Source organism: Dunckerocampus dactyliophorus, chromosome 2 (assembly GCF_027744805.1).
Source record: "Dunckerocampus dactyliophorus isolate RoL2022-P2 chromosome 2, RoL_Ddac_1.1, whole genome shotgun sequence".
NCBI classification, from domain to species: Eukaryota; Metazoa; Chordata; class Actinopteri; order Syngnathiformes; family Syngnathidae; genus Dunckerocampus; species Dunckerocampus dactyliophorus.
Genome location: NC_072820.1, coordinates 34,434,436 through 34,722,793, shown reverse-complemented (window position 1 = coordinate 34,722,793; position 288,358 = coordinate 34,434,436). Strand labels below are relative to the sequence as shown.

Genomic DNA, 288,358 nt, shown 5'->3' with positions numbered 1-288,358 from the left:
GTTCATTTTTTAATCGCACATCTATTTTACTCACATTTGAATGATGATGCTTGAATATTTCAATTAAATATGACAATATGTCATATAGGCCTGCAGTAGCAATACCACATTCCACGACAGGTGACTATACAGATGTGTGGATTTATCCTTGCATCCTTATTATGATGACGTTTTTCGCTTGTTGAGGGAAAATAAGCACATTTCACAGCCATAGCTGCACGGCCATTTTTGTAGCATACAGCTGCACGTATACCTGTATATGTACTGTTTATCATCAAGGTAATCGCCACTATAGGCCTGTGCTTGCACAAGGGCAGCCATGTTTACAGAAAAGTACCTCAAGTGACCATTGGAAGAAATACATTACACATCTAGTATCCCATTTATGAATTATAAATCTGATCTATTTTGTATGTAACCTCATGTATTGTTAGGTACACCTGATAAAACATACACGGTATAGTAAAACCCCACAATCTGTAATGTTAAGCCTTTGTTTGTTGTCTTTGTATCCATTGTGGAGGTTGTAATGACTATATGACCATGGCTATAACTGAAAATATGCAGTATAAAGTATGGAATATTGTTTTAGTAGTTTGTGGAGGAAGTAGCATTGAAATAACACTGTACATTTATATTATTTTACTATTTTCTTTCCAAAAAGCTGATCCCCCTATTCATCTTCATTGGTGGCGGGGCGACAATGAGCTTGATGTACCTTGGCCGACTGGCCCTGAAGAATCCGGACGTCTGGTAAGTTCTTTGATTTAATATGTGTGTCCTTTTTTGTGATAAATTAGATTTTGTCTCTAGTTGGGACCGGAAGAACAACCCTGAACCTTGGAACAAGATAGAGCCCAATCAGCAGTACAAAGTATGAACATTTCTACATATTTTGCCACAGAACACTTTAATTTAAACCACACAGGCCTGTGGAGGATAAGCTCTATCTTCTCTCTTATCTTTCCTCAAAGTTAATGCCACCTACTGTACTTGTGTGTGTGTTTGCTTGCAGTTTTTCACAATAAACATGGACTACTCCAAGCTGAAGAAGGACGGGCCTGATTTCTAAACCCCACCCTGTAATTGTCATCCCTGCAAAGACGAGCCTTTTGCACAACACTTGACTGAAGTGTGGGTCTCATTGGGTGCTGCTGTCATCCAGTCGGTTCATCTATAAAGTGTGAAAGTGACTATATAAGTAAAACAGGCAACCACCTGTTTAGCTGACAAATTGATGCTGTTATTGTTAACTTGAATGTGTTTTAAATTATTAAAAGCCATGGAAATCAGCCTTTTGTTTTCTTGTTTATACAGTAGAATGCATGCCTTCACAGTGAGTTGTCAGTTAATATTTAGGAAATGTAATATTTTGACTACTATTATTAGATCATAAACTAATTGACTGTGTCAAATGTGACACCCAAACAAGACGGACATTTATTAACATTTTGTCTAAAAAAAAAAAATACTCCAACCTAATTGCGCCAACACAACAGTGCTTTCACTGTTACTGTAATACTTATTTTAACCACATGAGGGCGATGTGGCCATTTCAAAATGTACAATTAGTACTGTACATGTTTGCGGTGTCTATTTTCAAGAGACTTAAATGATCACTGGAGACTGTTTGGGAGGGTAAAATACTTCCTCGACAGGTCACTTTATTGTTTTAATCAGTTTCAGCAGTGATATTCAAACCCATTCCGAAAAAAGAAAGCGGAAATGCCCATTTCCCGCGAGGTTTAAAAGCAACGCGGGACACCAGCAGAAGTATGATAAATTGCTTCAAACTATCCCTAAATCTAACTAAATAAATGCTTTATTATGCTTTATTCGCCAATCGCTTTAGACCACCAACTAAATACAACATTCAAAAAACTTTAAAGGTTGCTGTTTGTTGTTAGCTTACAGCAAGCTAAGCAGCTAAAAGGTGACGTGATGAATCCTACGGAGGACGGGCTTGTCTGCTGTTCTTCCTCAACATATTCGCACTACCGAACCACCGAGGACTCCTATCACCCGCGGGTAAGCAAAGATCGTACCTTGAAAATTAGGGAAATTCCTTAACATTCTGCCGACACAGGTCTCCAGGCTAACTTTTTTTCTAGGAGCACATTGGCCCCTAACTTAAAATTTTAGGAGCACAAGCAGAAAATGTAGGGGCGCACACCGAAATCGACTTGTTAAGTAAATATTCACATTTCCTCTCATTTTCACTGTATTGTTGATAGATACTCAGACAATAAATCACAACTGTCTTCTCTGTCCACCCTGTTTCTGTCCTTAGCTTTTGGAAAGCCTCATCGGTGGCATCATATAAAGTGGTGTGAATAAGTGTTTTCCCCCTTCCTGATTTCTTTTTTTTTTTGCATGTTTGTCACACTTAAATGTTTCAGATCATCAAAACTTAAATATTAGTCAATGACAACACAACTTAACACAAAATGCAGTTTTTAAATTCAACTTTTTATTATTAAGAGAGTAAAAAAAATCCAAACCTACATGGCCCTATGTCAAAAAGTGATTGCCCCCCCCAAGTTGCGCAATGTTCCATCCATTCATCCACTTTCCATGCTGCTTATCCTCACTAGGGTCACGGGTATGCTGGAGCCTATCCCAGCTGACTTGGGGCGAGAGGCGGGGTACACCCTGGGCCGGTCGCCAGCCAATCACAGGGCATATGTAGACAAACAAGCATTCACACTCACATTCATACCTATGGACAATTTAGAGTCTCCAATTAACCTAACATGCATGTTTTTGGAATGTGGGAGGAAACCAGAGTGCCCGGAGAGTCTTGAACTTGCTTTATTATGCTTGTATTCATTTTATTTATTTAGTATTATACTGATTATTATACTTATTGTTCTGTTATGCTTATTTCTAATTATTATTATTTATTTATTGTTATACTGATTACTATATTAATTGTGAAAAAATCTTACTAATTACATCATCATATTGTTACATTATATGTACATATGGAATACAGGAAGTGAATAATATGTACTGCACAAGATGTGGAACGGATGGGGGGTAGGATTAAAGAAGCTTTGCTTCTTCCTACTCCTTTTGGACATGTGGAACTGTGAAATGAATCATGTGATGTATTCCATTGTAAATTGCATGCATGTTCAAATAAAATGAAACCAAACCAAACCTCGGCTTTGAAAAATTCCTGGATCCAGACAGTGATCCGAATCGCCTTGAGTCGGCTGAGAAATGTGGCAGTAGTAGCAGGTAATTAGTTTTAGGGAAAAGGGTGAAGAAGAAAACACAACACGACCATGCAGACATGTCCGTGGTGTACCGTGGTGAAGCTAGTTTCATGTTGGACGACGGATATTCGGCTATGTAGCTACAGCGATAGTTCCCTCTCACTGCGCCCAGACTGCTGCGTCATGGTGTAGGGAGCTCGCACGGGAAGTGCCCCCCATACGCTGGTTGCTTATGATATAGGGACCTTACAAACACTACTAAACATGTCGAAATGGCAGCTAAAAACCTTGGAAACTACACTTTGTTGAAGATTTTGTAGCAATATGTGCTGAGGCTGACATCCCATTAGAAAAGTTAGCTAAGCTACATCCATTTCTCAATGATTGGACAAAATGGGCCAATGATGTTGCATCAATAAATGTAAGGATTTGTGCATTTTATTCAGTAACCCAAATAGCACACACTCTATGCTGCTAAAATAAGTGGAAAAGGTAAAAAACTGAAAAAAAATGGATTGGGGGGGGGAAATCTGGCTTTCATAGGGCTCCAAGAGAGTTTGTTTAAAAAAAAAGTAATGTATTCTAAATCACAACATAAATTGACCTATAACCATGTCGGATGATTAGTCCTACCCTTAAAAGTATTTTGCACGCCCATTTTTTCCAATTTTATCTTTTATTGGATGGACTTTTATTGGATCTTTTATTGGACCTTTATTAGGGACCTGACTCACAGAGGTTTGTTACAAAAGCCAAACAATATTGTTGGTCATGCTGTGTAACAAAGTAAATTCAGCAATACTTTGGTTGCATTATGTTTAATGAGCTATTTTCATAAGCATATTCAATTCCACAAATTCATGTTTTTGTAACAAAAGCTTATTATTTAAAAAAAAAAAAAAGATCGGTACCTGATCGGATCGGCAAGGCTATAAAAAAAAAAATCGGCTCGGATCGCAAGCCAAAAAACGGAGATCAGGACATCCCTACTACTAATATAATTTCTCCTACATTACACTCTTTTGCTCTTTTGAGTGTGTATGCTACAGGCCCCGCCGCCACCCACTGAGATGAAGAGACTATGCAACTGACAAAAGGGCTCACTCCGTTCATGCCGTTGTTCTATGGCACAAACACACTAAGGTACTCAAACCAATGCACAGAGTGAATCCTCTTCCTCGCTGTTTGGAGGCGGGAGATGAGGAAACCAGACAGGCATGCGCATGGCGGTGTATTCAGGCCGGCTCAGTTATTTCATTTTCATTTCAAGTTCATTTCAATTTATTGTGTGATGAATGAAATCATTTATTATCATCCCAGGCCTAGTGCCCACATTTCTCAACGAGAAATCACGTCGCATTTTAATCTCACGTGATCTTGTGACACCCCAAGTAAACAATATAACAATTTATACATATGTAATATATTTAAATGACACAACAAAAAGAGATATGTGTGAAAATAAATATAGAAGAGAACTGAAAAATATCAAGCTCGTCGCGCTGGTATCGATGTGATACTACCCTACAAATATTACAATTTCTCTTTTTCCGTGTGGTTTTTAAACTATTTTGATATTATTTTGATTTTATTGTTTAGTGCTTGATTTTTATTGTTTTGACATTTGTTCTTATGTGGTGTTTTACTCTTTTATCTGTTTTATTTTTCATCGCTGTATATTTTAGTTATTTTTTTGTGTTTCTTATGTTTTACTCCTTGTACTCCTGTTAAGTATTTTGGTCAGTGGTTGCTGTTTTTAAAACGTGTTATACAATTACAGTAACTGGTTGGCTTGACATCGATATTACCGACATTTGGATCGATCTGCCCACTAATTTACACACATGGAAGTGAACAAACTGTTAATGACGAAAAGTGTCAACCTATGCTGTGACTGTATTATTAATAATATTAGTAGATATGGAGAAGGGATAGGATAAACTCTGCTTCTTCATACTTCTTTTCGGACATGTTGAATGGTGTAAATGTAATCATATGATGGTCCTTAATGTAACTTATTAAGCATATTTAAAACAAATGAACCATACCATACCAAAACAATGACGGTGTGGAGAAAAGCATGTTACTCGTCAGTGCAGCGGGAGGCGTTCTCGGTGACGTCACACTGTTCAGGACTGCCACTTATAAGCTAACAACAACAGAAGATCCTGGAAAGCTAGCGACCTCAAATAAGAGGTAAGGCCGTTGATAAATCACACTAAAAGCAACAAATGGAGTAAACGAGAGTGAGAAAACAACGCCACGGAGCTTGTTGCGCTGTGTTCTTAAGCGCAGCTAATGTTGCGATTTGCTATTAATTTGGTTATCTCTGCTAGTAGCAGCCACAGTATGTGGCTAACTAGCGAGCAGCTAGCGTGATTGAAGTTAGCTAGCGTTCTAGCTATCGCCTCGATCCACCGTCACAGATAACTCGTATAACATATATTGTGTTGTCTTTTCCCCCACCACACTAACATTACATTCTTTAATCTGATAAAGATTGTAATGTAAGATTTTCTAACAGTGACTTCGTCAATTATATCTAGTGTTAGCAGGTTTGCTACCTGCTACTGTCCCCTAGTAGATTGACATTTGTTCAGATGTCAGTATATATCTTAGTAAATGTATTTTACATGAATATTATATTTCGGAAGCCTGCTTAAACATTATTTGTTTAATAGTGGAGTTTATTTTTGCGCAAAGGTAGCAATGTAGGACAGCTGTTTGCAGGGTGGGCCCAGTGTAGTTTTTTGTTGGAAAAAGTACTATTGGAACTCTTTTCATTAAATAGTGCCAATATTTACTACTATTATTAAGTATACTAGTAGCTCGTAGCTGAATAGCTTGAGGCTCAATGAATGTGGCAGTCCACGTATGAGCAACCCAATGACTTCCAAAAGATCATAACACGCACTGATACCATTCCCCATGCTGGTGATGATTGCTATGATAGGCTGTGGTGTGTTAATCACCTTGAGCCATGTAACAAGCAGTCCAAACAGACATGCACTGCAAATAAACACTATGGAAAACCTTGCACTTATGCCACTTGTGCCAATTCGATTCTATTTCTGGTGTTTTTCACACGGGTCGGTCATGTGTGACCCTTCCATCGCCAGGCTGTTTTGAAATGTGATGATCAGTCATTAGCCAAGAAGCTGTTAGCTATACTACACTCTAGCGTGTGTTGTCAAAGCACTTGTAAATGATGACTGTGTGGAATGTAGTGTAGGGTTTTTATTTTAAGCACATTTTGTTCTCAGAGGGAAGTGGCCACTGAGCTTAGAGAGTCACAGAATGTCATCAGCAGGTTGCAATAGAGATACAGAGAGACTGGAAGAGTCCCAGGTATGCCTTTCTGTGAAATTTTTTGTAGAAAAATCACCTGTTGTGAATTATGCATTTCAGCTCCTTGTTAGAGATCAGCAAGTTGTGCAAAAAGTACTGACACATTAAACAGTGCATTCAAAAATATTCGGAAACCTTTCTTAGTGATTGCTGTTAAGAATGGAGACGATTCTTGAACAAAGGATGACTTTGTGAAGCGGGATCAAAAATTTTACCAATTGTCTATAGGGGGCGAACTGCTTCCATCTCGCTGTTTCTGATGTAGATGGACTTTTGGACAGAGCGCTGACGAGTGGAAGCGACAGATTCCTCCGCATCCTCCTCTTGAGACCAACACCTTCTGTCACGCTGGCAATGTCAAGAGTCCCGAGTCCCCCTCCCCCGGCAGAAATGTCCAGCGGGCCTGTGGCTGAGAGCTGGTGCTACACGCAGGTAAAGTGGCTAGGGGTGCACCGGTCCACACACAGTTTCAATCCCATCCTGATATCTGCAGATAACTGTACAATTCTGATACCAGAGCTCTGTCTGATTTAAAGGGATAGTTCAGATTTTTTGACATGAAGTTGTATGACATTCCCGTAAGCATTGTAGTCTATTAACAACAACTTACCCTCCACTTGGTCTCCTAAGTTCAGTTCTGGTCAGATTTCTGTGATGAAGAACATAGTTTCACTTAGTTGCTAAGTAAAGACTTTGGCTTCTCAAAACAATATGTATTCAAAAGATTAAAACATTTGCATCACAAAAATGCCTTCTCAAAAAAATCAGACCTCACAAAACGCTTGGCGTTATCTGTCTCCCGCCGTATCCTGATGCAAATGTTTTAATCTTTTGAACACGTTATTTTTAGAAGCCAAACTCTTTACTTAATTGTCCCCAGAAACCAAGCGGAACTACGTTCTTCATCACAGAAATCTGACCAGAACGGGACTTAGGAGACCAAGTGGGGGGTAAGTCGCTGTTATTCGACTATAATGCTGATGGGGATGTCATAGAACTTCATGTAAAAAAAATCCGAACTATCCCTTTTAATGGGCAACTACAGCAAAACAATATCAGCAAATGTACAGCATTTTCACGACCATAAGGCGCACCGTATTAAAAGGCGCAGTCTCAGTTACATGTGCTATTTCTGTATTTAACACATACACAAGGCGCACCGTATTATTGGGCACAGGTCATACTAAAACATACTGTGTTGCTAAGAAGTCAGTGAGGAAGCGACAATGCTTTATTTCTTTAGATAAATTAAGAGCAGAACTCTCATTCAGTTTATCAAACCAACTTGAAATCAGGATGGTCATCACTCAACACAACAGTCTCAGTCATGGTGCACAACTAAAAACATCACACAGCAACGCAAAAACAGTCAAGACACTACCGCTACTTTTGCAGAACAATAACTAACAACTATGTAGCTCAAACATGTAACTTTAAGAGCATTTGCACCAAAACACTACCGCAAAGCATGCTGGGTGACAGGAAGTGCTCCCAGCGACGCTACAATATGCTAGCATGCATGCTATTGTATGTTTTTAAAAAGCCAGCGGCAGCAAAACTGAGTTCAGTTGTACTTTATTGAAGTATTTAACAATGTACTCACATTATTTTTCATCAATCCTCATCCACAAATCCATCAAAGTCTTTATCTTGTGTATCCCAAATGAACAGCGGGGCAAGTTCTCCATCAAACACCTGTCATCATTGTCAGTCAGTCTCGTTGCTGTGCGGCGCCTCAGAAATGATGCTGCTTTTGTGAAAGCTCAAACAACAGTGCATCAGACACGTTAGCCCAAACATCCACAATCCATTAGTGAAGCTGTGTTCACTAGCTGTCATTCATTGCTCCCACGCCGCTCGCAACTTAACTTTAAACGCCGTGTTTACATCCATTCACAAATAGTGGCGAAACTCTCACGGCGCTGCCTCCCAGTCTTAGTGAAGTTGTGTTCGCTAGCTGTCATTCATCGCTCCCACGCCGCTCGCAACTTAACTTTAAACGCCGTATTTACATCCATTCACAAATAGTAGCGAAACTCACACGGCGCTGCTTCCCAGTCTTAGTGAAGCTGTGTTCGCTAGCTGTCATCCATCGCTCCCACGCCGCTCGTAACTTCACTTTAAACACCGTGTTTACACCGATGTCCAGCGGTTGGAGTTCATTCGTCAAGCCTCCCGGAATGATGTCAAGCTCCAAGTTCATTTGCTGCACTTGGTTTTTCACAGCGGCTGTGGTGACGCGTGGGAAAAAACATCCGGTCTCTTTCCGTACACGTCACTCAGCCATTTTCTCCTCGTCCTTCCAGCCCCTTTGATTGGTCCGGCTGGAAACTTTTCTTTAGGCAGCGTCTTCCTCTTAAAAATCACCACAGGTAGCAGTTTCTGTCCATTACCATGGCAACCAAGCACAACAGTAAAAGCTGACTTCTCGTGTCTTGTGTGTATCGCTACCGTGCTGGTCCCCTTCTCTACAGTGTGGTTCACGAGGACGTCGAAAGTGAGTGGCACGTCGTCCATGTTGGTGATCTAGTTGGGTAGTAGTTGTCTGCAATGTTTTTACTGCAGTAGGAGCGGAAGATGGCCAGCTTTCCTTGTAATCCGCTGGATGTTGCTGCGCCACGGGAGTCCTTGCCCGGATGGATAGATGGCGCCATTTCATAAAATATACTTATATAACTACAGGGGCGTCCCTTTAGTGTCCTCAGTCACGTCCACCTTTCCTCTATATAACCAGCGTGTCGGCAGGAGACGCTCCCAGTCAGTCGCTCATAAAAGTCACACAGCAACACTTACAGATTTTGGAACTCGGTACACACATACGGCGCTCCGCATTATAAGGCGCCCTGCCCATTTTGGACAAAATTTAAGACTTTTAAATGCGCCTTATGGTCGTGAAAATACGGTAGCTGGAAAAATATCAGCGAATGTAGCTGTCACCACACGTGCGCCCAGCCTGACGTGGCTTTACAAACAGTCGGACAATACAGAACTCTTAACCTCGCACATAACTTCTCTACATTATCATTACTGTTGATTTTATATGAGGCTGTAATAAACTCCCCCGAAGTTTTGTGTTGTGCAGAGGTCTGACTATTTTTGCCGTGCGTGTGCGCGTGTGTGTGGCACGGCGCGAGTGAGGAGGATGGCTGCAGCACATGTGTGGAGACAGCCATGGTTGCGGATACTCCTTGTTTTTTGGGTGTATTTTTGCTGATATACTTCTAGCTATGTTTGCTGACAACATTAAAACACAGCTGTAGTTCATGGATCGGAAATCTCCGCAGGTGATATTTATCATTTTTGATAAGTGAATTACGCTGGTATCGGAATCCAGTACCGATAGTGGATTGGATCGGCCCTATCCTTAAAAGTGACCAAACAGTTGTTAGTCAAGGGGGTAAGATTCAATAAGCTCTGCTTCTTCCTACTCCTTTTGGACATGTGGCATTGTGATATGTGATGTATACTGATGTGAAAGAATGTGAGAAGAGAATGTTCAGATAAATCATAAAAGAAATCATCTACATTCTCCCTCGGGATGGGCATTTGATGACATTTCTTTGATGAATTAATTTAGTAATCTATATTATTATTGATGTGTATTGAATAGAATACTCAACCTTCCATAGCCCAGTTATGAGAGTGAATCATAGGGGCGTCACAAGACACTCAGTTCATGAGATGAGACGATGCACGAGATTGGGTCTAAGAGACACGATTTTACCATTACTTTAAAAAAAAAAAAAGGAAAATAAAAAAATATGACAATACATTGCAGTCTACTAATTTCATTTGTACTGTGTTACCTTGCATTGCTCCTCACGAGGCTACGGCCTTCTGCACTCTGTGTGTATGGTAGCGGCCCCGCCTCCACCCACCAAGACAAAGAGACTGTATGACTGACAAAAGGGCTCAGTCTGTTTTGCCATTGTTCTATGGAACAAACGCGCCTGGGGTGCTAAGGTGCTGAAACCAATGCATGGTGTGAACCGTCTTCCTGCTTGTTTGGAGGCAGGAGACGAGGAGTAACGACATTGCAATGTATTGGCTAAATTATCAAGTTCATTTTCATTTATTGTGTGATTTCATTATTTACTTTATTATCGTCCCAGGCCTATTGCCCACCACTTTCCTGAACAAGAAATCTTGTCACGTTTTAATCTCGTGAGGTCTTGTGACACCCCTTGTGCTGTGCTGGTGGGCGCTCAGTAGTGCACTCCATTTTGCCTCACTTGCTTCAATGTGCGATTAATCACACAAATGATTCATTCTTAACAATCAATTAATGCGATGCTTGAAATTCTTAAAAATGCCTACAATTTATTTATTTTTTTATTCTTGAATTTTGGGTAAAGAGGCTGTATTTTGCAAACAATGTATGCATACACATGAAAGGTTTTCTTTGACATCCATCCATCTTCTATGCCGCTAATCCTCACTAGGGTGGACAGGTGTGCTGGAGTCTATCCCAGCTGACAGATGAATTTGTTGTTTATGAAACATAATTTTATTGTGTTTGTAAAATAATCTGAAGTAATCACATTTAATATGATAAAAGAATTATTTTGACTATGTTAATGTATTGTAGGTCTACTAGTAAGGTAAGTAAGTTCTTGGCATATAGACCCTATCAATACACATTTGCTCCTTATTGGATTAAAGTGTTCGCTCATTTGCATTATTTTAGCCAAAAGAGGAGAACATGAAAAATGAGTCTCTGTGTATCGTATTTAAATCTTCTATGACTACATTTGTATTTTTGTCTTTTTGCAGATCAAAGTAGTGAAGTTCTCGTACATGTGGACCATCAACAACTTCAGCTTCTGTCGTGAGGAGATGGGCGAGGTCATCAAGAGCTCCACCTTCTCTTCAGGGGCCAATGACAAGCTAAAGTGGTGAGTGGACGGCCGAGCTGCACAGTCCTATCATGTAGGGCTGCAGCTATCGAATATTTTAGTAATCGAGTATTCTACTGAAAATGTTATGTAATGTAAAATGTATTTGGAAAAAAACTATTTTTGCTTGGTTAAAGATCAATACACAAGAGAAAATAAAACTTTTCACCAAATAATGAACAACCAATAGGTTTAATTTTTGTAGATAATCAACCGTTTTATTTCATAAATTCACATTGTGCATAGGAACAATCTGTATTTTCTTCGGTCTGACGGACTACATGATGGTGCTGTTGTTATTTATCCATTCCAGACTGTAGCTATTTACTAGAAAAGAAGAGAAATAATAATTATTTTAGTAAGACTGAATTACATGTTACATTATGTTGATGTCTGTGCATTTATAAATCCTAAACTTAGACAGGCTGAGTAGAAGTAAGACAAATATTCTTTATAAGATAGTTTTGTAGTGTTCAAAGTAAAATGAAGACACCTTCTGTCATGGAACGCATTACTCTCAAGTAAGAGAGTGAGACACGCATTTCCTTGGTCCATTACACAGTATTGTCTGCAAGATGATTAGTGAGCTAAAATGTTTTCATTTTCCTTCTTCTTAAATCACAGCACTGTGTTTTTGCAGATGAAATAAACCCTGTATGAAGTCATGTTACCATCGTGATAAACTGCCACACATGCGCCAGTAGTCATAATTTAGAGCATGCTAGCCCTCCACACGGCTAACGTTATGTTAGTAAAGTACATTAACCTTAATCTCACTGATTTGCGCTACGTTAATTTTACCTTGTCTCGGATCTTCCACTCTGTTCGGGAGGAGATGATGCAACATTTAAGATGTGCGGTTGTGGTATGCAAGTCCTGCGTTTCAACGGATACACGTCACGGTGTTCAACTTGCTGTTTAGCCACATTTTGTCTGCTTTTTACATTTTGTTTTCCTTCTCTTTCGTTGCCTTGTCGCTTTCTCTCGCCTCTTCAGTCTTCCCGTGCCTTCAAACATCCGCTTCCTTCTTCGTCCTCTGAGTGGATAACGTAAGCGCGTTGGTGACGTAATCGATTCCTCAAGGCAGAAAAAAATCCTTGATTATTTATTTGTAACCGAGGTACTCGAATTATTCGAGGAATCATTGCACGCCTACGATAATGTTCTGCAGGATTAACCGCTGCATCCCCCGCCTCTTTCAGGTGTTTGCGCGTCAATCCTAAAGGCCTGGACGAGGAGAGCAAAGACTACCTGTCTCTCTACCTGCTGCTGGTCAGCTGTCCAAAGGCCGAGGTCCGAGCCAAGTTCAAGTTCTCCATCCTCAACGCCAAGGGAGAGGAGACCAAAGCCATGGGTGAGTCTAATGGAGTCAGATCTTTCACCTATAACTATATCGTTCTGATCATTTGTGTGTTCTGACTACGTACAGAAAGCCAGAGGGCGTATCGCTTTGTGCAGGGTAAAGACTGGGGCTTTAAAAAGTTCATTCGAAGAGACTTCCTCCTAGATGAGGCCAATGGTCTTCTACCTGACGACAAGCTCACACTCTTCTGTGAGGTATGCCGATGCCATCGAGACAATTTTTGTTACTGCTGGTAATGGACAGAGGGGCTATAACGATTTTGTAAGTCCATTCTGAAAAAAATTGGATTTGGAAATCAAAGTTGTCTCTATACCACTCACAGCCTATAGGGGGCATATTTACTTGTTACCTGTAGATTGTTACAGCAGTATCTCACAAATATGAGTACAGTCATCCCTCGTTTATTGCATTATTTTCTATTAGACTGAGCTTTTGATTGTACTGCATGAATTCAGGAAAAGCGACGTGACCAGGAACAGATAATGAAAGCAACTCTACATTACTGAAGAAGTCTTTATAACAAATTACACATTACAGTCGTCCCTCGTTTATCGTGGTTAATTGGTTCCAGACCTGACTGCGATAAGCGAATTTCCGCAAAGAATTCAGTATTAATAAATGGAACATTTTTGTAGTTAGAGCATAGAAAATCTGCTTATGACTTTCTAAATACAATCTGTACCATTATTAGATCCCCGTAGACATGAAGTAACACCCCTGTAGTCACCTTTACACTCCTATAATTCTTTGTTTACAATGCATTGCTCAGCTGTAATGCTCAGACTACCGGATCACTGCAGGGACACTAGAGACAGCCATGACTTTAACCATTAGCAAGCTAGCTCGTTAGCCACCAATTTATTTACTGTATTCTAAGCTTAAGAAAAGGTTTAAAACGGAGTGGGGAAGAAGGACAAAGAAGCCAAAAACTTACCACTGGGAAGAATGGGAGGAGAACTTCTTTTCACTCTATCATGTTGGACATGCCATGGCTGACTCCATGCAGTGTAACCATAATCTCATTTCATGTTTCAATGGAACGTTACTGACATATAGTGGGCAGAATACTACATACACCTTTGTCGTTCAATATTTTTGACTAAAAATACAGCATAGTCAACCACAAAACAGCGAGCATTTATTAATAAATTTTTGAAACAACACGATACAGCGAGGGAGTGATAATCGAACCGTGATATTGTGAGGGACGACTGTACACCCCTTATTTTACAGTAGTCAGTTGTACAGCTTGTAAAGCAGTATAGATTTACTGTCCACTGAAAATGAATTTCAATGAATTTGAATTTGTCTTGGAGATGAATAACGTAGTTGTGTGAAAAAGTGTTTGCTCCCTTCTTGATTTACTTTTTTACATGTTTGTTACACTTAAATGTTTCAGATCATCAAACAAATGTAAATATTAGTCAATGACAACACAACTGAACACAAAATGCAACCTACTTGGCCCTGTGTGAAAAAGTGAAAAAGCCTCCTAAACCGGTTGGGCTACCCTTCGCAGCAACAACTGCAATCAAGGGTTTGCGATAACTTGCAGTCTCTTACTGCGCTGTACAGGAATTTTGGTCCACTTATCTTTGCAGAATTGTTGTAATTCAGCCACACACAGGGCAATGTAGGTTTGGATCTTTTTTTCTCCCTTAATAAAAGGTTTCATTTAAAACCTGAATTTTGTGTTCAGTTGTGTTGTCATTGACTTATATCTACATTTGTTTGATGATCTGAAACATTTTAGTGTGACAAACATGCAAAAAAATAAATAAATCAGGAAGGGGGGCAAACACTTTTTTACAGCACTGTATCAGTGTCAATGACTCAACACACAACCAGGGTCTAAACAGCTGGCAGCGCTCCTCTACCATCCACTTGAGGATGACACACAGGTGCTCTATCACGTTCAAGTCTAGAGGAGACCTACGTTGCCACTCCATCACCTTCACCTTCACGTTGTGTAGCCATTTTCAGTGGACAGTAAATGTAACTGTACACTGACTACTGCTGAAACCGGGAAAGAAGCTGAATGGAACAAACATCTACATGAATGAGCATATGACAAACCGCAATGCTTACATGGTCAAGAAAGCACGTGACTTGAGGAAGCAGGGAAAGATTCAAGGCACTTGACGTGCCAACTGCAAAATTTACATCAAGTTAAACGGAGGACCGGAGGCCAGAGTGCTTGCTGTCAAAGACATCAACAAGAGGGTCGGGCATCAAGCATCGATGGAAACCGGGACTAACATTCTAATTCTCCCAGGATTGTTCATTTAAAAAAAAAATTTGATTCCTACTTTTGATGATCGACTAGCCCACCGACTGGAAAAAATGGCCGCATAACACCAACAAAGAAGAAGCTGGCGAACACCAATGTAGAAGAAGCGGCAGGAAGCGTTTGTGTTCATCAATTTCAACCATGGATAGTGTGCGACGGCGCTCCAAAGTTTGGCGGAAATTTTGCAAGAAAAGTGGTCGGTGCAGTGCAACATTTGCAACGCCATCATATCATGCAAAGAAGGGTGCACCACTAACATGATTAAACACCTCTGGATTCACAATGTACAGAGTCCCCTGTTTTTGACGCAGCACGCCGAACTTCTTCCAACCAGTCAGGTAAGTAAAACAATCAATTACGTCGCTCTTATGCCAAAATTTAAGCAGCAGACAAATTATACTTTATACTGCGAATACGGTGGCCAACTCTAATATCCAGCTAATGTAAGGCTGTGTACTTTTTCATAGATTAACAACCTGACATTAACGCTATCTTTAGCCAGGAAATTGACCAGACCACTCGAAGTGTTACTCCAGTCACCGTACTTGTTTGATATTGTGCACACAGGTTAGTAGAAACTCGGTAACATGGTTGAGATGCACTTTGTCTATTCTGCATCATAAGACACTCTCCAACACATAAACAACAGGATATGTGTAATTGTTTTTCATAAGGTTTTCGAAAATAAAAATCACTCCTATGTAAAGAGACAAAACATTTATGTTCAAGTTCAACGTTTTGTTATACTGGTTGAAAATAGCCCTGTGAGAAATTCATAGCAAAGTAATTCATAAAAATGTAATATAATTTTAAAAAATCATGGAGACATTCACATACTTTATCCAAGAACTTTGGTTAGCACCCTCATTTAAACCATGCAAACTTTTATGCCTCTACCTGTGAAAAGAATCAGAATCCAGAATCCAGAATTGTTAGGAACCGGAATCTAAACGATCGGAACCGGAATCGCTGAAATTCAAATGATGCCCAACCCTAATCAAGGACCTGGAAAAATACTAAAGATCATACTACCAAGACAACAAGGAAAAGGCACACAACTCACAAACAAGAATGATGTACAGGAAAGGATTTCATTCATACCTATGGACAATTTAGAGTCGCCAATTAACCTAACATGCATGTTTTTGGAATGTGGGAGGAAACCGGAGTACCCGGAGAAAACCCGCGCACGCACGGGAGAATATACAAAACTCTACAAATCTTCCCAGTCTCCTGATTGCGTGGCCAACATGCAACTAGGCCACCGTGCGGCCTCCTAAAATCACAAGTATTAAAATTTGCTGATCTAGTAAATTTTCAAACAGCTAAAATGATGAACAACCTGCTGCCCAAAAATGTTATACAATTGTTCTCAACTAGGGAAGAGAAATATGATCTTAGGGAAGAATTAAACTTAAAACACGTATTTATGAGAACAACACTAAAAACCTTCAGTCTTTCAGTATGTGGAATCAAATTATGGAACGGATTGAGTAAAGAACTCAAACAATGCACTAGAATGAGCAACTGAGCAGAGTCCTGAATCACTCTTGCTAACAAAAAAGTGTGAAATAACTCTAAATATGTCTAACATTTTAGACATACGATTTATGTCTGTTTTTTTTTTTTTTTGATAGTGCTGATAACCCTTGGTGTTCTCTCAGTGAGCTTCATGAGGTAGTCACCCGAAATGGTTTTCACTTCACAGGTGTGCCTTGTCAGGATTACTAATGGAACTTCTTGCCTTGTTAATGGGGTTGGGATCATGGGGTTGTATTGTGTGTGCGTGTGTCCAAACTTTTGGCCTGTACTGTATGTTTCTGTCAACTATTAACCCTTTCATCAGTTATTATTATTGTATATTTGTTATGACTGTTATATCATTTAGTTACAGTGACTACAAACCTTGACTCCTATTTTACCACGTTGTTATACTGCCTTATCATTTTCCTATGTACCTGTAATTAAAATTGGCAAAGGGTACATTTAAAACACAGGAAGTGTACAAATGTATTGTAATTGATGTGAAAAGTATGGGAGGTAGGATTAAATAAGCTTTGCGTCTTCCTACTCCTTTTTGGACATGTGGAACTATGAATTGTACTATCTGATGTATTCCAATGTAACTTGTATGCATGTTCAAAATAAATTCAACCATTACCATAAAGTGTATATACTGGTTTCATTTTTATATGATCGGCCCCTGAGAAGATGTGATGAAATATGAGATACTGTACACAATGTGATGCATTAACTAGAGTAATAGTCCTGTAGTAATGTGTTCCAATCTTGCCTTGTCATTTCTCAGTTGTCTGTGTTTTTGTGTGCGTGCACGCGTGTGTGTGTTTCAGGTGAGTGTGGTGCAGGACTCGGTCAACATATCTGGCCAGAACACCATGAACATGGTGAAGGTTCCCGACTGCAGACTAGCGGACGAGCTTGGAGGCTTATGGGAGAACTCTCGCTTCACCGACTGTTCCCTGTGTGTGGCCGGCCAGGAGTTCCAGGCCCACAAAGCCATCTTGGCAGGTAGCAACATGAGACATGTCTTCTTGTTTATTCAGTGTTAAAGTCATACACGTCTCTTTATTATTTTTGCCCTGTGTCTTTCAGCGCGCTCTCCTGTATTCAGCGCCATGTTTGAACATGAGATGGAGGAGAGCAAAAAGGTGAGTCAGAATGTCTTATTGTTGTTTAATAAGATTTTTAAAAAATATAAAGCTACTTCATCTTTGCCTGTATCTGCTCCTGTCAGAATCGTGTGGAAATCAACGACGTGGAGCCTGAGGTCTTCAAAGAGATGATGTGCTTCATTTACACTGACAAGGCTCCCAACCTGGACAAGATGGCAGATGATCTGCTGGCTGCAGCTGACAAAGTAAGGGCATTTCAATAGTGTATTGGATGTGTGTTGGCCAAAATCTAGACAGTTTAAAAGCACTTCTAGGGTGTCCTACAGGGAACTCATTGTTTTGTGTGTCTTTAAACTTAATGCTAATGAGCTGAGTTTGTCCACACCTGTTTGGAAGTGTTATTGTGCACTTTATCCACTTTTACATATCCACTGTAACTTTGCACACTTAATAGATGCCATATGTCACATACAACACCGCAACATTAAGGAGTGGGACAGGAGGACACAAATGTTAGCAACACTACGTACAGTGCTAACATTACACTCACATTTTAACAGCAACATCATGCTAGGTTAGCCTATTTGTTGAAGAAAAACAAAATAAAACAGCTCCTATGTTTGTTTGCAGAGCTTTATTTTAAGCTGTGTAGCGAAGCCTATGCTGTCATTAATAAGTCCATTTTTCATAATAGTCAAATTTAGCATAATAATATGAAATTGACTTCCATTCACCCTCACGTTCTCCCCCCTCCTCAGTATGCTCTAGAGAGACTGAAGGTCATGTGCGAAGATGCACTGTGCACCAGCCTGTCGGTGGAGAACGCAGCCGAGATCCTCATCCTGGCAGACCTGCACAGCGCCGACCAGCTCAAAACGCAGGCGGTCGACTTCATCAACTAGTGAGTACACATACACTCTTGTACAATCTGTCCACCAGAACTCGGTCGCATAGTGTTGCTGGGGCTCACTTTGTGTGTCTGTCACAGCCACTAATTTAATTTTGTCTGCACAAGAAGCGGCCTGTCAGATATCATCTTGTTGTAGTTTGCAGAGACTAGAGATCGGGGCAACTTGACTCCTGAGCGTTTGATAATGACTCTCAGCTTGCACAACATGCACATTGTTTCCCTCCCTCAACCTGCACTGCTCATCATGTGTATTAATAGACGTGAAAGGTCAACAGCAACATTATCTACTTATTTGTTTTGGTTGCATGAGGACCACCGCTTTTCATTTCAAGCTCATTGATTCGCAGGGGTTTTTTTTTCCATTTTGGATGGTGACACAATTTTACACAGAAAGCTGAGGAGCTGCAATCTACTGTTCTGTGAGGCAGAAATGACCTCCAACAAGGATGTTTATCTTTTTTTTTTCTCTACCTAGCAAGATTAGATTAAAAAAAAAAAAAAGTACATGAGCTTAGAATTTTTTTTTTTAAATGTCATTCTTATTTTTTTTTATTCATAAATGAATAAAATATGAATATGAATGATAACACTGGTCAAAGTAGCATCCAAAAATAATAATGATAAAAATACAAATACATTTTATTTATAATTCCAAAATATATTCTGTAATTTTTAAAAATTATTATTAAGTGCGTTAGAAGACTTCAAAAATATATTTAGTGGTGAATAAAGTATGAATATGAATGATAAGGGTAGTGGGGGAAAAAAATAAAAATATACAGTATATACAAATTCAAATAACTTTGATGATGGTTTTATTTTTTTGCAGCTAAAATTTGTAACTTTTTAAAAGGTTTTTATTTTCACTTGCCCAGTAGCATTTACTTATACATTTTCTACACTAACCATCACAGTCCCCCCTTTACTTTGACACCAAAATCATCCAAGTAGACCTTGGAGAAGCAGATTTTTTGACAGTGCACTTAAGATATAGGCTTAGCTTGTGGTTTAAAAGGTTTAAGTGGAGAGCGGTCAACAACAAAAATATATTTTCAATAGTTTACCACAATATCTTCCAGAGGGATTTCTCTTCTTCTGTATGAAACTAATTGAACGGTGTCCTTTATCCCTCCTGTGTCCCTCCTCCCTCCCTCCTGCCCTCCAGCCACGCCGCAGAGGTGATGGAGACTGCAGGCTGGAAATCCATGGTCGCATCTCACCCTCATTTGGTGGCAGAAGCATACCGCTCATTGGCGTCAGCCCAGTGCCCTTTCCTCGGACCTCCGCGCAAGCGCCTCAAACAATCCTAATGGGTCTCACTTCTTAAAAACACGCATCACCACACAATTGTACCCTACTGATCCCTCCTTAGGGTCCATAATATGGAGGACATTTCCCCTTTGCTGTTACCTACTACACTACCTACAGCCCTCTTCTGCCCTGTGATCCAGAACCTGCTGTATTAAGATAGAGGGAAGAGCTTGGACAAGGAGGAGGGGGAGGAGATGGAAGAGGGGCTGGCTTGTGAAGTGGACATTTGTCGTTTACAGAATATAAAAAGAAAACAATCCTGCACTTTTCCAACAGTGAGGTGGGACCTTGTGCTCTTTTTTCCCTCCCAATTTGTGAAGAATCCTGCAACAACTTCAGGAGGAAAACACACAAAAAAAGGAAATATGGAGGCTGAAAAGGACACACAAGGTCTTTAACAATTGGACATTCAAGGAAGGACACGTGAGCGATTACTGAGGACTGTCTTGTTAGTTAGACCACCAAAGGGCTAGTCAAATGGAGAAAAATCATCAAACTTACTTTCCAAAGCAATTTGGGAAACATTGCACTACATACATAAGCAACCCCCACCCCGACCCCCCAGGTTGACTAACTGCAGACCCGTTTGGACCAGGCAGGACATGTACACCCTTTAAAGATGCTTTATAGGCGTACACAACACAAACACGAGTGTTGAACACTGCCTTCATTGTATCTGTTTAAACTTTTTAATAGAAAGCAGTCCTAACTAGACAATAGCAACACAACTGGATGTTGTGTGCTTGTGGGCCTTGAGAGCAAATCCAAGGCGACTGTGGTAAAGACATAATATTCAGTCATGTGAGTTATAGTGGCATCTTTTCCCCAAATATTTCTTTTCCAAATTATTCCAACATGAGTTTTTCTTGCAGGCATGATGGCTGCAAGGACTTTCAAATTAAATGAACACGTTTTAATGTTCAAATGAGACAGAATGTGAAAGAAAAAAAAACATGCACAATGCTCCAAAAAAAAAATCCACACACAAATTAAATTGATCTTAAGGTCCTCTTTGTTCTTGCCAGTGGAGGAATATTGGTCATTTTGCTTAGAAGGAGCCTTTGTCATTTCTTTCCTGTAGATATTCTTGGTTTCTGAGAAGTGACAGTTGTTGCCATTTTTTTTGTTCCCAAAAGAATAAACCACAACTATTTTGTATCGAATGCAAGGCAAACGTCTTTTTGGCCTCTTATTTTTACAAAAATTGGCAGTCTTGCCTCTAACCTGCTCAAACAACCTAATTTGCCTGTGTGTGACTTCTAAAAAAAAAAAAAAAAAATTCCCCACATTTTGCACGTGAAGAATCAAGTAAAAATGTACATTTATTATATTTGTTAAATTTAAGATTTAATATTAACATTAACATTTTCTTTTGTTTTATGGCATGTTGTTTGTCTTTAAAATTACACGGTACAAAATGTCACGACTACAAATGACAGATTATCCATATGCAGTTATAAAACTGTTATACGGTGGTATAAATGGTACACAATTTAACAAGTTATTAGCTGTTTCTTTTATTTTGGTTAACTTATTGAGCTAAATGGGCCGCACGGTGGCCTAGTAGTTTGTTGGCCACACAGTCTGGCTGATCTGGGTTCGACTTTCCGTTGGACATCTCTGTGTGGAGTCTCCCTGTGCTCTAGTGGGTTTTCTCTGGATACCGCTCACATCCCCAAAAGATATGCACGTTAGGTTACTCTAAATTGTCCATAGGCATGAATGAGAGTGTGAATGCTTGTATTTGTATTTGTACTTTATTTATCCCACAGCGGGGAAATTCACTTGTTACAGCAGCAAGCAAGATACGCAAGTAAAGAATGCATAGTGACATAGTGAATACAAAATGGTGCAGGTGTTGTAGAGCCTGACAGCGGTCGGTATGAAGGACCTGCGGAACCTCTCCTTCTTACACCGTGGGTGTAACAGTCTGCTGCTGAAGGAGCTGCTAAGGGAACCCACAGTGTCATGTAGCGGGTGAGAGAGAGGGAGAGGTTGGTTGTCTAAATGTGCGACCAGTCCAGCTTTACCCCACCTCTCGCCCGACGTTAGATTGGATAGGCTCCGGCATACCACCGCGACCCTAATGAGGGTCCTGTAGTCACCGTCCTGTAGTTGGGGGCTGCCCAAAGACGTGTAGATACAAACCACAGAACGGTTTGGAGCACCTCCACGCGGACAATCTCTCCACCTGCTCCTATCACACATCTACATGACATCACCTTCTTGTGTCGTGCCATCAGCTCATCGCCTAGCATTTCTCCAGATGGAGAAAATCCACTGCACATACATTTAAAGAATCCTAGTTAGTGTTTATTTGAACCACTTTTGTAGTAGTTTCTAGGTTGCACCAGTAGATGGCAGCAGCATTCCGTATCATATGCTGAACTGTACACCGACAGGCTCTCATCACCTACAACATTAGATACACCTGAACCAGTTAATAACATTATTAATGGCAAGAGCTACATCAAAAACTATACCTAGACAAGAGAATAATGCTCAATGTATTAATTTAACAATATTATAATTACCTTTAATGGCAGATTGGGATATTTGGCTGCCTTGTTAACCTAGATAAATGGGAAAAAATAACTATAGATACAACAACCACAAAAATAAATCTATTTATCAATGAAAAATGAGCATTATTATCCTTGTAGATACACTTGCGTTGGTTCTTGGTCTGTCACGATAACACATTTTGCTGGATAATAATTGTCCTATAAATTATTGTCAATCGACATTATTGACATTTTTTGAGACAATTTTTTCATTAATTATATAGCATAGTGATGCGAGTACATCATATTAAAAGCAATAAACTTTAATTTCTCAAGAGTATTTGACATTGTAATTGGGATGTGTAATTGGGAGCTTTGAAATAAAATTGCAGATGCAATTATAATAGCTTTATTAATGTAAGCTATTTTTATGACACCCTTATTTTATTACCACTTAGACAGGATGTGCGCCGCGCTATGGCTCTATGGCTTTAACTATGGCTGAGTGAGATAGCTACCAAGTGCCTCTTGAAGCTGTGGCTGTTGTCCCTATTTCACACACAACTTGCATGAAGTCAGTGGCCAACCTAAATCGCTGGCTTACATTAACAAGCACTGAAGCATAGCTCATACAGCCTGAGTGGTACACACACACACACACACACACACACACACACACAGCCACATTAGCATGCGCCGCTAAACCAAGCTAACCCAGCAAGCTTATACTGGCTATTGCTGTACGCGTATTCGGTGGCCAGTAAGAGTATCAGAATTTTTTCGCCAACTTAGGTCAATGTTTCCGGTTGCCGCCTTGACGTGTTTAGTTCAGGAGAGGGCTGGTTGGTGTCTGTGAGCAGTCCGCTGGGGAAATATTTCCACACACTCTTCCCGTGCCAAATATCCAACGTCCAACATGAAACTAACTTCACCGATGTGCAGAGTGAACCTTCTTGTCATCCAGCCTATGCGGTTAAGAGAGAGGACAACAAACACGCATGCACATGTCAGTTTATTGAGGCCAGCAAAATGACCGACTTCGTTTGTTTTTTTTTAATCATTTGATTAATTGATTTATCAATTATTGTGACAGGCCTACTTGGGTCTCTATTAGACTGAGCATGTACAAAAGGCAAAAAGTACTTTTGGAATACAGGAGGTGAACAAATGTATTGCAACTGACGTGAAACTGATGAGGGGTAGGATTAAATAAGCTTTGTTTCTTCCTACTCCTTTTTGGAAATGCGGAACTGTGAATTGTGCTGTGTGACGTGCTCCAGTGTAACTTGTGTGTATGGTCGAGATGAATTCAACCATTATCATTACCATAGTATTGACATGTTTATATGTTCCAACTAACAATGAGGTGAAAGAAAAACGGTAAAAATACGCTATACTTAGTCTATCTGTACAGCGTGGGACAAAGGACCGTCAAACAAAATGGGACAAAGTACCGCCAGCATTAAACATGCAAAAACTGGTGGATTTCTGAATGTCAAGTAAAATAATGACCCATATTTTCAAAATGAATATCCCTTTACATAAAAGTTAATGTAGTTATCGCCGTTGCGTATCAAATCGTTTACCATAAAGAGATCTACATCCCTACTTATTATAGATAAAAACTTCTATCTGAAATTAAGTGTGATTAATTATGAATTAACTATGGACAAAATGTGATTAATCACGATTAAATATTGTAATTGATTGACAGCCATAATATATATATATGTATAATTTATTCATCTTTTATGTTTTATGTGTACAGGCCAGTCAACAGTTAATACAGGACAGTTCTCATTTAACATGAAGCAAGCTGTCGGCGATGAAAAGGCTCATGTTTCTCTCTTTTTATCCTGAACCTCCATTGTGGGCCTGATTGTGGCCTCTGACAGTGATGAATATTGTGTCTTCTCATTGTGGAGGAAATTCATCATTGTCGGTTCATGTGTGAGACCTACAGTAGATACAACACACACACACACACACACACACACGTAACATAGCAATTTTGTCTTTTGGGGTCATGGAACAAGAGAGGCCTTCAAAGAGGAACAGTACAGTATGTCCGACACTGCGCATCACTGTCTGCACATGCACTTTAGTTACAGTGCGAGTGCGTAGGAACTTCCTTTTTTGTTATTGCCATTTTAACAGTGCACTGCTACTTAGTATACATTACTTATTGTCATCACACGTCTTTAACAGGCAAAATGCGCCTCTTCAGTCTTTATTCTTGTCTTGTAACCTAACTGGATTAACTAAATGTAGTTTTGCATCAAATTAAGTGCATCCACATGCGGTGATATTTTAACATTTCTTTTCACAATAGCGGCTGATTGAAGTGCTGACAGAGTCCCAGAGAAGATGGAGGAGCACATTTAAGGTTAAAAGCAGGAGCAGCAGGAAGTGGAGGAGGTGGATGCGCCAGAAAGCAAAGGTGAGTGGCAGCTTGTTGACTTTTACAAGCTGCTGAGAGCTTAGTGGGCCTCAAATAGGATTCCCTCATCATTAAGTCCCAAGTGTGCTATGCTGAGGGGGTTACCAGTGGGCCCCCCATCTCTCATGTTTGACCTCTACCCTGGCATACGCATTTTTACACCTGACCTTTGAATTTATGCAAGAGTCAATCACAAGGTTTGTTTTTTAATTCACAGGATCAACTCTCTTCCACGCATTTACCCCCAAATTGTGACGTCACTGTAGCAACTCAGCATTGTACTGTATTGTGAATGCAGGTTGCATTAATTGGGAGGCAGCTCATTTAGGTTTTAAAATAAATATTATAGAAACGTTGTAGACATTTTAAACATTTACTTTTCAATGCCAAAAATTACTTCTATATTTATTATTATTTATCTATTATTTTATTTGATCTAAATAAAATACATAACAAAAGTCCACATTAAATTAATTATTCATTTATTTTGTTTGATCCAAATTTAAATAAGTAATAAATAAATACATTTTAAATAATAACATACCTATATAATAAATGTTTTCCCTCCACATTTTTGTAGTTTATTAGTTATGTATTTTATCCAAATTAAATTGGATATTATTTGTATTTTATATATATATATATATATAACAGATACCCCGCCTCTCGCCCGAAGGTAGCTGGGATAGGCTTCAGCATACCCCCGTGACGCTAGTGAGGATAAGCGGCATAGAAAACAGATAGCTTTTCAAAATTTATTAAAAAAAATATTTACTTACATGTATTTTAACTTTAAGCTTTTTTGTGGGCTGTTTTTAGTTTGTTTACTTGTGTTCTCATTGTGAGTATTTTGAAACCACTATATACATAGTGAAAACCTTCAAGTTCCTTGGCACACTCATCAGCGAGGACCTCACCTGGTCTCACAACACCCAACAAATTATGAAGAAGTCCCAAAAGAGACTGTACTTCCTGAGAAGACTGAGGAAATTTGTCATGTCCACCAAAATCCTGAGTTGCTTCTACAGATGCACTATGGAAAGTGTCCTTACCGCCTCCATCACTGTTTGGTACGGTAACTGTACAACACGTGATAGGAAGGCACTCCAGCGGGTGATCAAGACCTCACAGAACATTGTTGGGGCAGCCCTCCCCTCATTGCAAGACATTTATAAATCTAGAGTCCTACGAAGAACACACAACCTCATCAAGGACAGCACACATCCACAACACTCATTATTCACACTCCTACCGTCAGGCAGACGCTACAGGAGTTTGAAGTCCAGGACCATAAGGCTGGCGAACAGCTTTTACCCACAGGCCATCAGGCTTCTCAACGATGCACTCACACACGTCGCACGCAACACACACACACACTTGAAGAAGCCCTATTGGTGGAACATCTGATTTAAACTCACATGGCGTGTTTTGACATTTGTTTGTCCCCCTGATGAAGGCCTGATGGCTGAAACACGTTGGGGCTGAATAAGGTCCATTAAGACATGCCATAAAAAATAATAAAGGCATTTTAGCTGGGTTAGAGAGTGCCTTGGATTTTTGCAGTTTTTGGTGATTTCCTGTCCCTATTCCAGAGAGAACCTCTTCCTGGTGACTTCTACACTTTTTGGAGGTCCAGGTAGTGTTCCTCTTTAACTCTTTTTTTGACATTTTTGTTCTTGTTCGTATTATTACCTTTACAGTTTTGCGCTGTTCGCTGATTAAAGATGGGACAAATCACTAAAAGTGGCTTCTAGTGAGACGTTTGGCATGTATTTTTCTGCTTAAGTTGAAGGTACCAAATATGGGTTAGTGCCCTGTAAGGGAACACCTAAATAAAGGTTTTAAAATCCAAACAGTAATGGAATTAAAAGGGGCCGGCCGACAAAACCCTGTGGCGTGCCATAAGATGCTGAAAATGGTGATGTCCTCCGTGGTTGCAGTGCCAGAAGACCTTAACAATACATTGTTAATAATTATATGATGCAATATTCCACATTTACATACAGTACATTGTCTTTCAACTCGTTTGCCACAGGAATTAGTAGCCTTAATGGAATTTTGTGTTAGACAGCAACTCTCCTTTTGCATATTCCCGCTTACCATATTGACTTTCCGCCCTCCCATTCCTCATCATTGCGGCTGTTTATCAGCAAGCTTTTCCTTCCTGTTTGTGGTGCTAAGAGGCTGAAATTAGATCTGCGTCGCCGAGGATTGCAGATAAATTGGGCAGCAGATCGGAGGAGGAGGAGGAAGGGGGTAGTTGTTCATGATTCACCGTACAAGAATGGTGGATGGATGACTTAATTCCGCTATCTGACAATGTTAAATTCAGTGAACAATCAACTGAGTGATGTCCATGCGCTTGGATGAAGGTGCTGCATGTGAACACTATGAAAAGCACCATACAAGAAATGCTTGTTGTCCGAAATAGTGCAGCACTACCCATACGAGGCTAATCGACCACTCCCATTCCTAGGCCCGAGGGGAGGGTCAGGGAGTGGATCCCAATCTTTTCACTGTCTCGCTTTGATCCGATTCCAATCCATGACAGCTGATACTGCAGCTGAACACGACACTCTTGACAGCGCTCTCACTGCACAAATCTGGAGCCGATTAGGAAGACAAGAATGGGTTTGAAAGGACTTTGTGCTCCCTTCTTCTTGGTTCAAATCTGTCGGAGAAGTCACATCCCATAGAGGAGAACTACCCTGAGGGTTATCAAGTTACTCTTGTTGTTGTCCTCTGTCACTTAAAAATAACGAGCCCTGTAAGTGCAGCTGACACAATAGACCACTATCCAGGAGTTGAAGGTCTCCAATTATGTAAAAGTGACTTTTGAATGATGTTCTACCAGCAATATGTGTCCCTAGAGCCTGCTTATGAGCACCAAACGTGAGGAATCTACCTCACTTGTTTGCTCCACTTTGAGAGAAGAGGCGTAACCAATGAAAAACCTTCTTCCTCATGGGCGCAAGACTGCCTCTGACCCACTGCCTGCAAAAGAACACTTAACAGTAATTAAAAAAAAAAGAGGCTTCACTACACGTCTTAAAGTAAAGTCTGGAGCTCTGCCAACTATCCGTTTGATTTGTTTTTCTTCAGCAAATAGGCTACAATGTGACTGTAATGTAGTACAGTAGAATACCTGTCAACCCTCCCTTTTTCCCCGGGAAACTCTCATATTTTGCCCTTCTTTCCCGTAGTCCTCCCGCTCCCATCTGTTTCAGTATTTTTTAACTTCTATACAAATAAAATCCTATTCGGTGCTACCTGGCAACCTGAGCAGCACAGCTTCTGGTCCGCTTTGCCTCTGCAACACACAGCAAACATTGTGATAAAGCACACCCCACAGCCAGGGCTGGACTGACCATTAGGCAAACACAGACTATTGCCTGAGGACCCGAAATTTCCAGGGGCCTCCGAATGTCTCATAAAAAGTGATTATTAATTTCTTTTTTAATTCACGTGCTTAAAACAACATCAAAATGCGTAATCTATCATGATCTTTTCCACCGCTGCCCCTCCCCTCTCACTCATTGGACTATTCATGTTATTGTGCAGATTGATTCCGGATGACGGGAGCGAAACAAACTTGTTGGCGTGGTTTGGAGAAAACCGATGCGGAGTTACTCAATGTAACTAGCAACTTCAGCTGACAGGTAGCTGTAACAGATTTCTAAAGTAGGAAAAAAATGTCATACTTAGTTCAATTTTTTGCATGTTTGTCACACTAAAATGTTGTTTTTTGATGCGTTTAAATAAAAACGTTTGTCCAGTCCATCCATCCATCCATCCATTTTCTATGCCGCTTATCCTCAGTAGGGTCGTGGGTATGCTGGAGCCTATCCCAGCTGTTTTCGGGCGAGAGGCGGGTACACCCTGGACTGGTCGCCAGCCAATGGCAGGGCACATATAGACAAACAACCATTCACACTCACATTCATACCTATGGACAATTTAGAGTCTCCAATTAACCTAACATGCATGTTTTTGGAATGTGGGAGGAAACCGGAGTACCCGGAGAAAACCCACACACACACGGGGAGAACATGCAAACTCCACACAGAAATGCCCAACGGAGAGTCGAACCCAGATCTTCCCCATCTCCTGACTGTGTGGCCAACTTGCTAACCACCGTGAGGCCCCCCTGTTTGTCCAGTCATATTTTTCAATTGCCCTTTTCTTAAAATTCACGTTAAAATCTCGTCTGGGCTCGTTCTCGTGGTCCCAGTCGCGTCTCGTGAGTTAGGTGTCTCGTCACAGCCTTAATACAAAGGGGTTATAGCGATACGTGAGATATGATAATATTGTCTTAATGTGGTTATGGGTGATTCAGATCTGTACTAATTTTCCTGTAATTACATGTTAGGATGTTTTTCGTGCACATTACACTAACTAGGCTGGGAACTGATAGTACAAGTGGGCCCCATCAGCATTATCAATGAACGGCAATTTGAGCCTTCCCAAATTAAACAGAGAGAAAAGCCTTTAAACAGACGCTTAGCCAACCTTCCCCTGGGATACATCCTGCCTTCCCTCATGATGAGTCAGTCCAGAGAACACAGTCAGTGCATGTGTTAACAACCCTAACAGTTTAGGGAGTGTCTTTGGCCTTTCTCGAAATACTTTGACGTATTTCTTCACTTGTGATTCGCCCCCTCTCCTCGCTGTGTGCTTTGCATACACCACAAACAGACATGTTGCAGCGCATTGTGCCTCAGGTCTGTGCCCACCCCCGTTTGTCAACACACACATTAGAAAATACCTGACTTAACCGATTTCTATGGAACTTTGTACAGTATAGGTGTACGGTATGAGCCAACAAAGTACATGTTCTATTTTGGTGAGGATCCGGATAAAGCAAGTTATTTTTTTAGTGGCTACAGCACCGTAGTCATCCTCCATGAATCAGGAAGTAATCTGTACAGTTACCTCATAACTGTATGTATGACAGGGTAAGCTAACTGCGCACAAAATTGTCAAAACTTTGTCAAAACCTGTACTGTGTTGCCTGTGCTATTATTTTTCAGATGAAAACACCAGCCGGACCAGTCCGGGGTGTACGCCCCCCCTCACCCAAAATGTGCTGGGATAGGCTCCAGCATACCCCCGTGACCCTAGTGAGGACAAGTGGCATAGAAAATGGATGGATGGATGGAAAACACCAGGCGGTGGTGCTGTTATTAGACATCAAAGTTTGACCCCCATATGTTGGATTGACGTTGGAGACTGACACGAGCAAGTTTGGTTAATAAACATGGCCGCCATTAAGCAAAACATCATTAGGATTTAGTAACTAATTGTCCATAAGTCATTGAGCATTTGTTTAACGATTATAAAACTTTGAGGATATCTGTATTACATGTATGCTAGCATGTATTCAAAGCACAGCATCAGAAATGTCATTTACAGTCATGTGGAAGAAAAACAACAAACGGACTCACACAACACAAACGTAAGTTTAGTAGGTGAGCGAGGTGTGTTGAGTGTAAAGCCAGGCTTGCCTGTTTAACGAAGGTAGCTCTCTTTGAAAGCGGCTATATCACCATGGTAACCTAGGCTAAGCTCATAACCTGGTCCCGACCAGGTTATGAACCAGACTTTCATCTTAAAATCGTCTATGAAAGTGCCGCTGTTTCACTATTTATTTGGAGATGGCGTCACCATTTATTGAGAACCTGCTGGACCTGGGAGCAAGAATAATTCAAGCAGCAGAATGACAACAGCAGCTTATTCAAGATGGCGCTGATCCGCTAGCATTCCCTGATGATATTATCCATCTATATGCGAGATAGATTTTGAGCCGAGGGAATACGCTAGATATGCTCACTTTTTAAACCGAGCGTTAGGAATAAAATGCAATATGAAATATTAATTCGGCCAATGTAGATGTACACGTCACATCAGTCCTTGTGTGACTACTCAGCCTGTTGGTCTTTTTATATGACAGTATTTGCTGGAGGAATAAATACTTTGAGGCATCAATCAACAGCAATAAAACACTTCTTTATTTCAACCAAAACGAAAAAGTAGTCCCAAAGGAAATGTAGCCACAAAACATGTGAGCACTGCCACCTTGTGGTCATCATGAGGTACAGCATGTCTCACGAGCACACTGCTGCAACTCATCAGTCGACCTAGGACGAATTTGTCACAGCTAATGAGTATACTTGTAAAAAATGATTTCACTTTCATATGGCAATAGGGTAATGTGAGTCACTACCAGTCTTTATTCACCTTTAAGACCTGTTTTTGCAAGAATATTTTTAAGACAAAATCAAAGACAAAGACAAAATTACACGTTTTTCATGTTTTTAACAACTGCTTGATCGTCTTTGCTTCATCATTACCTTAAAATTAACGTCATATAATACCTCCTCCTCCTTAGTGGTCTGCTAACCTGCTAAGAACCTTTCAGACCCTTTTATTAAATAGTATTAAATAGTTCCAGTCTGAAAGCGTTTGCTTTTTTTGCAAGAGATTTTGACATCTGTAGAAGAAAGCTTGCATTATTTACTGACACCCTTTATTCTGGTAGTCTGTGTTACATTGAAAATAATAACAGAACAGTGCCGCAGGCTCTTTGTCTTTCTTGGATGTCCGTACAGATTTGGGGGAGCTTGTGTGTCACACTGCAGCGCTCCATTCGATCCTCCCTTACCTCACTTCTTTTTTTAGCGACCATTTCAGTGTAATATCAACATCCTCCTCACTTTACAATACACCGTGGACGCTTGTCCTTGGCTGGTCTCAGGTTAAACCAGGCCTTGAAACAACAAAACACGGCCATGTTTGTCATTTCGTTTGGTCAGGACAAGAAACACAAGACTTCATTTTTCTCAGAAAGGTACAACCTTTATCCAAGAAAACAGGCTAGTTGATGGTTGAATTTTATTAAATGGCACGAAAAACATGTTTAAACATGCTTAAACCAGAACTTGATTTGGCTTCATATAAAGCTCAGTTTGACCGGGTGACTTTCGTTAATGCAAATGAGGAATGTTAAGGATGATGTTATTCCTATGCTACAAGTATATGTGCATGGGGACTTCTATGATATGCTGTGATGTGTCAACCAAAGATCTGAAGTCATTATTGCAGCTGTTTTGGCATTTAATTTGTTTTATTATTTAACCTTTATTAACATGGCTTGCTAATTGTCATGTATTTGGCATTCATTTATATTTTTGTTAGCTATTATTGATTTGCAATTTATTTGTCTTACCTTACAAATAGTACAAGAACCCTCCTTGCTAAGCCCCTGAAAACGTGTCGTCCAACAATCAGAGATGCTGTTCATGTGACTGGCAATGATTTGGACCAATGCTATGAAGCAAACAAACAGCATAGAAATATGTCAACAGAGCACACACTTTCATTTTGTTGAATTAAACAAAAGCTCCTTCTGGTTCATATAAAAACCATAAGTTGGTTAAATGTAATGAGGCCACCTATGTAGACCAACTTTGTTCAAAACAACGTCAATTTTATTTCAAGACAGGGATCAACTTTCCCGTTGCTGCTCCATTTGGCCAAAGATTCCCACATTACGGAATGTTACAGAACATGTCTGTGCTGGTGTGTTCCCTGTCTGTGATCTACAAATGACAGCTCATCATAATAGGGCTCCGGAATGTCCCTGAACCCAAGGAAGTCGTGGAGGCAGGAGGGCACGGGGAGCAGCTGGACATGGTCTGTCCTCATGACGAGGTCCGGTCCAATCAGTGATCTGACCTGCAGCCGGCACAAGTCAGACAGACTGGGGGTGGAGTCTGGACGGAAGAGAAGAGCTTCACTTTACAACACTTTGGAAATGCTCACATAAGCAAAATATCATCTTAGGTTGTGGTACCAAACTGTGGGTGTGGTCGCCACGTCGTCTCTGCCTGTCTTCGACACAGAATGACTTTCAAAGAGGCCGACAATGTGGACCAGTTTACAAAGTGGAGGAGATAATTGAGAACGTCGCTGTGGGCCTCCTCCAGCCTGCAAGGCAGACAGAAGGAACGAGGTGAAGAAGCAAATAAACGAGGACAATGTGTGAAAGGGAGAAAGACACACATGCATGGTTGCAGCAGCAATGTAGGTTCGAGTCCCGCCTTCAGCAGCTGGGGAAGCCAGTAGGCGGCAGAGTGAATGTTGTTGAGTGCCACGCACAACATGTCCCTCAGCTCCTGCAGCCTCAGCACAGTCACGCCCTTGCGACGCATCACACCAAATTCGTCACTCAGGATCTGCGGAGGCAGGATCCATCTGCAAGTGAGCACCTCCTTCAGCGACTCCTCAAAGTGGAGAGTGAACACGTGAGTCCATTCCTTTTCGCTCAGACGGACTCCGGCCTCCAACAGCAGCGTCAACACGCCTGTTAATAAAAAACTTGACCAAAGTCAATGTTAACATATTCATCAGCAACTGCTGACAAGCATGTGAGGTGGTGAAAGCGCAGCTCTTACTTGCTACATAAGGCTGCGGAGAATGGCGAGTTGAAGCCTAGGAGGCAGGTGCAATCTTGTCCATAGGGGCTGAAACCTTCACGCAGAAGCAGCTCCACAGCCTCCAGTTTGTCGCTTTGCACAGCTAAGTAGAGCGGACTCACCAAGTCCATGCCGCGGTCGCAGACACGGTCCGTGACGGGTATGAGTCTCCTGAGGATACTGTGGACATAAACGACATGTTACCATGGCAAAAAGCAGCACGTCCACAAAACACGACGCAGTCAAGTCTGTCAGTACTCGCAATGGCCAAACTGGGCGGCGGCGTGAATGGGAAGCCTCGGCCAAGCTTGAATACAGGCTTTGTTCGGGTCGGCCCCGTGATCCAACAGGAAGTCCACACATTCCATGTGATCCTCCTCAGAGGCAATCAGCAGTGGGGTGCACCCGGTGGCAGCCTTGGTGTTGACGTTGGCACCTTTAAGTCACAACACAAGGCTTGATAAGAGTTTGTTGGTTGGAGGCGTGTGCCGGGTGGCAGTTGACACTGACTGCATGATGTGCATTAGCACCACCTACGCCACTGTAGGGAAGCAGCATGAAAGCAAGACCAATACTTTTCGGATAGTTGAACCGTGGTGGCGGCCTGAGCTCTACTGAGACATTCTTACCAGCATTCACGAGGATCTCCAGACATTCCTGCTGTCCAACTTCTGCAGCCAGGAAGAGAGCTGTGATTCTGCGGTCATTGCGTGCCTCCAGGTCGGCCACGGGCGCCAGCATGCGCAAGACACCAGTGGAACCCTACAAAAGACAAGGTTTTAGACTGTAGCATACCCCCGGCAGTAGCGCGTAATAGTCAGTCACATTATGCACGGCCACATGAAGGCAGGTCCAGCAGGAAGCCGTGTGCGTTGCTTTGACCTTGGCGCCTTTGGTCACTAGCAGCTGCACCACATCCTTGTGGTTGCTCCTGACCGCTGCACACAATGACAGTGAGCTCCACACACAATCTGATAACACACACCTGGTGTTTTACCTGCATAGAGAGGACAAGCAAGGTCGTTGGTGCACTGGTTGATGTTGGCGCCAGCTTTCAGGAGGATGTGGACTGCTGCCAGGTAGCCACGCTGCGCTGCCAGGTAGCATGCAGACTCCCTCTTAAAGGTGGTAGAGTTGACGTAGGCGTGGAACTCCGAGGATGAGCTGGCTGGAGACATGGAACATGGTTTTTGGCATTTAAAGGATCTATTGTACCACCTATTGTTGGTTACCTGCCTGTGTTCACACAGTGTGGGTCTTTCTGCTAGTTTGATGTGTTTGTTAAATAGGTTTCTGGACTATTTCTAATGGGACATAACATGTGTTCTGGTACCAGTCACAGCGCCGAAAGACAAAATCTCCTTCAGGCAGTCCACACTGCCGGCTTCGGCTGCCTCATGCAGCGCCGTCCTGCCTTTTCTGTCCGGACGGTCCACAATGAAACCCCCACCAATGAGCATCCTTCGCCGCCTCCTTAGCAATCTCCTGCAGCCTTTGCGAGTGGCGGTGGCTTGTAGACTCCCTGGGAAAAAAAAGTCACAGGTCTATTCTGGCATAAAGTGAAAGCTCACGGTGTGTTCAGTTGGGGAATTCCGCCCACAATGAAGACTACCAGGTACAGTATGACGGTACTGGGAGGCATTTCATGCCTAATTCAGTCTATTGACCAAGGCAGAGGGTTGGTCTCCAGGATATTAATTATTAATATTATTAAACTTACCTAGTGAGTGTTGAATCAGAGCAACCACACTTGCACACTTTCTGTTCAAATAATCTTTGAATTTGCAGATAAAAACTTCCTGAAATGATCATTATACTGGCAGTCCCTTTTATATTTACATTTTAAATAAATCCATAAAATGTATTAAATAAATAATATATTTGAGAAGTTTGCGTAAAAAAAAAAATTCTGCAATTTGGGTCGCCTTTTGTCATTGAAGGTTGATGGCGGGTCCGCAGCCAAACCGGTTGAGAACCACTAGAACGTGCGTTATTGTGTGAAGTGTTGTGTTTTTCTTGTTTGGAGGCTATTGGCTTTCAAAGGCATCAACCACTTGAGATGAGACGATAGCTCCAGAATGGACTGATCACAAAACTACATCAATCAAACATATTCTCGGTAAATAGAAAATGAGGCCCTTGTTCAAAAAGAGACATGTGAGATACAAAATAGAAATGTACCTTTCTTAATGCCATTCAGCAGTTTTCGACACTCGGGTGGTTTCAGGTATTTGACCAGATCCTTCTCCTCCACCGTATGAAGATCTTCCAAGCACTCCACTCCAGCCTCGTCAAGCATCATAGACAGCAAGGCATCAGGTATGCCTGGTAAATATGACTTCACTTCTTCCTTTACAGCTTCCATGATCTAAAAGGCGAGTGTGAAATGTGTATCACTTCATACATATTCCCTACCTCTGTTTAGTCGATTAAGAAGCGCGAACAAGGAAGTCCTCATCAGAAAAGTTGTAAAATTGGTCATCTTCAAGGTTAGAACTTGCTATATATGAACCACATGCTCACTTATTTGCGAAACCTTTCTTCCTGGCTGCTTGGACCTCGTTGCTATCGGAGAAGTTGTCAATGATCACACCATTTCAACTTTTCAAATTGTAATTAAAAATAAGAGCAATATATTGGGTTACAGAGCTGGACTCTGTCATCAAGGAGGAGGATCCAGGAAGAACTCGAAAGTAAAAATATTTAGTTGCCATGCCCCTCTAGAAAGTGAAACTTAAAACCTGTAGGAAAGTGCTCGTGTCGCCCTAAAAATTAGAAAAAGTTTGAAAATGACTACATGAAAGTACTCCCTTAATAATACGCTTTGTCATACTTCATCCGCCAGCAAACAACTATAAAATATTTAGAGTTTTGTGAACCAACATCATCTTCTGCATGATGTTTTTCATCATTTCCCCCAGCAACATGTACATGCCCTTTTTGTAGTCTGAGCTCTTGACTAAAACGTTGTTGCAAGCCACTGTAGACTGCAGCTCAAATGGATAACTGGCTAGCTCACTGCCAGGAGAGAGAGGTCTGCTGCTTTGTCAGCTGCATCACTTCCTTTTCGAAGTGTTGACATGCTAATGTTACTATTAGCTGGCATGCATAAAACACCACCACACTGTCTCACTAACACGTGACTCATCCTTGGTTCATGTCATGCTTACAACGTTAACAACAATAACAAAAGTCATTACCTCTCCCAAACGTTTGGACATGCCCGGAGGAAATGAGCGTGCTCGGTGTGTGTTGTGTTGTGTTGTGTTGTGTACTTCCGGAAGCATCTTCTCTTTCTTCTCTCTCTTGGTTTAACAGCGTACCGCCACGTATTGCGTAAGAGTGCAACGTCTAAATCTATGCGACCTCTTAAAGGAAAACTCCCCCTTTTTTTTTTTTAGAACGTTGCCCATCATCCACAATCCTTATGTGAGACATGTACAGTGTTCCCTCGTTTAACGCGGGGGTTCGTTCATTATATATTTTTAGAAAAATATGATAGCTTTTAGAAATAACAAACTTTATTTTAATGATCAATCTACAAGGTCGGACACATAAGAAATTATTAATAGTGACTCACGCGCATTTTACAGTTCCTCTTGCCGTGCGTCTTCGGCTTCGTCCTGGCGCGGCTCTGCTGAAGCATCTTTTTCCGCTGAAGGTGAAAGTGTCTTTTTTCCGAGTGAAGAACATAGTTATGGGTAGTTGTTGGTGCTCTTTTTTCTTCTGGGCCAGAATATTCTTATAAACAGACAGGCCCCCTTCGATTATATTTGAGAATCGTCATGAACGGAACATCAGAGGGTCCCATTCTTGTGCAGCTCGCTGGAGTTAATTGGCCGTTCTCACCATGGTTGCCAAGTGATAAGTGTTCGTCCATCCTCCTCGTCTTTATCCACACTTGCAAAGTTCAGTATGACTGGCCCTTTTACAAGGCAAAACCCACCGAGATTCTTTTGTTCTATCAGCGCTTCAACGAATGCTAAGAGACCAAAAATAAAGTTGAACGTTTTAACCTTCAATTGGAGTGAACACAAAGCAATTGTAAGGCCAGTGCACTGGAGGAAATCAGCTGTTGCGAACAAAAGCTCGAAGAAGCCACGAGCATTTCCTTCCAATTTGCACATTTCTCTTTCTATTATATCTTCTACTCTCCTCCCTGTGTTTGTGTAGGCCTCCTCGAGCAAATTTAGCAAGCACTGCTTCTCCTCACGAGACTGGAGACATACTGTATGTCCTTCAACTAGGCAACATGTGTACATGCCAAGATAAAACAAATTGGTCGTTAACAGGTGTGAAGTATGTGTAACCTGTGCAGGGCTGCGTGCCAGTGCGCAAAGAACATTTTTAAATGTTCGAAATTTGTGGCACGTGAACGCAACGTGTGCTTCTGTGTGTCTCCTTCACATGAATGGGTTAACTTTTCCACCACCTCTTGGAACAATTCGGGGTGAATTCCCAAGTAATTCCCAATAATTTCTTCTAGTCAGAAATTCCTTCTCCCACACTGTCCGTGTCTCTTTTGTTTTTCTAGTTTATTGTCTCCTTCCTGCTTTGCACATTCTCTACCTGCAGCTGCGAGAAAATACCAGCATGGCCAAATAATGCCACGACTGCTTCACATGCGGGAAGTGGTGGTGACCATGCACACCTGTTTTAGAATATTTTTAGAGGATCGTGTTCAGTCGGCACACAGAATGACACAGACACATCAAGGTATTTTAGCCTAAACAAGGGCGTATTTATTTAAGCATCAACACACAAGATATATGATTGCAGCGAAAAAGCCTCTTACCTACGCCAACAGGGTGGAGAGCCAACACCCATGGAAGAGTTCGCATCAATCGGCTGGGCGTTCAATCACAACCCGCAGCAGACTCCGTCTAGGTGTTTTCGCTCTCCCCTCTTTATGCCAGTCTGTTCGTGCGAGCGTGAGAACGGGGTGGCCGGCCCCGAAACTCAGGCATTCGCACACAGAGTTACTGTTTTTAACAAAACAGGCGCCAGGCAACCTAGTTTGGTTATATGAGTGTCCTGTCTTCCTCAGTACATAACAAGCACCTGGTAGGCAAGGTCAGCAGATAACAATAACAAGATACAGTGGGAAGTGAATATTCAGAACAACACAAACCCTTTCTCACATTCGTATCCTGGGAAATGAATGTTCAGAACAACACAAACCCATCACCCTTTCACATTCCACTCTTGATGTTCTGAACATCATTTTCCTCAATTCATAAAATCTTCCACCGTCCATAACATAGCATTATTCATCATGTTCCCCTCCCAATTATTCCAATTAACCAGATCGTGTTGCACCCTCTCAAGTAAATCCGCCCGTGTGTCACAGACAAATTCACCCCACATCATATTCCCCGCAACATGAAAATTCCAAACATAAATATCCGGTTCCCCGCTTTCCACAATTACCTCAATTTTGGTAAGCCCAAAAAGGGGCATCGCTTTCACACACAGCAATTTGCATAATACTACCACTGATTAAAAATTATTCTCTCAAGCTGTCTTTTAGCTCGTCTAACATACAAGCAAGTGAATACGTTACATAAGGTTAATATAATTAAGCATCCTGCCAAAATAAACAAGGGTGTCAGTATGGTTTTCCTGGCAGTTACAGACATTCCAGATAAAATATCCCACCAATGATGGGCGGAACTCTGCTGCACTAGCCTCGCTACATGTTTCACTTCATCCCCGGCTATTAATGTGGACACCCACAACCGCGTGACATTGTACCTATGTCTTTGTATCAGATCCTTCAATTCTGTGGACCGGTCCAATGCGCATTTGAACCGGTCCAGAGACACAGTCCAGGGGTGGCGCAAAACCTCCCACTGCACCGCTGACAATCTGGACTCCTGGGAGTAATTGGTGAGATAATACGTTTGATTATTCCAATGCCACAGGTGCACATCATTAAGACAGCCAACGAATGGAGCTGAAGGTAACTGTGGGTGTTGTCTCATGGTAGCTACGCATAGGTAATGTGGCCCTACCTGCCATAGCATGTCTCGTGGTGTCTCAACACTCCAATCACATAATGTTACCTGACTATCACTCAAACATGGATTAGCGTGACCCATCTGTAAAGTACATACCATCCCTTGATCAGTTTTATCACATAAATCAGTGTCATAAGTCGTATTTGTTGCGGCTTCAAACCACTCTCCACTCACATGCAGATAATGATATCCATGTATTGATATTACCGGAAGTACTTCATATCGGCATACAGTTTTCACTTGATTGTATTGATACCAATAACCTTTGCATTGGGTGTTATTGCAAACAGTTTGTTCCGGAAATAGTTGGAGCCATAGTTTTTGACTTATATTCCAAGTATTTCTCCACTGATGATAATTCCCTGTATAAACTCCAGTTATAAACCTTTCCTTCTGAATGCGTGCATGTAACATTTGCATACTACAAGCAGTCCAATTGGCAATTTGGGTCAGATTCATTAAGGAGTGATAAGTTTCGTTAAACATAGTCAATTGCCAATTGTACTGATGTGTCCATAAATTGACATTACTCAATTGTGTACCTATCCCGTTAGGTAACCACTCCCCAACTTGGTGTAATGCCCGTGATGTATACTCTCCAGTGGTTGACAGCACTGTACGCGTGACCTCCCCGTCGATGGTGTTGGACACCCCCAACACCGTTCCAGTCCCTCCAAGCAGCGTGTCATACCACTCTCGACGTCGTCGATGACATGTTGGGAGATTTGGAAACTTGATTGTCCATGACACCACAGTCCTCTGAGTAGCTTGGGCCATTCGGACGTGAAGAGTTTGTGCCAGGCATGTGTAACAGACGTAGATGTTACAGTCACTGGGGATGTTGGCCATCAGACATGCTTGACCTGCCGGAAAGCTCACGTGGTCCTGCACTCGTTCCGGGTCGTTTCTTGGGTTGTTCCCCAAGAGTGGGCCACCATGACACCAAGAGCAAGGAGGCGTGTGACCAAAGAGCCGGCACCACCAGCTCCGCGGTCCCCAGCCATCTTGTTGATGTCGAGCCCTCCTTGGCACTCCAGTAAAGCGTTTCCAGTTGACCATTTACCTGCACAAAGTAGCACAGTTGGACATAGCATCCTACACTTTCTAATCTTCCCTTAAGTAACATTTTGACACAGGTACATTGACCCATTTCTCCTGTCCTGAATACATGACACTCACGGTAGCATCATTTCCCAGTGCTATAATTTCAGCAGGTTGTGGAGGACCATCCCGCTGCTTCACCCACACTTTAGCTCCCACCTTATCTGTTGAACCAAAACCTCTAGTACTTCTAAAAGTAACAACCTCAGGTGGAGTAATCTCCTGTACTGAGGTCATATTGCATGGTTTAATTATTAACTGTGCAATTTTGTCATCCTTTTGTACAACCACGGGTTGTTCCCCCCATAATCTACAAATTACCCCAATTTCTCCTTATCTTTTATTGTTTTAGTAATCTCCTCCTGACCCCCACGGATTCTATATTGTTTCATGGAGATTAACGTCGTCGCTTCAGGTATGGGGAATGGTGCCATGTGCACTTTTCCCACCAAAACAGACTTTATTTTCCTAAGATCTCCAAACATAAACTTCCCGTGTCTTAAATGCAAAGTCATTCCTGTCAAAATGTCCATTCCCACTATCCACTCCTTTATGGGAGTGACTACAACATTGTATTTCCGGATGGGCATGGCTCCAATCTTTAAAGGTAGGCAAACACTTTTCCCGATGATTGCCTGCCCCCCCAGTCCAATCAGTGGAACCTCAGCACCTTTCATTTTAGCTGGATTCCCACAAATCAATGAGGCCTCCGCCCCCGTGTCCACTAACGCGGTTAAAGTTTGCACAGACTTGTCCCAATATATCTGCACTTGCACATGAGGCCTAATATCACTGGTAGACCAGTTCACCGCATTTTGGACTACCAGGGCTTGACCATCCCCCTATTCTTCATCCCTGTCACGCCTTCGCCTATCTCTTTTCTCCTTCTTCCTCTGCTTCTTGGTCTGCTTTCTGCTCACGGCAGCAACATACCTTTCTTCCTCTCCCGAATCTGAGGAATCATCATCAGACTGATCCTCCACTCTTGAACGGGGTGGCGCCGTAGGAGGTGGCCTGACCACTTCCTTCAGCATAGCGACCAAGTCTGCCACACCCAGATCCACCCTAGGAGCCATATTACACCTCACTTGTATGCCCTTCTGCCTACACTTCTCCATTAACGCATTCGTTGGGATGCCATCTATTTCCACTGCTGGTACTCCCGCTTTAATCAAAGCCTTCCACATCTCAGTCCTGGTAGCTCCGCTACCACTCTTCTTCACGAAAGGCTTACGCTCTTCTCGGGTTTGGGGGAGCTTACTTGGCTCAGAAGCCGTCATACCCCAATCCCCAAGTCCTGCTAACTCCATCAACCTCATTCGCACAGCAGCACACGTCAAGTCTTGTGCTCCTAGCAACACTGTTAACACCGCAGATCTATATTGCGGTGGCGAATCACGTTTGATAGCGTCCCGAACCCGCTTAGACACTTCCTTGTCATTAATAAAAGGGTCTGAATCCCGTGACACTGACTCCCTCAAACATAGCCGCGCCATCCGCTGCGCTGCATCCCGCAAGGTATGCCAGGTACCAGTCAACAGCGGCCAGTCCCCAGGCGTGGGGTACACTTCATGGGCGGCCATAGCATACAATAAACACAGTGGCAAACTTTCTCCATCCCCTATCAGCCGTCCCACTATCCTGTATTCTGTATTGACCGACGGGTCGGACGACATTCCAGAAAACCTGACACAATCTCCCGAATCCACAGCTATAGCATCGGCCCCATTGTCAGCCAGACGCAGCAGCCACGTGTCCAACGCCTCTCCTGGTCTTTGTTTATATCTCGACAAAATCAGAGTCACCTCATCTTGTGTAAAGTCCTCCTTAATCAACCGTTGTTCCTGCATCTCAAGCACAGGCTCCATCACAGGCCGCCCGTTTGCTCCTATCACAGGCTGCCCCTGTGCGTCCACCATCTGCCTCATATCTGCTATGCCTTGCACCTGATGTCATCGTGTAACAGGTTGCATTTTCTTAAATTGCTTTAATGATGGATAAATACTTCGAACCGGGGGCGGATCGGGGAGAGGTCCCAGTCTCTCGTCTGGGTCATCTCCCCATATGTCCCCATCCCACCCCTCGGGATCCCAATCTTCACTCATCCCGGCCACAAAGGAGCGAACTTGCTTCGCATCAACTTTACGGGATGAACGATTTTGGGCGGCACGAATCAATTGCGACAGGCACATAACGGTCTTATCCATTATGCACTGCATTCGCCTTAACTCTTTTTCCTTATCCTGCAGCTGCTTGGTCTGTTGCACCGTCTGAGCGTTGGCCTTCGCCAACGCTAGATTACGCTCCTTCCATGCCTCTGCACAGATCCACAAACTCTCCTGTGTTCCCCTCAAGGGTGACTCCTCGTTATGTTCAACCTTGTTCAACATTCGTAACAGCACCTCAGCGCTTGCTACAGGGATATCGCCAGCCCACGGCCCAGGGCGTCCCCCGCGTTGTCGTAAGACGGCGCCTATCCCTTTCACCTCGTCAGGGGCTACCCACCCTGACAACACTTCCTCCATGGTGAGGACATCTGTATTTTTCACTTTTCTTATACAGCACAAAGCCATTCTGCATGCAGCTGAACGTGGATCCTGCCGACAACGGCAAAAATGTTTTAGAATATTTTTAGAGGATCGTGTTCAGTCGGCACACAGAATGACACAGACACATCAAGGTATTTTAGCCTAAACAAGGGCGTATTTATTTAAGCATCAACACACAAGATATATGATTGCAGCGAAAAAGCCTCTTACCTACGCCAACAGGGTGGAGAGCCAACACCCATGGAAGAGTTTGCATCAATCGGCTGGGCGTTCAATCACAACCCGCAGCAGACTCCGTCTAGGTGTTTTCGCTCTCCCCTCTTTATGCCAGTCTGTTCGTGCGAGCGTGAGAACGGGGTGGCCGGCCCCGAAACTCAGGCATTCGCACACAGAGTTACTGTTTTTAACAAAACAGGCGCCAGGCAACCTAGTTTGGTTATATGAGTGTCCTGTCTTCCTCAGTACATAACAAGCACCTGGTAGGCAAGGTCAGCAGATAACAATAACAAGATACAGTGGGAAGTGAATATTCAGAACAACACAAACCCATCACCCTTTCACAACACCCATGCGGGAACAATGCGCGTCGTGTGTACTATTGTCGTTCACTAGACGTAAACAGTACTTGACAAGGTGTAAATAAGTCATGGAGGAGCCTGCTCATTTCGTGCCAACACGCACCATTTTCGATGACGAATTGCCTACCAAGTGCGTAATTTATGCGCAAACTAGTCTTCATGCTATTCAAGCGTGCCATAAATAAATGACACGTATTGCAACAGCAAATAGTGGGACCATGTGGAGGCAAAATGCGTGCAAGCGTAAACGCCACTATAATGAACAGCAGGATGCGACAACCAAGTGATGTATTGTTTGTATTGGAATGTATTGGAATGTACACCTATTCAGACATAACGCACTACTCTGGTCAGGTGGAAAAATATATCCTGGAACATTATACATCATAATGTCTTCAGCATGTGATGTTAATTCATAACTTTGTGTTTTTAAATCAAACTTTATTGGGTATATCAAGCAAACATCGTAGTACCGTATACAAAATAGTTGTGGCGATACTAGAGACGATTTTGATTACATTATTTTACTGTGAAATGATAGTTAAATGCAAGGGTACGGTATTTTTTTTTTTTTTTTTTACAATAATTTATTGTCAAAAGAGGATTTTGCTTACAATACTTTACTAAGGAATAGTTAAATGTTAATTCTGTGAAATCCTGCCCATGTTTTACAATCTGATTAGCTCCTGCAGTGTGCTTACAAAGCGCTTTGAAAAAGGCCCAAGTATTTAAAAGGAATGCATTAATTAGTTGATATTATTATGGTTAAAAATACAGGGTTTCTTTCTGAGCTAAAGCTACATCTGCCGATGCTGCGGCTGGAGCGATGAGGCTGTGCCTCAAACCAAATGCTTCAGTCAGTCAGTACGCGTCAATACGAATACTGTGTACACTGTGTACTTAGTTCAGTCAGTCAGTACGCTTCAATACGAATACTGTGTACACTGTGTACTTAGTTCAGTCAGTCAGTACGCTTCAATACGAATGCTGTGTACACTGTGTACTTAGTTCAGTCAGTCAGTACGCTTCAATACGAATGCTGTGTACACTGTGTACTGAGTTCAGTCAGTCAGTACGCTTCAATACGAATGCTGTGTACACTGTGTACTGAGTTCAGTCAGTCAGTACGCTTCAATACGAATACTGTGTACACTGTGTACTGAGTTCAGTCAGTCAGTACGCTTCAATATGAATACTGTGTACACTGTGTACTTAGTTCAGTCAGTCAGTACACTTCAATATGAATGCTGTGTACACTGTGTACTTAGTTCCTGAGCATGCGAATTTCGTCCCAAATAGATTGCTGTCATTTTATATGTGTACTTACCGGAAATGACAGTTGCAATATTTATCCACTTCCTCTTCTTGGTCTTCTTTTTTTAAAATTGTGAATTGTAACCACTCGAGTTAGTCCCTCCCCTTCCGCTATGTAGCCAAGATGGTGACCCTTGAGAATGGTAAGTGTCTAGCACTGCAGACTCACCATTTGGGACCTGTTGAGTGCAACGTCAGGGTGCTGAGGGCCAGGGGCGCCACCAGGAAGTTTGTTTCCCATGAAAAAAAATCACATTGGGCACCCCCGGGCAGCTGTTGTCACCGCATCTCAGTTTTTTGGAATTTTGGAACTTTTCCCCCTGTACGCCGCCCCTGCTGACGGCGCACCTCACTTGTCAGTGTGAACGCACTTATGTACTCAAAGTACGAAGCTCAAGTGTAGAAGTGTGTAGTTCCTGAGTGCATGACTTTTGACCGTGTAGTGCTGTCACTTACTGGAAAAGACAACTGCAATATTTACCTGCTTCCTCTTCTCTCCTTTTTAATGGTTAATTTCAACCACTCGATGGAACTTTATCACCACTGTTTGGATCACCCAATAAAATATTTCCCAATATTTTATATATTGGGAAATATTTCCCAACTCACTTCTCGATTTTACAATACAGCTGTCCCCTGCTGTATCGCGGTTCAAACATCGTCCCGTCACTCTATGGCGCGTTTTCAAAAATTAATTAATCTTCACTGTTTTGTGGTTGACTATGGCCGTTACATTGATGAGACATAAATGACCTTACCTTCACACTGCATGGAGTCAGCCATGGCATGTCCGACATGATAGGGTAAAAAAAAAAAAAAAAGTTATCCTCGTATTCCGTGTGGAAGTGGTAAGTTTTTGGCTTCTTACTTTGCCCTTCTACCTCACTCCGTTTGAAACACTTTCTTACTTTTAGAATAAGTAAATTGGAGAGGCTAACAAGTTAGCTCTGTAGCTTGCTATGTTAGTGGCGGCCGTCTCTTATGTGCGCAATGTGGTGGAAACAAAAGGTAACTATAGGGGTATCATTTCATGTCTACAGGGCTCTAATAATGGTAAAAATCATATTTAGAAAGTCACAAATAGGTTTTCTATGCTCTAATTACAAAAATATTCTGTTTATTAATATCAAATCCTACTCCGCGTTAATGTTCGCAGTCTGGTCTGAACCAATTAACACCGATAAAGGGGCGACTGTAATTAAAAATGACTTTGTGATTACGTTTTATCACCTGTGTGCACCCGCTGCTTCAAATGAGCGAACTGAGCCACAGCGATAGTGTTCAGAAATGTACAGAATGATATTGTTCTTTGTCACATGATGTAGTCAAATGTGATGCAGTCAGCTTCCACTCCACTAACCTGCACAAATTCCAAACGCTGCTCAATGACTCCAATGGCTCCTTTACAAGGCCCTAATAGAATTTCCACAGGGTGGACTCTCTCCCTCCTTCTTAGGTCTCCGCTCCATCCACTCCTCCCTCCATTTGCTCGGAGTACATATATCATTTCATCTCTTTTCACTTAATTGGCAGCGTTTCCAGTCGAAGCTCCCCTCTCTGCTTTTTCCAACAAACTGAGCAGGGAAGAGGAGCAGGAGAGTTGGAAAAAGATGAGTGGATGAACCGCACCACTTCATTTTTATGGATGGACAGTTTGTAAAAGCTATACATTGCTGAAGGTGGTCCCCTCTGAGTAGCCTGGTGTAAACACAACATAACACTCAGTGGGCTCTTAAAAGCTAAGCTCAGATAGATAAAATGAGCATCACTTGTCCTGGATGTCATTTTAATACGAAGTTGTATCTAATCTTATGGCCACTTGAAGCCAAATCAAACACACTAGAACTTCTCTGTTTTTTTTAAATTCCCCCTGAGAGATCTCAATTTGTTATTCCGAGGCCAACCTATGGGGCCATCTTTCAACGACAGCCTCCACATCATTTCTCATTTCGAACACTCCTGAGGGACGCTTCCTTTCCTGTTTTATCCCATAGGTGATTTGAAGAGCAAAAATAAGTTAAAATGTTATGTTGAGTCATGAAAGTCAGCATAAATCAACATTACACAACTTGAAAGATACCATGCGTATGATGAATAGATGAAAGTTGAAAGGATATATGAAATACAGTGTTTTTTTTTAAATTACACTTACATACATTTGAACATGATTACATACAGACCTGATCAAAATCTTAAGACCAGTTGAAAAATTGCTAGAATTTTCATTTTGCACATTTGGATCTTAATGAGGTTATAAGGGGAGTGAGACAAAAAACATTTGGAACTTTTACTTTAACCAAAAACAAAAAACTGAAATAGGTTGTTTATCACCTGATCAAAAGTTTAGGACCACAGGCTATAAAATCCAAAATGTTCATTTTCTGTCAGGCATTCACACTGTCATGCCCTCCTGATGGCTAAAGCTAAGAAGCTTTCTCTTTTTCAACGTGGTCGTATTGTGGAGCTGCATAAACAAGGCCTCTTGCAGCGTGCCTTTGCTGCTGAGGTTGGGAGCAGTAAATCAGTCATTCTACATTTTTTGAAAGATCCTGAGCATTATGAAACAAAAAAGTCAAGTAGTAGACCCAAAAAAATCACACCTGCATTGAGCAGGAGGATCCGATTGGCTGTCCATCAAGACACAGAGTGGTCTTCCACCCACATTAAGGCCCTTACTGGTGCCAACTGCAGCGCAATAACCATCAGACGGCGGGAAAAGGATTTAAAAAAACAAAAAAGGAATTCAAAGACCTCGTCTCCTTCAAAGCCACAAAAGTGCCCGTTTAGACTTTGCCAGGGAGCATCAAACATGGGACATTGAAAGGTGGAAAAAGTTTTATTCTCTGATGAGAAAAAAATGTAACCTTGGCGGTCCAGATGGCTTCCAAGGTTACTGGCATGACAAGGAGATCCCACCTGAGATGTTTCCTACAGTGGAGGGGTCCATCATGATCTGGGGTGCTTTTTCATTCAGTGGAACACTGAAGCTTCAGGTGGTGCAGGGTCGTCAAACGGCAGCTGCTTACGTGCAGATGTTGCAGCGGGCATCCCTCATGACCGAGGGTCCTCGTCTGTGTGGTAACAGCTGGGTTTTTCAACAGGACAACGCTGCAGTTCACAATGCTCGCTTGACCAAGGACTTCTTCAGGGAGAATAACATCACTCTTTTGGACCATCCTGCATGTTCCCCTCATTTAAATCCCATAGAGAACATTTGGGGATGGATGGAAACAAGGGAAGTTTATAAAAGTGGCCATCAGTTCCAGACAGTTGATGCCCTTGGTGAAGCCATCTTCACCAACATGCTAACCACTAGCCACCGTGTGGCCCTATATATACACTGATTATGAATATATAATTAAAAATATCAATAGAAAAATATTATAGTCAAGCAAAAGTTCCAAAGAATATTCCTATTGTTTATGATGGATAATCATAATTGAAAACATTTCATTATTCAATTAAATTACATATCTGTCAAATCTTGTTATGCCATTGTAATATGTCAAACGTTACAAGAAATAGAAATCTTTTCTTTTAAAATTGTGATAGATTGATTTGTTTATCATCATTTTGATCATTGAATGACAATGATCAAAATCCTTATTTTTGTATTATTATGATTATTTTTTTCAATTGTTTTTAATCCTTTTTTTTTTTTTTTGTTTTGTTTTTTTTTTACCCCTGTCCTGTCCAGCCTTTAAAGCAGATAGAATTGTATACCTAAATGCCGTCAAGTGCTCAGAGAAGTGTGATATACACTTCCCCTGTCATACAAAATTTATTCGACCTTGATGGTTGTTATAAAGCAAATTTGGAGCGACCGGACCGGAGCAGGAGGGGACAGAGAAGAAGAGAAAAGGAAACAGGGGGGGGGGGGACAACAGCAGCAACAACAACAATTGTGACAGAACAACAGAAACATACAGAACGACATCAGCAAATAAATGTCCGTGACAACTATAAAGACGAACAAGGACATAAGGACAAATCAATATCAACAACCCCAATGACAAAGCTGTCAATGACAATCAGACATAATAGCAGTCATGAAATGATGAACTATGACAGTGATCACAATGACAATACTGCATTGAAACAGTCGCACACAATAGCAGTCATGAAATGATGAATTATGATAGTGATCACCATGATAATACCGCATTGAAACAGTCACACATAACTGTAGTAATGAAATGATTATCCATGATAGTGAATAGAATCAAAGTTACTGTAATGCACATCATTGTAAAAAAAAAAAATATACATATACACATATATATACATACATACACATACATACATACATATATATATATATATACATATATACACATATATACCGCACATACACACATATATATATATAGTCATACTGCTGATATCACCGTCGCTGTAATAAAACCAACAACATAATAACACCCTGGTTAACTCAGTGAGTAATGTGGGGAAGTATGTATGTACTGTGAGTGTGCATATGTACAGGTATCTCTGTATGTGAGGAAGACTTCATATATATGTAAAGGTGCAGGAATGTGTGGGCGTGTGATTGTCACTGAGAGTGCATGAAAGGAAAGGGGCCGCCTTCCACCTCCCAGAGAGCCCCGCCCCAAATAGCAAGGCCGGGCCCCGGCCGCCAGAAGGCCACCAGGCCCATAGGGGCAGGCAGCACAAAGATCAGTGCCCCAAGAGCCAGCCCAGAGAGCCCCCACCCCGGGAAGACCAGTAAGGGGCCGAAGAGAGGTAATCCCAGCCAAGGACAGGGCGCCAGCGGGCCGGAGGACTGCCAACCCCCGAGACCAGCGAGAGATCACACCCCACAAAGGCAGACGGGTACCGGGGGCCACAAACCGGCAGGCCCAGAGACGCCTCCACAGCCGGAAAGAAGCCCGCCCGCGCCGGAAGCGCCAATTCCCGCCCACCGCCACCCCAACCCCCAGGGAGCGGAGCCCGGCCCGCCCCGGGCCAACCCCCGCCCGACCCCCGACACAGGGCCGCCCCGCCAAGGGATGCAGGAGGCACACCCTCCACCCACCCGGCGGAGGCACGGGCGGCAGAGATGTATCGCCCAGCACCTGACCCCACGGAGCAAACCCCTGTATGCCCCCCCCCCCCCCCCCCAAAATAAATAACTAAAATAAATAAATAAATAAAAGTACACACACGCACGCACATACACACTCCTACGCACCCACACACACGCACATAAACACTCCTACGCACAAACACACCCCTACGCGCACGCTCATACACACTCTTACTTACTCAAGCGCGCGCACACACACACACACACACACACACACACACACACACACACACAGTGGTCGACTGCCCGACACCCGGAAGCCCCACCCTATCCCCCGTTGGTAACCCAAGGAGCAGCGGAGCCGGGGACCCCGGGGTCCCAGACATACGATCCAGAACCCAGGGGCGGAGAGCGCAGACCGCCGGGGAGCAGGAAGACACCCGGCCACACCCCCCCAGCGGTAGGACGCCGCCAGCGAGGCAGACAGGGGAGTCAGCAAGGAGGAGAGCGGAAAACTGAGCAGGCAGGCGGGAAAACGGGCGAGCAGCCAGGCGAACCACCACACAGCACCAACCGACACCCGCGGGCCAGCAAACCCCGAAGAGAGAGCGGGAGCACCACACCCCAAGCCGCAGGGAGGCCAAGCACCAGAGCCGAGAAGGTGAGACCAGCAGCCGACCAGCCGACGGCCCCCACAAGCCACCAGAAGCCAGACCAGCCACATGCCACCAGAGCCGACAGCGCACCACCCGCGCACCGGAGCCCCACCCCCGACAAGCCCACAGACAGACCGGGGGAGGCGAGGACACAGACAGCGGCCCGGCAGCGCACAAAGCGCAACGGCGACAGACGCCCAAGCGCCCGGCAGAGCACGACCCCCCCCAGCGAGCCCGGCCCCAGGGCACCCGCCCCCCCACCCCCACCCCGCCACCCAGGCCCACAGTACCCGCAAGCATGACCAAGCCCCAACCCACCAGCTGGCCCGGCGCCCCAGCAGCCGCCACAGCGCAGCAACCACCGGCCGCCGCGACAGCACACGGGCCACCCGAAGCACCAGCACCGCCCCCCGGAGACCGCCAAACCCGCCCCAAGAGCGCAGAGGCGCCCGTGGCACGTGTCAGTCCAGGGGGGGCACCGCAAGCCGCCCCCCCCGGGGCAAGCCCCGGCATCAACAGGCCCCAGAGGGCCACCCCAGGGAAGGGCAGGCGAACCAGACAAGGGCACCCCACAGGCCAGGCCGCCCCGGGCGAGCCACCGCGACGGCCAGGCCCCCGGCCACACCGCCGACCCTGGCGGGCAGACGCCGAGGTGCACGAGGCACCCCAATCCAGCCCGCCCCACCCGTGTATGTGATAAGGTGTGATAGTGTCTATGATGCAATTAAAAAAAAAAAAATAAATAAAATAAAATAAAAAATCCTTAATCCTTTTAATCACATAACAAAACAATAGGAATCCTTTTCAGTTATTATTACGTAATTACTGAATGACATTGCAAAACAATAACTAATCTAAAACTTTGAGACTTTTTAGATCATGCTGAATTTATTTCATTATTTTATGATGATACAAAACAACAAAATATTAGAATATTGTGGTGGATTAATTACATGTATTTAATCATATACTAACAAACCAGTATGATTTAAACAATATGAATAATTGATGTAATCATTTAAAATGATCATGACAAAACAATATTCATTTATTTAATTGTATTTATTTAATGTATTTATTTAAATTCTCTGTGTTTTTTAAACCATTTTTTAATAATGTGTGGAATGTCAACAAAATCTGCTGGGAACATGCATAAGGACATTTAAATTTACGTTGATAATAATAATAAAAAAATCAAGATAAACCGGAAGTATCAGATAAAACAAAAAAAGGATTGAAAAATCTGAATAATAATAATGAAAATGTAATTTTACTATCCCAAAGACTTCTTTTTTAACTAACTGTTTATTCTATTATATTTACAATTTTCCCTCTTTAATCCATGCTCTTCTCGTCTATTTCAGTGGTGTCCAAACTACGGCCTGCGGGCCAAATGCAGGCCCTTCGACCAGGCGATGGCTCAAGTGTGGTATGCCGAGTCTGAGCACAGGTTGGTCGGCACCGCGACACCATTAACCTGACCAGAGGGGCTTGCCTTGGACGTAATTAGCTGAGCTGACATTTTGCATCATAGCTGTTGCTGTAGTAGTAATAGTAGTAGTAATACTAGTAGTAGTAGTAGTAGTAGTGACACTGGCAAGTTGACAAGCTGCATGCTTTGAGGAACAGAAGCAACACATGTCCACTTTTATGTAAAATACAAATCATTCGATAACTCGTACTTTAAGAAGCAGTCGGTGCGTCAATGCTTACAGTTACAAACCAGTGTACAACAGTTTTTAGTAGAACACGTTTCTTGATTCTTCATTTAGACCAGCGCTGTTCAAACTCAAAGAAGTGAAGTGAAGTGAAAAAGCTTGAACGTTGACACTGTTTACAAATAATAACAACTCTTTAATTATACTCTATGTTTGGTTGACCATTTTTACAAAATATTTTAAAAAAGCATATACAAATATACAAAGTGGGCCCCTGCATCCCTTGACTTTTCAGTATGCGGCCCTTGTTGGGGGTGTTCTACAGATGTGAGAATCAAGTAAAAGGTCTACTCTTCACCTGAACTTCACATGGCCTACATGCTCTTTCACCGCTGCCACGTCACACATGGTTCCCTTCACACGTCCAACATTCCTCACTAACGACCCACTGGAGGTTCTGAGCGTGAATGTGTTTCCCATTTGGACCCAGGTTGACTTCCGAAAGCAGTCCTGGTGATTGGGATTTGAGTCTAACTTAACCCCACGGCGACTTTGGAATAATATAGAAGCTGTGAGGGCAAATGTTGCCAGCGTGTGTCGTTTCATGCGTCATTAGCTTCCCGTGTCACTCAGTGGGCTTAATTGACTTGACAGCCTGTGTGTTGTCTACTAGCACCAGCACATGCGTGAAGCGTGAACTACTTCTTGCTACTTTACCCTCTCTTGAGTCTTGTTTGGCTAGGATTACATGCCAGAGGGACAATAGTGACTTGAGGCATTACTGTTAAAATGATTATGCAGCACCATGCACAAACTATAGACATTTTAAAGCAATAGTAAGGAATAATTGTCCTTTGTGTTATAACACGTCTTTCAATAAACATAGTTTTATCATTTTGGAACCAGTTCTACTGGACACCAATCTAAACAGTGACGTTAGACGAGATGGTAGTGCTAACACAAGTGGTGTCCTGGCTGGTTCACCAACATAATATGCCACATATGTAGTTGATTGGGGGTTGCTATGGTATAGTTGTCTTTAGTTTTACTATTGTTTTGACATACACAAAAGTTCACATTGGTTCATCACAACTTGAATGTCTTATTCATTTTGGGCTCTTAATGATTAATTTGAAGTTTTTGCAGGATGGAAAATAACAAGGTTAGAATAAACATCCATGGTCAAGTATATACATACAGTCAGTCACCTAAATGCTATAGCAAGTGGTGCCAGAATGTATTTGACCTTTTAAAGGACAAGTACTGGTAATTAGGGGTGGGTATCCTTTTCGTTTTTATCCGACACCTGATACCGAATTTTGAAACGGCGCCGGTGCTTAAATGGTACCCAAACCAGTACTTTTAAAAAGGAAAACATACATTTTGGCTGAAAACAATGCCTTCTTATTTTTATGGAGTTTTGTGACATGGACGGCAGTGGCTCAGGAGGTACAGCAGGTCGTCCAGAAACCGAAAGGTTGGTTCGATCCTTGTTCCCTCCACCCAGTCGCTGTTGTTGTGTCCTTGACACCTCACCCACCTTGCCTTCAGTGGTGTATGAATGTTTGGTCGTGGTAGGCGCGAATTGGCAGCTACATTTCTGTCAGAATACCGCACGGCAGCTGCGGCTACAGATATAGATTACCACCACCAGTGTGTGACTGAATAATGGGTTCACTTCATTCATTGTGAAGCGCTATGTAATCGAATCCATTATTATTACGTAAGTTGAATAGATTTGTAATTTAAATACTTATACAATACAATAATATAAATAATAATAAGTAATACATTCATCATTATGAAATAAAATTCACAACAATTAGTCATAATTATCACAGCAAAACCAGCAGCAATACAGAACACAGAGAGTGTGCACGAAAAAAAAGCGCCGCTTATGATTTTCACAATTCCACTGTTTGTGAAAGCACCTCACTCGCCGTGAATGCGATTTGTGGATACTGAGAAAGTGTTCATGTTGTGGAGAGAGCTACGGCCTGGGGTACGCAAATTGCCATGGGGGGGTACATGCATAGAAATGAAAAACCGCATGACTACACTGATGTCTGAAAGCCTAACACTGAAAGTTACGCAGTGTGCTTGAACGCCTCATCATGTGCAGGGAGTACAGTCCAGAAGAAAAAAGACAGACAGGAAGCTGTTCATTGTTCTGTGTGTATTATATGAACAAGTAAGTACATTTGTATATAATAATTACTAAATAAGCAAACTAAATAAAACTGATTACATTCATTAATAAAATATATCTTTTTGAGTAATTCAATAATTAGAACAATATAAATTAAATATAGATAGATATGTGTAATTAATTACTATATGCGTTATTATTATGACACTGCTTTATGTTTTTTTAAGTGTGCAGGAGTAGGGGGTACATGTCTGAAGGGGTACAGGACTGTGATAAGTTTGGGAACCAGTGCACTGCGGTGAAATATGTGTGCCGTGTTGGAAATGAGCACTGAACATCACAAAGAAGGAGTACTAACTCCAAATTCTTCAAGTTCATCTCAAATCCCACCTAGACACAAGACATTTAGACACAATTTAGGTGGTTTCAACAGGACAATGATCCCAAACACACATCAAAACTGATAAAGCGGGCTAACTTTAGGCTTCTGAAATTGTCTTCCCAAAGCCTGGGCCTCAACCCCATAGACCATTTTATTGGTTTATGCTTAAAGTCGGATCCTTGCCAGGAATCCAACTTAAGTTTCCTACTAGAAGTGTGGTCAAATGTCCAGCAAGACTGATGAACATGTACAAGTACTTGTGGGGGTTTCATCATCCAATTCTTTCCAATTCCCATGATGAATATATGTCAACTTCTGACTAGCGCTGTAGTTATATAAACGCACTGAGAACATGAGTGTATTCATAAGCTTTATTATTGTAAGAACCTCTCAAAGTCACAATGGGTATAGTACAGTATTATGCGTTAGTATACAAGGAACATTCAGTAATTGTCAGAACTGTACATGTTCAGTCACCATTATCAAGTGCTCCCCTCATTTGCATAATCACCGTAACGCGCTCAAGTGCAAATTCATTGCAATTCCCTACTGTACAACCTCTTGCTTGAAACAAATACTGTCCAGAGAAATTAAGTGTCCAGTCACAGGCTCCTTATGGAGGACACAATTATGTTATTTATTATAGTACAGACAACAAAAGAGGCTTATTATTTATTACACACAACATGCATGCATTTGCACTATTCATTTGTGTATTGGTCCCAATATATTTACTGAAACATAAATCCATACAGTGTACATAAGCTCCTTCCTCCTGGATTTAACTATTTACAAAAAATAAACAAATTGTTACAAAAACGAAACTGTACAACATCACTATACAACCTGAAATAGGCACTTGTGATGTAAAACGGACCTATAACATATGTAAGTGCTACATTGAAGAGAATAACAATAAAAAGATAATAGAACACCTTCATTTCAAAAGAACACTACACTATTTGTAACAATTAAGACTTAATAGCTCCTTCAAAAAAGAAAATAGGTGCTTGGTTTCCTCTCTGGGCAGCATCCATCATGAGCATACCGGTAATTAAATCATATGTAATAAGTTTAAGAGTGGAATGCATGCTTACAGCAAAGCAGGCTCACTTTTACGTGATATTGATGTAAACCAAAACATGGCATTTGTGTACGTCACACTGATCATCAGAGATTCTTGTGTTCATTAGAGGCTGTGTTAAAGTAGCGACACAATCACTCCATTTACCCTGAGAAAGGAGGCAGAGAAGAGAGGAAAAACCTGCATTTTGTTTTGCATCCTGATAATACTGTATGTGCATTGGCTGTGTTCATTTTTGCATGCGGTTTATGTGTCATTATGTATTGTATAGCAGGTGTCATAGATGCAACCCCGCCTCTCGCCCGAAGGCAGCTGGCATAGGCTCCAGCATACCCCCGCCACCCTAATGAGGATAAGCGACATAGAAAGTGGATGAATGGATGGATAATGCTGCATACATGAGTGATGGGCATCGTGTCTTAAAGCAATTGAGGCAAAATGGGGTGCAGTACTCGGTTACAACCAGCAGAGGCACTGTTGAATCAGTCTCTATTGCAGTTGTACAGCCTCCACAAAACACCCACTGTAACTCTTTGGTGTTCTGTTGGATCGCCATGAAACTTTGTACATGCCTTGAGCAGACTGACAAGCACATGCACGACTTTAGGGGACTGGCAAGCACATGTCTGTAAAATCTGAGCAAGATTGGTTGAAAAACATGGCTGCCATCAACCAAAATTTCACAGGCGGGACTATTTGGTATCATTTGATATTCTGTAAAATAAAAAATAAAAAATTCAGGCCAAATTCAGGTCCTTCATACCGACCGCTGTCAGGCTCTACAACACCTGCACCACCTGAACCATATTGTAGTCACTATGTATTCTTTACTTGCGTATCTTGCTTGCTGCTGTAACAAGTGAATTTCCCTGCTGTGGGATAAATAAAGTACAAATACAAATACAATACAAATGGGGTGCAGTACAAGGTTACAAGCAGCAGAGGCGCTGTTGAGTCAATTTGTTGTGACATGACATCATCAGCTATGGGTGTTCCTTTTTCTCCTTTTTTTGCATTAAATTTGTTAAAAAGTAAAAAAAAAAAAGATAATTTTTGAAATAAATATTTAACAATAACTTCATTATATTATTAAGAATTTTGCTATTGTTCCAAATGCCCATCCCTAGTATATCGGCAATAAATGTATCTTCTTGAAATGTACATGAATGTAGATGTATACATCGTGTGTGTTTTATATAATACATACATGCACGGTTACATATCATGGACCTATGTGAGAGTGTGTGTGGTGTCTACATCATTCATGATGATTTCAATGTCGTTCACCGTCTATGGTCGCGAGTGTGTTGGGGGCATCACTAAAGTGTGCAAAGGTCACTTTGGACAAAGTTTATTCCTCATTGAAAAGGTCCATTTGCTCTAATCCAAACATCCTTCCTCTGCTTGTCACGCTTGCAAGGATCCAGACACTGAGTGGGATGGAAGCCTCATCCGGTACAGACAGGCAGAGCGATAATGTACAGTAAATAACGTTGCTTATCAGCTATGGCCTGAAGTCTTTTAACACATCTTTGGTACAACTCTGGCTACTAAAAAGGCTGCAGTGAGATCAGTTCAAATCAGAAGTGCGCGGACACATCCACATTGGAACGACTATGGATTGAAGTGAAATTGCTAAAGGTCATTTGCTTCAATGTGCACACACTAAGGAGAAAAATAAAAAGTTCCATCTGCCTTATTTAATCCTAAATTCACACCACAGATGTGGCGGTCGGTTTTGGGGCAGTCGGGCTTAGCGCCAGACTCTGGGCGACGTCGTTGCGGTTGATCTTGCGAAGCGCTGTGCACAAAGCGTCCACGCTAGCGCAGTCCTTGCTCGCCCAGTCGGACAAGAGCGCGCGCACAGGGTGCTCCTCCTGGCGGAAGGTGGCGATACGTTCATCCTCGTAGCCCAGCAAGCCTGCCAGGTTGCACCAGTCCTCCTCCATGTTGCAGTCTCCCTCTTCGCTGCCCCTGAACAGCAGCTGCTCTACTTTTTCTCTGGTGTGCAGGGGGAGGAGCAAGCAGGGGTCCTCGTCCATGGTCACCACTGTGATTAAAGAAAATGTCCACGCCATTAATATTTAGGAAAGAGTGTACAAAAATGAATGTATATAATACTAATATAATGTAATTACATTAGAATAAAATATGAATACTAAAATCAAAATGAAAATATTAAATTATAGAATATATGTTGAATATGAATGAATGCATAAAACATCAATGTAATTATTGAAAAAATATTTTTAAAATGGCTAATAATGCTAATACGTACATTGTAGTGATATTAAAATGCAATATTCATTAAAAATATTAATAATGATAGATTAAATACATAAAACATTTATGTAATAGATGTAATACATTATACCTTTAGCATGTGAAATAAAAAAGGTAATAACATTTACCTATTGTTTTTAACTACAAAAAACACTTACAAATGTGAATAAGCTGCAACATTATCATTATTATAATTTTCCTTCATCTTAAAACATAACAAATCTATCATTTTAAAATATGATACATTTTTCATGACTTTCATTTTCTGAAATAAGTGAAATAAACTAAATAAACAGCTTTGAGACCTCTCACATTATCATAAAATAAATTGTGACAAAATATGTATGTAAATCAATATCTTGTATTCCTCATATATGGCCCAAAAATCAACACAAAATGACCACTTAGATATACCTCAATTAATCACCGCTTCCATTATGCAGGCACTGTTTAAAACAGAAATGATTATACTTTTATCACTCCCTGGATTGACTTGTTTTTTTTGCTTAATGGATTTTTTTCTTGCTAATATTTGTCTCTTTTCTGTAGGGAGCGGGTTCTCTGAGCAGTCCTGCTATTAGCTACCTGTGTGTGTCTGAGTCTGGCCCAGCTGTTCCTGCAGACTTTGGCTGTCCACGGAGATGCCGCTGTCGCTGTGCAGCTTCTCGCCCTCAGGCGATGGCGTCTGGTTCTGGTTGGACGTGCAGTTGTTGGCTTGTTGCTTGTTCTGCTTGCAGCTGTTCCACCTATGTGATGAGAGGACAGCGGGACAAGAAGTCAGTCTGCCTTTCTATTCAAATTGATGAAATATTTTGGCTTGTACAGCTCTTATGTATTATGATGTGACCATCCATTGCATGAACATGTTGTACATTGACATAACAGTGAACAGTGGGTGGTCTGTGAAGCCATGTAAGGAACATACTGCACCCCAGGGGAAACCAGATGACTCATTATACATTTAACTGCAGAAAAGCAGAAATTGGCTTTACTACCATTACACATACAGTATATTACACAACACAGCAAAAACAGAACCATTGTAATAGTGGTAAAGAGCAAATTGTTCAGCCAGCATTAATAGGAGGGATGCTCCGATCAGGTTTTTATGCTGCCGATACCGATGCGCATCATCCATGAGTGAAATTGGCTGATATCGATCGCATTACTATTACAGGCAGTCAGCAGACCCGATGTCCTCCGCCATAGACCTCCGACTGCCACGCATACACAGGCACGTGTCCCGCATTTTGGGTAGTTAGCCGCCGCCCAACCAATGATCACATCGCGAGCCGCGAAAACTCATCACACCCTGCCAAGTGCCCCCAAATGCTGCACCAAACTAAAGCTTTTTAAGATATTTTTGTGGCACGTTTTGCAGGGTGCAACACTTATATCACTCTAAGTCCCACACGGCAGCCATGCTTGTTTTGACTTTGTGAAGGGAAAGTGGGCGGGAAACGGTCACTGTAGGCTGGACGCTACAGTGGGGGTGGAGCTGATTGGCGAAGGAAATTGGTGTTAAAAAGCAAGTATCGCCATATGGCGATACCGTGCTTTTTCACGTAAATCGGCCGATACTGATTGGTAGTGTAACACACAGGAGTTTCACACCAACAGCTGGGTTACAACATTTTAAAGCGCATGAAGGGGTAGATACATCTAGTGGAGTTAATGAAAAAAAATACATCAGGAAGTTGCCAACAGCCACACCTGTTAATGTCAATGTTTTTCGGGACCCTGGTGGTTATTTGCTAGACCACACCCGGCAACTATAGTATGAATAAAAGTGTTAATAGTTCAGTACTACCTCTTGAAGATGATGAAGGCCACGAGGCCGACCACGACAGCTGCCAGGACGGAGCAGTAGACGGGTATGAGCTTGTCGTTCAGTCTCTCATAGATGCGCTCATGTGAATCGCCATCAGTCGTGGTGGCGCTGCTGTCTGTCGGGCCGTCGGACGGGGGGCCATCAATGGGGAAGTCGTCATAGGTGGGCATGGTGGCACCGGTAAAGGGTGTAGGTGACACTGAGTGGTACTGCACTGTGAAGAAAAAGAGGCACAAGAAGGTATTACTTATTTTGAATTGGTGAATTTGATTATTTTTTTGCCATATTGGAACAGAAAAGGGCTTTCCATATAATTGTCAAAAATGTCCAAACTTTTATAATAATTTAATTAGCTGATAAATACCAAAACCAAAATAGTCCCTCTCATAGTCACTGTGATCACCAATATTAGGTTTCATTTCAAGCTGTCAAAATGAACCCAATAGTCAAATGTCAGAGATAATGAGTTGCAGCACTTCATTGTGGTTGAAACTGGTGGAAACGTAAAGATGGAGTCGAACCTCTAACATGCGCCGGTAAAGATGTAAACTGTCACAATGTGCTAGTGACTACCAGTTGTTGTGGTTGTCACTGCGTGGTACCTGCCTTCTTCTGGCTTGTTTCTCCTGTATTGTTGCAGTTACACCTTAAGCGGGCTGGAGGCGGGGACGCTGGGCACACCTGCGGCTAATTACCCAATACTCATTTAAGCCGACTACCCACAGCTGGCAGCCGCTGGTTCATTGTTTCGCCTCTGCTGGCAACACACCCGAGTGCTTCTGCTACCAGTCGTTGTTCCATGCCCATTTGGACCTGCCGCCTCCCTGCCGTCCAGCTAACTCCAGCGTTTGTACTTTTCTTCATGGTGTAACTTTCATTTGCCTTTTGTCTCTATTTTTGCCACAACACCATCGTTTTCCGTTTTTGGATCTACTCTCTCTTGCACTTTTTGTCATTAAAAATCCTGAATTACCACACGAACTCTAAGCCTCTGCATCTGGGGTCCTAACCACACCGAGAACCTGACAGAATGAACCAGCCAGCAATGGACCCCGCGGAGCCCGAGCCCATTAAATTGGCGCTGCGTCACCAGGCTCAACGCCTGGGCAGACAAGAGGAACAACTTAATGCTTTGGGTTCGTGCATTAAAAGCCTAGCTGACCAACAAGACGCTCGCATGCAGGCTCTGGAGACACAGCTCGGCGCGTTGGTCGCAACCCTACAGCAAGGATCTTCCACCACCACACCACCCGCTAACCCGGAAAGACCCACAGAACATTCGCCCTCGTCAGACGCCATCTTACCTGCGCTCGGCTCAGTGCTGTCCAAACCCGAGAGGTTCTCCGGCGAGTCCGGTGAGGTACACACCTTCCTCACTCAATGCGAGCTCCACTTCGAGCTGCAGGCGGCTGCCTTCCGCTCCGAGCGGGCACGGATCGCCTTCATCATTTCCCATCTGACTGGCAAAGCAGGGGAGTGGGCCACGGCGGAATGGAGCCGCCGATCTCCCACTTGCTCGTCCTATTCAGCCTTCACCAGGGCGATGGAACAGGTGTTCCAACGGACTCCTCCCGGGCGCGACGCAGCACGCGCCCTACTGCGGATAAGTCAGGGACGCCGCAGCGCCATCGACTACGCCGTCGAGTTCCGCGCACTTGCGGCAAAAAGTGATTGGAACGCCACGGCCCTGCTGGATGCATTTTTTACTGGCCTGGCTGATCCCATCAAGGACCAGATGATTCCGCTGGAGACCCCGGCAACCCTCGACGACCTCATCGCCTTGGCTGGCCGCATCGAAAAGCGCCTCAGCGACCGCCATGCGGACCGGGGACGCGGCACCCCCGGCTACAGCCGCGGCGATTACAAGTTCCAACAGACACCGCCCCGGCCATCCGCCTACATGGAATCCACTCCTGCACCTCGGCTCGACGAACCTATGCAGCTGGGAGGGAGTCGCCTCACTCCTGCGGAGAGGAATCGCCGCAAGCTCCTCCGCTTGTGCATCTACTGCGGCCAGGCAGGTCATTCCCTCTCCAGCTGTCCGGTCCGTCCCGGCAGCCCACGCACCCAAGCTGCACATCCACGCTCTCCAAGCGCGTCCGGAGACACGCCCCCCCGGATGACGTCAGCGCCTGACGTGGTTGGTAGACTACAACTCCCAGGTACTCTCTCCTGGTCCACCAAACAATTAGACATTAACCCTTTCATTGACTCAGGGGCAGATGACAATTTTATTGATGAGGGGTTTGTCAAACAACATGGGGTTCCTGTGGTAAAACTATCTGATACTAAAGTTGTGCGTTCCCTTGATGGGCGTCACCTTGCTACTATCACGCACCAAACCACTCCACTTCTTCTCCGCATTTCTGGTAACCACTCGGAGACCATGAGTTTCTTAGTCATTCCTTCCCGTTCAGCACCCATCGTATTAGGGCTTACCTGGTTGCTCAAACATAACCCCCACATTGATTGGGCTAAATCCACCATTATTAATTGGAGCGTTTTTTGTCACACCCACTGTCTCAAATCAGCATGTCCACGAACTCCGCCCGCCCAGATAGAATTGCCGGAAAGAATTGATCTCACATCGGTACCCTCAGTTTACCACGACCTCCGTGAAGCATTCAGTAAAGAAAAAGCCCAGTCACTTCCTCCTCACAGACCATATGATTGTGCCATTGAGCTACTTCCCGGTGCTACCCTCCCATCCGCACGGCTATTTAACATTTCCAAACCTGAAAGGGAAGCGTTGGAGCAGTATATTGCCACGTCTCTCGCAGCTGGCCTCATTCGTCCTTCATCGTCCCCACTAGCTGCTGGTTTTTTTTTCGTGGACAAAAAAGATAAGTCCCTCCGCCCTTGTGTAGACTACCGGGCTCTCAATGATATTACAGTAAAGAATAAGTACCCATTACCGCTAATGGATTCCGCATTTAACTCCCTCCACTCCGCCAAGATATTCACTAAGCTTGACCTTCGGTCCGCCTACCATCTAGTTCGTGTCCGAGAGGGTGATGAATGGAAGACCGCGTTCAATACCCCTCTCGGACACTTTGAATATCTAGTCATGCCTTTCGGACTCACCAATGCTCCAGCCGTGTTCCAAAGCTTCATAAATGACGTCCTGCGAGACATGCTCGGCCGCTTTATTTTCGTTTATTTGGACGATATTCTAATTTTTTCATCCTCACTCGAGGAACACACCCAGCACGTTCGTCTGGTCCTCCAAAGGCTACTTGAGAACAAATTATTTGTTAAGGCAGAGAAATGTTCTTTCCACTCGTCGTCCGTTTCCTTTCTGGGGTTCATTGTGGAACAAGGCCAAGTTAGTCCCGACCCAGCCAAGATCCAGGCTGTGGTCGACTGGCCCGTTCCTACATCAAGGAAGCTTCTTCAAAGGTTCCTAGGCTTTGCCAATTTCTATCGACGATTTATTAGGAATTTTAGCCGGGTCGCAGAACCAATGACGAAGCTCACATCTGTTAAAGTTCCTTTTAGGTGGACCCCAGAGGCAGACGCAGCATTTAGTAAGCTTAAATCTTTATTCACCTCGGTTCCTGTGCTCATTCACCCTAACCCCTCCTCTCAATTCATTGTCGAGGTTGATGCGTCAGACACCGGCGTAGGGGCCGTCCTCTCCCAGCGCTCGAGCGACGACCAGAGGCTCCACCCCTGTGCCTTCTTCTCCCGCCGCCTGACCCCGGCCGAACGCAACTACGACATTGGCAACAGAGAATTATTGGCACTCATCCTGGCGTTGCAAGAGTGGAGGCACTGGCTCGAGGGTGCTGAACTCCCGTTCATTGTTCACACTGACCACAAAAACCTGTCATACCTCCGCTCCGCTCAGCGTCTCAATCCCCGACAAGCACGATGGGCCCTTTTCCTCACTCGATTCAATTTCACCCTGACCTACCGCCCGGGCTCCCAAAACACCAAGCCCGACGCCCTCTCCCGACTACACGCACCGGCCCCGGAGCAACCCCGCCAGGAATATATCGTCCCCCAGTCCCGGATCCTGGGTGCCCTTCAGTGGGATATCGAGCGGCGGGTGGCCAACGCTGCTGAAGAAATCTCCACCCCTGAAGGTTGTCCGGCGGCACGGCTGTTTGTCGTCCCGGGACTCCGCTCCGAGGTCCTCCAGTGGGCCCATGAGTCCAAGGTAGCATGCCACCCCGGAGTCTCCCGCACCGCTTTCCTCCTGGCGCAACGGTTCTGGTGGCCGTCATTCCGAGCGGACGTCCAGAAGTTCGTGGCCGCCTGCCCAGTCTGCGCGCGGAACAAGCCATCTCATCTGGCTCCAGCGGGCTTCCTGCGACCGCTCCCCATCCCCTCCCGCCCATGGTCCCACATAGCACTGGACTTCGTGACAGGACTCCCACCATCTAACGGAAATACAGTCGTCCTCACCATAGTGGATCGCTTTTCGAAAATGGCTCACTTTATAGCACTCCCAAAGCTCCCCTCGGCCCTGGAGACGGCAGACTTACTAGTCTCTCACGCCTTGAGACTGCATGGAATCCCCCTGGACGTGGTCTCAGACAGGGGACCACAATTTACATCTGCTGTCTGGAAGGCGTTCTGCAAAGCCCTCGGAGCATCACCCAGTCTGTCCTCGGGCTATCATCCACAGAGCAACGGTCAAACCGAGAGAGCCAATCAGGACCTGGAGGCGGCCATCCGCTGTGTTTGCCATCAACAGCCCGCCTCCTGGTCCCTCAACCTGCCGTGGATCGAGTATGCTCGCAACACCTTGGTCTGCTCCGCCACGGGCCTGTCCCCGTTCCACGTCGCCTATGGTTACCAGCCTCCAGCATTCCCATCCCTGGAATCAGAGGTGACAGTCCCCTCCGTGGCCGCCCACCTACAACGGGCCCGCCGGGCCTGGCGCAACACACGGGCAGCTCTTGGTCGGACATCAGAGCGCAACCAACGCCTAGCCAACCGCCACCGCTCAGTCGCCCCTGATTACAAGCCAGGACAGAGGGTGTGGCTTTCTTCCCGTGATTTACCCCTTCATGTTGACTCAAAGAAGCTCCAGCCCAGATTCATCGGCCCTTACCCCGTGGATCGTGTCCTGAACCCCTCCGCTGTTCGACTCCGTCTGCCAGAGTCCCTCAGGATACATCCGGTTTTTCATGTCTCACTCCTTAAACCAGTTACCACCAGCAACCTCAGCCCTCCGGAGGTGCCTCCCCCTCCCCCCAGGATGATTGAAGGCCACCCAGCATTCACGGTCAAGGCCATTTTGGACGTGAGAAGAAGGAGCAGGGGTTTCCAGTATTTGGTTGACTGGGAGGGGTACGGCCCCGAGGATCGTTCATGGATTTCCCGGTCCCTCATTCTCGACCCCACCCTCATTTCGGACTTTCACAAGCGTTTCCCAGAGAAGCCAGGTAAGCCGCCGGGTGGCGCCCATTAAGGGGGGGGGTACTGTCACAATGTGCTAGTGACTACCAGTTGTTGTGGTTGTCACTGCGTGGTACCTGCCTTCTTCTGGCTTGTTTCTCCTGTATTGTTGCAGTTACACCTTAAGCGGGCTGGAGGCGGGGACGCTGGGCACACCTGCGGCTAATTACCCAATACTCATTTAAGCCGACTACCCACAGCTGGCAGCCGCTGGTTCATTGTTTCGCCTCTGCTGGCAACACACCCGAGTGCTTCTGCTACCAGTCGTTGTTCCATGCCCATTTGGACCTGCCGCCTCCCTGCCGTCCAGCTAACTCCAGCGTTTGTACTTTTCTTCATGGTGTAACTTTCATTTGCCTTTTGTCTCTATTTTTGCCACAACACCATCGTTTTCCGTTTTTGGATCTACTCTCTCTTGCACTTTTTGTCATTAAAAATCCTGAATTACCACACGAACTCTAAGCCTCTGCATCTGGGGTCCTAACCACACCGAGAACCTGACAGTAAACATCATCAACTCTCGTGAAAAAAGGCATAAAAATGTCATTAAGCAATTGTTATTGCACTAAACATGTACATTTGAGTGCTACATTTCAGTTTTCCCTCTCCCTTTGCCTAAATCACTGATGGTGTCCCTCATGGTTCCTTCCTTGGGCCCCTTCTATTCCATTAATTAATCCCTTACTCCAATGTTGAAAGTTTGGTCCATATGTAAACACATTTATTTATTTTTATTTGTCCTTTATTTAACCAGGAGAACCTCATTGGACTCTCATGGTGCTAAATAAGGTAACCAAAATGATGGCGTGTCTTTTGCATAATCCTTTTCAGTCCTTGTATATGGGTAATGTTTGATAGCAAATGCTAACTGGATGTAACACATGAACGGCGTGTCTACTGAATGCTACATAGCTATTCTGACGGACATATTACCAGTACTCAGGTTATGTACACAACTACTGAGGAAGTACGTGTAGTTATCTTTATTTCCATATTGGATTGAATTGTGAATTAGCTGTGAATGATATGAGCTACTTTGATTACCTGTAAACATTGAAACTGTGAATGTGAAATACTAATCATTAGTATTTAGTATAGTAGTTTAAAAGTTTACCAGTTAGATTTTATATATATATTATTCTGTACATTATTTTAATATTTAATATATAATGTATTATGTTTTTCTATCTATGTTTTATAGTAAGAGATAGATCATGTTGACTTATAGCTTGCATGCTGAAAAAGTGCATGCACTCCGATAAACAATGTACAATGTGCACTCATATTTATCAAGACAGTAAATACAGATTTTCTGTATTTATAGTAAGAGGTAGATCTTTGAGACTTTGAGAGCACCCCGCATTAGACTGTGCAGGTGTATCTAGGTTTGTGACCCGTCTGAGTGTATATTATACCCCGCATGGCGAGGTCATCTCTCCTTCTTCCCCTAGGGGGCCATTAAGGAGCAAATTTGTCCATCCAGTCCACCTCCACTTCCATTAACGCTGAGCGCATATGTTTTGTGGGAACCTCGCCGTCGTCACCTACTTTTACCGTTGCCGTTACTCAACAACACCAACAGGAAGTCATCCCGTTCATTTCCGAGGAATGGGGAATATATATACTCCTCAAGAGAGACGTGCGGGTAGGCCATTTCTGGCTAATGAGGCCAAAACATTTGAAATGAAAGCTTTTGATTTAGATGGATGCAAAGAGCTGTGGTGAGCTTTTAGCTGATTTTTACAGTGACTCTTCAAACACATTGATTTCTCCAGCATCACTTGAAAGACTTTCATTTCAACCACTTTTTCTGACGTGACTTTGCAATCTGTACAGAAACACATCGGGGTCTTGTGATGCACTTCAGTGTATTGATTTCCTTCCCATGTCTATCTGCCCGCTTGAAACCAGACCCTATTCACTGACAAAGATCCTCTTTGTCCTTCACGATAGCCCACTCCCCATCCTTTCAACACTTCCATCCTCTCTTCCCATTTTACTGCTTTCCTTCCCTAACAATCAGGCATGCTCATTTGGCAGCTCTTTGCTTTAAACCATTTTTTTGCCTTACAAAGATGGTAACTCAATATCTTTTGCATCTAGCCCACCTGGTTATGTCCTTTTATTCATTTAGATGGCTTATCGCCTCCCAGCGCTCCATTTATCTGCCCCGCCTCCTTCCATATGTCTAAGATTAACAGTTATAAAAGGGCCTTAAGTGCCTTTCCTTAACATTGTAGACGGTCCGGCCTTGGAGGGGCATCGTCTCCCCCCCCCCCGCTGAGCTCAGCATGTTTTAACAGTACACAGAGCTACAGACAATGCACTTTACAACTTAAAAAACGATTACAAGAAATGGAACACAAGGCTTTGTATAATGGAAAATATGTTTTAGTGTTGCCACATAGAAGCCTAACATTAGAAATAATATAACAGGAAGGATTGTACAAGGCTCTTATTTAATTTTAACAGTAGCCGACCGCAGACTCGGAGGGAGGCTGTTGTTTTCCTCCCAACGATGGAACTTGTCATTAAGATCATAAAAGCTGGAACTGTCAAAATAACCGTAATGAGCAGATGACTCATGTAAAAAAATAAACACTTCCCACCATATTTAATAAAGGGAACTATTTGTCTGTGGATTTACGGGAAAGGTTCCTTAGTCCTCCTGTATGTATTTGTTTGTGTAAGCTAAATACTCCAGAATCACTGCACACAAAAGGGTTAAAATTTGTCTAAACAAGCACCCCTACTGTGCTGCTTGTGCTATTATTTTTTTCCTATTTTTTTACAAATACACCACATGGTGGCGCTGTTATTAAACCCCAAGGTTTGACCCCAGGGATTGGACTGACTTCTCTAAAACACTCCCACTCTAACTAACTTTGGGGTGTTTAGCCAACTCACCACGAAATTTGGTACATAGCTTTATGGGACTGACAAGCACGTGTGTAAAATTTGAGCAAAATTGGTTGATAAACATGGCTGCCATCCACCAAAACATCTTTGGGACTTGGCACCTAATTGTCCATAAGTCATTGTGCATTTGTCTAATGATTATAAAACCTTGAGGATAACTATATGACATATATGCTAGAATGTCTTACAAAGCATTTTCACCACAACCCATAGAGGATGCCACAAATGTCAAATGTTACAGTGAAAATATTAGGACACCCCACCCCTTACACACACATAGGACTATATGAGTGTGTAGCTCATTCCAGACTCTTTCAAACAGATGTTGCTTGTCTTTCAATACATACTTTGAAGCATAGCTTAAGGGAAGGAGGAATTCTTCCTTGTTATATATATTTTTCAATGTTATCTGTCAAGACTTGCCCGACTAAACCTGAAGAAGCAGCACAACCAATAACCGCAGTTGTGCCAATGATGTTTACAGCAAGCACTATTTTTTCTCATTAGTTCCTTACATGACCCTTCTCTCATGTTTCTGCCTGTATCTGTGTGCGTGCGTGTGCGTGTGTGTGTGTGTGTGTGTGTGTGTGTATATGTGTGTATGTGTATGCTCTGCGATAAAATGTGATCAGCACTCGTGGAGGTCAACCAGAGAAACCCAAGAGCGCAGCTGAGTAACTCCATCGCTTTTATCGACCGGAGCGTGTTTTTCAGCATCTGTTCTTCCTCGCTCTGCTTTCTTTCTTCATCTCTGCCATCTCTAAAGTAGTGACAGTGACGTTATTTGTTGGAAAGTGTAGCCAATTGCTTTGCAAGATATGCTGGCATACATGTCATACAAATCCTCAAAGCTTTATAATCATTAGAGAAGTGGTCAATGACTTATGGACAATAAGTCCCAAAGGCGTTTTAGTTGACGGTAGCCATGTTTTTCAACCAATTTTGCTAAAATTTTACATACATCTCCTTGTCAGTCCCCTGCAGGTGTGTATTAAATTTTAAACACTCTCAATTTACAGTGAATGTTTGTTTTGTAGAGTGCATTAAGCTGTGTGAGAAATTTCTAGTCAATCTAACTCATGGGGTTTAATAACAGTGCCCCCATGTGGTGTATAGTATTTGTCCGACAAATAATAGCACGGGCAACACAGTAGGGGTGCTTGTCTTGACAAATTTTCACCCTTGCATGTGCAGAAGTTCAAGAGTAGAAGAAAGACATTGTCATGAAAATATTTAGTCACCCCATGCTGACTGTACTGTCATAAATCATCCAATCCGGATACACGGGTGAGTTGTCCCTACATTAACTTGCAAGGGGGATGGCCTTCCCTCTTCAACTTACGTGTAATCATAGGACAGATTGCACGATAATGCATGTAAACATCTGAGAAAGCTTTTCATAAGTGGGCATGGACACTCTCGCCATAACACACTTGAAAAGTGGAATGAAAGAAACTTGCATCTGCTCTTATCGCACTGAAGTTTGTGTTTTGGCCAAGACCCCTCAAGGTTCCCTTTCAGGCAACCCCGTTCTTTCTTTTGAGATTGCTCCCGGGATTGGCTGCACTTATGTGGGATGACCTATCGCCCAAAGCACACATGCATGCATTCTATTATTCATGCACATAGTTAAAGGATAATCAAATGCAACCCCTAACAATGCAATGCACATGGACTGGAATCAGTAAGGTGACTGTGGGTACGATTAAGCTCAAAGTTACCGTATTGACCTGAATATAAGACTGTATTTCTTTCTGAGAAAAACTTGTGAAAACAAATGTATTGAAACTTAAGCAATGGTAGTTGCAACCATGTTGACTGATTTTTAAAAAATAGAAATTACTCTTTTTATGTCGACCTCAACTTAAGGAGGCACTTTTTGGACTTGATGTGTTGGTCCACAAAGACAGGTTGTCAACATAAACGGGACCAACTTCAGAGGGTTCCGCTGTATTTTTTGAAAAAAAAAGTATGAAATGGTTCCTTTTTAAATGATAACAAATAGTCATGTTGTAGACAGCTATTTACAGCGCCAGCTTCAAGCCTGAGGGCAGTGATGTAGTGTCCATCAACAATGTGTGATGTCATTAACAAAGAGGCATATTTTGGCATGGACAAGGTCCTTCACCACATAAATCCTCAGGAGGACAAAAGCTCGAGCGGAACTTTGGCCGCGGAATGAATGAAGGCACGAGCCACAGTGCAAGTTTCATAGCCACCCTTGGACCTTCCGAAACCCTTGCTCTCATACCTCCAAAAATGTCCCTCTGCAATGCGGAGGGCCAAATTTTTTTAGCGGGACGTCAGGATACTTTGACCACAAGGGGATGATTCATGTCCTTGCTCATCACAATACTGGCAGTGTGCGGAGCAGGCGGCTGAAGGGTTAAAGCGAAAAGGTCACTCCTGATAGAAGACTGGAGTCAGAGGTGGCACAAAGCCTGTGGTCGAGCAGCCACACAATAAGTGACTGTGCTGAATGGGGACTCCTCACGTTTATTGATGTGCTAATGCTGTGGACACACTCAGTGTGGAATGTCCATGGCATTTTCCTTTTGGCATTTCTCTTTATGTCACTCAAATCCTCACAGACCCACAAGTAAAGGACAAGCCCTGCCCTTCGTCAGGTCTGCGCCCCCGCACAGGTCCCGTCGATTGTTAAGGTCAAGCAAACTTGGGAAGGAAACGACTCCCGCCTCCTCCTACTCACTATCAGTTCAATAACCAAATGGACTTGGGTCAATCAATGCCATCCTCCCTCCCCGTCTTTCATCCCTTTAGTTGAAAAACATGGCCGCCATCAAGTAAGATGTCTTAGGGACTTAGCCACTAATTCTCTAGAAGTCATTGAGCATTTGACTAATGATTATAAAACTTAGAGGATATCTGTTTTATATGTTTGTTAGCATGTTTTCCAAAGCATCTTGACCACAACCTATAGGGGGCGCCACAAATGTTACTGTAAATGTCATCGTATTTTTAATGAGCTAAGACCGGGGATTACTTATGTGTTGTTGGCTTAATGCCTCCAAGAAGCGTTCATACACATACTAACCCTTCTACATAAAAGGTCTCTGGTGACCTTGCACCTTTGACCTGGCTTTCACATCTGCAGTCGAGTGAAGCGCGTGTATTGCACGTCTTGATAAGTATCTTGTGTTCAGACCCTCCACTCTGCGGGTATAGCATGACAAAGCCTGGTAGCTATTAACATATTTGACCATCAGGGAGACGGGAGTACACGTTTGCCTCACAAAAACACTAAAAACAAGGCATGTAATCCCTTTGGAAATTGGATTTTCACCTGTAAGTAAGACCAAATACCCCGCAACAGTACCTGTAAACAGCTTTAAACTCTTGGTTATTCAAAGGGATATTCCGGTCTTTCCACCTTAAACGCAGCTATGCCTCCGAGATCTCAAGTTACGACTTGTCTTTGACTCTCTCCCTTTCTCCTCCTTTCACCCCAACTCACTGCCTTCAGGCTGGTGTCGTCTGACTCGGCTAATGCACACGGACGTCTGGCAACGCCACAGATGCAAAGGCTGTGATAACGCGATTGTGCCGCTAAAGAGATTACATTGGGAATAAAGAGCTCGTGATTAGGTTAGAGTGAGGAATAACGTATGGTGATTGCCGCAGCGTGGTGCCTAGAGCGATCATGGCTGGAAAACCAAGCATTTGTCACGTGGTTATCTAAAGGATGTATACTGTAGTGGACTATGGCTTCTTAGATTTAGATCTCAATCAGTTACATTCAATCCTGTATGTATCCTCAGTGGTTTTAGGATGTACTGTACCTCAAATAACTTTTTACTGGACACTTTATTAGTACCATCCAATATCAAAGCTGTATGAAAAATTTTGCCTTGACACTTGAACTCTGGTGCGTTTGCTCTGCGACCATGGTTTGTTTTGTCAAGCGTGATAATCCCAAACCTGGTGTGCACCAAACAAGCGGGCTGAGGCTACTCGAGAGATTGGTCTTGGTAATGCCATACACATTCAACCCAGCAGACGTAATATAATACATGATACAGTATGTCATGAAAGCTGTCCAATCCAGTCTTTACTATGTATGTCATTTGGTCCTTTGGCATCAGTGCGAACACGAAGCGAACCACACCAAGGTGTGCACCATGTATCTTTTTTTTAACATTTTTAGTCCATGTGGTGAATGCAGTCCAAAAGATAACAACGCTCAGTTCATCTGACCGACTTTATAATTGGAGTTGTAGTTCCTCGCATGCAGCAAACAGTATCTGAAATATTGGAAATGCCATTCCGCAGGTGTACCTAGTGATGGTGCGTGTATGGAGTGTATGTAGTCACGCCTGATCACAGTTCCACTCATCTGTGACAATGTGGTGTCACACCAGCCTTAAGAAGCACTCAGCATTTCTTGTAAACACGGAGCTAATGTTACAGCAGTGGTCCCATAAACTCCAGCAGACACTTTTATAGATGATTCCGCCATGTCAAAACAAAACCAACATGTGAAGTGTTTGGAGGCTATCACAATGTATCCCAATGAGCATCTTCTGGATCAAACGTTATTTATTTTTGTTTATTGGAAGTTTGTTGTCCAAAATTGAGCCTTGATGTTGTAGACAGTTTAAAAGCACTTTCTGTAACCCTACTGGGAACATGCCGTTTTCCGTGTCTGTAGCTTTAATGCTAATGAGCTGTGTTTGTGGTTCCAATTTTACGGCTTTAATCTATTATGATTTTTCAAAACAAATTACCAGTAATTAATTATTGCTTTGTCATGGTTGACTACGGCCTATTATTAGTCCAAAAATATGCATTTTAAATAAAATGTTACTCATTTTTTTCCTGAATTACGCATTTCAAACATAAAAATGGCTAAATGACTTATAAGGCATTAAAAGACGTGATATGTAGTATTCTACACTGGTCAGTAGGTGTCAGTAATGTTACATTAATGAGACAATAACCACCACAGGAAGTACGTTGTCTAAAAATCAACAACAAGGAACTCTCCCAATGCTAACGTGTGACTTTATGTTATGCCTTATTTGTGTGTAATTTGTCATATTTTCTGTTATTATGTCTACTATATTGGGTAATACGAGTGTAAAGGTGACTATTGGGGTGTTATTCATGTCTAGAGAGCTCTAATAATGTTTAAAAAACATATTTAGAAGGTCATAAACATTTTTTTTATGCTGTATCTATGAAAATTGTCAATTTATAAAGAAGGAATCTTACTTCGCAGAAATTCACTTATCGAGGTCAGGTCTGGAACTGAGGAACCGCGTACATTATAGCGATCTAATTTATCATATTTATTATGTATTGTGTAAAACTAAGACATGAATAACACCAAATTAAAAGCATAAAATGAATGCTGACCCACCATCCACCAGTTCAAGCCTGGAGTGTTTCCAGAGAGATGATTACATCGCTGTTTGACGTGTGTGGTAAAGGCAGTGTGCTAGCATGAATTAACTTGAGACAAATGTGTACATTAGCACTCAATAAGTCATCCAAACTTACCTTTATGCATTCCCACATAGTATCAGCATTTGACACCAAATATGAGGTGAAAGAAAAATGCTAAAAATACAGTAGTAGTCTATCTGTGCGGCATGAGATAAAGTTAGCACAGGCACAATGGACATGCGTCAAGTGAGACGGATGTAACAGAGAGAATCCGGACACTTTTCAAAATAAAACATCAAAAAAAAATTATGGAAATGATTTTTTCTTTCTGGGCGTCCCGGTACCAAATGACCCGGGGGTTGGGGATCACTGCAATTAATGATCCAATAAAAGTCCATCAAATAATGGAAAAAAATCGGGAAAAAATGGCCGTGCAAAATATCTTTAGGATAGGACTAATCATTTGACATGGTTATAGATAAATTTTTGGTAATTTTTGGAGGTTGGGGAAAATTTTTAATATTATGGGAAGAAAGCCATAAAATTATGAGAAGAAAATTTCAAATATTATTTAAGAAGAAATCATCTAGCAAGGGTGGGTCAGAGGCGGTGTGAAAAGTGGAACGAACAAGTGAGGGAAACAATCGATTTTTCTCCTCCTTTCTCATGTGTGAACATCATTAAAAAGTCAATTTTGCCTTTAATAAATGCACTTATGATACTGCTCTTGTATTGGATGTCATTAGCTTATGTCATTAGCAATGTGATGAGGTTGCTCTGTCAAAAGGACATCCTACCCTTCCTGGACTAAACCCAAAGCCCCTGACCGGCTCACAAGTGAGGCACAAATGATTCTGTTCAGCCTGTGCCTCGTGCTTCTGACTTCACTGTGATAACAACACGCTTCCAAACGCTGGATAGCTGATCAACAGACTCCTTTCATTGTCATCTCACAAAAGCATTGATTTAATCTGTGAGGCATCGGGTCGTCGGAACGGCCGGGCGGCTGACGGAAGCCATGAGGAATCTGAGATCTGAAGCGTGATACTCACAGGGTGCAGTGATATAAATGGAAATTCAGACCACGGTTCAGAGATGTGACCTTCCTGTAATCCCTCAATTTCCTGGAGAAAGACTTTCTGTGTCCTTCTGATGGGTATGCATCGCCGAAGACAACGAGAAGAGCTTCAGGATGGCATTTCATGGATCAATGGGCCAACAATGACTATAGTGTCACATGGAGATGATGTGGCCGAGGCTGACAATGTTGATGATCAGTGTTTCATACTGTACGTACAGCGATGGACCGCAAACATTCTGTCGCATTGTTTGGATTCATGACCTCAGGCATTCAGTCCTTCATTGAACTTCGGTAGTCATGAAGATGTTATGTTGAGTAACTTTTATGCCCTCGTTTTGTCACGTGATTTGTGGTGCCACCTCAAAATTCTTTGGGAGACGTGTTCGGGCGCATATAATACAGATATCCTCAACATTTTAGAATCATTAGAAAAATGCTCAATCATTTATGGTCAAATATTTGCCCATAAGTAACAAAGACGTTTTGGTGGACGGCAGCCATGTTTTCCAACTAATCTTGCTTAAATTTTACAGATGTGCTTGTCACTCCCCAAAAGGTTTGTACCAAATTACGTGGTGGTCCGGTTAAACACCTTAAAGTTACAGTGAGTGTTTTTCTACAGCTGTGTGACAAATTTCAAGTCAATTCGACTTATGGGGTTTAATAACAGCACGTGGTATATTTGTCCGAAAAATAATAGCACAGCTATCACAGTAGGGGTGCATGTTTTGCCGGATTTTCACCTTTTTGTGTGCAGCGGTTCACGAGTTGAAGAGTGAGCTAACGCAAACATATACATACAGACTTCAAGCTTCAAATGGTCTTACCTTGACAAATAGTATCAGTGACAGACGTGCAGGCCTGCAACTCCTCGCCCTCATCACAGGTACTGCAGGGAATGCAGGGTTCCCGGGAACTTTCCTGGTCCGAGTACGTATCCCCACCACACGGTTCGCACGTCGTGTCGTGGTCCGACTCGCAGCTGAGCAGCATGCCCTGTCCCTCGGGGCATTTGGTGCAGGGCTCGCACCTCTGCGAGAGGTTGTTCAGGTAGTAGCCATAGTTGCACACACAGATGGCGTCGTTGGCGTCCGTGCACGGCGTCTCCATGCGGAAAAGGTCCGGGCATTTTGTGCATGGCTGACATTTTTCTGTGTGGCTGAAGTTTTCTGAGAAGGTTTCACCTGGAAACAGAGGAAACAAGTGGACATTAGATTTCCCCTGTTTTGCAAAATTGGCTTTTTAATGAAGCTCTAACAGTAATGTGTGAGAGCAGGCTTTTCTATACATAAATCTGCCAACTAACCGTCAGTCAGCTACACACATGGGAGCTAAAGTTTGATCATAAAGTTTTTCTTCAGTGAATAGGCTACCCTAGCATGATGTTACTGACATGTGAGTGAAATGTTAGGACAGGGGTGTCCAAACCTTTTCCAGCGAGGGCCAAAAACTAAAAAATGAAAGGATGCAAGGCCCATTTTGATATTTTATAAAGCAAAAAATATAGTGAAAAAGTACATCATTAGTATGAACTTTGCATGTTTTTTCTGACCATTTTTCCTCTTTTTTCCCACAAATATTTCTTACTTTCTTCTTAAATAGTATTTGTAAATTTTCTTCTCATACTGTTAGGACTTTCTTCCCATAATATTCAAAATTTTCCCCAACCTAATTTTCCAAAAATTGCATCTTTATTTTGTTTTGTTTGTTTCTGATCTTTTTTTTTTTTTTTGTCTTTAATATTTCAACTCTGTGCATTATTTCCTCATAATTGTAAAATCAAAAAATTGTGAATTTTTACTCATTACAATGCAACATTTTTTTCTTAATATTTTGACTTTATTCTCATAATTATGATTTTATTCCCATCATATTTTGGCTTTATTTCCGTGACATTGTAACTTTTGCCACAACCTAAAAAATGGCAACTTTCCTCGTTGTTTTGTTTAACATATTTCAACTTTATGATTGTAAAATGATGTTATTGTTCCTCACAATATTACGTTATTCTCATAAAATTACGACCTTTTCAGATTACAACTTTTTTCTTTTAATATTTTGATTGTATTCTTGTAAAATTTTGTAAAATTCTATTTTTACTACGTGCCGCCGGCCAATAAAAAAACAGCCACAGGCCACAAATGGCCCCCGGGCCACACTTTGGACATCCCTGTGTTAGGACTTTAGTGCAAATAGTTATGCTAGTGTCGCTAACGTTTGTGTCATCCTGTTCCACTCCTTAATGTTGTTTGATGTGATATATGTCACATTTTACGTTGGACATGTGTATGACATAGTTACAGTGTATATGTAAAAAGTGGATCAAGTACACAATAGCGCTTCTTGGAGACATACACTCCATTGGAGACATGCAGCTCATTAGCATTGAAGCTACAGACACACATGTTCCCAACAGTGTTTGCTAAAACTGTCTAAATTCCAGCATCATGGCACTTCCAACACACTATTCTCATATGCTTTGGCACATTTGAACTTAAATGCATACAAATCATACAAAGATGTTTTCTCCACTAGAATTATTTCCGAGGACAAATATATCTGGAGAGGACGCAATCAATATTGCATGTTTTATGGAATTGTATCTCAGATGGATAGAGAACTGGGAAACACACTAAATTATGCAACAGACCCATTTGTAAGAGTACGTGGTGCGTCTGTGAGTGCGACACCAAGATGAATAGGGAGATGGGAGGTCCTCACCACCACAAAGTCTCTATTAATGCTCGTAAATCCTTGACAGGCGACACGCTTGATCATATTTGAGGTGATGGAATGCAAAGAAAGGCTTCCTTTCTGCTGCTGCTGTTGTGTGAAATAGAGTAGTGCAAATATGCTAAGCTAAATAAGATAATAAAGCTACAAAAAAGTTATTTTCCAACCTGAACTGATGCTAGGTTTTAGATAAATAAAATAAAAATGATTCTGTTTTGTTTAAAAGGGGAGTAGATTAAATGTAACGCTTAAAAATTAAACAAATAAAATCAACTAAAAATACTAAAAGATGAAACTGAAATTAAACTACCGGGACTAAAATGAACTAAAAACTACCGAAAAGCAAATAAACTAAAGTGAATGTGGATAAAGTGTACAGTTTATAGACTATAGTGTATAGAATAGTTGAGTGCAAAAGTACAAAACTCTTCTGTTTGATAAAAATAAACTTAACTTAATAATAAGCCTAATTTAAAAGTAATTTTTTTTCTGTTCTAAATTAAACAAAATGATAAATGATAAAATAACCTGACACTAATAGAATTGAAGCAAATGTACACATAACCCAATTAAACTAAATAAAACAAAACAATAATTTAAAACCACAAAAAAGCTAATAAACAGAAATAAGGTGTAATAAAATAAGCTTAACTTAACCTTCATTCAACTAAAATAAACTACAACAAAATTTAAAAATAAATCAAAACTATAATAAAGAAACAACAAACAATGATATATTTCTTGTTGTCATTACCGACCGACATCCGGAGCATTGACTCACTCCTCATCTTCATATCCAGACTCAAAACCCCCAAATTCATGTTCAAGACTGCATACTGACTTTGACCTGTCGATGTTGTTTTTATCCTTTGTTGTTTTATCTCTAGCATGTGCAGTGGCCTTGGGTTTCTTTCTTTCTGTTGTGTTCCGTGTTGGGTGTCACTGGACCACCGACAGTGGACGCTCTGATAACACAGAGACGTATGTATATAGAGACAGATGGACTGTTACTCGAGACCTTTGATGGTATCATATGTGGCTTCCTCTAGTTTTTGGGTCCAAAATGCTGTCCCTCACTTTCATGTGGCGTTTGGCCCGGAGGGTGGTGGGGGGTTACCCTGGTTACCCCCCCACCATTACCTCCTACGACACCCTCCCTTTCTTCTAACAGACACACTCAGACGTCCCTCCCCAAGTGCTCTCAGAGCCATTATCATAATGCCATTCATCAATAATGCATGTCAATACGTTAATAATGCTAGCCTGGAGTATGGAGGTTCTGGGGTGGAGGGGGTCGGGGGTGTTGAAGCAGGAGGTGAACTTGCTACAGGGCTACAGATGGTCTTTTCCTGGCTCGGCATTATCCTCAAGCGAAAATTGTTCTGGCTTCCTTCAGTATTATTCAATTTTTGTATATAATGTCATGTCATGTTGTTTGTATCTCACAAATGTATTATATTGTCATACAATGAAACTTTTCGTTTTTTTGTCTTGGTTTTTGTATGGCCTAGTAAACTATTTTTGCGGAATCGAGCACTCAACAAAGCGTTCCATGTGCTAGTGATTCAGCCTCCATTTGTTTCTTGTTGAGCGAGCACCACCCAGGGCGTTCATCCGAAACATTTTGTGAAATCCACTTTTTTTTGTGCTTTATTGAGTGTCGGCCAAATAACCCACCATGGGGCCAAACAAAGCTGCGAGTGCTGGTGCGCTGATAAAAAAGAGTGAGAAACACTACTGTATTCAAGAAAGAACTGCATAGGTGTGGCCTATCTTGCCAGGATGTACAAAAAGTCCGCATAAACTAAAGGTTTATTAAAGGTTTATGTTCTTCCATCCATCCATTTTCTATACCGCTTCTCCTCTTTAGGGTCGCAGGGGCATGCTGGAGCCTATACCAGCTGACTTCGGGTGACAGGTGGGGTACACCCTGGACTGGTCGCCAGCCAATCGCAGTTTAGATGTTCATTTATCAATTTTATTAGTCAATTTCATTGGTCATTTATATTTTTTCTCATTGTTTTCTGTATGTAAAACTATAATTATTTTCTATAATATGTATTTTTTGTTACTATTTTTGGATGTCTGTAACTGTTTCTTTGGATTTACATGATTTCTTATGGGAAAAGTGTACACTTCAGTTTTCATCACACTTTTTGGACCACTGGTACATTAAAACACAAGCAATATATTTTGTATATTTAACACTGCTGTTTCTAAGGACCTATTACAAAAAACTAGTCAAATATCCTCTATTCTAGGGGTGTCCAAACTTTGTTCTCCGAGGGCAGCATACTGAAAAATGGAAACATTCATGGGCCATTTTAATATTTGAAATGATGTAAACAGGATGAAACCAACCGAGTGTTGATATGCTAAGAAGATAAACGTATACGGTACGTGTAAAGAAAGCATGCATCAGCTTTGTTTTATAGGTGATAAAGCGTACAATTATTACCATTATAGGGATGTCCGATATTGGCTTTTTTGCCGATAACCTATATCCTGATATTGTCCAACTCTCAATTTTTGATTCCGACATCAAACGATACCGATACATGTAACATCACATATCTCCTGTCGTGGAAGGACTGGACTGGACAGGACTGGACTTATTACTGTATTATGTATTATTATTACTATATATTGTTATTATTTATTATGTATTATTACACTACAAATTTGACGTGATCTGTTATGTATTTATTCGATTTTCTTATTTTTCTGATCTCTCATGTCTTGCCTTGGTTGTTTTATTTTGTGATTAAGTTCGTTATGGCATTTTTACAGAGTTGCTGGAAATGTGAATTTCTCTTGGAGATGAATACAGTATCTACTTTTTACTACTACTTTTTATCTACAGTAGCTTTCAATTACCAAGATGTGTAACATCACATACTGTATCTTCTGTTGTGGAATTAACACGGCCACTATGAGTAGCTGCCCTTCAAGCAGCTTTGTTTGTTTATTCAAGAACATTTTTGCCATGAGCGGCGTCCCGCATCGGTGTGATTCCCCGTCTACCCACTGATATTGAAGCGGCAGCGCAGGGGTTAAGATGAAAGTTAAGCGGCCAGCCAGGAGGTGGAGATTCAACCCTTTGGTAGCTTCTATATTATCGTGGAACTGTGAATTCACTACTGAGCAAGATCAACGCGCTGACAAGAACATCAAGACCTTCAGGGAGTGCAGCTTATTTGTGCTTCACTAACTGGCGACTCTAAATTGTCCATAGGTATGAATGTGAGTGTGAATGGTTGTTTGTCTATATGTGCCCTGCCATTGGCTGGCGACCAGTCCAGGGTGTACCCCGCCTGTCGCCCGAAGTCAGCTGGGATAGGCTCCAGCATGACCCCGCGACCCTAATGAGGATAAGCGGCATAGAAAATGGATGGATGGATGAATGGCTCGCAGCTAGCGTCCCAGATGCTAACGTGAGAAGCTAGATGACTTCAATCAAAGCGAGAAAGCTTTTTTGCCTTTGCCATCAACAGATCATGACAGTGAATACCTAACAGAAAATGACATTGAATCCACATTTTTGATTTTGGCTTTTAAAGGCTGTGGTCTTAACCTTTTGATTTCATTTAATGCTTGTTTCCATAAATTGCTTACATTTTTTCTTTACTTAGAAAACCCTCAAGATCCAACAGTGCGAAATGTAAATTCCCGCAATTCTTCAACTGGTCTTAAATTTGTGATCAAGAGTGTTTACTGTATATACTAGTATACATAGAGCCTGTCTCGGGTGCGTTGCACTTTTTGAATTTGTCTGCCGTTGATCATGTCTGGGCAGCTAAACTGTGAGACTTCAAGGACTGATTAGGTTGTTGAGCAATAACAGGAAGCCACAAGCCTGGGTTTATTTCAGCCTCTTTCACTCACACAAAATAATAACATGGTGGATCAGACCCATTAGGCATTTTCCATAATGATCTTGTCTTTTAATGAATGCTCCAACTGCAGCATGCGATGATTAAGATAAACAGCCGCACCCTATGACCTATATTATTCTTTAAACAACAACATGCATGGTTGTAGACTACTAAACTGTATCCCACTGGGCATCCTCCAGTTGCTTATGATACTGTAAATAATGCTCAAGTGACCTCTTTCTTTGTTGGACGACTTTGACAGATTGATTTCATTGTTGCGCTTTTCATGACGCTTTTCAATGCGCTGCAGCATCATGAAATGAAAGGCCATAAAATACCTTGAAAAAGATCTAAAAATGCCATTCAATAAATACAAATGTAGTTAAAATGTTTTCATATATCATGAAAACATTTGAAATTCCATTCATTAAATAAATAAATATGCCATTAAATAAATATAAATGTCATAAAAAAAATCATGACATATATAAATTAATCATGAAATAAATTATTTGGGAAATAGTTCTATTTAATCAAGGTTATACAGTGTTCTCTCGTTATATCGCGGTTCACCTTTCACAGACTTGCTGTTTCGCTGATCCGTCCTGATTGGCTAAGAGACTGTAGACCATTGTCAGTCAGTCTCCTCCGTGCCTTCCAGTGCAGTACAGAATGCATATGTTTTAGTCCCGACAACACCCACAATGTCGACGAAACGTTCTGCACCGTCAAAGGCACCTGCGGTCGTACCCAAAAGGCAGAGGAGGAAGAAGAAGTTGCAGCTGTAGGGCGTCGTTATGGAAGGAGGAAGGCAGGAGGAAAATACGACAACAGGAGCAATATGTTTTAACGAGGATACAAAAACACTACAGTGTAGCGCAGGGGTAGGGAACCTATGGCTCGGGAGCCAGATGTGGCTCTTTTGAAGACTGCATCTGGCAGACAGGACATTTTTATTTATCTATTTATTTTGTCTGACATTTTAAAGTAAAACATTACAGAAATTAGAGTGTATACTGTTGTAAAGTCCAAATATAAAACTTTCTTACTGGACAATTGGATAATCATTGAGATGTCAAGAAGTAAACTTTCCTCCTTTCATCAAATAATCAGCTAGCTAATTCTGCACAGCAAACCCTTTTGACAAAGAAGATGGCGAAAAGACAGAAAAATACCGAACACGGTGCACAACAATGCAGCAGCAGAAGTTGCATTAATGGTAAGAAGTATTTTATTTATGATTGGTTATAGTTTCAGTGTTATAGCTTAACAATGTTATTACAAAGAATAAATTCAGAAACTTACAAAATTCTAAAACTGTTGGTCTTGTTTAAAAATGCACGCATTTATTCGTATTCATTATTAAACAATATCATATGGCTCTACCAGAAATACAGTTTAAAATATGTGGCTTTCATGGCTCTCTTAGCCAAAAAGGTTCCCGACCCAGGGTGTAGCGGAACGGCGCCAGGACGACGACGAGGCATGGTCAGAGGTGTGAAATACGTGTGAGTCACTTAATAATTTCTTGTGTCCAACCTCGTAGGTTGATCATTAAAATTCAAACGATAAAACATATATGATAATTGTAAAAAAAATTAAGTTGGCTACGTCACGGATTGTATTTATTGCGGGCTATTTTGGGAACCTATCCCCTGACATAAACGAGGGAACACTGTATTACAAAATTAAATTAATAAATAGTAGGGCTGTCAAAAATAGTGCGTTAATGGCGGTAACTAATTAATTTATTAATTTATTTAACATTTTTTTGCGTAATTAAAGCATATGCATCACGGCAAGCTCGTTATGACGACAGACTGCGCCACAGTTTAGCTCCCCACAGAGGCACACAGAGTCTCTGACGCTCTTTTTAACGTTATTCTCACCTGAACACATCAACAGCAGTGCAATTCCAACATTCCAACATTTACAGTATGTATCTCCAACTCCAAACAAACACGTCTCTCGTCCATTCGTCATTGCAACGACACTCCGTCATTGTCACTCGACAGACCGCGAGATGCATTCATGGACACTCGGAACATCGCAGCAACGTCTTTAATATGCGTGTATGTGCGGTCTAAATAAACAGAAATGCAAAGAAAAACAGTAAATGGATATTCTTATCACTCAATTTGTAACTCTTAATGCTTAAATGTCCGTGTTGTCTTTGAACGCGACTTCTCATTGCTCATATATATATATATTTCTTCTTTCTTTCAGTCACTCATGATTAGTTAATTTGAAAATCGGGATTAATCTCATTAAAAATTTTAATCATTTGACAGCCCTAATAAATAGGCAACCTGACACATTAGTTTGCCTTTTAAAACATTCATTCATATTTAGTATACTGTCTATTTATTGGTATATATTTATTTATCGGATTTGTGGCACATCAAACCCTCCATATTGTCCATGCAGGAGAAAGTAACTTTTCTTTTTGGAAGGTAGGGAGGCTTAGATAAACAAGGATGTAATAAATCAAGATCTTGACCCTCCTATAGAACCCCCTTCTCAATAAATTATCTTCTTCGTGTCTCTGACTTCTCTCATGACTTGAAATTTGGATCACTTTTGGGATCTTGGGTCTCCTTATCTGTGACCCAGAAAAGTTTACAACTCCTTCCTGGAGTAGCCTGGAAAACCCTGGGAATGTTGTCAGTCCTGGCTCTGAACCAGCCCGGGCCTCCGTGGTCTCAATCTGTCCTCTTGACCTCCAACACTCTCATAAGGCAGACTCTCATATAAATAACCTTAAATCCACTTGTGAGTAGACACAAACGTACCCTTTTTGGAGCTCATCAACCATTTTTACTGCATCCATTCTTACCATCTCACTTATCTGATGCTCAAAAGATCCTACATTGTATATTTTTCTACAACATTTGGAGATCTTGTATCTTCTCCCACTGCTCATAAAGTCTTTCTGGCCAGTCATGGTTCACTCCCTACATGGTAATGGACCACGAGGAGGGCAGACATCCCGGAGCAACTCTGAAAACCAGCTGACTTCCTAACATGCTGCCAGATATTCCAGGCTATTTATTCTTTTTATGCTGATACTTTTGGCTGTTTGACAGAGATGGGTGTTTGAGAACAGTTTGAGAATCAAGGCAGAATCAGCATATTTTTTGCATTTGCACTCCCAAAATGATTGTATAAAAGGCAAAACTTGCTTGCAAACTTACATTCTTTGTTACTTTTCTTATTTTATATTACTGAAAAAAATCTCTCTCTGAATATTCTGAACTCCTGTTTCCATGCCAGTGCTGTATTGTATCGTGTTACCATAGCACTGATGTACTGTACTTCAACTCCCCATAGTTTGCTGCCATTTTCTTTTTCTTTAGGCCTGATTGAAATAACAGCGCCTCTGCTGGTCGCAGCGAAGTAGTGCATTATTGCATGTATGCCAAGTTCAACAATATTCATTTAGGATTATTTAATCAGTTATTGCTGCATTTATTTATGTATTTATTTCATTTTTTGTTATTTATTTTTTTGTAACACTTCTTTTTGTGTGTGTGTGTGTGTGTGTGTGTGTGTGAGTTTAATAAGCATGTTTCTTACTGTCCAGGCAGGGTGAACACACAGTCTGCGTGGCTCCACACGGTTTGACGACACCCTCACCAGGCGGGCACTGCTTGCAGCACTTTCGATCAGTCGTGTACTGGCCCGATAAACACTCCTCCTCTTTGGCTCTGGCCACCACCTGTCAATCATCAGAAGAATTACTGGTCACTGACATGTTGGACAAGCTGGCAAAGACGTATGTGGAAGACTATTTAATGTCCAATTCATGTGTGTTCAGTGTTTTACTTCATCATTATTTTATGCTTCTGTGCTTCATTTTCTTACATGATTTATGGGATTGGAAAGAGTTTAGTGACACACAATGTTTTTCTTTGGCCTTTATCTACTTCTTCATTTTCTATGTTGTTATATAAACACGGAGCTTGCTTTACTTCCCTGGAGTCACTTTTTTTTTTTTTTACAGCCAAAAGACATAAATAATCATTGTTTCATTTGAAAAGGTTCCAAAGGCAGAAAGTGTGGGAACTAACTGATCCAAAATGTAAAACCTCAATGAGAAATATGTTTTTTGGGGGGTTTGCTTTGCTTCCCTTGACAATAAAAACGTTATAATTTCTGCATGTGTTAACAATTGTACAAGCACTGCACCATCTGCAACTAAATATAGATAAATAGATAAGGGGGTGTCCTATCTTTTTCCTGTGAGTACAGCAAACTGAAAAAAATCTAACAATTCAATGGCCATTTTAATATTTAAAATGTTTGTATTTTGTATTATTAGCATTATTAGCATTATTAGGGCCGCACGGTGGTCTAGTGGTTAGCACGTTGGCCAATACAGTAACAGTCTGGAGATCGGGAAGACCTGGGTTTGTTTCTCCCCTGGGCATTTCTGTGTGGAGTTTGCATGTTCTCCCCGTTTGCGCGTGGGTTTTCTCCGGGTACTCCGGCTTCCTCCCACATTCCCAAAAACATGCAGGTGAGGTTAATTGGCGACTCTAAATTGTCCATAGGTATGAATGTGAGTGTGAATGGTTGTTTGTCTATATGTGCCCTGTGATTGGCTGGCGACCAGTCCAGGGTGTACCCCGCCTGTCGCCCGAAGTCAGCTAGGATAGGCTCCAGCATGCCCCCGCGACCCTAATGAGGATGAAGCGGTATAGAAAATGGATGGATGGATGGATTAGCATTATTAGTATCAACATTTCTCCTTTTTAAAATGTGTGCTTTTTTTAGTTTTCTTATTTGATTGTATTTTTATAATATAAAATGGCCACAGGCCCGGACTTTGGGCACCCCTGTTATAGACGACCATATCTGACTATGAGCGAAATCAACAATGAATTAATCGTTTTTCTCATGTTCTTTTTTATTAGATTTATATGACCAAAAATGTTAAAGAATAATCATTTTTTTTCTTTTTACCATTAATGGGTAAAAATCATGTAAAAACATATAAGCTGATCCTGAGGTTCTTCAGGCCACAAACTAGTGACTCAGCAGTGCCTCTGTTGCTTACAGTGAAGTACGGCACTGAATTTTGCTCCAGCTACTCCATTAATCAACAACATCTGACAGATTATTGGCACACAAATCAAGCGGAGAATGTTTGTGTCTCTGATGCACACGTGCATTCTTTAGCTGTCAGTGGGTGTGCATGTGTGTGTGCGTGTGTGTATTTGTATTGACACAAGGCCCCTCCCAGTTTACTCACAAATGTCTCTTCAGCACAACCTGTTCTACAGGGTGAACCATGATAAAAGATGCAACAACCAACTGGCTCGTGGGCCAAATGACGAGTAATTGGTTGGTTTTTGTATGTCTTTTTTTTAGGACATTTGTAAGAAGGATGAACGCCATTAATTTTTTTTTATTCATCCTTTTTTTATTGATCATCCATTCATGTGAAAAAATGAGGACACCCCATGTGCTGTAAATGGGTTGTGCTCAAAATGCTGTGGAAAACATGCAAGCATAAATAATATATATGCAGATATTATATTATTATTAATGATCATTATACTATCATTAGACAAATGTCAAAGACTTACGGATAATTCATATCTATGTCCCAAGGACGCTTTGCTTGATGGCTGCCATGCTATTCAACTAGTGCTTGTCCCTTAAAGTTGTGTACCAAATTTAGTGTTGATTCGGCTAAACGGCCCAAAGTTAGTGTAGACCGCATTCAGCTGTGTGAGAAATTTCAAGTCAATCCAATTTATTGGGTCAAACTTGGGGCCATGTTTGGCTCAGTCTGTGGCCGTTTTTTTTAAATCCGGGGCCTGCAGCCTACTAGTCCGCATTTGTGGGCTGCATGATGTCATCACGGCGTGCGAAGGGTGTCCAAATTAAGTCTGCAAAGGCTCCTCCAAATGTGTCCTCCTCCTCCTTTGAACTGAAGTCTCCATTCAGACCATCGTATCGCGGATTCGCTTCCGCCCAGCCTTTAAAAAATGTTAACATTACGGTGCAAAGTGTTGAGAAGTGTAAGTATTGATTTATGAGTAAGTACAGTGTTCCCTCCATCGCTGTTCACCTTTCGCGGACTCGCTGTTTCGTGAATTTTTTTAGTGTATGAATGCTGTTACAGGCCAAGCCTGGCCCTTTAAGGAGAATTGCTTTGTGGGAGGTTAAGTGTTCTGTGCTTTAGCACAACGTGGCTGTCGCTCTCGTCTCTCTCTTCTGTCTGCACTGCCCTTTGTCTTCTGCATCCTGATTGGCTGTAGACCATTGTCAATCAGCCTCCATCAAGCCGTCTCTTGTTGTGGTCATGGCGAGCAAACTAGCTAACCGTGTGAGCTGCTTGCTAACGGCCAATACTGTAAACAACAGAAGAAGACACAGACGAAGCTAACCGCGTGTGACTCTGAAGGCTGCATGGCGGCAAGTTTTCTCGCCGACAATTCCCACAATGTCGACAAAACATTCTGCACCCAAAAGGCAGAGGAAGCCAGCCATCACACAAAACGTTGGACTTCTGGACATGCTGAAGGAAGGCAGAAGTCACGCAGCTGTAGGGCGCCATTGCGGAATACTGTAAATGAATCTTCGGTTCATGGAGGATGAGGAGGAGGAGTAAAATACGAGACGACAGGAGCAATATATTTTAACAAGGATACAAAAATGCTACAGCCGAACGGCGCCAGGACAAAGAGGCACAGTCAGACGAGTGAAATACGCGTGACTCACATAATAATTTTTTGTGCCCAATCTAGTGGGTTGATCATTAAAATTCTAACAAAATTTGAGCTTTGAAACAAGTGAGAAATGTGAGAAAATGTTCATGCCTGTCTGAGAAATGTGTATTAAGTGTATGGTGAGGGGTTTTACAGCCTTAAAACATTTATAATAATTGTAAAAACAAAAATTATGCTGACTACTTTGCGGATTTCACTTATTTTAGGAACCTATCCACTGCGATGAACAAGGGAACACTGTATTGATTTGTTTGTAAGTTATAAGTATTGATTTATTTGTGCCAGCAGACGATTTATGTGCAGATTTTCAAGTCTTAAATCTTTCTACAACATGGAAAGGTTGACTTTGATCATGCTACCGTAATGTAAAGACATAACACTTCATATTACATACATAAATGGAACAAGATGAAGTGATTATTTGTGTTTGTGGTCCATCACGCATATGTTTTATTGTGAACATTTTGTGTGTTAACTCTTAGGAATGTTTTGTACTTCTGTTAATGTGATCTTGTGTTTACATTTCTCTGTCTTCCGTTTTTAGAGCGGTCCTGGAGGAGATGCATGGGCTTACAAGCACATACAGTAAACGAACACTAAAAATAGTATGTATGAGTATGTATGAGATCAGATGATAATTTGGCAAACAAAATGATGTTTTTAGTGCTTAACATGCAATTGCTATGAAACTATTGCTCTTGTGATTTTCATCTGCTGTATTAATTGCAAAGAAGTACAGTGTAAAGTACAGTCATTTATAACAGGCTTAGCAAATGACAGCAAGTGCTACATTTTAGACATGAATAAAAATACTGTGACTGTTATGAAACATACAGTATTAAAATATTATCTTGAGTATGACTGTATGGTGTTGCTGTATAGGTTCCATCAACAAAGACGTCTTGTTTATGTTACTGGGACATCATGTGGACTGGTGCGTGTCTCCACTGTCCTCAACATCATCCGTCAAGTGGGTCTGCAAGGATGATCTACACTCCCATGTCACTAACCCGTTTAAAAGAAAATACTCTCTCTCAATTATGTAAACACAAAAGACGTCCACCATAAACTTTATAAAGAACACTAATAGAATAGGATAGCTTTAAAGTACGAAAGATAATCATGATCAGGATGGAGCTCCATCATGGACACCACCATGGAACATCACTGATGGCCTCCGAACCTTCTCCTCCTTTGGACCTCATCATTATTTCACCTGCTCTCCAGCTTGATACTGTTCAGGATGCTACACTGTTTCATTTCATCAAGTCATATACTGTATGTGATCAAATAATACATATATTAAATCTTATAAATACTATGCAAGTTGGTGGAGGTATTCAAATGATCCTTAAATGCTCGCAACTACATATAAACATTTCATAAATAACGTGCTGTTGCTGATCAGAGTGTTGTACAAATGAACCAAGTAGCCAAAGCGTAATAAATGCATGCATGAAATAGCTATTAATATGACTTTTGTTTAATATATCAGGTTTAGCTGTGAGCTGGAGATAAATCTGCCAATGGAGAACCTCTCTTCTCTCTCCCGTGAAACCTACATTTAAAAAAACAAATACCTTTGCTTCTATAATATCACATTTTATTTGTTCTCCTTTTGCAATGGAAGGCAGATCTCATCCTGTCATGATGTCAATGTAAACATGAGAACAAGTGACACAACCAGGAAGTGTGAGGAAGGCTAGACCGTCTAAACAAAGCTGGTGGCGACTGGAGGAGGAGCCTCCGGACGTCTGTCCTTTGTCCACCGGGTAGGCTGCTGACCTTTTCGGCTGCAGACCCTTAAATCACCCTTAAGTCACATTTCTGGTGAAAACTGCACCTTTCCATCTGTTAAACGCTTTGTGTTGTTTGCGCCTTCGAAAGCATTGTCTAAGTATTTTTCTCAATGTTGTTTAAGAATATATACAGTGTGTTATAGTGTGCTACATTCAAGCCATTATGAAGTTTGTAAACATTTCTTTCATTACAGTTGCTTCATGCGACGTGATTGTAAGGAGCTTGTGAACGTTTCATGTTGTGTTTAATTAGCATACAACGATGCTTATCACGATGTGCCATTTTTGATGTATATCTGTTTATTTGCTCTGGTTTCACTCCAGTTCATACTGGTGAGGACAGTGCTGTATAATAAAGCACTCGGAGCTAGGACACTACTTCCTGACTCCCGTATTCACTTGAATGGAGGCTTGCTGTAGACATATGTCCGTTTACACACACAAGTGGAACAGTCCACATACCTGTACAATTTTTTAAGGGCGTTTACATTCCCTGTGAACAATTACCAAGAGAAAATAAATACATTTAATACCTTAATACCTAACAAGCATGTTTAGTATTGCATTTCCAATATTGCAGGTATACCTAATATTTTGACCCTGTGAGACCCACCAGCTGGAAGTCTTTGATATACCCCTCGTAAAACCCCCCAATAAAAACAAAGTGTGTGTGGCGTGCACCTTATATCTCCTGTAAATGAGTGGGGCGCAATGGCGTGAAAGAGTGTGTCCTCGTCAAAAATCTTTGCCAGAGTTCAGGTGTGTGTGGAATGTTGCCGACAACAACTCGGCCAAACATCCAGTGTCGCCCCCGGGCACCTGTGAGTCAGCTGGCAGGTAATATGTGTGTGTAGAGGGGAAGATCCCTCTTCTTCATGATGCTTCCAGCTCTTATTGGAAAACATGTTATTGGATAGACATGTACAGTCAGTAATACAATTCAAACCTTAATGTGTTTGTCAATGTACGCCAGCCTAATGACAACACAGAAATGCAATCTGTCGTCACATTCACTCATCCTTCTCTGACTCCTGATGCACCCACCGCACACACCCATCTACCTCCTTCATCTACACACGACTGACAAACAGCCTCACATCTGAACAAACCTGTTCACGAATATTTGAGTGACACTTCTGAATTGACGCCAGGGTCCCGAAGCTCTTTTTTTTTAAACTTGTCCCTACTTTTGACCCCAAGTAGCTCCAAGCAAGCTTATGATGGACCAGCTCGGCTTCTAGATGCCGCTGATGCCAGCACAAAATAGTGCAGCTCATGTTGCATGTTCCTCGCATTTGTTTCTCTCTATCTTCAACTTCCACGTCCTGACGGAGTTGATGACACGACCACATCAAAACGACTCGCACTGCACTGCATACGGCATCTGGACTCGCAGCAGAGCTCGGACCAATCCCACTAATGCTGCAGTCAATTTTCAGTGGGAGGCACTTAACCTCTGGACCCGGGCTGTCAGCGCTTGTTAAACCATTAGAGGTCCGCCACAAGCAGCCGTTCCTCATAAACTGGAGCTGATTTAAATCCAGACGTACATTCAACAGAGAAACATCAAAGAAAAAGTTCCAAATTTTGTGTTAGGTAGATTATTAATGCTTCTTGCCAATACAGTTTGGTGTTCTTTGGTGCATGATTGATGTTTTATCTGTAACAGGGAAGAAACCAGACATATTGGCAATTTTACAATGCATGCTAGCATTTTTAACCATTTTTATAGATAGACTATTATAGATATAAACACTATCATGCTAGGTGTAACATTAGCATGTATGGCGCTTGGCGGAGGTCTGCGCTCTCCGAGTGCTTTTCTAGCTAATAATGAATTAATATTATTTATATGTGAATATGTTGAGGGCGAATAAATGACCCCAGGCTCGCACTTTGGATACCCCTAGAGTAGCATCTTTTAGTGAGGAAGTGCAATGTTGTGGGGCGGCATCTTCAGCACTGGAAAAACTCATACTGTCTGGAACCCATCCTTCAAAGTCACAATGTTTGCCCCCACAGAGTGGTGTTTATCAAAGACCAGAATTTGGGAATAGAAAAAATGGCGTGGCTTGCCAACTGTCTTCAGTGGCTTTAACCCAGCTTGTGGCATCAGTTTGGGCCACACCACCATCGACTTGCAACGACTTCTGGTTGATGAATGAAATTCCAACCCACAACAATGTGAAGAAAATGAGAAGAATGCTCAGTTTGTCACCAATAAAGTAGCATCTTTTGATGGAGGCATATTGTGGGGTGGCATCTTCATCATTGGAAAGTAAGGCTTGCTATATCAATAATAACTATATCAATATGAGACAACCTTCACGCCCACAATGTGGTGTTCATGGGAGACTACACTCACAGTTTGGGAGTAGGAAGAATGGAGTGGCCTGCAGTGACTTTGACCTTGTAGGATCAATTTGGGTGTGCTCTTCATGCAAGAGTGACCAACACAACCAATGAATTGCAGCTCTTGGTCGGAGAAAGGAACGCCACCCCACAACAGTGTGTGACCAGGTTGTTGTGGCTGTGTATGGTTCTTCCACATGCTACTGAAGCTTGTAATTTTTTGTTTTATCATGAAACGTATCGGAAAGAAGCACTTTTACAACTCTAATTACCTAATATACCAAAGACACATTTGCAAACGTCTTGTTTTAGAGAGAGCAATAAATATTGCATGCCTGTAGTCAGAAGGATGGTGCATAGCTGCTGTTGCAAAGCCTTGACAAACCCGCTGTGTACTGTCAAGCCCTGACAAACCTGTCATATGTGACACACCGCACAAATATTTATGTCCTCGCAGGGTCTCCACCGGCCTCGGAGGGACTGTAGAGAAATAAATTAGGGAACGTCTGCCAGTGTGACTTTTTAGAGTTCTCCTGATCGCTTGCCTTACCCTCAAGCCTTAAAAATGTGGCAACATCTTTTAACACAGGGGTCACATGTAACATAACATTGAACTACAGAAGCCCTATATTCTGTCTTTTTGTGCATTCACATAGTGAACATAACTTGTATGCTGAATAATATCAGCAGTGAGATACAATGTAATCACTGCAAACCATAATAATAAACAAATTGCTACATTTTTAGCTTTTTTTTTTAAAGCGTTCTTATTAGACTGTGCATGTGTACCTAATGCTTTGTCCACTGAGTTGTTAAATAAAGGTTTAAAAAAAAAATCATGTCAATGCCATACTCCAACCAGCTGTCATGCGCAGGTGCACCTGCAGCACCATGAAAGGACTGTTTCCAAAAGTCAAAAGTTCCCGAACAACACACACACACTTTATAAGTGGATCAAAAACTACTCACCAGTCCATACATGATGTACAGAAAAATAATATTCATCCTGTAAATCCTTCCCATCTTCCCAAAATGATCAATTCAACTGGAGGAGAACAGAGGATGAGACTCTCACAGATTCCAAATAAACTCAGCAACCATGTTAGTAAAAGAAATTCCGTAGAGTCAAAATGCCCGTGCACACTCTCAGTGGACGCAATCCACTCACGGGGGAAGCTAGTAATAGAGTTCGGCCCATTGGATGTTCTGTTCTTGTACGCTCTCTACTCGTGTGACACAGGCGCTCAGCTCAGAGGATTCATCTCCCTTGACCACGCCCACTCCACACACATGCAAACGCACACACACTGGTTTTCATCTTGTGTGGGGGAAAACTCTCTGAATGTCAACTAACTCACTCATGAGTGGGTGTTTAATATGTAAAGTAGTAACTATAGGGGTGTTTATTTACCTAAATCAGCAGGCGATAATTGGAGAGAGGCTGTTATTTCCAAAATTTGCAAACTCATGATATAAAAATTTGATCATTTGGAGTGCATGAAAAAGTGGAATGGAAACCGTAGCTCCCTTTGACAAACATAGTCATTTATTAACAATTTATTAACAACAACAAAGCAGCAATAGAGCCAACACTGCAATAGCGGCAATGACCAAACTGCTCAGCGAGCATCAATACCACTGATGAGCACGACAAATGTTACACGCATTCGGTTCACTCCAATAGCTTAGCAGTAACATTTTAAAGTGCATGCAGAGGTAGATAAAGCTGCGGGATGCTGACCACTCACTACTGCCATCCTGTGGAATTAATAAAAACAACTTCAGGAAGTTGCCTACAGCCACAGCTCTTAATACCAATGTTTTTGCCCAGCGCTAATTAGAGACCGCTAATTAGAGACCGCTAATTAGAGACAGTTATGTGCTTTTGTAGACCATTTTGGGTTGTTAATTGGCGCATTTACAGTAGGGTAAGTAGAGTGTAACACATGGGGAATTGACATATAGTTGTGGGACATTTGCATATCTCACAAATGGCAAACATGAATGATATCAGGGAGCATAGTTAAAGCTCAATTTGTCAAGCTGTTTTACTTTAAAGCCCATTTTGTACGTTGTGCACTGTACCAATAAGTATATCACAGTGGCAATCAAGGTATCCTATACTATCCTATTCAATTGTTGTTTATTTTAATAATTTCAATACAGCTAACAATTGAAAAGTCAACATAGGAGAAAAGCTTAACTTCTACAAACCTTTAATAATGTGTTTCTTGTTTTTTCCCTGCAGGAACACTGATTTCTTTCTTTTAGAAACTGTGACTTCAATCACTGGGTTGCTCCTGGGACAAAACACTGCTGCCTTTATGCATGGGAAGAGGGGAGATTCGGTTGAATAAAAACACCTGAGGGCAAAAATATTGGACTGAGTTCAGATCATGACTTAACATGTCGTCCTGCTTGTTCCGTTTTCAGTCTAGCGAGCAGCAAAATGACACGCAGGACACTAAACTAGTTGATACTTGATGAGATAATGACGCTCAATTATTGTCATGCTTTAGTTTGTGAAAATTCTTCAATTTTTGGAAGAAGGCTTCAGGATGCATTCAAGGCCACATGTTTAAATTGAGGTAGAATTGGAGTCACTTTCTGCTTGCCAAGGTGTCATCTACACAAAAGTACCCCATCGGGCTAATACTGGACTGCAAGCCATAAAAGTCAAGTACACAAAAGCACAACATTTAAGGGTCCTCAGCATTGCATACTTAAACCCGATAGATAAAATACTTCAAAAAAAAAGTGCAGGATTTATTTGGTGAAAAAGGGGGAAATCCCCTCATTCTTGGAAGGTCACACACTGAAATGTTAATTTGGTCAAAGGAATTGAATTGTAATACTGGTTTTTAGTCCAATACGCAGAGATGCAAAATGTGTCCATCAGAGGGGACAGACCATGAACAAAAGGGTGGCTGAGCAGATCAATAAAATACAGATGATGGTGTCCCACAGAAAGACACAGGGGTTGCCACCATCTGGTATGGGTGTGATTTTTTTTGGGTGTATATTCAGTCACATTTTTAACGTTCCATAATGTAGTATTTTTCAACAATTTTAAAAAAGTTTTGAAGGTCCCACGATAGTTTATTGGAAGTGTGTTGTCCAAAATCTAGCTTTAGTGTTGGAATTTAGACATTTTAAAAGTGCTATAGTTAGCCCAACTGGGAATGCGCCGTTTTGTGTGTCTGGAGCTTTAATGTTAATGAGCTGTGTGTCTCCAAAAAGCACTATTGTGCACTTTATCCACTTTTTACACTGTAACTTTCCACTTGTTCAATGCAATAGATGCCATATGTCACATAAAGCAGTGGTTCCAAACTTTTTACAGTTACCCCTTCTGACATTTGACCTGAAGCCATGTATCCCCCTATTCCTGCACACTGAAAAAACACAAACCTTTTAATCTTAATTAACATGAAACATTGAACATAATAAATTGGTTGATTCATTCCATAGTAATTGTGGGTCCAAAAATTATATTTTGCAGCAACATTTATATTTTGCAACATCATGCTAGGTTAGCCTATTTGCTGTAGGAAAACCAAGCGATCAGACTTACAGTTTTTTTTTTTTTTTTACAGTTTTCGTATAGTTTCAGATAGTTGGTGGTGCACTGGGCTTTATTTTAAGGTTTGTAGCGAAGCCTGTTGTTCCTACACTAAACAGGATAGGCAAATCAAAAAATGGATGCATGGATGGTTGTTAACTATTTTAATGTTAAATGGTTGCCCCGTGACTGACTGGCCACCAGTCCAGGATGAACCATGATGTGATCATTTTAGGATGTGTAGCAAAGCCTGTCTTCTCGCAAAAGTGGAGCGAATGAGGAAGATGATGAGTTTTTTGGTGCTCATAAACAGACTCTAGGGACACATATTCCTGTTAGAACACCAAAAAAGTCAACCAGATTACAGTATCCTTACATAGTTAGTGCCTATCTCTGTCTTGCAGTGCGTTAGAAGGCAGTAGCAGTGACCATCTGTCATGAGCCAGTAGACAGAGGATGGGTGGTCCACGAGGCGTTCACTGTCCTATCTCAGGTTGCAATCAAGGATTGCGTTCCAGGTGACCAGTCCTGTGGAAAGAGCGTGCGTGTGGCCTCTTTTAATTACCTTTTGTATGAGGAAGTATTAATCTTCAATGAAGACATACAGGAGAATAATACTTAAAATGTTCACATTTACATTATAGCAGAGCAGAGAGTCTAAATTAATTATCACCCGTTTTTTGCTGACGTACCGACAGTGACATGGATTTTCTCTCTACACATCTGTTCTTCTCTGCATTCATGCATTATTTATGTGGCCACAGTAACCCCAGCTTCCCCTTGTTTGCAGCAGTCAGTCATCACACACTCACTGTATATCGCTCCGTGATGCTTAACATTATAGCACTATTGTTTTAAGATCATTAAAAAAATCAGCATGTGAGGTTTAAAGTATTCTGGGTGACGTTGTGTACACAGTGCAAACACCTGTTTTGCTGTAGGAACGTGTTTTCAATGAGGATATTTCCTGTTTTGATGACGACTGTCGATTATTCAACCTTTCTATTGCAGGCAAAAGGATAAATTGTTTGCTTGTGATTTAAATCAATTTTAACCACAAACAGTGACATGTCGCTCCCTCAAAGTCTTCAAATGCGTAGACCGATTAATACAATTTAGTACATTTTTTTTGTATTAAAAATGTCTGTTAAAAAATCAAATCAAATAAATAAATAACTATAATGAAATATAAATGAAATAATGAAATTAATAGTACTAATAATTTAATGAATAAAATTGAATAAATAATGCAGTGAAAAAATACAAAAACATACATACACAGAGTGAATAAACAGATAATACCTTGACTTAAAAAATAAAATAAATAAAAAATATATAATAAAATAAAACAGTAATATTAATTACACAACAATAACTGATACATATAAAATAATAACATTAAATTCAAAATAAAAAATAATAAATGCAGTCAATAATTTTGTAAAATAAATAAATAGATAGTATGTTGACTCATGGCAATAAATAAAATAAGTAATAAACACATCAATATTATAAGTTGGATATTCATTTAAATTGGATTTTTAACACTCACCTTGTGTTTGATATTTTTCCAAGTCAAAGGGGTTCCTGTGACATATATAAATATACAAATATATATTTTTAAATTCCTAACATTGAAAGTCTTGATTGTATACTTATTTCCTTTTTTTTATTTGTGTGGTATAATAAGATATTTTCGGGGACTTTTTGGCCACTTTGTAAGCGAGCCTTTGTATTGATCAGATATGAGAAGACACAGTTGAGTGAAACCAAAAATGAGCCTGAGGCTTTTTGCACTCTAAATGCAACCATTATGCATTCAGAGACAGGGAAGATATGCTTGATCTATTGCAAATACTCACTCACTGACACACGATGTGACATACAACTAGAGGTTTATAGTGTATACTTTCCTCTGTTGGGTTGATTCTTTCAAAAAGATTTGGGATTTTTTTCCCACACCGGCCAGTTAAATAGTTTGAAGGCATTGAGGAGCAATAGAACTAAAAGGTTTCATACAAAATGTAAAATAGCACAGAATGTTGTTAATGATGCTTGCTCATGCCATGCGCCTCATGAAACCGAACACTTGTAATGCAATGCTGCCCCCTGTTGGAATGATTTAGACATTCTACCTCCGGACTGAAAAGATCCTCTACATCAGTGGTCCCCAACATTTTTTGACCCACGGACCGGCTCGTACATTATACATCGTACATCGTCGGGGGGTTCGTACATTATAGCGATCTAATTTACCTTATTTATTATGTATTGTGTAAAACTAAGACAAGAATAACATCCATCCATCCATCCATCCATCCATTTTCTATACCGCTTCTTCCTCATTAGGGTCGCGGGGGCATCCTGGAGCCTATCCCAGCTGACTTCGGGCGACAGGCGGGGTACACCCTGGACTGGTCGCCAGCCAATCGCAGGGCAGACAAGAATAACATCAAATTAAAAGCACAAAATGAATGGCGACCCCACCATCCACCAGTTCAAGTTCCAGCCAGGTTTTTCAAGAGAGATTATTACATCGCTGTGTGGTAAAGGCAGTGTGCTAGCATGAATTAACTTGAGACAAATGTGTACATTAGCACTCAATATGTCATCAAAACTTACCTTTATGCATTCCCACATACAGTAGTATCAGCATTTGACACCAAATATGAGGTGAAAGAAAAATGTTAAAAATATCTGTATCTGTGCGGTATGAGAGAAAGTTAGCACACACACACACACACACACAATGGACATGCGTCAAGTGAGACGGATGTAACAGAGAGAATCCGGCCACTTTTCAAAATAAAACATTTAAAAAAATAAAATAATGGAAATTATTTTTTCTTTCTGTGCGGCCCGGTACCAAATGACCCACGGCCCGGTACCGGGCCTTGGCCCAGGGTTTGGGGATCACTGCTCTACATCAGTGTTTACCCAACCTTTTTTGTCTTATGCACGCCCAGAGCCTTTTGTCATGTCATGAGTACCCCCTCACTCATATGTGTTGATAGTTATCTAAAAGTAGAATGTAACACAACTGTTATGATTTTGACGCAGCTGTGCCACAGGTTATTGTCTCCCTGGTGAAAGTAGTTGTAACGCACATGTTCCCTGTTCCATATTAAACCAGTTCTGGTTTAATATCAAATGACTGAAAAGTAGGGATGCTCCAATCAGGGTTTTATGCTGCCGATTCCGATACCAATCATCCATGAGTGAGATCGGTTTATACCAATACTGATCACATAGATTAACTGTAATTTTTTCAATTTATTTATGATGAGTGATATTGGCCAGTAGGGCCATTAGACAATTCCAAGGGCCGCTGGAAAATAGGTAATTTAAAATATATATAAGTTTGGGCGGATTGTCTTTTTTGCTATTATTTGTGTGGAACAATATTTTTACTATTTGACACAAACCTGAATTTCATTTGATGCATGTTTTGGAGTATTATAAAAACATGGGAAATAAACTGTTCAATAATAAAAATTAACAGAATAAAATAATTCAAATAAATATTTTTATCAAATAGAAATATGTCCTGCTCAACTTAAAACAGAATAATTTCAGTGTCCAGGTTGCAGGGATGTCATCACTATTAGAGCTGTCACCTATTTGCGTTTTATTTATGACTGGCACCATTTCAATTGTACTCTACTTTATTTACCAAGCAGTGTGGCCATTATCTTTATGCTATTTTGTGTTCATTTGTAATTATATAACGGCATAAAGTCTGAATTCAACAGTTATAATAAATTATTACTTAGAGTTGAAGCAAATATTCTTTGACCCTTTGGTGAGCTGTGGCGCTGACACACTATGTGTTTATGTTCATTAAACAACCACACGTGAATAGTTAGTTATTCTGTGACACTTGAAAACGTTAGTACATATACCCGATGAACATGATACCCACTTGTAGTTTCCCCGTGGGACAAAAACAAGTTTTGAACGAACTGCATTGCTTGTTTGTTTTAAAAAGAAAATGTCACTGTGGTAAAAAGTCACATTTGGCGTCCGAAGACCAGAAGCCAGGATAACTTTATAACTCTAGCTAGCGAGCCATCTGCCACCACTGTAAAATGACAGACAGGCAAAGCGTGTAAACAAAGACAGTCAATCGGCAATAGGTTTGGTAATAATAATAATATGTTTGGTAAGGGAGTAATCAAACACGCTGGCATTGATTGGTGTAGCCTGTATCAAGGTCAGTACAGGACACGTCATTTTGTCGCCAACCCTATGTGACACAGCAGACATGTAGGATTTTGTTTTTTGTGATCGGCTTTGAAAGTCGTTTATCGGCTCATGCCGATCATGGGAAATCGGCCGATATTGATCGGTGGCTGATCGATCGGAGCTTGTGTTTCAGTGTGTTGTGGGTCTTTGCCTGGGAAAAAAAAAAATCATACAAAAATCTTTTCTATTCGAAAGGAGATTTTTTTCAAATACAGCAGAGTGTCTTCAGTAATACTTTATATTAATGTTCTTGTAATAACCTTTAATAAGTAGTAATTAATAGGTCTCTTATTATATTAATAACATATATTAAATACTTATTTGCATTAATAAGCCTCTTAATAAGATTGATTTAAGAATACATTTACTGATCAACATTAATGGGATATTTCTTGACAATAGTGCATTATAAAGGCTAATAAATCCTGGTAATATGTACTATTAACCGTTTACAATGCTGCTATGCAGCTACTGGAAGTGAAGTCGGCACAGTGCCTTATTAGGATTAGTAAAGTCATTATTACTGTACGTACTTATTAACCATTTACAATGCTGCTCTGCAGCTACTGATCTCAAGTGGGAACAGTGGTTTATTAGGATGAATAAAGAAAATGTTGTGGACTTATGAACAGTTAAAACTGCTCATGATCTCATTAGGATGATGATATAATATGTAATAAATGTATTATTGATATAATAATTGATACAATATTATATTGTATTATATATAACCCTAACCCTAATCTAATTAATATAATAAGAGTCTTATAAACTTTAATTCCTACTTATTAAGGCTTATTACAAGCACCTTGATATAAAGTGTTACCGCCTCTCCTATTAATGCCCCTTATGGTAGCAACAATGGTCTGTAGTGGTATTGTCAAAGAAGAAGACCAACAAATTTTGTTACCATATTGTGGCGAGTCACACAGGAAATAGGTAGAGGCACCCTCAGCTTGCTTTAAAACAGTGCTCCTTATTTGGAAGTGATTAGCTAGCAAACACTATCTGATAACACAGCACAAATGGACGCGAGGTCACCAACGCAGACGCCTGTCTAAACTGCAGTATGAACAAAACCAACACAAGACAACACAATGGAATACACAACTCACTGCACCACACAGACTACGTGGGTATCAATATAATGCCTACACAATAACATACATGCAATACTATACCTGCATCTACAACCCGCAAAGCATGCTGGGTATCCTCGTGCCCTGCTGGTACACAATGTTATTTTTCACTACCTCACATTGAAACTGCACTGTCGTTTCATTAAATATAAGACATTTGAGTAGTATGAGTTGAAGAATTTTGGCAATTTGGGTCGCCGCTTGTCATTAAGGGGTGATTGTTTGTCCCCCAGCCAAACCAGCTGACTACCACTGCTCGATACAACAGGAGAGTGCTGCTGTTTTTAAGGACCTACTTCAAAAACACTACTACAGAGATCCTTTGTATGACACGAATGCTTGACTGCTTTTGAGACCCGGCTGCATAAACGCTTGTCAAAGATCCTCTATATAACAAGAGTTCTATGCTGTTTTTAGGAACCCATTGCAAAAATGGTAGTCAAAGATACTCTATATAACAGGAGTCTTCTGTATTTCATCTAACCAAAATGCTTGCATCTTACTATTCGGGTTATAATGACCCAGTTTTTTCTATCACTGTTTTTTTTAAATCATGATGTTAATGCAAACTGTCTTTTACTTTTATTAGATGCTGCAGACCAATAATAAATAAGCTGCGGCCACTAATGGCCCCTGGTCCAGACTTTGGACACTCCTACCCCGAAACCCTGACCATAATTTGTTGGAGGCCACAGACATGAAAAAGTGCCCAAACGTAAAGAAAGACCCGCAAGTGAACTTCTCACCCTTGGATGATGCTGGGCTTTCACTTTGTGAAAATGGACAATGTGGAGGACGTTTCTACCATTGCAATTTTGAAGGTGAGCACGCAGACCCGACAGTGAAATCCAAGCCTTTGTTTTCCTCTAAACACAGACATTAAATGGGATAAAGATGCTGGTTGGTTAATGACATAGTGTGACTCCGTACATACCAAGTAGCTGTATATACTATCAATATTTTGGGTGCCATGGGATGTCAGACTGTGGATTTTGAGTGTGTATGGACTCTATGGGCACACACATACAGACAAGTCAGCGTATTTTGTACCACCCATCATCATCATCAGGCAGCATGCATCCATACATACATGCAAGCCATTTATAAAGTCACGTTTTTTTGACTTTCGAGGGTCAGTCGCTTCACACTGCTGCTTCACTCCAAGAGGTAAGTGTCACTCTTACTGCTTGAATGACAGCTGTGCAGTGGAGCTTACACTTTGCAGCACTTTTGTACAAAAATAATGCAGTGTGACAGTAAAAATAACAACAATAATAATGCTCACTTTATACTGGCACCATGTTGTTATTCCAATATAAATTTAACAATATGTTAATTTTTGTTTTTTGCAGTGAAATGGACTGCATCTTCCTGAAAGTTTCTAATATTTTAATTTTCTCCTCGTTAGAAATCCCTCTTTGGATGATGCCATGCATTTCCGTAGCACTAAAAAAGATACTAAAATATTACATCCATTTAAAAACAATTATTTAAAAGTATTTTTGGAATACTGTGTCTTTTACAAAATGAAAATGTAGGCTAAATCATACCATAATACTATATTATATAATATAATACTACTATAAATAAAATGCATTATAATTATTGTATTGTATAACTATTATTTTGTAGGTTTTTTTGGCGTGAATATTTAAATTAATTTTGCCACATTAGCGTTGAAAGTCATAATATGCACTAAATTGTGCAAAGTGGACAGTTTTTAAAACAAGTTAAATAGCAGAAAACTTTTGTTCCACCCTCACTGTTGTCACTGCTTGTGCATGTGTGCATTGTGACATTTACGTGGTCAAATGTGCACATTTTTGTTACGCATACTTGCATATATACACACACTGGCTCCACTCATACTATGCAACCTTAATTGTCCACCCCTTTGTTCATGTGTGTTTTGGAAATAAATAAGTGAGTTTCCACATACCACTTCAGTGTTCTGGTTCAATTTTGGATCAAATTAATGCATTACTGCATCTAAAAACAATGATTCTCTTTAAACATTGTCTCCTGCACAATTACAAAAGATAAAAAAATGAATCTAGATTATTGTAGCCGATGTAAAAGTTGGTTTAAAATACATGTTAATGGTACAGGTCCCATTTTAAATTTAATCAAAGTATGAAGTACGTCTATAAATATAGGCAACGATGATGACATGCTCTCTCGTTAATGTCTGATTTCAACTATTTCAGCCACCTGGAACATCACACACTCGCCAACCCCAGCACAGATTATCAGGTGAGGGACACACACATGCACACACACATACACACATACGTGCACACACTTCCAGCACGCGACACGTATTGACAGTCCAAACATGCCCAGAGTGAGCTTTGACTCCACACACCAGAGATTGTCACTGGGCCAAAGCCTGGAGTCTGCCTGTATGTTTAACTTTTAGACACAGGGCGTCACCAAAAGAATGCAGAACACATGTACAAAAAAATGTGAAGAAACTCATGAGGTGCCCATAAAGGTCCCCTTCATGTTCTTGTATGCCGTTGATGTCCATGTGAATACCCATGGCAGTCTTTCTTTTAGCTGAGCAAGATGATGAAGGACCACAAGGAGCAGACCTACTGGCAGGAGACAGGTCGATGGGAAGGCCACGAGGAGAGCTTTGACCCCCAGTCCGGGGTGTGGACGACTTCGCATGTCTCCTACCTCACCTTCAAGAGCCTGGTCCAGCTGCGACGCTCCATGAACACAGGTCATCCATTGGTTTAAAATAGGACACATTTCGACATACTTTGCACAGCAACCACGGTGATGTGATGTGTTTCTGCTTTCAGGTGTGATGCTTTTCAACAGTGAGGAGAAGACCTGGGCCAGCATGGGTGAGAAGATGGTCGCTGAGATGCTCAAACTGAAGCAGATCAGACCAGGAGACCAGGAGGGGGTGATGAAATCCCTCCTCCAGAACCGCAGGTAATATTTATCTCAGTATTTCATCTCATGTTATCTCATTCAAGCTCATTCTACATTCTACACTCCATTTTACCTCGTCTCACATCTTTTCTTCTCATCGGTGCTCATCTGACAGATAATTATAGACTCTATAATAAAATTGTGAATTTCCTTACTTATGGCACGAATAAAGGGCTGCCTTATGCACTCCTGATCAAAATTTAAGAACCGTTGAAAAATTGCAAGAATGTACATTTTGCGCTGTTGGATTTTAATGAGGTTCTAATTAGAGCTTCAAAATGCACAAAGAAGAAATCGGAGTGAGACAATTTTATTTTTGAGTAAGTAATTTATTGCAAACAACCATGAAAGTCAAATAGGCTAATCAAACGTTTAACACCACAGCCTTTAAAAGCCAAAATCTAGGCAAAAATGTGGATTCAATGTCATTTCATTTTCTGTCAGGTATTCACACTGTCATGATCACTTGATGGCAAAAGAAAAAAGATTTCTCTCTTTGAACGTGGTCAGATTGTTGAGCTGCATAAGCAAGGCCTCTTGCAGTGCGCCATTGCTGCTGAGGTTGGATGCAATAAGCCAGTCATTACTTTTCAAAGATTCTGAGGGTCATGGAACGAAAAAGTCAAGTGGTAGACCCAAAAAAATGTCACCGGCCCTTAGCCAGAAGATCCGATTGGCTGTCCATCAAGACACGGGACGATCTTGGTATCGTGCCGAGTGCATTCCAATAACTATCAGACAGCATCTGCGAGAGAAGGGTTTTAAAAACAAAACACCTCTTCAATTGCCTCATCTCCTTGAACACCACAATATTGGCCCTTTGGAATTTGCACGAGAGCGCCAAACATGGGACATTGAAATGTGGAAGAAAGTTTAATTCCCTGATGAGAAAAAATGCAACCTTGAGTATCCCTTGAGTATGGAATGACAAGGAGATCCCACCTGAGATATTTTCCACATGTCACGGTGGAGGGGACGCCATCATGGTCTGGGATGCTTTTTCCTTCAATTGAACAATGGAGCTTTAGGTTGTGCAGGGGTGTCAAATGGCAGCTGACTATGTGACTGACGACTGTGTGGTAATGACTGGGTTTTTCAACAGGACAATGTTGCACTTCACTGACAAACGACTTCTTCCGGAGGGATGACGTTACTCTTGTGACGGTCACCTGCTGCTGCGCCCTGTTCTCTCGCTCTCTCTCTTCCACAGCTGGGCGTGCAGCAGGAGCGGGGACAACTGGACACACATGCAAGTGATCCTTCCCCCTACTTAACACAGAGTAGGGGCAGCTGTGAGACGCCGGTTCCTTCCATGACAACACAGACAACGCACTCGCGGCTTGTCATAATCGCTCAAGCTCTTCAAGATTCGGCGTCTCCACAGCTGGGGTGTTCCAGTTGTCCCTTGTCCTGTCCTTTGTAAGTTTTGTGTTAAGGACCTTTTTCCTGGGGCACCGCAAGCTGCGGACCCCAGCGCTTACCTTTGTGATTACCTCCACCCTGAAAGCCAATTAAAGAACTGTCATCAGCTCACCTTGCCTCCGCATTCTGTGGTCCTCCGCACACGCAAGCGTAACAACTTTTGTACCATCCTGCGTCTTCCCTGATCTAAATCCCATAGAGAACATTGGGGGATCGATGACAAAAGAAGTTGACAAAAATGGACATCAGTTCCAGACAGTTGATGCCCTCCATGAAGTCATCCTCACCATCTGGAGCAACATTCCCACTAGCCTCCTGGAAACACTGGCATCAACCCATGCCCAAAATGTTTGAGGTGATTAACAAGAACACCGCAGCTACTCATTACTAAGTCCTTATTTGAACATTTTACTTTGTATTTCTTTTTAGGGGGTTTTGGGTTTTTTTGAGCTATGGTCTTTTGATCAGCTGATGAACAGTCAGCTGATTACTCAAATTACTCAGTTTTTTTTTGTCTCACTCCCATTTCTTCTTTTTGCATTTTGAAGCTGTACTTCCTTAAAGGAAAACGTCCCTTTTCTAGAATGTTGCCCATCATCCACAATCCTTACATGGGAAACATGAACGCATGTCTTTCCCTTTTCTGTGCATTCTAAAGTGAGAAAAACAGCTAGCACGAGGCAGCTAACAATGCACATAATGGGAAGCACCTATTCCGTCTATAAAGCCCTCTAAAAATAACTAAAAAAAAACGGCAACAATGTTCCGTTTACAGTGTTTTAGTGTGACCTGCACATTAATATTTTTCAATATTTAGAATGCACAGAAAAGAGAAAGACGTGTGCTCATTTCTCACGTAAGGACTGTGGATGATGGGCAAAATAAATTAAAAAAAAAGTCAGGTTTTCCTTTAAGATCCAAAAGTGCAAAATGTAAATTCATTACATTTTTCAATCGGTCTTCAAATTTTGATCACAAGTGTATGAATTTGTACCTCTTACTATGAAATCTCACCTCATATAATCTCATCTCTTACCACGTACCACAGGAATTAATAACGCTTATCAAGTTTTATCTGTTTTCACGCTGTCTTATCTCATCACACCTTTTTTCATATTTATGCCAGACTCCAGATTTTTTCATTTCCTTACAGTGGATGTCATCTTTGTCTATAGCTCATGTTATCTCATCTCATCTCTCAGTTAGAGTCAAAGAGTCTAAGACTTTATCTTGGTTCATCCCATCTACAGTACCTGCATTGTGAATTTCGCTACTGTGGGACAAATTATTGAAGTATTTCTATATTTTCGCTTATCTGAAGTCATTTCACATGTTCTTATCCTGCAGGTAGACGCCAAAGCACATTTGCAAATGCCCTTACTGTGGGAGTAATAAAGGGTTACCCTTGTCAGGTTTTGTGTTTAGGTATATTTTATTATCTCCTCTCATGCTAACTCATCTCATTTTATTTGTTCTCATGTTGCAGCAACACTCTAAAACATAGTCTATTTCCTTACTGTGGGACGAAGCAGTTATTTTTCCATATCTATTTATACACGTCATCTCATCTTATATATCTCACGACGTCATAATTGTTGCCCAAACACTTTTGTGAATGTCCTTAACGTGGGAATACTATAAAGGTAACCTTATTTTTCTTTTATATCTCATCTCATCTCTTCTCATGCCTGGAGGTAGAGTCCAAACCATCATCGCAAATGTACTTACTGCAGGAGTAATAAATGCTTACCATATTTAGTTATACATTTCATCTCATGTTATCTCATTTCATCTCATTTAATCCCATCTCTTGTCCAAACAATGTTATGATTTGTTGGGACTGTGGGATTTCTAAATAGTAACCTATTTATTTGTCATCACATCTCATCTTAACCTCAATGACATACATGTAGGCCCTCACATTCTCATTCGTCCCTCCAGTCAACAAGTTGATCCTGAGAGTCAAGCCTTGACCGATGGAGTGGATCTACGCAGATTTTCAGTCAAGGAAAGGGTGAGGGTTTCTTTTTAGTTTTTTTGTGGTTTTTTTGCATCCTGTACTCCTGATGTGTCTTTCTCATGTATACACCTTCCTTAAGTGGACTGTAGACCTCCTTCAAGGTTCCTGATGTCAAATCCTGCAAGAGGCTCTTTCTTGTTGACATTTTGTGAACTTTGACCTGCTGACAGACCAAAAAGTCCCTAAAAGCAATCTCATCAGTGGACTCTGATTGATCTGTTGTTAATCAATGTTTCTGTGTTGTGCAGAGGGATGAATGTGACCGTGTGGAGGCCTCCATGGTGTTAGTAGGTGGGCAACCTTCACTGTAGGACACTGTATGTCAGTGCATCCATGAAAATGATATGCTGGTTTGATGCAGGAGCTTTGGACTTCCTGGAAAAGCCTGTGGTTGTGTTTGTGCGTCTGAAAGAAGCGACGCCGCTCGACTCCACCTTGGAGGCTCCGGAACCTCTGCGCTTTGTCTTTGTGCTGATTGGGCCGAGCAATGCTGACATGGATTACCACGAGACTGGACGAGCCATGGCGGCGCTAATGGCTGATAAAGTAAGTTGGCCAAAACATGTCCAGTAAATGCTCAAAATCTCGCCTCTATACTCTCCGGGTGCGTGGTAAGATTGGGTGGTACTGCAAATTATGGTATTAATATGATACCAAGTCCCCGCGACCCTAATGAGGAGACGCATCATCGACAATGGATGGATGGATGGATGAAGGATACCAAGTCAACACAGGGCCAGGGCCAATACAATACTGATACCGATACTTTTTACTTGAAATTATTCAAGATCCTTGAATGAGTTGGTGATTTTTACTTTTATTGATCAAGATTTTAGGCATAATTTTTTATCAGCATAATGTTTCCGAAACAATTTAGCAATGTATAAGTATAACAGTATAAAACAGTGTAACCATATCAACAAAATAATACAATTATTCCCATAGCATACAATCGTTTGAGCAATAGTAAACAAAAGCAAACACTACTATTAGCTCTCATTCAAATCCTTTGGGTTTTTCCCCTCAAACTCCTCCAGTGTCCATGAACTTTTTCCCCGAGGTGAGTTTTTGTTTGTAAACAATATAATAATATAAAGAATGTAAAAATGTGAGCAAAAAAATCATAGACATTTGTCAAAATGACAAGAAATGAATTTTTTTTTATCACACTTGTATCAATCTGATGACACTGATACAATACTTGGTATCGACAAAATATTGCAATCATACAGTTAAGCACTTGTATGATTTATTACAATATGATACTTGGATCGATCTGCCCACCCCTCGTGCATGGTCTAAAAAAATAACCTACGAGTTAAAAACCTGATGTAGTTGTACTTGATTCAAGATTCAAGAGAGTTTTATTGTCATGTGCATGGTAAAACAGCAGTTATCTTCTTATTCTGTTCTCTTATTCTGTTCATTCTCCCAAGAAAAGAAAGAAAACACAAGAAAGAATAAGAACATAAGAAACATAAACACATAAACATATATACCAATAAATTAAGCAACAAAAACAGAAGAGACATTAATACAATAAATAATACAAATAAATAAATAAATAGAGTGCTATGAGTGTGTGCTTGTGTTGCGTGTGGCGTGTGTGAGTGCTTCGTTGAGAACCTGATGTAGTTGTACTTGATGTAGATGTAGTTGTTATGAACTCCACAAAATAGCAGTATCTGCATTACTAGCCAGCAGCTTTATTTACCTCTGCATGCACTTTAAAGTGTTGCTACTCAGCTGTTGGTGTGAAACTCACGTGTTACACTTGTACTGTTGTTTACAATGAACTAATCAGCACTGGCTGAGCAGTTAGCTGCAGTTAGCATTGGCTCTTTTGCTGTTAAAGCATTTATCATATTATACTTTTAAAAACCTTCAGTGTTGACATAGTTCCTTGTCTCTCCACAAGGTGTTCAACCAGGCGGCATTGCGAGCTAAAAATCTGCGAAGCCTAATCGACGCTATGGGCGACTTCATGGACTGCAGCATTGTCATCCCACCCACTGAGATCCAAAGTGAAGCCATGCTCAGCTCCATCATAAACTTCCAGAAGAAGTTACTCCAGGAGAGATTCCACTCATCTGAATCCATGCTGGACAGCAAGCCTCGCCAGGGTATGGCTGCATTAACTACCATCTACGGACAAAAGCATCCACCTAATAAAGATTTCTTTCCTGCAGTTTCCTTCTGTACCGGAACTCCGCCTGAAGATCCTCTGGCCCGCACGGGTCGACCCTTTGGTGGGATGATTCGAGACGTTAAAAGACGCTACCAGTACTACAAGAGTGACATTAAAGATGCTCTCAACGCTCAGGTTCTTGCTGCCATCATCTTCATCTATTTTGCAGCGCTCTCTCCTGCCATCACCTTCGGTGGTCTCCTAGGTGATTAGACATTGTACCAAGACAGTAGCGCATGCAATGGCTTTCAACTATCATGTTTTTCTCTTTTAGCTGACAAGGTAGAGAACATGATGGGCGTTCCGGAGCTTCTCATCTCAACAAGCATCCAGGGCATCATTTTCTGCTTTGTTGCTGCCCAGCCTGTGCTTGTCATTGGCTTTTCTGGTCCTCTGTTAGTATTTGAAGAGGCCTTCTATGCTGTGAGTAAAACAGATGATTCGACAATCTGTAGAATGTTCTATAACATGAGAGTTCTTGATTGATATTACTGCCCCTTTTCCATTGCATGGTACCTTCTCAGTCCTGCTCTACTTACTCCTGACACTTTTCCATTGGCAAGAGCAGGTATTATCAGGTACTATTTGTAGTACAAACAAGATGAACACAGGCTAATGTTAGCTGTTGCTGTGCCACAACTCTGGATACTGCAGTATTATTCACCATAGTCTCTGCTTTGCTGCAGCCCTCAGTCAAAATGTGGAAAATTTGTCTTCTAATATATGTTAGATGTTGCTGTTCCTTCGCTGTGGAAACTGCAGTATTATACGCCGCAGTCTCCACTTTGCTGCAAAACTCCAGTTTCTCACTACCCTAACTCTCTTCTTGGATAAAACTGGTTCTCTGAGATAGTTTAATTGTCATACGTTTTTGAGGACACAAATTTCTTGGCATGCCCTTTCACACAGTTCTGCAAGTCCCAGGACATTGAGTACATTGTCGGGCGAGTGTGGGTGGGTGTGTGGCTGGTCATCATCGTGGTGATCATTGTAGCCTGCGAGGGAAGCTTCCTGGTGCGCTTCATCTCCCGCTTCACCCAGGAGATATTCTCCATCCTCATCTCCATCATCTTCATCTACGAAACCTTTGCCAAGCTCGCAAGGGTAATCATTCAATCATCCGTCATCCATAAAATCCGTTTCAAAAATGTGAGAACTCTCCCACTTCTGCAGATCTTCAAGGCCCACCCGCTGATACTGAATTACGAACATCTGAATGAGTCAATAGAAAACCCCTGGCGCCCAAGGGTGGAACAAACGATCATGTACGACAACGACACTGGCAACGCCACCATTATCGTCAACACTATTAAGCCACCTTACCCCAACACGGCTCTGCTGTCCATGTGCCTCATGTTTGGCTGTTTCTTTATCGCCTACTTCCTGCGCCAGTTCAAGAACGGCACCTTTCTGCCTGGAAAAGTAAGTAGAAATGCAAAATCATGTATTTGTTTAAGTCGTGACTCACTACATTGAATTGCTCCTACAGGTCAGACGTTTAATAGGTGACTTTGGTGTGCCCATTGCCATTTTCCTCATGATTGTCGTAGACTACAGCATTGACGACACCTACACTCAGGTTAGCCAAGAACTTTACCATATAACCTCAGATAACGGCCAACTATGTTGAAAAAGAAACACATCCGCATGGTCTTGTGGCCGTGAAGCAAGTAGTACAGTAGAAGTCATATCTTAATCAACATAATGCCTCAAGTTTCACTATTTGATGATGTTTTAGATCAACTTATCTAAGCATAGCCTGGCTAAAACGCCTAAATCAAACTAATTGTATGTGTAGAAACTAGTGGTCCCTAAAGGTCTGATGGTGTCCAATCCGGCCAAAAGAGGTTGGCTCATCAATCCATTTGGAGAGCGCACCCCCTTCCCTGTATGGATGATGTTTGCATGCTGTGTCCCGGCCTTGCTCGTGTTCATCCTCATCTTCCTGGAGTCACAAATCACAACGTATGTCCTCATATCTCATAGAAAGCTCATGGTTCAGGTGTACCTAATTATGTGTTCCCCGACAGCTTGATCGTGAGCAAACCTGAGAGGAAGATGGTCAAAGGCTCCGGGTTCCACTTTGACCTCCTCATCCTGGTGGGCATGGGTGGCATCAGCGCAATATTTGGCGTGCCGTGGCTCAGCGCCGCCACTGTGCGCTCCGTCACGCACGCCAATGCCCTCACAGTCATGAGCAAAGGGCCCAAACCTGTGATCGAGAGAGTGCTGGAGCAGAGGATCAGTGGCATTGTGGTAGCTCTGCTGGTTGGTATGTACCAGTACCAGTACAGTATATCATCAGGTCATTGTGTCTGAACTGGTGCTTTAGCCGAGTATGTTTGTGTTAAGGTCTGTCCATTCTGATGGAGCCCATCCTCAAGATGATCCCCATGTCGGCCTTGTTTGGGATCTTTCTTTACATGGGAGTTACATCACTAAACGGCATCCAGCTGTGGGACCGGATGCTGCTTCTCTTAATTCCTAAGAAATACCATCCAGATGAGCCGTATGCTACCAGAGTAAGAGCCACTGTGACAACTTTGCAGAAACTGTCAAGATTCAGGGTTTAATGTTGCAATGTTACACAGGTGAGCACCGGCAGAATGCACTTGTTCACGGGCATCCAGATTGTGTGCCTTGCTGTTTTGTGGATTGTCAAGTCCAGTCCAGCGTCCCTTGCACTTCCATTCATTCTCATTCTTACCATTCCCTTACGCATGATCATGACCGGGCGTCTCTTCACTGAGCTGGAGATGAAATGCGTAAGCAGCAGTATGTGGATACAGTATACTCTTTTTAGCGCCAAACACTTACTTCACTTGTCTGTTTTTTTTGTAGTTGGATGCTGACGATGCTAAAGTGACGTTTGAGGAGGAGCCGGGACAAGACGTATACTGGGAAACACAGATGCCATTGTAGACTGCCACAATAATAAAAACAAACGTTACTATGTTTAAATATGACAGAATTAAAGAGTGCAATTAGTTTTTCCATTGAAAAGTGGGTCCAGATTATTTTTTAACATTAAATGTAATTTCTATATGGCCAATATTTTAATGTTGTCTCAAAAGGTCCACTATTAGTAATATTAGTAATTTACGCAATTGTGAAAACAACATAATATACAAAAGACATGTGATGTCTTGTTTTTTTAAACATTGACAATACATTAAATGTTAATTTCCAAATATTGTCTGTGTCTTTTTCTAATTTACCTGGTCTTCTTTATGTGAGAAATCCATCCATCCATTTTCTTCCGCTTACGTGCAAACATATTTAAAAATATGGTGGGGATGACAAGATTTTCTTCAAAAGACGTCATCATACACGACGAAATGTGACGTTCATCAACAATATTCTAATTAATCAGCTTGTGTTTGGTGTATTTTAACGTGACTAACATACCTCCTTACAATAGATGGCGCTGTTGACTGCTTGTCTCACATAATGAAGAACCCTTTACTCGTACATGATTGGCTGAGCTAACCGGAAGTCCGTGTCCACTATACACAGACTAGCCCGCACGTTTCCTACTGAGTGGACTCCTTGTGTTGTACTCTTTGATATGGTGGTTTAAAACAAACTTTGAGAACAACAGGTGGATAACTGCACTTTTTTTTTTTTTACCTGAAAGTGTTGACACGTTAAACTAACGTTGTGGAGGGCTCCTCTGTGTTGTTTTACTGTGAATGAAGCCCAAATGAACACTGGTAGGTACACTTGAATAACCTACAGTTGTACCCTATTATGACGTTAAAGTAATGTAACACGCATTTTCTTTACTTTCTATCATGAAGCGTGGACAAAGGAAAACCTCCAGAAGCTTCTGGCTGCTATGAAAACAAACATCTCCGAGCATGATCGGATGAGCGCATTTTACGAAGTAGTAAAGACGCTAGACTGGGAGAAGGTGGCGTTCCCTCCATTTTCACCGAGAGATTGTCAAGAAAAGTGGAAAATTGTGTCGCAGAAGGTGACCCGAATTAATGTCTATTATTATTTAACTTCTCCCTTCAAGTGTTTTCCATTATGAATTATTGTTACTGGTTATTGTTGGGATGTAGTTTTATTAGCTAACGGTCCATGGTCTTTTGCGTTTGAGGTATCTTTGCCGTCATGTTGTGTTTTCCTGTTAAATTCTTTCCTTTCAAGTGAAACTCTAAGTGTCGCATTCCCTTCTTTTTCAGATGCGTAAATTTCGAACTCTCACAGAGCTTGTTGATGAAGCTGCAGATGAACTTTCAAATCCAACCATAAAGGTAAAATGCATCATGAGGTGGAGCGCTCAAAACATGTTGTAGGCTGAAAGCTGGCCACTAAGTAGACCTAATGTTTGCACTCTGTCTTTGCAGTTAGATCCAGACCCCCCAAAGAGACCCGGTCCTCCAAACTGCATCTTTTACAAAGAGAACATGGATAAATACCATGAGCAGAACCCAGGACTCAATCGCCAGAAGCTCTTTTCATTAATAGTAAACAAGTACAAGGCTCTGACAGATGAAGAGAAGGTGGACATCATCTCTTATTCTGTATTCTTAAATGAAACATCAATGACTATTTTTCCCTAAATCTCAGGCTCCATATGTGGAGAAATACCAGCGAGCGCTAGAAGAATACAATAAAAAGATTGTAGAATTAAGGTATTTAAATGAACACGGTCATGAAATGTAAATGATTATAAAAAATTAAAAACAAATCAAATGAATACTTTTTGTGTTGCAGGAAGGAGTCTATTACTAAAAATAGTAATATTACAGGTGGCCAGCAGGGGGTGGAAAAGAAGAAGCGCAATTTCACAGAAGCCCCAAAAGTAAGTTTGGGACACACTTGTCATAGTTTCTATACGAATTAAACGGAATGTATAACAATTAGCTGGTCAGTAGTTAGTTTGTATCCTGCCCTTTGCAATTTCAGCCATTTTAGAGTGCCCTTGAGTGACCGGAAAGGTGCCTAATAAATAAAATACATTATTTTTATCGCTTAGTCCCCGAAATGTAATCCAAAAGTATTCTTTTGAAACATAAATGTCCGTTTAATCAGGGAAATTTAAAGAAATGTACCCAGAATTAATCAGAAATGTAATGCTATATTTTTAAGGGGATTGATACAATCAGTAATAACAACACACACACTTTCTTTGTTCATGTTTAAGTCGAATGCCTATCTTTGTTGCCAGGGGAAACGAGGTCGTTGGAAAAAAAGCTTAGAAGAATCTACAGGAGACGCCCTTCCTGCCAAGCCACCTACGTGAGACACTCACTCTGACATATTGATAAATTTATTTTTAAAAATCATAAAATTACAACAAAATACCCCAAAGGATATGGGCCAAAATGAAAGTAAATAAATAAATGCTGTTTATTTAATTAAATAAATTAAAAAGGTCATGAACTATTTACATTGCCCATGAAATGAATCAATTATTGAACAATTCTTTCATATTTTCAGGTTTTATATTTAATTTCGACACATTAATGAATGCAGCATACTAAAAGTAATGGTGAGTTCAAGCGTTCTTATATGTTCTGTTTAGGAGCGGTTATAGTCTGTTCTGCAAAGAGCAGCTGGCCTCCATGGATGGCGTGGCCAAAAAACACTACGTGAGCACATGGGCCAAACGATGGCGCAAGTTGAGCGACAATGAGAAAAATAGCTACAGTACACGCTGTAAAAAGGTATCCATTTTCTATATAGAGAATGCTCGTCAACTTGAATATCGTTAAATGTTTTGTTTTTGCAGATGAAGAAAGATTACGCAGTGAAGCTGAACGAGTATCTGTCAGTGAGTCGTTTTCGCGTCTCCAAATCTGAGCTACAGCTGCAAGTTTCTGTGTCAATTTCATGTTTGTGTTCTCCAGACTTTGGACAGGGACGAGCAGCTGAGGATTACGGATGAGAATGGCATCAAAAGACCAAAATCTGTAAAGGTCAGGAACTCCATTTGTGCACTTTTTGTTTTGCTCATTCAGTTTTTCAAATAATTTTGGCTGTGTTGAAGGAATATACCTGTAGGTGAAATTTGCAAGGGGATATTGATTTTAAAGCATTTTAGAGCTGTCATTTCTGTTCCTTAAATTATCCTATAGCCTATAATGAGAAAGCTAATCAAAAAGTGACAACTTTGTTTCTTGTGACAAAAAAATTCCTATTGAAAATGCCATTTTTGATCCCACATTTATCTTAAATTAAAGCAAACGTAATCTTTTATGTTAAGACTTCTACAACTGGCCTCCTATTTTTCATTTTTATATTTGTCCATCAGATGGCACTACTTTTACTCATTCAAAGCATGCAGCAAAATATCAGTATAGAAATAAGTGTGTCTCTGTTTTGTTTGTGAATTTGTGCAGAACAGCACAAAATACTGGCCTTTAAAGGGTTAAAGTCTCCAAAATATAATTTATATATATATGTGTATTCCAAGCTGAAGTAGTTTTAAAACATTGACTTGTGTAAATTGGAAAAAACTAATATTTTTGCAGCAGTTATTTTTGGTCATTATGGAAAAAATGACCTTTAAAGAGTTAACTATGTTGGTTTTATGCCGTGCAGAACACTAAAGTGCGACTAAAGTCTGTGAAGAAATACCACGGTGAGCCGAAGAAGCCATTGTGGTAAGGAAAAAAAGAAATGATAGTAAAATATTGTAAGTGGCCCTTCTGCAGACCCTTGAGTTATCTCCTCTTTGACAGGTCAGGAAACAGCATTTTCTGCAAAGAGCACATGGAGCAAATGGAGGAGATCCCCAATCCTATGGAGCGCTTCATCCAAGTCAGCCGCATGTGGAATCAGCTCAGCAACAGTGAAAAGAGTCGCTACAATAGCAAAGTAAAAGAAAATGTTAGGAAATATGCTACGGAGCTGCAAAAGTGGTTTATGGTAAAAAAAACAAGTAAAAAGACACACTGCTATTGAGATGTTTTTTCAAAAGGTTTACATTGAATCTCCTTTTTACTTTGCAGACACTGCCAGCAGAAGAACAGGATGACTACTGTGCATCTAACTCAAGTGTGAGCTCTCTTTACAGTTCAGTTACTGTAAATGCTCCATTAATATATATTAGTAGCTTAGAGCGCTCTTATTTTGAAGGCCGAAAGTGTTTTTTGAGGGTTGAGAAGATGTCTTGACTGTTGCTTAACCAGACTACCTGTGCACATGAATAAACTTACCTCCTTTAGCCGTAGCTCCCCTCCTTTTATTTACACCGAACGTCCTCATCAGCGGGCATCTTGAAACCCTCGGTTACATTAAATGACGTCTGTCTCATGCCATTCTTATTTCTACACCATGAATCCGGAGGTGTTCAATAATTTTGATCGTGCACACTCCTTTGCGTGATATCACTGTGTTGCAAATGTTGCACTGAGCCGACCACTTTGTTTTTGTTTTTTTTTATGAATGTAAGGCAGACTTCATAGTCGTTTCTTCTTCGTTGGTGCTCGCCGTCTCTTTGTGGGTGTTTGCGGCTATTTCCTCCGGTTGGTGAAGTGGGCATAGAAACTAGGAATCGAAATTCAAAAAATGTGAACGATCCCAAGAGAATCGCAATGTTAGTCGCGGTTCTCATCGATGCTGAAGACGCTATGCCCCAACCCTACACAGCAGCAACAGAACCAATGTAATTGTGGTAAGGAGCAAACTACATTATTACCACAAGTGTAACATGCATGAGTTTCACACCAACAGCAGCAACATTTCAAAGCACACACACGGGTAGATAAAGTTGCTGTATGCGCACCTCTTCTGATACCGCAGCTTCATGTGGAGTTCATAAAAACTACATCAGGAGGTTGCCTACAGCCAGAGTTGTTGATGCCATTGCTAATTAGAGAACCCCGCAGTGACCATAAGAGACTCGACTGATAACTTAAGAGGCGTTCATTGGAGCATTTACGGTATTTATGATTTTTTTTCCAGTATTTTCTCACATGTCAAATGTTTGTATCTGTTGCAGAAATGTTATTATCTCAATATGGATGTATCAAATAATGACACGGAGGAACCAAGCTTGCATAGACCATCAGTGAGTATCCCGCACATTAAAGATGGGATTCTACCGGATTAGCGCGAATAGAAGTAGACGGATTTTCCCTTTTAAGCAGGAAAATTACGTCTCATTTTATACTCAGGGGGGCATGTAAGCCCACAGCTTGAACCGAACGACTTCTCCCCAAGCTAGTCAGAGCTTTTCTTCCTGTCACTCACACTTTTGTCTTTAAAAGTATATTTCCAAAAATGGGTTTGATAAAGAGGGACCGTCTTATATTTGGGCCCATACGGTACTATACACACAAATATAGTTCGTTTGCTCCATGTCTAACAGGATTCAGAAGATGAGGACATGGAGGTGAGCAGCAGTGATGAAGATGAAAGATATCGAGATGACGACGAGGTCAGAATTATAAAACACTGATTTATATTGTTGTTAGTGCTGTCCATTTAAAACGTGTCGTGTTCACAGGAGGAGGAGGACGACATCGGTGACACCACCTTTGATATGTTTTAGATATACAGTACCTGTATATAAATTCTCTGTAGTAAAACTACAATTTTATGTTGTACCTGTATTTACATGTGTATTGTTAAAAAGTAACTAATGATCGTCTTACGGAGATTTTTGTTGTATGTATAAAGTAGTACCTACAGCCCAGTTCACCTTTTGTGCTTCTGATTTTTAACATTGCATTTTTATTTTCAATCACTTGAGAAATGGAAATGATTTTTTTTTGTTATGCAAAAACATAAATATTTTGTAAACTATTTTTTAAAAGTGTTTTTATGTAGATACTTTGTGCCAAAATTAAATCAACATAAGCCTATTAACAATTTCTTATTTGATTAACTTGTGAATCATAACCTAAAATAATTGTATGGAGCCTGATGACCGATTGACCGATTTGTCTTTTATTTCATGACGCCACAGCACATTAAAAAGCAGCATACTGTAGTTCAATACAATGATTTCAGATTACATCTCATTTAATTAATGCACTATTTAAAAAAATATGTAATTAGCTTAGTATCTATTTAATGTGGAACAAAAACTCCATAGCATCATGTATTTATTATTGGCATGATTCCCGATTACATTAGACAATTTGAATAATTAATGGGAAATGTAATAAATTATTCTGCATTTGAACTAATTCATAATTTAATGTGTTCATTTCGCTTTATATTTTTCTTAGTTTATTTTTGGTCACACAATTCATGTTAATGTGAAAGTTATTGATTATAAAGACATGTCTAAGTATTAAATGAATTCCAAGTTGCACCAGTGACGCGCTGAGCAAAGCGACCGAAGAGAGAAGGTGGGAACCACACGTTTTTCCCCGATCGATTGCTTCTGTCTGATCTCAGAAGTTAAAGATGGATGCCTGCCGCAATTGGTAAATAAACGCAATTAGACATTTATCGCCGTCGAGATTTGCCGTGTTCTTAACTGCCGATGGTTAAAATCGACGGTGAGATTCTTGACTTGTCATCGGTTCGTTTTGACGGACTGTGGGGAGACTACAAGAGCCGCATTGCAGCGGTGTTGCGCTTCGGGGACGAACCTCCTCTTCGCCGGGGTCGATTGGCTTCCTTTCAACGGCGAAAAAAAAATCATTCAAGGCAGCTTTAAACGCGCTCATTCACAACCTAATTCTTAATGGTAACATGCGGTGTGTTGCTAGTGTGGATATTAGCATGCTGTTAGCCTGGTTAGCTTGCCGCCTTGCTGAAACCATCCAGCCTTTCTTTGTTTTGTTCCTGCAGCTTTTTTGGGGCGGGGGGGTGATGCATTCAAAGTGAAAAACAAAGTGATCCTAACTAACGTCTTGTTTATCCACAGTTTATAGACTCTGGAAGCGAAAGAGAGAGAACCTTGGTTGTGTTCTAACGTGCATTTGTGAGTAGCTTCACCACATTCATTCATGTCATTGAGAACCACTGTGATTTAAAAGTGTCAACACTATTCGCTGCAGCCCTGTTTTTTTGGCCGAGGCTTGCTGAGCTACAGCATGACCACAGCAGTGACTGCTCATCTGGTAGTTTTGGCAAATGAAAATGGAGGAGGTTTCAATGTCCAGCCTGGACAACAGCAAGCTGGAGGTGCAGTAGATAAAATATGCGCAGTCTATATGTAAAAGACTGTCATGTGACTTGGTGCCTTCCTGCCAGGGTCTAGCTCAGGACATCCTGTCTGACCTGGTGGAGGATGCATGCTTGGGCCTCTGCTTCGAGGTCCACCGGGCTGTCAAGCAGGGCTACTTCTTCCTGGATGACACGGACCAAGAAAGCATGAGGGACTTTGGTAAGAACACACATCTTTTATTTACAACAACTTGCCACACTGATGACTCACTGTGCTGACTGTCCTTTGGTCAAAGAAATTGTGGACCAGCCGGGTTTGGATGTGTTCGGCCAGGTGTACAACCAGTGGAAGAACAAAGAGTGTGTGTGTCCCAACTGCAGCAGGAGTATCGCCGCATCGCGCTTTGCTCCGCACCTGGAGAAATGTCTCGGGATGGGACGCAACAGCAGCCGCATAGCCAACCGCAGGTATGAGACAGAGAGCACACACCACATTGCAGCAAACATTTTATTATATTTTCTCAAGAGACAATATTATAAAAATGTAAACTTGGATATAACTTGGAGTAGTAAGTGTGTAGCTTGTATATACTGTATTTACTATGCACCAAAAATGGCACAACACACAGCCATTATTGTCTAAATTACTGACGCCGCAAGTGAGTAGCAAGATAATTGTCTTGCCCACAGTCAGGCATGGTGATAGTAGTGTCATGAATGCATGAGTGCTGCCAGCATTGGGTGAGCTGCAGTTCACTGAGGGAAAACGTGAATTCCAAAATGTACTGTGACATTGTGAAGCATAGTGCCATCCCCTCAACAGTTTTCCAACATGACAAGGAGCCCAAACACACCTCCTATGATAATCAAGTGCTGGCGAAGCTGAAGGAGATGGAATGGAGCTGGAGTCTCCTCCAGACCTGAACCCAACTGAGTACCTGTGGGGCATACTCGAGTGGAAGGGAGGTGGAGGAGTGCAAGGTGTCTAACATCCAGCAGCTCCACCAGTGATGTCATCATGGATAAGTGGCAGATGATTCTAGTAACAACCTGTGCAGCTCTGGTGAATTCCATGCCCAAGAGGCTTAAGGCTAGGCCCGATAACAATGGCGCACACACTAAATATTAACAAGGACACAAATTAGACAATTTGTTCACTGTGAGGTCTTTGGTGTTTCATCTTTGCTTCAGTAAACCACACCATGCTTGACTATACACAAGGCACAGTGTATAATAACCCTATACTGCTATACAAGATGTACAGTAACCCCTCATTTATAATTGTCGATTGTTTCCAGACCAGACCATGATAATTGAATTTCCACAATGTTGGTTCCCTTGTTTATAAATAGAATATTTTCATAGCCATAGTATAGAAAACCTGTTTACAACCTTCTAAATATGTTTAACATTATTAGAGCCCTCTAGACAAGAAATAACACCCCTATAGTCACCTTTGCACTCTTATTACCCAATATAGTAGACATACCTGTAATAAGAGTAAGAAATTTAAGACATAAAAAAATAAGACTGTGGCTCATGTGTTGCTATAAATGTGTTCCCTAGAGGAGCTTGGTGGCGGGCGGACAGAAGGTGATATCTGTGATCAGAGTTGATTTTTAACTTGTCATGGGTTACTGCAGCAAGAGTAGCCCGTATTTTTTAATAGGGATTTTTATTAGGGATTATTGTGCCTGTTGTGAGATAATCCAAACCTGCAATAAAAGCCTGTTGTTCCGGCAGTCAAGTCTGCCATTTGTGTAGCTCACCGAACATTACAGAAACATTACTGACACCTAGTGACCAGTGCAGAAAACTACATATCATTCACATGTTCATTTGTTCATTTTGCCATTTTTATGCTTGAAAATGCTTCATTTAGAATAAATATATAACATTTGCTCCAATATGGATATTTGTGACTAGTGATAGGCCATATTTAGCCACAAAACGGTATGATTTTTAAATGTATATATTTTTGAAAAGCCGTGATGGAGTGAAGCCGTGAAATTGGAACCACAAAGTAGCGACGGACGACTATACAGTCATTTCTGCTCAGAATGTTTTTTTTTTTTCATTTGTAATTTTAACAGCTCCTTTCCATGAGTAACCCCGAGTCATTGTTTGTGTCACAGAATAGTGACTGGTAATAACACCAACAACAAGTCCGAAAGCGACCAAGAAGACAATGATGACGTCAACGATAACGACTGGTCTTATGGGGCGGAAAAGAAAGGTGGTTTGTTTGTTTGTTTCCCCTTTGTCTACATTATTCACCCAAATATAAGACCACTCCTCTTTCTTAAGGCCTGTTTTTGGAAAAATGTTTAAAAACGACAAGCACGAGTGACCGGAATAAAAATGGTGACTCACTTGCTGTAGAAGTTGATTGACGCCACCTGTTGTTTTGCATGTATAAATCTCTAGAACTTTTTCTTCTAGGGGAAAAATACCGTCTCATATTTGGGTCAATATTAATGCACTTGTAACTTTAAATCTATGTCTTTTTTTCCCCCCTCAATTTACAGCCAAGAAAAGGAAATCTGATAAGGTACTTTTACATTTTTTTGTCATTTTTATTAATAATGTTTTTAATTGTTACTGTTCAGTTTTTTGTAATGTTTTTTTTTTTCACCTCCAGAATCCAAACTCGCCCAGAAGATCCAAATCATTCAAGCATAAGAGCAGTAAGTAAAAACGAGGTTGTAATTAAACAAGTTTATGATTGAATTAAATGACAGTATTGATGAAACTCTGCCTCCTCTGCTTCTTCAATAGGTATGATGGGCCCCCGGCGTCGTATGGACAACCAGGAAAGCCCACGCATGCTGATGAAAGATGAGACGTTCCCTCAATGACACACACACAGATCAACAGTACTTTAATCATGTGAAAATGTTGGTGTTATTGGTGACTTTTTCTGCAGATTCTGACCTCTCACTTTATACTTGACCCATTTTTGTTTTTAATTCCCCCCCCCCCCCCCCCCCCCAAAAAAAAAAATCATACAGACACTGGCATTTTAGTTCACTCGGTGTCCCAGCATTGTTATGAGAGGACAAGAATCATTACAAAAGCGAGCGCTTTTGTATTTCATTGCTTTTTTGTTTAAAAAAGAGAATCTAATTTTTGATATCTAAGGGTCCTATTAGGTTTCAGACAATCATTATAAGAAATGGTTTGTCTCTGTTGTTTTTACATCCAATTATCAGTGTGTTTGTGTTTGCGAGAGTTATCATTCACCAGTGAGTGATTTAATCTAGTTGTACAAGCGGTTATTTGCTGCACAATGCAGGTGTTTTTTTTAATTTTTATTTTTCTTTAGGACGGTGGCAAAAATGTCTTCGTGTTTACATTGTAAAAGGGTTACACAAATCCTCAGTGTGATGTGATAGTGTAAATATTTCAGTAGTTCAATTGCTGCTATCGGGCTCAGTTTCTTTTATCTGTCTAGCGTAATAATAAATGATTTGTTACATGTCTTCTTTTTTGTATGGCTACAACTTTAATCACCTTAATGCAGTGTCAAGGCTGCAAAAGGGTCACAGTGTTGCTGCGTAGGCGCTAACAACCAACAGGGGCTGCTGTTGGACCTATAAATACAGAGTGAAGCTTGTACAGTAGTATTGTTATAAAAACAACACCAGAAGAATTACTTTGTAATTTTTATTTTATTTCCTACCAAAAGTGATCAGAATCAGGTACCAGGTGAATGAAAAAACCAAATGAAAAAAAATAATGTACCTGTTTTTTTTTTTTAATCTATTGTTTTGCCATTGACTTCTAAAACTATTGAATCAGTTATGCTGCATTCAACTGCTCTCCCTAAACACGGAATTATGTACAGTCTTGGTTAAAAAGAAGAGTCTGTGGATATATCAATAGAGCATAACAAGTAATTGTTTTACTAACGTTATTGTCACCATTTTCACGACAAATATAAGAAATGTAGTGTGATTGATAGCGTCAGTTAACGCACCAGTCACAGTTGGAACTCAAACTGGTAAGACTTAACTGAAGGCAACATTCGTATGTGGCGTTGACTAGAAAACTAGTCCGTGTTCACTTAAAGGACTGCCCCAACTTTGACGTGTGTTTTCCTCCTGACTTTTTTAATGACACACATGGTTATTAACTAGCTGAAGATGTTCACTTCATCTTGGAATCGCGTGGGAAGTTTAACAGAAGCCACAAGTTGTTGTTTGGACAAGAACAAGTACTTGTAAGCAAAAGCCCGAAACGAGCTAACAAACATTTAAGCTAGCTCTTTGTTGACTGCCAACTGTCAAAACTTCCGTCAAAAAACGTCAACTTCACGACTTTTAATAGCCGCTAAAAACGCTACATTTTTTTCTTAAATCGGCGTTTCTGCAACTGTGAGATGACAGCAAAAGGAGGATTCACCGGACCACCGATGAACCCGAGCGTGAACCCCATGAATATTGGACACGCTGCCGGCTTGAGGATGCCCGGAATGCCGCAAACTCCTGGAGGGTTCCCCCGCTCCATGACCGGCGCACCCCAGTACCCCCAGGTCGGTCTTCTGCTTACTTTAATGTAGACGACACTGAAAAACTGTACAAATATCTCATATATAAACCTGAACGAGAACAAACAATGGTGACTCCTATATAAGGAGTGTACAGTGCTTCCGCGTTTGATAGCTGACTACCACTCAGTAGCAATTCAGTAGAATACAACTTTTTACTCGACCAGTCCAGGGTGTACCCCGCCTCTCGCCTGTAGTCAGCTGGGATAGGCGCCAGCATACCCCCGCGACCCTAGTGAGGGCAAGCGGCATAGAAGATTGATGTATGGACAAGTTTTTTACTGTCATTTACTTATTTTAAGTATTTTAAATTAATGAAATTATTTTGCTGAAAAGTAAATTTCTTACTAACACTACAGTATATCAGCTGGAAGACATATGTCAAAAGCAATAGCCTTCTCCAACCATTATTTGTTAACATTAACACTTAGACATTATTTTAGACTTAGACATTTTCCCACAAGGGAAATTGCTTGGTTGCAGTAAGACAATAGTAGAGGAAAAAAGAAAAACACAGTCATATAAAATGCAATACAATATAGTCTGATAATGTAATTGTGTGCCTAGTTTAACCCCACTTTGTTTCCCTAGCGTCCAGGGATGACACTGAACAGAGTTGGCGGCCACATGGGGTCAATGGGTGGTCAGCTCCCAGGTCCCTCTTATGGTGCTGGCGGTGGCGTCGGCATGCCCATGCGCCCGAGCATGGGGCCTCCATCCTTGGATGTGTCTCGGAAGCGGTTATTTCATCACCACCACCACCACCATCAACAACAACAGCAGCAGCAAGAGGCACTTGGCAGAAGAGGGTAAAGAATGGGGAAGTGAGAGTGTTTGTGTGATGAAAGAAGACTGATTGGCCAAGTAAGGGAGTGGCATTAGACTAGTGGGTGTATGCAACCAGTGGCGCTAATTATTGAGTTATGAGGAAAAGGAAAACAGGTTAAAATATGTTTTTGTTAAGATGCTGTGGATTCATGGGTACTTCTTTGCTCCTCACATCCTAGGATGTAAAAAAAAAACAAAACAATACGTTTAGGCTCTCATATGTAGCAATCATGACTGCTTAGCCTAGCCTGACAAGCAGAATACACACCCCGCATTTACGAGTGTGTTATTCCAATGCAGTGTGTTTGTCAAATGCTAAACACAGCTCCGACCACACAGACACGAGGCTCACGGCATTGTAGCATCCCGTGACTGGACGCTCGGCGGGTATTTTTGACTTCAAACCAAGCTCAGTGACGCCACGGTCATAACTGTGGCGAGCCTTGAGGTGAGGCCGTGGTTGCGGTCTCATTGTCCACAATGAAGTTCTTTCATGGTCTGCAGAACGCCCGAAGCAACTCCCCTGATTCTTCTTAAAAAAGCGCTTGAATGGATTCATAATGAGGTTGAACTGTGTCATTCGGTTAAGAACAACAAATGGGCCCTTTGAGATGGAGCATGGAGCTGGTGGAGAGATATTTGATGAATAATTGCTCATCAACTATTTCTTTAGGCAGGTTTGGAGTGAACTTGTTTCTTGTCTCTATAAGTTAATCATAATTTCGTGAGCAGTTGGCATTGATGCTCATGTGATGTTTTTGCTGTCCTTTAGGGCAAAAAGACGTAAGATGGCAGACAAGGTTCTCCCACAGAGAGTAAGAGCTTTCATCTCTTGAAACATTAACATACAAGGGATTATTATGGGTTTGATCAACGGCCTATTCCACAAACTGTCGATTTGATAGATCAGAGACCTGGTCCCAGAGTCCCAGGCCTACATGGACCTCTTGGCTTTTGAGAGGAAACTGGACCAGACCATCGCCCGTAAACGTATGGAGATACAGGAGGCTATCAAGAAGCCCATAATGGTACATGACATCACATAACAACAATAATTGAAAGAAACCTAAATCACTCCCCTGTGGTGCACCACCATTTCATTATGTTTATATTCCATTTTGTGTTTTACTGTCAATACTCGGGCCATTTAGCCCTATGATCTAGGTAGAATATTAGAAACAGCTCTCTAAAGAGCACTTTGCAGTTCTGTGCTGTTGCAAATGATCTTAATACCCATGTGACAGTGTCAATTGTGCAGATGTAACTGAATAATCTGCTTTTAATTTTTCTCGTTTCATTCTTGATTTAGGAGCCCTTTCCGTCAGATTGTCTTTAAAGTTCTGCTTGTGTCTTTCCAACAATGCAGCAAAAACGCAAGCTGAGGATCTACATTTCCAACACGTACACCCCTTGCAAGCCTGAGGGTGAGGAGGCAGAGAAGGTGTCCTCCTGGGAATTGAGAGTGGAAGGAAAACTTCTGGAGGAAGTAAGCATATTATATACAAGTACTTTCAGGCCAGTGTGTATTAGAAGCACTTTTATAATACAGTGGTGGCTTGGTTAACATCATTAATCTGTTCCAGAAGGGCCGATTCAAACCAAAATTACCAATAACCAAAGCAAATTTTCCCAAAGAAAATAATGTAAATCCAATTAATCTGTTGGCGGCACCCAAAAATGTTAACACAAAAAGCACATTTTATAGACAATAATTATAGTTTAACACAAAATAATGCAAAAATAATGACAAAAGAATGGACAACTGAACATTTAACATCACTTTTACATAGTTTTGCATAGAGGGATGGGGACAAGAGGAGATTATGCTTGGATGGCAATCCTTGATATTTATTTATTTATTTATTTATTTTATAAAAAAAAAAAATTTAAACAGTTTTTTCACTCATGCCACAAAAATCTATGCGGAGAGGTCTGTTAAAGACTTTTTAACACTTTTAAACTTTTTTTTACATTCAAAAAACAATGCTACAAACGTGAACATTTAATCATTTTACCTGTAGTGGACACCCTTGGAAAAAAATAGTGCTGCTGTCACATTTGACTAATGTAAAATCCATAAAGGCACCGCAAACACACCCCAACCTATGTGCAAACAATGTGGGCGGTGTGTATCAAAGCGTGCCTCTGCGTGTCTCATTCACATGAATGGGTTAACTTTTCCACCACCCCTTGGAGCAAGTCGGGGAAATTCTCAAGTAGGTCTCTTGCAAATAATGGAATTAATGAAGCTAACTGTAATGCCCGCGTGACACCAAGCGGGAAAGGGCGGGAACGAATAATGCCACCACTGCTTCACGGATGCGAAAGTGGTGGTGACAATACATACTCATGTGGGAACAATGCGAGTTGCGCATACTATTGTTGTGCACTAGATGTAAACTTGACAAGGTGTAAATACATTAAGTCGTGCGGGAGCGTGGTCATTTCGTGCCAACACAGCGCTCATAGCTCTGAAATGATGACGGTTCTCGTTAAGATGTAAAATTCAGAGGTTTTGCTTGCTCCTTGTCTCGGTATGGAGCATTGCCTTTCTCTTTTTTGAGGTCACTGTGTTTGGAACGCCGTGTCTCTCTCTACAACTCTTATATAAATAAACTCTGTTGCCTGCGTCCCACAATACATTGCACGATTACATGCAAGTATTGCAAGATTTTGTCTTGGACACGCGATCCAAATGGTGGCATAAACAAACCAGGTGGTATTGCGGATGCTAAATGAGCGGGTGAACGCAAGCCAAGGCAAAATTTTTGCAAAAAATTTGGATGTTAACCGAAAAACGTGCTAACTGGGGCGGATGTTAACCGAGGTAAGACTGTATATACTTTATAATTTTGGTTAAGTAAGATGTGAGCTGTTCTCTGATTTGCTCATTCAGGGTTGCACTTGCTACACGGACTTAAGACCATGCAGATGTGTATTTGAGACACTTCTAAAAGGAGTCATTTTGATTAAGTGAGATGTGAGCTGTCTACTGAGACGCCATTTTATGTTTGCACTTGCTGAAGGGCCGTGAGATCATGCTGGTGTGTATTACAGACACTTTTTAAAGGTGTCATTAAGATTTAAGTGAAAAGTGAACTGTTTACTGAGATGTCTATTCAGGTTTGCACTTGCTGGGGGGCCGTGAGATCATGCCAATGGTTATTACAGGTACTTTTATAGAGTGTCACTTTGATTAAGTAAAATGTTTTCCGATACGCCCAATTAGGTAAGCACTTGCTGCACAGCCATGTCGATGTGTCTTTTTTGATAATTCAGTTATTTATTTTTTAACTCACATAATGGTTTGTCTCAACAGTAAAACCACTTAAAAATCCAAGACCACTGGCTTCTGACTTCTGGAGGAAGTAAGCGGATGATATTGGAGTCTTTCTTAGTGTTCACTCCCGAAGTATTTTCAGGCTCTATTGTTGCTCCTCTTCTCGGTCACTTTAGCGGCAGTTGGCTCCAACTACGCATCCAGATGTGTGTTCACAGCACTCCCCATTCCGCCCCACAACTGCTGACACACAGGCTCTCGTGCCCGTTTGAAGACGGGAATTGAAACCACAGGCTGTTACATACCGCAAGGCTGACATGCCTCTCCTCCCTCCATCAATCCCAGCACGACTGCTGGTGTCATCTGGGGCCACATAAAGGGGATGTTCAGGCTTGTGGGAGACTTTTTTTTTTTTTTTTTTTTTTTTTTTTTTGTGTGCTGACAGAGAGAAGGATGTTGGAGAAGAAGTGAAAGAGGTCATGTTGTGCAAACGGGGCTGGGAAGGGTGCAGGCGTGCAACCGCGTTTGCTGTTTGTCTACAGTTTTGGTGCTTCATCACCCCTCAATTTGCTCAGAGCACAACAATGCAGATGTTTGCTGTCTTCATGTTCTATTTTACCCACAATGTGTTCCCAGCCTGGCAAACAGAAGAGGAAGTTCTCATCTTTCTTCAAGAGCCTGGTCATCGAGCTCGATAAGGAGCTTTATGGACCCGACAACCACTTGGTGGAGGTATGACTTCAGTTCACAAGCATTTGTTCTTTTTGTTTTTTACTTTTACACCCAGGAATCAAACACGTGCACAGCAGTGCTGTTCACCAACAGCCACAGAAAGTCCTGGAAGCAATGAATCTTTTTTGGCACAGGATTTGTTTGACATGGTTCAGGGTCAGTGCTGCTGAGTGAGAGAGAACAACACATAGACAAGGTTAAACCAGCCCTTTTTAAATTGCTTTCTCTCCTATTTTTATGCTTCCTCTCCTATTTTTATTGTAATCTAGTCTCTATATTCAAAAACTTGCTTCACCGTCGTCAAAATATGTTCAAATGATACAGTCTTAAAGTTGTACAGTCAAATTTTGGGGGGTTTGGAGGTGTAATTTAGCATGGCCATTTGATTCATTTTGAATAAACTGACTGTCAGGACACTTGGTACCATATTTTCCCGACTATAAGTCACACTTTTTTTCATGGTTTGGCTGGTCCTGCCACTTGTACTCCGGAGCGACGTATAGTCCGGAAAATACAGTAATTGTTGCCACTTACAAATGTATTGTTATTATTTATACAATAGAGCCCTCCTACTTGTGGCGGTTACATTCAACGCACCCAAATAGCCCTAAACCTCTATTTTTGATACTCTAACCAGGGGTGTCCAAAGTGCAGCCATCGGCTATTCTTTTATTGGTTCGCACATTCTAAAAATATAATTGAAAAGGAAACATAAAAATAAAAAGCAACAGTAATTTTTCAAGAATGTCAAAATATTATGACAAAAAACTTGTAATCACACAAAAAAAGTCATAATTTTTTGAGAAAAGCATCGTAATATAAGAAAAAATAACATATTTTAGTATTATAAAGTTGAAATTTAAGAGAAAAAAAAACAAAACAAAATAAAATTGTAATTTTGGAAAATTACGTTGGGGAAAAGTTACAATATGGGAAAATGTCATATAATAAATATATAAAAAATAATGGAATAAAAAGAAAATGTACAAAGATTATATAAGAAGAAATTAGAAATATTTGGAAAAAACAGCAAAATTGGGGGCAAGAAGAGCAACGATCCATCATCATACTAATAATATGCTTTTTCACTTGTATCACAAAGCTGAGATGCATTTTTTTTTCTTGAAATATATGTAACTTCTTAGAATATTTACATGTGTTGGTTTACAACACCAAAATGGCCATTGCATCCTTTCATTTTTCAGTATGTGGTCTTTGGTGTAAAAAGTTTAGAAGCACCTGCTTTAAATCCTATAATATTCCTCTCACACTTATTAAATACATTTTAAATTCTGTTTTACACATTAAGAGACAATTACAGGCATACATTTTACAGTATTGTACTTACAAAACATACCGTTACACAACATGGCATTTTGTCAAAGCATCTTCCTGCTGCAAAATGTTAAGTGAATTGACTTGTGAGAGAGCACCCTCTGCTGGATTCATGGCTGCAGCACTGTTTTTTTCCCTGCAGATAGCGCCATCACACCTTTTGCTATTTAAGTTATTTAAAAAAAATTACAATTTCGAATTTAAAAGCAGAGAAGTGAAATCTGCAAATATGTTGAGAGCGAATGCTGTAGGAAGGGCAGAAACTACTAAGGAAAGTGTGTTTTTACACATGGATGGATGCATGGTTTTATGTCTTCCTCTTCTTTATTTTGTGAACCAGTCGAGAATTAATAGCGTCTCAGCTGGTTGTAACCACGTACTGCATTCTTGAAGCAATTCATCAACAATCCACACAAAAGGAAGAAGTCTAAACAAATTTAGTCCACTCAAAATTAAAACTCATTATTACATTGACGAATATGTTTTTGTGGTTTAATAGTTTAACACACAGTACCAGTCAAAAGTTTGCTATTGCATGCTATTAAATGAGAATGTACAGAAAAATGTACTGAATGTACTGAAAAACTTAAAACTGGATATGTACATTGTATGAAAACATTTTTTTGTTTGGTATCACTAGCAGCTTGTTGGGCCACTATTTTTTATTTCTTTAAATTAGGGACAGTACATATTAACCAACATATACATGATATGTAAATATGCCAGACTATAGGTTAATTTTCATCTGTTGTCTCTGGACAGGTTGATGTTAAACGCAGTAAGATGCAGTTAAAACACTTTCAATGCAATAAAACACTTAAAACACGTGTTGAACACACTTCAAACAAGATAAGCGTTATACAACAATTATACAATTATTCTGAACAGTAGCTATCTGTACATACTGAATGATACTAAAAATGTTTACTTTAATGTTTCAGTGGCACAGAATGCCCACCACTCAGGAGACTGACGGTTTCCAGGTGAAAAGACCCGGTGACGTGAACGTCAAATGCACCCTTCTGCTCATGCTTGACCACCAGGTGTGTGTGTGTGTGTGTGTGTGTACAGGCGCGCACTTAGCACCTCCTCTCTGTTATCATTTAAAAGAAAAAAAAAGATATTTTTTCTCCTTCTTTGCTGGCACAGCCTCCTCAGTACAAACTGGATCTACGACTAGCTCGTCTGCTTGGCGTGCACACGCAGACGCGGTCCAGCATCATGCAGGCTCTTTGGCTCTACATCAAGAACAACAAGCTGCAAGATAGTCATGAGAAGGAGTACATCAACTGCAATCGCTACTTTAGACAAGTATTACTTCACTGTTTCACTAAAGTGACTACACCAGTGCTCACATAACAGCAACCATTTTGGTAGATCTTCTCAAGGATGTAAGGAGTTGTCAGTGTACAGCTTTTATAGAAATATAGCCATTATTGTCCAAATACCAATATATAAGGTGTACACTGACTACTATAAAGTAAATCAAGTTTCACTCATAGTATTGTCCCTTGAGAAGATATACTGTAATAAGAATGGTTTGTGTTGTTACATACTTCAACAATAAATCTGCTTTTTACACAACAGATTTTCAGCTGCTCTCGCATGAGGTTCTGTGAGATTCCTATGAAGCTGGCTGGGCTTCTCCAGCACCCTGACCCCATTGTTATTAATCACATGATCAGGTAGCTTTTGTTTTTTTATTTTATGGGGTGTAATCCCTTTCCCATCAATGCAGTCCCTTTTTTGTGTGTCTGTTTACCCTTGAGCAGCGTGGACCCCAATGACCAGAAGAAGACGGCATGCTACGACATCGATGTGGAGGTGGACGACCCTCTGAAGGCCCAAATGAGCAGCTTCTTGTCCTCTACGACCAACCAGCAGGAAATCGCCGCATTGGAGATGAAGGTTTGCTCCCTTTTTGCGTAATGAACAAGAATAGTAGTATTTGTGTGCCACTTTGACACCTATTTGGCTGCAGATACACGAGACGATCGAGTACATCAACCAGCTGAAGACAGAGAGAGACTTCATGTTGAGCTTCAGCAACAACCCTCAGGACTTCATCCAGGACTGGCTCAAGTCTCAGTGCAGAGATCTGAAGGTGAATGCAACATAACGGTGTTTTTATAACAGTACGTCTTGTTAAGGGACAATACCATAGAAATAAAAGATGGGTATATGTTAGAGTAGTCTGTGTACAGCTTGTATTGCAGTATAAATTTACTGTCCACTAAAAATGACTCAACACACCTCTGTTATTGTCTAAATAGCTAGCAACACAAGGTGGTGTTAGTGTCATGGTTGCATTAGTGCTAAAGGAGCTGTGGTTCATTGAGGGGAAACATCAATTCCAACATGTGCGATTATTATGTATTTCCCAAACCATAATACCATTTCCCCCCCCCCCCACTAGTTGATGACAGACGTGACGGGGAATCCAGAGGAGGAGAGAAGGACTGAGTTCTACCAGGCGCCATGGATGCCTGAGGCAGTAGGCAGATACATCTACTTCAAAGTATGTCAACATAGAAAGACAATGCACTCTTGATGAGAGAAGCAAATGACAGACTAATGTTTGTATACAGGTGCAGCAGAAGAAACAAGAGTTGGAGCAGGTTCTAGGGATCAGACTCAGCTAAACACATCTCCACAGTGGTGTCACAATCATTGATCCAGTTTACATGTACATTCCTATTCTAGCTTCTGAATGCAAGTATCCTGCACCAAAGCCATTTCAAATGTCGTAATGTTCTTTTTTTGCCCTGTATTGAGCCTCTTCTGCAATATCGTGTTTATGGTACAATGCTTTTAGCGTCGGTGCTGGCTGGGCCTCTCTTACTAGCACTCTTAATTTGAAAGGGTGTCTGTTGATCTATTGTATGTTTGAAAGTCATATCATTTTGTTATGTGCTAATACTTTCTGCACACTTTGAAGCCATGGCAGAATTTTTTTATGGTAGGATATTTTTATGTAGAACAATATATGTTTTGCATGCAAAATAATACTTTTTTCAGGGGAATGGTTTGTCTTTTTTTTTTTTTTTACATACTGAATATTTGCATGTTGTTATAATGTTGCGTCTGACAATCTGTGATTTTTTTCTTGTTGCAAGTGGGTTAATTACTTTCTACGTTGCATATTTGCTAAATTGTTTGGTACAGAAGGCACTTAGAATTTGATAACATCCAAAAAGTAGCAACATTTATCTTTTATACATTTGGAATATTTTGTACAATAAACATACTGACAAATGCACATACTTTTTAGTGTCTTTTGTAAATGGTATGGGAGGTGAGATTATGCATTGTGCATGTTTGGACTAGCCTGAGTCCTCAGGGGCTTTCAGTGAGCACTTTAAACTGGTGTGGCTGGTCCTGCTTTGCCCCACACATTACGATTACTCTTCTAATAATTAAATATATGAGCACACTCTAAGTGACATAATTTGCAAACTTAAAATTGTGCAAACATTGCTATAAAGTTTATTAGAATCTTGAAACTCCTGTTTTACAATGGTTTATTTGCGGTGGCATATACTGTATTTAACCACTGGGTGGAACTGTGCGCACATCACTATACCCAAGAAGAAGAATTATACCGGAAATACGCAACCTCTCAAACGGAATCATGATTTTCAAGATGGAGGGGGACGGGACCGACAATGTAGGTGGATTTTTTGGTATTTTGTGGCGTTTAGGGGTATATTCGCCATTAATTGGTGCCACCTAGCTCTGTTACGTGTGCTCAAGGTAATTTAAATAAATATGTGCTCGTTTTGCAAGAATTTAATAATAATGACGCCTCGCTTCATTCAAAAACAACGCTGGCTACCGGTTTGCTGTATCATTGTGGCTAGGCTAGTTGACGAGCCCGCTTGCTCTCTGTCAAATTGACTATTTTAGGAATTATATGGATAATTCAACATTGTGTGCTTTCATAGTATTCTTTTCATAAAAAGACAAAATAGTGACCAGGTGAAATGTTTGTGGCGTTAGTTTTAGTTGACAGCTAGACTACAGATAGCTCAGGTAATTGTCGCTGACTCACTTGAATGCATTTGCTACCTTTTTAGACAATATTTATTATTTTAATAGTAATGGAGCTGCAGTTGAACACTGTAGTTTGTCAAATGTCAAATCAAGTTACACGTCGTCATTATTACAGTCCTTGCAATGTTTGTATGTGACAGATGGAGATGGGAGAAAGTAAAGGGGGGACAGGTCTTCGCCAGTACTACCTTTCCAAAATAGAAGAGTTACAGGTAAGCTACTGTAGTTGAGTTTATGCAATTGTGCACCGTTTCTTTGGAAAAACTAAGCCGACCCTTTTCACAGCTGACAGTGAACGACAAGAGCCAGAATCTCAGACGACTGCAGGCGCAAAGGAATGAACTCAATGCTAAAGGTATATTCTGTTCGGTATAAAATGACATAATGACACTGACATGTAACCAAATGTTTGGCTTTTTAGTGCGTCTCCTCCGTGAGGAGCTGCAGTTACTTCAGGAGCAGGGCTCCTATGTAGGAGAAGTGGTCAGGGTGATGGACAAAAAGAAAGTTCTGGTCAAGGTATGTTGGATGCGTTTTCCACTCTTTTGTAGCACACGTCTTTTTGCACTATTTTACACATAGAAATAAGTTGTCTTCGTACTCATTTAGGTGCACCCAGAGGGAAAATTTGTGGTGGACGTGGACAAGAACATAGACATCAATGATGTGAGTATTCGTATGTAACATTGTTGCCACATTTTGAAAGTAGGAAAAAAAGTAATAATTGATTCAAATGCAATTCAACATAGTATAAGCCCAGGATGAAAAGAAAATGTTGTATGTCAAGTAGTTTGTTATAAAAACAAAAACAAAACAATATACTGTGTAAAAAAAAGTAGCAATATTACAAAGAAACATTTCGATAAGTAGTAATATTACAAATAAAAATCAAATTTTTCTTGGACCAAAGTTTTATTAGAATAAAATAACTTTAAAAATCTTATTTGCAAGCAAAGTCTCAGATTGTGTGAAAACATTGTAAGGATATTTCAAGAAAATGTCAAATATACAAGAAAAGTCTTAAGTAGAAGCACAAATTATGCAACTATGAAGGGAAACTTAATTTTACAATTAAACACATTTGTACTAGGGATGTCAATGGATGAAAATATTTAATTGTGATTAATCGCATTTTGTCCATAGTTAACTCATAAAGAATCACAAATAATTGCAGATAGATGTTTTCATAGTGATGTAAATCTGTTTGTTGTAAACGATTCGATACACACCTAGATACATGGGTGGTATGATGAAAAAATGATATTGTATAAAAACAACGATTTGATAAGTTTCGATACAGTGTACGATTTGAGTTGATACGATTCAATGGTTACATTTGTTGCAGACATTAATCTTACATTCTAAAATAAAGAAGCCGACTCTATAAAAGTGTCATTCTTACAGTATTTTCAAATGTGTAAAAGAGCACATCATATCCCCAAGCATGCTGTAAGGCACGGGTCCCCAACCACCGGGCCGCAGGAAATGGTCAGGCGCAATGATTTGGAAAAAAAAAAAACCACTTAAAAAAAATAAAGTAATTTGTAAATAACTACATCAACTTTTATGTAAAGGAATATCAATTTTGAAAATATGGCCCATTATTTAAAAAATATATAAATATACAGTCAAAAATCCCCCAGTTTTTAGCATGTGTTTAAATCTGAGCGGCAACGTGTCCGACTTAGTTCCAAGATCCTTGAACACACCAACATTCTACCACGCTGCACAGATGGACTACTATACTGTATTTTTCCCCTTTTTCTTTCACCTCATATTTGGTCCCAAATGCTGATACTATGTGGGAATGTATAGAGGTAAGATTTGATGACCTTATTGAGTGCTAATGTGTGTATTTCTTTGGTTCACCTCTCTGGAAAAACAAAGTCCATGCTTGTACTGGTGGATGGTGGCTCTACACATTTTAGTGCTTTTAATTTGATGTTGTTCCTGTCAAGATCAATTAGATTGCTATAATGTACGTATGTTTTGCTGATGTGTTAAATCTTTCCTGGTGACCAGATAGCACGCTGCTAATGCTCTTTACAGCCACTCGTTTCTGGTCAGTCCCAAAAAGCTGTCCTCTGCTATGCCTGCTGGTAACTGGCAGCTCATAATCCAAATTTTAGCACACAGTTCAAAGCAAAAAAACAGCCGAAAGACAGCTCGTAACTAAAAAAAAAACACCTGTTGGAACACTTGTATGCCAAGGTACCACAGTTTAAATGACAATAAAAAACAATTCCACAGTACCTTCTCACTTCTCTCTGGCAGTGGACGTACTCCGTGACAACTCAACTCACAGCGACAGTAGATACAAATAACTTTGGTCTTGTTGCGAGAGCCATCTGCTTTTGAAACTAAACTTACCATTCAAAATATCCTTTTCTTTGTCCCTTTCTGCTCAGTATTTTTTCCTGCTTGTGGTTCCACATCCACCGCTGCGTTTGCTCAAACTACAGCGTGGGCAGATTGTCAAACAGGGAGTGCACACGTTAATCGTGCATTAAAAAAAAAAATAGTCCCATTAAAGGAAGTTTCCATTAACGCGTTAACTTTGACAGTCTTTTTTTGGCCTAATGTAATTTTTGTGCCTTTTTCTATGTTACTGTAGTCCCTATAGTATATACGAAATAAAGACAGAAATGATTGTGCAACCTATTTATTTCATCCTTAAATATGTTCTCACAAAGGTGACCCCAAATTGTCGTGTGGCACTTCGCAACGACAGCTATACTCTGCACAAGATCCTCCCCAACAAGGTGGACCCTCTGGTGTCCCTCATGATGGTGGAGAAGGTTCCAGACTCGACCTATGAGATGATTGGTGGTCTGGACAAGCAGATCAAGGAGATCAAGGAAGTCATTGAACTGCCTGTCAAGCACCCGGAGCTTTTTGAAGCTTTGGGAATCGCACAACCAAAGGTCAGCAAAAAATGACTTGAGCCGGTGATGCTGATGTTGAGGAAGTTCTCAGACGATATGATTCTTTTTAGGGTGTGTTGCTGTATGGACCTCCAGGTACAGGGAAGACCCTACTGGCCAGAGCTGTTGCCCACCACACTGACTGCACCTTTATCAGGGTGTCAGGGTCTGAGCTGGTCCAGAAGTTCATTGGAGAGGGTGAGCTGTTTAGAGGTCCCATAAAAGTGTAACGGAAGTGTGTCTAGCCTGATGCTGGTATTGAGCGTTTACACACACATTGGTTGCACATAAACAAACAGTAAAGTCACTTTTATAAAAATGTACCTTTTTAATTAGACTTTATCAAAATTACTCCACCTTCCCCCGTTCCAGGCGCTCGGATGGTGCGTGAGCTGTTTGTCATGGCCCGAGAGCACGCGCCCTCTATCATCTTCATGGACGAGATTGACTCCATTGGCTCATCTCGCCTGGAGGGGGGTTCAGGTGGAGACAGCGAGGTGCAGAGGACCATGTTGGAGCTCCTTAATCAGCTGGACGGCTTCGAGGCCACCAAGAACATCAAGGTAATGCAACACTTTCACTCACTGCTGAACCATGCTTATCGGCTCTCTTAGTCTAAATGATCTCTGTGACGCCTCCAGGTCATCATGGCCACCAACCGTATTGACATCCTGGACTCAGCCCTACTCAGGCCAGGCAGGATTGACAGGAAGATTGAGTTCCCGCCTCCAAATGAAGAGGTAGATGCTTGCATGTATGCTTGCTGTGATATCACATAATGGTGTCCTACATTTAGACATACCTCTTCTCCATTAGGCCCGTCTTGACATTCTTAAGATCCACTCCAGGAAGATGAACCTAACGCGCGGCATTAACCTGAGGAAGATAGCTGAGCTCATGCCCGGGGCTTCAGGCGCTGAGGTTAAGGTGAGAGCTGCCTCCTTTGACGCTAACACGGTTTGTGTGTGTACACCTAATTTTAATGTGTGTTTGTTCAGGGAGTGTGCACAGAGGCTGGCATGTATGCACTGAGAGAAAGGAGAGTGCATGTCACCCAGGAGGACTTTGAGATGGCTGTGGCAAAGGTTCGTCACCTTCTGTTCCATTTTATTTGTAGTTAATTGTACTGAGATTAGCCACAACATTAGGCACACTAGGCAATGAGAGCAATACAAGAGTTGTATCAAAAATTAAACCATTTCAAAGTAGAGCTGCAACAATCAATGATTAATCGGTTCTCCAGTGAAATGGTATTTGATTGGCATGACATGACATGTAAATATCCTGATTTCAGCCTCTCAAATGTTATTTTAATTTCCTTAGTCATCCACGAAAGCAGACCTATTATCTTCGCGTTTTAGGCAAAACAGTAATCGACATTTTTGCCTCTTTTCTGATATGGTGCGGACCAAACCACTTAACTGTATTTGGTTCATATTGGTCTGTCTAGTCCCCCTTACTCAATCGATTAAGAAATCGTTAGCTGCAGCCGTATTTTAAAGTAATGCTCAGTTCTGATGGATTAATTTAACATTGCTTATTGTTTTGTACAACAGCACTTTTAGTTGTAGATGGGCAGAATATTAGAAAACACAATGCAACCGCCACATTAATAAACATTGTTAAAACAGCTCTCATCCATCTTTTTCTTTTCTTAAACATGAATGCTAGGGTACATCATGTTTTGGCTAACTGTTCCCCTGTGTGTCCCCCAGGTGATGCAGAAAGACAGTGAGAAGAACATGTCCATCAAGAAGCTGTGGAAGTAATATACTGTCTTTTTTTTCTTGCAAACAGCCACACTTGTATATTTTCCTGCTTTTTGGTTATTTGTAAGTGTTGTCCTAAAATAAACAGCCCACAACAGTGTCATTTGAAAAGACTTCATTATTGTTGTCATCAACCAAACGCTTGGAAAAAAAACCACACTTTAACATTGAGAAGTAGCTGCCAGTATGCATCATTATTTGACCGTCTACCTACGGCAATGCGTTTCATTTGGCACTTTGTAGCAAGGTCATCCCACAACCACTACATCACATGACACTACTCTACCACTGCACTACACAGTCAACATTTAAAAAGCTTAGAGCTCCAAGCATGGAATGGACAGTTTGGCAAGTAGACGGGTTAGCTAGGTCCTTACCCAGGACAAGGGCACCCACTGAGGCTCCATACGCACACGCTCCAGAATCACATGTAGTTCTGCTATGGCACTGACTGGGTCCTCCTTGACCAGCACGTAATCCACCCAGTGACCGTAGCACTGCTCCATCTTTTCTGCCGACTGTCTCATGTCCTGGATGTCATGCTCCTGGGAAGAGTAAATAAATGTTCAATGTTTCAGCATGTGTTGCTTTACATGAAGGCTCTTTCACATCAGCTGGTTGCTATGGTGACATACAAAAAGCACTCCACTCACCATGATGGCCATGCTGTGTAGCGAGGAACAGGAGCTGAGAGATTTCCTCTCGCTGTCGAACACGGTGGGTCTCACGAAGATGATGAAGGGCTTGAATGCGGATGTGCGAAGAATCAGCAGTGCCTGGCAGACAACCACAATGTATTCCACTGGGCATGCTATGGGTTTTCTTAATAGAAAGCCATATCAATATTGCCGCAGACCAATGTTGGCGCTTCCACCTTTGTATGCCCGCACTTCACTGTTATACTCTTATTAAAATACTGTGTGGTCAAAAAATGTTAATTGTTGCCTATGCTGAATGCTAACTTGTAATATGCAGTATTAGGATATAGTTATTTGACAGAATCGCTCTGACTATGTGATCCATGTAACTTAAGGGGAAAACTTGTAGTAAAACATACTGCATCATTATCTCTGTAGTTTGACCGCATCAATAGCTGTTCCCAATGTTTTGATATCGGGTTTTATTCCAAAAAGATTTTCTTTGTCACATTGCATAGATACTATTGTATACATCTGTTATTTGTGATATTTATGTGGGCAAAACCACCATGTAATGTGCATCAACACTTGTGGAATGTCTTTTCCCCCAATATACACTGTACACCAGGGGTCACCAACGTTTTTCCTTGTGAGAGCTACTTTTAGAAAATGAAAATGGCCAAAAGCTACTCATTTTTGTAACATTTATTTTCAGAGCTTATTTTAAACCCAAACAAAGCGAATATGCTTGTTTTACCAGAACATGAACAAAATGCTGGTGTCCACGACTCACATTTTGTATTTCAGAATGCATTTCTTTCTACTGTTCTTTCATTATTCACTGAAAACCTGAATGAAAAGCAGGCTTGCGGGCACCTCATGTGGTCGTGGGGGGCTACCTGGTGCCCGCGGGCACCACGTTGGTGACCCCTGCAGTACAGTATCTATCACAAAATCTCTCTCATTATTACCATTGATTTGCTTATGTGTGGAATTAGCAGTCACTGTAGCGATGTGATGGTGTTTCATTATCAATGTACTGGGAGCTATAGCAATGTTGTGATCATTTGATTTTTATAAGCCATCATAGATGTTTTTTCCCCAATTTACAGTACAGGCCAAAAGTTTTTACAGGCCACCTTCTCTTCTATTTTCATGACTATTTAGGTTGTAGATTTTCAAAACTATGAATGAACACGTGGAATTATGTCCTTAACAAAAAAGTGTGAAATAACTCTAAATATGTCTTACATTTCAGACATACGTTTTATGTCTTTTTTTTTTTTGATAGTGCTGATAACCCTTGATGAGGTAGTCACCTGGACCGGTTTTCACTTCACAGGTGTGCCTTGTCAGGATTACTTAGTGGAATTTCTTGCCTTGTTAATGGGGTTGGGATCATCATTTGTGTTGCGTGTGCCCAAACATTTGGCCTGTCCTGTATATCATCACATTATCACTATGTTACAGTTACCAGCCCTACCAGAGAGTAGTAGCACTACCTAGTGGTGAAGTTGGTCAATTTGACTTTCCATGACGTAAATATCCAAATTGAAAGACTTTCAATAACAAAGCACACAAACCTCAGGCTGCACGTCCACAAGGCAGATCTTGTTCTGATCCAGAATCCCGTGAATGGACTCCAAACTGGTGCCATAGAGATTGTCTTTATACTCCCCGTATTCAATAAATCTGCATAAAACCACCAGGTGTAAGAGTAGAGTAGCAGTGACGTCCGTGAGTAGTGCGATTGCGACTTACTTGCCATTGTGCATGTCCGCCTCAAACGCTGCTTTGGTGATGAAGTGGTACTCCACGCCTTCTCGCTCGTGACTCTTTCTGGGTCGCGTGGTGTCTTTAGACCACATGGATGTTTTAATCAACCATTTAATAGGAGGTAAACTTTGATAAAAGTGAACTTACGAGGCACAGCCAGGCCGTAAAGCCTAGGATTCTCGGCAATCACCTTCTGTTTGAGCTCAGCGATACGAGCGCCGAGGGATCCTACATGCAGAACAGACGCCACATCATTATCAAGGCACCTTGGGGGATCAAGCGTGTACATTCTGCTTATCGGACTTTTCATTCTCAATATATCGCTCTGTTTTATGAAACTAGTTGTTTTTTTTTAACTCCATGATCTCCTCTATTGCGGTATATGGGACAGGGAGTTTGCATATGGCTACCGTCTTCACCCTCGGGACCAATTTGGTCCCATTTGACTCTCATTGTAACCACACTTTTTTTTTTAATACACTGTCCTGACATGTAATTATTTTCCCAAGAATACCCAATAAATGTGAACGTCTACCTTTGAAATGAAGGATAACAGGTTTGAGGTGTGATGACCCCACTCTGCCAGGGTGGGACATGGCATGGTAGTGTACCGTGTATGTACACAGTGGTTCACGACTCTTCTTCCTTGTACTTTATAAACATCCACTGCTTGCACCGTTTCTAGAAATGGCTCATTTTAGGGTATTGTTTGAGTTCTTTACTCAAGCCGTTGCGTAATTTGATTCCACATCCTGATATGCTAAAGGTTTTTAGCGTTGTTCTCGCATATTATAAGGATCATATTTCTCCTCTCTCGTTGAAAAGAGCTGAATTACGTTTTTGGGTAGCAGGTTATCGTTTGCTTTGTGCACAATTGTAGCTGTTTGAAAGTTTAACAGATGAGCAAATTTTAAGTTCTCTAAGCAGCATTTGATGGATTAACCTAACTCACCGTTTTTAGCGAGTGAACTTTTATAGTAATTTCATGATCACCTACGAAGTGAAAATTGCCCAATCTGGACTATTTTTCAATGAAACAGCTACATTTTTCAAATGAAAGCCTGAAATTACAAAATGAATGTTTATATTGTGCAATTCCAATGAGTTGAAAAACAACGCTTATCATGGAAGTCAATGGGTGGGAAATTTGGAAACTGACTCTCTAAAAAAAAAACTAAAGCCTCAAAATCTATTTTATTTCTAATGTTATGTATAGCGAAGCCTTATTTTTGTCATAGAGCCACAGCCCCCAACATTTATTATATGGAAAATGACTCATTGTGTATGTATTTTTCTAAGTAAAACGTTACGTCAGTGAATCAAATGAGCATTTAGAGGGTTAAAATTATACAAATATTTACATGTTTGGTTGTTTTTTTTTTTTAACTATGTTTTTGTAGCAGTTTTTGGGAGTAGACTTGCTTGTCCTGTAGGGACCCGAAAGGATGGGAAATCTGGCCTGGGTGTCTGATTGACATAGGAACTAATTTTAAATGTGAAATTTTATGATTTTTCATGAAAAAAAACATCTTAGGAAAGACCATACCATATGGACTAACACGACTAAAGTTATAAGTAAAAAAAACAAGCAAAAATTGACCTACAAAGACAAAAAAGTCCTTGGGGACCCCAGAGGGTTAACCTTTGAGGCCCGCTTCAAATTAACTGACCCTTTTAAAAAGGATGAAAACAGTGCCTCTCATTGAAGTAAGAAAATGTACATATTTTTTTTACCTTTTCACCACATCAAATATTTCAACAACTTTATATTTAATTGTTTTTTTTAAAGGTTTGATACCTCCTTTGTCTTGAGGATCCCTGATTTAGTTTTTAATGGGAAAAACAGAAACTATGTAGCATTTTCGAAAAAAGAGGTGCAAATGTGAATATTGGGATAAGGTTATTACAACCTTGACCACATCAACAATTGATATGATTGACTTTGGCGCATTATTATTATTATTATTATTATTATTATTATGTTTTGAATCTCATCTGGAGCATGTGATGCACCTAGCAGCACGATGAGACGAGGCCTCTCCCCGGGCCGCGGCAAATAAAGCGTGACTTCCTCGTAAATCAGGAAATCGGCGTGATTGGCATCCGGAGTGCGAGGCTCTCCCGGTGAATCGTGGCGGTCCTTCTTGAGCCGGAAACTTCTGCGCAGGCCAGCTGTGGACAAATAAGAAATGACAACTCAGAGATCAGGTAGAGCCACAGCAATCAGAACGTTTGTCACCCTGAAGGAGACGAGGAGGACGTATACCTGGGTTCAAATCCCACGAGAAAGCATGGCCGCAGAAGGCAGCTGCTACCTTTGATGTGGGAGAAACTACAAGCCAGATGAGAGCACTTTGCTTCAAGCTCACCTTCAGCTCTTTACAACACTCCAGCAAAGCCACAATCTACACAAACAGCTGCAGGCTGCATGACAACAAGTAGTAGCTTAGCCTAGTAGCAGAGCAAAAGCCATTACACATGTTCCTTCAAAACAGCAAAGCACTCCTTTCATATAGAGGATCTTTGACTTGTTTTGGGTTTTTTTTTTCTCCAGTTGATGCTTAAAAACAACAGGGCACTCCTGTCCTTAATTAGACAAGCATTTTGAAGGTAGCAGCAAAAGCTGCATCTACGACATGACACGTCAAAGCTGCACCACTAACGGCCCAATTCAAAGCCTACAATACACACACAATAAACCCTTTCCAACGAGAAGAGGACAGATTCTACCACTGTTAAGCACACAAGCATGGTGGATTGCAATAGAATCAGCTATTCGTCCTCACCGATGTCCTTCCCCTCAACGTCGGCGTCGTCTGGGGGGCAGGAGGAGGAAGGGCGAGAGGAAAGAGGGTGAGGTCACGTGGATGTCACAACAGAGTAGGTGAAACACATGGAATAATTGAAGGACGCTGGTGTATACACAATTGATGCTTATTTGCCAGTGTGTGTGTGTGTGTGTGTGTACCTTGTTCAGCCCGCTCGTCTGAGAGCAGCAATGCAAGGAATGACACACAGAATCACTGCAAAGAGCAACACAACATGACAACCACTGATTCTACGTAACAAATGAAAAGATGATTCTATTGTGCCATACCATATGCTGTATATGGCACATCATGTCTAATTATTAGTACTATTTTTTCTTTGCTTTTTTTTGTCTTATTTTTTATTGTTTTAGTTTTATTCCTTAGACAACCGATTGTTTATTTTCCATATTTATATATTTTGTCACCAAAGATAATATTTGCCATTGATAATAATTGAAAAGTACAATTATTTCCTTTGCCGATATACATAAACATACACTTACACTAAATATCACTTCATATGTAAATACAAATAAAATACATGTAACACTACTAATACAAGTATGCAAGCAAATATGATTGGTAAATAATATACTTTTTGTTTTTAATGATGAATTTTCTGAATCAATTAAAACAGCGCAGCACCTGTTGCTTTCCCAGATCTTTTTTTTTTTCCATCTGAATGTCTCACTAAAATTGGATTATGCGATGACACGATAGATTGCGTAGAGATTATGTTCGATTTCTATAATCCCTCTTTACGCATCTCGTTGGTTATAGATGAGATTTGACCTGCAACCTAATGTGTGTGTCGCTTGTTGGTTTGTGTTTCAGCCAGGTAAAGGGTAAAGAGTGTGGATAGCGTGGTGATGATGGCTTACATGTGGTCACTATGGGAGACATGGAGGCTGGGAAGGAGCCGGTCTTCAGGCGGTACCTTAAGCGCCTGTCAAAGGACAAATAACATGTAGTGATATATTTCCAGTGAGTTCTATTGACTACGTAAGTGATATTATGAAGATTTATAATATACCTTTCCTGAAAGTGTGTGGAGGGGATGAGGGCGGCGCGCAGGTTGCAGTCTCCCACTCTCTTGGCCTGCCACCAGGTGGCGTCCTCCTGACTCACCACCTGAAGGATGTCCCCCCTTTTAAAAGGAAGCCCCGCCTCCTGACAGGGTGTGGCCCTGTCCTCAAAGGGCACGTAGTCAAACAAAGCTCTCAGGTAGACCTGCAGGATGGCGAAGTTTACTATTAACTAATGCTGTCAAACATTACGTGTTAATGGCGGTAACAAATTTATTTAATTAATTACGTTAACATTTTTAGTGTAATTAACACGTGCGCACCAAAGCAAGCTTCTGTGTTATGACAGTAGATGGAATCACAGTGGAGCGCACCCCCCCCCCCGAACTGAAAGTAAATACACTGGAGTAAATTTACGCAATTTCTTTGAATGTAACCCCTCATTGCTCTTAAAGGGATAGTTCGGATTTTTTGACATGATGTTGTATGATATCCCCAACAGCAATGCAGTCCAATAACAGATACTTACCCCCCACTTGGTCTCGTAAGTCCAGTTCTGGTCAGATTTCTGTGATGAACATAGTTGCTGTTAATGGACTACAATGCTGGTGGGGATGTCATACAACTTCATGTCAAAAAATCCGAATTTTCCCTTTAATAACACGGTTTAAAGTGTGATTCAAATGTTCTGCTACTATTAAAGAGACTAGTGTTAGACAAATAGATTTTCAGACTTGTGTGGTATCTTTTAGCTTCATTGACATTCAGTTCATTTGGAGCTGTTATTACATACAAATACAGTGCATACTGTATATATAATCCTCTCCTGTCATTTGGCTTTCTGTTCATTAAATACAGTAAAATGGGCATATTTCAGACATAGTGGCGCATGGTGATTAATCATGATTCATTAATTTTAAAACTGCAATTAATCTGATAACATTTTTTTAATCATTTGACAGCCCTACAATTAGTGTATTAACCAGATTATAAAATGACCCCGTTTTCAAGATCTGTGTTTTGTTTTTTTCAATTAGTAGATTCCAATAGTAAAATATATTTTACTTCTCAGCTGCTGGACCCTTGTTTAATGACTAGTTCATTTATCATCATTGCTAACGCATTATTAACGCGCAGATGCCTCTCTCGACAAGAACAAAGTTATATGTGTAGCTGTGAGTTGAGCTGTCACACCGGGAAGAAGAGAAGTTACTTGATGCACTGCTGGCATTTTTGAAATTGTCAATTATACAGTGATACCTTGGCATACAAGTGTCCCAACTGACAAGTGTTTTTTTTATTTTAGATACGAGCGGTCTCTCTGCGGATTTCTGTTTTGAATGGCTAGCTACAATTTGGGCTAGGAGCTACTAGTTACGGGCAGGCATAGCCGAGGACAGCTATTTCAGGGATTGTGTCAAATAGTGTTAGCAATGTCCTAGCTGGTCACCAGGAAAGACTTTAACACACACTAACATAGGTACATTATAGTGATCTGATGTATCTTATTTATGATGTATTGTGCAAAACTAGGACAGGAACAACATCAAATTAAAAGCATTAAATGAATAATGAGAGCCACCATCGGCCATTACGAGCCTCAAGGACTCAAGGAGAGATGCACCAACAAATATGTACATTAGCACTCAATATAGTCATCAAATCTTACCTTTATACATTCCCACATAATATCAGCATTTGGGACCAAATATGAAGTGAAAGAAAAAACAGAAAAATACAATATAGTAGTCTTATCTGTGCATCGTGGGAGAAAATGCATTGCAAAGTTAAATGGTGCGTTCATGGACCGTGGAACTAGTCGCCGCTCGCATTAAACATGCACAAATTGTGAGATTTCTAACTATATATTATTTTTTTGAATAACACAATGACCCACATCTCCCTTTTATTGTATCCCTTTACAAAAAAAATGTAGAAAATGTAATGTACTAAATGATGTAAATTATTTCATTGTTTTTTGTTTTTTTTTAAAAATTATCACACCTGAATGTTTCCCATGGCCCAGTGGTTGGGGACCCCTGCCTTACAGCATGCTTGGGGCAATGATGTGCTCTTTTACACATTTGAAAATACTGTAAGAATGACACTTTTATACAAAGTATATATTGGCTTCTTTATGTAACATGTAAGATTAACATCAACATTGACAAATGTAATCGTTGAATCATATGGAATCAAATCGTATTGTTTGTCCACTGTATCGGCTTGTTCCGTTTTTAAAATATGTAGTGTTTGAATCATATCTTAACCCTTTAGGCACCAGAGTTTTTTCAAGAAAATATTCAATTTTGATCCAAAGGTTTTAGCTTGAAAATGGTTAGCACTAAAGGCATACTGTAAATGAGAAAAATCATCACTATGACCCAAAGTTTGGGATGGGAGTAAATTTACTCATCCAATTTGCATATTATGACATCACCAGGCTCAGAAATGGTCAGATCCCTGTCTCCACAATACCCAGCAGGCTCATCAAAATGTCTGGTCCACCTGTGATACTCTTCCTCATCTCTCAAGCAAACCCACCTATCACCATCATCATTTACAGCGGGATCTTGAACACCACTGCTGCCTCCTCCGCTATTAGTAGTGTATTTCCTGCCGCGCATTCTACCGGGACTGCCGCTGATCCAGTTCTACTGCAATCATTCAATCTGTTCTGTGCACTTCCATCACTGTCTGGTTTGGATCTGCAACCAAACAGGACAGGAACAAACTACAAAGGACCATCACATCTGCAGAAAAAAAATAATAGGAGCCGACCTTCCCTCTATATGTGACCTGTATCGGTCCAGGGCCAGGAAGCGGGCAGGGAACATCACCCTCACACCCTGGACACAAACTTTTCAAACGCTTCCCGTCAGGTAGGCGCTGCAGCGCACTGTATCCCAAAAAAAAAACAAGTACAGAGACACTTTCTTCCTCCAGGCCGTCACTCTGTTGAACACTTGAGAGCAAAAACAAACAAACATATCACTTGAATGTAAATCCTGTTTTCTTCTAATGTATATCCTGCTTTTTTGTTACAAATGCAGATCATGTTCCAGCTTATTAATCACACACCCACTTACTTGAATTGCACTACCATTATATCATTATCCCTTTTGCACATCTCAATCTTACTTTTTAATTCTTTATTTGTTAAGTGTCTGCGTATATCTACAGTGAGAACTATTTGAAGTTATTAAGGCATTCAAACCCTCACAGACTATACAACCCCTTCCCGGACTTGCAACAGTGACATCTCTTTGCTCAACTGCCTCAATGACTTCTTTGGCCGCTTTGAAACACAAAACACAACGGCACAGAAGACCACCCCAGTGTGAAGGGGACCCTCTGTAGGATCAACCCACGCAAGGCAGCTGGACCAGACAACATGTACCTGCCTGTGTTTTAAAAAGGACTGTATCGACTACCTCAAGGTTGTCCTTACCGACATCTTTAACATTTCCCTGAGCTAAACGATTGTCCCCACAGGTTTCAAAGCCACCACAATGATACCAGTCCCAAAGAAACCCAACTCATCAAGCTACGACGACTACCGGACCGTAACACTGACTCCCATCATTATAAAGTGCTTAGAGAATTTGGTCATGCTGAACATAAAGTCCATTCTCCCTTCCTCCTACAACCCGTTTCAATTTGCATATAGGTCAAACAGGCCCACAGAGGATGCCATCTCTGCTCTGCTCCAGCCAGCCCATACCCACCTGGATTCAAATAACTCGTATGTGCGAATGTTGTGCCTGGACTTCAGTTCAGCATTTAACACAATCCTCTCCCAGCAACACTTACGACTCACAACTTCACTCTGCAACTGGGTGCTGCATTTTCTCAAGGCAGGCCACAAATAATGCAAGTTGGTGGCATCAGCTCCAAGACCATCATGCTGAGCACAGGAGCCCCACACGGGTGTGCAAAAATCCAGCACCAACCACATTAAGTTTGCGGATGACAACTGTGGTGGGCCTCATCTCCAATAATAATAATGAGACCACCTACAGGAGCGAGGTGGGCCAACTGGTTCAGTGGTGCGAGGACAACAATCTCTTCCTCAATGTGGTGAAGACCAAAGAGATTGTTGTAGACTTTAGGAAAAGGGCTCTGCAGCACCCCCCAGTGACCAGACACGGAACTGTTGTGGAGAAGGTGAGCAGCGCCAGGTTCCTGGCGATGCACATTTCTGGGGATCTCTCCTCGTCCAACACCACCACATCACTGGCCAAGAAGGCCAAAACACACCTCTACCTCCCCCGCAAGCAAAAGAGAGCAGGAGTCCCACACCCCATCATGTGCTCTTTCTATGTTGACACCATATACTGTAGAGCATCATCACTGGCTGCATCACAGTGTAGTACGGACGAGGCTGCAATGTCTACTGCCGTAAAGCTCTGCAACGAGTTGTGAATACAGTGAGCAAGATCATCAGTGTCCCCTTGATCTCCCTCGCTGACATCTTCAACACTCTACTCAACCGCAGAGACATCAGCATCGCTGACAGTTCCCATCCATCTCACTGCCACTTCAGCCTCCTGCCCCTCGGGACAAGTCTCACACACAGCTTCATTCATCAAGCTGTCAGGAAGCTGAACTCAGCTGAGCCAACTACCTCCCCATGTCGGCCCCTGCCTCTGGACACTATCCCACCCACTAAACAAGTACTACTTCTGCTGCCTTTTTGCACTACTTATTGTTAGTCTGTTCAGTGTGTATTTTATTTTTATTTTTTATCTCATTTTGATTTTTTTATTCCTTCTTTTTTAATCTTATATTATTTATTTTATTCTTTATTAGCTGCAATCTTAGTGTGACAGAAACAGTATTTCAATTCTCTGTACGTCCTGTATATATCGAACACTGACAATAAAGAATCTTGAATCTAACAACCTTTCTTGTAATTGGAAAAGTCCTCACCCTGCTTTCCTTCATCTTGTCTTCTTCCACGATGGCCGGGATGATTTTAAGGGTGATGGAGCCTTGCGACTGTGACTGCTCAAAGACATTACAGTGAGCAACAAGTCTCTGATTGAAAATATTCCAAATGAAAGACGACATTTACCAGAATGTGACTAATTTCATCTGGCCGTTTGTGGGTTATCAGGTTGCCATTGACCTCCCGCAACTCATCCCCCACATGCACCAGACCTGGCAACACAAATACAAACACACTCTTTCACACTCAGGGGAAAAAAGGAAAAGAACATGAAGGTGATAACGTCTCCATGGAGGTGACCCCCTGTTTGAAAAGTCAAAATACGCAATCTCGTGGCACTAATCTGGAGGGTTTAATCTCTGTTGACAGTTTGCAAAGTGTTACACAACGTAATCTCCTCACTCGTGTGTCAGCGCTGATGGGGCAGTCCTATTGGTGGTTCAAGTTAAAAGATACAAAAAGGGAAAACAACACTTTAGTGGGGTGTGATGTTGTTGTTGTTGGTCTCACCGCTGCGGTCGGCAGCCCCTCCCCTCATGATCCGAGCCACGATGACAGCCCCTGTGACCTCGTCCCGCCGGATAGTCGCTCCCTGGTGGGAGACAGAAATCAATCCAAAGACTAATCTGCAGTTTTTAGATTATTCTAGTGGACAACAGATTAGCTAACCCTACACTACCATGCGCATTTGCTGGAAAGATCAATAACACAAGTGTGTGTGCGGGTATGTGTGTGTGTGTGTGTGTGTGTGACAGCAGATGAAGGATTCCCCCAGATTACAGATGACACACATTCACAGCTCAGAGACGCATGAGCGCTCACCAGAGGCTCCTTGTTCTTCACCAGGCGCACAATCTTGACAGACTCCTCCTCCAAGTCGTCGTCCACGTCCTCTGGCAGGGGTGGCAGCATCGGGTCAAAGTTCTTTTGGGCCACTGTGTCGTGGGCTGACAGCACAGCCTGTGTGGCATCACAGCATTAAAGTGTTAAAGTGACTGTTTTCAAAGGTTACACAGCTGCATAGAGTGCGCTAACTTTTGAACATGCTTTAAGCATTTAAGCATTACAGTAATCCCTCGTTTATCACAGTTAATTACTTCCAGACCTGATCATAAAAAGTGAGATTTGTTATTTATAAATGGAATATTTTCATAGTTAGAGCATAGAAAACCTATTTACAATCTTCTAAATAGGATTTTTAACATTATTAGAGCCCTCTAAACTAACACTCCTATACTCACTCGTATTACCCAATGTAGTATACTGTATATAATCAGTGAAAATAATCAATTTAAGACATAAATAAGACTTGTATTTATGTGTGTTGCAATAAATGAGGTCCGGACGTGTGGACAGGAAGTGACATTGGGGGTTCAGAGTTGAGTTTTAGCTGGATTACAGCCACAACAGTAGCCTGTGTTGTTATGGTGGTTATTATGTTATAATTAATGCCTGTTGTGAGATAATTCAAAAGTGAAATAAAAGCATGTTGTTCCAGTGATCAAGTCTAGTGAGTGGGTGTCTCACTGAACATTACTAGTGACACCTAATTACCATAGTAGAATACTACATTTCATCAACGTCTACTTAAATATAGGCAAAAACTAGGTAAAATATGCTTAAATATGCATACAAAAAACTAATAGGCAGTATTCAACTATGAAACAGCGTAAGTTATTCATATGTTTTATAAAACTGTGATGGAGTGAAGCTGCAAAATTCGAACCGCAATATGACGACGGACGACTATATATCCCGTAATAAACACACACACAAGTTATGTTTGTTGTCAGCTAATGAAAGCCGTTTGGCAAAGTTACCCTAACGATAGCTATCATCATTGAATGTATAACCTATTGTAAAAGAACAGAATGACTGCACATTGTTGGTCGCCTCACTGAAACTCCTTTTGTATAAGTGCATGCACACGTACTGTAATTAAAAATATTAACTGCATTACTTTAACTCGTTTCATGTTATTTCGGTTTGCTATACAGTGTGTGAGTACTTACTACGTACTCCTCTGGTACCCATAAGTGATGTTCCCCATGCAACATGAACAGTTGTTTGTGTACCTTAAGGTGAGGAGCACTCAATAGGAGTAGTAGCTCTTTTTCATCCTCCTCAAGTTGCCCATCCTTGAGCTCCTCTGTCAGCTGAGTAACACATGTTCTCATCAAAACACGAGAAAAAGTTGATATGAAGTGAGAATTTTGCAGATGGCAACCTGCACTTACATCCTCTGCCAGACAGGAGGCGCTGTGGAGCACCGGGGACGGGCTCTGCTTCTCATACTGCTTCAGTTTGTCATGGATCTAAACAAGCACAGAAGCAATTTGACAAATGTCTTTAAATGATGATAACTGATCATGTGACTTCCATGAGGACATTTAACATTGTCTGCATTAATGCAATGAGTGCAGAGTGGTGTCCATAGTAATACACACAGTACCTTCATGAGGTAGCCGAGGCTTTTCTCACTAAAGACACCTTTAAGGAAGACCAGGTCCTCCTTGTGGTTGGCATCAGGGTGAAGCTGAGAGGTGAGCAGGGCCAGGGTCTCATGTAGATCTATTACATGATATACAACGTGTGTGTTAATCAGTCTTTGGAGAAAAATGACAAAATGCCCCACATCTATCCGTTTAATAATATGTCGATTATTGTCCTTTGCATCTTACTGACAGTTGTGTGTCTAAATATATATATAAATAAGATTTTCCTTGATAAATCACTGGTTGTTTGGATCAGCAATATCAGTTAATTATATCATCCAGCAGACAAACATGGTGATATATGAGAACTGAAATTAAGTTTATAGGATTTACAGAAAGGGTGCAATAATTATTTAAACAAAAGAAGGCAGGTGCAACAATTTCGGCACCCCAACAGAAAAATTACATCAATATTTAGTAGATCCTCCTTTACAAAACATTTCCAGTCAGGTTTGATGGTTTCCAAGCATGGAGGCCCCCCTTTAACGCACACCACAGACTTTCAATATTATTCAGGCTTGGGGACTGAGATGGTCATCCATTCCAGAATGTTGTACTTGTTCCTCTGCATGAATGCCTTAGTAGAATTTGAGCAGTGTTTAGGGTCATTGTCTTGTTGAAGTACCCAGTCCCGGTCCAACTTCAACTTTGTCACTGATTGTAGAACATTGTTCGCAAGAATCTGCTAGCACTGACTGGAATCCATATGACCTACAAAATTAACAAGATTGCCAGTACCTGCACTGGCCATACAGCCCCACAGCATGATGGAACCACCACCAAATTTTACTGTGATAGCAAGTGTTTGTCTTGGAATGCTCTGTTCTTCATCCGGCATACATACCGTCCCTTATGTCCAAATAATTAAATTTTAGTTTCATCAGTCCACAGCACCTTATTCCAAAATGAAGCTGGCTTGTCCAAAGGTGCTTTAGCAAAACTCAAGCGACTCTGTTCGTGGCATGCGCACAGAAAAGGCTTCTTCCGCATTACTTTTCCATAGAGCATCCCCTTGTGCAAAGTGAGCTGCATAGTTGAACGATACACAGTGACACCATCTGCAGCAAGATCATGTAGGTCTTTGGAGCTGGTCTGTGGGTTGAGTTTGACTGTTCTCACCATCCTTCGCCTTTGATTATTTGAGATTTTTCTTGGCCTGCCACTCTGGGCCTTATCTAGAACTGTGCCTGTGGTCTTCCATTTCCTCTCTATGTTCCTCACAGTGGAAACTGACATTGAAATCTCTGATTTGTATCCTTCCCCTAAACCATGATGTTGAACAATCTTAGCATTCAGGTCATTTGACAGTTGTTTTGAGGCTCCCATGTTGCCACTCTTCAGAGAAGAGGCAAAGAGGAGAACAACTTGCAACTGGCCACCTTAAATACCCTTTCTCATGATTGGCTGCACCTGTGTATGTAGGTCAAGGGTCAATGAGCTTACCAAACACATATTGTGTTCCAACAATTAGTGCTAAAGGTATTCAAATCAATAAAAACAGGGGTGCCCAAATTTATGTACCTGCCTACTTTTATTTAAATTGCACACTTTCTGTAAATCCCACAAACTTCATTTCACTTCTCATATATCACTGTGTTTGTCTGCTATATGATATAATTAACTGAAATTGCTGATCCGAACAACCAGTGATTTATAAAAGGAAAATCTTGAACATTATCAGGGGTGGCCAAACTTTTTCATACCACTGTATGTATGTACTGTATGTACACATACAGTACATACACACACACGCACACACACCCACGCACGCCTACACACAGTATATATTTATCATGATGGGGTCGTACCGGTGTTTGTCGACACCACAGGCATGTTTCGGTGAGTCATTCAGAGGAGGCAAGTGGGTGCGGGGGGGCAGAACAGGGAAAGAGGGTAAGCCACACCCACTGTGAGGTCCCTCCAGTGATGCCTGACGCTCGTCGATGTCAGCCAAGGTGAAAAATGCCAGAAACAACTGAAAATAGTTTGATAAAAAATGCCAGAATTATTTTAACAGTTTTTTTTTTTACATTTCTGATTAAAAGCTGCTAATGTAAAGCTCCACGTCAACACTGACTGCTGTTAGAGAAACTCAAACTCGTTTCCATGGCAACGCCGTACCAACAACCCCTTCTTACAGCATAAATTATTATTTTTATTATGCATTGACTTTTTTGACGATAACGGATATGCCGATATTGTCCAACTCTCAATTTCCGATTCCGATATCAACCGATACCGATACGTACCACATATCTCCTGTCGTGGAAGGACTGGACTGGACTTATTACCTTATTGTGTATTATTATTGTGCATTATTGCACTACAAATTTGACATGATCAGTTCCGTATTTTATTTATTTATTCTTATTCTATTTTCTTATCGCTCATGTCTTGCCTTGGTTGTTTTATTTTGTAATGAAGTGATCAAGTTCATTATGACATTTTTGCAGAGCTGCTGGAAACGTAAATTTGAATATTTAAATGTGTTTGATTTAAGTGACAAACGTGCAAATAAAATTAAGAAATCAGGAAGGGGGCAAACACTTTTTCACACGACTGTATATCTCAGAAATTAATTTATCGCAGTCGGGTCTGGAACCCATTAACCGCTATAAACGAGGGACGACTGTACACATACTGTATTTCCAATTCTTCCCTGCACACTCAACCTCCTTTTACTCAGCCTTTTCCTTCGTTTCACTCTCTCTAATTAAAAGAGTGCTAAGCCCACAACACATCGCATTGACTCAATGATCTTGGTTCTCATCGGCCATATGGTGGTATTATCTCGCCTCCTCCATTTAAGATAACACTGGTGGAGATTTCACAAAGGTAGTGAACTAGTCAAGAAACAGAGCGCAACGTAGCATGTGCATATTTTACATGCTGCCACAATCAATCATCCTACTACGTAGTGTAGTACAGCACTCAATCTCCATGCACACTATCACACACGCACACACCACCTGTTTGCCAGACTCATTTTTCCATGGTACGGGTCTCTGGAGAGAGATGGAGGGGACAAGGTCGCCAATACACAGATCATTGCCATCTGCCCATCTGGGTGTGTCTGTGTGTGTGTATGCTCGCGTGCGCGCGCGCGTTTGTAGTTTACCCATTTTGGGCACACAGCGGCCAGTTAGGAGACACACACACACACACACACACACACACACACAAAAAGTGCTTTTAGTGGATCCTGGGGACATATTGTGCCATTCAGTTTTTTTTTTTATTTTGAAGTCATTTTGGCTGTGTTGAATGAATATAGATGAACCTTTCCAGAAGATAGTCATTTTTTAAGCAGTTTATAATTGTCATCTCTGTACCTTACATTACCCTAAAATGTCAACGCTACGCGAACACAAACGTTTTTTCCTTGTAACCAAAAAATACAGACCTGATCAAAGTCTTAAGACCAGTTGAAAAAAAGCCAGAATTTGCATTTTGCACATTTGGATCTTAATGAGGTTTTAAGCTACAATATGCAAAAGCAAGAAGGAGGAGTGAGACAAAAAACATTTGGAACTTGTAATTTAAAAAATAATTAAAAAAATGTTTATGATCTGATCAAAAGTTTAAGACCACAGGCTATAAAAGCCAAAATCTGCTCAAAATGTTCATTTTCTGTCAGGCATTCACACTGTCATGCCCTCCTGATGGCTAAAGATAAGAATCGTTCTCTATTTGAACGTGGTCGGATTGTCGAGCTGCATAAGCAAGGCCTCCCGCCTTTGATCGGGAGTGTATTTAAAACCACTGAAAATGATAAGTGCGTCTCTCTTAATGTTGGACAAAAGAGTGTATGTAAAAAATAAAATAACATTTAAAAAATGTGAAGGAATTATTTTAGAATATATATTTACAGCAGTTTTTGGGAAGCTGATATTTTTTGTCCATAGGGGACTATTGTGAGTTAATTTTAAGGTCCTTCATCACTGTGCATGTCTGCGTGTTTACAGGTATTACGGTATTACGGTATTACAGGTAGGGATGCTCCAATCGATCGGCCACCAAAGCTATTTAACAGCAGGTTGGACAAGTTTATGAGTAAGAATGAATTACTCGCGGACAGCCAATACGGACACAGAGCTAACATTTCAACCTCCATGGCACTGATCAAAATTACAGAGGAAATTACCAACGCTATAGACCACAGAAAGTGTGCAGCTGCAGTATTTATGGATCTGACAAAAGCTTTGGATACAATTAATCACACCATTCTTTTTTTTTTTTTTAACTTTATTTTTTTCCTTTTTCAAATTTTTTAACACTCAAAGAAAAGCAAACGGCGCACAAAGGGGCACTGTATTTTGTAATTTCCAATCCAAGCAACACGTCACAGTCATTGTCATGGTGTGGTTTTTTCTAGAAGTCTTTTCCTTGGTTTCAATCATCAGTGAACAGTGTCCATTTCGCCCACTTATCACAACATATGTCTTTTTTAGTTCTCAATCTGTATGTTAATTATTCCATGTCATATATTGTGTTCATAATACTGAACCAGTCGTCCAATGTCGGGGGTCTTGGATCAAGCCACTCCTTACAAATAGCCTTTTTCCATGCCACCAACATGATCTTCCCTTAACACAGATTTCCCCATCAAATGGCCCAGGTACAGTACCACACATGAAAAAGTCACATTTTAGCCTAAAATCTCCACCATAGTTTTACATATGGTCTCCCAAAAAGGAGTAATTTTTGGACGAAGCCAAAACACATGTGAATGTTTTCCATTAACTGCACCACACTGGCACCAACATGGTTGTGCAACTTCAAGGTATTTCTGTTTCATTTCTGGTGTAATAAAGAACCTATTTATATTCTTCCAGCAAGGTTCCCTCCAAACAGGAGAGAATGCTGTAGAGCTTTGAGTCACAATCATACATACAGTAACTATTCAGCTTCTGTGATGTTGATCTTGAGTTCTCCCATCTTTGTTTAATACACTCAGTGCTTCCCTTTCCATTAAATTCTGGTATGATGTGGACACTATCTTAGGGACTTTGATTTGTAGGAACATAACACCGTTTGAATAATTCATGTCTCTTTCTATGTATCTTGCTTTTTATTTCCCTCTCATAATAGTTTCTCAGTTGTAAGTACTGTATCTAAAATAGTCATGCTTACCCAAGTTGTGTGTTTGTTGTAGTTCTTGAAAGCTCATGAGTTTTATCTTATTTACTATTGTACACCATACGGTTCTACCCTTGGAAACCACTGTGCGAATGTCTTGTCCTGACAAAGTGCCTATCATAAGCTATCCATCGCAGGAGACAAAGGTCGTCCTCCAATTTAATTTTCGGTATTACATTGGACCACAATTGTAGTGTAAAGCGGGTCACACCATCCTTACCGTCACACCTGTGCCCTCCCCCCCATCCTACCATCTGCAATAATGCTTTGAGTTTCCCTTCCACCAATGGTCCGTTCCATTCTGACACGATGTTTACATCACACCAATACACTACCACTCATCTGTGCATCATGGAAGTATTCTCTAAGATTTGGTCGTCCCATGCCCCCCTTGTCCTTTTTCAGCTGCAATGTATCTAATTTAACTCTTGGCTTTTGATTATGCCACACAAATCTCAAGATCACTTTATTCCTGTATCTAAACTGCTTTTCTGGTAAATTAATTGATAGTGCTTGAAAGAAATAGAGAAGCCTCAGGAGTAGGTTCATCTTCACAGCCTCTATCCTAGAGCTAAAATCAAGTATAAGGACTTCCCATCTCCGAATATCATTTCTAATAACGTCATCAACCTTAGCATAATTGACATTGTATAGTTTGTCCAATTGTCGTGTTAAATTGACCCCAAGCTACATTTTTTTTGTGCGCCCCATTTTAGGTAGTATTTAAGTTGTATGCCCTTAGTTGGGTGGACAACGCATAATACGAGCAGAAAAGCCTGCGGGTTAAAGAAAGCTGTTTGCACAAAGCTATCTTTTTCACGAGACCGACTCCCAAAAAAGCAACCAAAGCCTCATTTAGAGCCATGCAACTCTTGAAGAAAAAGAAGGCCTTTTCAGACGGAGAGCTCGTCAAAGAAGCAATCATGCTAAATGCTAAAACAGCACTTGAAGACGAGAAATATGGAACCGATGTAATGTCCACTCTCTCTGGTGTTCAACTGGGGGCAAGCACATTGGTAAGAAGAATGTCGGCAATATTTTACGTGATTTATTATTTTTCAGACATGGTGCAATGTAATTCATGTTTTGTGAAAAAATGTTAGTGGCTAGACCAGTCCAGGGTGTACCCTGCCTCTTGCGCGAAGTCAGCTGGGATAGGCTCCAGCATACCCGTGACCCTAGTGAGGATAAGCGCCATAGAAGATGGATGGATATTAGTGGCTTGTGAAAATGGGACATTGTGATTTCCTAAAACTGCTGTAGAAGTCCATCCATCCATCCATTTTCTATACCGCTTCATCCTCATTAGGGTCGCGGGGGCATGCTGGAGCCTATCCCAGCTGACTTCGGGCGACAGGCGGGGTACACCCTGGACTGGTCGCCAGACAATCGCAGGGCACATATAGACAAACAACCATTCACACTCACATTCATACCTATGGACAATTTAGAGTCGCCAATTAATCTCAACTGCATGTTTTTGAAATGTGGGAGGAAGCCGGAGTGCCCGGAGAAAACCCACGCGCACACGGGGAGAACATGCAAACTCCACACAGAAATGCCCAGGGGAGAATCGAACCCAGAGAAAATGTAGAAATAAATTGTAGCGTATTGATTATCTGTTTCTTTTCTTATTAAATCATTGTTAATATTGATTGTGAGAAGTCATTAACATGATCAGTGTCTTCATATAGAGTAATATTATCAATTATTATTAATAACATATAGTTAAAGGTAAATTGAGCTAATTGGCTATTTCAGAAGTGTGTGTCAAACTGGTAGCCTTTCCCACTAAGCGGTACCCAAAAAGTAATTCTCGGTTTCAAAAAGGTTGATGACCTCCGGGCTACACCAATCCATGCCAGGATGTTTGATCACTTCCTTACCAAACGTATCTCTGTTCGACTATTCTTGCATCTTTGTTTACACGCTTTGCTGTCACTGGCTGTACTTTACATTGGCGGCAGTTTAGCTGGCTAGCTAGCTAGAGTTATCTGCCTAGCTTCTGGTCTTCAGACGCCAAAAGTGCCTTTTTACCACAGTGATATTTAGCTTTTAAAACAAATTAGCAATGTGGTTAGTTCGGAGCTCGTTTTTGTCCTACAGGAAAGCCACAAGTGGATATCACGTTCAGACAATGGCCACCCTGTGTGAGTGGAGATTTTATTGTACAATTGAAATGTTACCAGTCATAAACAAAACACAAAGTTGACAGCTCTAATAGTGATGACAGACATACCGGCAACCTGGACACTGAATTTATTCACTTTTAAATTGAGCAGGACAGATTTCTAGTTAATAAAGATATTTGTGTATTATCATCTTATTCTTATTCTAAAAAATAATTATTGAACAGGTTATTTCCCATATATTTGTATTACTCAAAAACATGCATCAAATTAAATTCAATTAAATTGGTGTCAAATAGTACAAAAATAGTTTCACACAAATAAAAGGCAAAAAGAAAAAAGACGTTTATTTTATAATAATTAACAATTTGTCAGGAGCCCTTGGAATTGGCTAACGGCACCCCTGGCCAATGGCACTCATCATAAATAAATTGAAAAATGTACAGTTAATTCATGTGATCAGTATCGGCCAATCTTACTTATGGATGATCGGCATCAGAATCTGCAGCATAAAACCCTGATTGGAACATCACTAATTACAGGTATTGTGGGGATCTAAACCAGTATGCACATTTTGAGGGGTTTACAGTTGTATTAGTTGTTGTATTACTGTAATAATAGTAGTAATGGTGACATGGTTTATTCTAATATACATTTACAGATTAAGCCTTTGCTCTTGTTCCAGTGAGGGAGGAAAAACAGATGCGAGTGGACATCCAATCTATGAAGCATTGACATGCAAACATAAATCATTTTTGCAGGGCCCAACATTTTATTCCCGCAAAAGCTTTCGCTCTCTAGTCTGCAGATTTGCAGACATTTTTGATGATGCACAATTAGAAGTGCTGGAAATAAAAGAGGAGAATGTAGTGCAGAGGAGATCAGGAAACCAGAAGCCCCTTAAGAGGCTTACAAGAGGAACAAGGTTTCCAAACACCTTCATCATCACACCCCACTGTGACACAGCAGGATGGATGGTCAGGCCAAGCACAAGTGGTAGGGTTGAGTGTGTATTTGGGGAAGGCAGTTTGCAATTTCACAGTCAAGGGTTCTGACTCAGTGCCAGTCTGCTTGGTATTTGGCCAAGCATTAGAAGCTTTTGACTGGTCAAACGCACTCTGAGCTTGTTATTATGTGTGTAAACGCATGGAAAAACAGGAGGAGGGCTGCAAAACAACCTCTTACTAAATCAAGTTGTTTCTTTCACTTCCATTATGGATGTTGCCCTCTCAGATGTTCTAAGAGGGCAACATAATATCAAATAATGTTCACCCTTCAAAGGTCCTTAAAATTCACTTACACACAAATAAAAAGTCAGCTTCATTCAATCAATCTTTTATAACTACTTCTGCCTGAAATCTACATACCAAATATTTAGGAGTGTAACGATTCTTGGATGTATCAATTTATATACCTGTGATCCAACTACATCGATCTGTGTTCAGCAAGTTGTCATTCCGGACAACATATATCAATCTAACATTGTCTAAAAGGTAACCAATCGATTGCATCGATACTAGGAAATAAAGCATTGGATTTAAGCACAGTAGGCTTTATATGGATGTGTGTTTTTTAGCACCTTTAATGATAAAGACGTTAAACGTTACTCGATTCAGTCTGCCTGTGACATCATCGCCACACGCCAGCAGACAACAAAACATAGAATGGCGGATGGCAGAGAACAAGCTGGTGAGCAAGAAATAATTAAGCCACCATTGCGGTCCAGTGTGTGGAAACACTTTGGCTTTTGTAAAGCGGGAGATGTTCCAAATAAGTCGCTCACTGTTTGTAGGATATGTAAAGGTCAAGTACAATACCACGGCAACATGACAAATCTCTCCAACCACCTACTAAGGCGCCATGGGATTTCACACAATCAGGCACCTCTCATTCCCGCTGAAGACATGCGACCCTATAGTGTGGTTGAAAATCCTGGGTTCTGTGAAAAGATTCAAACATTGGAGCTACGGTACCAGATACCGTGCCGACCACACTTCTCAGAAAATGTTATCCCTGCATTGTACAAAAGCACTAAGAATGATGTGAAGCTGTAGCTCTCTCAAGCTGAACGAGGAGAGATAATGACAGATGGCGGCTGGACGTCATGCTCAAATCAAGGGTATGTGACAATTACCTCTCACCACATTGATATTAATATTGTATTATTTCTATGTTGAAAAACCTAAGCAGACGTAGCAGGTAAACCTACTGTTGAAATGTTGGTTGCACTTACTGTACTTTTACTGAAAATGTATTGAATATTGAAAATGAGAGCAGAAAAGGTTAACCTGTTAATTCAACCTGAAGTGTTGCACTTTATTCAAATAAAATGTGAATGCATTTGCCATTAATTGTTGTTTACTTGTTTGTTTATATCCATCATTAATTTATACCTGATTCCCTTAAAAAAAAAAAAAAAACAAAGAACAGGAATCTAGGAAACTTCACCTGCGCTGTCCAGTCCCCAGGTATTTAAGACACACTGGTTGAATTTTTTGGGAAAAAAGTTACTGAATCGATTTAAAGTTAATGAACCATTTTGTATCGTATCGTTCTAAATGAACCAATATCGTCCTTGAATCGTATCGGCAACCACAAATTATGATACAAATCAAAACATTATCAAAACGAATCCTTACACCCCTACAAATATTAATTCAATTTTGGGGATTTTTTACCCTTAAAAAGGCCAGTATGTTTCCATAAATCCAATGTTTTTGTAAATCAGAAAAGCAAAGCTGAAGTGAAAGCACACATACATCTTTTACATATACAGTACCTCGTTCCAAACACAAATAGACACTGAACTTGTATCACTAGCAAGGCACCCTTTCAGAAAACGGTAAAATATGTGAAATTTGATTCGAAAGAGAAAAAATAGTGCCATCCAGTGGACAAAAACAAAACTGCATGGGTTCATGTTCAGATAAATGCGTGGGAAAAATGGCGTTTCAGTGGTTTTCCTTGGGCCATTTTTGGCCACGCGCAATGTTCCCTCTACGCTGCGCGCGTGCGCAATCGCGCACTGCTCTTGAGTTCTCTGCGCACCGTAAAACCATGCTACGCACAAAATACAATCCAACCTGAACTGTAAATCAAATAAACACATAATTTATTGTGGAACATTTAGCAATGCAACGCAGTGAGTGACAGGGAACAACAAAAAGTGGTAAGATGATGAGCACCGTCCAGCTAATGAGAAGATCCTCTTTGCAGATATTTATTTCCACAGCCAATGAATTCATTAACAGCGCGTTACGTAGTCCATGCTATTGTTTCACAAGTTAGCATATAGCTAATGCTGCTTGCTAACCCTGTATTATAGCGAAACAAATGGGCAGTACAACAGCGACTCACCAAGCCAAGGTAAAAAAAAAAAAAGCGGTTCTTTTAAGGTGGACTTGTTGTCGGAGAGGCTCCAGTATACCCGCGCGATCTTACAAGTGAGGATAAGCGGCATAGAAAAACAGATAGCTGTCAGTGTATGTGCAAACAGAAGAACAACATGTGAAATTTTTTGAATGAGAAAGGGCTGCTTTATAAAACATGCTGCAAAGCCAAAGTACCAAGCCAGTTTTCCGAGTGAAAAGTGTGGACTGAATGTGTGGCGTAACTGTGCATGTTTTACTGCTACTTTTTTTTTTTAGACAAAAGTAAACATACACAACAAACATGGAATCAATTTAAAGCAATTATTCAGGATAAAATAGTGCCACAACAGACTGCTTTAAAACAGAAAGTCAAATTAAAGTAAATGAAAGTATACCTAATTAACAATATAAATGGTAAACAAGAAAATAAATTCAAAAATCTATCAAATTTTTTCTACAATATTCAGATGGTAAATTGTATGAGACCATGGTTTATTTTGTCTGAGGTACAGAATAAAGAAAGCTACATTGTGGAATTCTCCTTGCCATCTGTTTGAAACCACTCATACAAAATATGACAGAATGGAAGTTGTCAGGCTTTGAACAGGTGCAATACTACAGAGTGCAAGTCTGACGCCGCTCACAGAGCTCCAAGGAATGCTCAAGTCGTTTTTGTGTATGCTGAGATTCTTGGAAAATTAGGGGGAACATTGGTCACCAGGAACAACTGTGTCCGTTTTTCTGTAGCGTTGTCATTTTAAGCTAATTTAAGGAACAAAGATGAATTCTAAAAATGTTTTAAAATCAATATCCACCTATATTCACTCAACACAATCAAAATGACTTGAAAATAAAAAGTGAATAGCATTTAGAGTAATCTGCCGTTTCTTCTAATTAAGGCTATAATGTGCTGAATTCGCAAAGTATAGTAGTAATATTAATACTTTATATAATAGTTTAAGCAGTTTCTGACCATTAAATGTACATTAGTTATTATATTACGTACAACGCATTTCATTCATCCGAGGATTAGCTTAACTATGGGTGTAAATAAACAGGTGTGTTGTCTTTGGAGCGACGCCATACAGAGCTACCTTACCTTGTTCGAAGCTTCTTTACTTCTTTCTCCTTCGTCTCTGAGCCCTTTTGTGTCCCTCTTCTTCACTCTCTCTTCGCTCACCGACACACATGAGCTTTTATTTCTCTTCCTTTTCCTCCTCCCTTCTCATCACAATTATCATCATCATAGACCCTCCTGTCATGGCCGGTGTCGCCATTCTCCATTCGAGGATGCATTCAAGTACAACTCGTACTTTCCAGGACAGTCCGACTCGCGCACACATTCATTCACGTTCATGCGCACAGACGGTACAATGACGGCACATACAGAATGACGGTATGTTGCTTTTTTTGAATGGTTAAAAGTGGCTATTTTTTCATTTGACAAAGCGTAAGTATAAAAAGGCATTTTTAGACAATTAAAAAAAATGCTTAACCAGGTTTGAAACAAAAGTGAGTTCAAATCATTTCTATTTCCGCCTGTGCTTGAAAGCATCAACATGTACGCTTGCTACAAGCCAGTTAAGTACCTCTCAAATCCAGCCAGTTTTTTTTCTGTTCCACAAACGCATATTTTGTACTGCAGAGGGAACAATAATTATAAAAACATATAATTTTTTAAATATATATGACTGTATTTTAGATTATTGTGATCCCCAAGAGGAAAATAATTTTTTGTCAGATAGCGCATCATTGGTAATTTCATTACTGTTATTGATTTTACTTTTATAAATGTGCATGTATGAGTCTATATATGATTTTTGTCAGTCAAAACTTTTTTTTTTTTTTTAATTTTGTATTTTCGTATTATAGGTTTTTCCAGGAGCGGAAAGTTCAGAAGGTTTCTTGGACCTCCTGCCCCAGGAATCTAAAGTTTGGCTATTTTGTTGGGTCCGGACGCTGCCACGTCCACTTTTTGGGCCCAGGCGGACAAAAAAATTATGATAAAAAAGTTTTTATCGGGAGCAAAGGACTGTTATTGACACACAGACTGCATGTTTTGTTCAATCAAATGAAGCTGAGTATTACAAGAGTTGAAATTACATGGAATCAAAATGTACACAAGGTTCATTCACTAGAAAACAGGTTGTAATGCAAAAAATGTATTACATTGCAATCATACCATACACATGACTTATTTGACACATTTTGCTGATTTGTTATTTATAAATAAAGCAGAGGTGGAAACAAGCGTGTTGATACCATGTTAGATGTTGGAATCATCTGTGGGAGTCTGCAATTAGAGAAGTTAAAGAAATATCAGTATACTAGATATTTTTACAGACTTTTTCTTTTTTTCCTAGGCCAAGGCTGTACTCTTCCACATCGTTTTTGTGTAATTCAACCACAAAACTAACAGATAGCAATGAAAACACTCGACAGATGTCATAAACTATACCCAAAAGTTGAGCATGATTATCTTTATCTTTGCTTTGAACTTAAATGATAAACTTACAGTGTACACTGGGTTTTTGAAAGACACACATCCCTCATCCCCGATGGGTTCAAATCTCTGTAAAGAAATCAAATCACATAAAAAGCTGCACACAAAAACAAAAGTGCCAGTAGGTGTGTCCAAACTGCGGCACAGGGCTATTCATGGCAGACATTTTGTTTTTTTTATTGGTCCACCAATTGTAAATATAAAATTAAACTTTACAAAAGGAGGATTAAGGAAAATAAAAACAAAACATTAAGTCAAATACAGTTGATACATGCTGAGATGGAAGCTTGTTGTTTAGCTATATTGATTTGGTTAGCATAGCTTCACCTACACTCTGATGGTTTAGGCATGGACAGCCCCCTTGCCTTTGAGGCTTTAAAGCAGGGGTGTCCAAATGTTTTCTATCAAGGGCCATATGCAATAGGGAAAAAAAGGAATCAAATCCAGCGTAAGTATGCTAAAAAAATATATCCTGCATCTCAGCTTTGTGTGTACTATTGTACTATTATTAGTAGGGATGTCCAATATTGGCTTTTTGCCAAAAACCAACATGTCAATATTGTCCAACTCTCAATTTCCGATTTCAACCGATTCTGATATGTCTAACATTACATATCTCCTGTCGTGGAGGGACTGAACTGGACTTATTACCTTACTGTGTATTATTATTATTTATTATGTATTATTGCGCTACAAATTTGACATGATCTGTTCCGTATTTATTTATTTATTTATTTATTTATTTATTCATTCTTATTCTATTTTCTTATTTTTATTATCTTTCATGTCTTGCCTTGGTTGTTTTATTTTGTGATTAAGTTCATTATGACAACTTTGCAGAGCTGCTGGAAATGTGAATGAATAAAGTATCTACTTTTTTTCCCCCTGATATTGTCCAACTCTCAATTACCAATATGTGTACCATATCTCCTGTTGTTAAATGCCTTTCAAGCAGCTCTGTTTGTTTATTCAAGCACATTTTTACGTGCCATTAGAGCGATGTCCCACATTGGTGTGATTCCCTGTCTACTCACTGATATCGAGGCGGCAGAGCTTAATATGGCTAAGATGAAAGTAAAATTTAAATTTTTCCTTGCTACATTTACGCTTTTTCACAAATGTTTACAAATTGTTGAATTGTATTTTTAGAATGTTTTGCACTTTGGACACCCCTGCTACAAATGATTTTCCCAGCTATTGACCGGAACGTAACAATTTTCTGTAGGTGTTTCTGTGGTTACCTGTGTGCTAGAAGGTTGTGAAGTGATGTCGGCATTTTCAGTGTCGGAGCTGTATGCCGGGTTTTCAAAGGCCTCCTGCCAATGTCAGTAAAAAGAGTTCATTTCAGGACTCGGAAATTAAATAGCAGTAGACTGCAAATCCTCACGGCTCTCAAGCTGAAGGGAAATTGGTGGTGAACATTAGAAGCACCTTTTTGGCAGATGCAGGTTTGCTCATTCTTGTGGGTTCCTCCTCCTCCACATACAATGGATTGGTGATACTCTTCTGCACAAATATGACATAAAAATAAACAAGAAAATATAAGACACTGCAATCTTGGCTGCAGTGTCGCTGTATTGACCTCGGTGCTTCCATTTGGTGCAACTGTGGTTGGCATGCTCCTACTAAGAGCTAGTTTTTCAGCCTCATAGGATGGATTCTCAAAACTCTTCTGCTCCGTCTCCACCAAGGACATACATGGAACCTGGCAACAGAAAGTAGGCGAACGTCAAACAAGATCCAGAGACAGTGACAGCTTGTTTTGTTTTTTTCTTTCCATTTTTACCTACCGCATCTGCATTCAACCTTGGTTCAGGGTCTTCTAGTCTTGACAGGTCTGAAGATTGATTTTTTCTGAACAATAGTAAATATTAGAAAAATAAATTTCAAGGCTCAGCTGTAATTATAATAAGTTTATCAGTTCATTTAATATGTAAAACAGTAAGGAAGTCCAGAAAAAAGCACACAATACTCCAGAAAACAGTAAACTAGTTAGTTAGAAGCTTGAATAAATGTAATTTTTACCAATTTACCATTCGCTTTAAAAAAAAACCCCAACAACGTAGAACATAATTACAAACAATATAGAACATAAGCAATGTTGATAAATCATGTCAGTGACCCTTTAACATGCCTATTTTAATAGTAATGATCAGTAATCAGTAATAATAATAAAACATTTTATTCAATTAGGGTACAATAAATTATGTTTATTTATATTTAAAATGGGAAAAAAATCAATACAAAATGTGTTATTATATTATGATAAAATAACATGCATAGGGTAATAGAAAATGTATAAAACTGTACACAGCATAAGTTCTTACAAAAATATTAAAAACGTGTAACTTTCCTGATTGATAAATATTTTTTAAATAAATGTAAGACAACATTTAATGTTGTAAGACAAGATTTATCAGAATTAAAAAAAGGATTTTAAATGTTTCTACTTTGTAACTAGAATATATCAATAATAACAATAATAATATTAATAACAATAATTGCATTGATTACAGTGATGTAACGTAATTGTGCATCTCACCTGAAGAGGCTGGGCATGGATGGCAGAGATGGCAGAGATGGCATAGATGGCATAGGAGGCATGGAGGGCATGGAGGGCATGGAGGGCAGGTTGTCCCGTAGCCTCTCCAGCAGGTTGGACTTCTTCCTGGCAGCATAAACCAGAGCGACGAGTAGAAGCAAGATGACCACCGTCACTCCGATGGCGATGCCGACTGCAGACATAATGGAGGACACGTGGAGGCTGAGTACAAATAAATACAAATTGAGTAGCAATGTTGCATTTCTGTCCATGTACTTGATGATGCCACCACGTCGTATATGCTTGTCTGGCAGTACTCTCCCTTCCATTCTGGAGGACACCTGAGACACAAATGCTGTGTTACTTTTAACACACCATCCTAATCGGACATTTTCTACGTACTTGCAGAGGGCCTGGTTGTCATCAAAGTAGCAAGTGCCGCCATTTTGACACTGGCATGGTGGAGGCATGGTGGGTTGTGGGTCAAATCCTAAAAAAATATGTTCACTCATTGGCTCTTCATGCAACAATATTTAAAGGATTTCACGCAAAGGTGTATTCTAGTATGACATACCTGCATCACACTGTGTCTTACTTCCAGCAACGAATTCGGTGCCCTCGGGACAGGCGCAGGAGTAGCCCCCCGGACGCAGTAGACACAGGTGGCTGCACGTTCCTTTACATGGGTTCTTCACTGCAGACACATCTTTTATATGCAAACTATACACCACCACAACCATAGGTTTTGTTTTTTTTACAGAAGTAATTTTTCTGTGTTGCAGCTAAAATGAAGAAAGTAAAAAAAAATTGGAGATATGCTTATGAAAAGTAAACACATTTTTATTTAATTATTGATTAAATATATGAAGTATTGTTCTTTTTACTTTTTTTTGTTACAAATTATTATCTAAATGATATACAACTTTTAAGATGTAATTGGTTATCCTAATATAAAATTATTAATAATTATTATTATTAATAATATACTGTATAATCAAAAATATTTCTTCAAATCCAATATTTATAACATAATGATAGCAGTAACAACAATATTATTGCTATCATTATGTTATAAATACTGGTTATGAATTACTGCTAAATGATTAATTTGTAATATCTATACATACACTAGAAAGTGTGTCCAAACTTCTGACTGGTGTAGTGTATGTAGTAAAAATAATAGGATGTCATGTGGTTTATGAAAGTTCGTCTAACAACATGGTCAGCCAGATGAGGTACTATTATAGGATGAAGGCTGAAAATGTGTCATTTACAGGTGACCACTGGGCGTTAACGTTGATTCAAATACTACGAATAATCTTACTGTTGATGGAGTTGTATCTCTGCTGCTGGTACACAGACACCTGGGTCAGCCAGGGTCCAACTGTCAGCAGCTTGGTCTTGGTACCCCTGCCGAACTTGTCCTGCCGGAACACCTCGCCTTTGCTCTGCGTGCTCCAGTAAACATGGTCCTCAAACACATTCACACTGAAGGGCCTCCTCACGTCTACAGACAGAATCCCAACAGAATCAGCAAGAATAATACAGTTGCAGATGTCATTTTGTGCAGTTGTATGTCCTCACCTATGTAGACTGCAGTTCTGCGATCTTCTCCAGAAGGCAGAACCGACTCAATGCGGCTCTCTTTGGAGTCTGACCAGTAGATTCTGTCGTTATTAGCAAAGTCAATGGAGAGACCGGTGGGCCAACCCAGGTTTTCCACCGCGAGAATCTTCCTTTCTTGACCGTCCAGCCAAGAACATTCAATCTTGGCTACTTCCCCACGGTCGCACCAGTACAACATCCTGCAAAAACATTTAGTCCTTTGTTTGTCCATAGAAGACCAAACTGTCATGTGGATGTGTGTTGTGCTCAAAATGCTTTTCAATGTAATACATATAGGCTTAAATCATTATAGAATTGGTCAGCGACTCATGGGCAATTAATTGCTAAGAGCCGCCCGTGTCCATTTTACCGACAATTGCTGGTCAGTCACCTAAATGTTCATCCATCCACCTTCTATGCTGCTTGTGCTCACTAGAGTCACGTGTATGCTGGAGCCTATCCCAGCTGACTTTGGGCGAGAGGCGGGGTACACCCTGGACTGGTCGTCAGTCAATCGCAGGGCACATTTAGACAAACAACCATTCACACTCACATTCATTTCCCTGAATGTGTGTATTAAATTTTTTGTTGATTCGGCTAAACACTCTAAAGTTACAGTGGCTGTTTTGTAAGAGATGTGTGAGAAATTTCAAGTGAATCTGACTTTTGGGGTTTAATAACAGTGCCACCAAGTGCTGTATTTGTCAGAAAAACAATAGCACAGGCAACACAGTAGGGGTGCATGTTTTGACACGTTCACCCTCCGTGCAATGGTTCAGGAATAGAAGAGCTACACAAACAAATAGTCATGATGGTATCCTTGCTGGTCTTACCCCAGTCGTGGGTTGACTGCCACAGCAGACGGCTCGCCCAGATCAGTCTTGACCAAGTGCTTCCTGTAGCGTCCATCCAACATGGCCACCTCTAACCTCTTCAGCCTGGAGTCGGCCCAGTACAGGTTCCTAAGAGTGACAAACAAAAGTGCTTGCTAAGCGCAAAAAGTGAAACATCAGCCTCACTTAAGTTCCAAAGCTCACCTGCCCACCCAGTCCACAGCAATGCCATTTGGTCTTGTGATGTACTTAATCCCGAGGTCAACAGCGGCCCCAATGTTGTTGCTGCCATCGTCCAGTGACGGTATATAAGCTCTCTTAATGGCGCCTGGGGCAGAGCCCTTGCTGGACACAGTGAAGTAGACCATACCTGATGGAAAACATTAGCTAAGTTGAATTCTGCGAGTTTTCTCCTGGGCTTTTTCGCTTGAAATGACACTCACTGAATCCGGTGTTATTGTGATCCCAGTCGTAGTCCACTGCCTCGATGCGCTCTGCCTCCTGGAGGAAGTCGTGGTAGGCCTGTGTCTGAAGGTTGAACCTCCGGATTCGAATGTTCTCTGGTAGAAGAAGCAAGGGAGTGGAGCCTAGAAGGAAGAAATACAAGAGGGGGAGTGATATCAGTAGATATTGATTAGAATTGACTGTAAGATTCCTCTCACCTTCGGCCTCGCACATGTCGCCGTTGCCAACTTTGCGATAGCCGGGAGCGCACTCGCAGTCGTAGCTGCCTTTGGTGTTCTTACAGAGCTGAGGGCAGGTGCCAAACACCTCGCACTCATTGATGTCTACAGAGGCAAGGAGAAGTTGGAAAGACAAGGGAAGTCGTAGAAAAACTGCAAACTCAAGCTAGTCCACTGGTTGCTTCAGTTCAGTATGATCCACACATTTTTTGGCATTGTGAAGCAGAGCATGATGCCCTCCCATGTCAGCTTTGTTTGTTCTGTGCAAAAGGCACCTAATGGCAGATCTTCTGTTACTTGGTTCTGTGTCATTCAAGCATATGTGCGTACCCAGGCAATTGTAGGTGTTGTCCGGGTCCACCATGTATCCGGGCCTGCAGGAGCAGATGAAACCGGTGCCGTTCAAATTGATGCATTCATGTTGGCAAACCTTTTCCTCACAATTGCGATCATGGCCGAAATCTGGAGATAAGCCACAAGATCCAGTATTATGGACCAGTCCAACCAACCGCAACATTCTTGTGGAACTTACTGCAGCCCAACTCATCGGTGCGATCTCCGCAGTTGTCATTGTGGTCGCATACATAGGGCAGAGGCACACAGTGTCCATTGGTGCATTTAAACTGGTCCAGTGTGCAGGGGGGCAGGGTGGGCTGGCGGCCTGTAAAGGACAGGATCTTGAGTTTGCAGCTATCAGTCTGCAAACTACGAGCAACATCCATGCAATACACATAATTCTTTCTTCCATCCAAATCCAATGCCCACCACTATTTAATCTCCACTCAGATTTAATATAATTTGTTCTGATTGCTGCTAAAGCTCATTCCATAAAATGTTCATATCTCTTGTACTTTTTGCTGTACGGCTTTGTTGTGTCCGGCCGCAGACACTGATGCCATTTTTGTCATTTCCCATTTCCCATGGCCTTAGAGGGCAAAGGTCAGGAGGTATTAGTGGTGCTCAGACTAATCTTTGGTGAGGCCGCAACCTGCTGATAAGTAGTGCGTTAGCTTGAACTTGAATTTATCACATATACGCTTATGGGACTATACAAAATATTAATCATCCGTATAAGAACAATACATTCAGGCGAGTGTGTATGTATTTATTTATGTTCAACTCTATTTGCCCTTTTCTGTCAATACAGTATATACACAGGTTTTTTTTGGGATATCCCTATTCTTATGTATACTGTATTGTTGCTATCCACTTGTGAGTGCAAAAACAAAATTTGAATCAATTAAACTATTAATTTAAATGTATTATTTGTACTTTTTAAAAATATTTTGGACATGTAATTAATAAAATGTAATTATCTGCAAAAAAATATATAAATGTGTTTGATATGTTAGTGCTAATTGTGACATACATAGTTCCTCCTTCTCGTCACTGCCATCGCCACAGTCGTCCTTCTGGTTGCACAGCAGGCCGGAGTAGACACAGTAGCCGTTGGCACAGCGGAATCTAGAGGGCATCTCACAGGTGATGTTCACTGTTACAAAAAGACACACAAAAGCTGTTTTTAATAGCTTCTCATTGATTGTGTTTGCTATTCTATGGACTGTAAAATCTCACGGCATAAAGCCAGCTGCTCATCAGAGCGGTCGCCGCAGTCGTCATTGCCGTCACACACCCAGTTTGGGGACAGACACAGATGGTTGGCGCACTCAAATTGCCACTGTGGGCACCAACGGCCTCCTGGGTAACGAGTGGCTGAGAGGGCGATAGACATAATTCAAACAATCACAATACAAATTGCGTACCAAAAAATGATCAGACTTTACTTCACTGTATAACAATTGCTTTATTTTTTTGTTTACTTACGGCAGCTGGTCTCGTCTGATAGATCCTGACAGTCAGGACGGCCGTCGCACTGCAGCACAGACGGGATGCAATGACCCGAGTCACACTGAAACAAGCCTGGACGACATGTCTGCAACTCTGCAAGTGCGTTAGCATACAATTTGTGAACAAAAATATTGTGACACCTGGCCTTTAAACCTAATAAATATAGATGTATGCACCTAGTTTAGCCAAATCACAAAATGTGGTGCACAACCTGAGGGCCCTGACAAGAACATCTGTCAAATTTGAGCAAGATTGGCCAACATGGCCGCCATCAAGCAAAACGTGGGACTTAGCAGCTAATTGTCCATAAGTCATTGAGCATTTGTGTAATGATTATACAACTTTAAGGATATCTGTGTAACAGGTATGCTAGCATGTCTTCCAAAGCCTTTTAACAACAACCCATGTGAAAAAAATTAAACATTAATCCCACTGATAATGAAAAATACTGAAAAATAACTTTGAATAATAAACAGAGTCATTGGAAATAAGCCAGGAAAGTCGTAGTAAAGTCCATAGGTATGAATGTGTGTATATGTGCCCTGTGACTGGCTGGCGAACAGTCCTGGGTGTACTCCGCCAAGTTAGCTGGGATAGGCTCCAGCATATCCCCACGACCCTATCAGGATAAGCAGCATAGAAAATGGATGGATGGATGGAAGCCGTACTAAAGCAGTGATGTGATGATGATGGCAAATGTAAATGGAGTGTAGGCCAGCAGGGTACACAAGACTAATTAATTCAGATGTCTCACTTCTTTTTACCCTACAGTCTATGCGTTTTTATGCTCTGATTAGGAGTAAAAAGGGTGCAAACGACTGCTCACCACAGTCTCGCTCATCTGAGTTGTCCCCACAGTCATTGTCATGGTCGCACACCCACTTCCCGGGGATGCACTGTGCGTTGTCACATCGGAACTCGCTCTCTGTGCAAGGCCTGGGCTCTAGAAACACACAGTTACAGTCATTTTTTGTAAAAACAAACAACATAAAATAATGTGTGGGTGAAATGGTGGAAATGTGGCGCACGGCAGTCTCTCTCGTCCGAGCCGTCGCCGCAGTCGTTGCTTCCATCACACTTCCAGCGAATGGGGACACAGCGGTGGTTGTCGCAACGGAAATCGCCCTGAGGGTCACAAGTCACCTCCTCTGTTGGAAAGATATAAAGGGTACTAAATGGAGCTTCATGGCAGTTAAACAAGCATGTTAGTGTGGTTGCAGTACTGACCGCAGCCTTGCTCGTCGCTGTTGTCAATGCAGTCGTTGGTGCCATCACATCTTGCCCATTGAGGAATGCAGCGGTAGTTTGTTTTGCAGGAGAACTCCGTTTCGTCGCACTTGTAGTCTGGACCCACTGGGAGGGGGAGATAAGAAGGGTGATGGGAGGTTGGCGAAAGCAGCGAGGTGCGCGTCACTCACTGCAGGTTTCATAAGGCTCGTCGGATCCGTCGCCACAGTCGTCCTGCGCGTCGCACACGTAGCTGGATGGCAAACAGTTGCCATTGGCACATTGGAAGTGGCCCGGTTGGCAGGTTCTCTGGGCGCAAGTTTCCGCCTCCTCGTCGCTGCCGTCAGAGCAGTCGTTGGAGCCATCGCAGTGCCACGACATGGGGATGCACATCTTGTTCTTGCACTGGAACTGGTTGTCCTCGCATCGATGGTCACCTAAAGCGATAGTGTCAATTTGACAACTTCATCTTTTAACTTTAACAATGATTATTCTGAGTATATTGCACAACACAGCAGCACCAGAACCAATGCTGTCATAGCGGTAACTGAAATCAAATTCTGGCTTCCTTAAACTCAACAGTGGAAAAAACAGAAATCCTTCTGGTCGGTTCTAAATCTACACTATCCAAAGTTGACAGTTTCTCCCTCAACATCAACAACAGCATGGGTTCCCCCTCCCTGGAGTCTGGGTGCCATCCTTGATAGCTGGCTGTCATTCATTTCCCACATCAATAACACTACCCGGGCTGAATACTTCCATCTACACAACATCAATCGCCTAAGCCCCTCCCTCAGCCCCCATACTACCTCTATTCTTGCAGCCTGGTCACTTCCTGTATTGATGCAACTCTCTCCTCGTCGGCCTCCCTCACAGATCCCTCCATAAGCTTCAAATGGTTCAGTATTCAGCTGCCCGCATCATCACCAGAACCCCTTCTTTTCATCACATCACCCCATCCTGCAGCACATCCATTTGCTCCCTGTCACATCTAGAATTGAATTCAAAATCCTTCTGTATACATTCAAGGCCATCCACAAGCTCACCCTCCACCTCTCTGATCTCAACATTGCCACCTTCTCTCGCTCCCTCAGATCCTCCTTTTTATTTTATGTGTGCGTTGCTTTTAACTGGGTCAATGTACAGTGTCCTTGGATTCCTTGAAAGGCGCTTACAAATAAAATGCATTATTATTATTAAGGAGCAAACTGCTCAGCCAGCATTAATTGCGCTGATGAGTACGTTGTAAACAAAAATACTGAAACAAACATTTTAAAGTGCATGCAGATAAAGCAGCTGGATAGACATTATCAGTTTCTCAATAATATTTCAAAACAAAACAAAGCAAAAACATTTATGTCCCCCACTGTAGAAAAAACAGAAAATAATTGAGAATCACTGGTGATTTTATGGTTGCTTTTTTCATATGATATAGCCAATAGCAGGGGTGCAACAAGGAATTCTGGGCCCCATGAAAAAAATAAATCATGTTGGGCTTTTTATTTTTTAATAATTTCCAATTTTCTGCGCCCCCTGGCAGTCAGGAAAACCTTGGAATTGTCCTAACTTTTCCCCCATATACGGCACCCCTGGCCAATAGCACTCATCATAAATACATTTTTAAAAGTACACTTCATCTATGTGATCGGTATCGAACGATTCCACTCATGGATGGTCGGTATCGGAATCGGCAGCATAAAACCCTGATCGGAGCATCCCTACTAATTAGAGATGCTGGTGGTTATTTGCTTTTGTAGACCACACATAATAAGAGACTCTGCGGTTAATTGGAGCATTTATGGTACATAAAAAAACAAATACAAGTTAATGTGTGAGTGGACATACTGCAGAGAGCGGCGTCCTCATCAGAACCATCGGGACAGTCTGGATGGGCGTCGCAGATGAAGCCAGGATAGGTGCAGTTTCCGTCTTTACATTGGAAGCGGCCAATGGGACAATATCGGGGTGGGCAGGTCTGAGGTTCATCTGAGCCGTCTCCGCAGTCTGATTGGCCGTCACACTTCCACCATATCGGAATACACCTGTTGATAAAAGACTTGAATGGATGAATTATGTATTATAACAAGGTCTTTTACTACTACACTACCAAGGACTGTTTTCAGACCTCTCATTGTCCCCACAGCGGAACTCGGTGCTGGAGCAGTCGGCAACACACTGGATCTTGAATCCCACAGAAATGCCAATAAAGTTATCCGGACACTCACACGTGGCCCTCTGACCACCCGGCGCAATCAGACACAGATGACTGCAGGTCAGAGTGTGGGACGAGCATGGGTTCTCACCTGCGAAGCATGACGTAGATTATGAGCTGCTCCAGGTCCAGGTCAGAGAAAACAAAACATCATACTGTCTCTGACCCTTGCCTCGATGACCTAGTGTCACGTATTAGTGACAAAAAAAGAAGAAGAAAAAAAAAGCACTCTTCGCTACACATCTTAAAACGTAGCCTGGAGCCAACTATTTGTCAGAAGTTTGATCATTTGCTTTTCTTCAGCGAATAGGCTAACCTAGCATGATGTTTCTGTTTAAATATGAGTGTAATAGCTCACAGAGCTATAGTATTGCTACCATTTGTGTCCTCCTGTCCCATTCCTTAATGTTACGTTTATGTATGCGAAATATGGCATCTATTACATCGGAGAAGTGCAGAATGACACAGTATATGTAAAAAGTGGCTAACGTGCACAGCAGCACTTCTTGGGGACACAATCTGTCAGACACAGGCGTGGACAAATATAGCTAATTAGCATTAAAGCTGCAGACACACAAATAGGCGTTGATATAGGCGTGTACAAAAAGCGATTTAAAACTGTCAAGGCTAGATTTAGGACAACACACTTATTTTACATTGATGAAAAATAGTATAAGATCTCAATGCAATTGCCCAACTATACTATTGTAAGGTATGTACAAATTCAAAGTGTCTTACTTCGTGGTTGCCTGTAGGGGTGGACCACATGAAGGTCATAAGGTCGGTGTGTGTTGTTGCCCATGACCATCCGGCCTTCACCGGTGTATTTGTGAGCCTTTTCCAGGTTGTGTGTGTTCCAATCTGTCCAGTACACCCAGTCCTCAAAAAGGGACACTGCAAAAACATGTGGCAATGAGCCAGCAATGGCTCGGTGTCGGTTCTTGCCATCCATGTCTGCAAAGCTGCAAAGGGTGGATAGAGTGATGGATCAGATGTATGCACTAAGAATCAGACAGCAAGTGACTTATATGTAAACTCACTCTAGAAAGTTAAGGTGGGAATCAGCAAAGAAGATCTTGTTGGTGGTGTAGTCTATAGTCAGAGCATTGGGCCACTCCAGCTTAGCAGTTATAATGGCAGTGACATTGCTTCCATCCATGCCTGCCCTGCCGATATATGGGGTGTCAGCCCAGTCGGTCCAGTACAGCCATCTGTGAAAATGGAGGACAGAAGGAGAGAAAGTAATGAAGCATCCAAGCTTCTCCAATATCATGGTTGTGGATGATTAATATTTGCATGTACCCGTATTTGGGGTTCACAGCCACAGCACGAGGCCGGGTGATGGTATAAGTGTAGTTTCCGTTTGTGAAGTGGCCGGTGATCAGCTTCTTCATGTAGCGACCATCCAACTCCATCACATGGACAGCGCCGTAGTAACTGTCCACCCAGTACAACTTCCTGCAATGCACACAAAATAAAAGCTTCAAATTCGCACTTTAGAAGCATTTGTTATAAAATCATTTTATAAAATACTTAGGAGATGTCTAGCACTACATGGATATTTTTAATAACACAAAAAAATTCCACATTTCTAACAGGGAGGAAACGTGAACTAGGTGTGTCACGATACACTCAGCTCAGTGACTGAGTCACAAAACAATGTAGGTACATTTTGAAATGTTTTATATCTTTACTATGCATCATCTAAGCATGATGCTTTTAACTGTTGAACAAATTGAAACAAAAATTCAAAATGATAAGTTAAAATAATGATGGCAGTTGTAGCTGCTACTACTAATCATTTATGTTGATGTGGACTTATGTAAAGAAATGTAAAATAGACTGCAGATTGCAGTATAGTAGATTATCTTTATGTTTACACTAAAAGAACTACAGTTCTCATGATGCTTACAGTGCCGAACCAGGAAGTAGTGAATAAGTCCGAAGCAGCCCGAAATAGATGCTAGTATCACATTTGGATAGACGTCATATACAGTCTGATCAAATGTAGAATTACTACAGCTTATTATTACAGATATGTATTATTATGTATTAACATAAAAAGTACTATATGGGTATTTTTACTAAAACATAAAAAAATCCCCTCCAAAAAATCTGTGAGGCAATCAGAAACCTGAAGAAAGTAATGGCCGGAAAAGGCACAATTGATAGTGAAGTGGAGTTACAGCTACTTCAAAATATTTCTTATCAAAACTAATTAAGCACCAATTGGAATGATGCTTCATAACAAGGAGAAAGGAAAAAAATAATTTACACAAAAAAACCACGTAGTATTTTACGTCAAAATGGAAATAGCTGATAATTGTTTAAAAATTCAGTTTGCAGCAAATTATGTTAATGCACACTAATGTGTACATGTGGACAAAACATACAGTATAAATAAAGTATCATACATGCTACTGTATATGCATAGCATACTATATATGCTATAATTATGTTAACCCTACCTGCCGACCCAATCAATCGCCAGACCCTCTGCTCCGAGGATGCCATTATCCACCAGCACCTTCCTGTCGCTCCCGTCAAAACGCATCCTCTCAATCTTTCCCACTCCGGCATCGAACCAATAAAGCATCTTCTCGGAATAATCGTAATCCAGAGCCTCCACTTTGGAGAGCCCTTGCAGGACAATGCTCAGCTGGGATCCATCTGTGGTCAAGTTGCGGATGTAGTAGCGATTGGTGTACAACAGATACGGGTTGATACCACTGTTCTGCCGACAGGTGCGCCCATCTGGTTCCCGCAGGTATCCCGGGGCGCATTTGCAGTGATAGGATCCTGCGGTGTTCTCGCAGATCTGGCTGCAGACGGACGGTGTCGTGTTGCACTCGTTGAGATCTTCGCAGGCTTTGCCGTCAGGCATGAGCTGGTAGCCGGGGTTGCAGGAGCAGAAATAGCCGGTGAGCGTGTCCGTGCACAGCTGGGCACACTGGTGGACTGATGGGTTGCGGCACTCATTTATCCCTAAATAGAGAACAAGATTCAAACTTGGCTTTCACTGAAAGTTTATTTAATATTTCATGAAAAATTGTATTAAAAAAAATCAAATAATTTACTGTAAAAAAAAATTGAATAGTTAAAAAAAATTAACCAATTACATTAAATTATTTAAAAGTACGTCAGATTTAATAATTTACAATATAAATAAAATAAAATACTAAGTTGAAAGAAATAATTTAAATTTAAATATAATTGAAGAATTTTATATAATAAAAAAGTAATAAAAACTCAATTAAATTCAAATACTTAAAATTCTATTAAACTGAATTAATGACAATAAAAATAATATGAAATTATTTAAAACTAAATTAAATGCTTTACAATAACAATGGAAATTAAATTAAATTATATTAAATAGTTTAAAATAAAATAAAAGAAACCATCTCAATAATATAATTAGAATTAGAAACTACAAGTAGCCATCCACCAAAGCACAACAATCCTAATGATGTCAGACTTGTTTGATTGATACAAGTGGACTATAAGGGCCAAAACTGACCATTTATACCACATGATATATTTTGGTAGCCATCTTTTTGTAAAATATTTGAGTGAATACTTAATGTCAAGATGACACAGAATATTCCTACACACAAAAGTTTCCACTGTATTAAATAGCAATATCCAGAATAACATATAAATATAGTATAGCAAGATTGTTAATATATTGTGGCATTACATCATTTTAATGAAAATTTGCATGCCACTATATTGCAGTTTTCCAGCTTCCCAGTTTTCTTGAATGCAGAATTACGTGTTGAACTGTTTTGAAAAACTAGGGAGTTGAGTTTCTCACCGCAGCCTTTTTCGTCACTGTCGTCCTGGCAGTCCTTCACGCCGTTGCACACGTTCTTCTCATCGATGCACTCGCCCGACTTGCACATATACTGAAGCGGTGCACACGTGGGCTGTGGCGTGACACACAAGCTGTCCGCTTCGTCGGAACCATCCAGGCAGTCGTTAGTGCCGTCGCAGGTGTAAGCCGAGTAGATGCAAGCCCCGTTGCCGCAGGTGAACTGGAAGCTGCTGCACGTGTCGTAAGTACAGCCCAGCTCGTCGCTGCCATCCCCGCAGTCGTTCACATGGTCGCAACTAGAGTAAAGAAGCAATAGTTTATTTCTTATAAGTGATAACATGAACATATGCATATATTTTACTCACTGGAAGGGGAGGTAGATGCAAAGGCCGTTTGCACAGGCAAACTCGTTCATGTGGCAGGTCCGATTGGGGCAGTTTTGGAGCTCATCAGCCGCATCAACGCAGTCTTTGTCCCCGTCACACACAAAGTTTAAGGACACGCAGCGTGGGTGACCCGGGTACCAGGTAGGGCAGGTGAACTGGTTCGAACTGCATGTACGTTGACCTGCAGAGAACATCCAAGAAACATAAGGGCCAACTTGATAAACACTATTTGTGAAAGACAATAGTACACAAATAGTAGGGGTGTAACAGTACATGTACTTGTAAACAGATTTTTCGGGACAGTACAGAGGCATACCGAGTTCCCACATGCAACACATGAAGTGAGGGATAGGAAGTGTAACTGCATTGCGATCTAGTCACGAGTTTTGAGTCACTGCTTTTTTTCCCTTGTTGCTGACTTGAAAGGACGTACATGATAAGAGCTCTGCTGTCGATGCTGGAAATTTTAACTATTTTGGTGCTTTCCTGACTACACTTCACGAACCCAACATCAGAACAGCTTGCTGACACCCTCAACCTTAAGTCAGATAGGCGAGAAGTACAGAATATTTTAAATCAACTAGTTACAAGTGCTGACAGCTGCTAGCAAGCCAAGCTAACTGGCTGAATTTCAAAGCAACAATGCCAAACACAAAGTGAAATGATACCAGCCCTGGAAATCCAGATTTCAAATAATAAAAAGGGCCAGTTCCAGAATTCAAAAATATTCTCGGGGGTAAAAATTTGATGTTAGCACATGCCTTGTTAGTACATGCCTTAAAGCAGGAGATGAGTGAGCTACTGGAGCATACTGCAGTAAAAATAAAGCAAGATTTTGAGTATGAGCTAGCACATATTGAAGCTGTAACATCGCAGAACGACACCCTCTACGGAATGCTCACAGGGATCTGTAATGAAGTCTTGAACGCTGAGGAGGAAAATAGAACACTGAGTAAGGATAAACCAAACCAAACCATCATGAGAAGATATAAAGGTATAACAAGATGAGAATGCTGCCTTGCGCGCTGCTCTTGAGGAGGTTAAAAACCCTGTGGAAGAAAATAGAGGCTTATGCAAGGATATTGAAGTTCTACAGAGTGATATCAAGGAACTATTAGAAGATAATGCCGCCTTGAGCACCACTTTTGAGGAAGAGAAAGAAGCAAAGGAAAATATCATTGAGCAAATAAAAAATATAATTGATGAGATGGATCAGAATGCGCAAATGAACTACCGGTATGTGATCCTCACAGGGCTCCGAATTACAAAAGACAAAAGACAGGGCACCCCAAAACAGAGGAGAACCTAATGAAATGGATGTTCCTTCAACAAAAGCAACAAATCGCCAACTTCCTACAATCAAAGTAGGTGGATGGAGACATCGACACGATCGATACTTCAATCCCACTGTATGGAAGAAACAATACCACACCCATCACCATCGTTAAGTTCACCAACAGGGAATTCAAAACCGCACTGCTGAAACAGGGAAAGAAGCTGAAAGGTACAAATGTTTACATGAATGAGCATCTGACAAAATGCAGTGCTGACATCGCCAAGAAAGTACAAGACTTGAGGAAGTAGAGAAAGATACAAGGCACTTGGAGCATCAAGCATCCAGCATCATCCACATCAAGCCAAATGGAGGACCAGAAGAAGCAAGAGTGCTTGTTGTCAAAGATATCAACAATCTGGATAAATATTAGAGATCGTATCACCATGACTACAAGGAAAATGGAGGATACAACCCATAAAAAAAGAACCGGTTAGAAGGATTACATTCAATATCATTTGACATTTGATATCATAGTTGCAAGGACCTGCTCAACAAAGTACTCAAATTAGGAACCCATTTATCTACATTCAATGACACTGACAGTACAACAAAAAAGTTGACAGGACAGGAAGACCTGGAAGTGGATCCGGAAAGCAACAGGGAAAAAGGAAGAACTTTTTCTTGTTTTGTTTTCGTTAGTCTACAAAAAACAAAAAATTAAAACAAAAAAGAAAAATAATAATAATAACTGCTTTAATTGTATGGAAGAATAATGTAAATAGTGAATTAGTGCATGTTGTACAGTATATAGAAAGTGAACATGAAACTATTTGCTATGGATGTGATACGGGGATGGGGTAGGACGAAATAAGCTCTGCTTCTTCCCACTCCTTTTTGGACATGTGGAATTGTGGATTGTAATGTGAAGCATTCAGTGAAAACTGCCATTGCCACAGTTTGTGATTCATTGCAGTAATTTCATTGTACAGATAGACCTAATGTTAAAACCTAAAATCAACACATTCTCAAAAGGGTGTAATAGAAAAGTGTTCTCTAACCACACTCCAGCTCCGGAGCCTCGTCACTATTATCCCAGCAGTCGTTGTTGCCGTCACAGATCATGGACTGAGGGATGCAGTTTCCGTTGGTACATGTGAACTGGCTGGCGCTGCAAGTTCGCACATTATGTTCTTGAACAGAGAAGGAGAGAGACGACATATCGCATGAATCAAGTGGCTCAGCACGCCCGGTGATGTGTCGTCACATATCACGGCTAAAATTAACTCACCACATGTCGAAGGTTCATCAGTCCCATCACTGCAGTCGTCGTAAAAGTCACACACAAAAGAGATGGGGATGCACTTGCCGACGTCACACTGGAACTTGTCAGGAGGACACGTACGACCCGCTGATTGGGGTTGTGCAACACAAATCTACATTTTTAGAACCCACCCAGCAAAAAGGCATGACATGATGTGTTTACCGCAGAAGAGAGGCTTCTCGTCGCTGTTGTCGCCGCAGTTGTTGTAGCCGTCGCACAGTTTGTCGGGATAGATGCAGATGTTGGTGGTGTCACATTTGACCTGGCCCGACGGACAGTTCCTGTCAGCTGGAGGGGGTCAACAAGGGTAAAGCATCAACTGTGCGTTCATAAACAAGACATTATATAATGTGGAGAACACACTCAAATACTTGGATAACCTTATTAAGCTACATATCTCAGGATGACGTAGGACAGTGCTACACAATTGTAACTACAATAACAACACAAACTGACAACCCAGTGACTTGTGTTTTGCACGCACAACAAAAAATAATGAATAATTACATTCAATTTATCCCAATGGTATACAAAAATACTGTTTTGCTTGAAGCTGCAATGAATTAATTTAACATGCTTATTATTATTTTTTATTGCTACTGTTGTTACTACTGATAGATAAGACAGTCGAGATATTAGAAACACCCCTCTGTCTACAAATTTTACACCATCATAATCTATAAGCATAATTATAAAACATACAGACAGAACAATAACAATAATATGTATATAAAAGAAAAAAAAATGAGATCATGAAAAAGGATTAATTAGTCAAATCAAATCATGGTATGACTACGACATACTATTACTTAAAAGATAATTAAATGATAATAAATACATAATTTTAAAAGTAAAAAAATTGTACTCTATTAGTCGAATATTGGACCGCACAGTGGTTAGCTGTTGGCTGAAATGTTGTGCTCTAGTTTAAACTTGAATGGCCTGATAGTGTCAGGCCATTCTGACGTTAATTTTAGACAGAAATATAGAAAAGAAACAAAAGACACAGATAATAATGAAAATAAACAAATAAAAATGATTATACATAATACAACACACACACGTATTCTACAAGATTTAAGTACTAGATAATAGAAGTTATCAAACAAATTAAATAAATACCTGTACATAATTTAAAAATCATTACAAGAACTAATAAGTATAGTAAGTTCATATAGGACAATGATTCACCTTTTGCAAGTCCCACCTAATAAATATTTTACTCGGCAAATACTATTTGACACCACCGCTTGGAAGAAAATATTAATTTTAAGTCTCTTTCAGCAAAACTTTGGCTAACAAATTTGTGTATGTACAATTACTCACCTAGATACATGTATGATTTTGTTATATATTTTAGGTTTATTTAAAACAAATATCTGGTGTTCCTGAGCACCACCAGATACCACTGTTTGAAAACCAATGATATTGCAAATGTCTACTCATCAACAAAAAATAACTAACTAAGACTCACGGCAGTTAATTTCATCCGAGGTGGCATTGTCGCGGCAGTCGTTGTAGCCGTCACAGACAAAAGAGGCACTGATGCAACGTCCACTGCCGCAGGTGAACTCGGTGTCAGGGTTGCAGGTAGGGAAGGGGCAGCCGTGCTCATCGCTGTTGTCTCCGCAGTCATCCATGTAGTCACAGGCGTAGCTGAGCGGCACGCAGCGGCCATTGTCACAGGTGAACTGCGCACCCGAGCAGGTGTGGAAAGCTGTGTGGAAAGTTTACCCTCAAAAAATTATATTTTTGGTTTGCATGGATGAACCTAAAGTAAAGTCCCCTCACCGCACACTCTCTCCAGCTCGTCCGTGTTGTCCTTGCAATCATCGTAGCCGTCACACTTCCAGCTAGCTGTGATGCATTTGCCGCTGAGACACGTGAACTGGTCAGGCTGGCAGCGCTTGCCGTTGTCTTGGATGCAGTCTTTGCCATTATTGGCCAAGTACCACTTGCCCTCATGGGGGCACTGACACTCTGGTCCATCTGGGCCTGTTGAGATAAGAAATATCAAGAAAATATATCCACAAAATACTGTCTATTTAAATATAATATAATAAAGAAGAGAAAATATATAATAATAATGCCTCTTTAAAAAAGTCATTGTTATGCTCTGCACAGTTATTGTCTGTATAGTATTGTTATTGTATAGCTATTGTTATAGTGACTTTCTGTTTACACTCAATGTGCACAGAACGGAATTATAGCCATATAGTTTATACCGTATTGACTCAAATACAAGACAATATTTTTCCATATGAAAAAAATCTAAAGACGACAAGTCGTCTTATATTCAGGTCCAGCAATTTATACGTACAGACCAACAGGTGGCGCCAAATGACTCCCACTTCAAGCAAGTCAGAGCTTTTCTTCCCGTCACTCACACACACACACACACACACACACACACACACACACACACACAAGTAAACTGGAGAGATGCACCCACTGGAAAAAAAGTGTCAAAGGTTTTTAGCCAATAAGCATTGCACTGCACTTGCACTTTTTTCACCGATATAGAAAACAAAAATCTTAATTTAGTCTTTGTTTGGCATCAAAAATATTTGTCCCAAAAACGGTCTTGAAAAAGAGGGGTCGTCTTATATTTGGGTCAATCCGGAATATTGTTGCCATTTTTCCACAATTTTTGCCCAAAGACCACTGGGAAAGGCAATAGTATCTGTGTTATAGAAAATGGACAGATGGAAATGCTATTCTTCCGCCTTACCAGATACACAGACGTGGCTGCAGCCGCCATTGAACTGCATGCAGAAGCTGGAGCAACTCTCCTGCTTGGACGCGGCATAGACGTGAATATCATTAGGCCGGTACTGAAGGTCTTGGGCCAGCACGGTGACGCCAGACCCATCATCTTTCCCTGCCCTGAAGACGCCCCTTTCCGTCCAGTCGGTCCAGAAGATGTCCTGCTTGAAGACTGTCATGGCAAAGGGGTACTGCACCCCCAGCACAATCACCTGCCTGTTTGCGCCTGTCAGGGTGGAGCGTTCGATTTTGTCTCTGCGGAAGGGAGGAGTCAGTTACAAAATATCCAAGATTGTGTGTATTATAGTGAATACAGTAATCCCTGGCCACTTCGCACTTCAGATTTCACAGCCTCACTCTACCACAATTTTTGATAAATATATTAATAAATTGTGCTGTTTCATGGTTGAATGTGGCCTATTATTAGTCCAAAAATATGGATGTTTAAGGAAATTGTATTTTTTGCCTAATTTAAGCATTTTCATTCATATAAATGGCTAAATTAAGTAAAATACAAGACATTCAGAAGATGCATTCAAAGACGTGATGATACTGTATGCAGTATTCTACACTGGTCACTAGGTGTCACGGTGTAATGTTCCGTGTGACACACAAGCATCGCCGGAACAACAGGCTTTTATTGCAGGTTTGAATGATCTCATAACAGACACAATAATTCGCAACAGAAGACTACTGTTGTGGCCGTAACCCACGCCAAGTTAAAACTCAACTCTGAACCCCCGACGTCACTTCCTGTCCGCTCTCCACTCAGTTGCCCCAACACCGGAAAACATTTACAGCAACACACATGAGCACGAGTTTTATTTATGTCGTAAATGGCTTATTTTTTCTTAATATTTCTGCTATATTGGGTATTACGAGTGTAAAGGTGACTATAGGGGTGTTATTTCATGTCTAGAGGGATTTCATAATGTTAAAAACATATTTAGAAAGTCGACAACAGGTTTTTTATGCTGCAACTAAAAAAATATTAAATTTATAAATATAGAATCCTACTTTGCAGAAATTCACTTATCCCGGTCAGGTCTGGAACCAATTAACCACAATAAACAAGGGATTACTGTATAAACATGAACTTACTGTGAGGCATCAGCCCAGTACAACATCCTCTCCTCAAAGTCAATTGAGAGACCATTGGGTGTGGACAAGCTGGTGTTAATGATGGGAGTTCGGAAGTTTCCACCCAGTGTAGCTCTTTCAATTTTGGCAGGGCTGCCCCAGTCAGTCCAGTACAGGTAACTGAACAAAATGCACAAGGTTATCATCATCATTATCATTACAATCTAGAGCTGGTTTTACCCATAGCAAGGGTCGACTATGATGCCTCGGGGACGGTTTGCAGGGGCAATGACAGTGCGGTTCAACCCGTCCACTCCTAATGACTGGATATTCCTGCGATAGTAGTCGGTGTAGTAAAGGCGTTTGTGGACCCAGTCATATGCCAAGCCCTCGGGGTCATCCAGATCTGACAGGAAATCAATTTGATAACATTAGAAAATCAGCGCAATACCAGATCATGGTGCCTAAACTCACTTGAAGCGATGATGGTTGGTGAGCTACTAATGGATGTGGTGGTGATGTAACCAATCCTGCTCCGGCCTAACCCCATGTACTGGGTGAAGAAAACACGCCTCTCCTTGTAGTCAAAATCCAATGCCATCAAGTTGTAGCCCAGGTTCAAAGTTGGGAAAGGACTGCTGTGATCCGCGGGGTCCAGCCTCACACTATTCAGTGTGTAGTCTGTGGTGAAAACTAGAAAATCATCTTGTCCATAGCCGCAGGTCACTCCGTTACTAAGGAGCGACCCGTGAGCGCAGGCGCATTTAGGGTGGTCCTGGTCTGGTATAGCAAAGCAGAATTGCTGGCAACGCCCGTTGTCCTCCTGACATGGGTTGAAGTCAACCTGGTGAGCCGATGTGGGCTGGACATGAGGATCAAAAATGGCCACGTCCGAAACACCTTTGAGGCTGTCTCGGATTACCTGATAACACAAGACAATATGGTCCACCATTATGCAAAAGTGACTTTTTAATGATGGTCAAACAGTAATATGTGTCCCTAGAGCCTGTTTATGAGTACCAAGTGTGGCAAAAATCTATCATCTCGCTCACTCTCCTTATGAGAGATAAGACGCTCAAATGTTCTGGGTTTCTCTCATGGAAATGATACCAGTTCTGACCCGTCCCGAGCAAGATAACCCCAGCCCATCTATATGTCCACAATTGCAAGGAGGAATACTTTGCAAAAAAATGTTTAAAAAGTGATCAAATCAGTGTTCATCCTGGACTGTCAATCACATGATTGACCATTTCACATGAAACTACTTAACAACCATCCATGCATCCATTTTCTGTGCTGCTTCGGGTGTTCAGGTTAAGAAAAACAGGCTTCGCTACACATCTTAATATAAGCTCTGCCAGCTATCCGTCAGTCCGCTATAGACATGGGAGCTGTAAATTTAATCATTTTGTTTTTCTGCAGGAAACAGGCAAACCTAACATGATGTTGCTGTGAAAATGTAACGTTAGCAATGTAGCTCACATCGCTATGCTAGTGTTGAGTCCCAACAAGGGAATTTCCTACATTTTCCAGGACATTTTCAAATGCAAATGGTATGGCTCTCACCTCTGTCTGGTTAGTGTTTGCTGGATCTTTACTGGCCTGCAAGAGCTTTTCTAGCCTTTTATCCACCCACAGCATGTAGTTTCCAAGTATAGCAACCCCCACAGGCATTGGAATGCGACTCCCATAGCGGACTATCTGCCGCTGTGAGCCATCCGGAGCCATACATGAGATCATGTCCAGAATGTCATCTGTCCAGTAGAGGAAGTCATTAGTGTGATCAATGGTGAGGCCGCGAGGAGATGCCAGGCTCGCAGATGCCAGCACTGTGCGGTTGGTGCCATCCAGAAGGGCCCGCTCTATCTTGGGCATTTGGCCAGCATCTGTCCAGAAAAGGTAGCGCAGCTTGGGGTTGACAGCCAGGTCAGAGGGCCTGTCGTGGGAGGACTTTAGAAGGACCAGTCGGTATGTGGTGTTGATGGCCAACACTTCAAGGTAGGTCTCGCTCTCGAAGGCGTTTGTGAAGTACAAGTTGTCTAAGTAGATCAAGAAACATGGTGTTAGACAACAAAAAAGGTATAATACACAAAAATGATTGGATAGGCTGAACTTCATACTAGAAACCCAGTCCACTGCAAGTCCAGGGATGCCTCCTTTTCCAACACCAGAGTAGACAACCCTTTGGTAGTATGATCCATCAGTTTTTCTCCTGGAGATGCCCTTGTAGGAGGAGGAGGTGCTGTTCTCAGTCCAATAAACAAATCCACTTTCGATGTGCAGGCCTAAATTCTGCCTTACGGAAGAAGAAGCTGCAAAACAGAAGTTTACAAGATCCTCAACAATACGATACGTTAAAAGGTGTTTAATATGAAGTCCACATACATCCACCGATCGGCACCATGGCCTCGGAGTGATCCGAGCTGTTTATGTGAAAGCCGCGGATGTATTTGGGCGTGGAGACCACAGCGAAGGAGTCAAACTCTTCACATTCTGAGCCATCGTGAGATGGGTAAAAGCCAGTCGTGCATGCGCAGACCTTTTGGTTGTTGGGTTTGGGCAGACAGAGGTGAGGGCAGCCCCCGTTGTTGGAGCTGCAGGCGTTGGCGGTCCCTGCAGAGTCTTAAGTAGAGACAAAGGTCACAGAGATATTTCTGTCCACAGTCCACAAGAGTTTTTTTGTTGACAATTTCCTTTACAGCCAAATCAGTATGTGGGTACCTACTGTATGAAGGTGCACCATTTGATTGTGATTACATTTGTGGCACCCCCAGGAGTTGCCCCGGTCCTTGCTTACAGACACTACTAGCAGTAATTCATTCATTCATTAAAGTAAACTATTATATTCAATATAAATCCAGTGAAGTCACGTACTGTCTCTGGCGTGCACCTTTACAGCACGAAGTTGGCGCATCCCGCTTCTTATCACCACCTGGTTGGCGCCTGTGTCTTTGTCCACCCTCTCAATGACCTGATAGTCCTTGTCAGCGTAATAGAGGTAGTTCTGGTAGATCGTCAACCCCACCGGGTAAGACAGGCCACTGACCACTGTCACCCGGCTCGCTCCGTCCATGGTGCCACTCTCAATCTAAAAAACAAAATAACACATGGATGGTAGACTGACTATCACACACGATATAAAAAGTATGTGTTGTGGACATACCACTCCTGAGCCTGCCACGCCCCAATAAAGTTTCCTGGTGGAAATATCAGCAGCGAGGTAGCCTACGTTAGCCAGGTTGCCTGTATAGAGGATTGTGAGGTTGCTCCCATCCATGTCAGCACTGGCCACTTTTGGAGGAACACCATCGTCTGACCCCGCATCCGTCCAGAACAATTTCCTGTAGCGGGAAAAGACAGACATCGTATAATTTTTTTCTAAATAATTTCTGTTATGTTTAATCAGATGCGTTACCCTCTTGCTGGATCTACGGCTAATCCGAATGGCTGTCCTACTCCCTCTGGTTTCCCTGTAGAGGTGATGATGGTCTTTCGATAGTACTGTCTTCCATCAACACGAATGACCTGAGGGAAGTGTTCAATGCACAAGATGGACACATAAACAGATGTCAAGTACAAGGAAAAGGACAAATGTGGACAAGCAAGTTAAAAACACTTACTAGAATATGTACGAGAACTGTTTACACCAAGTACCATCTACAGTAATAATGCTTTGCAAGTACCACTGTTTAGCTTGAATTTGCAGCTTGTACTCTTAATTGGCTTGTGTTTATTCAACATAAATGTTATTATATATATAATAGGTTTGAATTTGCAGAAATATTTCCTATGTACATGTCGTTAATATATAATAAAATGTATAGTTTTAAACTCTGGTGTTCCTGAGTACCAGTAGATGGAGGCCGTGTACCACAGTTTGAGAATCAATACGCTCTCAAATAAATGAGTGTCAAGTTTTTTGTCTTGGGTGGGGCTTACCTCTATGGATTTAGCCCCAAGGTTGCTATAATACAATATTCGGCTTATCCAATCAAACGCCAGACGAAAGGGCTCGCCCATGAAAGCAGATGGTGCAAACTGAGACCTGTTAGTGCCGTTGGTGTGAACTCGCCATATAGAACCCTGACGGGTAGGTCGAAAACAAAGGACATACATGATTACATAAAATGTAAAGACATTATTGTGCAAATATTCTCAGAAATAATCAATTTCTTAACACATCCACTTACTGAAGATTCAACCCAGTAAACAAACTGCTCCTGGTCATCAAACTCCATGTCCCGACCCTGATTGATGCCTGACACAGGCGCCATCGCATTGTTGGAGGTGTCGGCGGGGTCCAGAGGAACGCCGTAAATCACTGAAAGGCTCTCCACCATCAAGAAGGGAGTTTCATCTATAATTGAGCCAACGTGTGGATTCTTTTTTTTACACAATACAAGTCATAAATAACTTAAAAAAACAAACCCTTACCTTTGATACAAGTGCGTTTATCAGTATCCAGCTTCCATCCAGACTGACAGTGGCAGGTGTAGTACCTTGGCCTGAAGCCTGACAGCAGGCAGAGTTGACTGCACAGATGTTCTCTACATGGATTGATGCCTGAATACAAAAAAATGGTTTCACTTTCACACAACTTTTGCATGACACACAGATCCAATATGTAAATGTGGACCAAAGTATTTGGACACCTTAAATCATCAGAGTTTTTTGAGGAAGGCCCTTTTTGTGCTTACAAGGTCTACGCTGCGTTTTCCTCACACTACGGTGTGGACGGAGGGTCAAACAGGATGTGCACATGTTAATTGAGCGTCCAAAAAAATAGTGCCATGACAGGAAATTTCTGTTAACACGTTGACTTTGACGGCCCTAATAAAACCACATTTATTATTTTGATTTATTATGTACTTTTATTTATTGCTATTTATTAATAATATTTTATTTATTATATTATTTTTCAATACTTACTATATTGAATTTTCATATACATTCTCATTTTCAGATACATCAGACCAATACGAATAAATACAGTATTTAAATTGTCACCGATAACATTTTTGAAAACATATTTAACTGCCTCGTTCAGCAGTGTCCGAGGGCCCGAGAGCCTGCAGCTCATTTTTTATTGGAAAAATAAAATTAATTCATTATTAATGAGACATATTATTATGATTTTAGAATAATGTTCTTCGTCGCCTATTATCCATCCATACCGCTTGTCCTCACTAGAGTTAAAAGTTTAAATAAGGATGTTTTGTCCGGATAGCTTAGAATATATTGACCTACATTAGAATGGTTTTAGCATCTTTAATGCAGAAAAAAACATCAGTGGCCCACCACATCTTTATTTTTTCTGTATGCTTGGTAGAAAAGGTTTGGACACATCTCATCCAGTATTTAGTATTTTAACTTACACTGAATTGGTTTGAGTGTGTTTAATATACTTTTTTTTTTTTAATGAATGATGTCAAAATGGACCTTGTGTTCATTATTTTTTCAATATCCATTGGTATAAAAAGTCTGTTCTACAATATGTTTAATTGTTGTACATCATTCATGTTGGATTATGAAAGGTCACCTGCAGGTTGTTTAATGGGATGGTCCATAACAATGCCCATGGGCTGGTACACGCTGTTCATCAGTGTGGTGATGTTGCCACCATGGAACTTGTTAGTGCTCATCACTTTGCTGGTATAGCGCTCTGACCAGTAGACGCTGTCCTCAAAGATGGTCATGCCATGCGGGTGCTGGAGGACCTGGTGGCCACGAAAGGTGTTTTAACTTGATTTGCCTCAGAAGATCTTTTAAACTGAACGCACCATGTCGCTCGCCATGACTTGATGGCGGTTGTTCCCGTCGTAGTCGCAGTAGTCAATGTATTTGAGGTAGGCGTCTGCAAAGTAGACCCTACGTGTGGTGTAGTCCAGCGCCAGGCCGTTGGGCCAGTAAATCTTGTCACTGACAATGACTTGTCTCATGGCTCCATCCATGTCGGCCCGCTCTATCCTGGGGTTCTGACCCCAGTCCGTCCAGAACATAAAGTTGGTACTGTGAAATGTGCAGCAATGTTTAATTAACAAGCAAGCAGACAAAACATTTCCACAACCATGTGTTCTTACTAGTTACGAGGGTCTAAAACCAGGCCGCGGGGGCTTGTGACGTTTTTGGTGAGGAGCACTTTACGGAAGCGACCGTCCAGAGTGGACACTTCGATGTTCTCCATGACGGAGTCGGTCCAATAGAGGTTCCTGCCCACCCAGTCCACAGCGATGCTCTCTGGCACCATCAGACCACTAGAAAAAATCTGGAAGAGGCAACACATTGAACACTGACCATCATGACAAAACCTATTTCAGTGACAAGTGACCCACTCCACATCATCTTACTTCCTTTCTGTCAGTTCCATTTTGGTAAGCACTCCAAATCTTCTTCAGGGTGGCGTCGGCCCAATAGATCCTGGAAGTCACGCGGTCAAAGTCCACAGACACAATGTTTGAACCAGCCACCACTGGACTGATCTGTGGAGGGTTTGCATTGATCTTGTTGGCTATGACCTGGCTACGCTTGGCCACCAGAAGCACGGCTGCTAGACGGTCTAAAATGGGGCAGGAGAGGTCAATCAAATGCATTAGATGCTGCATTAGCTCCTCATTCAAGCCCACCTGTAGCTTTGCAGGTGCGTCCATCGGGCTCCAGAAGGTAACCTTCAGAGCAGTAACAGCGGAAGCTTCCTCTCTCATTGTAGCACTTCTGGCTGCAGAAACCCGGGATGAGACACTCATTGATATCATCGCAGGTCTTGGAGTCGTTGAGCAGCTGGAAACCCGGGAGACAGCTGCACTCAGCCCCGAACGGTCCTTGAATGCAGATGTGGCTGCAGCCGCCGTTGTTTAGTATGCAGTCGTCCTCGTCTTTGTGGAATGATACAACAGCCAATTAATATTACCAATGGATGTACAGTGGGTACAGTGGGATGTAATGTGGGTACAGTGGAACTTACAAAGGAGAGAGGTGATGATAACCACTGCACTATTTTTTTAAGTAATTCTACTTTATTTAATTATTGCATTATTTTTTTTATTTACATTATAAGCACCACTATATTATGCATTTTTTAAGCAAAAAATTCTGATCTTGGTATTAGGGGCACCTGTACAATTGTATTTTATCCACTACATGAGTTATTAATTAGTTAAAAATAATTTAACAAAACAATATATATAGTATACATGGAGAGGTATTAATTAATTTACCTATTATATTGTACCTCCTTTCATCATTACATACTTATTTTATTTCTTGCACTTTTTTATTATTATTAATATATATATTTTGTGTTCCTGCACTCGGGCCTGAAGGGTTCTTGCATGTAGATGTGGCTGCAGCCGCCATTGTTTAGCATACAGTCTTCCTCGTCTTTGTGGAATGATACATCAGCCAATCAGTATTAACAATCTAGCCTATTGTTAATACTGCAAGCTTTATGGGACAGTGGAACTTACAGTACAAAGGAGAGAGGTGATGATAACCACAGAACTAGGAACTAACTTACCACGACATAGTCATGGGTTCAGTACAATATAAGCTTATTTTCATATTTGTCTGTCACCTAAAACACTGTATTATAAATTATTTTGACATGGATCTTCCAGCAATACCTAAATATAAAAAAAACACTAGGCGGCAGCATTAAGTGTTCTCTGGCATCATCAAAGGGTGAGCAGTTTCACATTACTTTTTAAAAGTTTTATTTAGGTTTAACTAGAGATGTCCGATAATATTGGCCTACCAATAGTGGCATTAAAATGCAATATCGGTTTTGGGTTTTTCCCGAAAATGAAAACCAATTTTAAAAACTTCTGTATATAGGCCTATGGGCTCCTGTACGACGGAGCCGGCACGCAAATGTTGACCTCACCAAACCACGTCATGAAGCGTGTAAATAAGCCTTGGTGGCTGCAGGAACAAGCGTGCTCGCTCTGTGCCTGACTAACGTTGTTTGTGGTTTGGAGTGTCTCCGTCGGATATTTAACTTGCAATTTGCAATGACTGCAAAGCGTTGGTTATGCGAGGCGGAACCAAGACTTCCTTCAATATTTGCAATTCCCAGGATGAAAGCCATCAATCGGAAAATGAGTGTATCGCCCTTTTCTTTCGCGCAAGAGGCAGGATTCACCAAACGTGGAGTTGCTGGAGCCACGCTTTGTCATGCCCAATCGCAAGTATTTTTTAGATGTTTCACAATTTTGTACAATGTTGTTTACAGACACGTTGAGAAGCTGATTGCGGACTGTTTTAATTCCACGACAGGAGATATTTGATGTTACACATTACGGTATCGGTTGATATCAGAATCGGAATTTGAGAGTTGGACAATATCGGCATATTGGTTAGCAGCAAAAAAGCGAATATCGGACATCCCTAGTTAAAAGTGTTAACTTAAACACTATTCTAAATTATTTTGACACTGATCGTCAGGCAATACCTATAAAACACCACGAAGCTGCATTGTGAGTTAAGACTGCTACCGAAAACAATGTATTGTAAATTATTCTGACACGGGTCTTCCAGCAATACCCATACAACACCACTAGGTGACAGTATTAACCATCTCAGGCATCTTTAAAGGGTGAGTAGTTTCTAGTACTATAGTTTCATTTAGTTTTCACAGCATTAAATCTCCAAAGGGCAAGTAGTTTTACTTTGTTTTTTTAAACGTATTTTCATGTATACGTTTGGAATGTTAAAAAGTGCATTAAAACACTGTATTCTAAACTATTCTGATACTGATCTTCCAGATGTGAATATCATAATGGCCTGAAAATAAAGTAAATCATATTGTAAATGTTATATTTTGCATCAACTCATGACACAAAAGTCAGTGAGTGGAGCCCCTACGTATTCCCAAATTCGCAAGCATTTTGGAAACAAAGGCAATGAAAATTATTAGTTGAAAGCAGTGGCATCTCAAGTGTGTTTTTTATCGGCCCATAGACATACAATAGGTGAGTGTGGGGTGCCCAGCTGCCTCGTACAGTTGGGTTGAAGGCAGAGAAATGGCTGCAATTTATAATTAAAGCATTCAATTAAATATCATAAATAAAGAGTGACTTACTGCAGACAGGTGACTCGTCCGCTCCATTAGGGCAGTCTTTCTGGCCGTCGCACACTTTGTCTTGCATGATGCACACCTGGTCAGTGGGACACAACCACTGGCCGCCAGGACATTGGAATGGAGGCGTGGGACAGTTCTGCTCGTCGCTCATGTCTCGGCAGTCGTTCTCGCCGTCGCACAGCCAGTATTTTGGGATGCAAATCTTGTTAGGGCACTGGAAGTAGCTGGACCCACAGGTGACAGGAGGGCAGGAGATGTGCTCATCTGAACCGTCCTCGCAATCGGGATGGCCATCACACTCCCACTCGTCCGGGACGCAAACGCCGTCAGTTTGACACTGGAACTCGTCGTTGTGGCACAGGCCCGGGCCTCGAGTGGCTAGAGGGGCACAAACATTGTGGGATAATGAAATCTGAACTGCATGTATTGGTTCAGTAAAAAAAAACTTTCAAACATAAGTGGGTTGACTTACGACAGTTTCGCTCATCAGAATGGTCCCTACAGTCAAAGACACCGTCACAGTGATAACTGTTACTAACACACTGGTCGCCACTGGCGCAGGCAAACTCATAGGATGTGCAGGGAAACTCTATAAGACACAAAAATCCATTAGCGCCATGCAACGAAAACAAATACGTTGACAACAAATGAATTATTTCTACCGCAGTTTTTCTCATCCGATCCATCCAAGCAGTCCTGGTCGCCATCGCACACGTACGAGTTGTGTATGCAACGGTGGTCGGGACACAGGAAGTAGGCAGGCGAACAGGTGGTGATGGTGGAATCTGAGGACAGAATAGGTTGATACATCACAGCATATTGTAGCTACCGTCCTACATGGAGGATGAGTGCTATGAAATGGCGTGACATTATTGCCTGCATTATTATTGCCTGTGTGTCTGTTTTCTACCACCTACAGTATTTGAATGATCTGAAATCACAATGCTGTTAGGTGCAGTTCAAACATTTTGCATTTAGAGTGTTGTACTGTAAATAGGGATGTCCCGATCCGTTCTTCAGAATCGGGATGGGCTGCTGATCCGCTGTATTGATGAAGGTCGGATAATATCGGCTTCCGCCGCGAGATTGGTCGGATCCGGTTGTCGTATCACGTTCATAACTCTGAGCCACACTCCAACATGGTAGATGCAGTAATGCGCCTCAAAGATGGTTGCCACTCAACTCGCTTCACCCGCGAGAAGAGGAAAACACAACACCACCATGCAGACATGTCTGCGGTGTACCGTGGTGAAGCTAGTTTCACGTTGGACGTTGGATATTCGGCTCCGTAGCTACAGCGGTAGTTCCCTCTCACTGTGCCAGGACTGCAGCTTCATAGTATTGGGAGCTCACACGGGAAGTGATCCTCTATACGCTGGTTGCTTATGATATAGGGACCGCACAAACACTACGAAACACGTCGTAAGGCGGTGAAAAATCTTGGAAACTCCTCTCTTACGGAGCGTGAATGTAAGCTAGCGGGGTTCACTTAGTTTAGCTAGTGCAGCTGTGTGTGTGTGCGTCTCGGGCTGGATGAGTACAATTTCACCGTGTTGTGTTTTACTGCTTTAATGTAAGAACCATTCTACACTGCCCACTGATGGCGTGCAGTTTCTGAGTGAAAAAAGACGAGGGGCACGTTTATTCTTGCACCCAGCGCGTCTCAACCGTCAATTGCAATTCTCAACACACACTACACATTCCGGCCTTCAAAATAAGAGCGCTCTTTGTCACATTTGTCTAATTGTGTAAACAAAATAATGGTGTTGTGATTGGAATTACATCTGCGACGACATCTTCCTTAATCACAAGCACGGGCATTGCAGCTTGTTGAAGATTTTGTAGCAATATGTGCTGAGGCTGACATCCCATTAGAAAAGTTAGCTAAGCTACATCCATTTCTCAATGACTGGACAAAATGGGCCAATGATGTTGCATCAATAAATGTAAAGATTTTTGCATTTCATTCATGGACATTTTATTCAGTAACCCAAATAGCACACTCACTAAACTGGTAAAATAAGTGGAAAAGGTAAAAAACTCAATTCTAAAAAATATTGTTGGTTACAATATTGTTTGTCATGCTGAGTAATAAAAAAGTAAATTCTGTTTCATTACCATATCCAATTCCACAAATTCATGTTTGTAACAAAAGCTTATTACTATTAAAACAAACAAACAAACAAAAAAAAACGATCGGTACCGGATCGGTACGATCGGCAAATGGGATCTGCAAATGGGATCGGAAGCCAAAAAATGTGGATCGGGACATCCCTTATTGTAAAATAACAATGTGAGTGCTTGCCATTTTAAACATTCATTCCTCGAGAAGATATATTAAAATAGTTGCTGAAATGTGATGGAGAATAATCTGCTGCCTCTCTTGCTTTCTTATGCTTGGGCTTGATGGGAACTTACTGCAGTTGTGCTCATCAGAGCCGTCTCCACAGTCGTTGTCGCCGTCGCACAACCACGCACTGGAAATGCATCTGTTGTTATCGCAGGTGAATGAATGAGACGAACAGGTGGTGGGCACTCGAGTGGGACAGTTTATTTCATCCGAGCCGTCGCCACAGTCGTCTGTGCCATCACAGTGCCACCAGGACATGATGCAATGCTTGTTGTTGCAGGTGAAGGCACTGGGAGAGCAGGTTGCTCCTGGATGTTGGGAAGCAAAAATATATGTACCATGCAGCTTTTACCATATTAAGGTTGCTGTGTTCCTGCACCTGTGTCTGTGCAGTTGGCCTCATCAGACTTATCCACGCAGTCCAAATAGCCATCGCAGAAGTAAGAGTTGGATATGCATCGCCCCTCGTCACACTCAGAGGCGTAGTCGCCGCAGTTGTTATCCGGTGGCGGAACGCTGTCGTCCTTGACGCAGTCCATCTGGTTGATCTGCAGCTTCATGCCGTACGGACAGCCACACACGCGGCTGTAGGACGGAGTCGGGAAGCAGAAGTGACTGCAGCGCCCGTTTGCCACGGCATTGCAGCGACTATTGATATCTAACAGTATAAAAGTGACACGGCAGTCAGCAGGTGTTTATTGTAGGAAAGTCACAGACATCACTTCATGTGAACTTACTACTATAGAGGTCGGCTGTGTAGGCCTTGACCTTCCAAATTCCGTTGATTCCTTGTCTGATCATCATGTTACCTCCTCCATCCCTCTTCCTCAGCTCAAATATTGCTCTGGTCCGTGTATCGACGACGTACAGGTAGTCTACAGGACACAAATACATGGTTTTAATGTGCTCTTGCGCTCTGAAAAACCAAAGCTTGTTTGGTTAAATTGTATGACGACATCAAATAAACTCCCTGACCACAACATTAGTTTGTTTTTTAAATTGAATTACAGCCAGTATCCAACCAGAAATTAACTTACTGCGTGTACAATTAATTAACTCATTAATTAACACATTAATTCTTACTTATAAAACACCACTAGGTGACAATCTCAGGTGTCTTGCTTTGAGAATCATTATGCTTTATGGCATCAAATAAATGTGTATATATATATATATATATATATATATATATATATATTTAAAAATATATATACATAATATATATTCTTATGGAGAGGTATTGAATTTAATATCAATTTTTTTTATTTAAATTGTTTTTATTTAAATTCAATTTATGTTCATTTCCATTTTATTTCCATTATAAGCACCATTATGTTATGCATTTTTGTGTATTTGTACATAGACTGAAAAAAAAATCTGATTTTGGCATCAGAACACACGCACAATTGTTTTTAGTCCACTACATGAGTTATTAATTTGTTAAAAATAAATTTAAAATATATACTCTATATATAGAGATGTATTAATTGCACAATTTATCTATTGTATTGTATTTAACTTAATCATTACAAACTTATTTGATTTCCTGTACTTTTCTTATGCACGTAGATATTAACATATATTTGTAATACTTTTTTCTACACCATAAATCAATTCTGATACTGATTTAACATCATATTGCGAGTTTCTAATGTTTGCCACTTAGCTACATGAGAAAGGCAAAATATAATTGCAGTAATAATTCTCATTACTATGTTTGTAAAGGCAGAATTTCTGACACAGCTCTTGAAGCTCTTGTTTGAGCATGTACAGGTGTTCCTAATGTTTTGTCCATTTAGTATACACTTCAGTAATAAGACAGACCTGAATAAACAGTCAGTGAATACGGTTGTGTGATCTGTCCAATATTGCTGAAGGTCTGTCTGTTGTTGCCTTGAATGTCAATGTGTCCAATCTGGTCCAAGAGGGAGTCGACCCAATACAAGCGGTCCTGTCTGTTGCAGGCACACAAAAACGTCATTATAAACATTTGCTTCTTGTGGACAATGACTAATATTGCATTATACTACATCTCACAAATAGTCAAGAGCAAGTCCATATGGCCACCCAAGTGTTGTGTTGACCAAAGGAACTCCATTGCTGCCATCAGAGTAAGCTCTCATGATCACCGCTGGGCGATACGTGTCGGACCAAAACAAGTAGCTACACACACAGAAACAAGAACATATCATATTTTTAAAAACGTACGAGGACCTCAACTAGTAGCTCCAAGTGAAGACTCACCCGGCACCGGGATGCACTGCAAGTCCCTTTGGGGTCCTTAATCCGGTGACAACGTCTTTCATGGACTTGTCTGTGATTCTGAAGGCCACCACTGTCTTGAAGGAGTTAGAGGTCCAGAACAAAACTTTGGAAGTCCAGTCATAGGCCATAGCATCAATTGATCCAACCCTGTAGCCTGTCAAAATCTGTTGAACTGAGAGGAGAATGAAACAATATTTTAGGACTATCCAGTGTCAGTTAGGTGGGACACAATTTGGAATATAAAAATATTAATACCACAAATAATCCAATTTACCACGTCTTGGCATTGTGGTGTTGTGGCACGACCCCAGGATGCGAGAGAAGAGAACCCAACGTGCGGGTAAAAGTTTTTTAATATTTAAAGCTGCAGCGGCAGGAATCCACACGACAATGCTCCAACAAACAAAGGAGCACGAGAGAGAACTAAATACAAGCGTAACTCAAATTGGCAGATAGTGCAATTGAACAGGAAGTACTGCAAAATAAAGGCATCAAACAGGAAATAAGGCATAAAAAGGGAACAGAAATGGCAGTACCCCCCCCCGACCGGGACGCAGAGCTTGGCACGCTGGCAAGACTCTTCCGGGAGTCAGCTGGGAAGGCAAGCATAGAGAAACCGACGGGACCCCAGTGGGGGACGGCCGGAACGGCATGAGAGGCGGAGACTGGAGTTGGACAGCTGCAAGTCATGCGTCACTGATGCATGTGAGCAGGAGAGCAGCCGTGAAGCGGGTGTAAGACCTGAAGGAGGCTGGCGTGAAGCCTATACAGGTGCTGGAGGCCGCTTGTCTTCAGCCTGATGAGGAGCAGAAGGAGGCAACGTCTCGGCCAGACACGAAGCGGAGAGAAGCAACGTCTCGGCCAGACACGAAGCGGAGGGAAGCAACGTCTCAGCCAGACGCTGAGTGGAAAGAGATGACGTCTCGTCCACATGACGTGACGGTGAAGAAGCAGCACAAGGAGCCGACACTGCTTTCTGGGCTGCTGCAGTGGGCTGTACGTCCTGACTTGCAGGAACAGAAGCGAGCTGTGTGTTTTGGCCAGCAGGCGGAAGAATGAACTGCGCCACCTGGGGTGCGGAAGGAGGAGCGGGCTGTGAGTCTTAGTTAGCAGGAGGAAGAAGGAACTGCACCTCCTGGCTTGCAGAAGGAGGTGCAGGCTGTGAGTCTTGGCCAGCAGGAGTGAACCCTTGCGTCTTGATTCGCAGGTGCAGGAGTGAGCTGTGCTTCTTGGCATTCGGGACGGGGAGTGGACTGTGCTTCCACAGTCGCACAGCAGACCCCCTCCACCGACCCCCTCCACAGGCGCCAGTTGCACAGCTACTGACACTAGCCCCCACTTCCAAAGGTGGTTCCCAGACGTCGTCCACTGCGGGTGAAAGGGGGCCTGGAGGAAGGTTAGTGATTCCTCCTGCTCCAACCCCCTGGCCGGAGGAACTGGTGGCTTTGGGGGGAGGGGTAAGAAGCTTGAAGTGGCTTGGTGAAGAATGGGGGGAGGCGCGCTTCAGACCGCGTGGAGCAGGCACGGGGCGAGTCTGAAGTTTCTTGAGACAAGGCGCAGGAGTGGGAGGAGAACTGACCTCTTGATGCTGCGTGGGAAGCCGCAGGGGAACTAAAGAGGACAGCTTGAGCTCGGAGCATCGTGGTGCGGGAATTGGAACACGGCTCTCTTGCCGTTGCACTGGAAGCAAGGCGGGAGAGGACGAGGGCAGCGGCGGAGAGGAACGGGAGGGGAATGTGTGCTGCACTCCTCATCGTGTTGCACCAGAGGCAACGGTGGAGGACAGCTTGAGTTTGGCGTGCTGGCGTCATCCCCTCGGTTTGGTTTGTCCATGGGGGGCCCTGGATACACCCACGCCATTGGGATGAGCGTGCCGTCTAGCCCCCAAACCATATCCTCCAACTCCTCCGGGGTAAACCTAGCACACTCCTCCTCACCATCGCCTTAAAGACCTGCACCATTTCCACGAGGTCGCCTTCGTCTGGTTAGCGCATTCTGTCACATGTTGGCGTGGTGGTAATACTGGCGAGAACCCCAAGATGCAGAGATGATGACCAAAAGTAGGTAAATGTATACAGTGCGGCGGCCGGAATCCACACAAGAGCAATACACAACAATGTTCAAACAAACGAGGGAGAGCGAGGCAGAACTAAATACAAGCGTAAATTGGCAGCAGTTGCGATTGAAACAGGAAAAGCAAAGCATAAAAAAACACTTACAATTGCAAAACAGCAAGTACTACAAAATAAAGGCATCAAACAGGAACTAAGGCATAAAAAGGGAACAAATGAGCTGTCACGCAGGCAATGACGCAGATTGTGACACAATTAACACCACTTTTTAATTACCTGCAGTCTCCTATAGTAGCCGGTTGCGTGGTCTATAAATGCAAATAACCGCCGGGGTGTCTATTTACGGTAATAGTGATCATTTCAACAGATCAACACTCACCTGTGCCATTGAGGTTGGACTTATAGACAAGGCCTTTTGACCTGTCATTGTAGAAAATCACCTCCTCTTGGCCATCAAACTCCACAGCAGAGCCAGAAAAAGACGAGGCGAGCCCTGTGAGGGGCAGGGTGACGTCTTCTTGGAGGGAGATGGTGAGCGGGATCCCTCGCAGGGCCAGAGAGGTGGCAACCAACAAGTAGTGCTTTATCTCTGTTTAAAAAGCAAGAGATTATTAGTGTACTGCCAAAACATTCTTTAGAAATATAGAAAAAAAGTGCAGTACTCACTGAAACAAGTGTGAAGGTCTGACTGCAGGTCGTAACCGTGGCGACACTTGCAGCGGTATCCCAAACCATCATTGTCCGTGCGGTGGCTCAGGACACAAATGTGCTGACAGCCACCGTTGTGTCTTCCGCAAGGGTTCATCACTGGATGACAAGGTTGACTTAGTTAAGATCACTGTACTGTCCACTCCTACACTTTGGGGGTTCATGTCCTTACCAATGGGCTGCAGGATAGAGTGAGAGACAACAACATGGCCTGGTCGCTTGGCGGTACGATAGAGGAGCACCGGGCTGCTGCCGTTGAAGCGGTTGGCTCTCACCAACCCCATCTTGGTCCAATCCGTGAAGAACACGTGGTTCTCGAATACAGCCATTCCGAAAGGATGTGGAGACTGGGTTGCACCGTTGAGGACTACTTTCCTACACGAAACACCACAAAATGGTCCGTCAAAAACAGCAAATGATGAATGTCCATACAAGAAATAAGCATTTACCTGTCCAAACCATGATAAGTGACGGTTTCCACTGTGTCAAAGTGGCTGTCAGACCAGTAGACCCTCTTTGTGACTATATCTACGCTAATTCCAGTTGGAGTGCCCAGCCTGGTCTTCACCAGGTCCACACGGTTGCTGCCGTCCATGAAAGCCCGTTCGAGCTTCATGTTCTCATTGCTAATGCCCTTGTCGGTGAAGAACATGTAACTGCAAACACAGAAACAAAGTAAATAGAAATATAGAGCAACTGTGCACCAGAGACGTGGAACTGTTAGCGGTTAGCATGCGCCCATGCGGCCATACTACCTTCCGAGGGAGTTTTCACATGTTATTGCTATGACTGTGTGCATCCCCCCCTCAGCGGTCGCTGCTGCAGCTATAGAGCAGATCCACACCATCGTCTCTCAACTTCAGAACCAGCACCCCCAATCCCTCCTCCTCATCTATGGTGACTTCAATCATGCTTCCCTGTCCTCTGCTCTTCCCACCTTCACCCAGTATGTCAAATGCCACACTAGAGACAATAAAACTTTGGACCTGCTTTATGCAAACATCAAGGATGCATACACCTCATCCCCACTGCCCCCGCTGGGTCGTTCTGATCACAACCTCGTCCATCTCTCCAGTCGTGAATAGACAACCCCCTGTGAAGAGGCCTGTGAAGCAGTGGTCTGAGGAGAGCAGTGCTAGGCTCAGAGACTGCTTCCAGACAACAGACTGGGAAGCGCTCTGTAGTCCCTATGGCAGTGACATTGACAGTATGACGCACTGCATCACAGACTATATCAACTTCTGTGTGGAGAACACTGTGCCCTCCAAGTTGGTGCGGTGTTTTCCCAACAACAAACCCTGGGTGACCTCTGAGATTAAGGCCCTGCTGAATCTGGGCAGATGAACTCAATCTGTTTTTCAACAGATTTAGTATGCCCACCCTCCCTCCCCTACCAACTCACCACTCTTCACCCCCACATCCCCATCCCAGCCATCCTCTACCCCCCTCTCCATAACTGATGATCAGGTGAGGAGTCAGCTGAAGAAGATCAAGGCAAGGAAGGCCCCGGGACCAGACGGCATCAGCCCTAGAATCCTCAAGGACTGTGCCGACCAGCTCTGTGGAGTTCTCAGGCACTTGTTCAATCTCAGCCTGAGCCTGGAGAAAGTCCCGGCCCTGTGGAAGACCTCCTGTGTGGTCCCGATACCAAAGACACCGCGTCCCAAGGAGCCTAACCACTTCAGGCCTGTAGCCTTGACCTCTCACCCGATGAAGACCATGGAGAGGATTATCCTGCAGCCTGTTTCAGAGGGGAACGATCTGGAATACAGGACGGTCATCAGGTACTTTGTCAGCTGGAGTGATCTTAACCAGCTGCAACTCAACACCAGCAAGACAAAGGAGATGATCATTAACTTCCAGAGGAAAACATCTCACTTCACACCGGTGAACATCCAGGGAGCGGACATAGAGTTGGTAGACAGCTACAAATTCCTGGGTGTTTACCTTAACAACAAACTGGACTGGTCCGTCAACACCCACGCTCTCTACAAGAAGGGCCAGAGTCGCCTCCACCTGCTGAGGAGACTGAGGTCCTTTGGTGTGTGCAGGACTCTCTTACGGACCTTTTATGACTCTATGGTGGCCTCAGCCATCTTCTATGCTGTGGGCTGCTGGAGAGGGGGCAGCACGGACAGGGGCAGGAGAAGGATCAATAGACTGATCAGGAGAGCGAGCTCTGTCCTGGACGGTCCTCTGGACTCCGTGGAGGAAGTGGGGGAGAGAAAGATGTTGGCTAAGCTGACATCCATCATGGACAACACCTCTCACCCGCTACATGACACTGTGGGTTCCCTTAGCAGCTCCTTCAGCAGCAGACTGTTACCCCCACGGTGTAAGAAGGAGAGGTTCCGCAGGTCCTTCATACCGACCGCTGTCAGGCTCTACAACACCTGCACCACCTGAACCATGTTGTAGTCAATATGTATTCTTTACACTGTATTCTTTACTTGCGTATCTTGCTTGCTTGCTGCTGTAACAAGTGAATTTCCCCGCTGTGGGATAAATAAAGTACAAATACAAATACAATACAAATAGTTCAAAGTGCCATTCTGGACATACAGCATAAAATCACAGGCAGCAACACAATCTCATTAAATTTGCTTATAAAAACAAGAATGCTTAGTTTTGCTTGGCAGATGAAATGCAATGCAGGCGTTTCTAATATGTTGCCCCTAACGCTGCCCAATGAAAAGTGTATGTCTCCAAATACGCGTTTTGTTATTATTAATATTATTGTTATTAATTTTTAAAAAACATGAAAGAAAATTAAATTGTGATAAAATACATTAGAAATTGAGCATTAAATCAGAAAATTAAACTAAATCCAATTATAACTTTAAATTAATTTAAATTAAACTACAAAAGGATAATTATATCAAAATATGTATTAAAATAAAATAATTACATCTGAAATTTAACTTAATTTAAATATGATTAGAAAAAGATGATTAGATCTGAAAAATGTATTAAAATAAAATTATTAAAATCTGAATATGTAATTAAGATAAAGTTAAACAAATCAGAAACTTAAAATAAATAAAAGAGAACAAGCATTAAGTCAGATTAAATCTAATTAGAAAAAAATGTGATTTAAACAAAAAGTAAATGTCTGTATATTTTCTTCTGTATGAATTACACGGCACAAAGAACCTTGTTTGTTTGTGTTGCAGCATAAAAGCTGAAATGAGTGACATTTAAACAGATACAGTGTGTGCAGGAGAATGACAATTTAAACCCACCCTACTGTTGGGTCCAGGACCAGGCCATGAGGACTCTGCAGGTTCTCAGCAACCAGGGTGACTCGATTCCCTCCTTCAAAGTCACACACATCAATGCGCTCCACCATGGCTTCCAACACATACAATTTGAAGTTGATCCAGTCCACCGCCAAGTTCTGCACATTCTGGACTGCAGTGGTCAGAACCTCCCGAATGTTACCTCCATTATAGTTGGCAGAATACACCTGGAAAATACAAGACAGGGTTTTAAATTATGTTTGTATGTGAAGGTGGACATTACAGTCCTAGCTGACCTTTTTGGTGTGTGTGTCACTCCAAAAGACGGTCTGACTGTGCCTGTGGTACGCTACACCGACAGCGGAACCTTTTCCCTGAGCAGGCACCAGAGTTTGGACGTAGTGGCCGTGGATGTCGGCCATCATCACCTCTCCTCCGTCTGTGTAAATGAGCTGCGGCATTCCATCTGGAAAACAAGTTGTGGATGAGAATGGAGATGATGTGTCTGAAATGACAATGAAAATACCTCAGTACCTGACACACTGGCCTTGCAGATGTGACCCTGCTCCAGCAAGTAGCCATCGGCACAGCTGCAATGATGCGTCCCCGGCCGGTCTTCGCATTGCTGGTCACATATGCCCCAGATTTGACAATCATTGTAGTCTAAATGCGAAGACGTGCAATTACTGTTATTTCCCTATGCCATAAGAATGCATCAGTGATTCATTGCGTTTCCACCCACCTACACAGGAGCGACTGTCATTGCCTACAATGAAACCATCAGGGCAGTAGCAGGTGCCCCCCTGTGGAGACACATGGCATAGATACTCGCAGCTCAAGGCTGAGCAGCGTTCCAGGCCTGCGAGCAATAATAATAAAAATCCATTTTACTGACTCAATCGTTTCCAGTTTAATGCCTCTAATCTCAGCAAAAGGTGTCATTATCATTTTTGTAAGTGCTTTTACGGCTATCATGCACCGAATTTGGAGGCGATTAGTGGACCTACTCTGAGAAAAAGGTTAATGTTAAACCAAGTGTGTGTCAGTGAGAGTTGAGATAAAGAAGACTTCAGTAGCTACTGTAAAAATGTACTGTGTATGACTTGACAACCCTTGAACCTTCATTTAGAGCCCAATGAAAGTTTGGGACAGTTACAGTACATGCCGTGCTATTCAACCGGCGTCTCCAGGGCCAAATCTGACCTCTGAATGACATCAAAACTAGTGAGCGACTAACATTTTTGCAACAGATGGCTAAAAACGCACGCTCTTGTCATACGCAGTATGTTTTTGCAGTAGGTCCTTAAAAGCAGCATAGCAATCCTGCAATCCTGCTGACTAAGTATCATTTTTTAAGGATTCTTTAACATTGCAAGATAGGGCCATTTTAAGGATTTGTGCATAAAACTCCGCGAAAAATGGTCCGAGCATTTGGGAAAAAAAATACAGGACTATTTTCCAACAAGTTACACAAAACATGCAACTGATCCAAAAAATGTAGGATTATTATTTTGGTGTGAATCACAATTCTCGGGGGGAAGTGGTGCTTCTCTAGTTTTTTTATGCACTAGGTTGACAAAGATTTTCGCAAAGGGCCTTTAAAAAAAGAATAGAACTCGTACCACAGTTTGAAAAGCAGTGTTTCCTTGCAGTCAGGTGTACCTAATGAAGTGTCTGAAGAGTGCTTCATCTTGATCACTTACTGCAGGTCTGCTGAGCAGTGGAGTTGGTCTCATCAGTTCCACCAGGACAGTCCGGTTTGTCATCACACACTTTTCCCACTGGTATACAAGCTGGTGAACCCGGGCAGCCCCACTCGCCAGGGTAACAATCTCGGGAGTCACTGTCTGCAACATCATTCATTATTAGGTTACAATGGAGAAAAAAAAAAAAAAACAATAGGAAATCCAACTCCAATCCCCAAGTGTTCTCACCACAGCCTTTTTCATCACTGTAGTCTCCGCAGTCATTAAAGTGGTCACACACCCAACGCTGGGGAATACAACGGCCGCTCGAACACGTGAACTCATCGCCGCTACAGCTTTGGTATACTGCAGGAGAATCGTATAGGAGTCACATGGAAGCAGTCTGATGTCCACAACCAGTGGACCAATCTGTTTTCATCTTACCGCAGCCTTGCTCATCACTGTTGTCCCCACAGTCGTCCCAGTGGTCGCACACGAACGGATTGGGTATGCAGAAGCCATTGGCACACTGATACTGGTGGATGGGGCAATGCTTGGTGGCTGAAAATCAAAACACAGAGGAGTCATGAATAAAAAGGAGGTCACAATAATGTCGGTTAGTTTGCAGTGGTATTGTACTGTATATGCACACTGAGAGGTGTTTCCAATATTTTTGCATCAGAAACCACTGTAAATTACAACAACAAACATGTTAAATACTTATCTGACTGTTTCAATCGAAACTAAGCACTACAATTGTTGTAAAAGTAACTAATGCTGTAGCGGTCACATTTTATATGCGTACAGTATTTTAAAACAAATACCTAAAAGCTTTCTTTGTACTGCCGGTTCTTGGAAACAAACAGGTGATCCTTTTTTTAACAACTCTCACGTTTGCGTGTAACTTCCGTCTTTCTTTACGTGGACGATTCTGCCTAAACTACCCACCCAATTTACACCAAACGTTTGGAAGACGGCAGCTATGTCTTCCATCCCTCCATCCATTTTCTATGCCGCTTCATCCTCATTAGGGTCGCGGGGGCATGCTGGAGCCTATCCCAGCTGACTTCGTGCGACAGGCGGTGTACACCCTGGACTGGTCGCCAGCCAATGGCAGGGCACATATAGACAAACAAGCATTCACACTCACATTCATACCTATGGGCAATTTAGAGTCTCCAATTAACCTAACATGCATGTTTTTGGAATGTGGGAGGAAACCGGAGTACCCGGAGAAAACCCACGCACGCACGGGGAGAACATGCAAACTCCACACAGAAATGCCCAAGGGAGAATCGAACCCAGGTCTTCCCAATCTCCAGACTGTTGCTATGTCTTCTCCTTCAGTTAATTTGGTGGTATTCAATACCTGTTATAAAGAACACATTACCGCCGCCTACAGGATTGCAATGGGACAACTTTTCACCAGTTCTGTACTGTGCTGTGCTAGTCGCAGGAAAGTGGAATGTAATACTCTCATACTTTTATATCTGTGCTCTTGCTGTGATTATGTAATTCTTTACTCACTGCAGTTAAACTCATCCGAGCCATCTCTGCAGTCCTGCAGTCCATTGCAATGCTGAGAGTGGTTGTAGCATGCACCGTTGGCGCACGTCTTCTCAGTGCACTGTGGATAGTCTGCAAAATAAATATATCATTCAATGCACAGAAAATTCACTAAATCATAATAAATCATTCATTTGAATTAGTGAAAAAATACATAGAAATATAAAATCATGGAACGGTCTCCCAATTAAAACTTACTGCAGTTGTTTTCGTCAGAGTTGTCCACACAGTCTTTCACATGGTCACATTTGTATTTACCAGGGATGCACTGGCCCTCCTGGCAGGTGAACTTGTCCGGGCTGCATGTTCGACCGCCTGTTTGATTCCGAAATAGAGAAGTCAGACTTTAATTCTCTTTCACTCCATAAGGTCACGACCTCCTTCACTTAGGCTGTGTACCGCATGTTCTTTGTTCGTCTGAGCCGTCCTTGCAGTCTTCCTCCCCGTCGCAGACAAAACCCAAATCGATGCATTCGCCGCTTGTCACGCATTTAAACTGCTGTGAGCTGCATGACGAAGGAGCTGTTGAGAGCAGAAATATGATTGATTTGACTCAACGGTGCTCTTTTTTTTTCTGCACAATTAAAAAATACTCACGACAGTTGAGCTCGTCTGAATCATCGGTGCAGTCTTTAGTTCCATCACACCTCCAGGCTATGTTTATACATTGTCCACTGGTGCACTGAAACTCCCCACTTCCACAGCTCCCTGCAGGAGAACACACATTTTAATGTAGTTCATTTAACATTTATAACTCCAACTCTTTACAAAAAATGCTACAATTACACGCAGGACTGTTGAAAGGGTTTCTGACCGCTGTTTATGGCCGCTTGTTTACAACAGTGCTTTATGATGGAAGTGGTTATTTCCTCCCTGAAAACATGTGATTTGGATAGTTAATTCTTCACCGGGAATGAGCAGCCCATCTTATGACCCATGTGTGCCGGTCATCCCCAAATAGATCATTCAGACTGAATCAGCAAACTGTAAACTCAGTATGTGTACTTTGGATCTGTAGCGACAATACGAACGCAACGCGTCAACAACAACCATCTTTTTATATGACAAAGATGTCCTGTTTGGAATTTGCTTACAATTAATATAAAAAAAAACTTGTATCAAACAAGGTGCATAAATAAATAAAACAAACTTAAGAATCAATGCATTCATTAACATGACAAGAATGAATGCTTTTTTCTTTAAATAAGGCTATTAACGTTAGAAAGTAATAAAAATGACAATATTTGTAGTGCAACGTGAAGTCAGATTTTTTTTTTATTTTTTTTTTATGTATTAAAGAGAACTACTCATTCTAAAGTCCCTGGAAATGTCACAAATGACAAGAAAACAAGACAAAAAAAAATCATAAATACTAATTAAAAGGAACAATATACAAATATTGTTGACATAAAGTCATATTTAGATATGTTGTAAAAAATAATGTTTGTTTTTAATGAGAAAATAAATACAGATGAAAAATGTGCGTAAAAAATGTTTCATATTGTTTGACACAGTTAAACAATATCAAATAGAGTATACCGTATACAGTGTACTGTATACTCAAGACATTTTACAGAAAATAGATAAGTAAATATGCATTTGAAAATATTAATATTTTAAGCCATTAATAAATTCATAAATGTGTGTTAAACATTCAAAGACATAAATATACACCATGTAAAAATAAAAAAAAGTTTCATTTTTTTATTTTCAAAAAAATTTCATGTTGTAGAAAAAATTAAATAGTATATAAAAACACTTTTATGACATCATTTTATTTCTTTTTAGAAAATCTAAACACAATTATTGACTTTTTCAATATTTTTCTGATACAAATTGTGTTTAACAAATTGTCACAAAAAATCGTGACATTTTAAAAATATTTTTCTGACACAAATTATATATGTATAGAATTTGTGTCAGAAAAATAACTTTTATTTATTTATTTTTTTAGCTTATACAAAAAAAACATACAGTATGTACTTTTCTAAAATAAAAAACTTTTTTGTTTCTTTACTTTATTTGCCTTTTATTTAACCTACAAATGTGTCAGATCATTTTGCCTGACCCTTTATAGACCCTTTTTTAAAAATTTTTTATTTTTTTGGGGGCATCAGCCTTCCTAAAGCACCAAATGATGAAAAGATTGCATGTGAAATCGGAATATTTTACTGTGGAGATGACATTATTTTTTAACCTATGTTATTTATCGTACTTATTTTACACCGACTATGATACTATATTGCATTGATCACTTACCCTGAGCTTCAGTGTGACTTCCATGAAGCAAAAGAAGAAGCGACAGAAGTTGAAGAAGACCTGGGAGGTCCATCACTGGTTAAATCCTCAACCTTTCCTCTCAATGCTCTTGAACTTCACTTTTCAGAAGAAAACCATGCTAAATGTCCTCTAACATGTACGATAGAGAGGCTCTATAAGATGCAGGTAGATGTACTGTGGGCCACAGCGAGCAGCAGCAAACCAATAATACCCTCTTGGAGTAATACAGCTTTTTATGGCTTGCTCCTTTACATAAACTTCATCTAAGATTAACTTTTACCTGTTGCCATGTTGTCTGCATCAGCAAAAAAAGAAGCCATGCAGTGTTTTTTCCTGCGTGTACCACTGACGGTCTCTTTGCTTAGGTTTTGTCATTGAAAACCAATGTCAAAATCAGCAGTTTATGTTTGCATGATGTAGAAGTGCGCCTTATTTGGCTACACGAAAGGAACAAAACATTAGGAACACCTCGGGGTGATGCAGCATAGCTCCACACAACAACAATAATACATTGTTGTATAAATTCCACAAAATACAGCATTATTATCGTAGTATGGCTCTTGACAGTCACAATTTAGAGTCGTAAGTTTCTCTTAAGGCTTGAATGACTGTTTAATACTGTTTTGGTTACTATTGTACATTTGTTATGTTAAAACAATACAATTCCCATTAACCTCTTGGTGCCTCATTTTAAATCCATTCATAACCAAACTACTGACACTACTGACACCTTCCATGTGTATTTTATAGCCTTGTTATGCTTCACTCCAAAGCACAAAGGTATATTGCATCGTCTTCTTCTTTTGTTGGTGTCAATGTTGTTTCTACACCACAAAATCTCGGTAATGACACACTATATAATCTATCGTAACATTTTTATTATGTTTTCATTTAGGTGTTTTGGAGGCTCACTTCAATCCAAATACAAAAGGTCCAATTACAGTACATGATAACACCCCCCCCCAAAAGCATGTCAATTATTGCTGCTGTGGAACGTTGTCGCCCTCCAGTGGCCTGATAAAGCACTGCAGTTAAAACAGGGTGTCCAAAGTGGTCATTTGGGTGTACGCGAAGTCAGCTGGGATAGGCTCCAGCATGCCCACGCGACCCTAATGAGGAGAAGTGGTATAGAAAATGGATGGATGGATGGACTGTTTTTTAATTGGCAGGCGGCACATTGTAAAAATACAATTTATCAACAAAACAAACAAATAAAAACAATTGGCAGCAAAAATGAAAAAAAAATCATCAGTAATTTTACAAGCTTAAAGTCAAAACATTAAGAGAAAAAAGTTGCAATTTCACCAGAAAAATACTTTTTACGAGTAACGTCGTAATATTATGAGGAAAAATGTCATTTTAGCAGCAAAAAGTTGAAATATTAATGAAAAAATATTATTTTTTAAAAGTCATGATATTATAAAAAAAAAACAAACAAATCAACGAATGAATTGTTAATTTTTTTGAAAATTATTTTCAGGAAAAAGTTATAATATTATGGGAATATTATGTAATTAAAGTCATAATTACGAGAAGAAAATTGACTAGAAGAAAGTTAAAATAGTTGGAAAGCAGAAATTGAAAAAACATTTGTATTTTTACAAGAACAAATTAAAAATATTTTTAAAAAGTCATATTCTAGTGAGAGAAAAAGTTTTACAAGAATGCATGAGGAATAATAATGTCATGATGTCATTTTAGCAGCACAGAGTTGAAATATTAAAGGAAAAATTGTTTTTTTTAAAGTTCTTATAATAAGAGAAGCAAACAAAAGAAAAATAAAGTTTCAATTTATGGAAAATTACATTGGGGAAAAAGTTATAATGTTATAGGAATAAAGTCATAAAATTACAAGAGGAAAATATATAAAGATTATTTAAGAAGAAAGTTGAAATATTTGGAAAATTAAAAAAGGGGAAAAAAGAGCAAAGACCTAATACTACTCACACTAATAATACACTTTATCACCTACATCACAAAGCTGCGATACTTTTTTTGGACATACATGTACAGTATATATAACGTCTTAGCACATCTACTTGTGTTGGTGTACAAAATATCAAAGTGGCCTTGCATCCTTTCATTTTTCAATATGTGGCCGTCGGAAAAAAGTTCGGACACCCCTGTGTTTAAAAGTCACGAAAGGCAGTGATAAGAAACTGTTTTAATAGTTCAATTCGAACCTGACTAACAAGAAAATAATGAAAACATTAAGAACTTTAAAAACAACTCAAAATAACTCGAATACAATACGTGATGAAATATAAATAGACTTGAACACTCATAACAGCATTAAAATGAGTGAGGATGATATTATTCCCCCTGAATGGTTAAGAATAGACAAAATATTCTTTCACATGTACTAGCCTTAAATATACTGCTCAAAAACTCAAGGGAACACTAAAATAACCCATCCTAGATCTGAATGAATGAAATATTCTTATTAAATACTTTGTTCTTTACATAGCTGAATGAGCTGACAACAAAATCACACAAAAATGATCAGTGGAAATCAAATTTATTATTATTATTATTGTTGTTATTATTGGGTGTGTCTTGCTGTATACCTGTTGTCTATTCCATGTGAAATTGATCACCTGTGTTGCTTCCTAAGTGGGCAGTATGAGTTCACATGGTGTGAATGACATTGTGATTGATAAAGTGTTCCCTTCATTGTTTTCAGCAGTTCATATAAGCTCGAACTGCAGGTGAGTAACTGGAGACAGGACATTAAGATGAAACATTGTACTTAAGAGGATAATACATTCATAAAGGCTCATAATACACACATGAAAGACGTTATGTGGCCAGAGAACAAATACAAAGATATGCTAAATTCTAAATATTTCCATAAATGCCAAGGAATTGGCATTGCAGCAGACGATAAACCACACTGGCATTCCCCCTTGTATCTTGAGCACCTACGACTTTTTGCACAATCCCTGAGCTGTTGTTGTGCTTCAGTGCTTTAGTAGTTGAAGGGTCTCCCGTCATCGTGTGAGTAATTGGGGTTGCTCTGGCCCGGGTTCCGAGCATAGGGGTTTCTCTGAGGCCCATCCTGGGTGTACGGGTTGTTCAAGGGTCGCGAGTCTGAGTACGGGTTGCTCGTGGGTCGAGTCTGAGGGTGTGGGTTGGTCTGGTTGCGAGGACGTTGGTACGGACTGCCGTTCATGTCGTCGGAGTTGTCATCGAGCCACTGCAATGAAAGGATATACAGTAGGACGATTCATTTGAAGGTTTGTCAATTTAATTTTAGTTTTGTCATTCCTCGCCTCTGACGCTACACACTGACACGTTGCATTTTATTTCATCTTTTTGCATGACAAAGAGGCCATATTTGGATCGGTTGACTATCAAATAAAAAACAAGGTGTACAATGAAATATACCTACCTTAAGAATCAAAGCAGCAATTCAGATCACTTTTACACTTTTTACAGTTAAGCTATGTGATCGGTATCAGTATCAGCCGATTTCACTCATGGATGATCGGAATCGGCAGCATAAAACCCTGATCGGAGCATCCCTAGTTTTTACTATTACTTGTTTAGACACCTGCTGCTCCTGAGGACATATTTAAGGTGTACTTTACTCACCGAACTCCTCCCACTGGACATGAAGTTATGGCGGCCATTGCTCGGCGACATTTCCAGGTTGGTCCCGCTGTCCCAGGCGCTGGAGGCCGTGGCCCGTGGGATCCTGGGCACACCACCGCTGGGGAAAGGCTTGAGGCCTGTGTCTGATTCTGTCTTAACCGGGAGGGGCTGCCTGTTGGCCGGGAGGCTGTTAACCAGGGGGTGTTTATCATCAGAGGAGAGGCTCATGTCGTGATTCTCCTCTGTGTCTAAACGTTTGTTTTTCTTGGAGGACTTCTTTGGGGATCTGACAGGACAAAGAATTACAGAGGCATAATATTAGGTACGCAGGCAACAGTGTTTATTATTGTAATTGTACTTTGCAGTGGTGCATTATTATAATTTCCACTGAAGTAACTTTTTCCAAATGTTGAATAAGCGTGTGAGTGACGGGGAGAAAAGCTCGCGTGGGAACAAGCCGTTTGGCGTCACCTGTTGGATTGCATGGATAAAGCGAGCTATACCGTGAACATAAAACAACTTTTTACTCGGGAAAAGAATACCGTCAACGGTAATTGAGAATCAATTCTTGTACAGAATCATGTATAAAAAAGTCTGTGTGTGAGTGACGGGAAGAAAAGCATGTATAAATCCCTATACCCAGCATATAGGAAGAGTTTTCTAGGGAAAAAATGCCTCGTTCAGTCGTCCCTCGCCACTTTGCAGATCAAATTTGGTGGCTTCACTCTATCAAAATATTTTCAAAAATACATAAATTAATAAATCATGCTGTTTCATGGTTGAATATGGCCTATTTTTAGTAAAAAAAAAAAAAAAAAAAAAAAGCAAGTTGTATGTATTTTCAAGCATAAAAACGGCTAAGGAAATTCAAATAGAAATATAAGGTGTAGCGACTCAGCTGAAATTAAGGTCCGCAACTGATGATCAAGTGCACTGAAGAAATACATTTAGATACTTATTTTGAGCTCTACATATTTATACATATTTATGTGCAAAATAAAACAACAATAGCCATTGACCTTGTCACCCTTTCAACTGGCGCTAGAATTCTTTTAACTCTTTGTTTGTTTCTGTTTTAATTTTGAGTTACTGCTTTAACTGCTTTTCTGTCTTGGCAGCGGCACTTTCTTCACCGTCGTTATAGCAAAGCATTTCCTTTTTCCGTTTCCGTCTTCACAATAAAAGCATATCCGTTAAAAGCGGTAATATACATCGGAAAATCAGTAGCGGAACATATAAAAGTGCTTCGACTTTAAGTTCCTGACATAAGGTGTTCATTAGATGCCTTTCAAGATGCTGTCAATATGTCGTATTCTACACTGGTCACTAGGTGTCAGTAATGTTACTATAATGTTCGGTGAGACACACGCACGCCAGGCTTTATTGCAGGTTTGAATTATCTCGCAACAGGCACAATAATCCTAATGTGGGCCATGACCCACAGCAAGCTGAAACTCAACTCTAACTCTGAACCGCTGATGTCACTTCTTGTCCGCCCTCCACTCACCTCCCCTAGGGAACACATTTACAGCAACACACATGAGCATGAGGCTTATTTATGCCTTGAATGGCTTATTTATTCTTATTATGTCTACTATATTGGGTAATACATGTGTAAAAGTGACTATAGGGGTGTTATTTCATGTCTAAAGGGCTCTAATAATGATTAAAAAAACGTATTTACAAGGTCGTAAACAGGTTTTCTATGCTCTAACTACAAAAATATTTCATTTATTAATAAAGAATCTTACTTGGTTGAAAATCGCTGATTACAGTCGGGTCTGGAACCAATTAACTGCGATAAACAAGGGATTACTGTATGCAGAGAATCTTGTATTTAATAAAGTCTCCAGGTCACTGGTGTGTCGTTAGTGAAAGCAAGAAAAGTTCGCTTGAGGAGAATTCGGCGCCGCCTGTTTACTTGCATGTGTCAATCTGTCAACCCCCAAATATAAGACGACACGTCTTTTTCAGAGGTCTTTCTGCCGTTTTATATTCGGGTTCACGTTATAATAGTTTTCTCTGACTGGTTACCTCGCCCGATAAAACTCACTTGCAAGCCATGACGATCACAGCAGTGAGCGAGATGAGCAGCAGTCCTCCGAACACAGAGCCGACGATCACCAACGCAAGCTGCCATGCTAACAAACACAGGTAACAAGCAGGCAACACAAGGGTATAAGCATACCTTACAGGTTATTGTCATGGCTTGATAACACATGCAGTGATGGTCTTACTCACTTTCGGAGCAGTTAAAACCGGAGTGGCCATATGGACAGCTGAAAGAGAAAAATTATACATGCATTATTATTATTATTATTATTATTATTATTTAAGATGGTTAAGCTACCTACTCCATACAATCCCAGGTTCCGTTTGGTTTCTGACCACTTGGACAAGCTGCAGAACAGAGATCGGAATGAGATCGGAAAACACACCCTTTGATGTTGTCCACCAATCAGATGCACTTACCGACACACGCCCTCTTGCTGTAGTCCGTCTTAATGTAACTCGGCTTACAGCTGCACTCGAAGAAGCCTTCTCTGGCCGAACACACCGCGGTTTCCTCCTCGCAAGGGTTCTTAAGACACAGGTCGGTCTCTTAAAGTGACAATAAAAGGCATTCCTGTATTGACCCGAATATAAGACAACAACGATGACTTGGGGTGTGACATACCGGTAAAGGTGGAATTAGCCAGGATGCAGCCGTCACACTTGGAAGCATTTACCAGGATGTCATCAAACGTCTGTGTTGTGATGGGAGAAGACGTGTAAAAGAAGAACTCCAGAGTCGCATTGACGCCGTCAAAATCTGCCCGCTTGTTTCCAATGAGACTATACAGACATAACAATAGTAAATATAGTATATAGTATAATAATAGCAATTCAACACGTCCGAAAAGGATAGGAAGAAGCAGAGCTGAATTAATCCTAGACTAGAATCCTTTTCCTTGTCTCAGCAATCACTGAGACTTTAGTAACTTCTTGTGTTTAACATGTTCCACTCTTATTATTTTCTAATAGGAAAAGCATAAAAATGTGTAACAACATATCATGTAAATAAATAAATAACAAAGGAGTAAAAATAGACATAAACACTGTGTAATAATAAATAAATGCAGGACATATGATAAACAATACCTGAATTAAATAATAAAATGAATGAATAATAAGTAGAGGACTAAAAACTGAAAGAATCATTTTGATACATTTTTAATAGGGATGTCTGATAATATCGGCCCAACAATATTATCCGCCTGATATTGGTATAAAAATGTAATATCGGTAGATATCGGTATCGGGTTTTTTCATGATAATGAAAACCAATATTTTAATAAATGCTGTATAGATGGACAGTTTAATGTTCACATGGCCAGGATGACACCACAGTGCAAGCCCACCTTCTTTGCACTTTCCACAGACTCTTGGTGTTCCTCGCCACCCTGACTGCCCTGAAGTCGGCTAGCTCCTCACGTTAGCATCTGGGATGCTAGCTGTTAGCCATTCAGTGAAGCACAAATAAGCTGCACTCCCTGAAGGTCTTAACGTTCTTGCCAGCTTGTTGATCTTGCGCGGTAGTGAATTCACGTTTCCATGATAATAGAAGGTACCGAAAGCTTTAATCTCCACTTCCGTGCTAGACTTTCATCTTAGCCATGGCTCTGCCATCTCGATATCAATGAGTAGGCAGGGAATCACAACAATGCCGGACGTCACTCTCATGGCACGTAAAATTGTGCTTGAATAAACAAAGAAAGCTGCTTGAAAGGCAGCTACTCGTGGCAGCGGTGTTAATTGAACAACTAAGGCAAGACATGAGAGATCAGAAAATTAAGAAAATAAAATAAGAATAAATAAAGAAATAAATACGGAACAGATCACGTCAAATTTGTCATGCAATAATTCATAATAAATAATAATAATACATAGTAATAATAATACATAATAAGGTAATAAGTCCAATCCTGTTACACATATTGGTATCGGTTGATATCGGAATCGGAAATTGAGAGTTGGACAATATCGGTTACCTCCAAAAAAGCCAATATTGGACATCCCTAATATTTAACTATATAATATTCAGGTTAAATTATATCAGCTGTGTTTTTTATGAAAAATCAGTAAGGGAATCAATTCAGGATAAATAATATCAGATACTGTGGTTGTCATTAAATAATAATAAATGAATAAATTCAGGATCACCAATATCAGATAACTGTTGTTTTGATGGAAATGTAATACATGAATGAACTCAGGATAAATGATATCAGATACTGTGATTCTCATTAAACGATAAAATAATTAAATCCATTCAGGTCGAATTATATCAGATACTGTGGTTTACATTCAAATTTAATACACAAATGAACCTAGGATAAATGATATCAGATACTGTGATTCCCATTAAATGATAAAATAAATAAATAAATTCAGTTGAATGATACTGTGGTTTTTGTTAAACAATAATAAATTAATGCACCGAGGATAAATGATATCAGATACTGTGATTTTCATTAAACAACAAATGAACAAACTCAGGATAAATGATAGCAGATACTGTGGTTTTCATTAAACAGTAACAAATGAATGCATTCAGCATCATTTATATCAGGTAGTGTGCTTTTCATTAAACAATGCTGAACGATTGCATTGAGGATAAATGATATCAGATGCTGTGGTTTTCATGAAACAAATGCCCTGAGAATAAATTATGTCAGATACTGTAGTTTTCCTTAAACAATAATAAATGAATGCACTGAGGATGAATGATATCACATGCTGTGATTTTCATGAAACAATAAATTAACAAATTCCAGATAAATTATATCAGATACTGTGGTTTTCATTTACAAAAGTAAATGAATGCATTAGGATAATTTATATCATGTGGTGTGGTTTTCATGAAAAAATAGGTGAGTGAATTCAGGATGAATGACATCAAACTGTCCATCCATCCATCCATCCATCCATTTTCTATACCGCTTATCCTCATTAGGGTCGTGGGTATGCTGGAGCCTAACCCAGCATATTCGGGCGAGAGGCGGGGTACACCCTGGACTGGTCGCCAGCCAATGGCAGGGCACATATAGACAAACAACCATTCACACTCACATTCATACCTATGGACAATTTAGAGTCTCCAATTAACCTCACATGCATGTTTTTGGAATGTGGGAGGAAACCGGACGCACGCACGGGGAGAACATGCAAACTCCACAAAGAAATGCCCAAGGGAGAATCGAACCCAGGTCTGCGGCCAACATGCTAACCACCACACCGCGCGGCCCGTCAAATACTGGTGTCTGAATAAATGATATCAGGCACTGTGGTTGTCAGCATTCTTCTTCCATGTAGTGAACACACCACATGTTTGTACTGTTTTTTTTTAAAGTAGCTAATACTGTTACATTGTTTGAGTTCCTTACTTCAGGCGCCACATAATTCAACTCCATTAATAATAATAACATTCCCCAAAAACCTTCTATTACAAAACTATACTACAATTGTTTTGTTTGGTGACTTACTTGAGTTCCAGCACAATACTGTGAGAAAAGCCAAAGACGTCCTGGAATGAGTTGTGTATCTGTATTGTGGAAAGGGAATATATATTGTAGGCCAGCCGTAGTTTTGTTTCACACATTCAAACATATAACTGCACTGTATGCTTAATACATACAGTATGTATCTGTAAAATTAGGTTCTATGAATGGCAGTTCCACACTACAAAAAAAAACCCAAACCTGTTCATTAATTTGCTGAGAGGCGTCGGCAAATTCTTCTGATGTTTTGATTTTCATTTTCTCTTCATATCTTATATTGGGCACTTGCAGTTGTCCATTGAAAACTTTAGCTGAAATTAAGCAAAAAAGTTGGAATGTCAGTCATGAAGAAATAACTAAATACTGACCCAAATGTAAGACATATATGCAGTAAGTATTTTTTTCCCTCAAAGAAAGTCAGAAAATGGCAAGTAGTCTGATATTTAGAATCAAGAATTGTACAGGTACACAGTACGTGCAAACCAACACAGAGATGTATTTTTTCAAATTTCCAATTTGGTTGTGTTATATTCAAATTTGTCTTATATTCAGGTCAATACAGTAATAATCACTGAAAAGAAACAAATGACAGTATTGACCAAAATATGAGACGACACATAATATAAGACGGCCCTTTTTTCAAGACCTGCTATTGGATAAAAAAATTATAAGACATAAAAATCCTGTTTTCAACAGCTGGTGGATTACATTAAAAAAGGATACAGTAAATTTGCGCTGTACGTTCTAAGACCCCCATCGAACGGTGAAAAACCACAAAGAAATGACATAATAGACTCACACGTTTGCAGTTCCTTGTTGTTTTTTTTTTTGGGCAACGGACTTCCAGCGTACTTCGGTCACTACAGTACAGCAATGTATTGTAGTGGTGGCTTTAAAAGGCGTTACACTCGTATTACTCAGTATAGTAGACAAAATAAGAGTAAATAAGCCATTTAAGACGTAAATAAAACTCCTGCTCCAGCAATGTCATAGTAAATGTGTTCCCCAGGGAACCTTACTGACGAGTCAAGTGCGACTTTGCAAAAACATTTGTCAGCCAGTCGGTCGCAGACTTGCTCATACGTGGGGTGTCCTCTTTGAATTTAGTCTGGTGAAGACCTTTGCTATGGCTCATAAAATTGCGAAAGCCAAAATCTTCGCTGCTAACATTAGCTGTGGCTGGACGGTGGGTGCTTTGCGTTGATGTAGACTAAACTTGAGCTGTTTCGGTGGTAAGCGAACTATTTCTTACAAAGAAGGCATATCACTCTACCTTTATCAATAGTACCATCAAAGAGTTTCGGAAATGTAAATTTCACATTCATTGGACTGACAACTCTCACATGCTCCTCCATTTTCGTATCTCCTCTTGGCTGCTCGCCGCTCCTCACCTTGCCCTCCCAACTACAATGGGAGCTCATGCTAAACAAGCTGAACAGCCAATCAAAGTTCAAATCAAAGCGAACATGCAAACTCCACACAGAGATGTCCAACGAAGATTCCAACCCAGATCTTCCTGATTTCCTGACTGTGTGGCCAACATGCTAACCACTCATTCACCATGCTTATTTTGATAAGAAACAAATTTGAGTTTGAGGAGCCAATTGGGAACCGAAAGAGGGAGCTGAGCCCTCTTTAGGGAGCTCAGCCAAAAGCACTGGTTTCCTCACTGTAAAAGAGCCAAAATTCCCATGACTGCTAAAAATTCCTATTTTGAATACTCTAAACCCTTTAATATGTCTCTCACAGTTACTAATGCATTTTAAATTCACTTTTACAACTTAAGAAGCAATTATAAGCATACAGTTCACTGGTGTGTGTGAGTGACGAGGAGAAAAGCTTGCCTGGGGGAGAAGTCGTTTGACACAATCTGTTGTTTTGCATGTATAAATCTAAAGACCCCGAAGAAAAGATGTCTTTTTTACTGCTTTAATACCACCTTATATTCGAGTCAATACAGCAACTGCTAATACTCACCGGTCTGGCACGTGCGTCCATTGAAGAACTCTCCAGTCATGCACAAGCATACAAAGGTTCTATTGATACGAGCCTCACAGGTGATCCCGTCGCCACATGGGTGTGAGTCACAAATATCTGCAAAGCAAAGACAACAATTTACACAATTACAGTACAGGAGGCTGTGCATTACAATACTGCTTAAAGTACCTGGAAGTTCTGTGGTTGCAGGAACTACTGTTGGACTATTACTTGATGGAGCCACTGAATCTGACGATGTAGGCTGAATGGATGGAGAGAGTGTAGTAGGTTCAGTAGGTTGAGTCGGGGTGGCTGGAGCGACTGTTGTAGGTTCAGTAGGTTGAGTCAGGGTGGCGGGGGCGACTGTAGTAGGTTCAGTAGGTTGAGTCGGAGTGGCGGGGGCGACTGTGGTAGGTTCAGTAGGTTGAGTCGGGGTGGCGGGAGCGACTGTGGTAGGTTCAGTAGGTTGAGTCTGGGTGGCGGGAGCGACTGTAGTAGGTTCAGGAGGTTGAGTCGAGGGGGCGGGAGCGACAGTAGTAGGTTCAGGAGGTTGAGTCGAGGGGGCGGGAGCGACTGTAGTAGGTTCAGGAGGTTGAGTCGAGGGGGCGGGAGCGACTGTAGTAGGTTCAGGAGGTTGAGTCGAGGGGGCGGGAGCGACTGTAGGGGTTGTTGGAGGTGCTTCATTGGTGGGTTCAAGGTTAGATTCAAGCATGGAGAGCTCAACTGCAACAAAAAAACAAATAGAAACGTTGGACAAGGCAATGTGTGACAGCTTGTTGAATTCTTACAGCGCAATCACTCCAGACGTCATACGGCTTGAGAATTTATTTGACCGAGGTGTTCAAGACAAAGCCGCAGGTCAAACAACCCCCATACATGACACTTCTGCAAATGTCTAAAACTTCAGTGTTTTGAAGAAAAACGTTATTACCACTGTAGAATCACAAATACATAGGCTGCGGTACACACGTGCCTGTCCTGGCTGTTTAGTACAAATGGCTAAGTGGACAATAGGTTGACAATACACCAATCTCTCATTGGTTGCGGTTAATTGGTTCCAGACCGGACCATGATAAGTGAATTTGAACTAAAGTAGGATTCCTTATTTATCAATAGAATACTGCAATCGTTAGAGCACAGAAAACCTATTTACAACTTTCTAAATATGATTCTAAACATTATTAGAGCCCTCTAGACATGAAATAACACCCCTATAGTCACCTTTACACTCGTATTTGTCATGTTCCGCAGGACAGGAGTGAGAACTTCCTGTCCTGCGCCCTTACTTTGGCGAGCGGCCCTTCCGGCCGAGAGGAAAATGCCGCCGCGTCACCCTAGGTGGCTGCTACGCAGCTGTTTTCAATGGACATTTGTGGGGTTTAAAAGCCCAGCACCGCCTCGAGTACGGCGCTGGATCATTACCTCTGTTCACCTCCCCTGTGCGGCCACATAAGTGGTTTTCTTACCTGCTATACTGCCATTTGTGGGTTTTATTCACAGAGCCTTCCTCTCTGTCGCCTTTTGTTTATCCCTGTACAAGTGTGAGTACTTGCACCTGCTTGTGCACTATTAAAGATTTTGTTTACACGCCACTGCCTCTATCTCTGCATACCAGGGGTCAAGCTTCCGACAGTATCCAGCTCCTGACAGTATTACCCAATATAGCAGACAAAATAAGAGCAAATAAGCCATTCAAGACATAAATAAGACTCTTGCTCTGTGTGTTGCTGTAAATGTGTTCCGGCATGTTGCTCCAACGATCAGGTCTGGTGCTTGTGTGTCTCACTGAATATTCCAGTAATATTACTGACACCGAGTGGCCAGTGTTGAATACTACATAACATCACAACGTCTTCTGAATGCCTTATATTTGTAATTTAGTTCCTTTAGTCATTTTTATGCTTAAAAATGCTTAATTTAGGACAAAAAATGTGCTTAAAAATGCATATGTTTTGGCTAAGTATAGGCTGTAGTCAAAGTTGAAGCGCGATGTGGCGAGGGATGACTGTAATAACCAAAGATTCTATTTTTTGTATTTTTCATCACAGTCAATGTTAAGGATAGGGACATAATAATGTACTGTTTTTTTTTTATTATCTTTTACGTTAACATGGGTTAACGTCTTTTTACACTTGCAATGCTATATCAAATATTGATATAACATGATATGATGGCAAACCTGAAACGGATTCATTTAATTCCCAGCATTTTATAGGAAAAACACATCCTAATTCAGTGTAACACTTAAAAAACAAACCCTTGTCAATGTGTTTTAAACCAACAACAAATCAGTTTGCAAATGTTTCGATTGGAAACATTTTTTTAGTACTTGACAGACTTTTGACTTGATTAAAACGACACACTCTTGGCCAATACAACTACGGAATATGGCGTGAACATCAACAGCCCAAATACGAACAAAAACACATTTAAATAAAGTCACGCAAAAATGAAAACAGATAACATTTTCAAAACAAATAAAAAACACATTGCTCCAAATATAAACTGGCATTTTTTTTAACTTAGAAAAATGCCTGAAAAAGACAGGTTGTATCTTATATTCAGGCCAATTTTAATGGCCTTAACTTGAGCAATTTTTCTATTTAGTACATTTTAATATTTAAAGTGCTCATGACACAAAACACATGTTAATATTATGCCTTCTTGTTGTGCTGAAGGCTTTTGCTGGAACACTTGAGGAGATGGAGTAAGCTTGCTCACGTTTCTAAATGACACCATTCGCCTCGTCAGTTGCGTCTGCGTTACTGCCCCGCAGATGGAACTAAAAAATCAAAAGCCCACAAGATGTGTGCCTGTGGAAAAGCAAGCCAAGGTGGCAGTAAGTCAATCTACATTTCCTCTGCTAATATTCTCAATAGTAGCCAGCCCAGTGCTCATGGCAGCTAATGCAGTGCTAATTCCTATCTGGCTTGTTCTGACGCGCTAGCTAGGTGCCTTTTGTAGTACCTGTTGTAGCGTAACAATAAATCCAAAGGGTCATCTTTGATTGCAGTGTCACCACGAACCTTAGAATAAGCTGATTGCTGTCAGTGGCTATCACTGCCAGTAAAACTCACAACACAATATTCGTGAATGTTATTATTGTTGTGAGTATGCCACTTTCTTTGCATGCGTTCATGGCTGTGCATGTTTGCACCTGGTTGCTGGTGTCACTCGGCAGCCAGGTTCTACACCTGAATTATTAGCAAAATATGGCTTGCTGTCATTCGTCTTTCTAGCCTGTCTTGCAGTCGATCTGTCAGTTTCTGATAGCAAATCCATATTTTTTGACTACATCTGTTCCACACTGCAAAAACTGAATTTCAAGAAAGTAGAAAAAGTTCATTTTTAAGTAACCATTTCTTTTTTTTAATCCTAAAAAGAAAAAAATATATTGTCTAGCAATTTTCACTTGAGAAAAATAACCTCATATTAACAAAGTATAGCTAGCCAATTCTTATGACGATATTTTAGCCAGAAATCTTATTTGGATTATTCTTCAACAATAAATATTTCTCTTAAATAAAAAAAAAGGTTTCTAAACTTTCTAAATTTAAGAACAGACACACACTGAAAATACATCAACACTGCAAAAACTACATTTCAAGAAAGTAAAAAAGTCCCATTTTAAGCAACCATTTCTTAAAGATTTGCTGATTTCGGACCAGTGTGAAGGCTGCACAGCAAATTTCATTGAGAGCACCATGATTTATTATATTAAACCTAGTCATAAAATCTATATAAATGTGTAAAATTATTCAACTTGATTCAATACAATATTACTGTTTTTATCTAGTTTATAAATCTAAAAACGAGTGAATTTGCATGCAAATCATGCCAAAACAAAACTCTGATAGTGTTAATGACAATAGGTTTTCCTAAATTAAGTGAATTTTAGACACAATCACACTTTTTTCTTTTTAAATAAAAAAGTTGCATCCGTATGATTTGCTTCATGCTTGCTGAAAAGCTCACACCGGTGAAGAAGTAACCAACACGACAAGTAGAGATGTTAGCCGCACATTGGCCGAGTGGATGGCATGTTGGCCACCATCAGGCAACCTGAGTTTAAATCCCTTTAATGCAGAACACACCGTGGGTATTCTCTGTGTACTCTGGCTTCTTTCCACATTCCAGCAATATGCAGGAAATGTGAAGTGAAGACTAAAAATTGTCCACAGTTATGAATGGTTGTTGGTCTATAGCAGGGGTGTCCAAAGTGCAGCCCGCGGCTGTGATTTTATCGGCCCGCAGCACAGAATAAAAATGTAATTTAACGAGGAAATTAAAAAAAACAACAACAACAGCAGCAAAATTGGGAAACTCAATCAAAAGTCAAAATATTAAGAGAAGATTTGTAATCTAGGAAGGAAAAAAAAGCCATAATTTCACACAATGAATAAAGTTGTAATTTTTGGAAACTTAGGTTGGGGGAAAATTTATAACATGAGAATAAAGTGAAAATATTAGGAGAAGGAAATATACAAGAAGAAAGTTGAAATATTTGGGAAATTTTACAAAAAAACAACAACAGCAGAAATGGAAAACAACAGAAATTTTACCGGAGTAAAGTCAAAATATTAAGAAAAAAGGGGAAAAAATGCAATTTTATGAGAATAAACTTGTAATATGAGGAAAAATCTTATTTTAGTAACAATGTTGAAATAAAGAAAAAATACATTTTTTTTAAAAGATAAAAAATATCATGGGAATAAAGTTATAATTAACGAGAAGAAAATTTACAAAAGGAAAGCTGAAATGAAATATTTGGAAAATTAAAAAAAAAAAAACAGCAGAAATTGAAAAAAAAACAGCTGTAATTTTACAGGAATAAAGTCCAAATATTAACAAAAAAGTCATAATCGAATGAAGAACAAAAGTCACAATTTTACAAGAATAAACTCGTGTCATTATGGAAAAAACTTCATTTTTAGTAGCATTTCACTGATATTACGAAGGTGAAATGCAGTTTTTTTGTTGAGCTACATCTAGTTTGTTAGCATATCGCTATGTGTTGTGGCCCTCAAAGAATCTAAGAATAATACTCCTACATCTAGAATATATGAAAACATTTAAATCTAGCCTCATGAAAATTTTGCAAATTTGATCTCAATTGAGGAATCTTATCAGAGCATTAGGCTTACTTCTTACCTTGTAATACGAACATTTACTTCAATCCAGCTATGTGATTAAGAACAACTTGCTCATTATATAGGACTCATTATATTCTTAAATATATTCTAGTTTTAAGAATCCTAGCCCAGCAACCTTTGCTTAACCCGTTGGCAGAATTTTTTGCTTGAAATAAGAAAAGTTGTCTCATTGAATAAAATTTGGGCTTCTTTCAAGTATGGCTGTTTTTGCAGTGTAGGGCTGAATTCCAGGGCTAAATAAGCAGCGATCGCTGCTCACTGGTCTTTTATTTTGCAGTGAGTTCATGGCTGCATGTGTTTCAATCTGGTTCCCAGAACTGGCAGCGACGTCACAACGAAGACGGCATCGGTTCAGAAAACTCGCTGGGGGGAGTCTTATTGGTTTTCTTTTTTTAACTTTTTTGGTGTCATAAGCACTTTAAACATGGAATGGATTGTGTTCAGCCATGGCAGTTCCAGTGTGGATACAAATTTGGATTGAGGATTCAAATCCGCTTGATGAAGGTTTGTGTTAAAAATCATGCCTGAAAACCTCATCTTAACTAAATAAATCTCTCATTTACAAAACATTTATTTATTCAAAATGGATGTTTTGCCAGGGGCCGCACGGTGGCCAAGTGGTTAGCATGTTGGCCACACAGTCAGGAGATCGGGTTTGAATCTCTGTTGGGCATTTCTGTGTGGAGTTTGCATGTTCTCCCCGTGTGTGTGTGGGTTTTCTCCAGGTACTCCGGTTTCCTCCCACATTCCAAAAACATGCATGTTAGGTTAATTGGAGACTCTAAATTGTCCGTAGGTATGAATGTGAGTGTGAATGCTTGTTTGTCTATATGTGCCCTGCCATTGGCTGGCCACCAGTCCAGGGTGTACCCCACCTCTCACCCAAAGTCAGCTGAGATAGGCTCCAGCATACCCGCGACCCTACTGAGGATAAGCGGCATAGAAGATGGATGGATGGATGGATGTTTTGCCATGTCTAAATTTAGCCCCATTCTTAACTCATGCTAAGGAAGTTGAAATTCTATATTGTAGACACACTTTTACAAGACACTGCCCCCTGCTGATGTGGAGTGTCATGTTCAGCTTCTAATGGTCACGTTATTATTATTATTATTATTATAAGCATTATTATCATTTACACTTTATAGCGAAACTACATCCCCAAACATGAGCATTGAAGTTTGTAAAAGGATTTGGTCGTAATTCCATTTAAAAGGGTGAAAACTACACCATGTGCTCTGGAAACTCATTTAGGTTTCAAACAAATACAGCCCAGAGTAAAGCAAACATTCTGTCTTGTGGAGAACAGACATTCTGACAAGGTAGGGTTTATAATAAATGGGTCATTAGGTAAGATTTCATTGCCTTTGTCAACATGCTGGTCAAATATTTACACTGTGTGAGCTTGCACTACCTATTTATGATACTACATAACCCCCACCATAGCCTACACCATATCACCTCATTTTTGCCTAGTTAGGTTGCATTGGCATTTTGCAAATGGCTTTAATTGTTTTGGAGGCGCTTAACGAGTTAACCAGCACAATTCAACATGTCTGAAAAGGAGTCGAAAGAAGAGCTAATTTCATCCTATCCCACCCTAAGCCATGAAAGAAAAGGAAAGAAGAAAAACGGTTAAAAAAAGTAAATAAATCATAAAATAATAAATAACAAAGGAAAAGATAAAAGGATATATAAATACATCCAACTAACAGAGCATTGTATTGTGTATAAATAAATGCAAGCTATAGATCAGGCAATAACTTACTAGATAATGATACATTAATGAAAGGTAAATAAATGTACTTACTATTACAGGCAGCAACAAGGCAGACGACAAAGAGAAGTTTAAATTCTCGCGCCATCATGAAAGTAAAAATAATAAATATAATAAAGAAAGAAGATTCAAAAGAGAGCTGTGAGGCAAAGAGGCTTTAATGCCCTCTAACCTTGGCCGATGATGCCAAGGGCTTGCGCTCTACTCACTTTTAATCATTAGCCACTCCCCCAAGGAGGCTGGAAATGTGTGAAAAAGGAGCGGTAGCTTTCCGAATGCATGGGTGACATGTTCATCTTGCTTTTAGGCCATAGATTTGACATGATTGTTTGCTTTTGAGTGGAAATACACCAACACAAAAGCTCCATTAGAAATTTGCCCTTTTAAAGAAAATGTTCTTCAGTTTTGATTGAGAGCCTCACAGATGTTTTCATGCATATTATTATGGTTGTTTAGAACTTGATGCAGCACACTGGCAGCTGTTGCTAAAATTTTCACACTGACCATGTAGCAAAATGAGCACTGACTTGGCTGTTAGGGAAGATTTTACATCTACTGACTAGATTGCTTACCTAATGATAAAATCATTAAAGGGATAGTTTGGATTTTTTGACATAAAGTTGTATGACATCCCCATCAGCAGTGGACTACATCAACAATCCCCCCACCCCCCGCCCCACGAGTCCAGTTATGGTCGTATTTCTGTGACGTGGAACGTAGTTCCGCTTCGTTGCTGGGTCATTTAGGTAAAGAGTTTGGCTTCTCAAAACAATATGCGTTCAAAAGAGTAGCACATTTGTGTTAAAAAATCAGACCTCACAAATCGCTGTGCGCTATATTTGTCTCCCGCCGCATACCTGCGCACTGTCGCCTGTCCATTCTTGTGTATGCGATGAAGACGCTTGCATCTTCTTCCGCGACAGAGCGCCGCGGCCATCTTTTTTACGTGTGTTCCACAGAGGAAGAAGATGCGAGTGTCTTCATGGCATACACAAGAATGGACAGGCGACAGTGCACAGGAAACGCATACTGTTTTGAGAAGCCAAACTCTTTACTTAAATGACCCAGCAACTTAGCGGAACTACGTTCCTTGTCACAGAAATCGGACCAGAACTGGACTCGCGGGACCAAATGGGGGGGTAAGTCACTGTTGATATAGTCCACTGCTGATGGGGATGTCACACAACTTCATGTCAAAAAATCAAAAATATCCCTTCAAGAAAAGCTGACAATATTTTTTAAAAGTATAAAATTACATTACATTACAAGCATTCACATAATAATTTAAAAAATGTTTTTTTTTATGGAAAGCAGTGGTCTTATTGAGCAGAGAGAGGGCAAAGATTGCACTTGTTGTGGTTTTATGACTTTATAGCAGTTCCTCTAGTTTTCATTTAACCCCAGGACAACCCCCTCTACAAACACTGGCAACCTTGTTACCGGAAAGTAGATGCCATTAAGACTGGCTGGGACAAAGGTGCGTAAAGTGACCTTTGCTTCACTGACGTCACATAGGCTGATTCCCTCCTCTAAGGATAAGATCAAATAATAAAACACATACAGAAAAATCGCAACATTAAATTTGGCACTCTGGAACGATCCATGCTAACTTCTTCAATAAAGGTTAATGAGAGCCCAGCAGACATCCCGTAATTCTCTAATTTAATGATACTATTTCAAAGTTGACTTTGATCCCGGATGCTTTAGTGAAGGGACACACACCTGTTTTTAACCCCCGTCCGACGTCATCAAGGGCAGTGGTGGAAAAAATGTCTAAAAGTAACGAGCAGATAAAAAGAGATAGGATTCAGATAAATGTGAAGTCATTCAAAGGACATTTCAATAAGTTCACAAGACAAACACAGCAAAGTTAACAATCTTATGATATTTAGCCTTCATTTACATTATGGACTACATTTGTTGGGGAGTTGCTTTTTATATAAAATGTAAGAAATATTGTAATAAACACATTATATATAGTTATATATGTAAATATATACATTTAAACCATACCATATATATATGAGATATATAATTTGATTATATTTATATTAATACATATTTGTAAATATAAGTTACATCATTTATACCATAAATAATATCATGTCATATTATTATAACATATATTTTATTCCTTATAATATATATTTATGTATACATATTTGCAAATATGTATAAAATAAGTGGTATTTATTTTATGTGGTATTTTAAATACAATTTAATGTTCTTAATTGTATGGTTTTATATTTGTAATAAGCAAAATACTTTAAATCATGTAATACACATAAAATATGAACATTAAACCCAAGTAAACAGCAGTAAATTTAGAAATGACATGGTAGGAATAAAAGCACTTAAACATCACATTATTAGGGTCTGTGAGTCTCTAAATAATCACTCATAGGTTCAGTAATAAGAATTTTTATTGTCATTGTACAAGAAGTACAACAAAATTGAAGGTGCATTTCCCTAAGGTGCCATAAAAAAAAGAGGATCACAGTAAGTTATGAAAAAAAATACGTGGAATGTGAAATTTGTTGTAAATGTACAGTAGATTATGACCGTCGCATAAAAACCTTCTTAGTCTGTTGGTTCTGGCGTTTAATGTCATGAACTGTCTGCCACAGGGTAAAAGTGGAAACTGCAGAGAGAATGCCAAGGAAGTTCAAAACTAAACTGTGTAACGCCATCATACGATACCACCAGTCCTTTCGGAGGGTGTCATGGGATCTAGGGAGGAAGGACGAAAGGCTGTTGGAAGTAGCTGAGACGAGGATGTTACGGAGAATTTGCACTTGAGACACATGTGGCAGTGAGAGAGATCAGGATGAGGTGATGAGACACATGTGATGAAGATGGATGAGGAAAACCCTTTGATGGTTGTGATAAAACAGAGGGTACAGCAGGAAGAAAGACCACATAAAACAAGAAGGCAAGAACAAAGGCAACCAAGCCTGCAGACTAGAGGAGAATATGAAATTAGGAAAAGGAAAACAATCAATACAAAAGGTAAGCATATCAATCCATCCATCCATCTTCTGTGCTGCTTATCCTCACTAGGGTCACGGGTATGACTTTGGGAGAGAGGCAGGGCACATATAGACAAACAAGCATTCACACTCACATTCATACCAATGGACAATTTAGAGTCTCCATTTAACCTAACATGCATGTTTTTGGAATGTGGGAGGAAACCCACGCATGCACGGGAAGAACATGCAAACTCCACACAGAGATGTCCAACGGAGATTCAAACCTCCTGACTGTGTGGTCAACATGCTAACCACTGGGCCACGGTGCGGCCCAGGTAAGCAGATAATGTATGATAATAATACAATGTGCGATAACCTTTAACCAACAGTTCAAACTACAGTACTTGTAAGCACCCAAGCAACACTAAATGTACAAATCAGATCACATTATTAGAGTATGTGAGTGTCTATTCATTTTAAAACATGCTTAAATTACACTATTTGGAAAATAATGATCATTTCAACTCTAAAGACTGTGTTTTAAATATGAATGTTTTAAATGTTAAATGTAATGTTTTAAATATTAATTAATAGTCGTTCCCTGCAGGACTGCACTTCAACTACTGGTACTGTTACAATTATTTATAAAAATATTATATTCTCCTTTTTTTTATGTTTTGTCTTTCCCAAAAGGTTTTCTAAACACCTTGCTGTGTCAACAGAGGTGTGATAACAGAGTGTTAGAGTACAGCCTGGCTGTCACCTGGATGACTGAAAGTCCAAAGTCACAAACTGTTCTCACAAAAGTTATATGGCCATTCTTAACCCCACCCATCATTCTCTGTTCTAGTATATTCTACATACTATGACTGTATTACAGTCAGCAGAGGAAGTGGGACATGATGTCCGTCAATCTGGATCGTTTCCCTCATGAGTCTGTTCGTGAACCTGTGTGAAAGACGTGATGAATTAACTTGTCATGCAGCACAATAGGCTGCTAACTATCACAATGATCTTCAAAATATTAACAATTGACTGAAAAAGGGATCAATTAAAGACTTTCAATAGGACTTTCATGTCCCTCAAACACAAACACACTGTATAGCATGCAACATTCATAAAATACTGTATTACATGTAATAACCATATACTGTACCGTTCATATAATGTTGTCACATATGCACCACACATTGTTTATAGTTTAGTATGTACCCTTCATAAACCATTTACAGTGTTACCTCGCTACATCTCGGTTCACCTTTTGCGGATTTTTTTTGGTGTAATTTTGCAGATATATATATATATATTTTAACATATGAACGTGCATTGTGTTCTGCGTCATTGTGGTGTATTAGAGCCATCTCCCGGTGCTCTGTTGTATGTGTTTGTTATTGTATTTACTACTGCTACCAGTAGAGGGTGTTGTATACTCATGTGAGCGTTGAAGACTTTTTTTTTTTTTAACCAGAACTTTATTAACAAACAAAGCGGCAGTGCAATCAAGTAAATAAAACATATCAACACACAAGCAGCTAAATTACAAAGATAAAGGAAAATAAAAAATAAAAATAAATGACAGGGGGTAACAATGAGAATAAGATTAAGCCTTTTCACAAAATAGAGTTACAGACTGGGTAAATAATTTGTGCATTTTTGGTCTTGGCCAGTTTTAAATTTTTCAGACACAATTTAATGTAATATGTTTGGTGGGGTTTTATTTATGGATATAGAATTTTGCCAGACATAATATTGTATTACATGAAAGTCCTTGCTTTTTGTTTCAGAGAATCACAGCAAATAAAATATCAGTACAACAGAAGCCCCTTGCGAGTGAAGGAAAAAGTGGTTTTACCCATATATAAACATCTGTCCAAAAAATACAGCTTTCACACATGAGAAGAACACATGCTCCGTAGTTTCTATTTCTATTTTCGGTTCTATTTCTAGTGGTTAGCATGTTGGCCACACAGTCAGGAGATCGGGAAGATCTGGGTTCGAATCTCCCTTGGGCATTTCTGTGTGGAGTTTGCATGTTCTCCCCGTGTGTGTGTGGGTTTTCTCCGGGTACTCCGGTTTCCTCCCACATTCCAAAAACATGCATGTTAGGTTAATTGGAGACTCTAAATTGTCCATAGGTATGAATGTGAGTGTGAATGCTTGTTTGTCTATATGTGCCCTGCCATTGGCTGGCCACCAGTCCAGGGTGTACCCCGCCTGTTGCCCGAAGTCAGCTGGGATAGGCTCCAGCATACCCCCACGACCCTAATGAGGAGAAGCGGCATAGAAAATGGATGGATGGATGGATGAATGTACAAACATTGTACTCCATGTTAAATCGGGGTCTCAAAAACTCTTTAGATGGGTAAATGTTATTTATGATTTTAAAATGAATGTCTTTTACTTTTGGTGATAGAGGGAGAGAAAACTACATTGCTCGTATTTTTAAGATTGTCTCTTTATCAAATGTATTATTGTTTTGTTCCCCTGGATCAGGGGTGTCAAACTCGTGCCATGGAGGGCCGAGACAATGCAGGTTTTCTTTCCAGCCAGTCACTAAAGCAGGTGATTTTAACGATCAACACCTCCTTCAATCTGAGGTGAGGAGCTCATAAATTAAGTCACCTGCTGGAGAAACTGGCTGGAAAGAAAACCTGCAGTGTCTCGGCCCTCCATGGCACGAGTTTGACACATGTGCCCTGGAAGAAGGTGTGCTGTTAAAGCTGATCTGATAAAATAATTGGTGCATTTTCTGTCAGCTAATGACAGGCCATGTATAATAAGTTGTGGAAGTGATGGTAGAGATGCCCAGTGATTAAGGCTGTTTCTAACCAAAAATAAAAAGGCTTCTGGTAAGGCTTTAAGCAAATGTTTACATTTGGATATTGGTGGGTGGAAGTGGAATTTCTGACAGAATTGTTCAAAGTTAAGAAGGTGACCCAGTTCGTTCAGAATATCTGTAACAGACCATATGTTCCTTTTCATCCAGTATTCATAATATAATGATCTATTTCTGTGTAAAATAAACCTGTTATTCCAGATTGGAAAAATTGTGTGTATACAGCATCTTCCAATAAGATCAAATCTGTTTATGAAGGTTGGATAAAGTGACAGGGATCTTCTCAATATGAAAGTCACATCTCAGCAGGAATTCCAGCCCTCCCAATTTATCAAACAACTTTTTTGGAACACAATACCAAAAGGAACCACCATTTTTTATCCATGATTTCAACTTCAAACCGGAGTACCCGGAGAAAACCCACGCACACACGGGGAGAACATGCAAACTCCACAGAGAAATGCCCAGGGGAGAATCGAACCGAGGTCTTCCCGATCTCCAGACTGTGATTGTGTGGCCAACATGCTAACCACTAGGCCACTGTGCGACCTCCATGCCGTTTATTATTAACATTTTGATGCTATTATTTTCCTGTCTTTGCTTCTCCAGCCTACAGAAATATGCAGAGTTCCTTTCTGCTTCTTCTATCCACTTGGCCCCAGATCTAATAAAAGCTCCTTTTGCTTTATTCATGTACATTTCATCTAGTTCGGACTGTAGCATTAATGATTTGTTTTTATCATCATCTGTGGGATTAGGAATGGTTACATAGATGAAATAATTCTTTAATAATAGTTTGCTCCTTTTCCAGTGATTTCTTTTTGAGAGACTTAGTGAAACTTAGAGAATTTGCGTATTTGATATTTAAGGAACTCCCATTTTTTACATGCTGTTGATAACTCTGTATTACCTGTAATATTCACTATCCACATAAGTGAATAGATTTCACAGAATGACTCATTGTGGAGTAAACTTGAATTAAATTTCCAATATTTGCTGTGTCTTTCTCGTTCTACTGTGGGTCTAATTCCAGGGCTAACTAAGAAATGACCCATCAAGGGAGCAACACATATGTCTGTATCAATAGGATTGCGAGACATGTCTTGTCAAGATTAACCAATAATCCAATCTTTGATTTTTGAGTATCATTAGGTTTAAACCATGTGAATTGTTTCCTCTATGGATTGTTTTGCTTCCAGGTGTCAATAAGTTGTAACTGTTCACAAAAAGCTTTAATTGTACGATTAGCTGAAGAATGAAAAGTTCGAGGAGGGTACAGTATCTATCCAAAGTGTCATCTGCAACAAGACTAAAGTTACAACCAGTAACTACAAAAGGGGTGGAGAACACTGATTGAAGGTTTTCACATTGTGAGGCTAGGTTAGTTCAAAGATCTTTGTTCATAGAGCCATAGTTGAAACCATATATATTGATTAAAATAATGTTGACGTTTTCAGTGTTAACAACCAATATTCCCCAACGCCCATTAACATCGGTCAGCGTCTGAATGTATCATTTTACCTGGGCGCTTGTTTAATAATGTAGCAACTCCTACCGATCTTCTAGACCAGGGGTCACCAACGTTTTTCCTTGTGACAGCTACTTTTACAAAATGAAAATGGCCAAGAGCTACTCATTTTTGTAACATTTATTTTCAGAGCTTATTTTAAACCCAAACAAAGTGAATATGCTTGTTTTACCGGAACATGAACAAAATGCTGGTGTCCACAACTCACATTTTGTATTTCAGAATGCATTTCTTTCTACTGTTCTTTCATTATTCACTGAAAACCTGAATGAAAAGCAGGCTTACGGGCACCTCATGTGGTCTTGGGGGGCTACCTGGTGCCCGCGGGCACCACGTTGGTGACCCCTGTTCTAGACCCATGACTGAAATGTGCTTTGTCTCCCCATTGTTTGGACCAAAAATGAGCATCTTCGGATGCTGAGTAAGTGTCTTGTAAAAAAACACAATTTGCATTTTTCCCTTTACAGAAAAGAAATAAGGCTTTTCTTTTAGTAATGTCTCTTAGTCCCCTTGAGTTAACTGAAATAAAACTGAAACCACAGTGGAACATTAAACACTGGTAGAACAACTAATTCTAAATGTATGTGAAAGAGAGAGAGAGAAAAAAGTATATTTGTTGCTTATATGGAACACCCCCTTATCGTATTTGACTTAGAGCATATAATGGCTGATAACTTATGGTGTTACCCTCTGGCCGTTTATGACCCATAAGCTCCCCGGAACACTGCCTTCAGACCTTCTCTTCTTGCCATTTCCATTTTCGGCCAGACTGCTTGTCGTCCCTCCTTGTCCTCTTTGTTGAGGTCTTCGCTGAATCTCACGCCCATCTTTTTGCATAGGGGGTGGTTTTTGGTTTTCAACCACAGTTCATCCCTGTCATGTCTTGTGGCGAACTGGATGATCTATTTTGGGCGGTTGCCCATCCTTCGTCTGAGGCAATGCACTGTGTCGACACTTAAGTCTATATTTTCCATCCAAACTGGTAAGATTTTGCCAACAAAATCTTGAGTGATTTGTTGGCAGTTTTCTTGTTCTTCTTCTCTCATGCCATTAATGAAAGTTCCACTGTCACTTGTAACGCTCCATTTCACTGGTTTTATTTTCCAACATTGGTTTCTCTCTTTCAAAAGCAGCATTTCCTTCTCAATTTCTTTCGCTTTGCTCTTACAATGTTGAATTTCAGCTGAGTTAAACTCAACGGTTTTGGCGATGTTAGTCACAAGCGTGTGTTGTGCTAGCTGCAGGCTAAATCCTTCCATCATGTCGTTTAGCTTAGCGATGGCGGTAAGAATGGTAGCAGCATTGGGATCTCGGCCTGCACTTTCTTTAGTATTATCTTGTTCATGTCTTCTTTGTTGAACCAGGAGGCTTGGATGAAGATGAAAGACTCTTCTTGCTGCTGGTAGTTATTTCCATCTTTTTTGTTTTGGCATAATCGTGCATTTGCTTTACTGTGGTGGTAGCTAACCGTAGTTTTACCATTACCAGTAGCCGATGTTGAGCCGATGGTTTCTTCCTCTTCCGTTGGCGTTTTGGCGAAACAAACTGTGCTTTGAAGATGTACAAGAGGTTGTCTTTGTCGGAGTTATGCTCGTTTTAACGGGCTGTTTGGGGATGTTTATCAGAGCGTCTTCAGACATGTACTGCTCCTATCGCCATCTTGCCAGAAGTCACCTGTGAGAGGTGAAGATGTGTGCCGCTGGAGTAAATATTTCCACGCTCCACCTTGTCAGCCGGCTAAATATAGAGCCACAGCAGTCCTGATTGGCTAAGGAGAACCCGCCCATTGTGTTCTGCGTTCTGATTGGATGTAGACCATTGTCAATCTATCGCCTTCATGCAGCACTGCTGTGTTTCCCGGTGATTGGTCGGGCGCCATTATGGAATACTGTAAATGAATCTTGGGATCATGGAGGACTACGAGGAGAAGTAAAATACTACAAGGGGAGCAATATGTTTTCACAAGGATACAAAAACACTACAGCCAAACGGCGCCGGTACGAGGCACGTCAGAGGAGTGAATATGGTGAGTCACTCAATCATTTCTTTTGTCCAAAAGATTGATCATTAAAAATTCACATGAAATTTGAACATTGTGTTTAAACAAGAGAGAAATGTGAGAAAATGTCAATGCCTGTCTGGGCAAAGTGTATTGTGAGGGCTTTTACAGCTCTGTGTGTGAGCGGCGACTTGCTGGCTGCAGCGCCTGTTTAGGGAGGGGCAGTCGCTGTGTGTGACTGCCCAATCACAGAGCAAGAAAAGTGAATACATTTTCTGTCATGACAATTATGGATAATGATGAGCTGTACTCATTTAATGCTCGTACTCAGCAAAAATGCATGATCCGTAACGGCTGTTCATCTATGAGCATCCATTTGTACAGCAGTCATACCATGCTGTATAAGGTAGCTGGCTTGATTGTCCATTATCAGTAAGAAATAGCCCCACCTTGTGGCACCTAGTGGAGGCAATCCTTTTCCCAAGTCAATGTGCAGACTGTCATGATTTCAAACACAGAAAATGGACAGCTTTTTTTTGTAACAAAAGGTTTTTATTGGCTTCTCTACCCCGTTCATCATCTCAATAACTGGTACAGCCTGGGAAAATCATGTCACAAGGGTCTACAACTAAGACAAAGGAAAGGGGGAGGCTTCTGCTACAAAATTTGGGATTGAGGTGACAGTCAGGAACAAAAAGCCATAAAAATCATGCATACTTGATAAAAACTCAAAAAAAGAACACACATTTTTAGTGTTTTTGTACATTTTTTTTGTAAACAATATCCTTCTAGAGTTCATATCAAAAACACGTTTATGGCAAGTAACAAAAATAAGGGATATACCATGAGAGAGAAAAATTGAGTGTCCTATGAGGCATCTAGAATGCAACACTGCTTGGCATGGATGTTTTTACATTAAAAAAAGAAAGAAATAATACATTTTGCATTTTGACAAGTCACTTGCTCTCTATCATTGTAAACACAGGCAGTGTAAAATGATTATACAATATGTTGACACTACTCTACAAATATTTCCACTACATACATGAAACGCTTGTCCCTGCTTTTCTTACGCTTTTGTGATATGAGGTATATTTAGTCAATCTTATTGTCTTTTTTATTAATTCCACCCCTCACTCTCTCCACTTGTCCATTTATTAAAAGCATAGTTAGTGTGTGTGTGTGTTTGGAGTGATGCGGTTGGTCAGTCAAGTCTTTTGTTCCCGCTGATCAGAGCAGCTTTCGGGGTAAAAAAGGGGCTGTTACGGCTCTCAGGATATCGACTAAATGAAATATCAACCCTGGCTGCCGGGATAGAGAGAATGGCTTTAAACCACGGAAGACAAAGAAGGCCATTGTTCATTCTTGTGAGTGCAGGGCTGCTGCATATTCAAGGAGGCGTGTAGTATAAATTAACTCTTCTGCTTGCATTGCCGCTACAAAGAAGTGTGTGGAGAATAAATAAAAGGGTTGTGGGTTCCAGCATGTCAGCCAAAAGCTCTCGAGAGGAAAACAAAACACTTAAATACAAAGAGCTACTCTCAAAATATTGTAACAAACTTATGGCAAATCCTCTTTTTACACAATACCCACCCCGTCCCATTTCTAGCAACAAAACACACATTAAAATATGCCCATGCCAACTCAGCGCCCCATTAAAACCATAATCCCACCCACCCCTCACCCCTCTTCACAGTTTTCTCCTTTAAAAGTAATTCAGCACAAATTTAATGGGTTACTGTTTCCAATGATATGTTTAAAAAAGTGCTTGTTTGATTCCATTGACAAAAAAAAAGAACAGCAAACGAGTGAGGTGACGGAATAAAGAACTTGCTTGCTCAGTGTCCATTGTGTTTCAATAGTTGTCTTTTCTACAGGCTGGTGTGTAAAAAAACACGCTTTGTGTGCGTTTTATCTTCACATGGACACGACAGTACCATCATTTGGACAAAGAAACACGCAGGAGAGACCAAACATGATCGTGTGTAGTAAATTGTCAAAGAACAAAATAACACACACAAAAAAAAGAATCAAAGCTTTGAAGTTTCAAAGTACACCTGTAAAAACTGTGCTAATTGCATCTCATAGTACAAAGTCTTATTACACAATTTTGCCTATTTCCTGAGTTCATATGTTTCTTGTAACAGACAATATATACTTTTTTTTGCCATTTGTGTTCTGGGCTTTCCCTGCCACAAGTGTTTTTTTTCGTCATTATTATTACTTTATAGTATGGTGATTGGTAAAACACATGGGTTCAGAAAAAAAAAAAAGAAATGCAAAGTTCATCTCTACCCTCTAAATGTTTTTTAAATTACGCTTAAACCTACCCTTTTACGCTCATTAAAAAAATCACTACTTTTCCAACAAAATGTAAAGCGACTAAATACACCATTAAAAAAAACATTGCATTTGAGGCCATGGAAGACCCTCCCTGGTCATGTTTGCATCAACATTTAATGGCAGTGTTTAAAAAAAAAAAAAAAAAAAAAAACTAAATATTTTTGCTACAACAACAAATGGAGATGGGTTCAAGGGGGACCAGTTAGACAAGAACAGCACCCCCTGTTCCCAAATGGGTTCACCTCGTTTGACCCTTATCTGAAACTTTGGCTTGTTGGGGTTTTTGATCCTGTACTCACTGGCTCACTAACGTCAGCTAACAAACTGGTATACCCTGAGAATTCTGACACTGGAGTCCGTATTCTGTGGTCCACCTCTGCGCCGGGGGGGTCGTTGCCATAGCTCAGAGGCGTGCGACGTCCTGACTTGAACTGGGAGCCAAAGGCCTGGGCAAAATTCTCAATCTGGTACGTGGTTTCTTTAGGGGGATTCAAGGGAGACAGCTCTGAGTAGCTGGAGCTGTTGGCAGGTGCGGCGCTCCCCCCAGCCTTGGGTGGTTGCCCCTTGGAGCCGTCCGCCTGCGCGGTCAGGTCCTGGGGAGGTAGGCTGAAAGCTCCAGGGGAGTGCTGCTTCTCCAGCTGCTCGGTCAGCTCCTGAGACGGAGTTAACTGCTGGTGGCTGGTGGATTCCAGACTAAGGTGGAAGCCCGCTTGGGACGGGGACCCCACCAGCATGCCATAGTGGGACTTGGATGAGGACGAAGAGGAAGTCGATGAGGGGGCGGCGATGGGCAGTGGGGAAGATACGGCAGGGGGGTAACCGCAATCCAGCGGCGATGTGCTGTAGACATGCTTGTCAGAAAACAGTGGCCCGGTAGGACTGGAGCTGCTGGACAGGAGTGGGAAGGGACCCGTTGGGCCAAGGCTGGGGAAGGGTCCACTGTGGCTGGTGCGCTCCAGAGCCTGCAGGAGGAACTTTGAGTACTCGCTCATGACTGTGGTTTTATCACCAGCATTGGCCGCATCGTCCTCCAGCTCGGGGGTAACGGGGGCCGCCGGCTGGAGGTCAACGTGGTGCGGGTGATCAGACAAGTCAAAAGCCACGTCGTGATGGTGCGATCCCTCTGGTTTATGGCTGTAGTGGTCCAGCAGGCTTTGCAGAACCTCATCCGGAATGCCCGACTTGTCATGCTTGAGTTCCAGCGGTGAGGAGTCCAGCATAGCCAGCGTGGGTTCAGGCCCCAGGGAAGCCTGGATGACACTGCTCCCCTGCGATGCCATATGGAGAGAGGTTGCACCGTAGTCACTAGTGACGGCATGGAGGTATCGCCGCTTTTTCACAAACTGCATTGCATCGTCGTAGTTGCTGCTGCTGGTAGGCCCCTGCTTGTTGGCCCCACCCCCCTGGAGAAGACCCATGCCATCGAGCCCAGAAGCTTCCACGTGATCCAAGGAGCCAGGTTTCTGGCCTAACAATTTTTGTCCATCAACACTGTCTTCCAGAGAAAGGAGGCTCTTATCTAGGCCCTTGCGGCCCGCTTTTTTGAACACCAGTTTGGGAGTGCGTCCCTGCATGGCGGGCCCGGAGCCTGAGGGCTGCTCCATGCCGAAGTCCTGCAGGCCCATGTCACGTGCCATTGCACCAGAGGACGAGGCTGCCATTGACGCCACTGTGTTCTTCTTCCTCTTACGCTCGCCGCCCTCGCCATTTTTGGACTTAGCCCGCTTGCGTCCAGAGGTGGTGGCGTTTCCCTGAGTGAGTGAATAGCTGCCCTGACAGAGCTCTGCGTCGCTGAGCTCCAGCATGTTTGGGTCCAGGCCCTTCTTTATGGCTTCTCCACATGTCCGCTTGTGCTTCAGTAACCGGTCTGTTCTTGAGAAAAACTAGAGACAAACACAGGTTTTCACTATAAGAACACATGATTGGCATACCGTTTTTTACCGTAAGAGTGGTTTCGGCTCTAATAGATTTCATGGCTTCATCAAAACACCACATTAAAAATAAATTACCCCCTCAGGTAAAAAAGTAACAGACGATTACAATAACTGACACCTATTGTGTCACAGTAGACGTCACTACCGCAACGTTACCGGTGCACAACAGACCTGGCATCTGTAAAGCTGATGTTTAAATATACAGTGCCAAGTAACATTACACATTAAAATTTTGATTAGACATAAAATAAATGCATGATTTGATGTCTTGACAGGACAACAGAAAACTTTTTTTGCCCACCAGGTAAATAACTGAACTAGAAAACCTGTACAACAGACATGACATCTGTAATGCTGTCACTTAAATATGCAAACTAATATCTAGTGAACATTTATACATGGAATCAGAAAAAATAGGCTTAATAAAATAAAATTGTCTTGAAAATTAGCAAGGAATTGGGATACTTTTTGAGTGGGTGTTGCTGTGTGATGAGTTTAGTGTGCTTTGTAAGATGACACCGTGAGACTGTTATAGAGTAATGACCTCCTGCAATTTCCAATGAGTTGACAAGCTCATCATGAGTTTCATAGCTCATGATTGGCTCCTTTCATCGTCATGTGTTTCATAGCTCATGATTGGCTCCTTTCAAAGAGCTGCCTGGTCCTCACGAACTCATGCGCACCACAATATGCCATTTTGTGACATGGACATGTGCGGCTTATACAGTATGTACAAATCTGTTGTTTCCTCTAAATTTAGTGAGTGCAGCTTATACACCGGAATTTACGGTAAATAACTACTCTTAACCACTAATGGGGAAAGGGAGTAAATATTTAACATAAAAATATGTAACTATTATACAAAATTATATCCCCTGACACCATCATACTATACTGGGAATTACAAACAGAATTTTCAGATGAAAATATAGAATGGCACCAATGACCAATGCATGTTTATAGTGTGATGTGGCCTACTTGTTGGCATGTATCGCAGCGATATGGCTTCTCGCCGCTGTGCGTCCGCTTGTGTCGCTCCATGTGGTACTTCTGGATAAAACGCATGTTGCACTGGTCACAGCTGAAAGGCTTCTCCCCTGAAACGACACAGTGGTTTTGGAAAGGCTTCTAATTCGATATTTCAAAAGGTTTTAGCATGGGAAAACACACTCACCACTGTGGATCTTCTCGTGCCGCTGGAGCAGGTATTTCTGAATGAAGCTCATGTTACACTGACTGCACCGAAAAGGCCTCTCACCTGTGCGATCAAGAGTACAACCATCCGCCCACCCACATTAATCACAGCTCAGCCAAAATACATTTCTTACATCTGTTTTGTTATGTTGACTTCAGGAACAAGGACAAAGGATACTTTATCATCCTTCCCATAGCCGGATGAGAAATTCCCAGCAAAGGCAATGACTAATACGTCCAGAAAGACGTGAGCACTCAATGAGTCACCCCCCCCTGACTGTCTGCTCTTAGGCACATGTGGTGAAGGAGAGATGACGTAATGCTCAGCTTGACACTGTTTTTGATTTCCTTTGTGTTTAACACTGAAAAAAAGAAAAGGAAGCAGTGAAAGCCTCTCACCTGTGTGTATGAGCACATGTCTGCGTAAATGATAGGAGCTGCGGAAGGCAGCGTTACAGTGCTCGCAGATATGTGGCTTGGAGTTGGGGGACAGGCAGGCTCCATCCGCATCCAACATCATTGCCTGAAAGGACAGGACAGTGAATGTCTGGATTGTACAACTATGATGCTACAGCCACAACAGATCAAGCTGTGTGGTATTGTCTGCAACATTAGAGGAACAAAGTCGTAATCCTACAAGAGAATAAGGTATTATAATAATTGAGACATAATATAACCAAAAAAGGTTGCAATGGTAGGGAAATACATCTTATTTTTTTAATAAAAAATAAAGTAATACCATTACGGGAATAAACATGTTATGTTATATAAAGTAATATTATGGGAAAACTGATGTAATGCCACTGGAATAAGAATATTACTCAATTCGAACTACTATTAAAAATTCATTTGTGATTGTTCAGTGAAAAAAGTCAAAAATGTATATATTTTAAAATTGATCCTACTGCATACCGTTTCATGACAAAACAACAGGTTTTAGATTTAGGTTTGTTTGTAAATATGCACTTTTAATTATATGTTATAATAATTTACACCGTTTGTACAAATTATCCCAAATTTTTCCCCAAAATTTGTCAACTTCCATTGTGAAGTTCCCAGATTTCTACTGGATATTTCGTGCCCTTGTGCAACCCAACCCTATAAATAACCCATTTATCCATTTAACAAATCAGAAATTGTACCCATTTCAAGTACTTTATACAATGTATGAACTTCATGAAAAAGCAAGATTTAAATTCAGGATTATTTAAACAGAATGGCTAACCTTTGCAGCGTCGTTGCGTTTCCTTCGGGCTTTGCCTCCTTGTCCGTCCCCATTGGTCCTCCTGCCTCTTTTACCTGAGGACTCTTTTGGCTCTTTACCCAATCGTCCCGACATCTACAATCATAGAACAATTCATATGATCTTTAAGTTAGCAGAGATAAATGACGAGGGGCTAAAGCAAAAATGGCTGGAAATGATGATTCCCACTCCCAACTGACCGGTTCTCCAAGTGAGCGCACATTGCTGTGGCTGAGATCATGCAGCAGCATGTTGTGGTGATTTTGGTGGTGGTTGCCGTAAGACATGTCCGGCATGTCGCTCCCGCTTTTCCCGGCGCCTGCTCCGCCACAATTCATTCCCACGCTGCCTGCTCCTCCTCCGGCGTAGAGAGGCATGCGATAATCCAGCTCGCTTAGCCGCTCCTGCTTGATGCCCATGTTGTGGAGGAAGCCCCCAGTGTTGGCGGCGGCGGCCTGGTTATTGTTATGGTGGTGGTGATGGTCTGGGGGCGAGTCCCGCTCCTTCTTGAGGATCATCTCCTGCGGGAGGTCGCCCATGACCGACTGCGACGTCAGCCGTGTGAAGCTGGTGACAGGCGGCAGGTGGCTGAACATGAGCATGCCAGGTGCAAAATTGGGGTCCATGCCACCGTTGCGCAAAAACTCATTGCCGATTTTGTCTTGGATAAGACTCATGGTGGTGTGCAGGGGGAGCCAGGCCAATCAATCTATAGAGGAATGCAGGAGAACACCCTGGAAGAGGACGGACCCAATAAGTCACACAATCATATTATAAAACGATTTGTTATGTTACCATTCTACACCACCACCTTTGTACTAGAGGCCATGTGGATTTATCGAAATTTGGACCATTACAGATAGATTTGGGGAGCCTGTTTTTCTTTTAAAGATCTGGTGCTACCTGTTCAGCCTCGCTCCCAATACATTATTAATTGGACTGCCTTTGTAGCTTGTCGTCACAACTTCGTATAGTAGATGGCACTGTAACTCTGCTTAACACGCTTCATCACACATATCACAGCTGAGTTGGTCACGCATTATAATGCATTTGGTCATCGATATGAGATATTAGACCTACAATGATGTATACATTATCTTTAAAATCAGCGCATGCTCAGATGGCATCTAGGAAACATGTTTTTTTTCCCAATTGCCCGTACGCGTGTTTGCTGCTGCACGAAATGTAACCAATATCTGTAAGTCGATAGCTTTTTGTTCTTTTGTTAAATAAGGTTTAAAACCATGAAATAATGTTGCACATTTTTTATGACACAAACCAAAAAGCTATGTTTTACCCGTACACACAAACAGCGTCAAGCGTTTTACGTCATACAGATTGCAGTCCTTATAGTTCCGCTGAATCATCAATTCTCAAGCTGTGGTACAGGTACCACTGGCAGTACACGGGCTCCATCTAGTGGTACTCAGAATGAAAAAAATATGTATATTTGAGATAAACAGACGAAATACAAATACAAATGTATTAAACATAAGACTCACTGAAATTTGTTTCAAATAAAGTTTAACTCTCCTCATAAGCCAAAATTACCTGCGAGTACAAGGAACATATTCAAAGCTAAATCGTGATGCTAGACGAAAAACAGAGGTAGCAAAAACTGTGGTACTTGCCAAGTAAAAAGATTTTTGGAGGTGTTACATATGGATTCTCAAACTGTGGTACACGTACCTCTCGTGGCATGAGGACTAGATCTAGTGCAGGGTTTCCGCTAAATGTAATCGATCATGGCGGTGCACCACTGCAAAATAAAAGCCGCCCAGTGACCAGATATGTGACACATCTTGTGTTGACTTTCACTTTGTTCATTATTATCGGGAGAATGAACAATAGTCCGTAAAATGTGTAGTCAATTGACGAAAGCTTGTCACATGCTAAGCCTATCAATGCCTATCTAGCTATGATCGTTTCAAAATCATTCCAGCTGATGTGGAGTAATTCACCAAATAATGTTTGCTTCACCTTTTAGTATTTTTATACATCTTCTATTCAAACATGACACCCGCATTTAATGACAAATGAGCACAATGAGTGTAGATGTGCTTTGTAAATAAAGTACCATTTAAATGTTGGTAGTGCTCTCAGCAATTTTGCCATTAAATGAACAGTTTTGCAATGTCCTCAGTTCATGTTCAACTAGTTGTTGAAAAAGTTACATAAATCATTTTAAAAAATTGCTTTTTGTCATTTTTTTAAATTTCAGCTGCACGACACAGCGGCGGCAGCCCACCACCACAGCTTCAAAAATCCTAGGGGAAACCCTTTTCCTTTGTTGAAATACGAACTCGTCTCAAGCTAAACCGTGATGCTATGCAGAGGTCGCAAAACCTACAAGACAATTTTTTGTGGTGGTACTTGGAACATCCTTCCTTGTGTTGCCTTCTTCCTCCCACGCGCCAAAAACATGAACATACATGTTAATGTGAATGTCTGTCTTTGTCTGTGATTGACAGCCCACAGTGGTGAAGACAGCTGGGATAGGCTCCAGCTCACTTGTGACCCATATGAGGATAAGCGGTATAGAAAAAGTATGCATGGAGATTATATATATATATATATATATATATATATATATATGTAACATGTAGGAAATAATCATACAAATATGAATTTATTAACAGAAAGGTGAGACCTGCAAACCTGCAAAGCTCACTTAGTGTAAAAAGGAAGCACTGGTCTAATAAATGCTTTTGCTGGTTTACAGCAACAGCAAATGCGAGTAAAAAATAATTAGCATTTCAAGTTTGAGCATATATCATTGCTGTTTTTGTACTCTTCCATTCTAAACGTGGAAGTGGCTACATCGATTTGTACTGCTAATTAATCGCTTTGGTGGTCTTGCCTAAAACAAACGGTATTTAGGTCAAACGCGCCTTGACATTTGAGTAATTTAAGTAAGACGTACTCCGTGACTAAACATGATGTTAGCATTGGAAGAAATACTTACTCCCCAAAAAAGAAGAAAAAAAAAGCGTTTGTCAAGGCAACGCACCTTGTGGGAGAGCAACATATGAGCTTTTGTGGTACATAATAGTTAGCCAGCTAGTTAGCATACTTAGCCGGCTCGCCACAATGAGACAATCAACGCATCATCGAGTTTCCCACTGAAAAACAATCGAGCAAGTCGCTAAAAAAGCCACAATATATCATCGTAGGGTTATATTATATGGAATGGCTTGACTTAATAAGCAGAACATCTGCTTCTTCTAATATAAGCTCTAGCCATGGTGCTAGCTAGCGCTAAAAATGTTGATTGGATCCATTGGTTATTTAAAAATGCAGCAGGGGTCCATTGAATATTAGCTAATTCCCGTGACTATTAATAATAATATACGTGAATTACAGTGTTAAATTATGCATTAAGTTACCCCTGAAATTAGCATGTACGGAATTTAGTGCTCATTTCCAATCTTGGATGACGCTTGGAAATTAAATCTGGCTGCGAGAGAGCGAGACTGGCGCTCCATTTATTGATAGCTAACTTTAGCCGTAATTACGAGCGGATGATTACCGTGTTCGTGTCGGTGGCGAAAGGTTTCTATTTCTGTTTCAGCTTCATGTCGACTCCAAATGGCCGAGCTAAATTAAAACAAGCCGAGTTCGGAGGCAGCTGTGCGTATAACAATCAAAGTAGCCTAGTTAGCCAGCCACCTAAAACAGCCTAGTTAGCCAGCTAGCTTACTGGCTAGCTCAGTGGCTATTAGCATGTGGGCTAGCAGTTAGCATGCCGCAAAGCCGCGTTACGGCCCATGCATCAGAAACAATGATGCTGCCTTTCGGTGCATTTCCCCACGGTTCACCTCAGCATTGCGACGCAGATATCTCGACAGAACCGGCGCCGAAGCCTCGCACAGGGGCCCGGTCAGACTGTCGCTTACCTACACATGACCGCAGATTGCTTCGATTGTGCCCGTGTTGCCTCCGTACTTGCAGCTTTTGGCGTTTTATTGCCAAAACATTGTTCTCCGGCGGCCGCTGCTTTCTTCCATCTTGTCCTGGCGCGGGGGATTATGGGTGCAGAGGACGGGTCGTGAGAAGAGACAGGCTGCTGCTGCTGCTGCTAACGGAGGTGAGGACTATAGTCATGTAAACACCCTAAGCACGGCCACATTTGCATTTGCATGTGCATACAAAATACAGCATATACGAGTAGGATCACTTATGTTTGTGCTTCAAGCTAACGAGTAGTTTGTTTAGGCTGCGCCTTTTAAGCAAGTGTACATGCTGGACTACAGTGTTTTTATTACACATTGCATAAATAACTGCCAGCAGTTATTTACTCAACTGCAGAGGGCATTAGGCGTTTGTTAGAGGCAATGTCTTTTGCCAAAACACAGATGGATAGACTGTAACTTTATTTTTTGTTATTAATAATAGTTCAATTCTACTTATTTATTTACAAATCTATTATTATATTAACTATTAATAGGCCTGTGATGGGGAGAACATGTTTACAGTAGTAAATTGTGTCGTAAATGTTAAGATTTATAACCTAAGAAGTGGCAGTAGAACTAAAAAGACTGATATAAATTCATAGAAAAGTAGTAGTTGTAAAAAGACAATAACACGCTGTATTTGATGTTATCTTAAGCAGGACAAATGGTGAAAAAGTGACTTTCGTGCCTTATTTGTTTGCTATAAGCAGTTAATTTTCAGAGAATGTAATAATTTTAAGCCCTGCACGTTTCATAAATGTATGCAATATCTGATAACATTCATTCAGGTGACGTACAATGTCAGACACACAGCCCATTCACACCAATACTGATCTATAGCTCATTACTGCATCTTAAAAGGTCCTAAGAGATGATACCACGTTCAGGGCAGCAGCCGCAGACGGTTCATGATTCATACTCTGTCATGGTTTAGACAACTAAATTCTATGAAGTTCATTCATCTGATAAAATTCCCACTGGGAATCTACTGTTCATTTTCATTCAGGGGATCCTACAGTGGCAAAGATACAACGCAACAGGAGGCCAATTGTGTCCTCAAAGGTAGAATCTACACTAATACGCCCTATAATTAGTTGTTGGACTCCAACGTAATAAGTGTTTGTGGCTTTTCCAGGGTCAAAAGAAGTTAACTGACAAGGTAAAGGTACAATTACTGTATGTACTTACTTCCTGTAGTGCAGTATGACACCAGACTTGTTTCCCCTGCAGTAACACTAGGGGGAACTAAATAGCTTCCATTAGATTTGAGACACTTTTACTACATATTCCTCAAGATGCATTAAGTATATTACAGCAGCTCATCCTTATTCCCATTCACATTATATGAAAAACATGTCGTTCAATTAAATGTGCAATGCATCATTTGTGGTATAACATGGTTCTGTCCATGTCATACAGTATACTGTATGTTTATATGTCTGGAAGAAACGTGGAAGAAAGTTTTATTCTCTGATGAGAAAAAATTTAACCTTGATGGTCAACGTTATAAGGAGATCCCATCTGAGATGTTTTCCACAGTGGAGGGGGCGCCATCATGATCTGGGATGCTTTTTCTACAGATTGTGCAGAGGCGTCAAACGGCAGATGGCAATGTGGAGATGTTGCACATGGCGTCCCATATGACTGAAGGCCCTCGTGGTAATGACTGGCTTTTTCAACAGGAACGCTGCAGTTCACAATGCCCAATAATTCCATATGTGTTCATTCATAGTTTTGATGATATATATATATATACTGTATATACATACACACACAATATACAGTATATACAGTGCAGTCATTACACAAATATTGCTGTTAGCTATTGATATACAGATATATGTATCAAATTTTTCCTGAGGTGGGCTTTTTTGGGACATGAGGCATTTATTTGTTTATTTCGGTGCGGCATTTATTAGAGAGGAGACTTATCTTATGTCTAGCTTATGTCCAGCTATATCTATCTATTGTACAGTATTTCTTCAAATATTGGCCAGATGCTTTTATTTACTCAACCCCAGCGAGTACAAGGATTTTGTTAAAGGCAAGGTGTTTATTACATATGAGTCATCATTTATACACATTTTTAGACGTGAGGCGCTTGTATATTTTGGCAATTAATTGAGGCACGATGTCTTATAGAGAGGAGGCCTTTCTTATCTCTAGATATTTATGTATCTGTTGTATTTCTTCAAATAGTGGCAGATGTTTTTTTACTCAACTGCGAAAAAATACAATATTTATTAGAGGTAAGGTCTTTATTAAAGAAGAAGCCTTTACAGTATGTGTACCAGTGCACAGAAGTGTAATATTTAATCACATATTTACTTTCCCCACACAAATATTGAGGGGGGATTTTAATGGAGGTAGGGCTTTTATTTGTTCATTTTGGCCATTAACTATTATATTCTTTCCAACGGTGGCCAAAGGCATTTATACCGCAGAGTGTACAAAGTGTTTGTTAAAGATAAGCTGTTTATTAGAGGGGAGTCCTTTATTTGTAGACATATAATATTGATCATTATTTCCATATACAGTATTTGTAGTATGTTATATTTTCCTCCCTCTTCTTTATTTTTATTGGCGGTAGGCATTTATTTCAGAAATGAATTGAAGCACAGATTGCATTAGGCTACATTTCTTAGTGGGATTATGCACATACTGTATAGATCAATATATCTAGTTATGCACTATGCGTCTATCTATCCGTCCTCTGTGCGCACTGAAGCCTTTAATCCACATTTAGCAGCAAGCAAAGTAGATAATGAACTAGTAAGCCTTACTATGCTAGGGCAGTTTTCTTTTGTGTTGTGTAGTTTTTCCTCTCGTGTGAGTGGACGAGCCGCGAAGACTAAGTTGTCTTCTGCATGCGTAAAAAGGACTGACTGTGTCTCTTGTGTGTGCATGAATGCGCAGAATCCGTGCAAGCCTCTTGAAGGGGAGAGCCGCGCATCTGCACCACAGAAGATGCGAGTGTCGGGCTGGATGTGTAGGCTTTCTCCTCAGAGGGGGGCGGTCGGGGTGGGTGGGGGTGCACCAAACTTGCGCAAAGAAGTGGACTCGTAGCTTAAAGTATTGACTACAAATGAAAAAGGGGGGCATTGGCACCATGTCGGCTATACGAAGGAAATTCGGCGAGGACTACCAGGTGGTGAACACCAACCGGGGCATGACATTCTGCGCCCCGACCAAGAGGAAGAGGCAGCGCTTCGTGGAGAAGAACGGCCGCTGCAACGTGCAGCACGGGAACCTGGGCGGCGAGACGAGCCGCTACATCTCCGATCTCTTCACCACGCTGGTGGACCTCAAGTGGCGCTGGAACCTGCTCATCTTCATCCTCACTTACACGGTGGCGTGGCTGGTCATGGCCTCCATGTGGTGGCTCATCGCTTACATTCGCGGCGACCTAAACCGGGGCGGCCACGACGCGTCCTACACCCCCTGCGTGGCCAACGTCTACAACTTTCCCTCCGCCTTCCTCTTCTTCATCGAGACCGAGGCCACCATCGGCTACGGCTACCGTTACATCACGGAGAAGTGCCCCGAGGGCATCATCCTCTTCCTCTTCCAGTCGCTGCTGGGCTCCATCGTGGACGCCTTCCTTATCGGGTGCATGTTCATCAAGATGTCGCAGCCCAAGAAGCGCGCAGAGACACTCATGTTCAGCCAGGACGCCGTCATCTCGCAGCGGGACGGTAAGCTGTGCCTCATGTTCCGGGTGGGCAACTTGAGGAACAGCCACATGGTGTCGGCGCAGATCAGGTGCAAGCTCATCAAGGTAAGGTGCAGCCAAAGTTCAAATCATTTTCTCCTCTAAATGGCCAAGTATGTTTTATGAGCACTTTCTAGGGTGCTGCATCGATTTCCATTCATCTCCTGCACTGTGATCCCAGAGGGCCACCATGAGGAGCAGTTATGGGACAATGCAATCAAAAGTGGGGCCAGCATAGACTAGAAGTAGAAAAAGTTTGCTCAGATTGTATTTTTTGCATGAAAGGCAACAACGTGCACCACTAGTTATCAGTTTGCAATGCAAAACTTTTAAGTAGGAAAGATTTGCATTCACTCTCATGCCCCAAATTGTCATTTAAAAAAGAGTCTTAGCATAACCTGTGCCGATTGTTTGTAAAAAAAAGTCCAACAATAAGCCCCATAGCCCTAGAAAACTTCAGTAAATGCAAATGCTGTTGCGGAAATATCTTTTCTGTGTAAAAAGAATAGCCGGATAAAGGCTGGCTCTTACAGAGCCCGTGAGGGGACATAAGGGAAAATAATTTTGATGGGTTAGAAATTTTTTATTTTTTTGCAAGATCTCACAAAACTTTTGCGAGATAACGCAATCACAAAAGTATTGCAACTTATTACGACCTCAAATTTCTCAGATTCAGTGTCCTAATCAGCTGATAAACCTCAATGGTGACACTTTGAGCAGAAATTACGTTACGATACTACAACATTTAGGAGTGACTGTGATTAAGAGTCAATGTCAGCTAGTAGCGAATGTTTGTGTTAAATTTTCAAATTAAGAGCAGCACATTCGTTGAGTTTCTGACATAACAATGTTTATGTATAAGACAAGCAGGGCACACAAGTGAAAGAATCCGATTTATGGCTAATCAATGTATTTTCTTTCTCGTACCATTACTCAAAGAGATGTGTTTCCAGCAACCTGAATAGAACACCCTGAATATAAGACAATGTGTCTTTTTGAGAATTTTGTCTAAGGAAAAAAATACTGTCTTATATATGATGTTATATTCTAGTACCCATAGTCTGCTGGGGTTCTGAGCATGCTGAGCTGATACCATATGATTGATGGAGCGGATTGGTCATTTCTGCAAGAAAAATAAACACACTTGCTAACGTTAGCTTAGCTCCGCAGTGATGACAATAAAAAAAAGATCCTACTGTATTTCTTATCTGCTCAACAGCTTAATTTACTTGATCACCATTATCTTAAAATTAACATCATGACTCCTCTTTTGTTGTTTACTAACAACCTTTGAAACACTTTTTCACCCTGCCCTGCGGGTCTCTGTGTCACTGCTACATCTCTCCATGGCACTGTGGTGTGTGAGTGACAGGAAGAAATGCTATGACTCACATGCGGAGATGTTGCAAGTCTAGGCTAGATTTGATTTATAAGTTTCTATACACCCCCAAATGTAAAATGAGCTGTATATTTCAGAGCAATAGCTGATACCACATGGGTGACCTAATCAACTGCAAGTTGCTCCTTTCAGCAAGAAGAAAACACACGTTAGCTTAGCGCTGCAGTATTATACTGTTCAGAAGTTGAGAAGTACCTGTTAGAGCTGCAGCAATTCATTTACGAATCAATGATTCATCGGTTAACCAATTAATCAACAACTATTTTGGTATTAATAGATTTTTTATTTAAAAATACAAATATTGTCTGATTTCAGACTCTCAAATGTGAATAATTCTTAATTTCTTTAATCATCCACGATAGCAGACGTATTATCTTTGGGGTTTAGACAAAACAAGATATTCACACAAATCAGCTTTGACCTTGATCGCCATTTTTGCCTCTTTTCTGATATGTTACGGACCAAACCACAGGCTGTTTGTATTTGGTTCACATTGATTCGGTCCATCCAGGACCCAACCGTTTCCTCGATTAATCGAAACAACGAGCTTCAGATTAATTGACGAAGAACATAATCGTTAGTTGCATCCCTACACTCTGTTGTTGTTGTGACTGTTGCATTCAAGACAGCTGTTTTTTTCCAGTTTCCCAGTGTATGAGCAAGCTGAATAGAGCTTGCGAATAGAGCAGTGGAAAAGTGGGCGTGTAGGTGTAGTTTGATGATGCGACTAACCATTTTCACATACTTTGTGTGATGTTCGTTCTTCCTGGTCCAGCTGAGTGCACTTGCAGCAGGGTCATCACAGAGTGTCCTCCCTCCGTCAGCAGAAAAACTCTCAGTGAGCTGTAATTCTGAGTTCAGCACCGGCTCTAAATGTCCTCATCTCAGATGGATGCGCCCCTGGGGGACAATATAGGTGGGGGACTGTACATGCATTGATTAAAACAGCAATTTGTGTACTTAGTGGGCCTTTCTATCTCTTCTTGTACTCTTACTCTTGCTCTAGCAACACAGACAGCAAATGTGATTGTTTAGTGTTGGCTAACTTGTCTGTGATGTTTTCTACAAGGCAGCAGTAGATTGATGCTGCGTCCTGCACACTTACAGCAGGTACACAAGAAGTCGAGACAATTCCTATGTTTCTAAGGCCTTTGTGTGCTCAGAATCACAAGCTTTTTTTCTGCTCTTCCCTCTCATTGTGTATCAAATGTGCTTTACTGCAATCCAAACATTTGCGGATATGTGAAGGCCAACGCTGCTTTTTGTTGTGACTCAGAGAGTTAGTCGCGCTTTTGTCTCCTGTGGAGCAGCGAGCATGATCTCAACTGACAGTTGCCGCCTCCGGGGAAAGTCACTTCATGTACACTAACCGGCCACATCATTAGGTACATTTGCAATGTTCAGTAAAAGCCAGTAAGATCCACTACAAGTAACTATGTTATCTTTATGAGTTATATTAATTCTATTTGAGTTTAACAGTATGGTATTATTATATTGATTGATTGGCTGGCGACCAGTCCAGGGTGTACCCCGCCTCTCGCCCGAAGTCAGCTGGGATAGGCTCCAGCATATCCCCGCGACCCTAATGAGGATAAGCGGCATAGAAAATGGATGGATGATTTATTGAGAGCTGTTTGTAATGTTTCACTCTGAGAAACATTTCTATTTCAAGTCATTTGCATGCTAATGCAAAATTATTTGGCTTGTAGTCGAGCTGTATGCATTTACTGTATATGATTTCATCACTTATAAATAGTAAATAAAGTTTGACGTTTCAGCTTTAAATACACTGAGAAGTGACTAGATATTAAAATGTGCAAATGATTTAATTTATGCTGTTTCTAAGCCCATTATACCAGTAGTTTGATTGAAACAGGAGTTAGATTCAAGCAGAGATTCATGATTAATTGCGCCACTGACCGCACTACTTGGCTACAACCAGCAGAGGTTCTGTCAAATTAGTCAACTAGTTACAGTTGTGAAAAAATACCCTGAACCGCTGCACACAAAAATGTGAAAATTTGTCAAAACATGCACCCCTGCTGTGCTGCCTGCCTGTGCTATTATTTTTTCAGACAAATACTCCTGTTAAAAAGTTTGAGACACATAAGTTGGATCGACTTGAACTTGATTTCACCTTCTACAAAACACCTACATAACTTTCTGGTGTTTCGCCGAATCACCACAAAATTTGCACATGTGTGTAAAAAAGATTGTTTGAAAAACATAGCCACCATCAAGCAAAACGTCTTTGGGACCTAGCAAATAATAGCTCATAAGTCATTGAGTATTTGTCGCATGATTATAAATCTTTGAGGATATCTGTATCACATGTATGCAAGCTAGCATGTCTTCCAAAGCATTTTGCTCACAACCCATAGTGGGCAACACAATATCATTTACGATCATACAGTATGAAAAAATGACGACACCCTGACATGAATCTGTTCAGAACAGTACTAGCATTGAAACAGGAGTTCAGAACATTTCAGGATTCTCCCGTGCCATTAAAAGCAAATGATAGTATGAATTTTCCCCATAGCCAATCAAGTAAACTCAGTCAAAAGCCCATCTGTATACTGTACTATGTCAGAGTGAGCGTGACATACCGTATGTAGTCATTGTGTGGGCCCCTGTACACTAAAGTGAGTGTGCATAAGCCTCGCCGCACTGTGGACACAACACCATGCTTTGTTTTCAGGTAACACACGACTCAAGGTCACAGTCGGGCAGGTGGCCCGCGAAGCTGACAGGAGGGTAAATGAGGCGTGCTGCCGTAAATCCAAATTCCTAGTAATAATGGTGGAGCTGCGCAAACAGGGCGTGATCGATTGACAGGCAGGACAAGACGCAGGTTGTAAATCCTATCACAGCTTGGATACTATGGATTTTGGAATGTTGATAGTATGCTTGTTATTTCTAGCGCTTGACGACATTTTTCATGCTTGGTTGAGATTAAGAATTGCAAACAGCCATTTTGTTCATATAAAAAATATTGAGAATGAATTTACTCTACAATCCATCAAGAAATGGTCGACAGCATGCTTTGTTGTTTGCTGTTTTAATTATGTAAAAATATCCACAATATAGCGATTTGAATTTATTGCCCGGCACTACTTGACACTTTGACTGGAATGAAATTAATGTAACCATTGAATAATGTCCTTCTGCAAGTGGACTGCACATATACATAATGTACATTTACTTAAGAAGACAAGCGTCCGTGAATTTGTGTCATTAATGTTCATACAGCTTTCATTAATAAATCAATATAATGCTGCAATGCACTGATATTAGACAAACATGTGATATGCGTACAGTGAGGGATCACATTTGCATAAACATGATTAATTTTTTGTTTTTTGGTGGGATGCCCAAAGTTTCTTGTGAGGAAGACAAATGTCCCCACAAGACAAATGTCCCCACAATAAAAGTGGGAAGTCAAGGGGACGTCAAGGGTGGTGCCACACAAGGACAGAAAGACAGCAACACGAACACAGAGACACAAACATTTTTCCTTTGTGGACCAGCCAAAATGTCCCCAAAAAGAGAAGTGTCCACACAGTCAAGGTGGAATGTCAAATTTTTATCCAAAGTGCCATATAAATGCCATATAAATATTGACGACTAGAACACAAACACACACACATTTTTCTTGTGTGGACCAGCCAAAATGTCCCCATGAAGACACAATAAAAGTGTGACGTCAAGGGTCGTGCCATGGGGGACCACCAGGGCTCCGAGACCACTAATGTCATTTCTAATGTTGCCGTGTCAGCGTTTTAACAGTCGTTCAAACAGGAGCTTGCCGTCGTCGTGATGGCGAGCCAGGGATCTGTGAGCACAGACGTCTTCCTGCGAAATGTCACACCCGTCTGTCCTCCACATCACTGTGAATACAAATGATTGCCATCTGTGGCAGCTCACTCAAAAACAGAAAAAACAAGAAACACGAAAAAAAAAAAGCACTCTTCAATGCTAACTTGCAAGGCTTGACTTGGGACTGCTTCCACTGTTTTCAACTAAAAATGGATTTTTAAAAAAACTGTGTCCTTTTGTTTGTTTGCTGTCTTTTGAAGAGTGAAAATGCAAATATTTCACTCCAAGTGGAAGTGTTTAAAAACACATATGTAGTTTTTCCTATGTAAATGCTGAAAAGGGATTCAAATATAAAATTGGAGACATTTACTTGCATTCCTAAAGAGAAACATATTTAAATATTAAATTATTTAATTTTTTTATATCGTATTTGTATTTATTTGAATTTTTTTTCATATTCAAATACACTTTTAATGTCCACCTATTAATGTCAGTCGGTATGCTTTCATGTAATTAATTCTCTTTACAAAATGACATGCAGTGTTGTCAGACATTTTTGGAGGGGGTGTCCAGTTTCGACTAGTTTATAGTTGTCATGGTGCTTGTTCTTATTGCTATAATGAACTATCCCATATGGAAAAGATATATATATAAATCTGTGTATCTCTTGTATGTATCGGACAGTGAAACCAGGTATAAGATCCTTAGTAAATTTGTACAAAATGAAACTTGTATGATTTGGGTACTTATCACAAAAACATATGATAAATGATTATTTTGTATGAAAAAGATGCAAAAGTGGCCACTTTCAAGAGTAAATCATATAAGCCTTACATGATGCACAATATATGAAACATAAACTGAAGGTGACTGAAAGTTTAAAAAAAGTTTTTTCCATTTCTTCTCCACATGGGAAGACAGAAGAGGAAAGCAGTTTTTTGGAAAAGTCTTTTTAGATTTAATCTTGTGCAAGATGAAGCGTTGCTTTGGGGCATTTATGATGGTTTCAAGGTGTCTCGCTACTGAGCCACAGAATTCCCTATATGTATATATATATATATATATATACAGTATATAGATAGATAGATAACGTCGTCTCTGATGATGCACAAACCAATGACTGATGATGCTCCCAGAACATACTGAGCTCAAAAATAGACAAACTTGCATATTGTGATTACACATCCACAGATAAGATCACATGGTTAACTTTTCCATGACAACAAAAAACTGCAGTGGACTGCAAGTAGAATTAAAAGGCTGGCTCGTTTCTATCCAATTTCGACAATTTAATCGAAGCTAAATACTCCTTTGCGTCACTTAATTAAGCTTTCTGTACTGCAAGAAATAACTTTGTCTTTACTATCTAATGATCTATTATCCAGCAAGCAGTGATTCTTAGCTTTAGGACTTCCTTGCTGGCAGGTGCCAAAGGAGCAGATGACCCGAGAGCACCTCTATTAAATACAGATGATGTGGGAGATATTACATATTCTCACCTCCACCTGTTCCATCGTGCAGATGCTATGTAAATTAGCACACTGAGGCAGCACGGTTCTGTGCAAGGTGGATGGTGGACTACTTTTTCTGACGATTTGAATGTGTCCTCTGTGTCCCTCATCATTGTGTGTCCGCAGTCCCGGCAGACCCCAGAAGGCGAGTTCCTGCCTCTGGACCAGTGCGAGCTGGACGTGGGCTTTGGCACCGGGGCGGACCAGCTCTTTCTGGTGTCGCCGCTCACCATCTGCCATGAGATCAACAGCAGGAGCCCCTTCTTCGACCTGTCACAACGGTCGCTCATGAATGAGCAGTTCGAGATCGTCGTCATCCTGGAAGGCATTGTGGAGACCACCGGTTAGAGACAATTTGGGGTTTTTACCCATCAATACCTTTTCTGTATCGCTTGCTCTTATTAGACTGAGCTGGGGGCCGATCCCAGGTGACTTCAGAGTACACTCTGTACTGGTCGCCAGCCAATCACAAGACGGTTTGGAGTCTCTCTTAACACAGTGATTCCCAACCGATGTGCCAAACCAAATTAGTGTGTTGTCTTTCATTTAACTGGTCCAAAATGTATTTACTCCAAAGAATGTGTTCCTCTATCTATGCAGGTGACGTATAGCGACATGTATAGTGACAGGTAGAACAATTTAATGCTCTACCACTAGATGGCAGAACGTATGTATTAATTAAACTAATCATTTATTTCAGCATACAGTGGAACTTCAGTTTTCGTCATAAATCTGCTCCAAAAGGTCATACGAAAATGGAAATATTGCAAATATTGAAGTAGTTTCTTTCCATAGGAGATAATGTAAATCCTACAAATCCGTTCCAGACACCCGGAAACGAGCACAAAACACATTTTACAAAGAATCGTTATAGTTTTACATGGAGAAAACAAAGCAAAATACATATAAATGGTGAATGAAATGGATAAATGAACATTTAACATCACTTTACCTGTACCTTTATTGGAGACATGTTGGTAAACACGGTGATGAGTGGAGGGGGGAGAGCAGGGATGGAACAGCCACACGGACGCTGTTTCATTCTTGTGCGTTACAAACTTAACTTTAAAGAGTGGACGGTTAGAGCTGTGTACTTCTCACTTGCACTTCCTTGTAAACTTCAGCAGCAGGTGCAAACATCATGACACACACTGGCTCGGTTCCTTAACCGTTATCCCTGCAACCTGAGGAACTAAGAAACGAAGGAACCTTCGCGGTAAAATCCTTTTGAAACAGATGCTACCTTTGCGCTTTGCTATGAGTTTCCTGAATTCAATAGTGTTTCTGACATTCTTTATCAAAGTGCTGGTACTTTCTTTGGCATCATGGTGGGTTATTTTGCAGCCTTAATAAGAAAAAAACACACTGAATACTCAGAAATACGCAGTACTCTTGAACGCCTCATCAGTGCAGGGCGCACAGTGCTTAATAAGAGGAAGAAAGGTGACAGAAACTGAGTTGTTCATTGTTCTGAGTGCATTCAATGAACAAATAAACCACACACACACACAATGATTAAATGATTCCCGGGTCGGAATCTGTCTATAGTGTTCCAACTGCGTGCCAACACTAAACATTCTTCACATTGACTGAGTCACCAACGCGTGGATGCTTTGTTTGGGCACCGTTTGGCTGCACGATAACCGAGACAGTGTACAAAAATGAGGCATAATTTTGGCAATATTTTTTTGTTGAAAACTGAATCCCATGAAAGCTAAGGCTTACGAAAACCAACTATATCTGCATTTTTGATTGGTGGTGCACCATGCGACATTTCTAACGTAAAATATGTGCCTTGGCTCAATCAAGGTTGGGAAAAATGCATGTTTTTGTAATGTGGCAGGAAGTACCCGGAGACAACCCCCCCACACAAGCATGGGGAGAACATGCAGAGATGTTCCGGGAAGCAGACATGCTAAGCCAATTTGGGGCTTTTATGTTTTAGTAATAACTCCCAAACCTCACTCATTTGCGTCTTTGTATGGCATTTGTCTCCAACATACGGTGCAATATTTAAAAGAATGTTTAATTAATGGTGTTAAATAATGCACGGCTCGTGCTCGTTTCCATCTCTTGTCATGTTTTATTTTTTTAATATCAGTCTTTTTCTCGCAAAGGCAGTTCACCACTCCTTGACTGTCTGGGCCATTTTTATTTAATGGTCCAATTTCCCTGCATTTTTACTCATCTTCTTTGGTAGTTGAAATATTCCTCTCCCCCTGTGGCAGGTATGACATGTCAGGCCCGCACGTCCTACACGGAAGACGAAGTCCTGTGGGGACATCGTTTCCTGCCCGTCATGTCGCTAGAGGAGGGCTTCTTCAGGGTGGACTACTCTCAGTTCCACAACACCTTCGAGGTGCCCACGCCTCCCTACAGTGTCAAAGAGCAGGAGGAGAAGTCATCGCTGACGTCTCCAAACCCTCTCCCCGTGGCCCCCACGCCTTCCTCCCCGCCAACGGGTAACGGTGGACGAGGAAGCCGCAGGGGGAGGCTCCTCTCAGCGGACCACGCCGATAATGCGGAGGACCAGTCCGCCAAGCTGCCCAGCAAACTGCAACGCATGAGCTCCACCAGAGAGGAGCAACTGTGGCGGGGGGGAAAATCCGGCGTGGCCTTGCCCGGCGGGAAGGCCTCAAGCACGGGCGACCTGCCACTCAGCATCCAGAGGCTGAGGTCCAGTTCCATCCCTGCCGCTCGCCAGGGAGGACGGCCGGAGGAGCAGGTCCAGCTCTTGTCTTTGGATGGGGACGCTGAGGAGGCGGAGCTGGAGAGGCACAAACCGCCGGCGGCCATTAGCGCCATCACTACTCCAAACCCGGGCTCCTTCGCTGGGGGGCGGCCGGAGGACAACTTGCCTCCCAAATTGCGCAGGATGAACGCAGACCGCTAACTCCAGTGGACGTAACTTCAGGCTTTATGGGCATTGCAAGACAATAAATAACTGTGAGATCAGTTGTAAATTTACCTGCAGGTTTTATTTGCTGTTTACCTTTTAGAAAGACAAGAAGCCATGCGCCCGCGAGTACTGTGAGTGTTTTTTGATAGCTCACCATCTGTCCTTGAGCTTCTTTTGTTTCACACACTTTCTTATGAGATTAATTAGACTTTATCTGTAAACAGAGCACCAAAGTGGCAGTCACAAGTGAGGCTGATGTCGACTGCTTGCTTGCTGACCCCTCCTTTCTCTGCTGGGTTTGTCTTTGGAGGTCAAATAACTCAGTGGAATTCAGGATCAAGTGCTAGAGGTGTCTAAAAAAACACGGAATGTTTGTCCACTTGAGGAGCAGAGCACCTTCTGCGGTACAATAGCTAATCCCTGTGGTTGTACCCTCAAAGGTACTTGTAGTTGTATTGGTTCTGGAAGCATCGGAGTCCAATAATGAGCCTGATATGACATGTGGAAGGTATAAAACACTACTGAAGACCCCCATTACGTAAAATTGACTTTTTAATAGTGCTCTAAGAGTAATATGTATCCATAGAGCCTGTCTAGGATTATCAAATGTGAGAAAAATATATCAGCTTTGTACGGTTTGCTACGGCTCACATCTTAAAGCCAGAAGTTCTGCCAGCTATCCATCAGTCAGCTACAGACCTGAGCGTTGTTGGAATTTTCAAAAAAATTTTAGGCTAACCGAGCATGATGTTGCTCTTAAAATGTGAGTGTAATGTTAGCACTGTAGCTCACACAGCTATGCTAGTGTTGCAAAAGCGTGTGCCCTCCTGTCACACTCTTTAATGTTATGTTGTTGAATATGATAGATGGCGTCTATTAAATTGGACAAGTGCAGTGTATATGTAAAAAGTGCATAATAGTGCCTCTTGGACACACGCTCAGACACAGCTCATTAGCATTAAAACTACAGACTCATGAAATGACGAGTTTCTAGTTGGACTTGCTAAAAGCCCTTTGACTCTATCTAAATTCCAGCATCAAGGCTACATTTTGGACTTCAAATAGACTACTGTGGGGCATCTGAGACTTATTTACTTATTGGTGAAAAACAGTACAATATGGGACCTTTAAAGCAGGCCTCAATTAAAAAGATGGAAGGGTTAGCAAACAGCCAGTTGACAAGCGAATCACTGATACACAATTCAGGTTGATGAAATTTATAACTTAATCACTCTGTGACGTCAGTGGACAGTTGAAATTTCCTATTTGCTGATTGCTATAATAGTGTACTTTTTTTTGCAACTATAGCGTTTTTCTGAATTTCTGAAACTCACTGTGAAATAGTACATTAAAAAAACATGTGTATGGGGTCGTTCTCTGAAGTACAGTCCCCCACCGGGTGTCCTAATTTCTTCACAACTCTTAACCTCCTGAACCGCTGTCGCAAAAACAGTGACGAATTATCAAAATGTGCACCCTTACTGTGTCGCCTGTGCTGTTATTTGTCTGATAAATACACCACATAGTGGTGCTTTTATTAAACCCCATAAGTCAGATTGACTTGAAATTTCTCGCACGCGAGCAACAAAAACACCCACTGTAACTTTAGGGTGTTTAACTGAATCACTACTAAATTTGGTCCACGCTTTTAGGGGACTGACAAGCATGTGTGTGCAAAATTTGAGCAAGATTGATGGAAAAACATGGCCGCCATCAACCAAAACATCTTTGGACTGAGCAACTAATTGTGCATAAGTTGAGCATTTGTCTAATGATGATACAACTTTGACGTTATCTGTATTACAAGTACGCGAGCATGTCTTACAAACCATGTTGACCTCAACCTATAGGGGGCGCCACAAATCTAGTGAAAAATTAGGACACCCCATAGTGTATATCCGTATTTGACTCAAAATAGAGCCATATTTGAAAATGAAGTCACCTACTTGTGGTAATTATATCATTCTGAAACGTCCCCTTGTGGGACTAATAAAGGCATACCTTACATTACTTAGATTTTTATTTTTTTTATTTTATACCATTGATGATGTTTCCCTTCCTGTTTGCATTATATGTGACAAAACAAGTCACTGCAAATCAATTTTTAATAAATTCCCTCCGTCCTGAATGGATTTATCAACATAGCAAAGAAATATTGTACAATGCTTTCAGGGGACACGTGTGAAAAAAGGGGCAAGAAGAAGAAGACAACGTTTTGCAAGTGCAAAATAATAAATTACTTGAAATCACAGTTGATTTAATACTTTCTGCCTCACCATGGGACAGTGGAGGATATTTGTGGTTGCATTCAAGACGCAGAAAAGAAGTATCGTGGCGATATGAGTCGCAAACGGCAGCCATGAAATATTAACAAGCCTTGAAGATCTCTGTGATCAAATACTCAAATCAAAAGATCTCTTTCTTACTTGAATTTTGCAGCCATACGCAAGCGAAGCACTCAAGACGAGTCCGCTGTAACACCAAGTCAGATGAATGAGGTGCAGCACAATCAATCACACACAGACTTAATGCAGTATGGATTCAAGTGTCTTCAGTCTACTGCTGCTGAATCGCAGCACATAAAATGGTGAAAATTAGCCGAAACATGCACCCCTACTGTGTTGCCTGTGCTATTATTTTTATGACAAATATACCACATGGTGGCGCTGTTATTATACCCCATAAGCTAGATTGACTTGAGATTTCTCACACGCTCTACAACACCCACTGTAACTTAAGAGTATGAAGCCGAATCACTAGAAAATTTGGTACACACCGGTAAAGAACTGACAATCACGTGTGTTAAATTTCATCAAGAATCAAAACAAAAGTCAATCTGTCAAATAAAACTTTGAGGATATCTGTGTTGCATGTGCAGTCTTGCCTCACCACATCACCTTTCGCAGATTCGCTGTTGATTTTTTTTAAAGTGCACGTGTCACAATTGGGGTCTGAGTTGAGGCTGTCGAGTGCTTGACAGGAAGTGCTCGCTCCTGTCCTGCGGAACATGACAGCATGTTTTTTTTAACAGCCTATGAACGTGCATTGTGTTGTGGTCCTTTTGATGTATTCGAGCGATCTATCGGTGCTCCATCTATCGGTGTTGTATGTGTCTGTTATTGTATTTACTACTGCTACCAGTAGAGGGTGTTGTGTACTCATGTGAGAGAAGACTTGTACAGCTGGAGTAAGTAAGTATGCCACAGTATGTGTTGCGGGATAAATATAGAGCCACAACAGTGCTGATTGGCTAAGGGAGAACACAACCATTGTGTTCTGCGCTCTGATTAGTTCAAGACCATTGTCAATCAATCCATCTCCTTCGTGCAGCACTGCCATGTTTCTTGTTGCTAGCAATCATATGTGCTGAAGGAAGGCAGAAGTTATGCAGCAGTAGGGCGCCATTACTGTAGGAATACTGTAAATGAATCGGTTCATGGAGGACGACAAGGAGGAGTAAAATAATACTACAGGAGCAATATGTTTTAATAAGGATACAAAAACGCTATAGCCGAACGGCGCCTGGACGAGGCACGGTCAGAGGAGTCAATTAATCAAACTTATTGATCAAATTTAATTTAATGTCGCATGACCTTGAGAGTGTTTCATAATATAATAATTCATAATCAAAGCGAATTTTCCATTTGACCATCAGTTCATAATTTTCATGAGACTGGACCATCCTTTTGAATAGTACATTAAAAAAACAAGAACGCTGGTGACCATGAACATGTCACCTAAGCAACACATTGAGCTGACAAACAAATGCAGCAGCTGCCGTAATGACGACTCCTGCCCACCGGGACCGACTGCGAAAACAATTAAAGAGCACTTAAGAGCGACAAGGAAATGGAACAGTGTTGGGAGCTCACCCTGTCCCTTTGTCTCCCGCTGGGGTTAGAGAGGATTAAGTTGACGAATGCAAGCTAGTGATTGTTAAACGCAAGTTATTAACTTCGCCACCATGCTCCGCCCACATCCTTGGACGGAAAATACATTTGGACAAAACATGTCAGTTGAGTTTTGTAGGACCTCTGAAAATTGCCAAATTGAAATGACACACCCACTTGTGTTCATTTTACAGGATGGTGGCTTGAGACTTTTTTTTGCGTCTACCCATGATAGGCATGACTACAGAATTTCATGGTGCTAACTGAAACTGGCTTCAGGGACATTTTTTTTTAATCTGAGGTGTTATTGAGTTAATTTGGGGGAAGGGTTTTGTCTGTAACTCCTACCAGAGTTAACTGTGAACAGGATGATTACACCTGCAATTTTTGGTGCGTTTGTGAGACATGCTAGCGTACATGAAATGCAGAACAGATATCCTCAAAGTCTGATCATTATGAGTCTCGTGGTGAATGACATACAGGCAATTAAGCCCTGTCTGCACAGACACGTCCCTGGGATTTGGCGGGTTGAAAAAAACTTGCGTCCACACGTGCCGGATTAGAAAATAGTTGCACCCAGACGGAAACAGACCACTGGGTGAAAACGATTTAATACTCAAGGCACACCTACACGTGGCGCTGTGAACAGACACAAACACGGAACCACGTGACTCATCCAACTATAGATGAAGAAAGAACACATGCGCACAAGTCCGTCATCTTCCGCTTTCCAAGGTTTATTTAGACTTACAACAAAGTGGAATTACTTCTGCGAGTCATTTAGGAGTTTGATACAACAAAATATTAGGAGAATGTCCACTGTCCCCGTGTGTGTGTGGGTTTTCTCCGGGTACTCCGGTTTCCTCCCACATTCCAAAAACATGCATGTTAGGTTAATTGGAGACTCTAAATTGTCCATAGGTATGAATGTGAGTGTGAATGCTTGTTTGTCTATATGTGCCCTGCCATTGGCTGGCGACCAGTCCAGGGTGCACCCCGCCTCTCGCCCGAAGTCAGCTGGTCAGCATACCCCCGCGACCCCAATTAGGATAAGCGGCATAGAAAAAGGATGGATGAATTACGTTAACCTACCACCTATTCACGGTATGTTAACCTATTTAGCCTGTTGTTCTCAATTTTATTGTTATTAGTATAACTTGCGTTTCAACATGAAATGTCTCTTCTTGGTCTCTGATTTTATAAAATACATTTCCCCCAAAAATGTGACTTATATATGTTTTTTTCTTCTTCATTGTTCATTTTTGGCTGGTGTGACTGATTTATTTATAAATACATTTAAAATTCAAAATTTATTTCATTAATTACGTTAATTTTTTTTGTGTAATTAATGCATGCGCATCAGCGCAAGCTTGCCTCTCTGTTATGACGGCAGACAGAAGCACAGTGGAGCGTCCCCACACAGTCACACAGAGTCTGACGCTCTTTTATAACTTCATCCTGACCTGAACACATCCACAGGAGTACAATTTCAAAACTGTATACTGTATATGTATCTCCAACTCACACACGTCTCTAGTCCGTTCATCCCGGGAACGACACTTCCTCATTCTCATTACCAGAACGCGAAATGCATTCAGGGACACTTCGAAACATCACAAAAGTGCCTTTATAGTGTGCGTGTGTGTGTGTGTATAAACAGGACGATAAAGACAAACGTGGCATGGATATTCTTATCACTCACCTCGTAACTTTTAATTTGGATGTGTGTGGTATCTTTTAGCTTGCTTGACGTTCAGTTCATTTGGCACTGTTAATACATACAAATATATATCATCCTGTCCTGTCATTTATCTTTCTGTTAGTTTAATACAGTAAAACTGGCCATATTTCACATATAGTTGCTGACGGCGATTAATCATGATTAATTTAAAACTTGTGATTCATCTGATTCAAATTTGTAATCATTAGACAGCCCTACTTTTTCACCTAGGTGAGATGCAGTTTTTTTCTGGAAATACATGTACAGTATAACTTGTTAGCATAGCTACATATGTTGTATCTCAGGAGGCAATGGTATTGTACATCTACATGGACCAGATGCTCATCCAAAGTCAATGAGCGCATATAGAAAGATGGTGACCGCTCAAAAAGCACACTGTTATTAGTCCTGCGAGCTGCAACATGATGAGTGGCGGCTACACTTTGGCCCGTTTGCACCAAAACAAGTCATTTAAAGGTGCAAAAAGCACCTATAAACAAACATGAAACTATTGCCACACAACTCACTGCATGGATGCAGTGTAAACCAAGCGAAAATAATCCAGAAAAAACCCCCACTAGTGCTGCAACATGTTGTAAGATATTTCCACTTTTACTCAGTGTGTATTTATGTATGACTTCCTAATTCATAATTTAATCATTACCTTAGAAGAATTTATCATTCTAAACCTCGCAAAGTACCACAACACAGTTCATAAATACACAGGACTTGACGGAAACTGTCCTTTTTGCTAATAGATGCTAATCACATGAGGCATGGATGTTGAAAGTGGTGTGGGAACTTTATCTCAGCCATGGGAAGGATGTACATTTTGGGACACATCATCAGTAGTGTACCTTTGAATCAGTGGGTGTTTTGGCCTTTCATCACCAGACACCCTCATCAAAGGCGGCCAACTACAGGGTCAAGACTGGAAAGTGGAGGGAGATGAGCGAGGCAGTAAGGTCCCAACCTCGGATAAAAATACTGCCCCGCCCACCGGGTCATTGCTCAGCTTCCCCCTTCCTCCCACGGCACACCCTTGAGTAAGTGCAGGAAGTAAGAGGGTGGGTTTAAAACTTCTTTTGGGTCGTGAGGTGGGTACCCTCCTTCATCGGTGTTTCGATGATAGGCCCATGACACCTCCAGAGAGCTCATTGGCAACACCTGGCGTCCCAGGTGTGTGCCCCCCTTGGCTTTGAGCTCAGCAAGGGTCCTTGCGCTTGAGCCATAGCTACTGGCTGTTTGTTTCAGCTGCTTCAGAGACTGATCTTATTATCTGTTACAGAGCCTGTCCATGAATGCCAAGGTCTTTCATAAGCCTGATGGTAGAGGAAGCCACAAGACCTCTGCATCTTACAGTACTTCAGCTGGATAGACCTTGGCCTTCCATCCTCGTTGTTGTGCATCTGCTGCCAGATCTGTGTGGTGGGGTTACTTTCGTTCGTAGGCCTCTTCGGTGGAATCCTCCCATGGGACCACGAGCTCTATGATGTATGATGCTCTATGATGTAGACCACCTTTAGTGAAGGGGCCCATAGCCCCAGTTCTGTCCTGAGGGTGGTGGTTGCAATCTCTGGGGGAAAGATTATTTGCTTGCCAATATCAACTAGCATCTTCCAATCACGGGCCATGGCTAGCTGTCTAATTTCTGGTTTGGTAGCCGTGTGGTTAGGTTGTTTCTGTCCCTCTCGAATGGAATTGGCAGCTCTCAAGGGCAAGGAGTTGATTGTGTCCCTCTTGCTGTCAAGGACTGCTGCCAGACTCTTGAGGACCTGATTGTGTCTCCAAGTGTAGCGGCCTCCTGTGAGGCTGGTTCAACAACTGGTCAAGATGTGTTTGAGAGTCGCTGAATTTGGGCAGAGGGCGCAGATTGGGTCTTCTCCATACAACTGGTGAAGGTTTCTCCTGACGGCGCACCTCCTCCACCACCATTTTCCTCCTTTGTGAGGCTGAAGCTTTGCTCCAAGTTGGTTTATTCACCGCAATGTCAAATCCTCCTCTTCCCAGCTGGACACGTCCCACAATGTCGTTGTGCTTCAGGGCTGACATAGCGTGCTGTACTACGTCGGATGGTGTCCAGTTCCTTCCTGTTGACAGAGGTGGTGCAGCATTTCCGACGGTCTGATCTCTGGAGTCCTCCAATGTCATCTGTAGTCTCACTTTAGAGCATTTGAATTCTTCAGTGAGGCTCGTGGTAGGTAGTTCAAGGACTCCTTTGCCATAGATGCTGATGTTGGTCAGACGAAGTTATGCTTCGCTCCATCTTTTCCACCGTTGGTATTGGGAACTCGTAGATCGTGAGTGGCCACATTACCCTAGGGAGAAGTCCAAAGTATATGGTCATGACAAGGCATGTCACGGAACACCCACAAAAGCCATCAAAAATCCTTTCTCTTAAAAACTGTTCTTTTTAAAGACTTACTACAAAAATACTAGACAAAGTGTTACAGTTTTTGCAGGTAAGGATCCCAGACGCAGAGCCCCTCTACACAGTTTGAGTGAAAAAATAGAAGTCTTTAATGAACACAAAAGGCAATGGGTGTAGATCAACAAACTGAGAGAGACAGTGCAAAACAGGATAGCAAAAAATTCCGCAGGCACCGTAGGTAAGCCAGTAACAGGACAAATTACTAAGGCAACTAAGAATAGAAAGCTAGGAACAAAAAGGGAATACTTAGGTGATCAGGGCGGTGTCATGAGGAGCTAGGAGGACAGTAGACAGGCATAGAAGAAACTAGGCAGGAGCAGGAACAGGAGCTACGAATACCAACTGAATAGGCAAAATACGAGCACAAGGAAATCCAGTGTGTCTCAGGTGGCATACAGGCAGAGCAGTACAATCCCACATCCTCCTCATGTAGCCAGGTAGCTAAATACCCCTAATGGCAAAGTGGCTACAGGTGCGCCTCGTGTCACAGGAGCTAAGAGGAAACAAAAGGGAAAAAGTCACCAAGGTAAAAACAAAACAGAGGCAACACAACAGAACCTAACACAAAGATCTAATGGAGAAGATGACAGGAGTGCCCTGCTGTTTTTACAGACCTACTGCAAAAGCACAAGTCAAAGATCCTCTAGATGGCAGGAGTGTTGTGCTGTTTTTTTAGAATCTGCTGCAGAATCTGCTTAGATCTTAGTCAAAGATCCTCTCTTAAAAACTGTTGTTGTCAAGAACCTAGTGCAAGAAAAAAAGCCCAAGTCAAAGATCCTCTATATGACAGGAGTGCTCTGCTGTTTTTTAGAATCTGCTGCAAAAAATTGTTAGTCAAAGATTGTCTTTTTTTAAAAACTGCTCTTTTTAAGGACCTACTGCAAAAAGACAAGTCCAGATCCTCTAAATGACAGATACATAGGATCTGTTGCAAAACTTTTAGTCAAAAATCCTTTCAATTAAAAACTGCCACTGTAAAAATGCTAAACAAAGATCTGCTACAGTATATGACAGGAGTGCCCTGCTGTTTTTATGGACCTACTGCAACAACACGAGTCAAAGATCCTCTATACTCTCTGCTGTTCTTAAGAATCAGCTGCAAAAATGGTAGTCGCTCCCACATTTTGACTTGGGCCGCTCTGATGTCTAATACTTAGCAGTACAAATACGAGCATGCCCAACTAAAAGTGGTAATATTTGTTTATTTAGAGTGTTAATAATGGACGACAATAGATAGGACAGCAAAGGCTGAGAGAAGTTAGTTTATTATTCAAAGAAAACAATGAAATCCATTGGTTTTGTGGTTTAAACCTCCTGTGATCACCTTGACAGACGCTCTGAGTGTGTCATAGCCTTGTATGAGCCTCTCTGTGCCCACAGGCTGCCTTCAAGCTCCCTGCACTCTCCTATTCAGAATCTCAATGGATTTTTCTTTTGATTCTGACTCACTATTTATCTATGACGTCCTTTCAGCTCCACAGTCAAGAGAGCCACAGGTAACGCCAACCATGTATTATTCTCGGCTCGCATGGACTCCCTTCACCTTTTGTTTGAACGAACAACAAAGTCACATTTAAAAGTACTTCTTATGTGCGTACAAAGAGTTCGATCAATTTCTGGTGCTTTTTCTCAGTCTGCAAGAAGTGTTTGGTGCTAAACAGATGGCATACATTTACACGAACAGAGTGGACACAGCCAGAGATGAGACGACGAGCATTAATCCAGCTTGGCTAACAAATCGGCAACAAACAGAGCGACGGTTCACTCATATAAACCTTGTTTGCACTGATGCTATCCTGGAATAACCCTCATGCAAAGAGGACCATTGGGAAGTTACTGAATCCTTCGTCTAAATTGATGAGAAGAATATAGAATGACCCATAGAAAGTAATGCAGTAATGCTGTCGTGGTGTTTTTCACGCTAATAAATGCTAATAATTAAAGAGCTGTGATCCTTTTTAGGTGCTCCGACACAATCCAATGACAACTAAAAAACAAACAAAATATTTTTTCAAATTGCCCTTCTATTAGGTACTCCTGCACAATCTAAAAAAACAGTAAAACAAATAAAAAAGACATTGCTTCTTTATTAGATACTCCTGCACAATGTAAGGAGCTAAAAAACCACGACAAACACATAGTCGCAGATGACAACAGCGTCTGCCCCCCAGGCATCCTAGTTTCTTATTTTATGTACAATTATTTTTATTTATGTTTTTACCATTGTGCTTTATTGTACAACCATACTTGAAGAGGTTGTGGAAAAAAGAAAACAAAACTTCAGAAGAGTTGTCCTTAGCTACACTGTAGCATCATTGGGCTTGGACTTCATTAGGTACCCCAGCACAATCTAATAAGCACTAAATGGAAAAAAATAGTCGCAGATGACAAAAGTGTATCCTCCTTTGTTCATTTTATTTTCATTTCCAGTAGGGCCTTAAACCTTGCTATATTCCAGGTCACCCATTCATAAGAGTTGAGTTTAAATAATTATGACATCCTGTTTGTCTTGTGCCTTAAAAAGACACAAATATGATCTCGGGAAGTCGTCCATGGTTCTCGCTTATTGAAAGAAGGATCAAATATTTATTGGACACAAGCCATCATAAATATTGCAGTGTGTGCTTTAAACATTTCAACCGTTCAAATGTAGTGTTCTGTGCTGGACTGAAAAAAAAAAACTAATTAGGGCATCAAGAAGGGAGACGTAATGAGATTGTGTCACTCTGTAATGGAGTGACAGGCTGTGTAATCAGGTTGGCTGCATGTTGACTGAAGCCAGGGAAGCATTACACGCCTGTAACATGGAATAAAACATTCCCTATAGATCCATGATGTGTGCGAATGCACTATTGTCTTACTCTAACGCTGTCATTCCCCACCATGGATTCATCCCACATGCAAATGTACATCATGAAACTGCACTGCATCGTACTGACTAATATTTTCCCCTCCCCAAAAAATGTATTATATGAACAAAACAATAACATAAATAGTAACAAACAAATAACTAATGTAGGAAATGCCCCGTGAGATACATGGTGGATGTCGACTGCCATGCATTTTTCAGTCATTTGTACAATATTTTTCATCAAAATGTTATTATAAATATTTCATTAGTATCATTTTTTCTGCATTTGACTGTCTCAATTATTTTACCTTGCTTGATATAACCTACTGTATATATTATTATTATTATTATTATTATTATTATTATTATTATTATTATTATTATTATTATTATTATTATTATTATCATCATCAATATGTGTTGCTTTACAGCACTTTGGTCATCTGTGGGTTGTGGTATGTGGGCTATATAAATAAAGATTAAGTAAAAAAGTAAAGAAAAAATCTATAAAATTCTATTTATTTATGTATAGTTCTTATTTAAAATGTTATGTATTTATTTTAATGTATATAATATGTACATTTTTAGTTTTTTTTAAATGCCATTATTCACGGAACAATGTGATATATAATATATTATCAGCTGTTTTTAAGATTGTGTTGCGAAAACGGCAGTCAAAGATCTTCTGTATGGCAGGAGGACTGTGCCATCTACAGCATAAATATTCAGTTCACGCTAATAAACTCATGAGTTTGAATATCACAAGGTTTTTGGTGACTTTTAGTGACAGGCATTTGCATGAGAAAGAGGACACTTGTCTGTGGTTGCATTTTTATGTGCAGTATTCTCCTCCCCCTCACATAACAGCAGCTCTGCTACAAGCATCAATACAAATGAGACCTTCTCTCACTGACTAAACCATTTTTAACGTTGCAGTATTGGACAAAAATCCGTAAGTATGAATATGTGACAACCTTGAACAGGAAGTAAAAGCTTTACTGGCCTTAATGGCCTTGCGGTCTTTCCATGTAAATGCATCATCCTACTATTTACATCTCAAAGTTAACACACCCGCTGCAAAATACCATCTGGGATCATTTGCAATACCATCAAACGGCAGCTACAGAATATAGATTTGTTCCTGCCCCGGTTAATATTCAAACGTTCTCGTTTTCTAGGGCACAATCAAGCTGGAGATCCTTTTCTGCATAACTGTCATCTCCTCAATTGTCATACACAGGAGGGAACGAGACCATAAATATAGAATATTTGTATAGACCTGAAGATATTGCACATTGTGATATTTGAAGGTCAAAACCAACAATAATGTACAATATAATAACAATAATAATACTAAGTGAAATAGAATAGAATAGAATAGAACATTCTGGCGAATGTTGGCCTCCGCCAAGGCTGCCCTTTGTCACCAAAAATGGCTTCATAATTTTCATGGACAGAATTTGTAGGTGCAGCCAAGGCGTCAAGGGAGTCCAGTTCGGTGGCCTTAGGATCTCGTCTCTGCTATTTGCATGTGGTCCTGATGACCTCATCGGGCTGTGACCTTCAGTGTTTACTGGGACGGTTTGCATCTGAGTGTGAAGCTTCTGGGATGAGACTCAGCAACTCCAAATCCGAGGCCACGGTTCTCATTTGGAAAAGGGTGGATTGTACCCTCCGGGTTGGGAATGGGGTACTGCCCCAGGTGGAGGAGTTCAAGTATCTCGGGGTCTTGTTCACGAGTGAGGGAAGGTTGGATCGTGAGATCGACAGGCTAGTCGGCGCAGTGTCTGCAGTAATGAGGTCGCTGTACTGGACTATTGTGGTGAAGAGACAGCTGAGCCGGAAGGCAAAGCTCTCAATTTACTGATCGATCTATGTTCCCACCCTCACCTATGGTCAAGAACAAGATCGCGGATACAAGCGGCTGAAATTAGTTTCCTCCTACCCTCAGAGACAGGGTGAGGAGCTTGGTCATCCGTGAGGGACTCAGAGTAGAGCCGCTGCTCCTTCACATGGAGAGGAGCCAGCTGAGGTGGCTTGGACATCTAGTCCGGATGCCTCCCGGACGCCTCCCTGGTGAGGTGTTTTACCTTCATTGAGGATGTGACTGTTCCCAAAGACACGATGTGGCAGGGAGACATCACAAGGACACCATCTTCCTGTTTCCCCATGAGTTATTTCTTGAATTCAATAGTATTTGTCACCGTTTTTGTCAAAATGCTGGCACTCGCGACTTTATTTGGCTCTGCTGTGGGTTACTGGGGTTAGAAACACCATTGAATTCAAGAAACAACTCATGTCAAAACAGGAAGATTGTAGTGGTTGATCTCGCTGCCACATCGTGTCTTTGGGAACACTCATGGAAAAGTAACCTTGAATGTTCATTTATTCCTATTCATCATTTATATGTATTTATATGCATTTCCAATTATTTTCTGCATGTCAAACTATAATTGTAAAACTATAAAAACATTTTTGGCTGCCTTGAACTAATGAATTGGATTTACATTATTTCTTATAGGAAAATTTGATTTGCTTAACGTCTGTTTCGGTTAGAGTCGGACCTTCTGGAACGAATTCATGACGCTAACCAAGGTTCCACTGTATAAGCAAAGCACTCATCAATGCCTTTATTTTGAGGTATGACTCTATGTGGTGTTTTTTTTATTTTTGTGATTAGCCAATTGGTTACACAAAGATTTTAGCCAGCATGTGCTGCTGTGACAGGCAAGTACGTGCGGTCTTTTTAATGCGCGCTAAAGTTGATAAACAACATGTTTTATAGCCCGCGGCTCCTGAAGGCCTGGCATGAAACAATGAAACGACTACATGGAGGACAAATAAAAGCTTCTTCAAATGCAACATTTCTATGCTTTAACCTGCACTTACCTTGCTGTATTCCATTCTACTTCAAGGAAGAGACATCCCTTCTAGACAGACATTATATCCATTACACCATTCATTATTTACTTTCCAGCTTTTTCCAGTAAAGGAATATGATCCAATCACAATCTAATGAGAGCCAATTCAAGATCTGTAGAAAAACCTTCATTTTAACAATACGTGCATTATTGTAGTACTTTAGAGCTGTACTGCATATTTGAGACTTAGCTACATGAGATGGCCAAAATATATAGAAAATCAGAGCTGTTAGTACAGTTTATTATTATTTTATATAGAATTATTTCAACCTAAGAAAGCATCCTGTAAGTGTATAGAAAACATGTAACTCTTTTGAGCTATTTTTGTTGTATTCGTCCAAACAAAGGTACTTTTAGTTGTATCAGGCAATAAAATGAACAAGAAACTGAAGAAACAATGGTGGTCTAATCATTTTTTCCATGACTGTACTTAAAGCCAGCGCTCTCAACAATTGAATATGGTCGTAATATCGTGGCTATAAAAACTCCCATGTGTTACTGCTTTGGCCCGGTCAGAGTTGCTTGCTAGAGGTTGTTTATATGCTGAAGTTATCGGTGTTTGCACTAAGCTGGTTTTCTTTCTTGTTGATGTAACATTCACTGCGGAATGATGCGGCTTTAAGTACGCTAACATGTTAGACGTGTTTCCTGCAGCATACCCAATATCCATGGAACAATGTTGACACACAACTTTGGATTTATCCACTTGCCTTTGTCCATCCGTAATTTTAACAGGGAAGCCAAAGTGGTCCCAAACAGGAGACCGTAGTGAGATGGGAGGGTCTTCCAGCTCAGGCTTCTCGCTTGCATTTGCCGTGATGCCATTTGTCACGCTACTAGCTACTAGCATTCTTCCCCCTCAGTCAGTTGTGTCCGGAAACTCGACCACAGGACTTTAGTTCCGCGTGAGGCGCTTAGATAGATGAGAAAAATAGCATAAAATATAAGCGAAACGGTACGCAAGTGGATCGAACCGAACTGAAACGGTTCAATACATCCATGTGAACCGTGACACCCCTAGTAGTTTTGATCTTGTAGAAAAATGAAGAAATTTTAGTTAATACAATTTTTATAATACACATATATTTTTTCTATAATTCTTACTTTGGGTATACCTTCCAAAGTGTAAATTTGAATGTATACAACTATGCTGCCTTTTTACATTTTTACTCTGCTTTTATGATTAAATAAATATTTGTACATATACAGGTACAAGATATATATTTTTTGCATTTGATCTAATTAGCTTTTATTTTTATTTTTAGGTGGTTTTTTTATACTGCTTTTGTTTTTTAGGGTGAACTTAATAAAGTGGCCCATAACTGTATATGATTATGCTTATTTTTGTTAGTGATTTTATTGATTTATGATGACATTTTCTATTTTATTTTTGTATTATTTAAAATGTATTCCGCTCATGTATCAAATTTCATTAGCTGGTATCGACACAATGTGTCCAATAAGTTTACATAATTCAATTTTCATTATAGTTTTAATTTATTGGTTCTGCGTTGAATAGGAAACAAAATATTTTTGTATCATTGTTTTCAACTGGAGTATTATACTTGTATATCATTTGAATATGCAGGCTTTCTTTAGGCTGCTTTAGCTTTAGCCAACTGCTGTACTTATAAGGGTTTGTTTCTATGGCGCCCTCTGCTGCCACATGTGGTCACTACAGGATAGCGCGTCATCTTCTGCTACACAATGCACCCGTATGAAACAAAACACAAATCTTTAAAATCCATGTCAATGGTGAAAGAGTTGCTCACATTGCAACAATCCGTCTGTTGGTGTGAATGTACTGTGAGAGTTAATGAAGCCTTTAATTAACTGTGAAGCTTTTTTGGCTGCAAGCATTCGTCTGCCAGACGAGAAATGACCGATTAAAAAAAGGCAGCAGCTGAGCAAAGAAACTCTTGTTGAGTCCATGTTGCGTCCTTCTGGAGGCTTCTTCTAAGATCCACTTCATATTTACACCTCCTTACCACTTGCAAAATAACACAAATGTGCTATTTTTTGCCTTCTGTGGCCCGCTTTCCTCTCACAGCGATGGCAGTGACCTCAAAGGTGTACTATACTGCTTGCAGTTAATTGACTGGAGTAGTTCCAATCAATTAGCTCGCCATTATTTACCTAGCCAGTCCCCGCAGAATTCATTCAGACAACTGCAATTACAGCAGCGAGGCTCATCCTCCTCCTCATTTGTGGAGGACAACACCAACATTCCCCGCTCGTCATTCATTATCTTTCCCCGCAAACACAAAACATCACCATAGCATCTGTTGCAGTATTAAACAGAAACAAAACATTACCACACAAATGCAGCACCCTTGCACTGTGATATGTCTAATTAAGTTTATGCACTTGCTGCACGGCAGTGAAACCACACTGAAGTCATTTGTTGTGTGTGATTTCTTTGATATATAGTATTAAATGCTAAAGTGGACTTTTAGTGGTGGGGCACACATGCAGTACAGGCACCATCTGTGACACGTGCAGAAAGAGATCATGTAGAGGTGAGAGGTCAGGAAACAACACCATTAGCGAGGAACATGCTCTTTGGCTACTCGTGTCACCCGCCGCTTCGCAACGTTTGCCATTAAATGGCCACCATTGACAAACACCACATACTGTATATACAGTACATTCTGTATGAACTCAGTGTATTATAATGAAACTTTATTAAGCTCTTTGAACAAATAGAAATAAAATGTATTAAGTGTCTTTACGTACTGTACGTTGGCAAGCGCAATATACTGTACATACAATTTGAATACTTCGACAAGCACTATACAAACACAATTTCAATACGTTGACGAGCTTTATATGAACATATTTTATTATTCAGCATCTTAGAGTACTTTGAAAAGCCCTACATAATCAAACTTTTAGCACTTTGACAAGCAGTACATAATCAAAGTTTGAGTACACTGAAAATCAAAATTTCAGTATTTTGAAAAGTACTACATAAGCGGGCTGCACGGTGGTCTAGTGGTTAGCATGTTGGCCAACACAGTAACAGTCTGGAGATCAGGAAGACCTGGGTTTGAATCTCCATTGGGCATTTCTGTGTGGAGTGTGCATGTTCTCCCCGTGTGTGTGTGGGTTTTTCTCCGGGTACTCCGGTCTCCTCCCACATTCCAAAAACATGCATGTTAGGTTAATTGGAGACTCTAAATTGTCCATAGGTATGAATCCATCCATTTTCTATACCGCTTCTTCCTCATTAGGGTCGCGGGGGCATGCTGGAGCCTATCCCAGCTGACTTCGGGCGACAGGCGGGGTACACCCTGGACTGGTCGCCAGCCAATTGCAGGGCACATATACACAAACAACCATTCACACTCACATTCATACCTATGGGCAATTTAGAGTCGCCAATTACCTGCATGTTTTTGGGAATGTGGGAGGAAGCCGGAGTGCCCGGAGAAAACCCACGCGCACACGGGGAGAATATGCAAACTCCACACAAAAATGCCCAGGGGAGAATCGAACCCAGATCTTCCCGATCTCCAGGCTGTTCCTGTATTGGCCAACGTGCTAACCACTAGACCACCGTGCGGCCCACAGGTATGAATGTGAGTGTGAATGCTTGTTTGTCTATATGTGCTCTGTGATTGGCTGGCCACCAGTCTGCACTGCTGCAGACTCCAATGACATTAATAAACACATCATTAAATAAAACTTTCCAATGAATAGTGAGCTTTAAAGTTATGTCAGCCAGCTCCATGGAGCAGGTGTGCCTAATGTTGTGTCCGATGGAGATCAAGCTAAAGCAGTGAAAGTAGGACTTACAGTAATAGAAGTTGAAGTAGCATTAAAAAAACGACCTCCGGCTGCCTGGGTGACCTTCTGAGACAATATGTAATATGTTTTGGTGGGAGTCATCCACTCACATCAGCGTGACATCAAACAGTCTCATTACAGTGGAAGAAGAAGAAGCAGGAGGAAGATGACGATGAGGCGGAGAGCGGCTTGGATGTCCAAATGCCCTTCATTTGAGTGAGTGAGAGATGGTGTGTTTCTATGACACAACATGATAGTATAGGCAGCTGGCTTGTCCCCAGGATAAAAAATGTAAGTTTTTTTATGCTCACACTGTACACAGTGGAAAGATTGTACACCATCTGGTTCTGTTGAAGTGTGAGGTAATTGTGTGCTTGGCATGTTTGCATGACATGACAACTGGCATGTACAATGCGATTCTATCATTTACAGCAACATGGAAGAGTACATTGTTGTGCTACACACTTAAAAGCTACTTTCCTTGCCTCTAAAATGTACTGGAAATCACAAAAACCTCTAATTATGTTCATAAAATATATTCCAAGGAATATTTGCTTATTGTGATTACAGGTCAGTGATTGGCAGCAACATTCGTGTTCAGGCATTATTTTTCTACCGTGTTCAAACTCACACTCACACGCAAGGTCAGATTCACAAAAATTGCTGTAAAAATATCATATATTCATATTTTTTCCACTTTAAACAATAAATATACATACAAATATTAGTTCAATTTAACTTTCTTAATCACTTTAAAGGTGAATATTTTCAAAATACTTGATTGAACTTCAATTGCAGGGCACCCGAGGAGAAAACAGTCAATGTTGAGACATTTTGCCTCATGCTGTGAATGGGAAAATGTAGTATCATCTGTTGGACAAATATTAAAATTGAAAATAGAAGAGCAGTAGTCCAAATTGAGATCTCAACACAAAAGCCTACATTTGTTTATGTTAAGATAAATGTGGGATCAAATGTGTGTTTAAAGTGGACATTACTGGACACAAAAAGCTAATTTATGTAACAGAGATGACAAGTCTAAATTTTCTTAAGGGTTGTTATCTAACGCAGGCTTGCATTTCGCAGCGGAATATTGATTTGTCACAGGGGACGCAAACTGTGAGGAACAATTTCATGTACCTGTTTCGCCGCCATGCTAATTTGGAGCGTGGAGAGCCTTATGGAGTGTATTCCACCGAATACTGATGAGCGGCAAGCTGAGTCACTTCAAGGCTAATGCCGCCTTATTTTAAGGGCTCACTGATGGCTAAAAATGGAAAATCCCATCAAAGATAATGCTAAATATTCACAGAAAGTGCTACCACTCTCCCGTGCTAGACAGGAAGCAATATAAGACAATGTGCATGGTAATTTATGGTCTAGTTAAACTGATGCAGCTCCGTAATAATAGTAATAATAAAGTCATGTTATTTAGGGTGGACTCCAGTGCAGCCTAACCTTGAAACAAGCAAGTCAAGGCCCATGTGGACTCAAAGGCAGAGTCAGCCCAGCCTTGAATTAACTGAGCGAAAAATATCAGCGTCATAAAAGATTGGGATGGAAAATAAACTAGGGTGCTATCATACAGGAAGTGGTCCTGCAAAGCTGCTGAGAGGCTAGCCGGACACCTTTGACATTGAAGACCTGCTGGGTTACACCGCTGCCGTATGGCACGAGAATTCACCATCTTTTTGTACAGAAAACATATAAGTACTTATGAAGGAATAATACCGTGCTTGATTCATACAGAACTCCATAGAGAATTCAATGGATTTTAAATCTTTGCAGGAACATATAGTTTTATCGGTAAGGAGGTAAGTGAATTTTAGGGTTGAGTAGTTTTTGGTTTGTTTTTTCGAGTTACAATTACAGGCTTTATTCACCTTTTTTCACTCCATTCTTGTAATATTATGATTTGAATCTCAAAATATAATGACTTATATTTTTGCAAAATTACTGCTTTATTCTCGTTCATTCGCAATGTATTTGCCTTTATTCTTGAAATATTTTGACTGTGTTAATATCATACTGTCTTCTTGAATTTTTTCTTGATATATTATTACTCTATTGTAATATTATTACCAGCATACCCTCCTACTCTCCTAATGTGTAAAAGAGCACATCATATCCCCAAGCATGTTGTAAGGCAGAGGTCCCCAACTACTGAAACATTCAGGGGCAATGATAAAAAAAGAAACACAAAAATTATGTGTAAATAACTACATCAAAATGTATGTAAAGGGATATCAATGTTGTGTAATATGGGCCATTTTATTATTCAAATAATAATATTCAGTTAGAAATCCCCCACTTTTGCACGTTTAATGCAAGCGGCAAGATGTCCCACTTTGTTCAACAGTCCTCGAACACACCATCTAACTTTCTCCCGCGCTGCGCAGATAGACTACTATACTGTATTTTCCCCCTTTTTCTTCCACCTCATATTTGGTCCCAAATGCTGATACTATGTGGGAATGCATAAAGGTAAGGTTTGATGACCTTACTGACAGCATCAAACATGGGACATTGAAAGGTGGAGGAAAGCTTTATTCTCTGATGAGAATAAAGCTGTACAAATGTAACAATGACAGTCCTGGTAGCTTCCAACGTTACTGGCATGATAAGGACATCCCGCAGGGAGATGTTTTCCACACGGCACAGTGGAGGGGGCGCCATCATAATCTGGGGTGCTTTTTTCTTCAGTGGAACAATGGAGCTTCAGGTTGTGTAGGCGCGTCAAACGGCAGCTGGCTATGTGGAGATGTTGCAAGGGGCGTCCCTCATGACTGAAGGCCCTCGCCTAGTAATAGCGCACCACTTTGTTCTTTTCCTTTCATGAGGAACGCAACAGGAAAAAGAAGCTATGAGCTTCGTTTTGTGAAGTTGACACTCGTACTGTTTGTGCCAAGTTTTAAGGTGGTGAAAAAGATTTTAGCGCTTCCTCACCTGACAGTCACTTTTTCGAAGTACTGTACCTCCAAATTACTGAGCCACTGCTTTTTCTTTTGACCCGTTCCACCACCGCAGACGTTGTCGTTTCCTTCATGTTTATTGACAACTGAGCGGGACTTCTGCTCTGCTCCTCCTCTCTCCTCCTTCATGCACGTAAGGGGCGGAGTAAGAGACCAAACTCAGTGGCGCTCATACAGTGTAGAATGATGAGTGAGACCTACGCGTCAAGAGTTACAAATCCAGTCTATATTGATATGAACGATATGCTTGTTTTTCATATTGTGGAAGGAAATATCAGTATATTATTACTATAGATATACTGTATCACCCACCGCTATTACTGAGTCCTTTTTTCATTTTGTTTCTGATTTATGTTTTTTTTTTTTTTTTAGCTATGGTCTTTGACTCTTGATCAGCTGATGAACAGCCTATTTCAGTTTAATACTTGTTCGCAACAAATGAGTCACTCAAAATGTTTTTTTGTCTTACTCCCATTTCTTCTTTTTGCATTCTGAAGCATTTTGAAGCTCCCCTTAAAACCTCCGTAAGATCCAACAGTGCAAAATGCAAATTCTTGCAATTTTTCAACTGGTCTTAAAATTTTGATCTGGAGTGTATTGTGGATCAAAAAGAAAAATGCTATAATTCCAATGTAGGCTAATGAGGCTACAAAGCTATTACCAGCAACCTTATAAATCATCTTCTAGTCTTCACTGTTTTCCAAAAGAAAGCACACAAAAAAACCAGAAAAAGAGCTCTGCTCACAGCGTGAGTGCCTTGATGTAAAAGATGAACACATCTCCACTACTGTAGCATTGATGGGATGGTCAAGACGTATTGATCTGAGCATTGAGACACTGATCGGCGACAACATGCATTGACCTTTCCATTAATAATAATAATAATAATAATAATAATAATAATGGGATCAATGTTTTTCAAACTCCAAAAGCGTCATTAGCAGTGTACTTTGGCGGCAGTCTGCATGTTTACTGCTAACAAACAAGGTGGCGGAGAGGCTTTACATTTATTTTCATTAGCTGCAGACAAATTGCGTTTGGGGACAGACGTAATCGGATTGCGAGCTCTGTGAAGTACAAGCTGGTGCTCCATCAGCTGGTGAAACTTGTACATTTGATTACTTGATTGATTTGATTACTTAATTCGATCTGCAATGGTAACTACTAGGACACTAGACACTGGAGACTTCCCTTGCATATACAGTCACGTGAAAAAAAACGTTTCTACTCCTGAACAGCTCCACTCAAAAAGGTGAAAATGAGTCAAAACATGAACCTCTACTGTGTTGCCAATGCTAGTATTTTTCCGACAAATACAACATATGGTGGTGCTGTTATTAAACCCCAAAGTTTGAACCCCATAAATCGTATTGACTTGACATTTTTCACACAACTCTACAAAACACTCACCGTAACTTTCGTGTGTTTAGTCCAATCAGTATAAATTGGGTACACATCATAAGTGGCTGTATGTAAAACTTTAGCAAGATTGCTTGAAAAACATGGCCGCCATCAAGCAGGACATCTTTGGGGCTTAGCAACGAATTGCCTGTAAGTCACTGACCATTCGTCTAATGATTGTAAAACTCTTCTACTCCTAATTCACTCCACATAAAAAGTTTCAACTTTGTCTAACCATGAGCCCCTACTGTGTTGCCTGTGCTATTATTTTTCTGACAACCACATTATGGTGCTGTTATTAAACCCCATAAGTCAGACTGACTTGGCATTTTTCACACAGCTCTACAAACAACCACTGTAACTTTAGTGTGTTTTGCCCAACCATTATGAAATTGCGTGCACATCTTAAGGGGCTTGACAAGCACATGTATCTATAATTTCAGCAAGATTGGTTGAAAAATATGGCCGCCATCAAGCAAAACGCCTTTGCAAGGACTTGTCCATAAGTCATTGACAATTTGTTTAGTATGCTAGCATGTGTTACGAAGCATTGTGACCACAGCTGATAGGGGGCGCCACAAATGTAATTTACGCTCATGTGACAAAATTCGGACACCTTACACCAGGGGTCACCAACCAATCGACCAGCTGATCTTTGGGACTATTCCGGTAGATTCTGGAAATATTAGGAAAAATAAATGCCTTATCACATCAGTGCCCTCCCCTCCCGTAGAGTGACCAATAAGGCACGCATTTTGATCACTGAACACACCCATAGGCCTTGCTGCTCCCCCCTGCCCTGAGCCCAGTACCCAAATCTCGGCCAGAGGGGCCAGGGCACAGCACACCGGCTCACCTTGACCCACAAGCAACAAGGGTTGCGTGACGTGCACCTCCAGAAAAATATTTGCGCTGCGACGACACGGATGTTAAAGCTGACTGTTGAAACGTATCAACCACCACCATCGCTCTCGGGCAACAGTCAAGCCAGAGGTGCAGTTTACTCACAGAGCTGACTCCACACGCCAAACTCTGACAAAGAGCCCAATGAGCGACCGGCAAAAATTGACTGGTCGATCGCGATCAACACGTCGGCGACACCTGCCTTACACTATTAATGAAAGAAACTGATAGAAATTCTTGTCAGATGAAAAGAAGGTCGTTGAGAAATAACAAGCAGCCAAAGCCTTGAGGTGTTTTATGAGCATTATAATTGGATTTGTGTCCTCAGGAGACCTTGCCTTGATGTTTCTCCTTCACTGTGAGTGGCAGCCATTTGTTTTCATCCTGAACACAGTAGTAAAATAGATCATGTATTGCTGTTATATAACATGTATATCAAGTAAGAAAACAAACATGCCCCTGGCGCCTAGATGCCAACTACCTACTACTTATTAGTATTAGAAGAGTGTTGTCCAAAATGTAGCCTTGATGCTGACATTTAGACAGTTTCACAGCGCTTTTAGTAAGCCTCATGGGTAGCACGCCGTTTTGCGTGTGTGTAACTTTAATGAGGTGTGTTTGTCTCCATGAAGCGCTATTGTGCACTTTATCCACTTTTTCCATATACACTGTAACTCTGCACTTGCCCAATGTAATAAAAGCCATATATCACATACAACAACGCAAGATTAAGGAGACGAGACAGTAAGACACAAATGTTAGCAACACTAGCATAGCTATGTCAGCTAAGATGCTACCATTACACTCACATTTTAACTGCAACGTCATGCTAGGTTAGCCTAGTCACTGGAGAAGAACTCAATGATCAAACTTACAGCTCCGACGTATGTAACCAACTGACAAATACTTGGCAAGGCTTGGTTTTAAGATGTGTATCGAAGCCTTTAAAAAACTTTTTTTTACAAAGCAGTGAACATCTAGCTAGGGTTTCTATTGAAAGGGTTTTTATTGAACTTC

At 41.0% G+C, this 288,358-nt stretch overlaps 14 protein-coding genes across 31 annotated transcripts in view; 8 read left to right on the top strand and 6 right to left on the bottom strand.

Moving 5' to 3' along the window:
* The window catches only part of LOC129177761 (cytochrome c oxidase subunit NDUFA4-like), a 1,668-nt gene extending 376 nt beyond the window's left edge, over positions 1 to 1,292 (top strand). The window contains exons 2-4 of the mRNA XM_054769211.1: positions 665 to 753; positions 814 to 874; positions 1,016 to 1,292. Coding sequence (XP_054625186.1) covers positions 665 to 753; positions 814 to 874; positions 1,016 to 1,072 — 207 coding nt within the window. The 3' untranslated portion in view covers positions 1,073 to 1,292. The remainder of the gene's footprint in view (positions 1 to 664; positions 754 to 813; positions 875 to 1,015) is intronic.
* A 4,035-nt stretch (positions 1,293 to 5,327) lies between these two features.
* spop (speckle type BTB/POZ protein) lies at positions 5,328 to 21,866 on the top strand. Of its 5 annotated transcripts, none has more exons than XM_054768847.1 (10): positions 5,328 to 5,417; positions 6,835 to 7,001; positions 11,343 to 11,464; positions 12,667 to 12,818; positions 12,894 to 13,021; positions 17,469 to 17,646; positions 17,731 to 17,786; positions 17,873 to 17,995; positions 18,509 to 18,651; positions 19,826 to 21,866. In XM_054768847.1, the coding sequence occupies exons 2-10, from the start codon at positions 6,924 to 6,926 to the stop codon at positions 19,968 to 19,970; spliced, it is 1,125 nt and encodes a 374-aa protein (XP_054624822.1). In that variant the 5' UTR covers positions 5,328 to 5,417; positions 6,835 to 6,923; the 3' UTR covers positions 19,971 to 21,866. The 5 variants fall into 5 exon arrangements, with proteins under 5 accessions (XP_054624822.1, XP_054624821.1, XP_054624824.1 ...); XM_054768846.1 differs by having other exon boundaries at positions 5,329 to 5,417; positions 6,798 to 7,001; XM_054768849.1 differs by having other exon boundaries at positions 5,340 to 5,417; positions 6,851 to 7,001.
* Positions 21,867 to 31,087: 9,221 nt separating this feature from the next.
* Positions 31,088 to 36,717, bottom strand: LOC129176762 (ankyrin repeat and SOCS box protein 3-like). 3 transcript variants are annotated; one of them, XR_008569496.1, is made up of 12 exons: positions 36,590 to 36,717; positions 35,571 to 35,757; positions 34,723 to 34,911; positions 34,387 to 34,557; positions 34,215 to 34,327; positions 34,019 to 34,151; positions 33,648 to 33,825; positions 33,369 to 33,569; positions 32,977 to 33,291; positions 32,768 to 32,901; positions 32,141 to 32,687; positions 31,090 to 31,681 (listed from the first exon to the last, which is right to left on the bottom strand). XR_008569496.1 is itself a non-coding variant. In XM_054767132.1 (11 exons), the coding sequence occupies exons 1-11, from the start codon at positions 36,674 to 36,676 to the stop codon at positions 32,473 to 32,475; spliced, it is 1,923 nt and encodes a 640-aa protein (XP_054623107.1). In that variant the 5' UTR covers positions 36,677 to 36,717; the 3' UTR covers positions 31,088 to 32,472. The 3 variants fall into 3 exon arrangements, 2 of the variants coding, with proteins under 2 accessions (XP_054623107.1, XP_054623108.1); XM_054767132.1 differs by having other exon boundaries at positions 31,088 to 32,687; XM_054767133.1 differs by lacking the exon at positions 31,090 to 31,681 and having other exon boundaries at positions 32,527 to 32,687; positions 32,773 to 32,901.
* An 18,480-nt stretch (positions 36,718 to 55,197) lies between these two features.
* On the bottom strand, positions 55,198 to 93,551 carry ngfrb (nerve growth factor receptor b). Its single transcript, XM_054768662.1, has 6 exons — positions 93,304 to 93,551; positions 85,020 to 85,161; positions 75,663 to 76,019; positions 60,000 to 60,234; positions 58,775 to 58,935; positions 55,198 to 57,956 (listed from the first exon to the last, which is right to left on the bottom strand). The coding sequence occupies exons 1-6, from the start codon at positions 93,355 to 93,357 to the stop codon at positions 57,619 to 57,621; spliced, it is 1,287 nt and encodes a 428-aa protein (XP_054624637.1). The 5' UTR covers positions 93,358 to 93,551; the 3' UTR covers positions 55,198 to 57,618.
* An 8,729-nt stretch (positions 93,552 to 102,280) lies between these two features.
* On the top strand, positions 102,281 to 113,032 carry slc4a1b (solute carrier family 4 member 1b (Diego blood group)). Of its 2 annotated transcripts, XM_054769143.1 has the most exons (18): positions 102,281 to 102,447; positions 103,488 to 103,533; positions 103,840 to 104,008; positions 104,091 to 104,226; positions 107,590 to 107,662; positions 107,917 to 107,959; positions 108,030 to 108,214; positions 109,587 to 109,791; positions 109,858 to 110,061; positions 110,131 to 110,279; positions 110,766 to 110,960; positions 111,030 to 111,278; positions 111,346 to 111,435; positions 111,655 to 111,821; positions 111,887 to 112,128; positions 112,209 to 112,378; positions 112,448 to 112,621; positions 112,698 to 113,030. In XM_054769143.1, the coding sequence occupies exons 3-18, from the start codon at positions 103,849 to 103,851 to the stop codon at positions 112,776 to 112,778; spliced, it is 2,523 nt and encodes an 840-aa protein (XP_054625118.1). In that variant the 5' UTR covers positions 102,281 to 102,447; positions 103,488 to 103,533; positions 103,840 to 103,848; the 3' UTR covers positions 112,779 to 113,030. The 2 variants fall into 2 exon arrangements, with proteins under 2 accessions (XP_054625118.1, XP_054625117.1); XM_054769142.1 differs by having other exon boundaries at positions 109,587 to 110,061; positions 112,698 to 113,032.
* A 333-nt stretch (positions 113,033 to 113,365) lies between these two features.
* Positions 113,366 to 118,618, top strand: LOC129177067 (nucleolar transcription factor 1-like). Of its 2 annotated transcripts, XM_054767789.1 has the most exons (16): positions 113,366 to 113,569; positions 113,657 to 113,832; positions 114,047 to 114,118; positions 114,212 to 114,367; positions 114,435 to 114,499; positions 114,582 to 114,669; positions 115,036 to 115,106; positions 115,393 to 115,534; positions 115,600 to 115,641; positions 115,718 to 115,786; positions 116,412 to 116,473; positions 116,552 to 116,738; positions 116,822 to 116,869; positions 117,814 to 117,882; positions 118,183 to 118,251; positions 118,321 to 118,614. In XM_054767789.1, the coding sequence occupies exons 1-16, from the start codon at positions 113,560 to 113,562 to the stop codon at positions 118,363 to 118,365; spliced, it is 1,371 nt and encodes a 456-aa protein (XP_054623764.1). In that variant the 5' UTR covers positions 113,366 to 113,559; the 3' UTR covers positions 118,366 to 118,614. The 2 variants fall into 2 exon arrangements, with proteins under 2 accessions (XP_054623764.1, XP_054623765.1); XM_054767790.1 differs by lacking the exon at positions 117,814 to 117,882 and having other exon boundaries at positions 118,321 to 118,618.
* Positions 118,619 to 119,142: 524 nt separating this feature from the next.
* atxn7l3b (ataxin 7 like 3b) lies at positions 119,143 to 123,428 on the top strand. The gene is made up of 9 exons (XM_054767441.1): positions 119,143 to 119,248; positions 119,695 to 119,751; positions 119,828 to 119,954; positions 120,024 to 120,156; positions 120,233 to 120,404; positions 122,072 to 122,172; positions 122,465 to 122,487; positions 122,578 to 122,623; positions 122,715 to 123,428. Exons 3-9 carry the CDS (start codon positions 119,904 to 119,906, stop codon positions 122,792 to 122,794), a joined length of 606 nt encoding a protein of 201 aa, XP_054623416.1. The 5' UTR covers positions 119,143 to 119,248; positions 119,695 to 119,751; positions 119,828 to 119,903; the 3' UTR covers positions 122,795 to 123,428.
* Positions 123,429 to 123,777: 349 nt separating this feature from the next.
* On the top strand, positions 123,778 to 133,906 carry smarcd2 (SWI/SNF related, matrix associated, actin dependent regulator of chromatin, subfamily d, member 2). The gene is made up of 13 exons (XM_054769118.1): positions 123,778 to 124,470; positions 125,077 to 125,294; positions 126,086 to 126,128; positions 126,219 to 126,341; positions 126,680 to 126,799; positions 129,230 to 129,325; positions 131,602 to 131,703; positions 131,810 to 131,971; positions 132,248 to 132,345; positions 132,433 to 132,568; positions 132,642 to 132,764; positions 133,077 to 133,178; positions 133,249 to 133,906. The coding sequence occupies exons 1-13, from the start codon at positions 124,318 to 124,320 to the stop codon at positions 133,300 to 133,302; spliced, it is 1,530 nt and encodes a 509-aa protein (XP_054625093.1). The 5' UTR covers positions 123,778 to 124,317; the 3' UTR covers positions 133,303 to 133,906.
* Positions 133,907 to 134,232: 326 nt separating this feature from the next.
* On the top strand, positions 134,233 to 139,509 carry psmc5 (proteasome 26S subunit, ATPase 5). Its single transcript, XM_054767435.1, has 12 exons — positions 134,233 to 134,327; positions 134,854 to 134,925; positions 134,999 to 135,068; positions 135,135 to 135,232; positions 135,323 to 135,379; positions 137,407 to 137,637; positions 137,709 to 137,835; positions 138,010 to 138,200; positions 138,279 to 138,377; positions 138,454 to 138,564; positions 138,636 to 138,722; positions 139,353 to 139,509. The coding sequence occupies exons 1-12, from the start codon at positions 134,292 to 134,294 to the stop codon at positions 139,404 to 139,406; spliced, it is 1,233 nt and encodes a 410-aa protein (XP_054623410.1). The 5' UTR covers positions 134,233 to 134,291; the 3' UTR covers positions 139,407 to 139,509.
* Positions 136,300 to 165,082, bottom strand: LOC129176915 (MAGUK p55 subfamily member 3-like). Of its 7 annotated transcripts, XM_054767431.1 has the most exons (20): positions 164,840 to 165,077; positions 154,910 to 155,076; positions 153,059 to 153,177; positions 152,844 to 152,921; positions 152,682 to 152,762; positions 151,429 to 151,566; positions 151,117 to 151,198; positions 150,733 to 150,818; positions 150,588 to 150,662; positions 145,664 to 145,860; positions 145,512 to 145,576; positions 144,789 to 144,806; positions 144,607 to 144,636; positions 144,087 to 144,152; positions 143,834 to 143,992; positions 141,968 to 142,048; positions 141,806 to 141,899; positions 141,628 to 141,736; positions 140,060 to 140,182; positions 136,301 to 139,951 (listed from the first exon to the last, which is right to left on the bottom strand). In XM_054767431.1, the coding sequence occupies exons 2-20, from the start codon at positions 154,947 to 154,949 to the stop codon at positions 139,772 to 139,774; spliced, it is 1,821 nt and encodes a 606-aa protein (XP_054623406.1). In that variant the 5' UTR covers positions 154,950 to 155,076; positions 164,840 to 165,077; the 3' UTR covers positions 136,301 to 139,771. The 7 variants fall into 7 exon arrangements, 6 of the variants coding, with proteins under 6 accessions (XP_054623409.1, XP_054623404.1, XP_054623405.1 ...); XM_054767434.1 differs by lacking the exon at positions 154,910 to 155,076 and having other exon boundaries at positions 136,300 to 139,951; positions 164,840 to 165,080; XM_054767429.1 differs by having other exon boundaries at positions 136,300 to 139,951; positions 152,682 to 152,921; positions 164,840 to 165,079.
* Positions 165,083 to 165,849: 767 nt separating this feature from the next.
* lrp2b (low density lipoprotein receptor-related protein 2b) lies at positions 165,850 to 213,132 on the bottom strand. Its single transcript, XM_054800933.1, has 81 exons — positions 213,060 to 213,132; positions 211,398 to 211,508; positions 211,200 to 211,322; positions 210,999 to 211,115; positions 210,762 to 210,872; positions 209,679 to 209,795; positions 209,484 to 209,600; positions 209,253 to 209,396; positions 208,292 to 208,408; positions 208,084 to 208,212; positions 207,846 to 208,015; positions 207,553 to 207,776; positions 204,760 to 204,966; positions 204,483 to 204,685; positions 204,269 to 204,409; positions 203,982 to 204,191; positions 201,510 to 201,702; positions 201,303 to 201,428; positions 201,090 to 201,220; positions 200,003 to 200,140; positions 199,645 to 199,923; positions 199,334 to 199,573; positions 197,578 to 197,700; positions 197,388 to 197,504; positions 196,916 to 197,293; positions 194,463 to 194,711; positions 194,187 to 194,395; positions 193,920 to 194,104; positions 193,620 to 193,848; positions 193,379 to 193,556; positions 192,274 to 192,402; positions 192,030 to 192,196; positions 191,779 to 191,922; positions 191,255 to 191,364; positions 191,003 to 191,180; positions 190,714 to 190,927; positions 190,225 to 190,461; positions 189,960 to 190,151; positions 189,406 to 189,878; positions 188,314 to 188,761; positions 188,080 to 188,245; positions 187,861 to 188,019; positions 186,725 to 187,014; positions 185,785 to 185,988; positions 185,468 to 185,710; positions 184,156 to 184,281; positions 183,961 to 184,080; positions 183,731 to 183,862; positions 181,376 to 181,577; positions 181,011 to 181,306; positions 179,662 to 180,178; positions 178,496 to 178,651; positions 178,234 to 178,404; positions 177,932 to 178,155; positions 177,107 to 177,284; positions 176,827 to 177,023; positions 175,173 to 175,418; positions 174,982 to 175,107; positions 174,783 to 174,902; positions 174,581 to 174,697; positions 173,731 to 173,847; positions 173,482 to 173,619; positions 173,276 to 173,398; positions 172,439 to 172,567; positions 172,237 to 172,368; positions 171,886 to 172,011; positions 171,667 to 171,810; positions 171,428 to 171,593; positions 171,224 to 171,352; positions 170,370 to 170,590; positions 170,110 to 170,292; positions 169,360 to 169,479; positions 169,188 to 169,275; positions 169,062 to 169,126; positions 168,786 to 168,978; positions 168,034 to 168,097; positions 167,826 to 167,948; positions 167,675 to 167,749; positions 167,485 to 167,559; positions 166,256 to 166,312; positions 165,850 to 166,033 (listed from the first exon to the last, which is right to left on the bottom strand). The coding sequence occupies exons 1-81, from the start codon at positions 213,130 to 213,132 to the stop codon at positions 166,007 to 166,009; spliced, it is 13,866 nt and encodes a 4,621-aa protein (XP_054656908.1). The 3' UTR covers positions 165,850 to 166,006.
* A 1,753-nt stretch (positions 213,133 to 214,885) lies between these two features.
* On the bottom strand, positions 214,886 to 231,294 carry muc13b (mucin 13b, cell surface associated). Its single transcript, XM_054767892.1, has 12 exons — positions 231,155 to 231,294; positions 224,381 to 224,914; positions 224,192 to 224,308; positions 222,416 to 222,525; positions 222,200 to 222,258; positions 219,352 to 219,509; positions 219,147 to 219,275; positions 219,029 to 219,074; positions 218,916 to 218,953; positions 218,728 to 218,815; positions 216,675 to 216,960; positions 214,886 to 216,276 (listed from the first exon to the last, which is right to left on the bottom strand). Exons 1-12 carry the CDS (start codon positions 231,210 to 231,212, stop codon positions 216,049 to 216,051), a joined length of 1,851 nt encoding a protein of 616 aa, XP_054623867.1. The 5' UTR covers positions 231,213 to 231,294; the 3' UTR covers positions 214,886 to 216,048.
* Positions 231,295 to 242,145: 10,851 nt separating this feature from the next.
* znf281b (zinc finger protein 281b) lies at positions 242,146 to 251,188 on the bottom strand. Of its 2 annotated transcripts, none has more exons than XM_054767247.1 (7): positions 251,067 to 251,188; positions 247,371 to 247,904; positions 247,153 to 247,266; positions 246,327 to 246,450; positions 245,908 to 245,991; positions 245,712 to 245,830; positions 242,146 to 244,682 (listed from the first exon to the last, which is right to left on the bottom strand). In XM_054767247.1, exons 2-7 carry the CDS (start codon positions 247,845 to 247,847, stop codon positions 243,054 to 243,056), a joined length of 2,547 nt encoding a protein of 848 aa, XP_054623222.1. In that variant the 5' UTR covers positions 247,848 to 247,904; positions 251,067 to 251,188; the 3' UTR covers positions 242,146 to 243,053. The 2 variants fall into 2 exon arrangements, with proteins under 2 accessions (XP_054623222.1, XP_054623220.1); XM_054767245.1 differs by having other exon boundaries at positions 245,908 to 246,001; positions 246,328 to 246,450.
* Positions 251,115 to 269,418, top strand: LOC129176816 (G protein-activated inward rectifier potassium channel 1-like). Of its 3 annotated transcripts, none has more exons than XM_054767248.1 (6): positions 251,115 to 251,257; positions 252,130 to 252,185; positions 252,259 to 252,282; positions 252,704 to 254,901; positions 261,691 to 261,907; positions 263,793 to 269,418. In XM_054767248.1, exons 4-6 carry the CDS (start codon positions 254,209 to 254,211, stop codon positions 264,455 to 264,457), a joined length of 1,575 nt encoding a protein of 524 aa, XP_054623223.1. In that variant the 5' UTR covers positions 251,115 to 251,257; positions 252,130 to 252,185; positions 252,259 to 252,282; positions 252,704 to 254,208; the 3' UTR covers positions 264,458 to 269,418. The 3 variants fall into 3 exon arrangements, with proteins under 3 accessions (XP_054623223.1, XP_054623224.1, XP_054623225.1); XM_054767249.1 differs by lacking the exon at positions 263,793 to 269,418 and adding an exon at positions 257,010 to 257,150 and having other exon boundaries at positions 261,691 to 261,838; XM_054767250.1 differs by lacking the exons at positions 261,691 to 261,907; positions 263,793 to 269,418 and adding exons at positions 257,010 to 257,150; positions 258,936 to 261,681.
* Positions 269,419 to 288,358: the final 18,940 nt, after the last annotated feature.

Bases quoted from the DNA above. Each gene is read 5' to 3' on its own strand.
- spop (XM_054768845.1), top strand. From the start codon at position 6,519: ATGTCATCAGCAGGTTGCAATAGAGATACAGAGAGACTGGAAGAGTCC. The intron at 13,022-17,468 runs GTATGCCGATGC...TGTGTGTTTCAG, and splicing joins AGCTCACACTCTTCTGTGAG to GTGAGTGTGGTGCAGGACTC. The intron at 18,652-19,825 runs GTGAGTACACAT...CCTGCCCTCCAG, and splicing joins GCGGTCGACTTCATCAACTA to CCACGCCGCAGAGGTGATGG.
- LOC129176762 (XM_054767132.1), bottom strand. From the start codon at position 36,676: ATGCTTCCGGAAGTACACAACACAACACAACACAACACACACCGAGCA. The intron at 34,558-34,722 runs GTACCAGAACAC...CCATGTCTCCAG, and splicing joins GTCTTTCGGCGCTGTGACTG to CCAGCTCATCCTCGGAGTTC. The intron at 32,688-32,767 runs GTACCACAACCT...TCTTCCGTCCAG, and splicing joins GCGACCACACCCACAGTTTG to ACTCCACCCCCAGTCTGTCT.
- ngfrb (XM_054768662.1), bottom strand. From the start codon at position 93,357: ATGGGAAGGATTTACAGGATGAATATTATTTTTCTGTACATCATGTAT. The intron at 85,162-93,303 runs GTGAGTAGTTTT...GATGATTGACAG, and splicing joins TGTACATCATGTATGGACTG to GTGGTGGCCAGAGCCAAAGA. The intron at 76,020-85,019 runs GTAAGAAACATG...CTCTGTTTCCAG, and splicing joins GTGTTCACCCTGCCTGGACA to GTGAAACCTTCTCAGAAAAC.
- slc4a1b (XM_054769142.1), top strand. From the start codon at position 103,849: ATGATGAAGGACCACAAGGAGCAGACCTACTGGCAGGAGACAGGTCGA. The intron at 110,062-110,130 runs GTGATTAGACAT...TTTCTCTTTTAG, and splicing joins CACCTTCGGTGGTCTCCTAG to CTGACAAGGTAGAGAACATG. The intron at 111,822-111,886 runs GTATGTCCTCAT...GTTCCCCGACAG, and splicing joins CTGGAGTCACAAATCACAAC to CTTGATCGTGAGCAAACCTG.
- LOC129177067 (XM_054767789.1), top strand. The intron at 115,642-115,717 runs GTGAGTCGTTTT...TGTGTTCTCCAG, and splicing joins AGCTGAACGAGTATCTGTCA to ACTTTGGACAGGGACGAGCA. The intron at 116,870-117,813 runs GTGAGCTCTCTT...TATCTGTTGCAG, and splicing joins ACTGTGCATCTAACTCAAGT to AAATGTTATTATCTCAATAT.
- atxn7l3b (XM_054767441.1), top strand. From the start codon at position 119,904: ATGAAAATGGAGGAGGTTTCAATGTCCAGCCTGGACAACAGCAAGCTG. The intron at 120,405-122,071 runs GTATGAGACAGA...TTTGTGTCACAG, and splicing joins AGCCGCATAGCCAACCGCAG to AATAGTGACTGGTAATAACA. The intron at 122,173-122,464 runs GTGGTTTGTTTG...CTCAATTTACAG, and splicing joins TTATGGGGCGGAAAAGAAAG to CCAAGAAAAGGAAATCTGAT.
- smarcd2 (XM_054769118.1), top strand. From the start codon at position 124,318: ATGACAGCAAAAGGAGGATTCACCGGACCACCGATGAACCCGAGCGTG. The intron at 125,295-126,085 runs GTAAAGAATGGG...GCTGTCCTTTAG, and splicing joins GAGGCACTTGGCAGAAGAGG to GGCAAAAAGACGTAAGATGG. The intron at 126,800-129,229 runs GTAAGCATATTA...ATGTGTTCCCAG, and splicing joins AAGGAAAACTTCTGGAGGAA to CCTGGCAAACAGAAGAGGAA.
- psmc5 (XM_054767435.1), top strand. From the start codon at position 134,292: ATGATTTTCAAGATGGAGGGGGACGGGACCGACAAT. The intron at 137,638-137,708 runs GTCAGCAAAAAA...GATTCTTTTTAG, and splicing joins TGGGAATCGCACAACCAAAG to GGTGTGTTGCTGTATGGACC. The intron at 138,201-138,278 runs GTAATGCAACAC...TGACGCCTCCAG, and splicing joins AGGCCACCAAGAACATCAAG to GTCATCATGGCCACCAACCG.
- LOC129176915 (XM_054767429.1), bottom strand. From the start codon at position 154,949: ATGACTCACCGAAACATGCCTGTGGTGTCGACAAACACCG. The intron at 145,577-145,663 runs GTATATTATAAA...GTCCTTTGACAG, and splicing joins TCCACACACTTTCAGGAAAG to GCGCTTAAGGTACCGCCTGA. The intron at 143,993-144,086 runs GTATACGTCCTC...ATTTGTCCACAG, and splicing joins CTCGTGGGATTTGAACCCAG to CTGGCCTGCGCAGAAGTTTC.
- lrp2b (XM_054800933.1), bottom strand. From the start codon at position 213,132: ATGGACCTCCCAGGTCTTCTTCAACTTCTGTCGCTTCTTCTTTTGCTT. The intron at 190,928-191,002 runs GTATGTCCACAA...TTTGTTTTTTAG, and splicing joins GCGTGGCAGGCTCAGGAGTG to ATTGAGAGTGGCACCATGGA. The intron at 181,578-183,730 runs GTTAGAGAACAC...TGTTCTCTGCAG, and splicing joins GGCTCCGGAGCTGGAGTGTG to GTCAACGTACATGCAGTTCG.
- muc13b (XM_054767892.1), bottom strand. From the start codon at position 231,212: ATGATGGCGCGAGAATTTAAACTTCTCTTTGTCGTCTGCCTTGTTGCT. The intron at 224,309-224,380 runs GTACTTTAAGCA...TTTGCTTTGCAG, and splicing joins TGCAACCACAGAACTTCCAG to ATATTTGTGACTCACACCCA. The intron at 222,259-222,415 runs GTTTGGGTTTTT...TCCACAATACAG, and splicing joins CTCAGCAAATTAATGAACAG to ATACACAACTCATTCCAGGA.
- znf281b (XM_054767245.1), bottom strand. From the start codon at position 247,847: ATGAGTCTTATCCAAGACAAAATCGGCAATGAGTTTTTGCGCAACGGT. The intron at 245,831-245,907 runs GTGAGTGTGTTT...GTGTCGTTTCAG, and splicing joins GCACGAGAAGATCCACAGTG to GGGAGAAGCCTTTCAGCTGT. The intron at 244,683-245,711 runs GTAGGCCACATC...GTTTGTCTCTAG, and splicing joins GCTGCGATACATGCCAACAA to TTTTTCTCAAGAACAGACCG.
- LOC129176816 (XM_054767248.1), top strand. From the start codon at position 254,209: ATGAAAAAGGGGGGCATTGGCACCATGTCGGCTATACGAAGGAAATTC. The intron at 254,902-261,690 runs GTAAGGTGCAGC...GTGTGTCCGCAG, and splicing joins TCAGGTGCAAGCTCATCAAG to TCCCGGCAGACCCCAGAAGG. The intron at 261,908-263,792 runs GTTAGAGACAAT...CCCCTGTGGCAG, and splicing joins AGGCATTGTGGAGACCACCG to GTATGACATGTCAGGCCCGC.